The sequence below is a fragment of the Pteronotus mesoamericanus genome, unplaced genomic scaffold (genome assembly GCF_021234165.1).
Source record: "Pteronotus mesoamericanus isolate MK-2021 breed Mesoamerican mustached bat unplaced genomic scaffold, CSHL_Meso_final scaffold_174, whole genome shotgun sequence".
In the NCBI taxonomy this organism is placed as follows: domain Eukaryota; kingdom Metazoa; phylum Chordata; class Mammalia; order Chiroptera; family Mormoopidae; genus Pteronotus; species Pteronotus mesoamericanus.
In genome coordinates this window covers 1,265,489-1,553,846 of record NW_026555309.1, presented here as the reverse complement: position 1 = coordinate 1,553,846, position 288,358 = coordinate 1,265,489, and the positions used below count along the sequence as shown (strand labels likewise).

The 288,358-nt window shown below is 39.4% G+C and overlaps 1 protein-coding gene across 3 annotated transcripts; it reads right to left on the bottom strand.

The window, feature by feature from the left end:
* Window positions 1-144,871: 144,871 nt before the first annotated feature.
* Window positions 144,872-284,274, bottom strand: FAM110B (family with sequence similarity 110 member B). 3 transcript variants are annotated; one of them, XM_054590149.1, is made up of 4 exons: window positions 283,943-284,274; window positions 255,273-255,357; window positions 208,666-208,752; window positions 144,872-147,705 (listed from the first exon to the last, which is right to left on the bottom strand). In XM_054590149.1, the coding sequence occupies exon 4, from the start codon at window positions 147,379-147,381 to the stop codon at window positions 146,269-146,271; it is 1,113 nt and encodes a 370-aa protein (XP_054446124.1). In that variant the 5' UTR covers window positions 147,382-147,705; window positions 208,666-208,752; window positions 255,273-255,357; window positions 283,943-284,274; the 3' UTR covers window positions 144,872-146,268. The 3 variants fall into 3 exon arrangements, with proteins under 3 accessions (XP_054446124.1, XP_054446126.1, XP_054446125.1); XM_054590151.1 differs by lacking the exons at window positions 255,273-255,357; window positions 283,943-284,274 and adding exons at window positions 213,954-214,015; window positions 254,326-254,363; XM_054590150.1 differs by lacking the exons at window positions 255,273-255,357; window positions 283,943-284,274 and adding an exon at window positions 213,954-214,130.
* Between the last annotated feature and the right edge of the window lie 4,084 nt (window positions 284,275-288,358).

Sequence of the window (288,358 nt, the reverse complement as noted above, 5' to 3'; positions counted from 1 at the left end):
TTCCCTCTAATGCTCAGAGGGAAGCTTTGCTCTAACGTTCAAGGCTAGGAAATACTTCCATCTACATATGGTCATGCCTGACTTTGAGACAATGTTAGAACATCAAGGAATAGTATCCAATTAGGAAGAAAGTAAACTCTTGGAGTATGTCAAAGGAGAGACTTTAAAGTTACAACTTAGGAAAATTTGGCAAATATTGGGCTTACAGCTTTCTAAATATTTCATGCTATTAGTGTTTTTGAAAGATTGCTTATATATACAAGAACACCATTCAGCATTTTCAATAGTAATAATTGCACTATATTTACATAACATAAAAATATATTGAATCTTTTGTTTCATTACCCAGTATTACTTACTGAATTTTAGAAAATGGATTACTATTGGGCTATTAAAAATTTGAGTAACATTATAGTTCTCGTCTAATAACTTTGGTAGTTTTTAAACATTAATGTCATCTGTGCTTTATGTTTACTCAATTTTGAATTATTTGTGGGTCACTGTTGATGCACCAGAAATATAAGGATTTATGTAAGTTAAAGGACATGGCATTATGAAGGGTGACTGTATAATTTATTATCAAAATGAAGACATGCTTGAGAATGAAATGGAGCATATTAATAATTGTATTAAGACAACAGGTCTATACTGACACTGTCCGGGTCAGTAAGTACGTGGGTCACTCTGTTTATTCTTTGTGTCAAGTTACTTGGTTTACATTTATGAAGTGACTGAGTGGGATTCGTCAGGGGTCTGCAATTTATAGGCTATAGGCCAAATTCAGCCTGATACATATTTTTGTAAATAAAGTTTTATTTGAATACAGCCACAATCATTTTTTAACATCTTTTCTGTGGCTGTTTTTTCTCTGCATTGGCAGTGCTGAACTGGTGCAATAGACACTGCATGGCCCAAAAGCCTAAAATAGTTTCTATCCGGTCCGTTCCGGAAAACCTTGCAGTAGAGAATATCTAAGAGCTCACAAAGTTCTAACATTTTGTAGTTCTTTATTATTCCTGTTGCTTTAACTAACATTGTTGCATAAATAAAAAGTTGTGCTTGGCAAATTTTATTTCCTGCTTTCTAGATAAAGTCTTGGGGCAAAGCAGCTATTAAACGTGAAACCCTGGAAGTGAACCAGGGGAGGATTTGTTGATGTTTCTGGGAAGCTGTGGCAGAAGCATGATGAGTGGAATGACCCCCGAAAAGCCCAGTAGGAGGGAGTGGTGGGATCTTTGTTCTGACTGGAAGCTGCCTGGAAGCAGGAATGATGCTGTGACTGGCTATCTTAATAAATCTTATTGGCAGGGCATGAGGTGAGGTGAAATCTGTAATTAGTAATCAAGTAGCAGTTGCTTATTTTAGTCAGGAGAGGGGGGTGTTTGATAGTTTTGTCGTTGGCACAGCACCTTGTTTTTGTCTGTCCTTAGACAGAATTAGGAAGTGGTCTTGTTTTTTGGCTACTTTATCATGGTCATAAAGTGACCTTGTTTGATACTGATGTCCTGTGAAACTGTTTATGTTCAAAGAAAGAACAGCAAGGTCTAGCTGTGAGTGGTGTGCTGTTAGCAGAACACCACTGTGGACGGACTCAGCAGGAGGAAGTGTTTGGCCAAGGCTGAGTTTTGTAACTGAATGTTATTGGGATTTATCACATGTTTATAAAACAAAAAGATTAATGTGTTTGGTTTTTTATTTATTTATTTTCTTTCTGTATGACTTTTTCAGTTCTGAGGCTCCATGTTTTGAGGATTAGCATTTACCTAGCATAGGGCATTGCAAGTTTCATTAACCAGGCAGAAGATGGTGTTACATGAAATTTTAGTGAAAGCCTGTGTATTGTAATGGTACAGTCTCATGAGCTTTAGTTGGCCATAGAAACAGATTACCATTGCAAACTGATCAATAAGACACACCTGAGAGTATTTACTTGCATATATGAAGACCCAAAGGCTTTGGCTCTGTGATCTATCTGAAACCCTATTCTCCACTCTCTTCACGATTCATTTTCTTATTTACGAGAGATGTGGTCCATTTTCTGTATAATCTGTAAACAAAGGCCCTTAGGCTGAATGTTAGTATCTATTACCTGTACTTAATTTTATTTCATATTGAATAGTTACTTTAAAAAAATCTGTTATTATTAAGCTGGTAATATCATCACATTAATCATAATTTTGGATAATAGATTTTTGTTCCCTTAATGTATTTTTGTTTTGTACATTTGGTGAGAGGATCCAAAAACTATATTCAAAAAGCAAAAATTAGTATAAATTTGCATCCAGGGAAATTTAATTCTATTTCTCACAGTTTAATGATTTTTTTTTTCCAGCTCTTTCCCAGTTGGATGAACCAAGAGCATTTACCATAACAACTGTGGTTATTACCACTGAGGTAAGTGGTCCTTTCTTACACCAACACACTTATCAACACATTCATGGTATGAATGTTGAAAATTAACAAGGTAAAAAGAAAATCTCCTTCATATCCCCAGTCAACAGGACCCCTCTCTAGATCCATTTATAGTTATCAACTTTTATATTATTCTAAGATAGTCAGTGCTTATACAAGCATTTACAAAATGTATTCTGTTCACTTTACACAAATAATCAGCCATTTCTTTTTAACTTAACAATATATCCTGGAGGTTGTTCCATTACAAAATATATAGAGCTATTTCATTCTTTTAAGTGGTTGAAATAGTCTGTTTTATAGCTATGCAAGGTCGTTTCAATAATCCCCTATTATTGAGTATTTAAGTGATCTTCAAAGTTTTACCATCACAAGTAATTCTTCACTGAACAACGTTTCCACATGTCCTATGTATTGGGGCACAAATTTCCAGAAGCAAAAGTTCTAGGTCAAAGGTCATTGGCATTTTAAATTTTAGTAACTGTTGCCAAATTTTTACGTTGCAGAAGTTGTACCAGTTTCCACTCCCACCAGCACAGTATGAGAATGCCTGTTCCCCATACCATTACCAATGCGCTAGGTGATCAAAGGTGATCACTCATGTTGATTTTTGCCAGTCTGTTACGAGAAAAATGTTATTTAGTCTAATTTTATTTTTCTTTTAGATTTTTAGGCTTTTCCTTATTGATATAATAAACTTGAATTGTTATATTAGGTATAATGTTATTCTCAGTTTGTTATCTTTTAATTTTGTGTATTTTTTTGTTTGAAAACATCTTTTTTTTATGGAGTTTAATTTTGATTTTTGAATAATTTTTGATTAATCTTAATTTTGATTTTATGGTTTCTGGTTTTTGTGTCAGGCTTTTCTAATTGCAAAGTCATCACAAACAAAACCAACACACAAACAAGGAAAAAAAATCTTCTTTCATGATATTTTTCTAGTATTTAATGTATTTTAAAATTTTTAACATTTTAAATGTTATTTGTCTGGATTTTGTGGGGTGAGGTAAAGTGTGAGTTATAGATTCAAATTAAAGTTTTGCAGATGCCTATCTAATTGTCCATTATCCTTTATTGACTAATTTATCTTTTTACCACCAACGCAAAATGCAACCTTTATCATATACTAAATTTCTACATGAATTTGGTTGTATTACTGGTCCTGTTATTCTGTTAACGCAATCTGTTTATTCACGTGTAATATGTTTTAATATTTAATATGGCTGCTTTTCCCTAGGTACTTTTCTTTTTTCATGATTTACCTTGTTATTGATATTTTCACTCATTTATATCCCTATGAGGGTTTTTGAATGAATTTATGTACTTTAAAAAAATCCATTAGTAATTTGTTGAGATCATACTAAATTTTCACATGACCTTAGAGAGAATTTATGTCTGAGTTTCTCCTATGCAAAATCATGGTAGAACTTTCTACTTGTTCATCCTTTTTTTTGTCTTTAGTGTGTTTTAGAATGTTTTTATACAGTTCTTGTACAATTCTTGTTAAACCTATTCCTAGGGTTTTGTAAATTAGATTACTCCTTCCCTTAGATCCTCTAATGGTTTTTATATATGACAGTTATTGATTTCCATGAACTAATATGCATGCTGACACCTTACTTTTTTATTATTTGTAGTAGTTTTAAAGTTATTCTCAAGCATTTTCCATTAATACAACCACATCATCTATAAATAATGATAATTTTATTTACTCTTTTCCAGTTTTTATACATCTTATATATATTTTTTGTGATTGCTTTATCTACTATCTACTAGTGATATTAACTAATGGGGTAGGAATGGACACCCCAGTCTTGTTTCTGATGAAATGAAAATGTATCTGCTATCCTCCACTAAGCGTTTTGTAGACGTGTGTGTGTGTGTTCATATACGTACACTCATTCATTTTATTTTTTAAACTTTATTTTTATTATTGACACTATTACAGATGTCCCCCATTTCCACCCACACAAATTTGCCCACCTCCACCCAGCCCCCACCCCCGCTTTGCCTCTGCTATCACCACACTGTTGTCTGTGTCTACGTGTCATATATATGTTTTTGGCTAATCCATTCACTTTCTTTCATCCAGTCCCCCCGCCTCTTACAGTCTCTTCCATGTGTCCATGCCTCTGTTTGTATTTTGTTTATTAGTTTATCTCGTTGATTAGAATCCACATATGAGTGAGATCATGTGGTATTTATCTTTACAGACAGGCTTTTTCACTTAGCATAATAATCTCCAGGTCCATCCATACTGTCATGAAAGGTAAGATTTCCATCTTCTTTATGGTCATATAGTATTCTATTGTATAAATGTGTAGATGTAAAAAACCACAGCTTTTTCTATTCACTCATTTAGTGATGGGCCCTTGGGCTATTTCCAGATCTTGGTTATTGTAAATAACACTTCAATGAACATAGAAGGGCATATATTCTTTCAAATTAGTGTTTCAGGATTCTTAGGGTAGGACTAGTGTGTCCTCTACTTGGGGATCACACAGTCAGGCACTCAAGAAGGGGAAAGCAGCCCATGCTCCAGAGCTAACCCACCCAGTCACTGCCAGAGTCTCCAACTCTAGTTCCCCCTTGACGGGTTCACTGCAGATTCAGGTGGGGTGCAGCCAGCAGTCCCCTCTGCAGGAACAAGCTCAGCCACCTCAGGTTCAGGATGACAGATCAAAAGAGTCTCCCTTTGGGAGAGATGCCAGACCAGCCCATAAGAGGGGGTTAAGCACTTCATCCTGGTCCTAGACAATAGCTTCCAAGGGTCTCACACTTTGAATGTGGCAGCTCTGAGCCATTCTCCCTTCCCCCCACAGAACTGAGGAGGACTTGGCACGTAGATCTAAAGTGTTCTGTTGGGGGTGGTACCTCCATGCCTGTAGGAAGGGGTTGGACCTTTCTTCCCCTTCCCAGTGAATGGAAGTCTGAGCTTGCAAGCAGGGAAAATAGGATGTGCACTGTCTGCAACATAGCCACACCCCCAAAGCACCAGCCCATCTGGTCCTCAGACAAAAGCTTTCTTGGGAGACAGGGTCCCAAAGTCCCACTCTGTGGGGCACTCTGGTCTTCCCCCCTTGGCGCCCCCACCCACCCCTCTCTGTGCTGCTGAACTCAGCAGGCAGGGACCAGGCCTGCCAAGTCATTCAACAAGTTGAGGGAAGGGCACTGCCTCTGTGCACAAGATGGGGGAGTCTGGCGCTTTTTCCCAAGCCACACAGTTTAGTCGCTGTCTGAGTCTCCACAGAAAGCCTCCCCTGAAAAAGAGGGCCCCTTAAAGTCACTGCTGTGTGCAGCCAGCAGACGCTCCTGCAGGATCCAAGTGTGGCAGCGAGGCCTCACCAGCAGTCGGAGACTGGGCAGTGCGCTCCCCAGGCTGGTGCTGTAACTATAGCAGTGCTTGTCCCTGGGGAAGTGGCATTTGAGTCTCCCAGGCAGACTGAATCCCCCCTGCTTTTCTCCACCGGATGCTATGCGGGTTCCTTATCCCATCTCTCTTGTTCTGGGTTGGGGATCCCTGTGTGGAGTTGAGATGCCAGCATCCTGGGGGAGGGAGTTTTGCAGCCACAATATCTCTCCAGCTTCTCAGCTGCCACACCTGGGTGTGTGTGTGTGGTGGGGGTGGGGGTGGCGGTAGACATTTCAGTGTCTCCACCCTTCTGACCAGTTTCTATGTGACTTCTGTAAATCCTTGGTTATTATATTTTAGTTCAGCTAGACTTCAGTTCGGTGTTCCAGCTGATTGCCCCGTAATTTAGTTTTAAATCCAGTTTGGGGCTGGGAGCAGGTAAGTGTAGCTGTTGATGGGAGATACCTGGTTCTTCCTGCTGATGCATGTAAAGAATTACATATCAGCAAATCGTCCTTCAGAAGGAAACAGAAGTCTGGAGCTTGGTTAGGGAGGCCTCTCACGGTTCTCAGGGTGTCTTGCTGTGACACCATCAGCTGTGTCACAGAGATTTCCAGTTCTTAATCCAAACCTTCATGGCACCTTCTCATGACCCACTAGCAAGAGTCCTTTCTCCCCTTTCCTTCCCACATGGTCTTTGCATTGTTCCCCGCTGCATGGAGTGAACCATCTCCCAGGTCTCCTGCATGTGCGCTGCAACTGGGGGAGCGGCAGTTGCATGGCAGGTACATCTTGCTTTCTTGCTTCCTAAGCCACGTGGTCAAAAGCCTCTAGCATGGCTGCCTCTCCTGGGCTGAAACCCTGGTGCAGATCCCCCACCCCAACCCCATCTCTGATTCCTCCTTCATCAGGCACTGCAACCAGGGGAGCTGCCCACCTAGTTACATCCTGGGTTTAAGTTATACAAACCTTCCTGGTTGGCCTTGTTGATATACAAAATAACTGTCTTTGCATGTGGAATGAAGCTATCCTCCTGTTATTGACATGTTATTGACATTGACTCTCAGTGGCCCTGCTCCATGTCTCCCATCTCCCACAGCAGCAAGCCTGTGGGGGATGGGCGGGGTAATGAGAAAATCCTATATTTTTCTTGGACACCTGAATTTCTGGAGCCCATTACAAAACCCTTTTGGGGGGCCCTGGCTGTACCCCATTACATAGCTGCTGCCTATTTTGGAGCCATCTTGGAAACTCTTATTCATTTAAAATAAATATTCATTTATTCTTATTAAGACTTTTTTAAAAATTAAAAATGGATATTAAATTTAAAAACAATTTCACAATCAGGACCTGTTGAGGTGATTTCTAGTGTTAACCCACCCTTCTATTACTAGCATAAACTCCAGTTAGTCAAATGCAATATTCTCTTATTGCATGCATGGATTCTGTTGGATAAACATATTTTATTACTTTTTTTCATAAATATTTGTAAGTGAGGTTGATTTCTAGATTTTCTAGCTAGTGTTGCCTTTTATGAATTTAGGTTATCAAAATTTAAGAAAAGTATTTTCCTTAAAACAGTTGGAAAATTATCTTTTATATTATATGAAGAAACAGTTTAAAATCACATTAGAATTACCTATAGGGTTTGTAAAATTCCCTTGTGAACACATCTGAACTTGTGTGTTCTAATGGGGAGAAACCCTTTGAAAATTTCCTTTGTTCTTCTATAAGAAATAGCAGTTGTTTTATATTTTGCCATATATCCTGAGATTAGTGTTAGTAAATTATTTTTTTCTAGGAAATTATCCATTCCGGATTGTTAGTTTTCTAGTTTTGTAATTGCTTTTGGTTTTATTGTATTATCATGTGTAGGAATTCCCTTTTCAGTACATAATATACATATTTTACTATATATGTATTCCATATATAACATATATAAAATATATCTATAGAAAAGGTATGGCATATTGAAAAAAGAATTCCCTTTCCTTTTCTATATGTGTATATGTATATGCATTTATACACATAAATATATTAGAACTATGTATTTTTTGTTTTATATGTCTTTGATTCTATCCATCTAATAAAAATAAATTTAGTTAAACCGCATCATGTCTCTCACTGCTGTGTTTCTTGCCTGTTTCTGTGCCTTGTCTTTGTTTCATTAATGTTAAAACTATGTGATCTATCAAGTAGGTGCTCAAGCTCACCAGGTCTTTATTGTGGACTTTATTATTTATCAGTTTAAATAACACTTAAATTTTGTTACTGAGTGTCAGTTTAAAGACTTTTTATGAAATAAGCTAACCATGAGTAAAAAAGAAGAACAAGGTAGGAAGAGTTATCTTACTGGAAATTAAAAGTTACTACAAAGCCACAGTAGTTGAAAGTGTGTGGAGTTAGATCAGAGATAGCCCAATAGATTAAGGGAACAGAATATAGAAGCTCGAGGTCACTCATACATAATAAGGACATCTGGTTCACTTCATGCCTGGAAGTGCAGTGCACCCCTCATCTCCCGCCTCTAGGAAGGAAACACAGTGCCTGGTAGGCGTTATTGGGTTATATAGACACAGCATATTCCACACCTGGAAAAACTGTTGCAATTCATATACGGGAGACACAGGGTCTGCCATTTCTGAGTGGAGCCAGGAAGAAGGGCTCAGCAGCAGGTCCAGAATTCGAGACCCTTGGGCCAAATGACCTAGCAGACTTGGCATATCATTATAAAGTTATCAAAGATGGGAAAAGATGTTATGTGGCATTTACGGCAGTTCTCTATGAAATTACCACCCAGAGATCTTGAGTTCTAGAGCAAGGCCGTACCATATGCAACAAAGAATCACAGACCTTTTGATAAACAGCTTCAGGCATGCTTCTGGGCCCCTGGTTGAGACTGAGTACTTGACCTGGAACAGCAATTGTTTCTGTTCCCAGAAACTGACTTAGCAGGTAACCCAGATCCCATGTCATCAAACACTGCTACACCATCTCCTCTCCCTCACTTACACCTGTTACTCTGTGAGGGATCCCTTATGAGCAACTGAAGGAAAAAGCCCAAGGTGGGCTTACGAATGGATTGGGTTATAATGTGGGTGCTCGGTAAAAATGGGTGGAGGCTGTATGGGCCGGCACTCCAGGACGGCATTGACAGGCTGTGGTGAGAGATCACCCTCCCACAGGCAGAACATCCAGCATGGCAGCCGGTCATTGGCTTTGTGGGGGGAGCCAAGCTGCCTTCTTTTAATACAGGTCATAGATATAAGTTATAATATACACATGGACCCATGAGCAGTGGCAAATGGCCTGGCCAACTGGTCAGGAACTGGTAGAGAAAGATTAGAAGATTGCAGCTCGTTTTCTTTCTTTATATCAGTAGAAAATTTTAAATTTTGACTTCATTGTTTCAATACAACTCACAACTCTCTCCTACCTAAAATCATTTCCATTGAAAAATATACTTAAACTTGTGCTTGGAATAACAATTCCAGAATGACTGTCAAATTTGTTTTTAGCCAGATTAATTTAGCCAGTATAATTGTGCCAAATAAATATTGGTAAACCAAGCTAATTTACATTTACCGCCCCATCGCATCAGATATCCCTGGAGCTTTACAAATCTCCCCTGTACGCTCAATAACAAGATTATGCATGTAATAAGAGCAGAGTTTTTCTTATCCCCAAAGGCCTCTGGTTGGTCTGCAGAGGCGGAGGACATCTCATTGCTTATCTCTATGACAAGGTAAATAATCTAATCAAATACTCTCTGGGCAATCACAGACTACGTGTTCTCAGATGGCTTTAGAAACAATGTGTCAGAAAATTTACTTACAAAACAAGAACAGTAAACTATGGCTTGTTATATAGATTTTGGAAGCTAGAGCTAAAATAATTAATTGTTCTTTAAAACAACAGTCAGTGTTTCATGTTTTTATAGTAAACTATTACTTTCATTTTTTGATTAATAAATAATAGTCAGTGGATCTTGGCTATTAAATGGCACTGCTATGAATATAGGAGTACATATATTCTTTTGAATTGGTGTTTGGGGATTCTTAGGATGTATTCCCAGAAGTAGAATCACTGGGTCAAAAGGCAGTTCCATTTTTAATTTTTTAAAAAAATTGCTTTAGATTTTATTTATTTATTTCTAGAGAGAGGGGAAGTAAGGGAGAAAGAGAGGGAAAGAAACATCAATGTGAGAGAGATACATCAATTGGTTGCCTCTCACATGTCCCGATCTGGGGACCTGGCCCACAACCCAGCCATGTGCATTTGACTGGGAATTGAACTCGTGACCTTTTGGTTAACAGGCTGGCACTCAACCCACTGAGCCACACCAGTCGGGGCCCATTTTTAATTTTTTGAGGAAACTCCACATTGTTATCTAGAGTGGCTACATCAGTGCATTCCTACCAACAGTGCACTAGGGTTCTCTTCATATTCTTGACAGCAATTGTTGTTTGTTGATTGATCAATGATAGCCATTTTTGGCAGGTGTGAGGTAATGACAAAATAAACTAACGAGCAAAATAGAATCAGAGGCATAGAAGCATGAAACGGACTGACAGTTGTAAGAGGAGGTGGGAGGTGGAGACTGGTTGAAGGAAAGTGAACAGATTATTAGCCAAAGAACATATATGCATGATCCATAGACACAGACAGCAGTGCGGGGATTGCTTGAGGTGGGGACAGGTTGGTTGGAGGGGGCAAAAGGGGAAAATTGGAACAACTGTAACTGTATAAACAATGAAATACTTGTAAAAAATGAATAAACACTGACACAGAAATTTGGAAAAATTAAAAATGAATGAATGAATGAATGAATGAATGAATAACAGGTCCTGATAGTTGATGCTTGCATCAAGAACTTTTCTTGGTCTACTACACAGACTGAAAGTAAAGGGATGGAAAAATATATTCCAAGCAAATGGGCAAGAGAAGAAACCAGGGGTTGCAATACTTATATCATACAAAAAGATTTCAAAACAAAAGCCATAAAAAGAGACCCAGAGGGGCACTTTATAATACTTAAAGGAAGAATCCATCAAGAAGACAAACATTGTAAACTTATATGCTCCCAATATAGGAGCCCCCAAGTATATAAGGAAAATCTTGGACGACTTCAAAAAAGATATAGACAGCAACACACTGATAGTAGGGGATTTCAACACTCCACTGTCAAAAAAGGACAGATCTTCCAAACAAAACATCAATAAGGATATTGTGGAGCTGAATGACGCACTCAATCAAATAGATTTAACTGACATATATAGAACATTACATCCCAAAGAAGCAAAATACACATTCTTTTCAAATGCACATGGAACTTTTTCAAAGATAGACCACATGATAGGACACAAAACAAACCTCAGCAAATTCAGGAATATTGAAATAATACCAAACTTTTTCTCGGACCACAAGGGTTTGAAACTGGAAATCAACCTCAAAGAGAAACCTCAAAAACTTGCAAACTCATGGAGACTGAACAGTAGACTATTAAACAATGAATGGGTCAATAATGAGATAAGAGAAGAAATCAAAAAATATCTGGAAACAAATGAAAATGAACAGACAACAGTCCAAAACCTGTGGGACACAGCAAAGGCAGTCCTGAGAGGGAAGTTCATAGCAACACAGGCTTACTTAAAAAAGATAGAAACATTTCCAATAAAAGACCTAACACTACAACTTCAAGAACTGGAGAAACTACAACCAATAAACCCCAGAGCAAATAGAAGGAAGGAAATAGTCAAGATTAGAGCAGAACTGAATGACATAGAGACGAAAAGAACAATTCAGAGGATCAACCAATCCAGAAGCTGGTTCTTTGAAAAGATACATAAAATCGACAAGCCTTTAAGCAGACTCATCAAGAAAAAAAGGGAGAGGACCCAAATTAATAATATCAGAAATGAAAGAGAAGAAATAACAAGTGATACCACAGAAATACAAAGGATTGTCAGAAACTACTATGAGCAATTATATGCCAAGAATTTGAAAACCTCGAGGAAATGGACATATTTCTAGAAAAGTATGATCTTCCAACACTGAAGGAGGAAGAAACAGAAAGCTTGAGCAGACCGGTAACAGCTGGGGAAATTGAAGCAGTCATCAAGAAACTCCCGGCACATCAAAAGCCCAGGGCCAGACGGTTTCCCAGGAGAATTTTACAAAACATTTAAGGAAGAGCTAACCCCTGTTCTTCTCAGACTATTCCAAAAAATCCAAGAGGAGGGAAGACTCCCAGACTCTTTCTATGAGGCCAGCATCACCCTGATACCAAAACCAGATAAAGACCCTACAAAGAAAGAAAACTACAGGCTAATTTCGCTGATGAACATAGATGCTAAAACCCTCAACAAAATATTGGCAAACCGCATCCAGCAATACATTAAAAAGATTATCCACCACGATAAAGTGGGATTCATCCCAGGGATGCAGGGATGGTTCAGTATACGCAAGTCAATAAACGTAATACATCACATAAACAAAAGGAAAGACAAAAACCCCATGATCATCTCGATAGATGCAGAAAAAGCATTTGATAAGGTACAGCACCCATTTATGACCAAAACACTCAGCAAAATGGGAGTAAATGGGGCACTCCTCAATGTAATAAAGGCCATATATGAAAAACCTACAGCCAACATCATACTCAACGGGCAAAAACTGAAAGCTTTCCCACTAAGATCGGGAACACAGCAAGGATGTCCGCTTTCACCACTTCTTTTCAACATCATATTGTAAGTCCTAGCCACAGCGGTCAGGCAAGAAAAAGAAATAACAGGCATCCAAATAGGAAAGGAGGAAGTAAAGCTATCATTGTTTGCAGATGACATGATAGTGTCCATAGAGAACCCTGTAGACTCTACCAAAAAACTCCTCAACCTAATAAGTGAATTTGGCAAAACAGCAGGATACAAAGTCAATATTCAGAAATCAAAGGCGTTTTTGTACACCAGTAATGAAATAGAAGAAGAAGAAATCAGAAAAAAAATACCATTCGATATAGCAAGAAGAAAAATAAAGTACCTAGGAATAAATTTAACCAAGGAGGTAAAAGACCTGTACACAGAAAACTATACAACATTGAAGAAAGAAATTAAGGAAGACACAAATAAATGGAAGCATATCCAAGCATACTCATGGATTGGAAGAATTAATATCATCAAAATGTCCATACTACCCAAAGCAATTTATAGAATCAATGCAATCCTTATTAAGATACCAATGATGTATTTCACAGAGATAGAACAGACATTTCAAAAATTTATAGGGAACCACAAATGACCCTGAATAGCCGCAGCAATTTTGAGAAAGAAACACAAAGTAGGAGGGATCACAACCAGACATCAAACTATACTACAAAGCCACTATACTCAAAACAATCTGGTACTGGCACAAGAACAGACCCATAGACTAGTGGAACAGAATAGAAAGCCCAGTAACAAGCCCAGGTCTATATGGGCAACTGATATTTGACAAAGGGGGCAGAAGCATAAAATGGAGCAATAATAGCCTCTTCAACAAATGGTGTTGGGAGAGTTGGACGGCTACATGCAAACAACTGAAATTGGATCATCAGCTGACACCATACACAAAAATAAACTCAAGATGGATAAAAGACTTAAATATAAGTCACAACACCATAAAAGTCCTAGAGGAGAACATTGGCAGGAAACTCTCAGATATCCCACGCAGCAATTTTTTCACTGATATGTCTCCTAAAGCAAGGGACATAAAGGAAAGAATAAACAAGTGGGACCTCATCAAAATAAGATACTTCTGCGTCGCTAAAGAAAACATCAGCAAAATGAAAAGGGAGCCAACCCTATGGGAAAATATATTTGCTAATGTTACATCAGATAGAGGTTTGATCTCCAAGATATGTAAAGAACTCACTCAACTCCACTCCATGAAGACAAACGATCCAATCAAAAAATGGGCAAAGGTCCTGGGCAGACGCTTTTCCAAGGAAGAGATACAGAGGGCCCAGAGACTTTTGAAAGGATGCTCAGCATCACTAGCCATCAGAGAAATGCAGATCAAAACCACCATGAGGTACCACCTTACCGGTCAGAATGGCCATCATAAACAGATCAACAAACAACAGGTGCTGGCAAGGCTGTGGAGAAAAGGGAACACTAGTACACTGTCGGTGGGAATGCAGACTGGTGCAGCCATTGTGGAAAGCAGTGTGGAATTTCCTCAAAAAACTGAAAATGGAACTCCCTTTTGATCCAGTGATTCCCCTGCTGGGACTATACTCTAAGAATCCAAAAACACCAATTCAAAAGAACCTATGCACCCCAAGGTTCATAGCAGCACAATTGACAATAGCCAAGTGTTGGAAGCAACCTAAATGCTCATCAGTAGATGATTGGATCAAAAAACTATGGTACATTTACACAATGGAATACTACGCAGCAGAAAGAAAAAAAGAACTATTACACTTTGCAACAGCATGGATGGAACTAGAGAGCATTATGCTAAGTGAAATAAACCAGGGGGCGAAAGACAAATACCATATGATCTTACCTATAAGTGGAACCTAAGCAACAATACAAAGATGCAAGGAAAATAAGACCAGCAACACTGAAAGAAAAAAGAAACCAACAGAGACAAGAGGGAAGGAGGGAGGGGGAGGCGGGGGAAAAGGAAGGGAAGGGGAAAGTCAAGGAACATATAGCAAGGACTCATGAACCAAAGGGGAAGAGTTGAGGGAGGGAGGGAGGGAGGGAGGGAGGAGGCAAGGGAAAGTGGTGGGGGGAAGGCAGAGACAAATGTATTTGAAAAAATAAATAAATAAGTTTAAAAAAAAGAACTTTTCTTGGTCTAGACCTGCACTGTCCAATATGAAATCCACTAGCCACATGTGACTGTTGAGCACTTAAAATGTAGCTTGTCCTGATTTAGTTGGACCATATGTGTAAAATGTGAACCTAGGTTTCCATGACAAAGTTTTTAAAAAGGAAAATATTTTGTTAATAATTTTTATTTTAATTACATGCAAATTGTTAATATTTTTGGTAATTAAGTATAAACTCTTATAATCATCATTAATTTAGTGTAACGTACAAAATGTCTGCACATAATGAGTTTCTAATTGTGCTACTGTTGTTTACTTCATCACATTTTCTACTATTACTAAGTATTTTATACTGGTTGTCATGTGTATCATTTTTACTCTTTGATCTGCATGCTAGGCCCACTGCTGCATTAAGTGGGATTTATGGAAGGACTGTGGGGTGGCCCATGAATGGAACAACAATAGTGGCAACAGAAAAAACAGAGTGTGTAGTTCTAACTCAACTATAGTGATAATGCAGAAAGAAAATACCACTCAGACACCCATTCGAGAACCAAGACTCTCCTCTACTTTCTCCCTTCCCCACTTTGTCCATAGCCAAGATTTCTAATATTTTGACTCTTAAATAACTCTCGAGTCTGTGTCCTCCTCCTCATGTTCATTGCTTTTATCTTGGCAAAACCCCTTACTACCTTTCCTGGCATTATTGCAGTGTCCATGGCGTGGGTCCCAAATTCCAGTTCTCTTTGTCTCACTATTTATGCTTCAAATGTGGACCAAATATTTTTGTTTCATAAAATGCAAATGTGTTTAATTCTTTTACTAATAGTCCTGCAAAAATCCTGACTTTTCACATGATAGAATGCTTAGAAAACATTCAGGATTTTTCCTTCAGTCCATCCCTCACCAAATCCTCCCCTGGGTCAGCCTGCTGACCACATGTCCATTTGCTCGGTATGCTGTATCTGCCTCACACGCTGTGCTCTCTGGTCCACTTCTTTGGGGTGCTCTTCCTGCCCTGACTACCATCCACCTGGCCTATGCCTCTTCTTCTGAGGGTGCTATGAATGGAATTGTTACCTCCCTTCCCAAATTCCTATGTGAAGCCTAACCCCGCAGTAGGACTGCATTTGGAGACAGGGCCTTTAGGAAGCAATGAGGCCTTAAGGTGGGAGCCTCATCCCATAGGATTAATATCCTTACAAGAAGAGACGCCTAGAGCTCAAACTCTCTCTCGGTCTGTTTCTTGAGGAATACAGTGAGAAGGTGGCCATCTAAGAGCCAGGGAGAGAGTTCTCCCTAGAAACCAGCCCTACTGGCACCCTGACCTCACACCCGCAGCCTCCAGAAATGTGAGAAAACAAATGTCTGCTGTGTAAGCCATGCAGTTGAGGGTATTTTGTTATGGCAGCCTGAGCTGACTGAGGGGAAAGGCTCTGCTCAAACCTCAGTCCCTGGAGAGGGTGCCCCTCTATCATATCTGAGGCTAAGTGCCTTTCCTCTGCTTACATGGAATCTCTGCATTCTTTCATCCGAGCCCCACATCACATTGTGGTTATTGTCATTTGATCTTCTATGCTATGCTGTGAACTCCTTGAAGGCAAGGAAAGTCTTTTATTCATCTTTGTATCAAAATCCACAGCACATAATTTGTTTATTTTGATGTTGAAAGAGATACAGAGCAGAGACGTGCTTTGTTGGTTGAACATTTAGGAGTGTTTTGTAAAAACCTTTCAAGGCGCTGAAGAATGTTTTGGGGTATACATTTCATGTAGAGTTCTCACAAGTAACTTCCAGCTTGAAGCCATCTGGACAGAGGGAGAGACGGGGGTCCTGAGCCGGCCAGGTGCGGCTGGTGGGGGAGTGCAGTCTTGGTAAGCCTCCTTCCTTGGGAAAGTAGTTAAAGGGATTAGCTCCCTTCTTCTGTGACTCCAAATGCAAATGATTAACGAGAAGGGAGTAAGAAAGAATTTTTAGTTATCAAAACACAGTAACCCAATCCCTCAGAGAAACAAATGGGATGTGTATTTCAGATGGCTTGGTTTTGCAAGCTCTGGAATAAAACAATGCATTGCTACAGTTGTTCAGTCTTCACATTTTTTCATCGCAAAAATAACCAGCAGCTTTTCCATGCTTGACTCGGGCTGCATCATTGACTTGGGCTGCATCGTTTATTTCTCCTTCAGATGAATTTTGCAAACCAAGTCAATTCTTCGCTATTTCACAAGAGCCTGGGTAATAGAGATATGGCACAGTACATGTTTTTTAAACTTTCACTTCTATTTTTTTAATGCATCTTCATTAGCTATCTTTCCTTTGTGGCCTACTTATTTGCTAATTTTCTAGGCATGCAGTATTTAATTGGTTGTATGCATTAGACTTGGCAGATTTTGAGAGTGTCCCAGAGAGCCTTCGGTAGCAGAAGCTAAGCCTCCAGCAGTAACTTTTAAGCAGCGGGCTGAAAGACTAAAAAGGCATGGTTTATCTGTGAGGTCATACAGACTGTACATAGACAGTCCTGGGCTAGAGTTCTGACTACTATTTATTTGCTGTGTGACCTCTAGTAAGTTACCTGACTTCTCTGAGCCTCAGCATCTATAAGCTGAAAATAAAAATGCATACCTTGTGGTATTGTAAAGGTGAAAGCTATAATGCACTTGGTGAATGTAAGCACTCAGAAACTGTGAACTCTTATTAATAATGCCCCTTGTTGGCCTATTGTCCTCAGAAAGCATTATTTCTGGTGGCAAGGATGGATTAAAGATGATTTAGGCATATAGCAAACCTGGGACACATAGGGACCTTGAGAAACTGTTATTTTCATCTAGAGGAATGTCTAAATCATTTAAGATAGATAGTTTTGATTTTCTCTTTTAATATCTCTGGGAATGGAGACTTTAATACTTCACAAGGAACTTTATTCTAGTGTTTCATCATCATAATGGTAAAGAAGTTCTTCTTTACATTCAGCAGAAATCTGTCTGCTTTTAATGCAAGCTCATTTCCTCATATTCAGACCTCAGGGGAGAGAAGGAAAGCTGTGGAGTCTCTCTGTAGAGAAAACGTTCCCCTATCGATTCATCACGCCTTTTCCACTTCTCCTTGAGTCTGAATGGCCACATCTTTTGAAGAGTTCCTCGTGGACACCGGCCCCTGTTTCCTTTATCACCTTCGATCCTTTTATATGCGGCATGTTTATTTATTCATTTTTTCCACATCTGGTTAAACATTTGTCTCTGTCTTCTTGGCAGAATCAAACTACTGCAGAATAGAAGGGCAAGGTGTCTTCTCAAAGCTTCCCCCCAAAAATTATTTTGATGGTATGCGAATAAATCCCAGAGCTTATTAGGAAAGTGTTCCCTGTTATAAGCAGAGGTTTTAAAAGGGACTTTGGTATCTTTTATGATGAATCATAATAATACAGCATGGTGGTTAAAAACTTGATTTCCGGAATCATGTAAACTTAGTTTGGAACTCTTGCTCCTCCTCTTGCTCTATAGGTGGCCTTTAGCAACTAATTTAAGTTTCCCAATCTTCAGTTTTCTCCTCTCTACAGAGAGACAGCACACATACTAACCTCCTGGGTTCCCAAAGTGGCTGTGTGTTGCAGCTATCAGTGCATTCCCTCTCGGCTCCAAGTTCACCTTCCAAATTCGCTCTGCTGTAATGGACAGCATCTCTTTAAGCCTCCCTCCTTCACAGTGAGCATAATGTCGCATTTCTCAGGGCAGTGCACGGGAGGACACTGCAGGAGATAGGGGTCCATGAGGCATCTAGTGGAGCCCTGCCCCTGCCCTGTGCCCAGAACCTCCACCTGGCCTGGTGGATGCGTGCATTCCCGTGGCTCTCTTGCCTGCCGTGGAGATCAGCACCCTGAGGTACCCGACTCCCTCTGTGTGCGGCTCCCTCTGAGCCACTGCTCTCTCTGCACACTCACGCCATGGGTTGCTGGTCGCTTGTGCTCTGTGTGTTCTCCAGAGCGCTGCTTCCTGCTTGCTCAATGATGGCAAAGCAGCTCTAGCCCAGGCAAACCAGCACATGTCCCTACTGCCTGCGAGGCTGGTTGCACTTTCTGCAAAAAGGTCTGAACTCCAGCCTTGGGGAGAGGATCCTTTAAAGTCATTCTTTCCTTTGATTCTCTCCCTAAGCCCTAACACACAATAGAGAGAGTCTTTGTATTGTACAGTCATTGTTTTATCAGAGTTTAATTCTTCTTTTTGTTTTATTTTATTTTTTATGGCTATTAAATTTATTGGGGAGACATTGGTTAATAAGACCATATAGGTTTCAAGTGTACATTGATTGCACTGTGTGCCCAGGACCCAAAGTCAAACCATCTCCTGTCACCATATATTAGGTCCCTTTCTGTTTACGAGAAACTCATTGTGTGGTTTCTCTCTCCCAGCTGGACCCAGACTGATAGAACACAAAACTGTCCCTCTGGAATCTCTGACTATAGGAGGTGCCATTGACAGGGGGCCCAGCTGCTGTGTCCTGACACCTGGCAGTGTTCTCGCCAGTCAGTGACAGTGACAGGAAGGCATGCTTGTCCTTAGTTGCTGTGGGCTCCTTTGATGGGCAACCTTGACTCAGGGACTCCCTGTAGACCTTCTTTTTTTATTTTTTTTAAAGTGTATACATTTATTGATTGAGAGAGAGAGAGACAGAGAGAGAGAACCACTGATTCAAGAAACATGGATCAGTTGCCTCCCATATGTGCATCCACCAGAGAGGAAACCTGCAACCTAGCTACGTGCCCTGATTGAGAATCAAACCCATAGCATTTGGGTGCACCAGGTGATGCTCCAAGCAACAGAGCCACACAAGCCAGGGCTCCCTATAGACTTTCTTAAAGCTGGGCTGTAGTCTAGCATTTTTCCTACCTAGCTTTCCTCCTCTCCTACTCGTTCTCACATCAGTTAGACAGGCACTGTGACCTCTCCCAGGTCCTTTCCCTTTTCCCTTCAATATTGAGACTTCCCCATAAATCTCTTACAGATCTCCCATCTTGATGTCTGCTTTCTGGATTTGCTGTAGGGATTAAATGAATGGATACAGATAAAGCATGTGGCAGGTGCTTGATAAATGCTGGCTCTGAGGATGCTGAGGATGATAATGATGAGCAAAGAGTCAAAGTTCCTGCCTGTCAAGCTATCAATGCTAAGTAACATCTTGGTTTTCCTTTCTGGTGAAGAAGTAATAACCACTGTACTTCTGATTACTCACTGAGAGACATAGATGGGCTGTGTGGCCACTTCTCTGATAAATAGTATTATTTCTAAAACTTTTAATGCATTGTCTTTCTTTACTGACTAGTAAACACAGTGCCAGCAAGAGCCCGAATCAGCAATTCGGAATACTGTGCTTGGGTTTTCATGCTTACCACCATTTTATTCTGATAAATTGAAGAAATAGGGAGTAACGCAGGGGCACCCCAGTTTTACATGCTGCAGGTCACTCTTTCTGTCTCAGAAGCTTTTTCTAATTTTTATTCCTTTGACTAAAACCTAGCAGAAGCAGCCAAAACTGATTCCTGCGTCCTGATGCATTCTTATCTTAGGTCCCTGTGGTCCAGATCTGGCATCCTAGACGCTTGGGTGTTGATTAGTGATTCTCTATTTTTTTTTTTTTTTTTGGACTGGTAGAAAAAAATGTGAGTTGTTCATAGCATTTTTTCAAATTTGCTAAAAAACAATCACTTTTTTTCATGATTGCAATACAGATTTAACAATAGTGAAGGCTTCTTTATTTCTGGAAATGGTATTCTGATCTGAGAGTCCTTTTTGCATGGAAAGAGTTTGTCTTACCTCATGGAAGGAAAAGTAGACAAGAAATCTGAGACCGCTGGTCTCCTCCTGTTTAATGTGAGCTTGATACACGACACTGGCTGGTTTATCATTCCCAAGACTTCCCTTCCTCTGGCTTTAAAATATTCATCAAGGACCCAGGCCACTGAATGATGTGCAATAGCTCTCCCTGTCTGATTCTGACATGATTTCTTATACTTGTGGCCATATGTTATTCAGTATCCAGTGCTTTGGTGGCCTGTGTCTGCGATGTATGGCATGGTACTAATTTTCAACTAGGAACTGATGCAAGAGTTTTCACTATAAGTGAATAAGAAACAATTGTATATGGTTTAATTCTCTGGGGAACCCACCTGGATGCATTTGAGACTTTACAAATTAAGACAGAGCCAGACCCAGAGAATGTGGTTAAATATTTTGGCTGATTCAATCACAGCTCGAATGTTGTGACTGGCAGTATATATTCTGTAACCTCAATTCAAAGAGCAATGATTTAACCTCAGAAAGGTAACCTGGATGGGATAAGCTGTTATGGTAATTTATTCTTTCAGTTACATTCTTGTTGCAGCAGAAGAGATAATTTTGGTAATTGAAAATATTTCCAGACTTGTATGCTCAGTCACATACACCATTAGCATAAATATGTCTTTTCACTCAGGCCTTGGGAATAGTAGCTGTGATTACTATGCCCATCCATATGCTTTTTACACCTTTTAAAAGCAAAAGATGCTTTTTAAAGAATTAAACATGAATTAGAATTCATTCTGTAATCACACTAACAAATGGCATTTTAAGAACTATAGCAGAAAAACATTGTGCTGAAAAGAAATGGCAGCTAAGAAATTGATTTCTTATGACATAGAGAAGTTTTCGCCTCCTTATTTTTAATGGAATAGAAAGAGAATTCTAAAATATGCAATATAATCAGGTGCTCCTGGTCTTTGGCTAAAAGCCAAAACTATAGTTTTACACTGTCATACTAGATTCTCTTTGTAGCCTCTGCTCCCTCCTGCCCCCTCACCCCTCACCCCCAGTGCTTCCCTCTTCCCTGGCAGGAGCATGATGGCATTGGCAGGGCTGCCCCTCACCGTGACTTTGCATGACTGGCACAGGTCTATGGATGGTTCCAAGTCACCCAGGCAGCTGGGGCACCCTGAAAATTTAAACTCTCTCACTCAGCCCAGCCCCTGGAGAACTCAATGCGTAGAGGGTAGATTCTTTAAGTACCTCTTTTGAAGGCCCATGAATGGATTCATGCTGAAACGTAGTTCAGATGGGTGAACCTCATTGTAAAAATTGAATTAACAGAGTCCATCAATAATACATTCCTTAATATACAGGGTATGGCAGAAGTAACGCCTACTTGAGTGTTGGTAGGGTAATACTATGGGAATAATAATTTATAGTTTTAATATGAACATTTCACCTAAAATGTCATACGGTGTGCTTGAGTGTGATATTTTTATGTTACAGAATTACATGCCTATGATTTTTTAATAAAAGATTTTGTAATAAAAAAGGGGCATTATTTATGCTGGATCCTGGCATTCTTTTATGCTCAGGCAAGCCTTGTGCACCAATTTGCTGCTAGAGTGACTCATTTATACGGTGCCTACTTCTAGTAGATTGTCTTTTACAAAGGGCATGTGTTCTTGGGTAGGTGTAACTTAAAGGGAAAAACAAAAAAATTTCAACTTAAATGAATTATACATTAGAAATAGAGAGTGCGCTTCTAAGAGATATTATTTTTGTTGTATCTTGATATGAGAGTGGTGTGTGATTTATTACTATGTGCAGTGGGAATGGAAAGACCAGAACTTCCTATGAGACCACAGGAGGGATAGAAGTTGGAAAAACTGATCCAGCTGCAGGCGTGCAAATGAAATGCCAATCTGGTGCAAATGACAGTGTCATCCAAAGGTGTGTCAGGAGGCTTTGCCTGACCTAGATCAGCTCTCTTAGTGCCCTGTGGTCCTCATTTTATGGCAGTCATCAAATTTGTCCTCCCTGTCAGTCCTATCTGGCAGACTGTAAGCCTCATGTAGGCAGGGCTTGGGTTTGCTTGTTGCTGAATCCTCACAACTAACCTGTGTCTGCACAGACCAGGTGTTCAGTCCTTGCTGAATACATGACATTACCACCAGGTGCAAAGACCTCATGGGTAATAACCAGTGGGAAAGACAGCGGAAGGTCTCAGTACAGGCAGGTCATGAGTCCGGGCAAAGGTCATATGGAGGCAGGAGCAAGATATTGGGGTCATTGGGAGGGAGCTTCCCAAAGCACAGCCAGGTGGACCCAGTCTGGGTAAAACTGGGATTCCAGAACTAGATGGAAACCAGCATCAGGCTGGTGGTAACATGATGATCCAAGGCAAGGCTAAATTTACAGGTGGAGGCACTTAAGGAGGCCCAGCTGTGGAAGACTTAAGACCATAGAAGCTGAGATCTGGCCTCAGCTTGATGCTCTGCCTATAACAACAATGTGTGCCTAGATAGATGTTGCCATGCTAATTATCAACTGGCACCAGGAGTGCCAACCTTGTCATCTGATTCTTTGGCTCCCTGTCTTAGCTCTGTCACCTACTAACCACAAGTTTGTAGTTAGCCTCTGCTAGTCTCACATTGCTTCTCAGAAAAATGGCTAGAGTAAAGCCCTTCTTACCAAGTACAATAATTGTCTATCGTCAAGGCTTAATAATTAAAATGGAAAATTACATGATAGAAAAATACTTTAAAATATTAACCATGATTGAATCAATCATTACCTTGCGGCCCCAAATACGTGAGAGATCAGTTCTTGCTGAGCCCTCTCAGAAAAGTTGCCTTGACCCTTCTGTGCCTCAACCTCACCTTCAAGAGTGAGGCTAAACCTCGGCAAGTAGCCTCAGAGCCTGGAGGAATAGAGAGTCAAGACTGAGGGAGGGTGCACAGCCCAAGCCTGAGCCATAGTCCCAAGGCTGATAGAGAGCCAGGGTGCCCTGGGCAGGCGGGCCACCCCCCTCCCTGCCCTGTCCCACCAACCTCTACACAGAGATACACGTGTCTGTGATGACCCTAAGACTCCCCCAAAGGTCAGGATTCATTTGTTCACTCAGTATATCCCACAAATACATACGAACCCTTGCTGCATGCCAGGCCTCATAGTAAGCCCTGGTGATATAGTTTGAAAACCACCAGCCAGGTCCTAGTTTCATGAAACACAAACAAATATCCTGTTTTTGTCTTGTGTTCCTTCACCACCGGGCAGACCACAGACAGCGCCTCACTCTCCAGACCTTCTCTTAAGGGACTTGTGCCCATTCATACTCCCATTTTTGGTTCTTTTTGTCTTCAACCCAAGTTATTTCACTGAAGATTTTACTTTTCTTACATACTATTTAGTTTTCCTCCACCTTTCCAATTAGTTTCCAGTTACCTAAGGAAAAAATCTCTTTTCTACTACCTTAACTATGGCTAATAAACATAAGGATATCAATGATGATTCACCTATGCCAAGGGGCAAGAAATCTCATAAAATTAGAGAGAAAAAAACCTTTCAAGTCCCTGCAATTGATTAAATAGATCTTTATGATTTTCTTGCTAATCTGTTTTACTACTTCTGATTAATTTCTACCTCAAAAGCCAGGCTTTAGGATAAATATTAATGTATTTAAAATACAAATTTAATGTTTTTCTGTTTCATCCTATTTTTTGTTTTGTTTAAAATGTACAGCATTTTGGCAACCCTATGACTTGTCAAGAGTGTTAGGGCTCCCCTGAGGTCCAGACATCATTTGTTACATTACTTAAATAGGAAAATATGCTTTAAATGTGAAATGCACGCCAGTAGAAAGCAAGATTTTAACTCATTACAGAATAAATGGTGAAATGTATTAGAAAGTTCATGGTTATAAATTTACAAAATACTGGCACTTGCTCGCCATTTCAAAACAGATCTCTCTTTTATATAGTAATTCTTCCATTTTCATATTCCTTGGACCCCTCAAGCTCCTCATCCTAACAGCTGGGGCAACTGTAGGCCCTGGGACTACATGATCCTCTGGAACAGAAATTTTTAAAACTTCAAAATGCAATCTGCCAAAGAATATCCCTAATGTCCCTCAGAAATATAGCTGGTTGTGAGCTAGAATTTCTGAATCAATCCTAACCTGTATCCAACAAACCCAGAGTCCACAATTTTCTTGCTTTTTTGTGTTCTTCTTTTCTGAATAAACATTTAAGTACTTTATAGATTTTAGTTCACTCAAAACTGAAAGTGTAAGTGAAAGTCTCATAATGCCCACCATATATATTTTTAATTTAACAGTTTAAAACAGGAGAGACATCCAAACAACAAAATCTTGTCTTCGGGCATTCTTATTATTACCTCTTTCCAGATGGATCCCAAAATATTTGCCAGGAACACTGCCTTATTCATAATTTAGAAAAGAAATACGTAGAGAACCATAACAATTGGCCCCACTAAAACTATTTTCTGCAATTACCAACGGAAATAACAGAAAAGCTAGGAAAACACATATTCATCAGAATAGCAGATTTTTTTCTTTGTGAGCTGTAATTAGTTTCTGTGCCAATTTCCATTCTCTGAATTGCATACTCGATGATAGGCATTTTTATTTCATTTTCTTTTTTTTGGTAAGAAATATGAATGTATTAGCTCATAAGCACATCCTGAGAAGATTACAAATTAGTTTCTCTGGAATGCATTAGCAAATTTAAAAAAAAGTCTTTCTGAAAGAGAATCTATTTTTTCCAGAAATATTTATTTGGAAACATTAATTTCTGCTCTTCCAGTGCCTTTATATTTTTGGTGTATGTTAGCCCCTGCAAAGTCATAGAGAATGATGGGATCTTTCTCTAAAAACAGTGCACATGCGTTGCATGTCAACAGCACTCATTTCAGGATAACATAAGAATTATTTTATTGCAGTATTCCTCTCCTACCCTGCTCCCCAATAAGCTAAAGTCTATAATTAAAATGGGAATTTGGTTACATTTTAAAACAAAAGTTATCGAGTGCTTACTATGTGCTAGACACTACTGTAGGGATTTAAAAAATATACACCATAAAATTCCTTCCTTAAGTCCTTTGTTTAGTAGGTTCCTGTGACCAATGGGAGCCTCATGCTCTGCTTGAAGGGGACAATGGTACCCACCTCTTCTAGCTCATGATGCTAAGCTTTCTAATTTTTTTTATGTATTGGAATTTTCTAATGGAAAATTCTAGTGGAATTTTATGTATAGCTATTAATTTTCAAATATTAATAGTGAATTAAAAAATTTTAAAACCCTGTGTTGGACAAACAATCTATAGCTGCCTGAGAGACTAGGTCCAGATCTCTCTTTTTTTAAAAAAAAAACAACAACTAATTTTAGAAAAAAGTTAATACATGGATATAGCTCAAAATCCAGAAGGAACGAACAGTTATGCAGGGAAAAGAAGTGCCCCTCCAATCCCTTCTTCTGCCCCCCTACGGCCGCCCTCCCGGGGGCAGTCCCTATGGCCAGTTCCTTCCAGTACTAAAAATACTGCACATTTAGGTGATTACTCCAAGTCAATGTATATACAGTTGCTATCAATTCTATAGTTTTTCAATATACAGAAGCACCTGGGATCATAATGGGTCTCCATTGATAAATACCTACTGTGTTATGTTGCCTGTTTCTGCTACTGAAAACCATTCTTTAATAATTATCCATTTGGCCTATCATGTTTTATGTGTGTGTATATCTGCTGAGCCCAGACTCTGATGGAGACGACTACGTGCTTGAAGGGGGAGAGACATGGATCTGCAAGAAGTTCCCCTCTCCAGCCGGGGCTAAGTGTAGTCTACGTGACCCCTACAGCAGTGACAGGGGAACATATGAGAAAACTGTTTTTTGGCTTGAAAAGCCAAAATGATGCCAGGTAGCTGAAAGCTGAAGAGAGTGGTGTTATCCTAGAAAGGAAAGAGGGAGGAAGGGTATGTTGCAGTCTCTCCAGGCTGGACAGGCCCGCTCGGGGCTCAGGTAGACAGAAGATGCGTGGAGCCTTCGGGATGCTTGACATGCCTTTATTTGAGAGAGTCACACAGGCATAAGCCCAGGTCCGGGGAAATCACACAGGCCACAAAGTCCGTGTCCGCGCCGCACACAGACCACAAACCATTGTGGAAGGAGTCACACAGGCCACAAAGCCTGTGTCCAAGTCGGCGCCCCGACTCCCTACCTTGTCTGAACCTCCTATCCCTTAAATACTAGCACTAAACAAAGCAGGCTGCAGGCCAGAAGGTGAAGTAACTATCACGAGCTGCGCATGCGAGCCTACTCAAGGCTACAGGGCAGTTTACCGCATCCGGAGCTCAAGGCCGTGAGACCCTGGCTCAAGGCTGGGGGAACGCTGTTTTATCAGACTCTGTGAAGGTTGTGAGGAGCTGCTCCTATCCACGCATCTGGATGAGGAAACCAGACCACCTCCAGGTACCCTACAAAGGGGATCCCTAATCTCTGTCCACAATATCTCTGACTGACCCCAAATACATGCATTCATGAAACAGACTGAAAGCAGCTCAGCTGAAGACAAAATATTTAAACTGCAACTGAGCTGCTGCCTGAAAAACAATTTGCAATTCAAGACCAGCCAAGAAAATTACCTGCTAAAACAAAGAAAACAATGAAATCAGAGAAACAAACAAACAAACAAGCAGTGTTTAGGGTCTATCAGCATTCATAATGTCTAAGGTGCAATCCAAAATTATTCAACACACCAAAATCCAAAAAAAGGGAACACGTTCTTACAAGAAAAGAAAGAGTTGTGCCTGATCTGGAGATGAACTAGATACTGGAACTAACAGATAAAGACATTAAAGCAGCTATCATAACAACAGTTAATGAAGTAAAAGAGAACCTATTTTCAGTGAATGAGAATCTCAGCAGAGAAATAGGAAATCTTGGCAGAGCAATAAAAACAATAAAATTAAAAACAAATTGAAGTTACAGAACTGATCATTAGAATTGTGTTTTTAAAAAATCACTAGAAAAAGAAATCAAATGAACATAACTGAGGAAGTGTAAGTGAACTCAAAGATAGAGCATTAGAAATTATCAAAGGTGAAGAACAGAAAAAAAAGATTTGAAAAATAATGTCTTGTGAGGTTGGATAAAATGATCAAATGTACTTATAGTAGGAATATCAGAAGGAGAAAAGACAGAAAATGGGGCAGAAAATATATTTCAAAAAATAATAGCTGAATGTTTTCTAAATTAAATGAAAGAAATGTTTAGATACAAGATGCTATACAAACAACAACTACAGCAAACAAGAGACTCCAGGGCTAAAGCACATGAAAGTAAATTTTTAAAAGATAAAGATGAATAAATCTTGAAAACTGATACATTGCATGTAGAGGAACTATGATGATTAACAGGTACCTTCTTAGCAGAAGGCATGAAAAACAGAAAGGAATGGAACAACCTTTTGAAAATACGGAAAGAAAAACAACTGTCAAACTGGAATTCTATATCCATTGGAAATACCATTTAAGAATGAAGGCAACAGCCCAGAGCAGTGGTATATTCTCCCAGGCTTGATTTTTCTGCCTTGTGCTTATGGCTAGAGCTAGGCATTGTTTTGGGGCTAATGGAGAGGTGTTCTAGAACTTTCTTGATGGCTTTTCAATTCCATTGGACATTTTGTTTATTGGGTTGCCATTGTAAATATACTATTTAGTACTATTCCAAAGAACTGAAGAGGCAGAGCCTATATATAAATAAAAGAAAGATAAAAGTGCAACATCCCTGCAATCAAAGACCTCGTAGTAATAGCAATGGGAAATCTTATGAAAAATTCATTAGTGGAGGATGTCACATAATTGGATCAATGAACAAAGGATACACATAGTTGCATGCTGAAATTTTAAGTGGAGGGTAAATGGAAGTGAAAATAAAAAGAAATGTTCAGATAAGATATACTCTCACTTAGGACATCCTCTCTGTCTGTGTTTATGATCTTCTCTTTTCCTATTTGAGATTAATACACAGGGTCTGCGCAAATAGTGCCCCGTTTTTATTACAAAATCATAAGCATGTAATTCTGTAACATAACAATATCACACTCAAGCACACCTTATGACATTTTAGGTGAAATGTTCAAATTGTTGTCTATCTCATGCAAGACATTCATGTACCCTACCAACACATTCAAGCAAGCCTTACTTCTGCTGGACCCTGTATATTATAAATATGAATGCTAAGAAAATGGCAGTTCTCTGGCTAGCACAGTGGCAGAATAGTCAACTCTTCCTAAGGTAATAAAGGAAGAATTCATAGAAAATATGGTATTTAAATTTTAAGAATTAGGATAAAATTTCCATTCAAAGGATGGATGGGTAGAGAAGAGAGGACTTATTATGTAGAAAAACATATGCAAAACAAAATGTGATTTCATTTAAGTACTCTATCTCATTAAGAAGTTTAGAAAGCCTTTAAAGGCAAGGCCTAAGGTGCCTACTTAATCTGTATTCCTCACACAGAGTATTTTTCAAAAATGAGACCAAAAAAGCCATTTTTTGATAAAGGAAAATTAAAATAATTTGTCACCAGAAGACCTGCTTTATAATAAATGCTAACGGGTGTTCTTCAGGCTGAAAGAAAATGAGGGCAGATGGAAATTTGGATCCTCAGGACAAGCAAAAAAAAGAAAAGAAAAAAGAAAAAAAGAGCGTTGAAAATAACAAATATCTGAGTGGTGCAAAAAAAAAATATCCTTTGACTGCTTTCCTCCCAATTTTTCCATAAACACTTGGGCTGTATAAAGAAAAATATAATCTTCTCTTATGGGGTTTATAATGTACGTAGCTGTAATACAGATAACAATTATTACCTGAAGTAGCATATTTTTACTGTTAGTATAAAGTGGAAATTTAAGGGAGTATATTATAATTCTGAGGGAAAATACTGAAAAAAATGCAAAGTGCATAACAAAAAACTCAGCTATGAAATATTTTGGGATTTTAAAAATATTCAGATGGTCCCCAAAAGAGCATGAAAGGGGAAATAGGAGAACAAAAAACAGAAGAGACAAATAGAATGTTTAAAAAAATAGACATAACCAAACTATATTAATAATGATATTGAATAATAAAAGGTAACATTCAAAAAGATTGTTAGATTATCAGAATGGGTTACAAAACAAACAACAAAACCAACCAAGACATACCTCTATGTTTTCTACTAAGGTTACATTTAAATATAAAGATATAAAGTGGGTGATAGTAAATTGATGGAAAAAGTTGTGTAATGCAAATGAGCAGCACAAGAAAGCTTAAGTGACTAGCTTAATATCAAATAAAATGAATTTCAAAGATACTGTATTACTAGAGATAGAGACAGTAAAGATAAAGGGTTCAACTCATAAGAAATACCTAACAATTATAAATATGTGTGCATCCAATAAGAGAGTATCAAAATGTGTGAAGCAAATTTGACAAAATTGAGGAGTGAATTCCACATCATAGTTAGAGAATTTAATACCATCCATTAGCAATTGATAGATAAAAAAAGACAGAGAGGTAGAATATTTGAACATTATTAGTCATCTTGATTTAATTGATATCCAAGGAATACTCCTCCACAGTCAACAACAACAAAAAATACTTCACATTCTTTTTAAATGCAGATAGATATGTACCCAGGTAGACTATATTCTGGCCCATAAAACAAGCCTCAATTAATTTCTTTTTTCTGTTAATTATATTTTATTGATTATGCTACTACAGTTATCCCAACTTTTCCCCTATTGTCCTTCTCCACTCAGCAACCCCACTCTCTCAGGCAAATCCCCACACCATTGTTCATATTTATGGGCCACACATATAACTTCTTTGGCTATTCCATTTCCTATACTGTATTTTACACTCCCATAACTATTCTGTAACTACCAATTTGTACTTGATCCCATCACCTTGTCACCCGTTCTCCCACACCCCCATCCCACCTGGCAAAACATTCTCTGTATCCATAATTCTGTCTCTGTTCTTGTTTGCTTAGTTTGTTTTTTAGATTTAATTGTTGAAATATATGTATTTATTGCTATTTTATTCTTCATAGTTTTGACCTTTTTAAAAATAAGTCTCTTTAACATTTCATATGATAATGGTTTGGTGATGTTGAATTCCTTTAGTTTTTTCTTGTCTGGGAAGCTCTTTATCTGACCTTTGATTTTAAATGATAGCTTTGCTGGGTAGAGCAATCTCGGCAGTAGGTCCCTGCTTTTCATGACTGAGAATATTTTTTGCCAATACCTTCTAGCCTGAAAAGTTTCTTTTGAGAAATTAGATGGCAATCTTATGGGAACTCCCCTGTAGGTAACTAACTGCTTTTCTCTTGTGCTGCTTTTACAATTCTCTCTTTTTCTTTAACCTTTAGCATTTTAATTATGTGTGTCTTAGAGTGGGCCTCTTTGTAGCTATCTAGTTTGGGACTCTCTGTGCTTCCTGGACTTGCATGTCTATTTCCTTCAGCAAATTAGAGAAGTTTCCTTTCATTATTTTTTCAAATAGATTTCCAATTTCTTGCTCTTTCTCTTCTCCTTCTGGCACCCCTATGATGCAGATGTTGGAATATTTGAAGTTGTCCCAGAGGCTGCTTACAGTATTCTTATTTTTTAAAAATTCTTTTCTCTTCTTATTGTTCTGCTTGCTTGTTTTATGTTTCCCTATGTTCCAAATCATTGATTTGATTCTCAGCTTCATCTGCTCTACTGTTGTTTTCCTGTAAATTGTTATTTATTTCAATTAGTCCTTTGTTTCTGACTGGATCTTTTTTTGCTGTTGAGGTCCTTACTGAGTTACTTAAGCATCCTTATAACCAGTGTTTTGAACTCTGTATCTGATAGTTTGCTTATCTCCATTTTGTTTAGTTCTTTTTCTGGAGTTTTGATCTGTTCTTTCATTTGGGTCATGTTTCTTTGTCTTCTTATTTTGGCAGTCTCCCTGTGTTTGTTTGTATGTATTAAATAGACCTATAAATCCCTGTCTTGGTAGTGTAGCCTAATATAGTAGGTGTCCTGCAGGGTCCAAGCTGGGTACTCGAGGTATGCCCTTTGTGTGGGCTGAGTACAACTTCCTCTTGTAGTTGAGTCTTGATTGCTGTTGTCAGGTCAATGAGAGGGGTTTTCTCAGTTTAGTCAGCTGTAAGGACTGGCTGTGACTACTTACCACCAACCTCTGCTCTCCATGGATGATCAACTGTGCAGGGGCAGGGTAGTGGTTCTCTGATGTGGTCTGTAGCTATACACTGGGTACACAGGCTCTGAGGTTTACCAGGTGGTACAGGCCAAGGTTAGCTCTGACCTATGTTTTGCCCAGGGCCACCCTGCCTAAGCTTAAAACAACCTGTGATGGCTGCTACTTGTGCTGGGCTTGGAGATTCCCAGATGAAGCCAAGCTGTGAATCTAGGCTGGCTGCTGCTAGTGCTGGGCCTGGGGCCATTTAGCAAGAGGAAAGGGGGCTAGGGGTTCACTGAGGCCAGCTGTTGCTTGTTTGATGGGATTTAGGAAGTTGTGAAGCTGAAGCTCAGACCAGCCATTCACATGGAAAAGTCATGGTTAACAGTTTGGGTGGGCTGATAAATTGGGTGGGATAGAGTTCAGGGGATCTCCTGGGCAAGGCAAACAGTGTTAGCCAGGTTTATGGAGTCTCAGATATAGCACCTGCCTGCCAGCTCTGTGGCTCCATTGGGGGAGGGCTCAGAAAACAGACAATGGTGTCTACCCGCCTTTATGTCTAGGAGAAAACTATTCCTTAGCTCCTGCCTTGATGCCAGATACTTCAGTTCCTCCCTGTATGCCACTGGTGCATTTCAAGCTGCTACTCTGGTGCTGGAGCTTAGAAAGAGTGAGTCTGAGTAAGTCCAAGTGTGCATTCTTTAAGGGGAATTGCTTGGGACTCCAGAAGTTTCTTCTACCGACTCAATCCCCACTGGATTTTGTAGCCAGAAGTTTTGGGGACTTACCTTCTCCAGGGTTCCTGTCACTGGAACCCTGGGCTGAGGCCCCTGGTATGGGACTGGGACTCCTTGCTCCTGAGATATCCCTCCTGAACCACCACGTGTGGCTGTGGGACCAGACTATTCTGTATCTCTGCCCCTCCATCCTACATGTCTGGATAGACGTGGTTTCTTTAATTCTGTAGTTGTCAGACTTCTATTCCATTCAATTTCTGATGTTTCTGAGTGATGGTTTTTCTATAATTTAGTTGTAATTTTGATGTGGTTGTTCAAGGAGGCAAGCCTTGCTTACCTATGCCCCAATTAATTTACATACATTAAAATCATATCAAGTAGTATCCAGCCAAGATGGAGGTGAAGGCAAAGACGCTCCACTTCCTTACACAACCTAAAAAAGGATAACAACCAATTTTAAAACAAAAGGCAACCAGAGCTGCCCAAAAATCAAACTGCATGGGAGTCTAATAACCAAGGAGTTAAAGAAACATTCATCCAGACTTGTAGGACGGGTGCAGATGGGCAGCCAGGGTGAATAGGACGTGTGGCAAGGTAGCCACTGGCAGACCAGGTGGGCAATCCTACATTCGTGTGAGGATAAGCCAGGAGGAACAACAGGGGAGTGAGACAGACCAAGAAACTCAGGACTCCAGCACATGAAATTAAAGATTCAAAACCCCTGGCTGTAAAAATCTGTGGGGTTTGTGGTGGCAAGAGAAACTCCCAGCCTCACAGGAGAGTCCATTGGAGAGACCCACAGGATCCTAGAACATACACAAACCACACACTTGGGAATCAGCCCCAGAATGGTCCAATCCACTTGTGGGAAATGAGACAAGTGACAGAAAGTGGGGCGAGAGCAGAGCAAATGACATTGCTCCCTCTTAGAACCCTCCTCCACAGACAACATCACAATGCTGTGAAGAGGGTTGCCCTCTCCTGGTGAATACCTAAGGCTCTGCCCCTTACAATGTAACAGGTGCTCAGAGACAAAGAAATATGGCCTGTATGAAAGAACAGACCAAAACTCCAGGAAAAGAATTAAGTGATGAGGAGGTAGACAACCTATCAGATGCAGAGTTCAAAATACTGGTTATGAGGATGCTCACAGAATTGATTGTGCTTGGTCACAAAATGAAGGAAGAAATAAAAGCTATACAAAGTGAAATAAAGGAAAATATACAGGGGACTAACAGTAAAGGGAAGGAAACTGGGAATCAAGTCAATGATTTGGAACAAAAGGAAGAAATAAACATCTAACCAGAACAGAAGGAAGAAACAAGAATTCAAAAAGATGAGGAGAGGCTTAGGAATCTCTGGGACAACTTTAAACATTCCAACGTCTGAATGATAGGGGTGCCAGAAGGAGAAGAGGAAGAGCAATAAATAGAAAACTTATTTGAAAAAATAATGAAGGAAAACTTCTTCAGTCTGGTGAAGGAAATAGTCTTACAGGAAGTCACAGAAGCCCAGACAGTCCCAAAGAAGTTGGACCCAAGGAAGCACACACCAAAGCACATCATAATTACATTACCCAAGATTAAAGATAAGGAGTGAATCTTAAAAGCAGCAAGAGAAAAGGAGACAGTTACCTACAAAGGAGTTCCTATAAGGCTATCAGCTGATTTCTCAAAAGAAACTTTGCAGGCAGAAAGGGGCTGGCAAGAAGTTTTAAAAGTCATGAAAAGCTAGGACCTACATCTAAGATTATTCTATCCAGCAAAGCTATCATTTAGAATGGAAGGGCAGATAAAGTGCTTCCCAGATACGGTCAAGTTAAAGGAGTTCATTCACCAAGCCTTTATTATATGAAATGTTAAAGGGACTTATCTAAGAAATAGAAGATCAGAAACAATGAACAGTAAAATGACAACAAACTCACAACTACCAACAACTGAACCTAAAAAACATAAACAAAAACTAGGCAAACAACTAGAACAGGAAAAGAATCACAGAAATGGAGATCACATGGAGAGTTATCAGTGGGGAGGGGGAGGGGAAGAATGAGGGGGAAAAGTACATGGAATAAGAAGCATAATAGGTAGCCACAAAATAGGCAGGCGGGGATTAAGAATAATACAGGAAATGGAGAAGTCAAAGAACTTATATGTACCACCCATGGACATGAACTAAGGGGGTGGGGAGATGATGGGGGGTGCGGTGTGCAGGGAGGAGGGGAATAAAGGGGAGAGAAAAGTTGGGACAACTGTAATAGCATAATCGATAAAATTTGCTTAAAAAAAGAATATGATGGTAAACCAATGTAATCAATACATCTTTTGAAAACAAAAAAGAAAATCATACCAATTATTTTCTCTTAGCACAATAAAATTAAATTAGAAATAACAATAAGCAACCAGCAAAACCCAAATAATCTGTAAATGAAATAACTCACTTCTAATAATCATTAGGTGAAAGAAAAAATCATGAGAAAAATTTAAAAATATTTTGAACTAGATAATGAAAATACAACATACAAAATTTTATAGCACTGAAGCAAGACACAGAGGAAAATTTATAGCACTAATACCTAAATTAAAAATAAAAAGGTCTTATGACCTAAGCTTCCACCATGAGAAGAGTAAATTAAACCAAGAACAAGTAAAAAGAAGAAAATTAGAAAGATAAGAGCTGAAATCAATAAAATAAAAAATAGAAGAACAATATATAAAATTTTTAGACCAATAGCTAATATTTGAAAAGACTAATATAATAGATAAACCTCCTGCCAGACTGATTAGGAAGAAAGAAAGCAGATAAATTACCAATATTAGGGATGAACTAAAAGTAATCACTAGAGGACATCCAGCCATTAAAAAATAATAATAAGGAAATTTTATGGAAAACTTTATGCTAATGATTTGGCAATCTAGATGACTAGACAAATGCATTGAAAGACACAAATGATCAAAACTGACACAAAAGGAAGTAGCAATATCTCAATATAAAAATATCTCAAATAAGAATTGACTTTATAATTAAAAACTATTTCACAAATAAAGCATAGGTAACTTTATAGTTGAATCCTATCAAACATTTAAGGAAGAAGTTATATCTTAAATATTTGCAACTTTTTCAGAGAACAGAAAAGGAAACATTTCCCAATTCATTTTATGAAGCTAGTTTTATTCTGATTTCAAAACCAAACAAAGATATCACCTGGAAAGCGAATTTCAGACTAATATTCTTCATAAACACCAGTGCAAAAATGTTCAATAAAATATTAGCTTAGAAAACCAAATTCAATTATATATATAAAATAATGCATCATGATCAAGTTTATCCTGGAAATGCAAAGTTTGTTCAGCATCAAACAATATAAATCTACTATATTAATGGAATAACTGACAAAAATATTATTTTAATAGATATAGAAAAAGCATCTAATAAAATTTAACAGTCTTTAATAGTATAAACACTCAGCAAATTAAAAATAGAGGTAAACTCCTTTGACTTAAGGGCATCTACAGAAAGGTTACAACTTACGTACTCTGTAGTAAAAGCCTAACAAATAGCTGTCTACTTGTTTAGAATAACTCGAAAATAATTGCTTGTGTAAACATTTGAGTTTGGTACTGGCTGGCTTTTCTGCTAATGGGTCTCAGCCCAGAGAGAAGAAATAAGTGAAGGGCCAATACACAGAGGCTCTATCGAGCTGAGTGCTGGCGTGTGGAGGGGAATGACACCGGGTCCCGTGTGGTGTCCTTAGGCAGCCTCATTAGCCTTGGCCTATGTACCTTTGTACTTAGAGTGACTTGAGTAAAAGAAAATTCTTGTTTAGTAAAACACTATAGTCAGGCTTTTGCATATGTTAAAACTCTATTTTAGAAATCCTTTTACATATATTCTTCCATTTACTCTTTAAAACAACTCTGTATCTCCAGGAGAAGAAACTGAAGTACAAAGACATAAAGAAATGTGCCTGCATTTACACAACTAAATAAGCCTTTGTGGCCAGTGTTTAGTTTACTGAAAATATATAGATGAAAAGACACAGATGAAACAATGTTGAATAACAATATGTGGAAGCAAAAAAAAAAAATCCAGACTGTGGGACATGATACAGGTAAACAGATCCAATTTCTTCAAAAAATCAACAGCACAGTAAAAAAGGGATGGGGGGCTTTCTAGATTCTTAGAAATTTAAGGTGATTACTGATGTTGGACAAAATGGACTAAGCTAACTATAGTTCATCTTTATCATTTATTACAACTAAAACTCTGGACAGACTACAAAAAACAATGACCCGAGAATCCTGAAAATAAGTGGACTGGAGACAAAAGTCAAAATCTGAATAATGATGAATGATGGGGTCAGCATCAGTTGTGCAGAACTGCACATCAATATAAGATGCTAAACTCTGGGAATTCCATCTTCTGGACAGTGGAATAGAAAAGAGACAGTGGGGCTAGAGATTGTAGGACAAATTCCAGATTCCAGGGAGCTGGAGAAGTGTACCCTCTAATTCTGTGTATGAAGTTCCAGAGTCACTTCTGAGCTCTCTACATGGTAAGTGTTCAAGAACTGAACTCCATATGAATAATCCACTGCTTGAATACCAGACCAACCATTGTGTCATGAGTAAGCTGAGAAAACTCAAATAGCATAGTAAAGGCTTTGAAAACTAAATTGACATTGCACCTACCACCAGAAGAAGGTAAGGCAGAACCTGCAGTTTGACCTAAGTGGGAAGATTGCCTGCTATGACAGAAAAGCAACACTCTCCAGGGGAAAATAGTGAATGACTGAGTGCTCTCCCTCAAAGGCCAGGAACAGGCAAGGATGCTATCCTGAAAGTCCTGGCCAGCGCAATAAAGCAAGAAAATAAATAAAAGGCAAACAGATTCAAAAGGGAGGAAAAAACTGTATCTATTCCCAAGTGACTTGATTGTCTACCTAAAAAATTCCATGGAATCTGTAAAAAATTTTTAGAACTAATAATTGTGCCTACCAGGTCACAAGATACAAGGTTAGGATACAATAACAAATGTTTTTCTATATACTGGTTGGAATAACTAAAAATCAAAATTAAAAAAAATACCAGTATTACTTATAATAACATCAAGAAACCAACTATTTTATTTTGGTATAAATATTTAAAAAAATTGTACCATATCTATATATTGAAAACTACATGGCACTGCTGAAAGAAATAAAAGAAAATTTAAATAAATGAAAAGTATATTTATGCATTAGAAGAAAACATATTGTTAGCAGGTGAATTCTTCACAGAATGATCTATAGTTTCAATATAATCCTAGTCAAAATCCCAAAAGGACCTCTTGTACGTAATTGCAAGTTGATTCTAAAATTTATTTACAGAGCCAAAAGCATTAGAAAAGCCAAATAATTTTGAAAAAGAACAATCAAATTGGAGGACTCATTCTGCCCTATATCAAAACTTACTCTGAAGTTACAGTAATCAAAACAATGTGGTTCAATGAAAGTATAGACACATAGATCAAAAGAACAGAATAGAGTCTAGAAATATATCCATGCAAATATGATTAACTGATTTTTTGCAAAGGTAAAAGGCATTTCACTAGAAAAACAATAGGCTTTTCAACAAATTATGCCAAGACAATTGGATATTCACACACATAAAAGTAAACCTGGAATAATGCTTTGGAACTTACGTAAAAATTAACATAAGATGAATCATGAACTTAAATGCAAAATGTGAAACTATAAAACTTTTAGAAGACAATAGAGGGGAAAGGTTTTGTAATGTTGGGTTAGGCAAAGTGTTCTTTGACATGATTCCAAAAGCAAGATCCATAGAAGAAAAACTTGACAAACTGGACATCATCCAAGTGACAATATTTTACTCTGTGAAAGAGACTCATAAAAGAATGAAAGGACAAGTCTTCCAAGATTGGGAGAAAATGTATGTAAATTACAAATCTGACAAAGTATATGTGTCCAGATTATGTAAAACACTTTTAAAACTCACCAAAAAAAACAACAAACAAACCCCAAAATGCCCCCACACACAAAAAACAAAACCCAAACCCAAAAAACAAAAACCCAGCCCATTTCAAAAATGAGCAATTGATTTGAAAAGACATTTTACTATATAATATAATGGTAGGTGAATAAGCATATAAAATATTCTCAACATTACTTACTTATCAGAAACATGAAAATTACAACCCCAAAGATGTGGCCCTCCTCACATTTCGCAGAATCACTAGAATAGTGATAGCGGCAACACAGAGTGCTAGAAAGCCTGCAGAGCACCTGGAACCTTGTCCACCACGTTCACTGGAAATGCAAGATGATGTAGCCACTTTGGAAAATAGCTTGGCCATTTCTTACAAAGTTAAACATGCACTTACCATATGATTCAGTAATTCTACACTTAGGTATTTACCCAAGAGGAATGAAAATATTCATATAAAAACCTGTATGTGCAAGTTCATAACAGTTTTCTTTACAACCCCCCAAAATGAAAGCAACCCAAATATCCTTTAGCTGGTTAACAAATAAACAGGTTGTGGTATGCTTAAACAGTGGAATACTACTCATGATTATATGAAATGCAGAAAAATGTACAAATATAGGGATGGAAAATAATTCAGCAGCTACTAGAGAGAGACAGTTATTATAACAAAGTAGCAAGGGAATTTGTTTTTGAGTGATAAAACTGTATCTTATGGTGGTGATTACATAAATTTATCCATTTATTTAAACTCATAGAATTGTACACCAAAAAGGTTAATTTTACTTTAAATCCTATAAATTCAATAATTTTTTAAAAAAGACATTCAACAGATGTAACAACCAAATGTAACACGTGGCCACTGTTAAGATTGTGATTTGAACAAACCAACTGGAAAAAGACATTTTTGAAATTTCTGGGGAAACTTAATTATGGAGTCTATATTAAATGACAGCAACAGATTATTGTTGCTTTTATTAAGGGTGATATTGATAGTGTGATTAAGTGAAAAAAATGTCCATATGTTTGCAATAGTATTGCATACTATAGTATGGCATTCAGGTATTCATTGTACCATTCTATTGTAGGTATGTCTAAATGTTTCCAAAAATTAAAAAAATAATCAAATAAAAAAAGACTTCCATGTGTCAAAAATAAGCAAAGATATTTTTTAAAGTGATGGATCTAAAATATATACTCATTTCTGAATGTTGCTGAAGTCTGTACTATTCACCATTATGCTATACAGCTACCTTGTGCATTTTGTCTTATTTGTTGCAATTTTTAAAAATTTCCGTATTTGAAATATCAAGTATATAAACAGTCTAAGACTGACTACTGACATTGTTCAGGTAATATGAAGACATCTGTCTTCATTAATTGCTTTAATATGCAGTTTTCTATGTTGAAAAGTCTACTCCCTCTTAGGGAATGCCATTCAAATGATATTTTATTTTTCTAAATAATAAAAAATTATCAGGAATTTAAAACACTTCTTATAGAACCTTCAGAGCCTTTTTTATATTTCCCCTCTGTGGGTGTATCTTAGTTAGAAACAATCAATTAAAAAATATTTCAGTGGCGTCAAATAGATAGTGGATAGTTTGAAAACTGTGAGAAGGCATGACCTTATTCATCTGAGGATGGCCATGCAGGGTGCGCTCCAGCCCTCTTCTTGGGTCTCCAACCAAGTTGCGCCTGGCTACGTTGGAGAGTGGTTTTTCAGAGTCTCCTAGTCCCATTAGGCTGTTGTACTGCCAAAGAACTATGTTGCTGTACACTCTGCAAGGTGAACCCAGAAGTCCCCTGGAAGGACTGTAGAGAAGCCATCTGTACTCCAAACACAATAGCCATCTGTATGCCTTACCAGCTGTTTGCTGCTTAGCCATTAAGATGAAATGTGACCTGGGAAATACTGCAGTAATACAACTACAAAATCACCTCATGATAGTCTGTCCCCTTTGAGAGAGGACCATTCTTTACCCATGTATATGTATATATTACGAATATGAGCTTATGTATCTACGTGTATGTTTATATATATATGTCATGCTTGTATGCACATTTTATATATAGTTATACAAACACACTTCAACTACATATAAACCTTGACCAATTAAAAAATAGTTAACATTTACTGAGCATTTGCTATGTACAAAGCACTGTTCTAGTACTGTGCATGTGTTAACTCATTTCACCTTTACAAAACCGTATGACATCATACTACGTTTATGCCCATTTTACCGATGAGGATGTAGATTGATAGGAGCATAAACAACTTGGACTGGTCCACATAGATGATAATTGAGTGTGCCTGAACTTTCTTGAAACCAGGTAGTCCTGTTCCAAACTTTTACTCTGCACCACTCTACTTAGGTATGACATGTATGTCAGCTTAAAAACTTTCTCCTTTTCTCTTTCCTTACCTTCCTTCAAGCATGACTATAGGACTGAAAGACTGAGAAACGTAGGAAGCCCCAGACCATCAGAAAGATGCTGGAGACTGAGACGAGAGCCTGGAAAAATTAGCTTTCCAAAGCAAGGGTCACAGCCAAAGAGCAGAACAGAATCAGCTGTAAGCACAGACCTGAATCCTGAACGTGTTTGCCACAGAAGCAAGGCCCTGTTTAGGCTCCCCCTGAGGCTTCCTTTTGGAATGAGGCCAGGTATAAAAATCTAGAGAAACCAAAAGGAAGACTGAGAGAAAAATATTCATTGTCCAGGGCTAAAAAGTACTGCTGGGATTGGAATACAAGATGTAAGATGGAGGGTAGGGGGTGTATAGGCAAGGGGAGAAGGGAAAGAGTCTGTAGAGATAGTAGATAAAAGAATGCTAGTTAGTTTGCATTTTATTCTAGAGGAAGTGAGAGGCCAGCAAATTTAAGTAACTAACTTGTGGTAACCTCGCAAGTTAGCAACAAGCCAGATTTTCCCCTAAGTCTCCTTCCTTACTGCCACTGAGTTTCCTTTTCATGAAACAAGGCTGCTTTTCAGCTAGATTCACGGGGCTCCGAAGGCCATTGAGAGTTGTATCTGGAAGTTTATGCTTGTATCACTGAAAATTGCCATATAGAACTACTGTGCTACATGAAAAAATACATTTAAATATATAAAGCAGAATAGTACCTGCTCTAGAAATAATTTCTAACCCTTGAATATGTATGGGTACTACATCTCTGTATGGCAAACATTTGTTTTGACACTGTGCCAGCCTTCTCTGTCATGTGCTTCTGTGGAAAATGACCCCATCTTGGACTAAGTGTTGATGGGACATGTGAGTCGAGTTGTTCCATACAGAGAGCCGATTTAGCTAAGATTCTTCACTAGGACTTTATAACCAGAAGTGGTAAAGAAAGAGAATCACTCTACTCTCTGTGGGGAAAAACGATGGCGTGTGAGACCCAGGAGCCAGAAGCAGCTATGTTTTCTGGTATGTGATTAATTCAATCTTAATTGGGGGGTGGGGAATGAAGCCAGCACTCGTAGGTATGAAAGACAGACAGAGTTCTAGTTCTGCAAACACTCTTTCCCACTGTTCTTGTAGCCCAACTATGTATCTACTCTGTCCATGATTTACTTGTTCATGGCTTTCTTTGATTATATTGGATGCCCCGACATGGTCTCCTTTAGCAAATTTCCCTTTGTTACCAAAATACATTAAGCTGTTTTTGTCATTTGCATCTTTAGTAAATTATAATATTGTCACAAATCTTCACTTTTCCCCTTGAATAATATATTTACCCATAGATACCCTTTGCTATTTGACTTGCTTTCCTCTTGGTCGGGGGGTATCTACCGCTGCCCCATTGACTTGGGGGGTTGGCCATGTGACCCACTTGGGTCAGATGAAATGTGAGAAGCAACAGGGTGGCAGTGGGAGCGTGATCTTTAAGAGGTGATGTGTATTTCCACCACAAGCCCTGAGTTTCTGTCCTCCATCATGTGAACAATGTATCAAATAGGGGCCTGGCTCCCAGCAGAGGCAGACACTGGAGCCAACCCGTCATCTACCTGCTGCATGAGGCAGGGCCTCAGACCCTCAGAGCTGCAGTCCATCAGCTCCTGATGTGGAACCTGAGTAACAAATAAACCTCAGATTTTGGTATTATTTCAGCAAGAACTGACTGATACGGTACCATTCCAGTGCTGATCAATTTGCCCTGTGCAAAGTGTTTTGTATGCCATAAATCTTTCAGGATGGGACTATCACTATCCCCCACTTTTTGTCTGATGAAACTGAGTTTTAAAATTCATAAGTAACTTTCCCAAGGTTACTCAAAGGGGTAGGAATCAAATATAGTTGATTCTAGAACTCGTGTTCTTAAAGGCTTTGTTCTGCTTCAAGCTGTGGCACACTTTTACAATCCACAGACATAGCATAGCACAGAATTGCTATGTGTGGGGAGATATGACCCAATTGAAATATATCTAAATTGGTATACTTTATTATGTATTCTAAGTTACTTATATACATATGCAATATATACATGCATCCTTAATAGGTTATGCTATTCTATGTAATGGAACTATATTAAGAAATTCTAAACAGTAAGATAAAAATAATGAGAGGATCAAGTAGAGAAGTTTTTAAAAAATATTTCATTTATTTGTATTTTAAAGCTATGGGAAAAAAGGGAGAAAGAGGGGAGAGAAACACTGATGTGAGAGAGAAACATCAGTCCATTGCATCTTATACATGCCCCATCCAGGGACCAAACCCAGAACCCAGGCCTGTGCCCTGACTGGGAATTGAAATGTCTGCCTTTTGTTTTGCAGGATGATGCCCAACCAACTGAGTCACAACAGTCACGGCACAAGTTTTATTTGTAATATTACTTTATTTGTAACAATCTTGCTCTCTTTTTTCAAATGAACTCAGTATGGACTTTTTCCCCCCTTCAGATAGAAAGTTCTCCAAGCATATTTAAAATGTTATGCGATTTATGAAATTGGATTTCTATGCCTCCCCCCGCAAATTATGTAAAAATCATTTCACCTGTAACAGACTGAATAACTGCAACAAACTATGTCAACAGACAAAGTTTTATGGCAATTAACAGGTGACTTCAAAAAATTGATAATTCAACATCATTCCTGTTATTTTTGAAAGAGTTTTAGACATTTGAACAAATACCATTGGGGTAATTGTTATTGTTATTTTTAGGAACATGACAGAGTCTAGAGACCAATTCTTTCTGCTCTCTACATAGTTGCCTAATTTCTACAAGTGATGAAATTTACCTGCCCTCACAGAAGTTGTAGTTTGTCAGCATGCTGGGATTTAGGGAAAGAGAGGAAGAGAAAGGGGCCAATTTACACAGGTCAGAATCAGGCTCTCGCCACGCCCATTCATCTATGTGGTTTTTGGAATAAAACTGTAAGTATCAAACAGTTTTATATTGTGCTGATTGAAAGGCAGAATCTTAAAAACATATTTAGAATCCTCTACTCTTAAAATCTTGCCCTCAAAGTATCAATCCTTTTCAGAGCGTATCTTGTAAGACTGCCAGAGGCTCTCCATTCAAACATTTCTTCCTTTAGATCAGTAAGAGGTTGACTCAGGAACACCAGAAGAGTACTTTTCATGTGCACCTTTTACTTCTTATTGGTTGAGTTGGTAACTTTTTGGTTTTTGTATTTTGGACTTAGTTATTGTTCTTTTCTGTTTTTGAAATTGAATTTATTGGGGTGATATTGGTTAATAAAATGCTATAGATTTCAGATGGGTTGACAACTTTTTGTCGCCTGAGAGCATCACAGAGCCGGCAGCCATGGCAGGGTGAGAGCAGCCTGGCTGGTCACTTCAGAGGGGTGAGCTTCATGGCAGCTGTGCAGAAAATGTGAGCATGCTGGGAGCCAGGGGTGCCACCCAGTACTCCAACTGGCTCTCCTGGGTGTGTAGAACCCCTGTCCGGTGACAGGAAGTGGGCTAAGGGCTGCAGCATCTTCAGCCTTCCTGATACAAGGTCCTGCAACCTCCATTAACCCTGATACTGTAGACAGTCAGAGGGCACAGGGTAGTCTCATCCATTCACCAAGATGGTGCAGGAGGAAGTTCTTACACAGAGCATGCTGAAGGCTAGAAACACGAATGGATAGGGCCCAAGCAGCAAAAAGCCAGAAAGATAATTGGACTGAAAAAAAAAAACTCTCCCCTCCCTAGCCCTATAAGAACCATGGGCTTGAGAAGGAAGTGGGGATGGTCTTTGAGATGGGAGTCCACCATTCTCCCAGGTGGCGGCATTGAATAAACCTCTTTCCTTTTGCACCAGCACCTGTTTCCCAAGTTTGGCGTTGTTTGTGGCAGGCAAACGAACCTCTGTTTTGATTACATTTTGACCAGCCTTTCAAGTTCTTTGCTCCACTGGGGATAAAATCTTTACTATATGTAAGAAAAGGGTTAGGACTTGATGATAAAAATGTGACAAACAAGTGAAGACCTTGAGGCAAGAATTAGGAGGGCCTTACACGTGAGTAGGAGGCTAGCAACGTTGGACTTCAGAGTTCTGTATCTCTCTCTCGCTCTCTCTCTATTTATCAACACATCTATCTTGGTAGCTGGTGGGCCTGATGGATCTGAGAAAAACATTTTTCTCAGATGGGCCCCTGCACAATCCCTGTAAATTGCTATGTTCTGTGGTCAAACTTTACCAGGGGTGTCCAACCTTCTGTTGTCTCTGGGCCACACATTAAATACACAAACACTAATGAAAACAAACAAATCTCATAACATTTTAAGAAAATTTACATTTTTGTGTTGGTCCGCATTCATAGCCACCCTGGACCGCATGCAGCCTGTTGGCCGTAGGTTGGACACCCCCACTAGGCAAACATTAAACAATCGAAATAAGTGCAGACATAATTGTACGGTCTCTGTGTGTTACAGACACAGAATGAGGCTGCTATTTGATGAAGGGTGGGAGAATTCTACAATTGTTGCAATCATAAATGCCTGCAGTTGCAGGTGGAAGATATTAGGAAAGCATGTGTGGATTTGAATAAGATAGAGTCGGGAGATAGAACCTAAGAATTAACACAAAGCCTTCCTTATTCTTCCTGGCATCTCTGTTTGGGTCATTTTAACACAGTGCCAATTTTACTCAATGAAGCTTTTTAGGATCACAAAAACTTTCAGTTCAAACAACAGAATAAGCACTTGTAATTTTCCATTTTCAAAGTCACCTATAGAAAGTAGTTGGATTCTTCTTTTAGTTGAAGTGAGCCCTGTATCTCTGTTATCTGTTTCATAAGATTTGACATATTTAATTAGCTTTTAGAATTGGGTTTTAGAGAAAGAATAAAAACATTTTGAAAATATTTCTTTCATTATTAGTCATGTATTAGAAGTGTATTAAATATATATTGAAAAATATGTTGAACTTACATATTTTAAATGGCATTTTTTTCATAGATTATCATAAGCTTGTCTTCCCAAAATAAAGGAAATTATTATTATCATATATAAGTCCTGGCATTTTGATTCACAGGCTGGCGTTCAATCCACTGAGCCACACCAGCCAGGGCTAAGTCCTGGCATTTTATCTAAGCCCAAACAATTTTGTGTCTGTTCCTTTAGTCTGTAACTCATTAAATTTGACTTTAATGTTTTCTATAGGGCTTTTCTTGAACCCCTGCTTGCTTATATCTAACTAAGCGTGGTCTCACATATCATTAGTCTTTTATTGGCAGTACCAGTACCAGGCAGTACCAGGCTCCAGGAAAAGTGATCACTCATCAACTACACAGTACAACAGGTTAACTGAAGCCAACATAGAAAATATTCAAGGAAACTATTTAGTGTACAGACAAGCTCATGCCTGTTCCACTAATGGGTGGCATTTTAAACAATAGAGCTGTCAGACCCTACCGCAAATAAGGGGGCTTAATCATAGCAGGAATTAGTGCACATGACAGGTGATTACATGCTGGAAACATGCCAGGACAGCTGTGATGCTTCACATTATTTGTAACCTCAGTAATTGCAGCTTTGGCAAAAATAATTATTTGAGATAGGAGAACCCGTGTTTGGGGGAAGAAGTAAACAAAAACCACATACAACCCATTATTCCCACAATAGAGGCCTCTACAAATGGGAAAAATTCAACCCACACTATAAATATAAGTGCATCCCTTTCTCTCCAATTCAACAACATAGTAATATAATCATGTCATTTTTTTCTTTCTCAAAGTTCAATTACAGTGTCTCCTTCCAAATAAAATAAGCCTGCTATCATCTACTTGCTAATTTGAGATGAACATTTCTTCTAAAATTATTTAGGCTACAGTATCAGGAAAACACGGGATCCAGTTGAAAAGGCACTTTCCCATGTTCTGCTATTTAGTTGTGATCAATATTCGATTACCTTCTGTTGGGGTTTATAAAAAGAAATAATTCTTTATCCATGCAGAAATTTGTGAAGAACAATCTAGTTGGAACTAGTGATTTGGTGAATTCCAGATATGAGAACCTGGAAAGCAAAAAACCCCCCAAAAAAACAAAAACAAAAAAAACCCAAAACAAACTGAAGACAAGTAGCAAAGTTTTACAGAGTCAGGAAACAAAATTCTGGTCTCACCTTCTGAACCTATAGCAATGAGGCAGAATGTAAAGACCAACTTTGTTTTAGTTCATGATCTTTAGTCTTATTTATTGATTTCCTTTAATGAAAATAAAACTTAGGAACACCCTATACCTTTACCCAAATCCACTGATTGTTTACATGTTGTCCTATTTGACTTATTTTCTCATTATATGTTTTTTTATATCTGTATATTTTCTGAGTCTTTTGAGAGTAATGTGGAGACATTAAGCCTTTTTGCTCCTAAATTCTTCAGAATATATATCCCAAGAACAAAGATATTATCCTATATAATCACAATAAAGTTATCAAAACAGGGTATTTTATTTTTAAAGATTTTATGTATGTATTTTTAGAAAGAGGAAGGGAGGGAGAAAGAGTGGGAGAGAAACATCTATGTGTGGTTGCCTCTCTCACCCCCTACTGGGGACCTGGCCTACAACCTAGGCATGTGCCCTAGTCTGGGAAATGAACTGGTGACCCTTTGGTTCACAGGCCGGCACTCAATCCACTGACCACACCAGCCAAGAATAAAACAGGGGATTTTAAGACATACACTACTATTATCTGATCTGCAAACAAAATTGCAAATTATCTCAATAATGTTCTTTTTAGCTAATTTTACCCACAGATAAAATTGCAAATTATCCCAGTAATGCTCTTTATAGCGAACTTTATTTTCTCATGCAAGATTTAATCCAGGATTACAAATTATCCTTTGTTGTCATGCTAATATAGTCTCTTTTATCCCCCAAACTCAGCATTTAGATAATTTTTGTGAACATTGCCATTCTAAAGGAGAACACATGCTTATTTTCCTCATTTGGGGTTGAGTCATTTCCGCATGATTAGATTTGAGTTATGTGTATTGCATTGTCAGCTATGCCACAGCAGTTATGTTGGGGCTCTCTGTGTCACGTATCAGGAGCCTTATGAGTTTGGTTTGTCCCTGTACGGATGGTGTTAACTTTGATCTTTTCATTAAGATGATATGACCCATGATCCTCCACTGTATAATTACTATTTTTCTCTATAATTAATAATCTGTGCGAAAATACTTGACTATGTAAATATCCTGTTCCTCACCAACCTTTACAGAGCTTTAGCCCCCATCGATGATTTTTGAACTGTACTAGTACTTTTACATTTATAAACTGGTATCTGGTATCTTATTGCAAAGAAGAGCTTTCCCATCTTCTCACTTTGTTTATTTATTTATTTATTTATTTATATCAATATAGAAACATACAGTCTTGCTTTCTTCAATGAGTTAGAAACCATTATTTCTTTTGCTACCCCAAATTCCCATATTGGGTAAGTTAGAAACCTCTTCAGGCTAGCTGCTATATCTTTTTAATATGTTGTCATCATTTTGTACTCCCTTGCTGTATCAATTAGGGTTACACCAAAGAAACAGAATCAGTAGGAGATGAATGATCGATAGATAGACAGATAGGTAGATAGATGATCAATAATTTATTGCAGAGAATTAATTTACATAATTGTGGAACTGCTGAGGCAAGTCTAAAATGTGAAGGGCGCCCTGGGAGACTGGAAACATGGAATAGCTGCAGCTGCAATCTACTGGTGAATCTCCTCCTTTTCTGGGAAACCTCATTTTGGCCTGTTAAGGCCTTTTAGCTGACTGGATCAGGTCCATGCAGATTACCCTAGATAATCTCCATTACTCAAAGTCAACTGATTGTAGATGTTAATCAGATCCACAAAATATCTTCTCCAGTACACATAGATTAGTGTTTGACTGAGTAACTGAGACTACAGAGAGTCTAGCCAAGTTGGTACATAAAACTGACCATTACACATTTTCTGACACAAGATCTTCAAGTTTCACGTTGTTTTCCTGTCAGTCCTAGAATCAGTCTTTTCTAACTTCTTTAAGTGGGTTGGGCAATGGTATTTAAAAACCAAGATATAAGTGCCAGATGTGCTCATTGCTTTGGTATTGCAATTGTTTATAGACCTTTTGAGCAAATAAAGCTAGAAAATATGTATATGTGTGCATGCACTTCTGTGTGTGGAAGGAGAGAGGAGGGAGAGAGAGGAAAAGAGAGAGAGAGAACACAAACAAGGAGGGGAAATTTTACACAGAAGTACAAATTTTTCCTTTATATCCAATTATATTACAATGAAACATCAGAGTATAAATTCTATTCGGCCTTTCTATATTTGTAATTCTTTTCTTCAGGAAAGAACTCTTTTTTCCTTTAGTCAAGGGAAGCTTGACTCCCATCATTATATATATTCATTGATTTGTTTATTTTATTATAAACAGAAAGTACTTTCCAGTATCATTACACTGTATGATATACCACAAACTTTTACCCATGTTCCTGTTGGTGAGCATTTGGAATATTTCCATTTGGGAGCTATTATAAATAAATGGCTAAGAGCATTCTTTAACCTTCTTTATTTTTATTTAACTTTCTTTATTTTTATTTAATTGCCAAACCTTCTGCAAAATGGTTACACCATTTTACCACATTGCCTGCTATGTATTTGATTTCCAGTCACCTCACATCCTTACCAATAATTGGATTTGAACTCAAGGTAGCCTTTTTTTTTTTTTTTAATTTAGCCATTTTAGTAGGTGTTAGTGGTATTAACTTGCATTTCGTAGATAGCTAACAATGTTGAAAACTTGTTTATGTGTTTATTGGTCTTTTGAATACATTCCATTTTAAAGTTCTTTTCAAGTTTTCTCTCCCTTATTTTTTGGAGTTATCTTTTCATTGTAGAGTAGTAAGAGCTTTCTACATATTCTGAACATATATATTATATATAATAATAACATATACATATTCTAAATGCATGTAGTACTTCTTCTCGTATGATCTGTATATTTATTTCCTTCACAGTGCCTTTTAATGAACAGAATTTTTAATTTTGATGAAATACATTTACCAATATTTCCTTTCATGGAGAATGCTTTCCGGATCTTGAGAAATTGTCTCCTACACCAAGTTTGTGGTTATAGTTCCCTATGTTTTCTTCTAGAAGCTTCAAATTTTTAGGTTTCCTTTCAGCTCCACAGTCCATCTTGGGTTAATTTTGGCCAGTTGTTTTATCACAATTTATTGAAGACTTTTTATTTCTCATATTAATTAAGCCCTGGTTAAAAAATAAACTGATTAAGAATGAGTCTATTTTGTTAGTCTATTTGGCAATCATATATCACTACAACACTATCTTGATTAACATAGCTTTATAGTAACTCTTGCAATCTGGGAGTAAAAGCTTTCCAAATATATTTTTCCTTTTTTCAGGATTGTTTGTTTATATTTGTTCCTGAGCACTTGCAAATTAATTTTGAAGTCAATTTGTAATTATCTACCAAAAATATCCTGTTGGGGTTTTAACTGAGATTGCATTGACTCTATAGATCAGTTTTGGGAGAAGTGGTATTTTAATAATATTGATTCATCCAATTTGTGAGTATGAATTTGTTTATTTCTTCATCAAATTTTGTTAATATTTGCTTTGCGTATTTTTAAGCTTTTCAACTATTGCATAAACTTTATAATCATTGTGTCTTTCTGGTGAATTAAGCTTTTATTGTTATGAACTCTCCCTATTAATCTCTGGTAACAATTCTTGTATTGTCATTACTTCTGATTTAACACAACCCCTCAGGTTTCTTGTACTTACTTTACATGGCATATCACCTTTTTATCTTTTTACTTCCAATCTACTAATGCTTTTATATATATATACACATACATACATATATATTTTAGGGTAGTTTTATTTATTTATTTATTTATTGTTGTCCAATTACAGCTGTCCGTATTTTCCCCTATTACTCTCCCCTGCTCTATCCACCCCCACTTCCCATTTTTAATTCTCCCCGCCCCCATTTGTCTATGCCCATGGGTCCTTTTTACTTGTTAATTGACTTAACCCTTCCCTTCTTTCCTCCATTTTTCTCCTCCTTCCTCCCCTCGGGTCACTGTCAGTTTGTTCTTCATTTCATGCCTTTATATTTAAGGTGTAGCTCTCATATATGGCTTTTAAAGTTTACTAACACTATAATAACGATGTATAATAACGATGAATAGACTTATTCATGTGATCACTTATATATGTGTCTGATCACTATCTTGTATACCTGAAACTAATATAAATATGTCAACTGTAAAAAAACTCATAAAATAAAATAAAATAAAATAAAATGTAAAAATATTCAGTCTAATCAGCTCTGCTTTTTCTTGGAAATGTTTAATTCATTGATATTTAATGTAATTATTGATATGTTTGCATTCAGGTCCATAAATTTCGCTATTCATTTCTCTTTGTCCTATCAGCTTTATGTTCACCTGTCCCCCCTTTTCTGCCTTCTTTTGCTTTACTGGGTGCCTTTTAGAGTTTCATTATACAGTAATTCCTCTATTTGCTTTGTAGCTATGCCTCTCTGCCGTGTGTGTGTGTGTGTGTGTGTGTGTGTGTGTGTTTCCTCTCAGGATTATAACATAGATACTTACCACTGTGTACTTTGTATTAATATTGTACCCCTTTATGTCAATGTAAGAACTATACATTGAATTTGTTGTCCCATGTTTTGTGTTATTGTTGTGGTATATTTTACATCAAATACATTATAAATTTCAAAATACTCTATTATTTTTGCTTTAATAAGAAAAGCAAATAAAGAAATATGTACATAGTATGTATGCATCTGTACCTACATACAAAAAAAGGGGGAAAGAGTCTTCTACATGTACCCGTATGTCAGCATGTCACTCTATTTCTTCATTTATAGAACACTAATTTTATCTATTGTCACTTCACTTTCAAGGGAAGTATTTCTATTAATATTTTTTATAGTGCAGAATTTCTGGTAAAATTTTCTTTCTTCTTTCTGAAAATGGTTTGATTCCAATGTAACTTTTTATATTTTTGCCAGTTATAATATTCTTACCATTATTGTTTATGATGAAAAAGTAGCCATTAATATTATTGCTCCCTTGTATATAACATTTTTCTCCATTTCCTAGATTTTCTATTTATCTTTTTAGTGTTCAGAGGCTTAACCATGATGTGTTGCATATTTCCTCCCTCCCCTCCCCCTCTCTTCTTTCTTTCTTCCCTCCTTTTTACATGTTCGGTGTTTTCAGAGTTTCTTGGAATCTTTATTTTGTTGTTTTCACTTCAGTTGAGAAACTATTCAACATTATTTTTTCAAATTTTGTTTTGCCCCATTTTCTTCCTCCTCTCTTTCTGAGACTCCAATTGTATGTATATTAATAATCAATTTTCTGCTGTACCACTAGCCTCAATTCACATTCTTTTGTTTTCTTCCTTTTTCACATTTGATTTATCTTCAAGTTCACTGACATTTTCTTCTGCCATCAGTATTTTGCATTTTATACATCTTACTTTTTGTCTTCTAGAGTCTCCATTTGGTTCTCTTTTTTATAATTTCCATTACTCTGCAGGTTTTTACCTTCTGTGCATTTATAATGATCATGTTTTCTTAAATTATTGATGCATTTATTGTACCAGCTCTAAAATATTTACCGTCTCTTTCCAGCATTTGGGTCATAGAGTCTGTTATGTTTCATTTAGCTCTTGCTCTCATTTTTCTATTCCTTCTCATGTCTGGCAATTTTTTATTGTATATTGGACATTTTAAATGATACATTTATTTGTAGAGATAGAGGCTTTGGACCTTTTCATCCTTCTCTTACAACTGTTGGTTTTTGTTCTGGCAGAAAGTTAACTATATCTTCCCTGGAATGGAGAGCAGCTGAAAATGTTCAGCTCTTCCGACCTTCCGGTTACTGCTTTTCAGAGATCTTGGTGTTTTTTTTAGTCCAGGGCTCAACAAGGGTTTGGACAGAGATTATATGCAGTTTTAAAGATTCCCCTTCTGTGGTTCCCTCATTTCTGAAATTTCTTATTTATTTTCTCTATTTCATAACAGCTACCAACTTGATATTCTGACTCCCTTAGACAGAAGGACAACTTTTCTGCTTTTTTTTGTTTGTTTGTTTTTGTTTTTTGCCTCATGACACTCAGTCTATGATGGCCCTTTAAACAAAAAGTCATACAAGCACAGATTTGTATTCAGCAAAATTCTTCTAAAAATAGATTTCTTTCCAATTTCTGTGTCCTTTTGTCCACTCCCCACTACCTACATATAGTTGTTTGTTTATTTTTTAAATGTTTTTCTAGAGCTTACCATTGTTGTCTGCAAGAAGGTTAGTCTTACAAAAAGTACTTTGGCAATACCAGAAGCAGCTTTTCCATTATATAACTTTTAAAGATGATACCTGTGGAGGTTAAATAATGTATTCAACCAAATGTATAGATAAAAATTATCTTTTAATGAAAATGTGTCGCCTATCCAATTATATTACAAGCCCAGTGAAGGTTGATTTTCAGTCTTCTAGTCCTTTGTAATTTTATTCCATTACATTTGTACTCAACAAAGATTTCATGATAATGAAGAATGCTTATACTCTTAATTACATGGTTGAAAAGGCCAAGTGCAAATGTTTAGTTCTATTATTTTCTATACTGCCCCACCAAAGAAAGATCTCAGTCCTGGTATGTGTCACCAATTTTACTAAAGGGATTAGAAATTTCATAGCTCTAGTTTATAACTCAGCATATCTTAATTAACATAGCTTTATAGTAACTCTTGAAATCAGGGAGGCAAAATCTGGCCCGCTGCCCACTTTTGTATAGAAAATTTACTGGTACACAGCTAAGCTCATTCATTTATGTATTATCAATGGTTGCTTTGACACTACAATGGCACAATTGAGCAGTGGTAAAAGACACTATGGTTGGCCAACCCAAATATGTGTAGGGTCTGGCCATTTACAGAAAAGGTTTGTTGATCTCTGCTCTGGATCAATGTGAAATAGTCATTTGTACTTTAAAAAAGCAGCTCGAAGTGCATGCTGTATTGCATATCAATATTTTGAGAAGCATCTTCTTATTTTGTTAATACACCAGATAATAGACTCACTGTAGCAGGAAGAATAATGGCCCTTTAAAGATGACCATGGCCTATTTCCTGAAACAGGTAAATATGTTATCTTACATGGCCAAAAGAACTTTGCAGATGTGATAAAGGGCATAACCTTGAGATAGAGAGATTATTCTGGATTATCCAGGTGAGCCCAAGATATTAAAATAGTGTTTAAAAGAAAGAATCTTCACTGGCTTTGAGATGATGATGGAGGAAGGACCAAGGGAATATGATGTTTCTAGCTTTAAAAAAGAAGGGACCCAGGCCAAGTGGCTCAGTTGGCTGAAGCATCGTCACATACACCAAAAGGCTGTGGGTTCGATTCCTGGTCAGGGCACATACCTAGGTTGTGTGTTCAACCCCTAGTCAGTGCACATATGGGAGAAAACCAATCAATGTTTCTCTCTCTGTGTGTGTCTCTCTCCCTTCCTCTTTCTCTAAAAATCAGTAAACATGTCCTCAGGGGAGGATTAAGAAATAAAAAATAAAAAATAAAAATAAAAAGAAGGGGATCATGAGACAAGGAATGAAGTTGTGTTTTAGAAAATTTAAAAAGCAAGGACATAGATTCTGCCTTAGAGCTCCAGAGAGGAACACAACACTGCTGGCACCTTAATTTTAAAAGTCCAGTGAGACCTGTCAGACTTCTAACCTACAGAACTATAAGATAATAAATTTTTGTTATTTTAAGCCACTAAGTTTGTGGTGATTTATTATAGCAGTAATAGAAAACTAATACATTCACACAGCATATTGCACAGAAGAATGAATTCATTTTAAAATTATTGAAAAATTATACTACAAATTAGAAATATATTAGTTAACCACAGAACAGAGCAGAGTATCTCTCACAGAGTCAGCTTTATTTTTGCAGCAATACATTTGGAGCAGGTACTTTTGTACATGGTTCTTCCATCTGTGATGTCTAAAATCATTAGAAAAAATTCATGTGGGAAAAAAAGGCAGTTCTTAAGGCTTTCATTGGGTAATGGTTGCCAGGGAAACCACTTTACTTGGCAATCATTATGTTCAGTATGTTTCTCTTGCTTTGTGCTTAACTCCCAAACATACCATTGCAGAGGGGGTCTGTGAAAAACATTGGAAAGTTAAAAAGGAAAAACCTAAAATATTAATATCAATAAAAAATCTGGATAACTTTTTCTTTCCTTATAAAGCTGAAAAAATTAAGGAAATGAGTAGATTTTTTTGATTTTGGTGCAAAATGAATAGATTGAGATTTATTTTTCAATAGTAAATGGGCAGGGCTAAATACATCCCTGGAATTCTCTTGTAATGACATAAAAGCAAAAGTACAACTCAACCAGCAACAAGCTAAAGTTTTCTCTTTTCCATCTTTCTCTCTTCCCCAATTTTTTTCTCTTAGTTGTCTTTCAATTGAGAAATTGAAAGATGACAGCAGAGCAGGTAAATCTTGCATTCACTTCCTCCCAGTACCAAACTGGAAATACAACCAAATTGGGAAACAATCACCATGAATAACCAATTAAAGTCTGTCTGAAGAGGAGTCTTATAACCAAGGATTTTCAGAAGAAGTCATGTCAAAATTGCACCTAGTGAGGTGCTCACACATCATGGTCTGGGTTGAGCCTCATAACCAGCCAGCCTGAGGGTCAGTCCCAAACATGAACAGGCCAACAGCAATCAAGACTCAATTACAACAGGAAGGCTCAAGGCCCAAACAACTCACACTAGGGACCCTTCTGGCACCTACCTCAGGAAATCAAGGAACTGAACCATTGGGTCCCATAGAATACTTGCTACAAAGAGAGAATTTTACTACGTAAGGCCACCCCATGAAGACCGGGAGTCATAGCAGATCTATTGAAAACATAGAAACAAATACAAAGAGATACCCAAGATGGGGGAACAAAGAAACAGACTCCCAAATAAAAGAACAGGAAGAATCTCCAGAAAAAAAGAGCTAAATGAAATGGAGGCAGGCAATTTATCAGATATAGAGTTCAAAGTAATGATAGTAAAGTAGCTCAAGGAACTTAGTGAAAACTACAACAGCATGAAATAGAACATAGAAACCATGAAAAAGAACCAGTCAAAAGTGAAGAATACCATATCTGCTATTAATAATACACTGGAAAGTATAAAAAGTATGTTGAATGAAGCAGAGGATTGACTCAGCTATTTGAAAAACAATGCAGAAGAAAACACCCAATTAGAGCAGGAAAAGAAAAAAGAAAAAGAAAGAAAGAAAGGGAGGAAGAAAGAAGGGAAAAGAAAAGAAAGAAGAAGAATTTAAAAGAATGAGGGTAGGTTAAGGTAACTTTGGAACAACATGAGGAATAACAACATCTGCATCGCAGGCATACCAGAATGAAAAGAGAGAGTGCAACAGATTGAGAATGTGTTTGAAGAAATAATGACCCAAAACTTTTCTAACCCGGTGAAGGAAAAAGACACACAAGTCCAGGAAGTACAGAGAGTCCCAAAGAAGATGAAATCAAAGAGGCCCACACCAAAACACATCATAATAAAAATGGCACAGGTTAAAGACAAGAGGGAATCTTAAAAACAACAAGACAAAAGTAGTTAATTATCTGCAAGAGAGCTCCCATAAGACTGTAAGCTAATTTCTTGACAGAAACATTTCAGGCCAGAAAAGATTGGCATGAAATATTCAAAGTGATGAAAAGCAGAGATCTACCAAGACTACTTTACCCAGAAAGGCTATCATTGAAATTTGAAGGTGATTGCTCTGGCTGGTGTGGCTCAGTTGGTTGGAGCATTATTCCATAAACCAAAACGTTGCCAGTTCGAACCCTGATCAGAACACATACCTAGGTTGCAGGTTCTATCCCCACTTTGATCTCCGCTTGGTGTGCATACGGGAGGCACCAATTCAATGTTTCTCTTTGTCACACTGATGTCTCTCTTTCTCTCTTTCTTTCTCTCTACCTCTTCTTCTCTCTTTAAAAGCAATTAAAAAAAATGTTCTCAGGTAAAGATAACATATTTTTTAAAAATAAAATTTAAGGAGAAATAAAGAACTTCCCAGATAAGAAATAGCTAAAAATTTGTTACCACCAAACCTGTATTACAAGAAATGTTAAAAGACCCACTTTAAGAAGTAGAAGAAAAGAAAAACAAAAAAGGAAAAGAGTTAAAAGAATAATATGGCAATAAATATGTACCTATCAATAATCACTTTAAATGTAAATGGCTTAAATACTCCAATAAAAAGACATATTTTTTATTTGAAAAAATAAATGTATTCAGTATTATTCAGGATAACTGATAATACTGAATAAAAAAGCAACCCCTACATATATGCTGTCTACCAGAGACCCACCTCAGAATGAAAGATACATACAGGCTAAATGTAGAGGGTTGGAAAAAGATATTTCATGCAAACGGAAAGGAATAAAAAGCTGAGGCAACAATGCTTATGTCTGTCAAAATAGACTTTAAAACAATGCTATAGTGAGAGACAAAGAAGGATGCTACATAATGACAAAATGTTTTGTAAACATCTATGCACCCAACATAGGAACATCTAAATATGTAAAACAAATCTTGATGGACATAAAAGGAGAGACTGACAATAATACAGTCTTAGTAGAGGCTTTAACACCTCATTGACATCACTGGATATGTCTTCCAGACAGAAATGAACAAGGAAACAGTAGGTCACAGTAGATCAGAACGATTTAATTGATATCTTTAGAGCATGTTACCCTAGAGCAACAGAATATACATTCTTTCCAAGTGCACACAGAATATTTTCTAAAACAGATAACATGTTAGGACACAAAACAAGTCTCAATACATTTAAGAATATGGAAATCATATTAAGTATATCCGCTGACCATAATGATATAAAGCTAGAAATCAGTTGCAAGAAAAAAATGCAAAATCATGGAAGTTAAATAAAATGTTACCAAACAAGAAATAGGTACAAAATGAGATCAAGGAAAATATCAAAAGATACCTTGAAACAAATAAAAATGAGAACACAACAATCCAAAGTCTATGGGGTACAGCAAAAGCAGCCTTAAGAGGAAAATTCACAGCATTACAGGTGTTTCTCAAGAAACAAACAAACAAAAAATCTAAAATAAACAATTTAACTTTACACTTGAAAGAAATGGAAAAAAACAAACAAAACCCGAAATTAATAGCAAGAAGGAAATAATAAAGATCAGAGCAGAAATAAGTGCAACTGAGTCTAAAAAAAATATAAAAGATCAAGGTAACCAAGATCTTTGGTAAGATCAATAAGATGGACACAACTTTAACAAGATTTATCAAGAAAAAAGAGAGAGGACCCAAATAAATACATTTAGAAATAAAAAGGAGAAGTAATAACTGACACCAAAGAAATACAAAGGATTGTAGGAAAACAAATATATGGCAACAAATTGGACAGTATGGATTGAATGGATAAGTTTCTAGAAACATAGAGTCTTCCAGAAAGGAATCAGGAAGAATCAGATAATTTGAGTAGACAGAAAGCAACTAATGAAATTGAAGCGGTAATCAAAAAACTCCCAGCAAACAAAAAAAGTCCTGGACTGTATGACTTAACAGATTAATTTTACTAAACATTCAAAGAGGAATAAATACCTGTACTTCTCAAACTATTCCAAAAATTCAAGTGGAGGGAAGACTCCTGAGCTCATTTTACAAGACCAGCATCATCCTAAGTCCAAAACCAGATAAAGACACTTCAAGGAAATAAAATTGTAGGCTAATTTCTTTGATGAAGATAGATGCTAAAATCCTTGACAAAATATTAGAAAATGGGATCCAGCAATACCTTAAAAAGATCATACACCATGGTCAAGTAGGATTTATTCCAGGGATGCCAGGTTGGTAAAATATCTGCAAATAAATAAATGTGATACATTACAGAAACAAAATGCAGGATAAAAATCACACGAACAAATCAATAGATGCCGAAAAAGCATTTGATGAAATCCAGCACCCATTTTTGATGAAAACACTCATCACAAAGTCCTCTGCTCCTATCACCAGTCAATCCTTCAGTCTCTAACTCCATCTCAGGAAAAGCCCGCATTTGCACCCAGTGGCCTGATCACACACCCTACCTGGGATTCTGAGAATGCAGTTTTCAATGGTCCTCTGTCAGTTCTCCCCCTGTCACTGTTACACATTTTTTTCCTTAAATTTGGATGGAAAAATTTGAATAGGGAACTGGTTAAAGACAGTGAATGCAGCTTTGAGAGCAAAGGTCTCTCTGTGCTCTCATAATGAAATTTTCTTTGTGAGATGAAGTTTCTACTTTCTCACAAATGCCCCACTTTTTCACACAAGAAAGTTTAAAGAAATATCACAGCTAAGTAAAAGGTTTCATTCTGACATGCTTTCCTTTATGTGATATAGTGTCACTTAATGCTTCAATCCATTTTACATCTCATGTAAACAATATCCGGTCTTAACAATATTCTCTCTCTCTGTTCAGCTGGGACCAGCCCTTTGATATCATGTTAGAGAATCTGGTTTATGTTATACAAAGTGAGTTAAAAGAAAACTGTTTATGGCAAAATTTGCCTTAGCTTTGGCAGACATGTGGAATGGGACAGGCTGAAATAAAGGTTTGTTTTTTTTTAAATACATATTGCTAAGAAAGTTGATGCTGAAGTGTTTATTATTATTATTAGAAAATTTTTTAAAAATCACATACTTAAGAGATAAAGGGTTTTCTTTTAAGTAGCATTAAATATCATTCAATTCCCATTAACTTTCTGAATCTACCCAAAACATTAAGAAATGACTGTTCCTGGAATGTACCTCAACTCCTTATTTTCAAATTCTCAACTCTGCATGGAGACTGGAGAGCCATAGCATAGTTAGGTGAGGGGAACTGTTTATGAAAAGGTTAAATGGATTTAAAAATTTCAAAGATGATGAAAAGAGAGAGGGGTGAATAACAATGACTAACAATCTGTTAGGATTATTCATAAAGAGATTTTTTAAAAATGACTAGTCTTTTTAGGGGAAAAGAATGTAAAAGGTAAATATGGTGATATTAAGTAAAAGCAACGAGGCTCATGATTTACATAGGACCTTTCTTGCTCCAGACTCTTGGATCTAAGGCCTCACAGTCATTGCTAGGAGCATCTTCCCAGTGTTTACACAAGGGGGATGGGAAGTTCGATCCCCTGCTTACCGCTGGAGAAGTCAAATTCTCCCTACAGTTCTGCTTATCAACCCATGTTTTGGCTCTTACAATGAAATCTGTTTTAGCCTCATGTTTCCTAATCACTGGTTTGCAGGCAGCACTGGTCTAAGATAAGATTTCCACAAGTCTTTGAAAAAAATAATAAATGGGTTTTCATAAAGCTAAATTCATTTAGTTTGAAAAACTGACCTCTAAATTGCAGTTATGTCCTTCCTACTTTTCCGGTTCTAGGAAATTTGGAGATCTTTCTTATTTAGAACACAAAAAATGCGGTCTCTAAGTTTTTTTATTGGTCTTTAATCTCTAAATTGGAATGCCAGTACTGACTTCCCTCACAATCAGAAGTAACTAACAAAACACATAGAAAAAATACCCACATATATTAGTATAGGTAACACTTTTCTGTTCATGTTTCTAAGGTCCTGGCTATTATTTTTTGGGCTATTCTGCTGCTTCTGGCTACAGTATACTGAACACCTACCCTCTGCTGGGCACTGGGACAATTGCTGGACATGGATTATCCCCTCTAATTTGAACCTAAGAGGAAAATATAATTATTTTCAATTTACAAATAAGAGAACTAAGCCATGTGGAATGATGTTTCCCAAGTCATACAGCTTTAAGGAAACAGAATTCAAAAGCAGGCAAAATTCAGAACATTCCATCTTACCTACAATGTTGTTCTACCATTTGACATTTTTATGTGGTGAATATTCAGAAGGTAATATAACCATTAAACAGATTAAATTGAAAAATCAATCGGGTACATAACCTACTGTACGTATATTCTTGTTTTTATGGGTCTGTCAAATTCTGGCCATGGACTGAGTCAGAATAATAATAATAAACATAAGTCAATATTTATTTGCTCTTCTGTCTGCCAGGCACTGTGATGATCATCACAAACAGGTTATCTGACTTAATGCTTATAACAAGACCATGGGTGAGAAGCCTTTATTATCCCCATGTGCAGGAAAAGAAACTGAGGCTGTCAGACTCCAGTTCATAATGAGGACATGACAAATTTCTTCTGTTTTAAGCCATCCAGTTTGTGGTGACTTGTTACAGCAGTCACAGGAGACTGACACAGCTTACAAACTGACTATTATTTCTACCATAGTAAAAACAAACAAACACACAAACAACAAAAAGCAAAGGCAAAATCAGCCCGTTTTATTTTACATCTGTGTAGAGTGCCAATATTTTCATTGCCTTAATTGAAAATTTAAACTTTACGTGTAAAACTCTATTACTGAAAAGAAAAATAAACATAGATCTATCAAAAAAACCCCCACCAAACCCCAGAAAAACCTCTCTTGACTTTGGTGCCCTCTCCATTTGCCCCATTTTTCTTTATAACAGTATCCTTCAAGACAGTTATCTATACTTGCAGGTTCCAATTTGTCTCCTCTCATTTTCTCTTGTGTCTATACCAGCTGGGATTTTCCCTCTCTCATGGTACTGAAATTGCTCCTCAATGTTGCCAGTGACTTCTAAGTTTTTAAAGGCAACTGTCAATCATCCTGACTGCCCAGTGACAGTGAACAGATTGGATCATTCTCTTCCCTGAAATATGTTCTTCATTCGGCTCCCAGGGCACGGTGTGCGCCTGGATTGCCAGTCTACTCTTTCTTGTTCTTCTGTGTTGGTTCTACTTCTTTCTCCTAAGCACAGAGTCCCCTCCCCTCTTCTCACTTATTCCTTCTGAGATCTCATCTGGTCTAATTGCTTAAACACCATCTCTTTCCAATGACTCCCACATTTGCACCTGTAGTCCAGATCTCCCGTTTGCATTCCACACTTACAGAATTCAACTGCTTATTGAACCTGTCCACACAGATGTCTCATTGGCATCGCAGAGTACCCTGTCCAGAGCTGCATCTCCCAAATTCCACCACAAGCTTGCTTCTTATTTAACTCTGTTACCAACTGACAAAGGAAAAACCTGGCTTTCTCCTGTCTTTATCCTTTACTCTCACACTACTAACACAATCACAACTTCTGACACCAGAAGTTTTCACCCCCACCAAGCCATTCTCTGTGAAACCAGCTGGGTGTCTTGCCATTTAACTCAATTTTGACACTATCTCCAGACAGCATCAGATCCCACAGGTTAAGGGCTGAGTCCCAAAAGACAGCCCTCACCCCCCACTTCAAATGTCAATCACAAGTCCAGGTTGTTACCTTTGCTTCTGCCCTGATGGGCTACAAATTGAAAGTTCCCACAACACCCTCCTCCAGTATGAATTTATTAGAGCAACTCATAGAACTCAGGGAAACAAATATGCTTACCAGTTTATTAAAGGATATGACAAAGAATACAGATGAGTATCCAGATGAAAGAGAGTGGGAAGAGGGGTGGAGCTCTCAGCCCTGTCTGGGCTCGCCACTCTTTCGGCATCTCCATACGTTTCCCACCACTTTATTGCCAACATGCGAGACCATGTCACCTTCATTTTCCACCCAGGAGCTCTCCAAATATCATACATTTTGGATTTTTATGGAAGCCTCTTCACTTAGACAGGATTGCTCATTAACTCCATTTTCAGCCCTTCCTTTTCAAGTGAATGGGAGGCAGGACTGAAAATTCCAAGCTTCTAATTATGGTGTGGTCTTTCTGGTGACTAACCCCCATCCAGGAGCCCACTCAAAGTCACCTCATTAGAGCAAAAAGAGCTGCTATAACCCAGGAAATTTCAAGGGATTTAGGAGCTGGGGTCAGAAACCAAATATTAGAACAAAAGATAGCCCTAATTCTATTATCACTTAGAGAATTACAAGGGTTTTAGGAGCCAGGAAATGGTGGACAGGGACCAGTATATGTAATTTCTGTTCTCTCATACCAGCCTTACAGTGGCTGCTGTCAAAACCTTTGGGGTCTTCTTTGCCTTCTTCCCTACACATTTCACATCCAACCTACCAACCAATCCTGTCAGCTCTACTGTCAAAACATACTTTGAATCCAGTAATTTCCCACCTCTGTTATCCAGCTGGGTCACTGCAGTAACTTCTTCAATGGTCTCCCTTCTATCCGTGCCTCCTTCACACTCTTTACAACTTGCAGCCAGAATGGTGTTGCCATCACCTAAGTCAGGTTGCGCCTCCTGCTCAAGTGCTCTAGTACTTCCCACCTCACTTCGACTTTTCATCACCCAGGTACCTGGTCTTCCCTTGTTTCCTCTCACTCTGCCCATCTCTGCATGTCGACTCCCACCGCAGTCCCTCCTGGGGGGGTCCATGCCTGGTCCTCTCTCACTCTCTGATCCTTCCTCCTGGAAGCCTGTCTCTGTCAACTTCATGGCTCACCCCTTCATTCCTACAGGTATTCATTCAGAAACCGCATTCCCAATGAGGCCTCTCCCGACTGCCCTGTCTAAAGTCCTTACTCCCCTTCCAGCACCTTGAAGGCACCTTCCTTGATTTTTCTTCTTGGTATTTATCACTATCTGATATGCTTACATTTTACTTATTTCTTGTCTAACACCCCACTAGAATGTAAGCTCCCTGAGGGCAGGGAGGGAATTGGGTTTTATTAGTGCAATGTGTGGGGCTTAATACCACTTACCACATATCTGTTAAATAAGTATATGACCATGCTGTATGGAATATTAGAAATAGCACACAAACACAGACAAAGTAAAGGGACTGTGAATAGACAGTAAGAATAGTCATTACAAAGGCCAACAGAGTTAAGATATAATTATCATGTAAACAATGGGATGATTATAAATATGGTTAATTGGGCTTATACTTTATATAAATATAAAGACTTATCTCCTCCTGCATGATGAAAGCCTTCACAGTTGTTATTTCATGTGTCTTCAGAATGTCTCTGGGAGATGGGCCAGGGGCTTTATTTTTATTTCCTTTGTCAGAATTTCTTAAAATACTATCTGTACCATTCAGACTGTGGCCTTGGTTTTTCCCTTTGTTATATGGTGGAAACAAGGCCAGCTGGCACTTAGGTTATTGAAAAATAGCCTCATCAGTGGCCCAGGTGATCTTTATTACCTTGTGAACAGAGACTTGAATTGCTATCTCATTGTTCAAAGATGGTTTTCGCCTGTCGAGGTGGGAGTTGGGGGGCTTCGCCGTCACAACACTCTATCCCCAGAAATCAGGCTGTTCCTCTCCGCTGGATATAATGTTAGCAGAAATATCTTTGTTAACAGAAATTAACTTCAGTTCAGTTTAAAAAAAGACAAAGTTAGAGTGAACCAGTACATACAATAGTATCTGAATGAATATATTGAGAGTAATACAATATTGCCTGATTCTCCTGAATATAGAAGGGTAAAAATGATACTAAAACAAGGTGTAGGCAAAGCCATTAGAGGACATGCCACTGGCTGATTGCTCTAAGTGTGCATTGTCAGAGAGGAATAGGCAGAACGAGAGCACTGGGCACAGAACAAGACCGATGGGAAGTCCAGGCTAGAGAAACCCAGTTTCAGATTTCTGACTGTTACCCAGCTTTGCTTTCCTGAGCTTCTTTTCTGAGTGCTGTGTTCTAAAATACCTAAATGAGACTAAAGTGAAATACAAATTATTTTAGGTTAACTACATTTTATCAGAAAACAACATATTTTCCCAGTCTGGCACACATTTTGTTTGTTGTTTCTTACATTTGGGCTTTGGGAACTAATGGGTTCATAGCATACTACGGACACAAAAGAACGTAGACTGAACTCTATTATATTTTGACCTATTTGCTTACATTTTGAGGGCTTACAAGCAACTTAAAAAAATTTCCAACACACTTTTGGTTATTATGTATTAGAATGAATAACCCAGATTGAATGTAAGTGCTTTGGGGCTTTGAGACAATTATGGCATATTGCAAAGAAAGGTTAACATGAGATGAATTTTAAGCTCCTTAAGGGTGAGATATGTATTCATTGCAGGTTTGTCATCTTCACTGAGCACAAAATAAACATTAAAGGCATATTTTTGGTGAAGAATGAGTGTGGCCCCCAGCGAGAACAGGGACAGTGATTAACACTTGACAGGAGGTGAGTATGGAGGGACCAAACTAGAGAAGAGACAAGATGTCCAGGCACAAGAGCTGGCCTGTGGTGTACCAGCTGAGCAGGCCCTGGCAAACTTGACCTGAGGAAGTTCCACCTCCGGTTATGAATCAAGAGGACACCAGTTTCTGAGATACTGATCATGCAACTTGCCAGTGGGCGCCATCCTGGACCTCCATACTCAGTGGAGGAAACCAGAAGTGTCCTTCCATTTGATGCAACCCGGGCCTCCCTGAGCTCCAGGGTAAGCCTTATTCCAGGAATTGTGAATTTGTATATTCAAGATTCCCAAAGGCACGCCTTCTCTCCTCAGGTAGGAATGGTGCACAGCCCTGGTCAGAGGGGCGTGAGGAATGAGGTGAGGCCACCGGTACTTCAAGCTCCGTTTGTGGAAAAGGAGGAGAGGGGAACAAGCCACACGGAACATGACCAACAACTAGTGTTAAAAATATTGGGTGACATAACTTCTAAAATTACAAAGAACACTACAGAGACCACTTTGCTATGCTTAGTTGTTGTCATTTGTAAATGTAAAACCGATTAGTTCAAGGCTTAAGATGGCATTGACTTTCCAATTAAATTTTCACTTTGGTTCTGATAAGAGTGCCCCCAATTTATTGAGCACTACTCTGGGCCAAGTCCTTTAGTTAGTATATCTTTATGATGACAACCATCGGAGGTAAGCGTGTTACCCTCTTCCACGAGATGAGGGAATTGGGGCGGGACCGAGTGGCTTGGCTCAGTGCGCCAGGGAGGCAGGTCTTTGACTTAGAAACAGTTATAAGAGCTTAACAGAGAGTTATTAAGGGTTCGAACTGGTCTTTCTTTCTATTTCTGAGTCTTGTTTTTTCTCATGTATGTACTTATCATTAGTATTTCTCATCAGCAATTTTTTAAATCTAATAATGTTGCTATTCCTGTGCCACTGTTTATAGCTCTTTATCAACCTTCCTCTCTTATTCATGTAATGTACTATATTAATAAATTCCAGGGACCGAATTACTCTAAATGTAAATTTGAGAGCTCTATAAAATCAGAACTGATTGTCTAAGGAAAATTGAAACTAATTGTTTTAATAGGTTAGCAAGAAAAATTCTTAAAACAAGAATGTAGAGCCCATTGCTTTGCTTTCTCTAACAAAAGTTATTTTGTTTGTCTCAGTAATGGTTTATTTATTGGATAACTTTTCCAGAGGAATAATGTTCTTAAATGGTATCTTTGGCCTTTATATTTATGATTGTTTTGGGATATTCCTCATGTACATTTAAAATTGTTCTTTAGGAAAACTGAAAGAGTAAATATTTTCAGTAAGTACAAACATGTTATTTTTTTTGAGGAGTCTGGTGGGTTTTGCATAACCAACTAAACAGCTTTTATTTGTATACTTGGGTAATAATATATTGGTATTTTGAACACTGTTAAAACACAATTGCCAATATATGAATTCTGTCTAAAAAAGACACTCATACTTTACCCCATTTAAGAGGTAAATTTATAGCTAATTTTCTGTGTAAAGAGTTACTTGGCTTATCTAAGCATTTATGCACAAAAGAAATGTTTATTTTCCTCTCTTTAGTGATACCCCAAGTAAATTATAAATATGGAATTACCCAATTCTGTATTATCCCTTTTCATGAATGCACTTAAAATGTAAATACCGCCTATAGGAAGATGTATATTTGACCTGTATATATCATGTGAAGCTCATTTTATAAAACTTTCATAGGTTGCATATTTATTTAATCAGCATTCTGCTATAACATTTTCTATGGAGATTTGTAATCAGCAGCACCATGAAATGCATTATATATTTCTTGAAACTAGGTAAAGTAAGAAAAGCTTAAATTGGAATTGTCATGTTTTTAGTAGAAATATAGTTTAGAGTCTAATTAGTATCATTAAAATATGGGGCTCTGATAAGCACTACAACCACTGTCTGTTGTTATTACTCAGATTTGTTTCCCAGGTAATGTATTCCTTTGATTCAATTTCTTTCTTGCCTGTAAAGGGAGCCAGCCGAGGGGCTGATTTTACTATCTATTTTCAATTATTACAATCACACAACCATAAAAACTAAGATAAGAAACATTTCAGTTACAACAATGTCTCGAAAATGAGCTACTAAATTGCCATGTTCACTTATTACCTGGTTTAAGATATTCAAATTAATTTCCTATCTTTTCAAATCAGTATGAATCGTGTATAAAAGAAAAAAGAAAAGGGGTATTATAGATTTTGTTTACCCCTTTGTTAAAAGAATAAATATCAGCAACTTGTGTCAGTTGGGAAAGAGGTGATTAAATGCATGTGGGGTCTTGGGGGAACAGAGGACCCTCACGTGAAATCGCAGACTGAGGGCTGCCTCCTCACATTTGTGAGCTTGCCTCATTCACAGGCCTTCGGTCATCGCTTTACCATTCTTTGAGGTCAGCTTGGGTTCAAGTTGTAGTCTGATGGATACTTGTAAAAACAGATTTAAAGTAATGAATCAAGTTTGGGGTCTGATAGGAGGCACCGCAAAACCTGCTACCATGTATTAGAAGAAATCTGAAAGACTTCCAGGATAGAAAAAAAGTCGTCCTCCAAATCATTAGGGAAGGCCTACATATTTCATTAAGGAAAAGAACCCCAATACTTTTTTTCAACAATATTTCTTGGTAAGAATCTTTCTAAATAGAGCATTTTTCTTCAGAACAGCTCAGAAGGTTGATTTTTATATTTTCTTGGAGAATTTAATAGAAAAGTCAGTACTAATCAAGGGTAGAGTTTTTGGTTTATTCTTAGTCCTCTCTGGGTTTTTGGTTTGGAAGAATTAAGACTTTTAGGAGTTAGGGATTTTTAGATGAATTGGGATGGTACACTCATATATATCAAATGTGTTAGTGGGTACAAGTGGGACTATAAGGACAATAGCTACAGAGTGTCCAACAGCACAGGTTTCCAGATAATGGCACAGTAGAAGAAGGGCCCATGGAAATCGCTGGTACCACATACCGACTGCCCGGATGGCCCAGCTGAAGCGCCAGCTCAGTGGTGATAATTTATGAGAGTGGGGTGCAGTATGCACTAGGCATCGAAGACTTTCATGTGGTGTGTGTCGTCAACAGGAAGACCGTATGGGTCCAGGCACCAAGGATGGAATTCGACTTGGCTCCGTTTACCATCACTTCCAGTGATGCACTTAGGGAATTTGTGCTTCTGGTTCCCACGACTCTAGGTTATGGATAATCAGAAGCACTGGTTCTTAAAGACAGAATATTTCCACTGGACGGTACAGCAAGCTTCCTGTTGAATTACAAGCTGCTACTGCCTCCTAGACACTCAGACTCCTTGTGCCGGGGGCCAACTAGCGAGAAGATGAGTCACCTTCCTGGAAGGATTTACACAACAGAAGAGAGAAGTTATGTATGGTGTCCAGGTCATCCACTTGACGGCCCTCGTGTAATCTCTTGCTCAACCTTGATAGTAAATAGAGAAGTGCAGCAGCCATGGCCTGAGAAGTACATGGGGACCCAGGAGCTCAGGCCTCTCGGGATGAGAGTCTTGGCCATGCCATCAGGTAAGCCACCGAGCAGCACCAGTGCTACTTGAAAGTGAGTGGAGTCTAGAATGGAGAGTGAAAGAGAGGACATGAGTATCAGTTGCAGCCCTGAGACCAGCAGTAGTGACAAATGTTATACCTTATGCAGCTGACCTTCTTGCTCTCTTTCTTTCTCTTCCCCAAGGAAAAGCTGCCCTCCAAAATCCCGAAGGAACTGCTTCCCAAGCTGACAGAAAGTAGCAGATACAAGTGGTACGAGGCACAGACTGCAGTGAACATGAAGAAGTATCCCCTAGGTTACTCTTGGAGAAAGGATTGGCGCCCCGGTTATGGCAGACAGCCCCCAGCGGTCAGCCTCTAAAAGGTTTGGCTCAGCTGAAGAGTCACCTTTTCCAAAGGCATGGCCACCCCGGTGCTCCCGCAGTGGGACTGGCCCTCAGTGGGGGTTCTTGACTTTGTGCAAGAAAAATTTCACAACACGAGTCCATGAAGAGGAGGGTGTTTATTTAAGCTGGGAACAGTAAATCAAAGAAGGGCATAGCATAGAAGAAGCAATAGGAGAGCTTAGGCTGGGCTGCTTTAACTCACTGGACGTCAGAGAAAAAGGGACCTTGGGGACAGGGTCAGAGAATGAGCCTGGGACAAGCTGCTGCTGCCCTTTGCTCTCCTGGTAGCAAGTCTCTGGGGACCCCAGAATTTAGGAGACTGTGCTTGTGGGGGAAGAAGGGAGGGAAGGGAATGGTGTGGGTCGTTCCCCAGACGGAGAGGACTCTGAGTCCTTTGTCTTGAGGCTTTTATCTCTCTCTTGCCAGCCCTGGGGAATCTTAGGGGGGGCCTCAGGGGACGGTTTCAGCAGAATATTCATCAGTTTCCCAGGTGTGCCCTTCCAGGGTCCTGGTCTCTGCTGATTGGTCAGTGCTAGGGCAGGGAGTCCTGTGTCATTGCAGCTGGTCCTGGCATCACCCACCTGGTTTTTCTGTTTTTCTGGCTTGAAGCTGAAATACAACTGAGGCCTAGATGTTATCTCTATGGAGGTGGCCTTCTGTATCTGGCTATAAATTGGCCAGTTCGTTCAGCTCTCTGTCTCAGTCCCCCTATCCCATTTGTCCTGGCTTACTGGCCTGTCTCACAGGGACTGATTAAGGCAGGGGGACAAAGGCCCACCCATTTCCCCCAAGACCAGACAAGTCTGCTGGGCTGTCCGTGCTGCAGTGCTTTTTGCTGGGTTAGCTGAGTCTTTGCTGTGCCCTCATTGAGATCTGACTTCTCCATGTGCCCGATTCTGCTTCCTGTCTGTCTCATCTACAGGTGTTGATCCCCGGTAAGTATCCCGCATACCGAATTCCATCTCAACATCTGTCTCTGGTGAACCTAAACTGTAACAACTGATGTCGCCAGTGGCATTTAGCATATCTAAAAATGGTTTTTAAAATCTCTAGTGAGGATTTTGATTCCCAAAGTCACATGATTATCATGCTCTCAATACAGACTCTCCAAACTTCTATTAAAATAACTGTGCAGTCTTAGCAAAGAAAAAAAATATACAGCATTGGTGATCACACACTTGTCATGTTAGGAATTTTACTGATGGTGAGTCCAGTGATATTCACTAAAGTATGAGGTTGGTATAATTCAAAACCTAGCATCATTTTCTTGGAATGTGCATGGCAGATTGTTCATATAAGTGATGTAACTGCTACAGTCATGGCGCAGTCGCATAGCTCACACATTTCAGCTGTTTTCTCATGTTTACAAGATTAGATAAATTACTAAAACAAGTACCTTTCTAAGCCTCACCTTGTTGAATGGGATGGCTAGGACCTGTTGCAGAATTTAGGGGCGGTACATGGAGTGGGTTGGTGGGTCCTAACAGATATTTATTCCTGGGGGTGAGGGATATTGTCTCCATTCCCTTTGAAGATGTAGTATATGCTCTGTACCTCAGCCACAGACTCACATTGACATGAAACTGGAGTTCATCTATGACTGCCAGGCACCCACAGATCCTTGCTTAGAAGAATGCTTGAAATAGGAATTTAAATATTTTAAGTGTAATTGCCCATTAACATATTTATAAAAACCAATACTGAATTAAGCAATTATCTGTTAGACACTATTTTCCATTTGATCATTTCTACTCATTTTTCTTGGATTCAAATCCTGACTCTGCAGTTTAATTATGGCATGACCTTGGGCAAGTCACCTAACCTATAAATGCCTCAGTTTCCTTGGCTGTACAATAGGGGTTAATATTATTCTAACTTCAAGGGAGGCTAACAAATAAGCAATTCACTTAAAGACCTTAAAATGCCCTGGGCTCACACGCTCTCCGGGGTGTGAGGCACCGCTGCGGCTTGTGGTGGGGTAAGCAGCCCGCTGTTACTCCCTCTTTGCCCCTGAAGAGTAAAATACTTTTTATTTCTTATATATGATCATTTGTAGAGAAAAGGCAATTTTAAATTCCATACTTCCCTGCAATGCTCTTTTATTCAAGACAGTATAGTAAGTAAGACTTAGCTTCCCACAGACACTGTAGAGGCAGGTTCTAAGAGATGGCGCACACAATGCTCTGAGTTCCAGAAAATCCAGATTTATTGGACTCCACTTTCCGTGATGCAAGTTCAATAATTTTGCAAAGTGACTTTGCAGGTCTCTTGAAATATAACTGAAGGTAGGAATTAGCTATTTACTAAGTCCTCAAAGATAACATGAAACTATAAGGTAGCTTGTGTGTTTAATACAATCTCTAAGAAAAAGAATCCATTACTTAAAATTGTCCTTGGGATACTGTGGAATGCAGTTATTAAGATATAGAAGATCTATTGATTGAAGAAAATTGGACAATTTATTTGGTAAATAGAAAGAAAGGGAGATTACTTATCCTGTAAATTAATATAATATAAACTTAATTATTTATTTGGTTATCTTCCCCCCTGATATGGTTTGTATGGCCAATTTAAGAAAATTTAAAAACCAAATGAAGGTTTCCAAGGTCTTCAAAATTACCCATGAGAAGGAAATGGCCAGGAATACTACACCCACATTTACCTCCAGAGTGAAATGGAAGAGACAAAATTACTATAATTGGATTTCCTCCAAAAGATGTCAGTGTACCTACTTTTGCAAACCTGTTCATGGGTCGTTAATCATCACCTAAGAACGTCATCTCATCTGAAAACCAGAAGATCCTCCTTGGGACACAGCCCAAATCAATTCCAAATGGCATAGAATGTTTAGTTTTCAATTATCCATGTGTTCATTACTGACTCACCTCTGAACATATCCAAAAATAAAACCCCATTTCCCCAAATTGTGAAAATTATTTCACCCAGAACATCTTTTCTCTAGGCCTTACTAACGCAACCATACTCTCTTTAAATGTTCCCAATGGATCCCCTGGGCGAAGAAGCATCAGAAACAGGACAAACCTTCCAGAGTGTCCTGACACTGATAGCCTGTGTGCCAAGAGCTGTGGCAGGATCACAGCCAGAGGACACCCGTTCCTACCTTCCACGGTCCCAGGAGAGGTCCTGATGCTTTCTGCAGAGTTGTGCCTGCTCATTAATTTCTTGAAGGACCTAATTTTTATCTAATTTTAAAGACAAAGACCCAGGTTCTAGGGAATTTGGCTACTACCTTTATTCCGTATGTCTCACGGGGACAGGGACTGGGTGGAGGCAGATATTTTAACCTTCTATTAAAGCTGTGTGTCCTGTAGAGCAGTGGCTCCCCCAGCTTCACCCAAGTACATTCTGTGCATTTTTAAAAGCCATATACTTTAAGCTCACCCTGAAATTTTTGTCTGAGAAGGTGCTTATACTCTTAAGAATGGATATAAAATAAATTACATGGAACATTAAAGTGTATATTTTGGAGAGACCTATATTTTATAGTAAGAATATAGTTTATTATTGTTACCTTAGAACTTCTAGAACTTTCTCTAGCTAATTTTATAACCACAAAATATTTTACAGTCTTCTTAATAATTTGACAAACCACTTATTCTATGCATTTTGTACTTATGCAAACAGCATGTAGAGCCAAAAATAGAAGCGTGCCTTTGAGCTTTCTCCTTGAGGTTTATTCCACAATGCAGGGATGTCTGGGTGTCACATTTCCCTCCGGATCATCACAAAACTCCTCCTACAGATTCATCAGGGAGGTAGTGATGAGAGAAAATGTCAATATTGCACATTCGTGCTTAAATACTACCTTCACGGGAGCCTGTAAGCTAAACATTCTGAGGTCTCTAGCTGTTCTGAGTGTATTGTTGGCAGCTGGAATTTGCACAATGCTTTGGTTCAGGTCTCTTGATAAACAAGAACTAGGTATGTGGGGCAGCTTTGCCACTCTGATTCATAAGGAGGCAGTGTGGCCAGAAAACACCTAGCACTGCAGTTTGAGAAGTGATGAAATGCTCTTACTCCAGACAGGATTGTAGATTTATGGAATATGCTTTCTGTGCTCAGCATATTGCCACAGAATGTGCAAAACAGTGAAAGAGATTTCTTCTGTCCAGCCCAGAGGAACGGAAGTGACTTCTCCTTTCTGGTGTGCAGCCTAACTTTTATGTGAGGTCAGATTTTCGCCTGGGTGTTTCACAACTCATATCCCTTTGGTGTGAGAATGACAAAAAATACTTATTTCATGTCCCAAGTCAATGTCAGTTACCCCCATGCCCATCACGTGATGCATTGCACTTTTGTGCTTAGTCTTACTGAAATGAGCCTTACAATCCTCGGCTGTGTTGCTAATATGGCTCAAGATATTGATTCCCTACGTTTGGGCTGTGAGTGGCTTTTTATGAAAAGCATTGACTCAGCTATTCAACTCAGCTGAACTACTTTACATGCTCAGAAAGTGTTGCTTTTGCTGCTGAGTAGTGAAAAATCAAAGAGGATCCTTTAGTCATGGGAAGTCTATTCAGACTACTGTTGAGGTTTTAGTCCTTTCTTGCAGAGCTGGGGAAATAAAAAGAAAATTGATTGCTTTCATCATTATGTGGTCCTGTCCTATGTTTCCCTCTACACACAATAGCATGAGATATCTTGCGAAGAGACTTCCCTATATGACTTTATTATAAGCTTTCAGAGATAGTGTTCCCAAACCTTTCCCCAAGTCCCTGACCATAGCGTTCACCACCACTCTCTTCTGTCGATAGCCAGTTCAGCCCTGAAGATAAACTGTTGTGACTTTCTTTTTTAATATATATTTATTTTATCCTCACCTGAGAACATGCTCATTGATTTTAGAGAGGGGGAGGGAGCAGAGAGGGAGAGAAACATTGATCAGCTGCTTCTCACATGTGCCCTGACTGGGGACTGAAACTGCAACCTAGGCATATGTCCTGAGCAGGAATCGAACCCATGACTTTACAGTTTATGGGATGATGCTCCACACTGGCCAGGGCATGACTTGATTGTGTCTTTTTTTCTTTTAATTTATTTATTTTTTATTATTCAAATACATTTGTCTCCACCTTCCCACCACCACTTTGTGTCTTTTTGATAATTAAAAAATTGCTGATTAATCAAGGTGCAGAGATCTTGATAGACAGGACTTCACAATTTACATAAAAAAAGCCAAACCATTTAGTTTTGGAATGCAGATTGTAAATTCCCTGGGGTCAGAGATGGATGTGGTCAGCAAGAATCATTAGTAATTCCGTGTGTACTGGGGGCTCAATAAGTATCTCTATCATCAACATCATGATCAAGCTCTTAAGTCCTAGTCTTGAGACCCATAGTGTCCTCTGAGGAGCCAGTACCATTAAGCATTTTTGAGAACCAAGCAAGGGCAATAAATTCTTCTAAAACATTAAGTGAGTGTATTGTGGCCCTAAACAGTGTAATTGACTAGATGACTTCAGGGGTTCTGGGAATTCATTTACCCCATGTGGCTGAGCACTGGCTTTAGATCCTCAGTCACTTATCAATAATGTAAATAGTCCTTTTAAATAAGGTGTTGGATAGGCTCGTTTGCTCCTTCTTATTATGGGGATTGTGTGCTTCAATGACAAAAGTTTTCCCACTCACCATTCTCAACATGAAGTTCAGAAAAGTCCAGTCTCGATAATACATACACATTTCAAAACCTAAACAAAGAAAGTGACGTGCTTCAATATTCAAATTTTGCTGTAGGGCTGGATGGCACAGTCTGGCATGGACCTGTGCACGCCTTCACTTTATCTGGAACAAAGAAGATTCTCCAACATTAGAGTAATTTTTTTAACTGACATATTATATAATGGCTACACTATAGTAATATACTTTGCTGCACTTGAAATATTGGCAGGAGAGTATGAGGTACAACCACAAACTCTAGCAGTTAGATGCTATTCTCTCCATTTTATAGAGAGACAGTACTCTTAACCTTCATGCTAAACCTGTATTTTCTGATGTAGGAGCTATTATGCACTTGAAATGACAAATATGGCTGGTCCAAGTTCAAATGTGCTGTACACTAGATTCAAAGATTTAGTATAAGAGTACATAAAATATATATAAATAATTTTATATATTGATTAGATGTTGAAATGATAATATCTTTATACAGTGGATTAAATAAGACATTATTAAATTAATTTCACTCTTTTCTTATTAAAATGTGACTACTTGAAAAATATAAAGTACACATGTGCCTCTCATGATATTTCCAGAGGACAGACCTATGCTAATCTGTATTCTTTTTTAAAACACCTTCAATTTTTTACAGATAAACATTGGTTTGGACCTGAGAAAGTCTTTTCTTCACTTAAAAACAAAACAAAACACCCTGTGATTTAAAATAAAAGAAAGTGCTAGCTTAGTTTTATAAATTCCAGTTATATATTTACAAATTATAAATACACTTATAAGACAAGAATGAAAAATAATGTTGTCTTTTAGTTTTCCTCTTTTAAGATGTTAATAAATTATTTTTTGTTATCTTAATTTTCTCCAAGTGTCCACAGTTTGTTTGCTTATTTTGGTAGACCAAGTATCAGGGTATGGGAAGAGGTCTTCGACCTTAGTACAATGTTTTTTCTCATTCAAGGTATCTTTTGCAATCCAATCATTCATTTAAAAAACATGCACAGTCATATGAAGCCTCTCTGAATTGGTGGCAAAACAAGGGAGGAGACACATACCAGATAGCCACAGCACTACAGCAAGTATTTAAAGTCTGCATGTCTCAACTTCTATGAGCATGAAATTCAAAATATTACACATTTCTTAACACATTGCTCAGTAGCATCTCTCTGGTGAATTTCATTGCATGTGTGTAACAGCTGAAAACAGAATTCTGATATTAAATCACATGACAACCTCAGGTGATCTACACCTTTCAGTCCTCTCCCCAATGGCCTTTTACTGCAGTCAACAGCGGTTTTGCGCCTCAGGATTGAATTCAAATCACCATTTCCAGGTGTCTGAGAAAGGCAACTTCAAAAACTGCTGCAAATTTTTCAGACCAGAAGTCCCACTAGGTTAAAAAAAATAACCGTAATCTTAAACCCTTGCCAATACCACTGGGAGACAGGCAATAAAAATCAGTGGGATGCATTCCTTTATTTCTAAGTTGGACACTCTGTCTTTAGAAACAGCTTTAACCTGAGCCTTGGAGAAAAAGACGCCCCCAGGATAAAGCACGTCAAAACAGCATTGTTCTCCAGGTTCCAGGCCAGGCCTGTACATCTCTTCCAGACGTTGCTTTTAATGTGTGAAGAATTTGGCTTTCTTTATTCTCATGATGCATTTTTTTGTATATTGTTTATTGTTGTTGCTCAAGTGATTTACTTATTCCAAATTCAGTTATAGAATCTGAATCCAAGACCTCAATGACAATGAGTTTTTCAAGTTCCACAATAGATTATAGGCTCCTTGCCAAGAAGTAATGTAGTGGTGCAACTAAATCGGTCTTATGACAGGCCAACAAAAGCAGGTACTCGCCATCACGGGTTGGTACAAAGGACTAACTTGGTAGGTGACTTTGTAAGTCTATTCCCAATAATCGTCTCTGCTAAATAGGAAAAACCATGTATAATAGGTCATTAAATTAAATCTCTTCATTTAAGATACTATACGGTTGCAATTCCCATCTCTGTATATTGCCCTTTTATCACAGGGGAGGTTGAGATAATGGCTCTACTGCTGCAGAAATGACTTTTCATAAACAACGTGGGGTTTGCATTGATTCTTTGGTTTTTTTCATTAATTATTTCTTAGAGAATGATAAGGGCAAAATGTTTTCCTATGGGCTGTCTGTTGCAATCACAATCTTTGTGTCCATTTGTGTATCAGGAGCACTGCTATCTGTTTTCTTTCTCAAATAATCTGAGGATACAAAATATGGGTAGAGGAGCTTCTTTGTCTTGGAATTTGGTAGGATGCCTGTGAGTCCTACCAAAGAAAAAGTGCCTTTCACTGACAGAGCTGTTTCCAAATATTTGAGTTCTTTAAAATGGTTTCCTCCTTCACCTGGGATATATGTGTGTGCGCGCATGTGCATGTATGCATGTGTGTCTGTGTGTGTGTTTAATCAAGCAGTGAAGCAAACTTCATCACTGAAATTGACAAGGGCACACATCCTATGGATGAATTTATAACAATTTTATGATGAGAATGCTGATATCTAAGAAACATGAAAACAGTGTTATAATGAATGATATTTATAGCGTAGGTGTGAAATACCCATCTGGTAGAGACATATAGTTTAAAACACACCATGATCTATGGGAATCAGGAGAAACTTTAAACTTCTGTTGCTCATGTGAACCAGAGAGAGCTGGTAAATGTGACTGCTGAGCTGCTCACATCACATATGTAAGCACTAAGCTTACATATGCAGATCTGCTGCTCTTACTTATTTCACTCTAGAGGATCCCACCAGAAAGTGCCAATTTTAAACATTCACCAGAATGTCTCTGACTATGCCCTCAACCTAGGGAATCAGTGAGTCCTCTTGGGACCAAGGTGGTAGGCGTATTTTACTTCCTCCCTGTGTACTTCTTTCTCTTTTCTCCTCTTCTGGTACTGAAACAATTTGCGATGAGAATGGAGTTAGACAAAGGGATTTTTTTCAGTATATGCTTTTAGCATTATGCTATAAAGAACTTTCACAACTTTTACAGTAATAAGATGTGTTGCAGTAAACAAATTAGGGAAATTAAACTATAAGCCCTTACATCACAGTAAGTACATATTAAAGTGATTCCATATAAATGTACTAGGTATAACACTTAATCCTATTCCAAATATACTTTTTGAGTTTGAAAGAGAAATGAAAGAAAAATTATTTTTGAGACTATCTGAACTATTACTATCAGTTCATAATGGTATATCTTAATAACTTTATTTAAAGATGGGATTATCTGTCCTCATGAAGGTAATGAGTATTAGGCTATCAAAATGGTAAGTTTTAAAAAGGGTGGATGATAACCTCAAAATTACTTTCATCATACTTCTAAATAGTTTTTTCTTAATAGTAAAGCACTGATAAATTTAGAGGGAATGTAGTTAAAAGCGTGGAGGATGGATCCTGATTACTGAGGTTCAAATCCTCATTCTAATACATTCTAATACTTACTAACAGGGTATATAATCTCTCTGTGCTGATTCATATGGTTGTTGTGGAGACTGAGTGGGTTAATACATTTTACAAGCATAGAACATTGTGTGGTAAATGTAAAAATGCTCAAAATATATCATCTGTGGTTCTTTGTAAACCATTAGTAAAGTGAAAACAGTTGGAAATTTCTTAAAATTTAATGTCAGCCCATCTGTTAAAATCAGATACAAATATATCTGAAATGTCAACAAGTTCCTTTGTTTCTACTTGAAAGTGTTAATCAAATACCTATCTGCACATATGCAAAGTAGAGGATGCAGATAAATATTTGGAAAAAGCTGAAAGAATTGGGAGCATATATTATCCTGTAATATGGTATTCATCATTTAAATATAGAACATATTGATTATTAAATTGGGAACCTAATGAATATCAATGTTCTAGAACATTTAGAAAATGTAATCGTAATATTTTTTCTAAAAATTATTTTTTATTGTTCTATCTCTGATAAAACACAAAGAAAGTAATTTTGCTGAGATATAATAATAATAATGGAAGACAAAAATTTTCATTGATTAATTCAGACAACAAATAAAAATCTGAAGGTGAATAAAGTAAATGGTAAAAGCTCTCTCTCTCCAATATGAGTCTCCAAACCCCAGTTTAATTTTTCTTGTCATGTAAAATCTCCAGGTGCAATAAAAAGGGGAAATTCTAGTCTATGTTTTTGTTTACAAATGTTATACTGCATGAAAATGTCATCAATTAAATCACTGGTCAGTCAAATCATTATCTTTAAAGTAAATATATATTGTATTTACCTTAAATTCAACAGAGAGCTTAAAGTTTGAAATTATGAACTGTATATGTAATTAATAAATATAAAATAGTAACTTATCACATTTTATAAACAAGGTGGCTAGGAAATGACTTGCTATGAAAGAAGTTTTTCCATTAATGGCAAAAGATATTTTCTAAGTAATATAGGAAATGCTGTCTACTGAGAAAATTTTTAATAGTAAATCCTTAAGCATTCCATAGTTTAGTATTATTTATTAAAAACAATAATTTATATTTTTCAAGTTTGGGATGATGGAAAAAATATTTAAATAGACTGGGAATGTGAAGTACAGTGTAAGAAATATAATCAATAATATTGTAATAACTATGTATGGTGTAATTGGGTACTGGAAATATCAGGGGGAACATTTTGTAAAGTATATGATTGTCTAACCACTATGCTATATACCTGAAACTGATACAAAATAATATTGAATGTAAACTGTAATTGAAAAAAGTTTTTAAATTTAAAAATAAATAAATAAATACATAGAATTTCCCCTGAATGTCCATACTGGAAGAGGATGGTTGAACCTAAGGGCACAAACACAGGTTTAGTTTTGATGCTATTTAAACAGTCATGGCTGTTCTATGACAAATTGTAAATAGACCTGTATTTCCACCCTCTGGACCCACGCAATGTCACAATTCTGTAGTATAAAAGGAAGCAACATTTTACTGTCAGCTTTCCTCTTATACTCCCAGCTACTCCTACCTCTAGCCCACCTTCCATATTGCCTTATCTTCAATAGTATGTCTCACTTTGCAAAACTCTGGTCCTACCGACCAAATCTAATTTTTGTGAGTGCTAAATATTTCTTAAACAAAGCTAAAAACAAACAATAAATGTTTATCAGAATTCTATTTGCTAAATCTCTTTCTTCCGTATTTTGCTTCCTCACAGCCCAGCTCTAACATTGGGTGTATTTCATCTGTACTCCTGTGGTTATGAACTAGGTTTTCTGGAATGATCTCTCCAAGTTTCCTCACCTGGGTTTATGCCCTTTCCCTGGTTTCCAGCTTTCAATTACTCTTTCTCTTTTTGAATGTTTAGACTGAGTCTTCAGTTTTCTGGCAACAAACTAAATTTTCCTGTCTTTACTATTTTTCAGTTTATCTCACATTTTTCTTGCCTCTTGGTCTGCTTAACCAAACATCAGTAGAGAGTTTTATCTTTGGGGCATAACTCTCATGTCAACATCATCCTTTGACTCAGACTAGAACATTCCTGCCGCATGATTCAGAGGGCCTATCTTTCGTCCTCTTCGGGAAGAGACCCTCCCCACAGGGGGAGGCTTCCATGGGAGAAAGGGAACATGCCAACTCAAACCCAGTGGCCCCTTCTAGAACTTTTAAAATCACTTTCAGGTACCTAGGACCCTGGAATTTCCCGCCGAAGCCCACTACCCCGGGCCCCCACAGACCTCTTCATGGAGACCATGCTCCCAAGGTTGATGTAACCTACTGAGCAGCCACAGTTTGCAGGACAAGTGGACGGTTGGAGGAGACACCCACAGGCAAGCGCAGGAAGCCCCGTGCATGTGTGCGAAGTCCGAGTGCCTGGAGAAGCGGCGCAGGGCTTTAGCCTGCCCGGGCTTTCCCGCCGGCTCAAAGCTCATTTGTGCACAACTCCAAGGCGCTTGAAATGGCAAGTCTGATCTGGCCTTCCAAGCTGTGAAGGCATACTTGTCAAATAGAAGGCTGGAATCGATTTTACTTAACAATTTATAACCTTGATTTGGATCTTTTAAATACTTAATCATGTGGCGTCTGTGTCTTCCAAAATCTGTTTTATATTCCTGTTTTCTCTATTATTTTATAGATCCCCCATAAAAAACCATATAACTTTTCTCTTTCTCTGCTCTTCTCTGGATTCCATCACAATAATGCCAAATGCCACTTTTTTCCCCCTTTCTCTTAGGACTTATTACAGCTCTCATTCCACCTTCCTTGCTCTGGAAGCAGTTTCTGATAGATGCCATGCACCTGGCCAGGCCTGCCGTCCTGAGTCACTCAGCTATTTCTTTAAATGTAGAAACTCCAGGTTGGACAACAGACATTACCCTTTCTATCAGTTTTTCCGGGTTTTTGATAATAACTCAGGTATACCTCCTCTTTTTGGTTCCTGAAGAAATTATACAAAATTCTTGGTAGTCAGAATGTAAAACTAAATAGTGATATCATTATATTTTCTGACCTTGGCAATGCCAACCTTTCTGGTGCGGATAACAACCATTATTTATAACTTAAGACATAGCAAGATCAAATACTCTATAAGCTGTATAAATAATTTGTTTTTGCTTTTAAACATATGTTTGCCTTTCTTTTCCTTCTTTCACCATTTAATTTCTCAACTTATATTTCAACCAGTTTTTCACAATCCCTGGGACTTTTAGTATCCAATGCTTAGTACTTTAAAACCATATTTTACAACATAGCCATTTCATTTTTAGAGCAGATAAAATTTGCCTTGGTGTGATCATCATAAAATCCCCAATAGACGTAGCTAATTTTGCCTTCATATTTTTTCCCTGTCATATAATTGGTTGGTTACAGTGCTTTATCTTCCTATGAGGCCATTGTTTGTGTTTTTTCAAGTTCTAGGGCTGCATCTCCAGTAGTGTTGGTCCGAGGGGTGCTGGGGTAACATAGGACTGACTGAGAGTACCTTAGGGGAATTTATCAAGGTTATGGCTTTCCCCAGAACCATGGCAACCATGGAAATGGTGACAGTTTGTACAAACAGGGGAGGAGAAGAGCTAGGCTTGCATACGAAACTCTTTTTCCTTATTCAGCACTTTCAGGCCTTTTGTCTTCACCTCTGGTCGCTTCTGCTTCTCCCTTGATTGAATATGTTGGTCCCTTCCTATCTTCTCCTTTTGAACTATTAACAGCTTATGACATTTAGTTCGATGTCTTAGCACTGACGGTGTCTTATGGCGCCTCCCTTCTGTCTCACATCCTTTGAACAGTAATATAAGTGAGATACCTCCACTGCCACCAGAAAAAAAAGGCAAATTATTCTAAAGTGGGGGGTGGGGTGGGTAGAGATGAGCTATGTATTAAGGGGACTAATTATTCTGGGCAACAGTATGAAGAAAAATTAACTGAACAGATTTTTTTTAAGCACTTGCCTTAGGCCATTTAAATGAGAGCCATGTTTTTGATGTTTTTTAAATTTAACTATAATTCACACACCATAAAATTCACTCCATAAGGTATACACTTCGGTGATTTTTTTAGTGTATTCACAAATTTGTGCAATAACCTCCATTATCTAATTCTAGAACATTTTCATGATTCCCAAAATAAACTCAGCACACATTAGTAGTCACTCCCTCATTCCCTTCTTCCCTCTGCCCCTGGCAAGTACAAAATCTCTAGTCTGCCTCTATGTATTTGCCTATTCTGCACATTTTATATAAGTGGAATCATACAGTGTGTTTCTGCTTCTTTCACTTATCATAATGTTTTCAAAGTTCATTCGTATTGTAGCATGAATCAGTACTTCATCCTTTTTTATAGTCAAGTAATACTCCATTTTATTTTTGTTTGTTTATCAGTTTATTACATGATGCACATTTTGGGTTTCATGGTTATTTCCACTTTTTGAATATTATAAATGATGCTTCTTCTTGAAGACTCATGTGTAGGTTTTTGCGTGAATGTATTTTTTATTCTCTTAGGTATTTACATAGGAATTAAATTGCTGGCTTATATGGAAACATCTATATTTGATCACTTCCTGATGAGATCAAATTGTTGAAAGCAGTTGCACCATTTTGCATTCTCACATATTCACCAACATTTGCTTTTTTCTATTTTTTAATTATAGTCATTGCAGTAGATGTTATGTGTCATCTCATTATTGTTTGGAAGTACATTTTTCTAATTATTAATGATGTTGGTTATATTTCATGTGCTTATGGGCCATAGGTAAATCTTCAGAGGAATGTTTATTCAGATCCTTTGTACAATTTTAAATTGGGTGATATTTTTACTATTGAGTTGCAAAAGTTCTTTATGCATTCTAGATATAAGTTCTTTGTCAGACATATGATTTGCAAACATTTTCTTCCATTCTGTGGATTTTCTTTTTACTTTCTTAATCATGTCCGTAGACACACAATTTTTTAAAATTTGATGAAACCCAATTTATCTATTTTTTCCTTGGTTACCTGTGGATTTGATGTTATATATATGAATCCATTGCTTAATCTAAGGTCATAAAGATTTACACTGGTTTTCTTCCAAAAGTTTATAATTTTGGCTCTTTCACTTAGATCTTTGATTTGTGTTGAATTAATTTTTGTATTTGAATAGGGTAGGGTTCCAGCTTCATGATTTTGTATCTGGATATCTAATTATACCAGCAAAAATTCCCACATTCAATTGTTTTGGCACCCTTAAATTCATCATATGTATGTGTAAATCAGGACTGACAATTTTATCCCTTAATCCCAGTGCCTTATTCCAGTACCACACTGTCTTAATTAGTGTAGCTTTGTAGTAAGTTTTGAATATGAGAAGTCTGAGCTCTTCAATTGTGTTCTTTTTCAAGATTGTTTTTGCTATTCTGTACAATTTACATTTCTATTATGAATTTTAGGAGCAACTTGCCAATTTCTGCAAAACATCCAGCTGAAATTTTCATAGGAATTATGCCGAATCTATAGATGAATTTGGGGAGTATTGTCATTTTAACAGTATTAACTCTTCCAACCTGCGAATGTAAGATAGCTTTCCATTTATTAAGAACTGCTTTTACTTCTTTCAATGATGTGCTGTAGTTTTCAGCATAAAAATATTTCACTCTTTTGTTAAATCAGTGTCTAAATATCGTATTCTTTTTGTTTTCTTAATTTTAATTTCAGATTGCTCATTGCTAGGGTATAGAAATGTTGATTTTTGTGTATTAATACTGTATCCTGCACACTTGATAAACTCGTTTAGTCATTTTAATAGATTTTTTTGTGAATTCATGAGAATTTTTAAAATACAAAATCAAGTCATCTGGAAATAGAAATAGTTTTGCTTCTTCCTTTACAAATTGGATGCCTTTCATTCCTTTTTCTTATCTAACTTCTCTGGCCATAATGTCCAGTGCAAATAAATAACGAGAGTAGACATTCTTGCCTCATTTCTGATTTTAGGAAAAAACTTTCAGTCACTCACCAGTAAATATCTTAGTGGGATTAAAAAAAATAGATGTCCATTAATAAATTGAGGAAGTTTTCTTCTATTCTTGTTAAGTATTTTTCTCATGAAGAATTTTGCATTTTTGTCAAATGCTTTTACTGCATGCATTGAGATGATCTTGTAGTTTTTGACCTTTAATACTATGTTATATTACATGGAATAACTCAACCGTTTATTCCTGGGATAAATCTCAATTGGTTATGGTATATAATTTTTTATATATCACTGTTCAATTTGTTAGCCTTTTTTTGAGGATTTTGTGTTTATGTTCATAAGAGATATAGGCCTGCAGTTCTCTTTTCTTGAGATATCTTTGCCTGCTCTTGCTATCAGCATAATACTGTCTTTGTAAAGTTAGTTCCTTCTTCAATGATCCATATATTATTTTTTAGAATAAGTTTGGTGAAGATTTGGCTTTAATCTTTAAATATTTTCTAGAATTTTCTGGTGAAGCCACCTGGTCTTAGGCTTGGCGTGTGTGTGTGTGTGTGGATTTTGATTACTAATTCAACCTCTTTACTTGTCACAGGTCTGTTCATATTTTTTATTTTATTGAGTCGGTTTGTCTCTTTCTAGAAAGGTATTTCATGTACGGTATGTAATTTGTTGACATAGTATTCCCTTAAAATCCTGTTGTTTCTGTAAGGTCAGTAGTGATGTTTACCTCTTTCATTTCTGTTTTGTAATTTGACCTTTCTCTCATTTTGTTTGGTTATTCTGACTAAAGGTTTGTTAATTTTGTTAATCTTTTCAAAAAACAAACTCTTGGTTTTATTGATTATATTTTCTTCCATTTTGTATTCTGTTTATCTTCACTCTAACCTTTGTTATTTCCTTGCATCTGCTAGCTTTGGGTTTATTTTTCTCTTCTCTTACTACTTCTTTCAATTGTAAAGTTAGATTATGGATCTGAGGTCTTCTTTTCTAATGTGTGTGTTTATTGCTATCAATTTCTCTCTGAACCCTGCAATCTCTGTATCCCATAAGCTTTGTTATGCTGTGTTTTTGTTTTCATTGGTCTCTATTTTATAATTTTTAAAAAGGATTTCTTTGACTCTGGTTGTTTAAGAGGGAGTTGGTTAAAATTCAAATATCTGTGAATTCCAGTTTCATTATGCTATTGATTTCTAACATCATTCCACTATGGCTAGAGAAGGTACTTTGCATGATTGCAGTCTTTTAAAATTTGTTGAGAATTGTTTTGAAGACTACTACACAGCTATTCTGAAGAATGTTTCAGGTGCATTTGAGAAGGATGTATATTCTGCTGTTGTTGGGTGGAGTGTTCTATTGACATCTGTGAGTTATGGTGGTTATACTGTTGTTCAAGTCATCGATTCTTTTATTGCTCTTCTGTTTGGTTTTTCTGTGAATTGAAAGTGGGATATTGAATCTATATTTGATTATAATGTGTCTTAGTATGGATATCTTCACACTTATCATCCTTGGAAATTATAAACTTTTTGGATGTGTATATTAATGTTTTCCGTCAAATTCAAGAAGTTTTTTTTGCCATTATATCTTCCAATATTTTTCGCTGCCCCTTTCACTCTTCCCTTTTATTCTGCATCTCACAGTATGCATATGTTGGCATGCCTGATGGCATTTCACAGAACTCTGAGGCTTTGTTTAATTTTCTTCCATCTTTTTTCTTTCTGGTCCTCATACTGGATTATTTCAAATGACCTATCTTCAAATTTGCTGATTTTTTATTCTGCCTGTTAAGATCTGATATTGAAATCAACTGGTGAATTTCTCATTTCAGTTGTATTTTTCAACTACAGAATTTCTAGTTTATTTTTTGTGTAATTTCTGTCTTTTGATATTGCCTATTTGGCGAGACTTTGTTCTCATATTTTCCTTTATTTATTTAGACATTTCCTTTAGTCCTTTAACCATCTTTCAAATAGATGATTTAAAGTCTTTGTCTATATTCAATGTCTGTGGTTGCTCATGGACAGGTTCTTATGATTGATTTTTTTTCTATGTATGGTCCATACTCTCCTGTTCCTTTGCTAGTCTCATAATTTTTTTTTTTTTGTTAAAACTGGGCATTTTAAATAATAGGGTATTGTAGTAACTCTGGAAATTAGATTTTCCTCCCATTCCAAAATTTTATTGTTTTGGCTATTTTTTGTTTGTTTAGTAACTTCAGAATTCTGTATGGTCTGTTTTCTTTGGGTGATCATTGATGTCTTTGATTAGTTAGCATATTGGTCAGCTAATAATCAGATAAGGATTTTCTTTTCCATCTGGAATCATTAATTCTCCCAGCCTTTACTGAGGGGCTCTGGATGTGTGTTGGGGCATGCCTTCAACACTCAGCCAAGCAGTTTGTGACTCTGCCTTGGCTTTCACTTCTTGCTTGTGTAGAACCTCAGGGTTAACTCAAAGTGAGAGCTTAGGACCCTTTCTGGTCTTTTCTGAGCATGCACACACCCCATGCATGCATATAGCTTTGCGTGAGCACGTGGTCTTCTAGATTCCAGAGAATATGTTGCAGCCTTTTGAAACTCCCAGTGTGTCCATGCCTCAGCTTTTCTTACTGATCATTTGGTCAGGATTTTGTTAGCCTCAACTGTTATCTTCTGCTTCACACAGCCACAATATTCAATTGTCTCTGATTATTTTGAGTAAATGTCCATGGGGAAAAGGCTGTTTGGACAGGTGAACTCAAAGTCATATTGAATAAAGGTAACCTTGCAAGTGGGATATTACCAGGAAATGCTACACAGTTCAAATAATGACAATTCTCTGGGGACAGGCCTTGAAGGAGATTCACTAGCCTCATTCTGCCTCCAGAAGCTTCCAGGTTGCTGTTTTTCACTATGATTTCTTGCTGTTAGCTTTTAAGGCTCCCAAAAGAGCTCAAGAGGAGAGAGTGAGGATAGGGTAAGTGAAAATGCCACAAAGTCCACTGTTCTTACTGATACTTAGCTTTCACTTGAATACGTGCTCTTCAGATTGCTGCAAGTTTTGTTTAATTTCCAGAGTGCATAAAAAGTTGATTTTGACAATTTTTGCCAGTGTTTTCATTACTTTTTTGGAGGAGGGAAGTTTTGCAGGTCTTTACCTCACAATTTCAATTAGCTTCTTTTATCTGATTGAAACAACACTAAATGTGATCTTTTCTATCAAATATATAAGAAAAATCCCAACTGTCCAATATATCGATTAAAGAATAATAAACACAACTGGTTGTGTATGTGTATAACATACATATGCACAGATCACACAGAGGCATATAAATGTGTATCTATGCTCTCACAAACAAACAAAAAAACAAAAGAAAAATCCTTCCTAAGTCTTCCTTGCTTCTTCTTTCTAGTTAAATTATAGTACCCTCTCAAAAAGACTTCTTCTTTTAAATCTCAACCATATTTTGAAAGTACCTGTATTCTCCTTCCTTCACTCTTTTATTTTCTCCTGTGTCCTTTGAATCCTGAGACACAGTTACAGCACAGTGTACACCTTTGCCCCCTTTTGTTATTTTTGTCTCGTAATACCCATTTATTTCTGGCCCCAATTTTGTAGCTATCTCTTCTCAGCCCCTGCCTGTCAGGTTCCTGCCGGTGCTGTTTGCGGAATTCATCCTGCCAAGGCAGGAAATATTTCCAGATTGTGTATCTCTAAAATCCTGCTGGTCTCCAGCTGCTCCTGCAGTTTATAACTTTATTTTTATTCTCCCTAATTCATCTTTTTCTTTTTTCTCAAGGGCAAAGGCTTTCAAACTGGAGTCCACCGAACTCGGGACAGGGGGATGGGGAAGTCTGGGAAAGGCCACGGGGGCAAAGCCTCAAGCCCCAGTCACTCTGATCAGATCTGCTCAGCTTTTATCTGTTTCATTTGTTTAAACCTCCCTGTAAGACTTTTTTCTGAACAAAGTGCTCCCTGGCAAAAGAAAAAAAAAATGTTTGAAAATTACTTCTCAGAGGAAAACAACCCCATTGTTGCTACAGATGAGACTGATAGACCACAGAGTCTAATAAGATTAAAGAAAAGCCCACCATTAAACAATCCTTATTTCAAAGACAAACTTAGAACTGCTGGATTCCCGAGAACTCTACACAGTAAAGCCTTTTATTTTCATAGATGAGAAAACTAATGCCCAGAAAAGGTAAGTGACTTATCCAAAGTCAAATAATGGTGTTGCCGGAGCCAGAAGTTAAATCAACAGTGTATAGTAGAGGTGGGAGAGGGTTTAAGAGGGATAAATGGTAATGGGGAAAAAATACAGTTAAAAATAAATAAATAAATCAACAGTGTATTGGCGGGTGTGGGTCTTTCTGGGAGTCTTTAGTGCACAGCATGTTTTTTAGCCATTATAGTTCAGCCCTTGAAAGTGTGATCCTCCTTTGCCCAGTCAAGCTCTTCTCACTTTAGCTCACCACAAGAATGCACTACTCTCCTATATGCTTCACTCTCCTCTCCCCATGCCTTCTTTGGTTAGCTTCCTGTGGGCTTAAAACATGGCAGCACATTTTCTATTTGTCTTAATTAGCAGTGCCTACCCTGACTGTTTCAGTGTCTCTGAGTTCAAATCCTCAAGCTCTTAGATTCAGATCCTTAAGTGCTTATTTGGTTCAGTTTAGCCACTGGATTAGCAATCCTCCAGTGGCTAATCAATCATCCACATCTGGTACAGTGAATTGTAGCCATGGGAGTGGGGTTGCCTAGTATATTTATAGCCATCCAGACCTGCTTCTTCACTGGGCTATGAAGAAATTCCAAGCATGGCAAGTTAACCAAACAGTGATGCCAAGTATATCTTCTAGAGTAGTCATCTTCAGTGTGGTCTTGGAGACCAATAAATATAAGAGGCCTGTGAGTATCTTAATGAACAACTGGTACAGCTGAATTTGTCTGTTGATGAATATTGTCCTGTCCTAGTTCAGGCTCTCTCTCTCTGACACATAAAATTCACTATCACACACGAAGCTAATACCAGTATAAAACAATATTGAATGTAAACTGTAACTGAAAAACTAAAATTAAAAAATACATACATTTTCAGCCACTGGGGGAAATCATTAACTAGCACATTTACTTTCTAGTATTAAATCCAAAACAGCTCAAGTTCGACAGAATGAATGTGATTTGACAGTCTTCCTCAGTAACCCATCAATTTGCTATTTAGCCCAAATCATTCTTGCTTTTCCTCACCTAAATTTTTTGAAACTTCAGATGTATAGAATTGTCTAGAAGAGCAAAGTGACTGGCATGAAGAACGAAATGAGACTTAAGGTGGTCCCTTATGCAGAGTGAAGTGACTGTGTCATCTTTATAGAATCTTCTTGAGGAAAGGCCTGCTAAGTTTTCTGGCAGGTAACCAGGGTCAACTTTTGACCAGTACATAAATGATTGTTTCAGAGTGATTCAGTACATTCTTGAGGGTTGGAAATTCCTTGATTATTCACTAACTTTTACATGAAGTACAATAATAAACAGACTTCTAACTAATATGACCATGTATTGAGATTCCTTACTAAAGAATGCCTTGTTCTACCCTCTTACCTTTCCCTCTTGGGAAATTAGAGTAACCTGTTTATCATCAGTGATATATGAGCTATTCTAGAAAAATTAAATAAGGCCATAGCCTTGGCCAGGTGGCTCAGCTAGAGTGTTGTCCCATACACTAAAATGTTGCAGGTTCGATCCTTGGTCAAGGCATATACCTAGATTGAAGGTTTACTCTCTAGTCAGGTCATGTACAGGAGGCAACCAATTGATAATTCCTTCTACATTGATATTTCTCTCTCTCTGTCCCCATCCCTATGTCTCTTTCTAAAAATCAATTTAGAAATTTAAAGACCTAATTCATAGAAATCTGGTAGAGATTAATTGATTCATGATCAATAAATCTCTTTAAAGCATGTGGGTCTATTATGTAAGTGCTAAGTGTTACAATTGTCACTGTGAAGATATTATGAGTTATATAGTTGGGGTTTCATTGCTCAGAGGAAGTATAGTTGGGTTCTTCATTGCTCAGAGGAAGAAAAACAAATCCTCTCAGAGAATACATCTTTGTATATAAATGAGCTGTAAAGGTAAGAGTTCTAACATCAGGTTGTAAAATGTCATGTACTGTAAGCTTGGAAAGGATATAACCTTGATATCATAACCAGATATCATAACCTTGATATCATAACCAGAGATATAAAACCACTGGTAATGTTTAAGCATATAACACCTTCTATTCCTGTGGGAAACTGAGGATCACTTTCTTTTTTGATGTGTAAATAATTTATTTGCCAGTGCTCTTTAAAAATAACACAACCTTCAAGATACCACCTGCATCTTACAACTTCTAGACAGAGCTGTGTTTTATCTAATTTATAATGCTGAAGGGCATTAGAATATTTTAAATTATACTAAAAAGAATACAATGTGGAATTCGTTTCTAATATTATGTCTTACTCAATGGCTAATATGCTACTGAAACAATGCTACTACTATAGGTTGTGTTTGGCAACGTATAGGGGGGAAATGAAAAATTAAGGTCTGCTAAAACATCTATTCCGTTTGTACAATGGAGCAGTGTGGCTTCAGTTTAAGCAGCTGACTGTGAAAAAAACTACAGAGGTAACAATGCCTGAAGCACCATAGACCGATAGACCAATAGACATAAATAGCTGATTATCTGTGTATACCATCATTTTCTAGCTGTGCTTTTGACAGTCCTTTTAAGTTAGACCCTAACTTTAGTGATTTCTAATATTGCCTCAAAAATTGCTTTTATGTCATGTTTATACATTATTTCATGAGTCAGCATCTTAGGAAATAAATTATAAGCAGGTTAAGTTTTTTTTTTACTTTGAAGATGTTAAAATTGCAGTAAGTCCAAGAGAGCTCATATTCTTTGTTCTTTAGGTTATTCAATTCTGCAATATCAGCTAAAGAATATTTTAGAACTTTTATCATGTGGCCTCCTTCCATTGTTAGATATGGCTTCGTTACCAGGAATATTGCTAGTTGACATTATTTTACCCCCAACTCTGAGTAAACAATAGCTATTTAATATAAAGCAATAGTTATTGAAATTGTACAATGAGACATTAAGTAGATGTATACTACGTAAACAAGTTGTGCTCCTCATCTTCAAGCAATTCCCAGTCTGTTGTCAAAGAAAGACTTATATATGAATATTTACTACATGATCTGGCATGTGCACTGATGGATAAGCGCAACAATGGATTTAAACACAAACTGAGTGCATACTCAGGGGACACAAACCACCATAGATTAGAATTATAAAGAACCTAATGAAGCATCCAATTCTGAATTTTTGTGTTTCATAAGTTAGCCTATTAGTAGCCATGATACCAACTTTATTGATCACGACCCCCATTTTTTTAAATTAAAGAAAAATAAACTAGAAATTTTTTGTTTTGAGCTTTACCTTCTTCCAATCCATTCTTCACCATCTCTCTGAGATACGAATTTGATGTTTATTTATCTGAGTCACCTATTTCATCACTAATAAGGTCTAAATTCCTATATCTGGTCTCTTTCCCCTCTCTGGCTTTCCTAGCTTCCCAAACTCATTTGCTGTTACTCACCTTTTGTGTCCCAATTCATTAGCCATACTCTCTACATATTTTTGCCAATTCCCTCCTCTTAGAATGTTCCTTTGTGTTTGATGATATCCAAATCACTGTATAAGACACAGCCCAGTAGTCTTCCCCTTTGTGAAGACTTTTCTTCCCTCCCAAGCAGAATGTTCTCTACCTCCTGTGTGCTATCACTATAGCTAATTTGTACCTCTTTATTATAGCAATGAGTGTAGTGTCTTGTTATTTGTTTATATATCCACCTCCACACTTAGCCTCTAAGCAACTTGACAGCAAAGAAAATATTTTGTTTGTTTTTGTTTGCCTGGCATATAGAAAATACTAAAAAAGAAATTTGTGATGAATAACAAACAAATTGCTTTCTTTGTTTTCTCATAGCAATTTGGTGTCTTGCAATTATTTATTTACATACCCACTTCATTTGTAGTCTACGTATCTTGAGAGCAGAGACTAGGTCTTAAATATTTTTATCTGCCAGGCATATGAATAAACAAACATGTGAGCTAATTTGGGAAACTGACTATCAATAATAATACTTCATGCCTGCAATTGTCATTCAGTTTTCCCAATATAAATACTGCATTACTCAAGAAAGATATATCAAGAATGTTGCTCAGTAAACATTATCCACTAAAATGATTCTGAAAGGATCATAATAACTCTGTCTTTTTTCCCCTTATAGAATATTAACAAATGATAATCTGGAAGAAATGTGGTACTAGATACACTGGAAATAATCAGTAAACGAATTAAAGTGAGATTTTAGTGACTTCTATTTGGCCACACCATCACCCTCAGGGTTTGGGAGAGATCTGAGTCATGGAAAGTCAACCCATCTTGATGCTGTGTCACTCTGTAAAAGAAACTCACAAATCCCCAGATACCACTGATTTAAGAGAAGATTCAAGAAGAGTACTTGGTAAGACTTTCCTGCCCCTCACCAAGACTCAGTTCCAGAATATTTTTATCCCACAAAGTTCCAAGGCTCCCAGCTTCCTGTCATATGGATCTTATCCAAGGAGGGCATCACCTCTAACAACTAGAAGCCAAGCAGTAAATACTCTAAGCATTAACTTCTCTCTTTTTAAATTCATTTTCATTAGTATCCCTATTCCAATAGTTCACTATTGGGCCCCATGAAGACCTCCAAACCATTGGCAATCCATCACATCTGCATGTCTACTTCATGCATTACTCAGCTTCAAGTTCACAGTTTCCCACTATAATAGGTCTCTTGAGTGAATTCTCAATTCCCTAGACAACAGGTCAGTAAACTAATGCCCTGAGGAGAAATCAGCCCACTGATTCTTTTTAAAAGTAATGTTTAATTGGAACACAGCCATCCCCCTTAGTTTATGTATAGTTTACGACTGCTTTTGCACTATAATGGCAAGCTGAGTAGCTATGACAGAAACTGTGTGGCCCACAAAACAAGCCTAAAATATTTACTGTCCAAGATACTCTCTTTGTCACATTCACTTGGAAGAACTCCAGTTTTCCTTTTACTTCTAATCTGCTCATGAGCAGCAGAATAAGCTAAACAAAAACCCACTTCTAAGCTGAATATGCTCAATTTAAATTTATAACCACAATTTTTATGTCAGCCTCAGCACTGTCAAAAAACTCACCTTTAATTCTCTAGTGAATTAGTTTTTCCATTCTCTGAAATTACTATTTCAGATCTCTTTTCTCAAATCTCTAATTACCCTTTTACCCTTCCTCTCTTAGGATGATGACTTGACTTCTCATTTCACTTAAACAAATAATAACTATTGGGAAAAGAACTACCGTGTCTACCCACCACCAAACCTCCCAACCTGTTGACACCTCTGCCCACTTTTTATGTACACCCTTTTTTTGCAATGTGTAAACTATGTCCATTTCTGAGGGCAACAACGACATGTGTGTTGAATCTTGTCTGCTCAGCTTAGATCCTGTAATTAATCCTTCTCTTTTCTGTTTTGTCAATTTATCTTTCTCTACTAATTCATGATCACCAACAAACATACTATAATAATTCCCCTAAAAAAATGCTCTTTCAAGAGTCCTTTTTTTCTTCAGCCTCAGCCCCAGCCCCAATTTCCTGTTGCCTTGTAAGCATCCATCTAGAAAGCATTGTCTCTATAGACTCTGGTCTACACCTTACCCTGTATTCACTCTTCAGTCTTCTCCACTCCAGCTTTACTCATGCCTCCAGACTGAAAACACAATTGTCAAGGTCACAAGGTCATTGTGCTCAGCCTCTCAAGAGCGTATGACATAAGGATTACTCTTTTCCTCTTGAAACACTTTCTTTTTTTGGTTTTCAGAGTATTGTAACTTTCTGGTGTTCTTCCTTCCTCTCTTCCTCCCTGTACCCTCCTCAGTCTTCACAGCTGGCTAGTCTTCCCCCCAGCTGCTAAATTGTGACAGGTCCCAGGGTTTCATGCTCAATGCTCAGGCCTCTTCTTTATTTACACTAATTTTCTAGATGGTCTTGACTTATCCCATGGATTTAAATACCCTCTACACCTGATGCTTACTAAATTTTTATCTCCAGCTCAGATCACTTTTCTGAACTTTATGTTGGCTTCTCTAATAGACACCTGAAATTTAACAAGCCATGCAAACTCCTCCCATGTTTCCTCTCCAGTCTTCTCTGTTTCCATAAATAATTTCATTCCTCCAGTTATAATGCTACAAATATCCTAGACGCACTCTCTCTCCCTTATCATCCAGTTCATCAGCATATCTTATTAGCTCTTCCTCTGAAATAAATCAAAGTCTGACATCTTGCCACCTCTGCCTCTATATCCTGGTCTAAGTCTCTGCCACCATCTCCTGCCTGCTCTTCTTTGCTTCTACTCTTGTTCCTCCTCTCCCTCTTCTTTCTTCCTTCCCCCCTTATTCAATTCTGTTCATAGCAGGTGATTTTATTATAAATATGAATCTGCTTATGTCATTTCTGTGCTGTAAACTTTCCCAGGGCTTTCCACGATGTAAATAAAATGCAAACCCCTTCACAGAATCCGGAATGCCCTCTGTGATCTGACTTTGATCAGTGTCTCTGACCTTCTTTAAAGGGGGCCGTGCTTGCTGCACCTTAGCCTCATTGGCATTTTTACTATTTCTTTGATGTCAGTGTTCTTTTTCTCAAGGCTATTACACTTGCTGTTCCCTTGACTTGGAATACCTCTTCCGAGACCTTCTTCACGTGGCTTACTACCTTACCATTGTCCAAATACATTCTGTTCCAATGTCACTTCCTCAGAGAAAGCTTCTCTTACCACCAATTTCTCTTCTGCCTGGTCATGCTCCAACCAACTGCTTAAAAAATAAAAAGATTTCATGAATTTATTTTTAGAGAGCAGGGAAGGGAGGGAGAAAGAGAGAAAGAGAAACATGTATCAGTTGCCTTTTCTATGCACCTGTCCAGAGACCAAGCCTGCAACCCAGGCCGGTGCCCTGACTGGAATCAGTGACCTTTTGCTTCGCGGGAGGACGCCCAACCTACTAAGCCACATGGGTCAGGGCTCCACCCACCTATGTTGTTGTGTTTATAGATCATTTATCACCAGGACCATGGCATGACACATTTGTTTTTAAAAGTGTTTTTAATGTGAAATCTAACACAGGGAGAAGTGAAATTTTTATGTAATTACCACTAGATGACAAAAGAGAATATTGCCCAGAAAACATCTGTATTCACCTTCCTGATAACTACTCCCCAGCTATGGTAATACTTTCTTTGTTTTTACTTATAGTTTAATCAACTATGTATGAATTTCTAAATATATCTGGATCTTCCTGTAAGAATCTAAGCCCTATGAAGATAGTAGTTGTCTAATCACCACTGCATCCTGAGGCCTAGAATAATGCCTAACACTTGGTAAGCTTACAGTAACTATTTTTTTAATAAATAAATAAACTTTATACCTGATTCTATGTCCTCATAATCATTATAAGAAGAATAAACTTCTACAAACTTCAAATAAAAATTGACAGGCAAAGAAATTATTTTTCTCTGTAAAGCATTGAAATATAGTTGTATAATGACTTGATGTTCTCTGGAAGGCCTATTATATCTCTACATTTCACTTTTGTGGAGGCCCTCATGACGTGTCAAAGATCCTTTTTTTGGTTAAGTTTGTGTGTATCGTAGGACTTGATCAGGGCTTAAATTAGGAATAAAAAAGAAAGTGATTAAAGATTAAATGAACTGACTTTCACAACGTCAAGGAGTAAGGGTAATGATGACCATTCTGGATCTGTTTGGCTGCCATGAGAGAGACTTAATTTTGCTGATTTCCCCCAAGTCTACATGGTCATCACACTTGCCAAAAGTTTGTCGCTTATGTAAGAATGCATTTTTTCTCTCAAATATCCATTGAGGTAGTGAAAGGTTCTGGTGCAAAGATCAGCTTTCACCAACTTCTAATTCATGGAGGTAGATTTACCTTCAGAATAGGCCTCATAGCCATGTATACAGCAGACATTCTAACCACTCTTCATCTTTTATTTCTGATAAACATGTAATTGCATTTAACAAAAAAATATAAACTTATAGTTTCAATAAAATTAGCTTTTAATAAATACTTATTGAGCCGCAAGAAAAAATGGCATATTCAGAAAAAAAAACTATCCATCTAAAGAAAAACACATGCTAATTATTCACATTCAAGAATTAGTATCAAAATACAGTTGAAGAACCAACATATGCATTTGATTATCTCATATTGCTATACTTAGGCTGTCCTTTGTATTCTTTTCCTGAACTGATATCCTTCATGATTATAATTCTGATATACAAAAATCTCACTACTTCTATATTAACGGTGTCACAGAAGCAGCCAGTATAAGGCCAATAGGAAATGAACTGCAGTTCTGATTTTATCCTAACAGGAAAGAGATATGTTTATAATTTCCCAGTAGGAAATCAGGTCTATTTCTCTGAGTAGCTTGACAAGATGATGGTAGGTCTTTTCTTTCTCTATTAACTTAATATAACAATAATGGTAACTCAGAGTTAAATAAACAGGAATAGACTTCTAATGTCAATCAAAATATATGCATGTCAAACTTAGTATTAATGTCAGTTGCATGAAAATCGGCTTCATTACTGAAACTGTTTATAATTTTATTTTCTCATTTTCTAAATCAGAGAGAATAACACCAGGTTACAGCTTTTATCACATCATTTCATTTGAAAAATTATCTTGTTATAACTTTCCCCCAACTGTCCTCATCCAACCGACCCTCCACCTCATTTTTCGCTGGAAGTGACATATGAAATAGGTGATATGCTGCTTATATTTCCTTGAAAAAGTGAGCATAAATCGACTTATGCCAGAATGATTTCTTAAATCAAATTTCCAGACTCAGAAACCTCTTGTTTAATTTGCAGAGGTAGCCTCAGATTAATTTTCCTCAGAGATACATTCTGTCTCTTCCCAAGCTGAAAAATGTATTCTAGATGACTAATGTTCCTGCGCTATTTTTCCCTAAGCAACATAAAATGGACTTTACATTAGAAAGAGCCTGATTTACTGACACAGCTCTCTCTCGGTGGGGGACATTGTCAAGTGCCTCCATATGTGCTATCTTTAAGATGGTCCTTTTAGGAGGCTTTTATCAAAACAATGTGTAAATCAGTTACACTCATGGGGGAGTTACTGGATAAAAAGAGAAACCATGAATAGACATCCAAGGCTGGCCTGGGCTCCTATTAGAACATTCTTCTGTAAAAACTTTCTTCATCCTAGAGAGATGATCATATGGTTTGTGGTAAGTATGGGGCTGAAATTTTAACAATGGAGAAGAGAACGACTCAGCTTAGATACTCATATTACACATTGGACACTTACTCAGTGGACACAGAAAGAAGAAATTGACAGTCTTGTGTTCCTGGATTCCATAGGGAATAGGCAAAGGGTGAAGGATGAGAAATGGGGATGGTTATATGTCTTCATATAAATGTGTCTATACCTGTTTTCTACCTACTTATCTATCTATCATCATCATCTATTTATCTATCTGTTACAGACAGTGTACACAACAAGAATTAATTATTACAAGAATATCTTTGGAGAATACATACCTAAAAAAATTTCTCTACTCAGTGCTTGCATTCTTAAATATATAACTATGCAATTAGTTAGATAATGATTTTGTTGTTTGAAGTATAACCAAATACTTTTCAGATCTACTGCTAAAAGTATTTTTGGAAGAAAAAAATTAAAATTCAGTTATTTTCTGTGTTCAAATTGTTCTCCTGATTTTACTATGTTCTTGCATAAACCTTTGCTATGTCTTTTAACTTTACACCCTATGTCAGGTAAGAGGATCTCCAAAGTTTGCATAGTTCACTGTGAAAGCTGGCAGTCATTAGCTGTAGCTAAAGCTTAAATTAAATGGTACAGTAAGATCTTCTAGAAACTCATATGTGATCTCTTCATATGCGTAGCTCCTTGAAAGTGCTTGCACAGTTAACACAATGTTTTGGAAGAGTCATTAGTATCATATCTTCCTATTCAGTTCCATAAATCAAGGGAAGAATAGAGTCCGCCAACTACAAATAATGGTTGTATTTAATGCATTATATTAGGTTGCATCTTTCTCTTAAATAATACTACATCATAGATGCCTCATGTAAAACACTTTTCCTCTTGGTCTTCTGAATGTGATATATTAAAATCTATTTTATGATTTATTAATTAAAATATACATCTTTTGTTTGGAAGTTTCCTCTGAGCCTCTCACAACAGGTAAAAGGATGAGAAAATTAAATCACCTCCTTCTACAGAGGGCCCAGAGGCATTTGAAAGGATGCTCTGCATCACTAGCCATCAGAGAAATGCAGATCAAAACCACCATGAGGTATCACCTCACACCGGTCAGAATGGCCATCATAAACAGATCCACAAACAACAGGTGCTGGCGAGGCTGTGGAGAAAAGGGAACTCTAGTCCACTGTTGGTGGGAATGCAGACTGGTGCAGCCACTATGGAAAGCAGTGTGGAATTTCCTCAGAAAGCTGAAAATGGAACTGCCTTTTGATCCAGCGATTCCCCTGCTGGGACTATACCCTGAGAACACCAAAACGCCAATACAAAAGAACCTATGCACCCCAATGTTCATAGCAGCACAATTTACAATAGCCAAGTGTTGGAAGCAACCTAAATGCCCATCAGTAGATGACTGGATCAAAAAATTATGGTACATATACACAATGGAATACTACGCAGCAGAAAGAAAAAAGAAGTACTAAACTTTGCGACAGCATGGATGGAACTGGAGAGCATCATGCTAAGCGAAATAAGCCAGGGGGCGAAAGACAAATACCATATGATCTCACCTATAAGCGGAACCTAACCAACAATGCAAAGAAGCAAGGAAAATATGACCAGCAACACTGAAAGGAAAAGAAATCAACAGAGACAAGAGGGAAGGGGGGGGCAGGGAAAGGGAAGGGAAGGGGAAAGTCAAGGAACATATAGCAAGGACTCATGGACAAAACCAAAGGGGAAGAGCTGAGGGAGGGAAGGTGGGAGGGGGCAAGGGAAAGAGGTAGGGGGAAGGCAGAGACAAATGTATTTAAAAAGTAAATAAATTAAAAAAAATGTTAAAAAAAAAAAAGATCAGAAAGAGAAATTCTGATTATGTAATTACGAACAGGATAGCTGACCTAAAAATGAGTTTGCTACAGCTTAATTTAGTATGAGATAAAGTTTGCCTAAAATTCAATCTTTTTTGAATACTGTTGTACTTTGTTTCCTGTTTTCTTAATAATAATTTTTATTTTAATTAAAAAAAAAACAAATTGAGCCTTACATAGGAAAAGGTTACTAAATTCCTACAATGATGTAATACTTCCTTTAATTTGCTACATGAAAATGTGAAAGCAACAAAGAATAAGAACATAGCTTTATAAATCTAAAATCCTTTCTTATATTACCTCTTTCCTATTTCTGTATTCAAAGGATAAAGAATTCATGTTATGAAAAAAAAAAAATAAAGAAATTGTTCATCTTTCAAAAAAAAAAAAAGAAAATTAAATCAAACTTTTCATTTGTGGTTAGGTTACACAGTCCGAACAAGGGGTCTCAGTGAAATCTACACTGCAAAGAAGGGGAAGGGGCAAGTCAGGGAACATGAATAGAAGACTCATGGGCACGGGCAATGGGGGCGGCCGGAGGCAGGGCAGGGGAGAGCAAGCAGGGAAAAGGTGGGACAACTGTATTTGAAAAACAGTAAAAAATAATAATAAAAAAGTGACAAAGAAAAGGAACTGCTGTATAATTATAATCAAAATCAGCTGATTAGCAATGCCTTGACATTCCACATGGGGGAATTCAGGTGGTCTTGGCTTTGTTCTCCTGGGGGCAATGTTACTGGGGCTGCTGTTAGTTAAATCTACTTTATATCTATTGGTTAGAATATTAAATAATGTTTCCTTAACTCTGGCATGTAAATATGTCATGGCAAAACTGCTGTGGTTAGAAAACCAATTCATTTGGATTTTATAAGTCAGCTTTCTTTGTTAGCATGTTTTTATCAAGAAAAACCCACTAAAGTAGTAAAGCAATAATGCAAGCATAAAAACAATACACAGAATATCAAAAAAATCCAAGTCAGTCTGTTAGTGTACATTAATTTAGAAAGAAGCCAATTCCCATAAAATTGAGATTAATTGCCTGTAATCCAGAAATACAGAATAAAATATGTTTTCTAATACTCAGCAGTGTCCAATCTAAAACTCTGGGGTGTTGGGTGTGTGTGTGTGTGTGTGTGTGTGTGTGTGTGTGTGTGTATGATTGCTAGAGAAATAGTGGTTTATAAAATGTTTTCAGTAAAAGGAAGTGGTCAGGCTATTCCTAAACAGTTGCTTTTTTGCAATGAGTGTTATTGTGGGGCTGTAACTTTTAAGATATTACTTTTAAGAAGGAGTCTTATGGAAGCACTTAACAATAATAAGCAATTAACTATTCACATGACAACTGGTTTGTATTGTAGTTAATATTAAGTTCAGTCCCCTTAATTAATTTTTACCAGATAGTACCTATATAAATATTTAACAACCTGTTCTTGGGGTTGAGGGTTACAATGTGGCCCTGATTCGTAGTGTATACTTATATTCTAGGTGTAAATATACCCATTTGGCCGATTTCAAGTTACCAATCTGACATCACAGATGGTGGAGTTGGGGAGAGATGTACAGTAGCTGCCATTATACAGTATTTCTATCTTATGGGTACAAAAAGAAGTGAAGCTATTCAAGAGCATAGAGTAGAGAAAAACAAAATACAGCGATTAGAAAGTGTTGAAAGTGTTTATGCCTTTTATATAACAATAATATTGTAATAATAATGTAATATTGTATAATTATTTTGTAATTTTTAATAATGGTTATGTTTAACTACATAGCTTGAGCAATTCCTGAAAATTTAACAAGCAATTCTTGTGAACTAGCATGAACTAGCTCCAGCATATTATGGTAAGACTTTCAAAACTCAGTAATATTTTTCCTAACAACAAAAAAAGTTTCATTTTTAAAGGATGAAAATTTAAAGAGCCTGTAGTTAGCTCCTAGACTAGTGTTTTCAGACATACTACGTCACTCAGTGCCCCCTTCACAGTTCTTCATGTATCTTCTAACGCACATCTTCAGTGAATGGGGTCCACTGAGGAAATAAATGGTTCCTGTGAACAAACACATTATCATTGATCCCTGATATTCCATGATCATGTTTCCTCCTCTGCAGGCTGTACCTGTCATATGAAAGCACACTCAGCCACTGTGCTTTTCTATTTGTGCCATCACAGACCTGCCACATAGCCCATTGTGCGGCCTTAACTGCCTGGAGCTACCCTGGACATGATGTTAAAAACAGAGATTTAAAGGGGTGCTCTAACTTACCTATCTATCCCTCTCATCTTCCATTTGATTTTTTGTGGCAAAATTGGTAACTATAAATAGATTTATAAAGATTAATTGGGGCATTTAACTCTAGGTTTGTCAAAACCTCTTACGCACCTTTGGAAGATTTTCCAGGATGTAAACTAAGACAATATCTCATGAATCACAACTTAATAAAATATTTCACACGGTGGGCATGGCCATTCACCTGCTATTTCTCTTTTTCCACATTCTCCCTTACCAATTTTATGCCATCTTACAAAGCCAACAATTGATATGATGTGGATGACTATAGCTAAGAATCGACATCCATGTTGGTTTGTCTGAGAAAACTCGAGTTTATGTTTATTGTCCTAGTGTAGGTGTTAATAGTGTCCAGTGCACTCTCAAAGGAGTCCTGGTGTGGATGGTAAATTACATAGTCACTCTTTCTCTAACCCTACCATGATTTCTTGCTCTAACTCCTGGCTCTCTTAGATATCTCAAAAGACCTCAAAAGTTAGCTCATCTTAATCTTAACACTATTTGTTCTTCAAAAACCTATACTTGCAAGATACTGTTTATGCTAATAGTATCTCCAATTTACTAAATCAAATCATTGAGGTATTTTTAAAAGTTTCTCATTTTTTCCACGTAAAATAATTTATCAACATTTATCAGCTTTCCATAGATGAGTATCTCACACCAGCCCAACTTGATCCCCATCCCCACTGAGCTAATTTCTGCTACTGCAAATGTTCCCTAACTTCCCTCATTATATTGCTTCTCCAATTCATTTTATGTAGTCTCACTAGACTAAGAAACTCTTTGAGAGAAAGAACCACACAAACGTGTCTTCGTGTTCCCATCATTAGGATACACCTGGTACATTGTAGGAACTCAGCAGAGTTTGTTGAATAAAAGAACTAATAAGCATATGTTAGAGTAAACTTCCCAAACCAGTCACTGTTTATGTCTATGACTGATTTAATAAGAGTCTTGAAACCTGGTCAGGTATTTAGTTGGTTGGAGTGTCATCCTGTACACCAAAATGTTGTGGTTCAATCCCAGTCAGGGCACGTACCTAGGCTGCAGGTTCAATCCCCTGTCAGGGAGTCTATGGCAGGCAGCTGATTGATGTTTCTCATTCTCTCCCCGTCACCCTTCTTCCCTCTCTAAAATCAATAAACATATCCCCTCAGGTGAGGATTAAAAGAACTCTTTCAATAGACCACTCCACTGTCTACCAAGCAAAATGCATCTTTCTCTGCATCCATGCCAAGAATGTTCACACCTTGGCACATCCAATACCCCTCAGGTCTGACCACCTGGGCTCCTGTGCCATGGGTCTTGCCAAACAAACATGCTTGCCCTACTCAGGGTGTGCTCTGTACTCTCCTGCTTTTCCACTCCTGGTTCTGCCATCACCTTGAGGCCAATCTTCCTTCTTAACGTTCCCCATTCATTCTTCCACGGATGTGGTAAATCACTAATATAAGGACTGGTTATTTTGGCAAGCATGTAGTGTTCACCACTAAGATTTGCTAAAGACATGTTCTCTGTTTCCATAGGTAATCAACTGTGCATTTAGGGGGTAGGAACCCAGTATTTTTACAAATAATGCACTTCATCTTTCTAAAATAAAACTAGATTAAAAAAAAATGGTATCCAAAGAGATGAATTATTAGCTCAGAAAATCCCACTTTGCAGTAGATTTTAGTCTTAAGAATAATATAAAATATTCCACATTATGTATTTTTTATGGTTCCATTGCTATGTTTCTTTCTCTAGTAGCTTTATAATAATACTATAAGAAAGTCATCACCAAAATACAAAGTTAATATTCATAGGTAAGCTTCTTAATATTTCAAGAAGCCTTCTGTACTTTACCTTTTTTTAATCAAAAGTACAGATAATAATGAGGCATGAACAAATGTCAAAAATATTTTAAGTGCATGAAATACTAGCAAGTATAAAATTGCTTTACTTGTGTACTTAATTTATATCTTTTAGAGTTATGTAAGGAAAATTAAATTAATAATTTTAGTTCTACTTATAGTTATTTAGTAGGCTTTGAGATGTCAATTTTATTCCCAATAATTTTTTCTATGGCTCCTTTTATAAAAATAAAAATTTTAATAATTTCGAGAGTAACTATAAATCTGAACTTTGAAGGGGTCAATTGCAGTTCAGGATTTGGAAGATGAAATGTTTAAATGAGCCTTGAGCTTTGTGTAACACATGTGCTGCTTCTGTCCTTTTTGCAATAATATTCAGAGCAAATAAAGCCAGCTGTGTAAATGAAAAATTCAAATTTGAGATGTTTTGAATAGCCACAAGTACCAAAGAGCCAGCTGCAAATCTCTCTATTCCTTCTGTTATTGAATACAAGCAAACTGTCACTAAAACTTCATGAGTGCCTGACTCAGGACATCTATGATTTATGACAAAAATTAATGTGACCTGAAGGTTATTCCCCAGAAAAACTAAAAGATATCAGAGAACAATATGATAGATAGATAGATATAAATAATGGGTTATGTGTCTAATATTATCCTGAGAAATTCAGTAAACTATCAAGAACAAAATAATATATATCATTTATTATCCATGTATACCAATATGTGTATATAAATAATTTGACTGTGTTATGTAAAATCGGCCTAAGAAGTCTAATAATTGTATACTCACTAAATTGCAAGTTTTACTCATTAATTCTAGCTAAAAATCTGGTTATAACAAGTAAAGATATGGTTAACTTAAGATTAGCACTGTCATTACAGAATTATGTCATTTTCCTATAAAACATAGACATTTTGAGAGACTAGTCTATACTCTTATCTGTGAGAAAGTCTGTCTACAAAGTCTCTCCTTAAAAGTGGATGACCTGCCATGATAGAGGTGTGGGTTACTTGGGTATTTCCATTTGTCAAAATTGGCTCTAGAGCAGCATGGGCCCATTTCCAACTGACACAATGATATATGAAGCCAGTCCAGGAGGAGTCCTAGGTTTTCCCTCTCCTATCAACACTCCATGAGGCCACAGGTGTGAGCTAAAGGAGGTGGCATACTTACATATCTTACTTGTGTTCTCTCTGCCTACTCTGGCCTGATCCCTCACTGTATCATTTCTATGGCATGACAAATTGCTTCCAGGCCTGCTCGACCCTGTGACAAATCCCAGCTCAGGATGAGGAGATTGGTCATACTGTCATTTGATATTCCCACCCTGAAGTGCTCAATCACTACTAGGGCCCAGTAGCACATGGGAGTTGCTGTTCCAACAGTTCCCTACTCCAGACAGCAGGGCCTCACACACACCAGAACTTGAAGGATCTGATCTGCAACTGTTTACTTGGGGACTGCCACACAAACGATCCTCTAGCACTCCTGGATCTGCTGGGCCAAAGGGCATGAGTGGCAGGGCATAGATCTATAGCAGACATCTCTTTTTCCTTGGGCCTCACTCAAAACAGGCAGGCTTCGAAGTCATCTGATAAATGGGCTGGAGTCGTAGCCTCAAGTACGGTGTAGGTTGCCTACAAATATAAGTGGCAGGGGAACGAGATGCAGTATCTTGTCCTTTATCAGCAGGGGATGATCTGGATTGCCCAGAATGTTACATCCCCTTAACTTTATCATGTGGCAGGCCACTCTGTATTGGTAAGGTTTATCTCCTACTCTTTGGCACTCTGTCAGTTACTAGGGTGCCCAGAGTACTTGATCATCCTGTTTACCAGTTTTCATCAACAATGTCATCAATATAGGGGACCAGCACGATGTTCTACAGAAAGTCAAAGCTTTGGAAGCCTTAGAAACTGAGTTTTTAAAAGCATTATGTAAGTCAAACAAAGAACAGTTTATGACACTTGCTACCTGTCATTGCACATCTTTTCTTTCTACCTGGCATTCATAAACATTTTCTCATGCAATTTATTATTTTTTTAAAAATAACTTCACATGGCTGCATGCTAATCCATCACATTGCTATGTGATATTCAGTTAATTATTTTCAAATTACTGGATATTTAAATGTTTAAAATGTTTGTTATAAATAATGTGACAAATTTTTGCATATAACTGATTTCATCTATATTTTGTTAGAAGATTTCTTAACATGGAATTACTGAAATGGAGTATAAAGATGTTTTAAACTCTGGATTCTTACTAACAGATTGTTCTTCAGAGATGGTGTGCTTGTTACCATCGCACCAACCATGTTTTAGAGGACTCATTTCCTGAGCTCTAGCTAGCACGATTGTGCACAACTCTTTTAACCTTTGAAGAGTTGAATGTTAAAATGTCTATTATTGTTCTAATTCTATTTCACTGTGATATAAAGTTGAATATTTTCATGTGCTTGTTGGAAATGCTTCTTTTTCCAAAACTCACAAAGGAGTTAGCATAATCGCCTGTCATGTCATTCCATGTTCTTACAGATATTAAGTCTTCCTCATCTTTAACTCTGTGTCATTCCCCATATAGTTTGACTCTAACTTTATTTTTAAATGAACTAGCTCTTTTCTATTTTTTATTTTTATTTTCTTTCCAATGCATTTGTCTCCGCCTACCCCGCCCCCTACTTTCCCCTGCACCCTCTCTCCCTCAATCCTTCCCCACTTTGGCTTTGTCCATGAGTCTTTTCTATATGTTCCTTGACTCTTCCCCTCCTTTTCCCTGCTCACCCCTCCTTCCTTCTCTCTTGTCTCTGTTGGTTTCTTTTTTCTTTCAGTGTGGCTGGTATTATTTTCCTTAGTTTGTATCTTTGTTTTGTTGGTTAGGTTCCAATTATAGGTGAGATCATATAGCATTTGTCTTTCGCCCCCTGGCTTATTTCACTTCGCATAATGCTCTCTAGTTCCATCCATGCTGTCACGAAGTGTAGGAGTTATTTTTTTCTTTCTGCTGCGTAGTATTCCATTGTGTATATGTATCATCACTTTTTGATCCAGTCATCTACTGATGGGCATTTAGGCTGCTTCCAGCACTTGGCTATTGTAAATTGTGCTGCTATGAACATTGGGGTGCATAGGTTCTTTTGAATTGGTGTTTTGGTATTCTTAGAGTATAGTCCCAGCAGGGGAATCACTGGATCAAAAGGCAGTTCCATTTTTAGCTTTTGGAGGAAATTCCACACTGCTTTCCACAATGGCTGCACCAGTCTGCATTCCTACCAACAGTGTACTAGGGTTCCCTTTTCCCCACAGCCTCGCCAGCACCTGTTGTTAGTTGATCTGTTTATGATGGCCATTCTGACCGGTGTGAGGTGGTACCTCATGGTGGTTTTGATCTGCATTTCTCTGATGGCTAGTGATGCTGAGCATCCTTTCAAAAGCCTCTGGGCCCTCTGTATCTCCCTTGGAAAAGCATCTGCCCAGGTCCTTTGCCCATTTTTGATTGGATTTTTTGTCTTCTTGGAGTAGAGTCATGTGAGTTCTTTATATATTTTGGAGATCAAACCTCTATCTGATGTATCATTAGCAAATATATTTTCCCATACAGTTGGCTCCCTTTTCATTTTGCTGATGTTTTCTTTTGCCATGCAGAAGCTTCTTATTTTGATGAGGTCCCACTTATTTATTCTTTCCTTTATGTCCCTTGCTTTAGGAGACATATCAGTGAAAAAATTGCTGTGTGGGATATCTGAGAGTTTCCTGCCAATGTTCTCCTCTAGGACTTTGATGGTGTTGTGACTTATATTTAAGTCTTTTATCCATCTTGAGTTTATTTTTGTGTATGGTGTCAGCTGATGATCCAATTTCAATTTTTTGCATGTAGCCATCCAACTCTCCCAACACCATTTGTTGAAGAGGCTATTATTGCTCCATTTTATGCTTCTGCCCCCTTTGTCAAATATTAGTTGCCCATATAGACCTGGGCTTATTTCTGGGCTTTCTATTCTGTTCCACTAGTCTATGGGTCTGTTCTTGTGCCAGTACCAGATTGTTTTGAGTATAGTGGCTTTGTAGTAGAGTTTGATGTCCACTATTGTGATCCCTCCTACTTTGGTTATTTTTTTTTCTCAAAATTGCTGTGGATATTTGGGGTCGTTATAGGTTCCATATAAATTTTTGAAATGTCTGTTCTATTTCTGTGAAATACATCATTGGTATCTTAATAAGGATTGCATTGAATCTATAAATTCAATGGAATTTAATTTAGGTAGTATGAACATTTCGATGATATTAATTCTTCCAATCCATGAGCACGGTATATGCTTCCATTTATTTGTGTCTTCCTTAATTTCTTTCTTCAATGTTGTATAGTTTTCTGTGTACAGGTATTTTACCTCTTCAGTTAAATTTATTCCTAGGTACTTTATTTTTCTTCTTGCTATATCCAATGGTATTTTTTTTTCTGATTTCTTCTTCTTCTATTTCATTGCTGGTGTACAAAAATGTCTTTGATTTCTGAATATTGACTTTGTATCCTGCTGTTTTGCCAAATTCACTTATTAGGTTGAGGAGTTTTTTGGTAGCGTCTACAGGGTTTTCTATGTACACTATCATGCCATCTGCAAACAATGATAGCTTTACTTCCTCCTTTCCTATTTGGATGCCTTTTATCTCTTTCTCTTGTCTGACCACTGTGGCTAGGACTTCCAATACGATGTTGAAAAGAAGTGGTGAAAGCGGACATCCTTGTCATATTCCCGATCTTAGTGGGAAAGCATTCAGTTTTTGCCCATTGAGTATGATGTTGGCTGTAGGTTTTTCATATATAGCCTTTATTACGTTGAGGAATGCCCCACTTATTCCCATTTTGTTGAGTGTTTTGGTCATAAATGGGTGCTGTACCTTATCAAATGCTTTTTCTGTATCTATCGAGATGATCATGTGGTTTTTGTCTTTCCTTTTATTTATGTGATGTATTACGTTTAATGGCTTGCATATATTGAACCATCCCTGCATCCCTGGGATGAATCCCACTTGATCATGGTGGATAATCTTTTTAATGTGTTGCTGGATGCGGTTTGCCAATATTTTGTTGAGGATTTTAGCATCTATGTCCATCAGCGAAATTGGCCTGTAGTTTTTTTTCTTTGTAGGGTCTTTATCTGGTTTTGGGATCAGGGTGATGCTGGCCTCATAAAAAGAGTCCGGGAGTCTTCCCTCCTCTTGGATTTTTTGGAATAGTCTGAGAAGGACAGGGGTTAGTTCTTCCTTAAATGTTTTGTAAAGTTCTCCTGTGAAACCATCTGGCGCTGGACTTTTGTGTGCTGGGAGTTTCTTGATTACTGCTTCAATTTCCCCAGCTGTTATCGGTCTGTTCAAGCTTTCTGTTTCTTCCTCCTTCAGTGTTGCAAGATTATACTTTTCTAGAAATTTTTCCATTTCATCCAGGTATTCAAATTTCTTGGAATATAACTGTTCATAGTAGTTTCTGACAATCCTTTGTATAACTGTGGTATCAATTGTTATTTCTCCTCTTTCATTTCTGATATTATTTGTGTGTGTCCTCTCCCTTTTTTTTCTTGATGAGTCTGCTTAAAGGCTTCTCAATTTTGTTTATCTTTTCAAAGAACCAGCTTCTGGATTGGTTGATCCTTTGAATTATTCTTTTCATTTCTATGTCATTCAGTTCTGCTCTGATCTTGATTATTTCCTTCCTTCTCTTTGCTTTGGGATTTATTTGTTGTTGTTTCTCCAGTTCTTGAAGTTGTAGTGTTAGGTCTCTTATTTGAAATGTTTCTATCTTTTTTAGGTAAGCCTGTATTGCTATGAACTTCCTTTTCAGGACTGCCTTTGCTGTGTCCCATAGGTTTTGGACTGTTGTTTGTTCATTTTCATTTGTTTCCAGAAACTTTTTGATTTCTTCTCTTATCTCATTATTGACCCATTCATTGTTTAATAGTCTACTGTTCAGTCTCCATGAGTTTGCAAGTTTTTGAGGTTTCTCTTTGAGGTTAATTTCCAGTTTCAATCCCTTGTGGTCTGAGAAAAAGTTTGGTATTATTTCAATTTTCCTGAATTTGCTTTGTGTCCTATCATGTGGTCTATCTTTGAAAAAGTTCCATGTGCATTTGAAAAGAATGTGTATTTTGCTTTTTTGGGATGTAAGGTTCTATATATGTCAGTAAATCTATTTGATTTAATGTGTCATTCAGCTCTACAATATCCTTGTTGATGTTTTGTTTGGAAAATCTGTCCATTTTTGACAGTGGGGTGTTAAAATCCCCTACTATCAGTGTGTTGCTGTCTATATCTTTTTTGAAGTCATCCAAGATTTTCCTTATATATTTGGGTGCTCATATATTGGGGCATATAAATTTACAGTGTTTATGTTTTCTTGATGGATGCTTCCTTTAAGTATTACAAAGTGTCCCTCTGGGTCTCTTTTATGGCCTTTGTTTTGAAATCTGTTTTGTCTGATATAATTATTGCTACCCCTGGTTTCTTCTCTTACCCATTTGCTTGGAATAATTTTTTCCATCCCTTTACTTTCAATCTGTGTATGTCTTTTGTTCTGAGGTAGGTCTCTTGTAGGCAGTATATGTGTAGGTCATGTTTTCTTATCCATTCAGCTATCCAGTGTCTTTTGCTTGGGGCATTTAGTCCATTTACATTGAGAATTATTATTGATAGAAACTTATTCATTTTTTCCCTTTGTACCTGTGTTTTTCTCTTTCTCACTCTTTTCCTTCATCTTCTTAAACCAGTCCCTTTAGCATATCTTGCAATACTGGTTTGGTGGAGAAGTATTCTTTTATCCTTCTTTTGTCTGGGAAACTCCTTATTTCCCCTTCTATTTTAATTGAGAGCCTTGCTGGGTAGAGCAGCTTTGGTTGTAGGCCTTTGCTTTTCATGACTTGGAATATTTCTTGCCATTCCCTTCTGGCTTGTAGTGTTTCTGTTGGGAAGTCAGCTCATAGCCATATCAGGGCTCTCTTGTATGTTACTACCTGTTTCTTCCTTGCCCCCTTTAGGATTCTCTGTTTGTCTTTGATATTTGCTATTTTAATGATGATGTGTCTTGGAGTGAGCCTCACTGGGTTCCTCTTGAATGCGGTCCTCTGTGCTTCCTGGACCCATGAGACCTTTTCTCTCCTCAAATTAGGGACATTTTCCATCATTACTTTTTCAAAGAGGTTCTCTATCTCTTGCTTCTCTTCTTCTCCTTCTGGTATCCCTATTATGTGGATATTATTGTGTTTCAGGTTGTCCTGCATTTCCCTAAATGCCTCTTCATTCCTTTTGAGTCTTTTTTCCATTTCTTGTTCTTTCTGAGAGCTTTTTTCTTCCTTGTCTTCCAGCTCGCTGATTCAATCCTCTGTTTCATCTAGTCTGCTTTTGATTCCTTCTCCTGTGTTCTTCAATTCAGAAATGGTATTCTTCATTTCCTCTTGTGTCTTCTTGATAGTTTCTATGTCCTTTTCCAGGTTAATATAGTTTTTCATAAAATCCTGATAATTTTCCTGGAGTTTCTTATCATTCTCTTTGAGCTGGCTGAGCTCATTGAACTTCCTTAGTGCCATTGTTTTGAATTCAATATCTGATAGTTCACTTGCCTCTATGTCATTTAGCTCTCTGAGGGGATTCCTCCTTTCCCCTCATTTGGGAGGAACTACTTTTCCTTCCCATTATTTGTGAAAGTCTTTCTTTCTTTCTTTCTTTCTTTCTTTCTTTCTTTCTTTCTTTCTTTCTTTCTTTCTTTCTTTCTTTCTTTCTTTCTTTCTTTCTTTTTTTGTTCTGCTTCAATTGATCTGTCTAGATTTCCTGACTTTGTGGATTAAACTTCTGTGGTAGTAGCTGGGTCTCTTCATTTATTTATTTTTTCTTTTCTTTTCTTTCTGTGTCTGTCTCTGATGGTGTCAGTCGTTGACCCTCTCTGACCTTGGGCCATTTGTTTGAGCCTTCCAGGAATCTATTGTCTGTGTCTGTCTCTTACAATTGTCAATCTGGTCACTCTGTCCTCATCTGTCAGGCTTAGGCGCCACAGGGCGGAGCAGTGCCTCCTGATGGTGGGACTATCTTGTCTTTATAAGCTGCTGTCACTCAGGGGAGTGGTCCGCCTGAGCAAGATGGAGAACATGGACTGAGGAAGGAGTCAGCACCAGGATCCCCTGGGCTACTCCTTTAGTTCTCTCTCCAACGCCTCAGCCTCCAGTCTCTCCTCAAGAGTCTCTAGGCATCTCTGTTTCCCCTTTAGCTGGGGATCTACTATCTCTGCAGGCAGCTCTGCACTCAGCACCAAGGCCAGGATGCAACTCCTGTCCAGGCTGGACTGTCCTGAGGGCAGGGCTATTATTTCCTCTCCTGCTGCTGCCTCTTTGGGGTGTGTTCTGCATGTGCCAAATGGAGACTTTGGAAAGGGGAAGGAGTCAGCTCCAGGAATCCCTGGTTACTCCTCCAGTTATTTCCCCAATGCCTCTGTCTCCAGCCTCTCCTCAAGGGTCTCTAGGCAGCTCTGTGTCTCCTTTGGCCGGGGATTCTCTATTTCTTCTGGTCACTCTGCACTCAGCATCCCAGCCCATGTGCGCACAAGCTATGGGTGGAGTGCGCAGAAGGCAAGTTTATTGACTCACTTATGCCTGAGCAAGATGGTAGCTGCAGAGTGGGAGGTAATTTATCACAGGGGCTCCACTGGCCACCATCTCAGTTCTCTTCACAAAGTTTTCCTCACCAATCTTTCCTCAGGTACCAGCCCACTTTGCTGCTTCCTATACCCATATATCAAGGAAGGTGGCTGCCACTAGACTCTAACTTTTTATCAGGTCTTCAACAGAAATGAGAATTTCTCCCTTTGATTCAATAAAATATTTGAGATACTCATTCAGTAACTACTCTGTAAAACAGTTTATTGTCCCAGCTTTGTGGGACAAGTGCCTTTACTTCTCTGCTTCCTTATTCTTATACTTCCAGCCTAACAGGCACTGTCTGGTTTGAGGCCCCTAGGAGCCTCATGGAATGATCATTCTGCAGTGGGAGAGCTATGAACAGTAAGGAGATAATCCCAAAGCTTTTCCTCTGAGGATCAGGAACTTAAATATAGATGCATACCAATGCTTAACTAACCACATTTCAGTTATTGCTTTGTTTTTCTCTAAACTCCCACAAAGTCTCACTATTTGTCTTCAGTTGTAGTAATGAAAATTGAATGGATGCTACATTCAATGACATGGATGAATCTTGCAAACATAGTGTTCAGTAAAAGAAGTTATTCACACACAAAAATGTGCATACTACTTTTATAAGAATTCCCACTGACATAAAGTTCAAGAACAGGCAAACTAATTTATAGCAATATATATATAAATGGTTACCTTTGGCAAGGGTGGGGGTATTGACTGGAAGGGTTGTGAGGGAGCCATCAGGGATGGTAGAATTGTCTAGTCATTTGATCTTGATGAGGGTGTAATTCATGGTGTATATACATATTAAAGTTCAACTAAGATTTGTGCACTTTATAATATACCTCAATAAACATTTAACTGAAAGGGAATAAATAATGCACTCTAATATGAGTCTTCCGTTAAGTGACTGCTAAGGAATTTTATGGTTTTCTTTTCTTTTACTACATGTATATCTCTGTAATTGAATAACACATTTCTTTTTTTTGGTTTGACTTTTGTTTTGATAGTATTATCTCCTTGCAGGTGAAGTTCAGGAAAGATCATTTTCAAATGGAATCTTTAGGAATCTCAGTGATAAAGGCCTATAAACTAAATTTTTGTAGATTTTTTCTCAATAAAAACAAATATTTTACAGTAAATTTCATATCTATTTTCCCATTTTAGATTAGTTTAGCATTAGTAATTCTTAATATGGGCATGCTAATTTAATATTAATTAACAAGATTTGTAACCTTGCCAAATAACTTATGATGGAAATTGTCTCAAGAGAGAAGGAAAACAAGACTGTGAGTCATTATAATTATAACTACTGAATTTATGGTTTTTAAGAACTATGAAATTTGTAAATTTTTTTTCTTATCTACTACACATGTAGTTTCCTCCCACTCTAAAAAAATAAAAGGTAATATTCTTTGCTTACATCTTATTTCTTTTTCCAAGCAAGAAAATGTTGCCTGTTATTCTTTTTTTGAGGAAAAGAAATTTTAGCCCATATCAATACAGCTGGCACACCAGAAAAGCTCCTCACTTAAAATATAAGAAATATTTTAAAGGAACAGTTTTGAAATGATCACATGAAGCTCTAAAGACTATATGTCTGGTTATAGTTCCCAGGTTTGGATGGAACCAACATATCAAAATACCTAATTGATACTTTTCTATAAAACTGTAGACTATGATTACACATTCTTCTTGAACTGTTCCTATAAACAAATCTCAACAGCCATTTGGGAAAACTTGATTTTTTTTCTTCCGAGAAATATTTTAAAATAGTCAACTTTAAAATGCTTGCATGGGGACCTAGTATGAGATATTTACATATTCCAGCCATTAAAGAAGCCAGTGGGAAACTGTTCTGAGATTGTCTTTACTATTTTGCGTGTCTAAGAATGCACCTTGTCCTCTATGGTCCTCATTAAATCCCAAACTAATCCATAAATGTAGTGGAATTCTAATCAGAATCCCTTAGGAGATTTTTAGAAACTGGAATAGAATTCTGAAATTCAACCAAAATAATACATGCTCAATAAGTGAAGAATGTTTTTTAAAAAACTATAAGAGATGCCCTGGCTAGGTGGCTCAGTTTGTTGGAGCATACACCAAAGCATTGTAGGTTGATCCTTGGTCGGGGCACAGACTTGGGTTGCATGTTTGATTCCCAGTCCGGGTACATATGGGGGTCAACTGATTGATGTTTTTTTCTCACATCAATAATTTCTCTCTCTCTCTCTCCCCTCCCTTTGTCTCTCTCTCTCTCTCAAAGCAATAAACATATCCTCCAGTGAAGATTAAAAAAAAATGTAAGATAGGAATTTGTCTATCAGATACTGAAACACGAACTTGTAATCATCAGCCACCACTTATTGAACATTTACTATGGTCACCTGGCTACTGAACTGCAGCAACAGTGACCACTGTGAGTCCCAGTAGAAGAAAACATCTTGGATGGACCAGCTAGTCAACTGGCAGCAGTTTAGTGTGCCTCTTGTGGAGAAGGAGCAATTTGTCCCCAGTGGAATATACAAAGGTATTCTGTACTTGTCATTACTTTCATGGCCTGAGTTTGCCAGTACCACTATCATTAATTTGCTTAAGACTTTATTCTCTATCATGATATCCCACACATTATTTTGACCAACGAACTAACTCTACTTCAGAGTTATAAGATGATAGTTGATGTTCATGTGACTTACCAGTCTTACTGTACACTCCATGACCCAAAACCTATTATTGATAGGGTGACCATATGTCCTGGTTTGCAGATCTAAGATGGCTGCAGATCTAAGGTGACTTGGTCTACACCTGTTGTTCCAGGTGTTGAATAATTACACCTGTTGTAATTATTCAAATTTGTACCTTTTGCTCTTAGAATGTCCTGCTTTAGATGATAAATTATATAGTCTTCCCAGCTGTTGACATTTAAGTTACAGCTTTAACTGGGAAACCACCCTTGCAAGTTTGTTGTGCTGTCCTATAGGATTCAGTTTTATATCTGAATGCATTTACATGTATGGTGCTGCTCTTCCTAAAACCAGAATATGATGGTACAGGAACCAAAGATGTAAGGGGGAGTGGCATCTCTCACTATTATACTTAATAGCCTTCTTGCATAATTTTTTGGCTTCCCATTCCCCAGACTTGGACTCTGCTGGTTGGAGATCTTTCTATTTCAACATTTAATGGCTTAAATCAATAATCATGATCTATTATCTATTATGATTTCTTCGGGTTAAAAAAAAAAAAGGAGGATATATCTGACTGAATGCTCTGACTCAGGGTTTCCCATGAGATTGCAGTCCGATAGTAGCTGGGGCTGGAATCACATCTCTCAGGCTTCTTTGTTTACAAGTCCTATACCTGAACTGGGAAGACTAGAACTGCCAGGGCCCCAGGAAAACTGAAGATCCTTGGACATCTCTTTATTTGATCTCTTTGCAGCATGACAGCTTCAGTGTAGCTTAGAGTTACCAGAATGCATGGAGTGAAGGGATAGAGAGGAGGGGGAGTGGGGAGGGGCGGAGGCAGAGAGAGAGAGAGAGAGAGAGAGAGAGAGAGAGAGAGAATGAAAACGTTATGCTGGTCAAGGCAATTATAAGGATTTTCCCAGGTTCAAGGGGAAGGGACATAGATCTCACCTCTCAATCAGGGAGTATTAATAATTTAATGATACATTGTTTTAGAGGACTCAATGTTTAGAAGATAAGCATGCAGAGTGGAATATATTGATTCAGCAATAAAACATAATCTGTTATAACACACATACTTGTTCACTTAATTCAAAACTGAGACTCAGGACTGGCTCACAGGCATGTGGTCACTGCACACACACAGGGCCCCACACTTAGAAGAGCCCCATGCTTGGTTTAATGCTCTGCTGTTTTCTTTTTAACAAGGGTCCACATTTCATTTTGCACTGGGCTCTGCAAATTATGTAGCTGGTCATGCTGAGGTTGTTACCTAGCTATTTCAGACTCTTCATTCACTGGGCAAATGGGTAAAAAAAATAGGTTTATGGCATTTACTGGAGTGATTCACTTTAGGGAAATTCAGATTACTGATAAACTATAGAGGTTGATAGGAGATCTCTGTTAGTACATGAAAAACTAAAGAATGCCAATGAAAGAAGTACTACCAAGAGAACACAGCCCTTAGCAGCAAAATTTTCATCATCCCATAAAATGCTGGCTGAAAGTAAAGGATTTGGTAGTAGAGGAGGCAAGACATATTATAAGACCTGGGGACTAATTGCAGAAGCAAGAACTATAGCATGTAATTGCATTTTATTCTTTGTGTTTTCATGCACATACTCATTAACTATTATTGTTTTTTCTTTTCCCTTCATCCATTTGTGCGTATGTATATTTTTGTTATCAGTTGTTGACTATACCATATAGTCCATAGACTACAGAATAAAAAGACAAGATAAGGGGAGAAATCAAGGTGGTAGAGGAGTGAATGGAAGTCACGCTGACCTCCTCCCAGGACAAATAGGAAATTACAACTAAACTGTGGAGAAATCACATGGAACAAACAACTGAATAATAGCAAGAGAGGATTCTTATAACTTTGCAAAGACAGAAGAATCAGCTTTAGCACAAACTAACTGGTAGGAAGTGCGGTAGAGACCGGATAAGGTGGGCGGGGTGCCCACAGGCCTCAAGCCAGAGGGATATTGAAAAGGCCAGTTGGATCCCCCTGAGAAGAGTGGGGTCTGAACCTTTGGCGGGGATCTCCAACCTACAGCACCAGGGCCCAAAAAGTACACAGATAACAACCAGCTGTGAAAAGCAGCAGAGTTGCTTTCTGCCAGAGGCAGGTGGCTGGAGATGCAAAGAGCCATTAAAAAGGCCAATGCATAAATTTTTATTTGCAGCCACTTACCCTGATCACCAGCAAAGGCTGGAGCAGAGTGGGCTAGAGAGGCCTGAGGCGAGACTGGGGAAGGAGGCTTTGGGGAGAAAACTGAGAGAATAGCAGGCAGGATCCTGGCGCTGACTCTTCCCCGATATGGCAGCAGCCACCTGGCTCAAGCAGATCACTCCCCTAAGCAGCAGCAGCATGAGAGGACCCAATAACCCTGCCTTCAGGAGGGACTCTGCCATGCTCTGTGGTTTCCAAGCCTGACTGCTGAATGCAGAGTGACTAGAATAACAACTGCAGGAGATAGCCACAGACAGTACACTCTTGGAAGTCTTGAACAGACTGCCTAATGTCAGACAGGGTCAACAGCTGACATCATCAGAGGCAGATCCAGAAAGTGGTCTCCTACCATAGAAGTTCATACCACAAAGTCAGGAAATCAAGACAGATCAATTTAAGAAGCAGAAGTAAAAAAGAAGAGTCTCATAAATAGTGGGAAAACAAAGAGACATCCCCCTAGTTGAAGGGAAAGGAGGAATCCCCCAAAAAAGAACCAAATGAAATAGAGGAAAGTAAACTATCAGATACTGAATTCAAAACAATGGTTCTAAGGAAGATCAATGAGCTCAGTGAGCTAAGAGAAAATTACAAAAATCCACAAGGAAACTATGAGGAACTTACTGCAAACTATATCAGCATGAAAAAAGACATAGAAATTATCAATAAGAGACAAGAGGAAATGAAGAATACAATTTCTGAATAGAAGAGCACAGTAGAAGAGATCAAAAGCGGGCTAGATGAAGCAGACGATTGAGTCAGTGTGCTGGAGGATATGGTAGAGAAAAGCTCCCAGAAAGAGCAAAAAAAATGAAAAAAAAAAACTTCAAAAAGAATGAAGAGGTGTTAAGGGAAATGCAGGACAACCTGAAACATAATAATATCCATATAATAAGGATACCAGAAGGGGAAAAGGAGGAGCAAGGGATAGAGAACATGTTTGAAAAAAATAATGATGGAAAACTTCCCTAATTCGAGAGAGAAAAAGTCACACAAGTCCAGGAAGCGCAGAGGATCCCTCTCAAGAGGAACCCAATGAGGCCCACTCTAAAACACATCATCATTAAAATGGAAAATATCAAAAACAAACAGAGAATCCTAAAGGCAGCAAGGGAGAAACGTAGTAACATATAAGGGACCCCTGGTACAGCTAGCAGTTGACTTCTCAACAGAAAATGCTACAAGCCAGGAGGGGTAAGAAATATTCCAAAGAATAAAAAACAAGGGCCTGCAACCAAGAGCGCTCTACCCAGCTAGGCTCTAATTTAAAATGGAAAGTGAAATAAGGAGTTTCCCAGACAAAAGAAGGCTAAACGAATACACCTCCACCAAACCAGTATTGCAAGATATGCTAAAGGGACTACTTTAAAATGAAGAAAAAGAGTCTATGAATACCCAGTTCCTTTCACAGTCACCAATATTTGATATTACCAATATTTTTAATATGTATTAATCTGATTGTGACTATGATGTGTTATTTTAATTGTTACTTTATTGTTTGTTGAAACTAAACCTGTTTTTGTATATTTTTTGCCTATTCCTATTATTTTTAAAAAGCTTTAGATGACTTTCTGGTATTCTTTATCCATTTCTTGATAAAATGTTTGTAGAATTTTTTCCCTAAAAAAACACAAAAAACTATTAACCCTTTCTTAGATGTGCTGCAAATATTTTCCTATTCTCTTACTCGTCCTTTAACTTTTTTTTATATGCATATTGCAGTATAGTCTTAAATGTTTAATGTAGGCATATTGTCAATATTTTACTTTATAGCTTCTGGGTTGAATATTTTACTTCAGGGTAAGAAAAATATGAGTTTGTATTTTCTACTAAAACTCATTAGATTTTACATATTGATTTCTAACTCACCTGTATATTTTTTGTATAATGTGTGAAATAGGGCTCTATATTTGTTTTATTTAAAATAATAGTGGTGAATGCACCTTATTTGTTGAATAAGCCTTATTTTCCCCATTGATTTGAAATATCAATTTAATCATATATTACATTGTTAGACAGATATATATGTTTGTTTCTAGAATGTTCATTGTATTTCATTGATCTACTCAATTATTTCTGTGTTGGTGTCATGTTGTTTTAATTGTTGACACTTTATAATAGATTTAAATTTTTTAATATTTTATCATGGATTTTGACATTTAAAAAAAGTAAATAAATAAAATCAATCTACATTTAAAAAAAAGAAAGGAAGAAGGAACTCCTACCTTTTGTGACAGCATGGGTGAAACTGGAGAATATTATGCTAAGTGAAATGAGTCAGTCAGTGAGAGACAAATACCATATGATCTCACGTATAAGTGGAATTTATTTAACAAAATAAACTAACGAACAAAATAAACCACAGGCATGGAAACATGCAGCAGACTGAAAATGACCAGAGGGGAGGGGAAAGGAGGACAATGGTGGAACGAAGGGGAAGGGACTTGACAAAGAACATGCATGAATGACCCATGGACGTGAACAACAGAGTGGGAATTGACTGTGGGAGCAGAGGGAGGGTGGGTGGGATGGGTGGAGGAGGACAAAGGGGGAAAAATTCAGAAAACTGTAATAGAATATAAACATGATTTAAAAAAAAAAGAAGTACAAAAAAGATAAGATTATGACAGAGCTAAAGAAAGAATGATAATTTTGACATTCTGGATCATGATGGCTGCAGTAATTAATGAGAATTAAGATTAATAATTTTGGGGGATGTGATGAGCATATGTTCAGTTGCGAGAGGGTTCATTGTATTAAATATTGAATAATAATTGCTGTGTGTGCATGTGTGTATGTGCATGCATGTGTGTGTCTGCCTGTCTGTCTTAAGAGAGGAACTGCTGTGGAAATTAGTCTTTTATTAGAGGTCAAGTAATATATATATATGAGGAATTATATTTGGAGGAATTAATTTGGAATTAATAAATATATATTAATATTTGATTCCTTATCTTGTGGGCCCCAACTTAGCTTCAACTACAGAAGCTAAAGATGCCAGATAGTTGTTTTTCTGGCTCACTTGCAGCCAAGGAGTGTGCATAACACAGACCTTTTCCAGTCATGTATTTAATTGGAAGTTGGTGATTCAATAAAAATGTATTCTGGTAATGGGTTGTATGAATGACAATAGTTATATCCATAGTTTTTAAATCCATTTTTGTTGCTATTTTTGGCCAAGGAGAACTAGCCCTGATTATTCCAACCTGTAGGTAAGTCTGTGAGCTACTCCCTATCTTTTTAATAAATTCTTTCTTTTCAGTTTTCAGCCAGCCAACTTCTGTTGCCTGCAAATGAGAACCCTGACAACTACATATGGAAAGATGATTATAAACATTAAGTGAAATAGGGAATTTTTAAAAAAATTCAATATAATCTCATTTTTTAATGATAGGGGAAGAGAAATACCCATAGCACAATGATTGGTTAAAATACACAAAAAATACCAACAGTGATTGCTTCTGGTTTGTGAGACCATAGGTGGTTCTTCTTTCTTTTCTTCATCTTCCACTTTCTCCTCTGCTTTTTCTTTTCTCTGTCTCTCTCTTCCTTATTCCCTCTTTTCTCATCCTTTTTTTCCTTCTTGAAACATCTTTTCAGGTATTTTTTTCTATATATAAAATAGTTATTTGAAACATCTTTAATGGTTATCAAAGCATGAGGTAGAAAGAGGACTTACATTTACATATTTTAACAAATTGTAAAGATGGATAGGCACTCAGAAATCAAGTATTCCAACTTCCTTACTTATACAGGGCAAGATACATGGTGCCAGAAAAGTTATTAACTCAAGTTCAAAGTGGAGTTAGCACAGAAGACAGACCTTCATTCACTCAACAAATACATATGTGTCAGGTACTATTTTAGGCATTGGTGGTAGAGGAATGAAAAAGATGAGGTAACTGTTTTGCTGAAGTTTAAATCCTATTGGCAAACACAAAACCAATAAATAATATAATTTTATGTCAGGATACTGTAAATGTTATAAATAAAATGATTATTCAATAGAAGATGATTTGGTAAGCAGATATGAAACTAGAGGAGATTCTTCGTGGAGTTAACATTTTAGCTGAAAACTTAAGGATAGGAAAGATGCAGATGAGAGGAGTTTGGGAAGAGAATTGCAGGAATAATGAACAGTCAGTGTGAGGCATGGAAGGAGATATGAGTTTGGCATAATCAAAGATTGGCCAATGATAATGGAGCATTGGGTGGGATGGAGGATGTGTTATGAGGTGTGATTAGAGATAGAGAAAATGACTAGAACATGTAGAACTTTGTGTGCTATGGTTAAAAATTTAAAAAGTGTAAGGTAAGTCGAAGTCATTGAAAGTTTTATTGCAAGCTAATATGAGTTAAGAAAAAAATTAAGCAGAAAGTCAAGATAGATCTTCTGGATTGCATTGGAATCACCAGGAGGTCTTGTTAAAACACAGAATTTCTGATTTGATATTTCAGAATTTGTATTTCTACCAATTTCATAGATGCTGCTGATGCTGCTGGTCTGGGGATCACAATCTGAGAACCACTGATCTCGTGCCGCATGCTTGGTGACAGATGAGGGTATGATGGTGATAGCTGTGAAGGTGAAAAGAATCAAACGGATTGGGGCTAGGTTCTGATTTTGAAAAAGCCAAATAGAATGGAGTTAGTAATTTGAAGTGGGGAGAAAAATGATTTGATTATAAGGGGGATAAGTGATGCCAATGACTGCAATGGAGAAGACTGGGGTGTGGGGAAATAGGTTGGGATATTAAATCAATAATTAGATGATTTTTTTTGTTGTTGCATATTTCACTTTTTAAGTTCTATAGGTAGAGATAACAAGCAGAGGGTGGGTTTTATAAGTCTGCAACTCAGGTGAGATGCTGGAGCTGAGGATAGAAACCTGAAAGTCATTAGCATATTGATAAGACTAAATGAGATTATAGAAAAAATGAAGCAGAAGAGACACCGGGCTCCAAAGGTAGCTCTGAAACATTCCACCATTTAAAGTTTTCAAAAAAATTTTTCTTGTTGTTCTTCAATTACAGTTGTCTCCATTTCCACCTCATTACTCTCCCCTGCCCTACCCACCTCCCACCTTCCACTTTTAATCCTCCCCCTCCCACCGTTGTCTTTGTCCGTGGGTCCTTTATACGTGTTCCTTGACTTGACCCTTCCCCTTCTTTCCATTGGTATCCCTCTCCCTCAGCCCTCCAGTCACTGTCAGTTTGTTCTTCATTTCCACATCTCTGGTTTTATTTTGCTAGCTTGTTTGTTCTGTCGACTAGGTTTTACTTATTGGTGAGATCATATGGTATTTGTCTTTCACTGCCTGGCTTATTTCACTTAGCATAATACTCTCCAGTTCCATCAGTGCTGTCGTAAAGGGTAGGAGTTCCTTCTTTCTTTCTGCTGTGTAGTATTCCATTGTGTAAATGTACCACAGGTTTTTTGATCCACTCATTTACTGATGGGCACTTAGGCTGTTTCTAGCACTTGGCTATTGTTAATTTTGCTGCTATGAACATTGAGGTGCATAGGTTATTTTGAATTGGTGTTTCGGGATCCATTTAAAAAATTTTGACAAAGGGAGCAAAGTAAACTGGGAAAGAGTGCCCAGCAAAAGCAGGAGTGAAAGTAGGAGAGTATGGGATCATGGAATACAATAGAGAGAAGGTGATCCTAGATGGACGAAGTGTGTGAGGGTGCCATTTACTGCTGCAAATTGAATAAGAAGAAGGCCTGGCCAAGAAATGCTCATTTCATTTGCAACTGGGGGCCATGAGACACCCCAACAAGGTAGTTTCAGTGACTTGAAGATATCAGAAGTTGTTTGCAGTGGGTGAAGAGTGGCAAGCATATGAGAAGGCAGAAGCAGAGAACGTGGGCAAATCTAAAGAATTTGGCTTTAGACAGAAACGAGACAGGCTAGCTGGAGGGTGATATGGATCAATCCTGGAAAGTAGGCTTGTTTGGTGGTGATTTTAACTTCAGGGGTTCCACGCCAGGATTAAGTGCTGATAGCATGGCCATAAAGAGGGGAGGAGCTGAAGTTGCACGAGACCTGGCATCACTGCAGAAACCACGTCCCTGGGCAGTTGGAGGAGTTTTCCAGGTTAGGAGCTGGCAGGGTACTCAGTGCAGCAGCTTACAGCTTTCTTGCTTTGCTTCCCATGCCAGCGAGAGATATGGGCCTCTTCCTCCTGAGCTTTAATCCTTTAGATTAATAAGTAGGCTGTCCTCTTCAAAGTAGGCACCTTAGGACCTCACACAGTTCTCCCTGTGTCTCTTCCACAGTTTAAAACATTGCAATATCCTTTGTTGGAATTGCCATCAGCTGCCCCGTTGTATTTTCCTGAATCTCAATGATGATCTGCAATCTCTTCCCTTTCAAAGGTGATTTTAGTTTTGGAAAAAGCCAGAAGTCACAGAGTATGAAATCTGGACTGTAGGGGGGTTGAGTCACCTGAGTCACCAATCTTTTTTGATTGCAGCCTGTACATGTAGAAGGTGTTCTGTTTGTTGCAGTTGTTGCAGAACGTGGATCACTTTCAACCAGATTCTTGACCATCTTTGAAGCATTTGTGCCACACTTTCATTTGCACGGCATTCATTGCATCATCCCTGAAAGCCTTGTGAATCACCCGGAAAGTTTCCACAGAGGAATGTTAAAGCTTAATGCAAAATATGATGTAGATTAGTTGCTCTACTAGCTCAGTCATTTTGATTGTGATGGTCACTCAATGGCATCTACCACCCCCAGTGACTAGTACAGTGAAGTCATCTTTGTTCAGCCTGCACATTCCAGTCCACTCTCCTTGGCTTCCAAGTTATATCAATGTTGCACAAACCATTCTCTTTATATTAACAATGGCTGGACTTTTCCCAGATGGATCTCATCCTGTGTGTGTGTGTGTGTGTGCGTGTGTGTACTTATGTATGCTTATGTATAAGTTAAATGAATTACAGCAATAATATAAGGGATAAAAGGAAACACATTACACATGAAATAGTACAAGGTTATTTGAAGATGAATTTGGATTACTTGTAAACGTTAATTGCAAACTCTAGGGAAATGACTAAAGCAGCCTCTGTGGAAAACAGTATGGAATTTTCTCAAAAAATTAAAAATGGAACTGCCTTATGAGCCAAGCCACTGATTTGAAAGAATACATGCCCACCTATGTTCATTGCAGCATTATTTATAATAGCTAATATTTGGAAGCAGACCAAGTACTTATCAGTAGATGAATGGATAAGAAAAGCTGTGGTATATTTACACAATGGAATACTACTACATTATAAAAAAAGAAGGAAATTTTACCCTTTGCAACAGTATGGCTGGACCTAGAGAACATTATTTTAAGTGAAATAAGGCAGCCAGAGAAAGACAAGTACCATATTATTTCACTCATGTGTGGAATCTAATGAACAAAATAAAGTAACAGACAAAATTGGAACAGACACATAGACACAAAGAAGAGACTGACAGCTGGAGAGAAGTGGGGGTTGAGGGGCTGGCTAAAAAAGGTGAAGGTGTCAAGCAAAAAAATTAAAAAATAAAACTCATAGACACAGACAACAGCATGGTGATTACCAGAAAGGAAAGGAGGGTGGGGGGAGGTGGAAAAAGGTAAAGGGGGGATTAATTGTGATGGAAGGAGAAGACTTGGCATGGTGAACACACAATACAATGCACAGATGATATATTATAGAATTGTACAACTGAAACCTATATAATTTTATTAACCAATTGTCATCCTCAATAAATTCAATTTTTAAAATGTTCGGTATTTTTTAAAGCCGTTGCATCTGCAAAGTCTGGCCAGAGTCTTTTGAGAGCAGCTGGTACTTCTGGCTTTCTTTCATATTGTCAGTCTTAGGCAAAGTGTTTATGTCTTGGCATTTTACCCTTTTGGCTTTGAGCCCTGACTGCAAAGGAGACATGCAGGTACTGAGTAAACATCCACCTTTTGAGAGAGGCGGGAAGAGCTGCATTTTTAGCATTGGCTTTTTGTGATATCAGTGGGTGTACAGAGATGAAGGGGTGACTATAGCCATTTCAGACTTGAGACATTGAATTGCTATAAAGTTTCAGGGATACTATGCTTTAAAGTTATAAATTTTAGTATTAATAACTTTAATTCTGTAGCTTAAAAAAGTCTTTTTTAGCTCATATATATCATTTTATATTAATCGAATATTTGGTACTCATTCATTCATCTGGTTGATGTTAATTGCCTGCTCTGTGCTGGTACTGGGAGAAATATTGGAGATCCATTCATTTGGATAAATGTGCATAAATAACTAACTCAAAGAGGCACTCTCCTAGGATTCTTTTCTTTTCCCTTCCACTGAGTCAGTACCCTTTTCTATACCCCCAGGGTACCAGATTTATTATTTAACTAATATTTCTCGAACACTTCGTTAGTTAGATATTGCAGTAAAATGAGCAATCACAATTTCGAACCCTCAGTGACATACACCAATAATCATTTATTTCTTATTTACTCATCTGGCTGTTATGTGGGCGTGGGTTATTGAAAATTAATTTGAAGAAGATACAAAATACAAGAAATATTGTACACAGGACAATGATGCTTCAGCCTCAGCTAATCAAAGCTGGCTTTGCTGAGCTTGGTTTCTGACTGTGAAATGAACGTAGACATGCTTCATTTGTTTTCATCTTCCTTAGACCACTGGGTATCCAAGGATCTTCTCATGGCAAAGGCAGACACACAGAGGGGCAGGAGGGAATGCAATGCTGTAGCAGTCAGAGCCTGCTCCGCTGATGAACTTTATTAGCCAAACAAGTCACACGGCCATATTCACCATCCAATGGCAAAGGGATATATACTCCTGCTGTGGAGTCTGGCTGGGGAGGGAAGGGAGGACTATCTGCTGAACAATCATCTACTCTGTCACATGAACCTACTATGTCCCAACCCTTTGTAAGCTGCTAAAGAGGCAATGCCTTCCAGGAATCCAGTCTGTCTTTATTCCCCACCAATCCGGCAAGTACAACATGCTCAATTAAAGGAAATGAAGATAGAAGTTAAGAGTTTGGGTTCTGAAATCAGGAAATATGTGCATTCTGGTTTTTCCACTTATGAACTCTATGATCTTTGACAAGATTTTGTATCTTCTCTGAGCCCCAATTTTCACATTTATAAATTAAAAGTGACCATGAAGTACCCATTCCAGAGGATTTTTTTGGTTGAGATTAAATAGATAGTACATGTGAAGTTTTAAATCAGAGTCTGAAACAAGGGAATGCTCAATAAATGGACACTATCATCATCATCACCGGGCGTCCCAAATGGCCCAGAAGGCCAGCCTTGCTTTGGAGGGGCTGGGGAGTCAATTTGAAAAGGTCAACCCTCGTGTCTATTCGACTGGATCCCATGAGCGGGTTGGCCCCTTTCCTTTTCCAACTCAGCTGTGAGCTCCCCAAGAACAATAAGCCTCCCTCCCAGCGGCTGGTACAAGGCTGGCACTCCATGCGTGTTGAGGGTAATCCACTGAAATCCAGCCCCTCCCCACTGTGCTCTCCACAGAGCTGCCACGAAACCTAGCTGCAGCGAGGGACCGCCGTGGAGTTTTGTTTTTGTTTGTTTTGCTGCTGTTTTCATTTCCAATCTGCTGCAGATCAGTGTTTTTTGTTGTTTTTGTTTTTTGGGGTTTTTTTTGCCTTTACTCTGTTCAATGAGACATCTCCCGGAGTCAATGTCTGAATGTTGCAGCCATGTCAAATTGTTATAAATGTTTCTAAACGTTACTCATTATTTTCATACTTAACTGTTTGTGAACTAGTAACAATCATTCTCTAGAAGGACACCAGTTTCCAGGCCCCTCTTTTGAATAGTGCTGCTGTCTCTTCAGTACAGAGTCTGATGGAAAACCCTCTCCAAGTAAAGCATGCACATAAGCAGGCGTGCTGTTCTGAGAGCCTTCTAGACACTTAGAGCCAAAGAGCAAAACCATCGGTTTCATTGTCAGAGATTTTCTCTCAGATCACTTGTCCCTGCTTTTTCTCCACAGACTTGTTTTCTTGTAAAAACACAACAAAAGCTGCTACAGATGCAGGTATGTGACTTGAGTGTTGGGCCAACTCCAGCAAATTCTCCAGTGTGCAGTTCAGGGGTTTCTGAGAATGCTTCAACCCTGACACCTTTCCAGCAAGGGACTGTCACCACCCGGAGAAGAGTGTGGCTTGTGCCAGAAATGTGAGAGTCCTTTTTCAGAGGCTCCCTGGACTGTCAATAAAATTTGCTGAGAAGCCAGACAAGCACTACTGCCTCAGCACAAGGTATTTATAGGTCGCTTCACTGCTGTCCACTTTTGGATGCTCAACGAGTTCAGTGCATAACTGAAGTGGATCTTCCCAGCTGTGATTTTAGCGTCAGTTCTTTCTAATTAAACTAGGCCTGGATGTGATCCAAGCCACCTAAGAAATGGGGAGCTCCAGGCCTGGAACATGTGTCCAAGACGCTGCAGAGGGTTTCGTAAAACCTCCGGCCCGCATCCCTCCCTTCTCCATCTCGCTTGCACTCCAACAGCACGGCCCTCTCAGGCCTCACCCACCGGTACTGGAGAGGCTGTTATTTGGGGAGAGCAGGTTGGCACAGCAGGTTGCCCATCCCCCGAAGACCTCCAGGAGTTAGCGGAGGGGTACATGTGTAACAGGGTCATGCCTCCTCCCTATTGTCTCCCTACTCCCAGGATCAGGGGAGCCTCTCTCCTTCCCTGTCAGACTGGATGTTACTTCACCCTCTAATGCCCTAGCTTCCCTCTGGGCACCCACATTCTCCACCTGCTGGTGCAGAGTTCTCCTTGACCCACTAGATTTGACCATTCAGGGGGGCTCCCCTGCCATCACTTCAACCCATTTTGGGGCCCTCATCATTTCTGGAGCCTCATACCTGTACCTCCCATTTCTGGGGCCTCATTGCTGTGGATCACAGGAATAGTGAGGGTATTAGTGGATGGAAGGGATGGTCAAGCTCATGTGGTGGGTTAGGAGGTGTATTTATCTTTCCTCTCTAGTATAATCCTGTGCCACATGAACGTTTCTGTCAACTGTGGACTGTGTATACGACAGTGGACCCATAGGATTATAATAGAGTTGAATTTCCTGTAAGAAATGGAAGGATGTTTTTGTTTACGACGATTTTTTTTTTCCGATGGGAACAGTATCTGTGGGGCTTGGCAGTAGCTTCCCTCTCACAACACCTCAATGTATGTAGATGTGTGTAGATGACATCCCAGTCAGCCAGCCACTGGCCCGTTTGAGCACCGAGGTGCCTGTCCCCCGGCGCTGCATATCCAGATGCTGCTACAGCCCTCCCAAGTCCAGCCTGGTGGTCCTCAGGGAATAATGTGTGAATTCTGTGCCAGGGCCTGAGACCCTGTACAAGGACACAGGTCCACAGGAGCAACATTAATTGGTACTAAGTGCCACTGCCATGTTTGTAAAACTTCCTGCAGTAGTATGGAGCCAGCCTGTCCATGACCTTTGGAAATGTTTCCAGGTTGTAATGATGTAAAAGCATAGGTAAGGTTTATTTCTTTCATCAATTTAATGCCAGAGGGTCCTTTGTGCCAGAGAAGGTTAACAGGACCAAAAGAAAATTTCCAAAGTCAAAATATTTGGTCCTCAGCCATGCAGAGGAGTGAATCATACTCTTTTCTCTCAAGGTGGCTGTGAGGATTAAGTGTGATTAGGCTGAAGAGCCCTTAGCTCAATGCCTGTGCCTAACTAGTAAGACAGATGCACTGAAGGCTTCTTCTTCTTCTTCTAATAATAATCATTATTATTTGGATACAGGGTATATTTTGGTGATTGTATTAATATGGCATAGCATACCAACAATTTATGTAATATAGTATGACATATATTTTATTTACAAATAGCATCACATAATATATCTTATTTCACTGCATTTGTTAAAGTAGCTTTTTGATATAGTTTATATTCTGTAAAAGGAAAACCAACATGGTGTTTGAACTCTGCTTTATTTCCAAAAATAAATTTTAAGAGTCAGAGCTTCAATTTAGGTCCAGATAATGATGTTTAAGGACTGGCAGACAAGAAAATTAAAAAGTAAAATTGCTTGTAATCGCTAATGATTCTAGTGAGGCTTTTCCTAAAAAAAGGTATATAAAAATTGTTTCTTGTAGTCTCTTCAACACCTGGGACTGAGCGCAGCTAAGCAGGATCACTGGGCTCTGCTTGGGACAGGGGCAAGACAAAGGACGTATTTGTCAGCTTGTACCACCAATGCTCTTTCAGACAATAAATTGATATGACAGTGAAAGGGATGTGACCTATCATGAGCAATACTGCACCTGTTCCCAAGCTGATATGATGGGATATTTCTGAAATGGTTGGAGTTGTATGTATTACTATTAGGATGCCTGATTTTCAATAAGCTGGCTGGAATCAGACATCTAAATGAGGCTTCCCCTTCTGAGTATTTACTGTGGGAGATGAAATACACATTCTCACAGAGGTGTCATTTCCTGAAATATTCTGGAGCTGTTTTTGGAATAGTTCTCAAGATTCTTTTGGAAAAACTGCCTAAGAATTATCAATATGTCTTTTATTTTATAATTATATCATTCTAAATTAAAATAAAGTTTGCCGACTCATGTTAATTCTCTTTTGGTTGTTTCTCCAAAATCCAATTTCTAAATATGAACATGATCGATCCAAAGTGAAATGTATTCTACATCAAGTCTGTGGTTCAAGTTCACACAACAAGGAGAAGAGTTTCTTTCCTGGGACAAGGGCTAAAGGAAACCACTCAGCAGCAGACATTTGATCCTTAGAGTAGAAATAAGAATCATGTTTGAGCCTCCTGAAGGAAGAAAACCTAGTATATGAGGTCATTGCATCTAACACTGAGTAAAACTCAAAAGCCTAGTGAGTCTCTGAGACAACACCAAATGCAGGGCCCAGGCCAGGTAGCTCAGTTGGTTAAATAATCATCCTGATATGCCAAAGTTGTGGGTTCAATCCCTGATCAGGACACATAACAAGAAACAACCATAAATGCATAAATAAGTGAAACAAATTGATGTTTCCCTCTCTCTCTCCCTTTTCTCTCTTTCTCTAAAATCAATATGTTGGAAAAAAAAAAAAGACCAAAACAGGTCTGACTTCAAGAACAACTGTTCAGAATGACACCTGAGCTTCCCCAAATTCTATTCTGATGGAGCTAGGCAGGGGTTGGGCAGCCAGGGGTCCTTTGTATTTGGCTCTAGCTGCGAAGAGCCTCATTTATCCCTGAGTGCCTTGCAAATATGATTTTTCATGGGGGCTTACAAGATTTGGAAGCACCTCATTGTGCTGTGCACCATTTCATTCATTCATTTGCTCACTATTTTAATTGACTATTATGCTTCCTGTGAGGCAGGCATAGTGCTAGACCTTGGAGCTGTCTGTGTGTTTAAAGTACAATGGAGGGATAGGCAAGAATTAGTAACATCTTTGCCTGTGTTGATAGTATTATGGAGAAAAATCATTTTTCTTTTTAGCTTATAAATTTTTTCCAGTTTTTCTATAATTAGTGTGTATTGCTTGCATAATAAGAACAAACAAGTTTATGTTTTAAAGTGCCCATAATTTCAGAGGGAGCCCCTGACTTAAGGTGGCTGAGCGGACTATTCTTAATAGTTTGCTGATTGTTCCTGCTGGTTTTACCCCATGTGCTCTAATGAAGTCTTTGTTTGGACCAATTTCCAAGGAGAGCATGAGTGTAAGAAATTGGCTTAAGCCCTATGCAATTCTCCACTGTCTTTAAATTAACAGATTTGCAAAGACACCATGCATAGGGCATTTGTCCAAGTCTTTGTTGAAAGACAGACAGCACAACTCAAACTAAGGCACAGAGGTTGGGGGGGCGGTGCTTTTTTCTGCTAACAGAACTGCAAGTCAGATGGGCACTGCTGAAGGGCCACCCTTTCTCCCCTCTTATCTTTGTTGGGCCTCCCACCAGCTAATGGCCATCGGAAGCTCCAGGATCACACACACTGGTTTGTTCTGGTGAAGCCTCTCTCCACTTCTCTAAGGGAGGCCCTCTGGGCCCTGAAGCCAGGAGATGGGACACTCTGGAATTGGCCCTGCATGGGTCACGGGCAAAGCCCCCGGCTGACAGAGAGCTGGATGGGGTGAGGGGTGGGAGGGTAGCCTCAGCACCTTATAGAAATTAGGGGTATTGTTTGGGGAGTGTGAGTACTGCACAGACAGAACCAAGAATGTCCACAGCATGATTCTGAGGACGTAGCACACAAAGCAATAGCTAAAATTAATGTGGTTTGTAAGAGGCCAATTATAATTCCCTCATAGTAAATGAAAGAGAAGCAGTGCCTGAGAGAAGGGTGTCAGCATGCAGGCCTGTGCGTGCACCTCCCTGTTATTGGCTACATGGCCAGAGCTCCAGGACTAGGTCCAGGGAGCCTGGTGGTCTCTGCAGCCTGGTTGTGCCCATCCTGTTGAGAGTCTACTCAGTGCTGTCGTCCTGGAGCAACCACACCTAATCAGTGAAGTTGTTGCTTGACAAAATATCTAGGTATTCAGTTTTGAAGAAGAAGAATAGTTGTTAGAGGCTAGCACACTCTGAGCATTTACAAATCAAAACAGCAAAATCTAGGCTAGGATCAATACTTGAGCTGGTTAGACTGTTAGTTTTGGAAGTGTCCTTGGTCACTTCACCCATTCCTGTCCCTTAATTTCGTGGGCGAATGCCTCTGAAATTTCCCCTTTGTTCTGTGGAGAGCCTTGGTGTCCCGTTATTAGTTAGGCATCAATCAGTGGCAAACTGCTGTCATTTACAAGAAGTGCCATCTTATGCAGAAATCAGTATTTGAGTTTTTTAAGGAGCTGTGTTGTCCACCGTGTGCAGTTCAAAAAGATAGGGCCATTGTTTTTGCTGATTTGAAACTGACTGGTATATAGGGAGCAGTCCCGGGGAGGATGTCTTTGCATTTGCTCCAGGATACTGAGCGGTTTGCATTCCAGCCTTGTGTATTATCAACAGGAACATTCATTTTATTTGCAAGGTCTCAGGGTGGAAATATCAGCGTGCTTAAAATATTGGCTCTGATGGAATAAGAAGCGGCAAACAAAAACCACATGGCAGCCCTGGCTGGGTAGCTCAGTTGGTTGGAACATCATGCCATGCACCAAAAGTTTGCGAGTTCAATCCTCAGTCAGGGAACATATCTAGATTGCGGGTTTGATCCTCAGCTGGAGGCACAAAAGGGAGGCAACTAATTTCTCTCTCTCTCTCCCCCTTCCTCTCTTCTAAAATCATTATCAATAAACATCCTCAGTGAGGATTAAAAAAATATCCCACATGGCAGAGTCCTAGCCCCTATATTCACACTTTCAATTCCCTATAGAGTTTAACTTCTCTAATAAAAGTATGACTACACACTCATACACATGCACACACATCTGTGTAAAAGCATTCACACAGAAAACCCTGTGGGTTCAGCACTTCTAAGTCTTCTAAAGTATTCAGTTCCAATGGCACCCAGAACAACGTTTAATCCTGTTCTATGGTCCTGCAGCTCCCCAGCCCTTCTGGGAGGAAGGGCCATGGGAGATGCACACGTGAATGATCTCAGACAAGTTCGGCACATATGCTTGTTTTCACTGAGTGGCTGGTCTTGGACTGTTTTCCAGCAAGCTGCCTCTTTCTATTTCAAGTTCAGTGCCAAAATCCAGTTCTGCACAACTGAGCCCTGAATTACTGTGAGTCGATGTAAATACTGTCTATCGTAATTTTTAGTCCATGGAAAGTTGTAATAAATAATGAGTTCTACAAAAAGCTTTATTTTAATAAGTTCAAAACAGTATCCAGCACTTAGGGAAACTTATCTCCTTCTTATCACCCCACCCCAAGGCCACTAAAGTTCCTATTACTGTAATGATGCAGTACAATGGAAAAACTTAATTGCTTTCAATGATTATTCGACTGCAGGCAGTCACAATGAAAGAACAGCAATGTTCAATTCAGAGCAGGGCTTGTCGACCTAGGTTTTTAATTAACTGCACATGTCTACACATCTCTACACCCCATTTGCACCCCAAATGATTTTTAGAACTACAGTTAATTTTGCAGATAGAAAAAACCCAGAAAGTCTTCCAAAGTGAATTAGAGTTAGAGTTAATGCCCTGACTCCCCAGCAGCATGCACGCAAAGTGGGTTTTCCCAGATGAAGCCACAGTGGGAGTCCTTAGATGGGTGGTTTTCCTATTGCCTTCTCAGCGGGAAGAGTTAAATAGACTAATGTAAGGTTTAAGGAACAGTTTTAGCAACAACTGAAAAATAGGAGACGTGACACTGGGCCGTATATGATTTATTGCCAAGTGTTTTCTCTAAAACATGATTGTTGTGAACATATGCGGAGAGAAGTTGTTCTGTGCTGGGAGACTGGGCGTGGGGCCTGGGGTCTGGTAGCGGCAGGAGCGCAGACATGGGAAGGAGGTAGTTTGATTTGGGTTTCAGAGGATTCGAGCTGGAGTTGGAGAGAGCAGGAACCAGATGCTCCAGATGGCTGGACGCCCCTGGATGGACTTGTGTCCTCTCTGCCACTAACCTGTTTGATTTCTCTTTGTGTTTCAAAAACAGCCAGGACATGCCAGACCTGCAGTGGTAATTCTTATTTAAATGAATGAGAGAGGTTTTCCTGTGGATAATCATTTCCTAAAGCTCAGACTCCCATTCTGGTAACAATACTTTTTGTTTTCCATGAAAGAGCACAGCAAAGAGGAAGGAAGATGCCAGTTCCCACTGTGAGGTCTACATACATAAATTGAACCCTCACAGAAGGCCTACCGCATATATACATTTAACCTTCATGAAAGGATTACTTATACCTACTGTGGACGGTAGACCTGCCAACAGTGTGTCCATTTTACAGATGATGAAACTGAGGCTCAGCAAATGAGTGAGGTGCTAGAAGAAAGGCGCAGAGCAGGAAGAGTGGGCGCTGGGAGCTGCACCCTCAGATCCACCAGCAGCTTTCACCCTCTCTGCTGCTTTCTGGCGGGAGTGCGGAGACAGGCGAGGTTGGGCACTTTTAGGGAACCAGTAGGGGAGTGTCAGCTGTTGCCACTGGCTGCGCTGCAGAGGCTGGAGTTTCAAGTTCTCAGAGATGTCTCAGACTCTGTAGCTGGCTCCAGTCCAGGTTCCCAGATTCTTTTTTGGCTCTAGGAGACTCCACGTTGCAAGTGTTAGCTGGTCTTCACTGTTTCGTTGGTTTTTGCTGTCTGTTCTCCAAGTGGGGCTGGTGGCTAATACTTTTTCCAACTTACCACTGAGAAAGGAACTCTGAGCTCAAGTAGGGTGGTCAGCTTTTCATATTATTTTCATATATACCCTATATGAAAATAGGGTATATATGTAAGTATGTTATACATGCATATATTGATATGTAGGTATAGTACATATCTATAGCTATAATGTATGTTATATATGCAAATATACACTATATGTATTATGTTATCCAGGAATATATATTGTATATGTATATATGATATGTGTATAAAGAAATGTATAATCACTATATAGACATGTAAATACATAAATATACACATATTTCTTTATTATAAAGATATGAAAATAGGTATTTGAAATCATTCATTATTCTATATCATTTTCCTTTCTGTTACATAAATCCTATTACTTACAATAAACTAGGACTAGCTAAGAGTGACAATTGTAAAAGTATAGTACAATAACTAACAGTAGTAATTAATAATAGGACTAGGTAAACAAACATAAGTAAAACAATATTTTTAATAGTGTTCCTTTTGCCATCAACACAGCAGTTCACTTTAGCCTGGATGTCCTTCCAGAATAGCTGAGCATCCTGGGCTAGGTTAGGAGGCACTGGGGACACAGCAAACGATGGTGGTGGGCCATGTGGCAGCCTCTCCTGCCACCCCACCCTCCCAGTCCCTCCGCTCACTTCTGTGATGTTTAGAGAACCAAGCTCCCCCCAGAGTGGTTCCTCACTCAAATACACTTAGGAAACAGTTTGCTCTAAAGCAGCCTCTCAGAGATCAAAGGCTTAGAGGAAGGCTAGAGAACCAGCTTGTTTGTTTAACCTGGAGTTTCCCCAAGAGGGCATGTGATGTATAGAACATTTTTGTTCCCTAGGCACTTATTACTAAATAGCTAACAGGTCTTACCTGATTTGTTCCTCTTCATCCCTATAGGCCTCTGGCAGTTTATTTGACGGGTCCATAGCCTGGGTTGCTTTTCCCAGTTATTTGTAAGGATCCACCCTCATTTCCTTCTGTCCACACTCACGTGACACCCTGAGTAAGCCCACTTTCTGTCACCCATCCATGCCTTTTATTCCTAAGTGTGTGTCATCATCCAACATACTCTATGTGTACGTTTGCCTCACTGCGCTATTTCCTGTCTGCCTCACGGGGAGACCAGAGCTCCGGGCGGGTGGCGTTCTGCCTGAGGGGGCACTGCCGAGTCCCTGCGCTTCGTGCAGTGCCTGGCGCAGAGCAGTGACTCATGGAAGGGAAATGGCTGGAGAAGGCCATGTCTTTGAGGAGCCCGGGGAAGGGACAGGATACAGCTGATGGGAAGCCTCTCACTAAGCCTTTCTGGTCTCTCCCCTTGGATTAAGACGGCTAACGTGACCTCGGGTTCTCTCTACCTCACATTCATTCAGCAAACATTAAGCACCTACACCCAATACACACCACTTAACTAGGCAACAGCGACACACTAGTGGGGAAAAGTGTCTGTCTTCAGGGAGGCTACCTTCTGGTGGGCACATGTAAAGGGACAGCAAGAGGAAAGCGGAGTAGCTGAGTGGCACAGATGAGCTGTAGCTTTGTCACGAGGTGAAATGTTTGCTCTTCATGTTTTCTCTTTCCCCCTAAACTAGAATGTGTAAAAAAGCAACCCCGTCACTGGCAGAGGAGAGTCAAAGGCAAATAAATCCTAAAGAAAAGAAGGTGCTTTACTTTTCCATTTCAGCTAGAGACCAGGCTTCCTATCTGCTGGTGTGCATAACATTTCAAATCCCCCTGAAGAGATCCCCCCAAATCACCAGAATTTTACGTTAAAAAAAATAACTGTAGTATAATTTGACCCTCAGAACATTTGCCTGGAATAAATTCTTTAAGAAATCCAATGTGTGCATGCATATGAACACATAATCATGTAAGTGCAGAAAGCACAAAAAACCATTTTGACTGTTAGACTGGATTTAAAAGGCATCGGGTGGTGAATTAAATGCTGAAAACAAAACTTTGGGAAGCTGAAGTGCAGTGCAGATTTCAATTCACTGACTCCTTAAGTCAAAGAATTCTCAGCAGATGGAAGCACATCCATTAACTCTGAGCTGGGGGTCTTTCAGGGAGTGGGTTAGTTTTATGTCGGATGCAGTACACTGAGGTGCTCTGAGAAATTTGATACACGGACAAAACACATCAAGCCTTTGTCCAGACCCAGTGGAGTCATTTTCCTGCAACCACATACAGGCACGAGCTCCTAGTTCCTCAACCACGTGCAGCTGTTAGTCCCCTGGGAGAAAACAGGAAAAGCCTGTAGTGAAACACCCACAGGCTCATGAAGTTAATGAAATATTTCACCATTTTCCATAAAAAATGCTCCGTAGTTCAAGTCCTTAAAATGGTCAAGAACTGAACAGAGGACAGCGACGTGGCTGAAACACGCGGACGCCGGTCCGCCAGAAGCTGAGCTTGCGATGCACAAAAATAACTCACCTGGCTGCTGTTCTCCATCTTCATAAAAAAAAGGGAAACCACTGGAAAAGATTAAGTATGCCCAGAAATCCTCGGAAGCTCCAAACTTATTTACACTCATGAAGGCAAAACATGCTAACCTCAGCACTTCGGGAGGTGGTGTGATGCGAGTTCTCCCTCCTGCGTCTCCACCTCCCTGTCGAACTTCCATATGTTATCAATTACAAGCCACCGTAGCTGAATTCAGTTGAAGGAGCATTTGCATTCACGCATGGCTTGCCTTTTCTTTTCTTCCCTACTTAGCAGAATTCTCAGAGAGCGGGATGGTGAACCCATGGCTGGGAGGTCGGTGTGTACACACAGAAAGGCTAAAATGGGAGGTGCTTCTGAACCAGATCTTCCGTGGAGACAGTTGGCAAGGAGGGCACCTCATGGTTAACGCCCAGTCGTGTTACCTTGAGCGTGTGTTTTCACAAAAAGGGTGAACATTTGTATTTGGGCAAAGGAAAGAGGTATGTTACTCCTTGATCTTTGGGAAAAATGTAAGGGAGTCAAGATAAAAATCATGTCTTCAGTCTTGGGTTGTCCCCTCTCCCTCACAGACGCACACACACAGCTGAACTTCTCACTGCTTTGGACTAGTACCCAGTGAACCGAAGGCCTCTCATTCTTCCCAGGTAGGAGCACAGTGAGTGAAAAATGCTGCTTATAATATCCATTTATACAGAAAGGTCTCCCTGGGAACCATGGGCTCCCATTGCCTTAAACATGCAGTGTCTTCATTTTCCAAGAACAAATACTAGGGAAAGAAACTCTAGATGCCAATCCCAGTTCCCATGTGTAGAATGATCGGGTCACTAGGAGGAGCACAAGGTGAAGCTGATGGGTGTTTCTATTGCCACAAGGTAGGATTAAATGAGAAGTTTGGTTTGGGTTCATCCATGCATTCTGAAGATACATTTTATTCGCCAAGCTTTTGCCAGGCACTGAACTAGGTAAAGGGAGTAAAGGAGGGCCCAAGTAGACAATAACTTCTTGAATAAGAGAATTTTGGATTGTGGCAGGAAGGGAATAAGCAGGGGATAGATTAACACAAGGGGTCTAGTTTACACAGAGTGGTAGGTAGGGTCCTCTGAGGAATTGACAACTGAAGTGAAACTGAGGATCTAAGAGGAGAATTGAGTGATGTGAAGGTGCAATATCAACGGGGAAATGTCTACGAAGGAAGAGCAGCATGATCCTGGACCCTGGGAGTGGGGAGAGGAGCTTGTATGTTCTACAATGCAGAGTGAGAGTGGGGAGAGTGGGGAGCCCCAGGGGTCAAGGGGCCTGGTAGGGAGGAGATGAGTCTATGGACCAAGGTAAGCATTTTTTTATCTTGTCATAGCTGTAATGGAAAGCCACTGAAAGATGTTGAGCAGTGGAACGACACAGGGTATATCCATTTTTCAAAAGTCACTTTTGGTTGCTTTATGGGAATAATGTGAGGGGAGTGAGCGCAGTGGGCAGGTACTCAGAAACAAGGGAATGGGCCGAGAAGAAGGATTCGGGAGGTGGGGGCAGGCTGGCGCACCGGGAATGGACAGAGACTGCACTGTGATTCTAAACTGCCTGGGCCCCTTATCACAGCAAGTAGTCCTGACTGTGTTTTTCATTTCTGAACACAAAAACTCGAAAAGACTAGCACTTGTAATTACCATTCTAAAATACACCAAAAGTATTTTCAAATACCTGGCAACAGTAGCATTTCTCATCTGTTTTCCAGTTAGTAGCACTGAAAGTTCTCCATGACAGGAGACACGCTGGAATTTTAACACATCTAAGAATCTTCTGGAGGGCATCTTAAAAAGGCAGATCCCTGGGCCCACTCCCTATGTTTCAGTCTCAGGAGGTCTGCGGCAGAGCTCAGGAATCTGCTTTGTCCTGAGAACCTCAAAAGATTCAAATGTAGTGCTTTGGGGCACTCTTTGAGAAACAATGGGTTAAAGCTGGCCATCCGATCCTGTCTCCTGATGGACTAACGTGGAGCTCTTTCCTGCACCTGCTTCTACACTTGTACAGATTGCTTTGCAACCGAGACAATAGTCAGGATGGCTTAGGTTGTGTTGCAATAAAAAGCAACCCCCAAATTTTAGGTGGTCTTCAAGGACAGAGTTCACACCCTGGGGTTTTCCTATCCATTCCAGGTTGGGGGTGGAGGGCTCTGTTCCACGTGGTCCTCAGTCAGGACCCTGCTGGTGGCTCCACCCTCTGGAACTCTGCTGGCTGCTCCATTGGGGTGCAGAAAAGGGGAATCTGGGACTGGCTCTCGGTCTCCTCCCAGCTGTTATGTGTGTCACTTGCATTCACGGTTCGTTGTCCAACCTAACTCTATGGGGTGTGAAAATGCAATCCTCTTATGAGTCAGGAAATGGATATTGGAACCAGTGGCAATGTCTGTCCCAGGGGACCCAGGGGCAGAGAAATCAAGCCTAGAAACATGGTACCTAAGACCTTGAGGATGAATACTGGGCATCTATGAACTTCAAAGGTCCTAAAATCATAGTAAAATAGTGGTAACCAATTTCCAAAAATTCAAAAAGCTTTCTTAGAGAAGTTTCTTAATCTTTAAGTACTTTATGCCTGCTGTAGTTTATTGAATAATTCATGTATACTGATAGAAAATCACTTGAAGTTTCTTCAGGTGTCTGATAGTTTCTGAGACAAGGAACTGCATAGGAATAAGAGAGCATATGTTTTAAAGTTGCTCTCACTTCACATGATGGAACAGTCCCACAGTTCCCTGCCCAGGTACTTAGTGAGGCCCACGGGGCACCAGTCTTCCCTGCCCCAGCCTCATCCGCCAGTCAGCCTTCTCGACCATCCTGCCTGGCTCCAGCCGCCTCATTTCTCTGCATGTTTTGTCCCCTGTAAAATTCAATGGAGAAGGACAGTGGATCACTAATGTCCCTCTCAGAAGAACCTGGAAGCTTCAATCCTGATGTGATCAAATAGGGTGAATAGTTTTGAGTCACTCACTGGATAGAAGAATTACAAACCAGCACACACACTAGTGCTTTAAGTTTCTGAGAAATATTCTGCAATACAACCTACTGCAGAGGAGCGAACATGGCCCCCACCATACTAGGAGTTAAATTTTCCTGGTGGCATGAGTCTGAAGAGGTGCCTTAATACTTTTTCCACTTATTGGATGTGTGTCTTTGAGAAGTTGCTTAAATCCTAAGATCCCCCATGGGCAAATGGATTCTAATTTATTTCTAAGGTTTTTATGACAATAAAATGAGATGATGTGACAATTTAGCATCACATCTAAGACATACTGGTAGTTGTTTCATGAATGTGAAATGAATGAAATGCTAAATGTATCATTATTCTTCTCATAACTTTTTACATTGGTGCGTACCTGGCCAAATTCAGTTCTGTCAGCTTCTGACAACCTAAAAAGTTTTTGGAGATTCCTTTCATTCAGAGAAGAATCCTTTTACAGACTTCATTTCTTTCTCCAACTAAACCTCTCTCCAGCAGCTGACGGGTGAAATGTAATTCAGTGAACTGTTTGGGCCTCATCAGGCCTCGCCCGCCATCCACTCGCCGTGAAAACGTAAACCCAGTCTTCTCTGAATTTTCATATCCTCACACTTCAACCTAATGTTCAAAAACAGCTCTCAATGTCCTCAGGAAGGCCCGAGGCCAAGGGAACACACAAAGCAAAAGGTTTTGGTCCCATTTTACAGACAAGACAATGGAGGCAAACTCTTAGGCAGGTGGGGCTCAGTTATTGGAGGAAGGGTTTCCAAAAGGCTGCAGCGGCCCATGTCTGGCTAGCTTTCCCTTCTGCCGGGTCTCTGCCGGGTCTCTGCCAAAGCAAAGGAGCAGGAACTGAACATGTGAGAGAAACCTCCCTGAAGGTGACTTGCTCAGAGCAGAGCATGCAGCCTCCAAGCCTGTGATCCTTTTAGCACAGCTCTTAGATGGCACTGCAGAGCCAATAGAACTCAGTCATCGTATTGGGCGAAGGGGACGAGGCAGGTTTGACATTTTGAAAATGGTGGTATCTTTCCTGAATTAAGAATCTGTTCAGTTCCTCTTGAGCACCCTTGACCTTTGTATTCTTTCCCCAGTGCATCTTCTGGTCTGAAAACACCATAAAAATCCTCAAGGCTGAGGGAATGGAGTGATGCTGATTCACCGAATTGTCAAAATGTGTTTCCTAACTACAGAATTGTGGCCATTTTCCTCTACTATTTGCCCTTCTAAAAGTCCTTGATCAAAACAGGCAGGATGTGGCTTCAAAACACAGCACTTTCAAAATGGAAAGAATGCAATTCTAACAGTTTCGTCTCTTTGAACTCAATGGGCTGTATGTTACTCCTAATAAAACATCTTTTTCTATATTTTATTGGTTACCATTAGGTAACAGTGAAATTGCTGAAATTCTGACTGCTTGAGACATGTTTATATATCCAGGCAGCAGATAAATGCATGAAGATGAATTCAAGGGCACTTGTTTTTAAGTACAACACTCAGTCTGCCTCTTCTTGTCCTGCGCTGGGCTGCGTGGAGGGCAGAGCTGGGATCACAGACTGAGTGGGATTGTAGTGAAAGGGCTTAATCTCCTTGGAATTGAGGTTCTTAACCTCGAAAATGGGACGATTACTATGACCTTGGGTTCATTGTGATAATGTTTATACTGTAACTAGCACAGAACTTCAATGTGATAGGTTTAAAAAAAATCCATGCCACATTTATTAAGTATCAACTATATACGCTGGGCTGCATGATATGCACTGCTCAACTCTGCGGCATTGGTTCACATCATAATTAACTCATATTTATAAATTTACTATGGCAGTTTTTTTTTCCCTGGCAGAAAATGAAATGTTTTGAGGAAGGCACACTGTTTAAAAAATCCCACAAAGGCACCAGTTAGGCTAGCTAGCCTAAAGGGAAAGGGCAACAGAGAAACTCAAAATAGTCTCACTGGTTGATAGCTGTGTTGAATCTTGAAAGAGCAAGTGCCTGCAAGGTCAAGGAGGAGGAGAAAGCAATTCTCACAGAATGAAAGCTGCTGAACCTCAGCGGTAGTGGTGATTTCAAAACATGTCCATAAAATCTTTGCTATTCCTTCCTTTAAAAGATGATGTCTAATGTTCCTCTCCGTGAGTATGGGTTCATTTAGTGACTCAGTGGTGTCTAACCTGTGGACTGTGGCTGCATGTAGCCCAGGGTGGCTCTGAATGCAGCCCAACACAAAATTGTAAATCTTAAAACATTATGAGATTTTTTTTGTGATTATGTGTCGCAATGCATTTAATGTGTGGTCCAAGACAACTCTTCTTCTTCCAGTGTGGCCCAGACATGCCAAAAGTTTGGACACCCCTGGATGAACTGAACGTGGTGGGTGGGTGTGCCAGAGAACGCTGGATCACAAAAGGCCTTGTGACTCCCTCCTTGCTTTCTCTTGGGTCACGCTGGGGAAGCCAGATACCATGTTGTAAGGACTCTGGCCGATACCAAGTGAGCCATTTTGGAACTTGATTCTCTAGCCCCAGTCAAGCCCTCAGATGATATAGCCCTGGCCAATATTTCGTCTGCAGCTTAATGAAACACCCCTAGCCGGGTTGTCTGGCTAAGCCACTCCAGGATTCCTGAACCACAGAGACTGAGATAACAAATATTTATTGTTTTAAGCTGTTGAATTTTAAGGAAATTTGTTCCACAGCAATATATCATTAATGCAGTGGTAAGAAGTTCCCAATGGAAACTTCCTCTAGTTGGAGTCTGGCCTATAGGTTGGGTGGCAGAAGGGGACAGAAAAGATGAGGTCTGTAAGGTTAATGCCCTGCATTCTTTGTTAAAAAGCTATGCTATCAGCAAAATATTCACGCTGGAGGTTGTTTTTTAGATAGATGACATTTTTACAGGGCTTTTTTTTTTTTTTTAACATAATCAGAGGTGATTTTGATATCTTTGGCATGAAATGGGATGGGAAGAAGCAGGCTGAGGGAGAGGGGCATTTCCAATCAGGGAGTTTTAAGAACAACAGATCCAGTGACAGAAGACGAGTTAGAAATAAGACAATGGCAGAGGAGGTAGATATGGGAGGACTGTCTTAAAATTTGGTGGTTTTCAGAAGGAAACAACCAGTTTCCAGGGCCATCTAGTGCGATCATGCTTCTCTCTGCATTGTGTAGGGGGGAAAAGTATATTCTTACCAACATCTCTCTCTCTCTCTCTCTCTCTCCCCTCTCTCTCTCTCTCTCTCTCTCTCTCTCTCTCTCACACACACACACACACACACACAGATACTTCCATGAACTCATAGAATGAGCATTTTGCTGAAAGAATTCACAATTAGGAAACATCTCCCTCTTAGGACTTATTATTAAGCATTTGAATTAGTCCCTTATAGAAACTCTAATTTAAAGAACAAAAAGAAATGAGTTCCCACCTTTCATAAAGGGAAAGACAAAGCCTCATTTGTCCATTGTACAAATAAGGCCACAGAATATTAGACTGAATTATAGTGGGATGATTTATAGATGCGTTGAAATACAATTTAATGTGGTTTTGAAATGCTGGAAGATTCAATAGACTCTATGAGTAAAATAACATAGGGCAGTGATATTAAATTAGCAAAGAAGTGCTCATCCGTCTTCCAAAGAAACTAGTTTCCTTAGAAAAAGAGTATCTATTTTTGGGATTTCAATAGCCCCAGAAAAAGATGGATCTATACATGTTAAATCTTGAATACAGGGTCCGGCACAAATAATGCCCTTTTTTTATGGGAAAATCTTTTATTGCAAAATTATAAGCATATAATCCTGTAACATAACAGTATCACATTCAAGTACATCATATGACATTTTAGGGGAAATGTTCAAATTAAAACGATAAATTATTATACCCATATTATTGCCCTACCGACTGCACTGAAGCAGGCCTTTCTTCTGCCGGACCCTGTATTTTCAATGGCCACATTTCTATTCCAGGGGTGAAGGAAGAAAATGTGTGTGCATGTATTTTCATCCCCTTATCTCCAGTGCCCTGTATAATCACCACTCACAGCTGAAGTTCAAAATGTTTCTTCTGGGAAATAGAATTCTAGTTGAACTGAAAATTAATCAGAGAACCAGAAAGAATTCAAAACCAGTAGAGTCAAGGAACCAAATTTGATTTTCAGAAGAAAAATATCTATGAACAATAATAGTTGTGAGTCACATCACTTGTTTCTGAAAATGACTTTTTAAATAATGCTTTATTTGACATTTACATATTATTGAATATATGGAATTTTGAAGAAATATATATCTTCAAATAACTTGATTCAATAAATAATTGTTGAATACTAACTGTCCTAATAGGAGATAAGACATTTCTACCAAGAGGAATATTTCTCTTAAAATAAACGTGAAAATCTAAGTTCCTTGAGGCAAAAACTATGTTGTTGACCACAATAGTCACAAATCTATTGTGAGGCCAAAAAAAGGAGTGATTCAACAAATGACATGTGGAAAGAATGAATGTGTGACAAATGTATGAATGTGTCATGTTGATGATGTTGGGCGTGTATAAGTAAGAACAAGGCTATAAATTTCCAAAGTATCTTTCCACTATAAGAACTCAAACATATTTACAGCTGAAGAGTCTAGTGGAAGATGTGAAAGACTTTGATGTTTAGGATAAAAATAACTGAAGTGTGAACTAAGTAAAGAAGAGGAAGCATATTTTAGGAAACTTGATGCAACTATTTTAGCAAAAAGCACATTGTTATAGCTATAATTAAGAACACTGCTGTTCAAAATAATTGTGATATGGTGAAAGTAACAAGTGTTTCTTCAAGACTATAAAAAATTTGCTTCTGGCTTACATTCCAAAGTTAAGCTTTAATGGAGAGAGCAAAGGAAAGTACAAAAAGAAACCACCACCATTAGTGCCTGCACCAGAGCTATTTATTAGTGTAATTTTTCTTTTTTTTCTTCAAGATTTCATAACAACTGAAGTATGTACAAAGTCTTACAGCATTTACACCATAAAAAGTTTCTTATAAGCTGACAAAGCCTATGGTAGTGCCCCTGAACTTCAGAGCGTAACTACAAGAGCAATGAAGTAGACTGCTGCATGTGTACTCTCTGCTACCACACCACAACTGTCAGCTGGTTGACAGCTAACTGGAAGACAGGTTGTTGGGGAAAAAAAGGGAACAAGTTGATATGTAGCACTAGAGACCATGGCAGGGTGGGAGGGAGCTACATAGTGTTGTGTTTCTACAGTTTCCTAGGGCTGTAACAAAGGTCCACAGCTTGAGGGAATAACATATGCAAGACAACACAATCACACTGCTCAGTTATGGTTCAGCTACCAAAGATGTTTACTGTTGAATAGGAGGCTCTATACTGATATGGCTGGTATTTCCGTTTGTGTTCATGTCTTCAGATAGCGCAAACCTGGACAAACCCCACTTCCCGCTCCCAAATAAAACAACAACAAAGGAAGGAAGTAGGGAAGGAAGAGAATCAGCATGGAATTAGTTACCGACCAAAAAAATGAACCCCCTAAAATTTTAAGACATTGAGTAACAGGTTTAGAGTAGCTACTCCTGTCAAAAGATTAATAGTAGAAATTTCTGAATTAACCCAAATCAGAAAAAATATCAACAATACCCCAGGCATTCAACCTCCCAGATATAGTCACTTTCACTGTATCTGCTCTTTTCTTGGGGTCAGTGTTACACAGAACCATCAATATTTATTTACACACTGAATAGGAGAACATAGAATGTAGCATCGCTGCCCAATCATTACTTTAAGTAAGTGGCGAGACAATTGCAGTATGTAAGTGATTAACATCAGGCTTACCACTTTCTTCCTCAGAAAACCCAGCCTGGTTCTGTCTTAGGTCAGTCACTCTATCTGTTTGATAGCAGATCCCATTTATTTCCCCATTGTTTTGGTCTCACGTGTAGGCAAATTGGCTTTTCATTTCAAAAAGATTCTACTCTCAATTTAAAAGCCAGTTGATAAAACTTTTAATTAAGACACAATAGCGCGGGATATAAAACACAAGAACCACATAAATATTGAAGAAGTTGTATACTGTTTTCGTGTAAACAGTTTTGCTTGAGATCAAAGCCCTAATCAGACTCTGGCCTGAACCTTTTGGCAGGTGACCATGTGTTCAGCCAGGCTCTGCAGCGACGGTTGATGTGGACGCCAGGTCAGTCCCCATGTTGACAGGCATGCAACTTGAAAACATTGCACAACAAGCAACACAAAGAGAGTGAAGAAGCTCACAACACTTCAAGGAGACCTCACAACCTTCACAACTGCGGATGCACAGACAGAGACCCCCCCCTCCCTCCTTTGCACACACGTTCTCTTACACGTGGGAGACCTTCTGTGACTCTCTAGCTTGTTTGATGCTATATAACCACTTGATGATCCTAGCATTTCTTTCGATCGCAGAAATGCCATATGGCACCCGGTCATTGGCACTGTCGTCATTTCTAAGGTCACTGTTACTGTCCTGAGACTGTTCACAGTCTGAGCTGATCATGCTTGCGCTGCGGAAGTTGAGGGATATGATGTCAGAATTAGCCCTTGCAAAGTTTTCCATGCCGAGGTTTTCCAGCTCCTCCGGGTCCAGTCCGCAGTAGTTGAAGAACCTCTCCACGTCTGCGTCCACCCGGAAATACCTGTCACTCAGGTCCGACTTAGACCGCTGGAGGGAGGGTCTTCGGCTGACTCCGCAAGCAGGTTCCACAGGGTCGGCTTCGGGGGACTTCATGGTGGCGATGGTGGCGACCTTGGGTTTGGGAGGCAGGGGAGGGGCGGAGCTACTGCAGGGGATCGCTTTTAAGGGCTTCACACTGGTCACTTTGCGGATGTCCGAGGAGCTGTGGGAGACGTGGAGGAAGGACTCGGCCGTCTGCTCCAGCAGCCTCCTGCCCACGTGGGAGCTGCTCTCCTGCGGGCTACCGCGGCCCTGCGTCGGGTACACTTTCAGGGACTCGGCGAAAGAGTGTCGGTGCAGGTCTGTGGCGTCTGGCCTGTGAGGGGGCCAGTTTCGGGAGCTGTGCTTGTGACCCGAGCCTGAGCTGGAGCCTTCGGAGCTGTTGATGATGTTCTTCAGGATCTCGAGCTTCAGGGTCTCCCGCTGCACGCCGCTCTCGGTCTTGGCACTGGGCCCGAACACTTTGAGCGTGGGGCTGCCCAGCGCGCGCTTGGCGCCGGGGCACACCGGGGGCTTGGCCAGCACGGCCGGCTTCACCGGCTCCTGCTTGGCGTTGATGACCTCCTGACTCTTGACATACTTGGCCTTATCGGCTTCCAGCCTCTCCACGGCGCTGAGTCTTTTGGGGTTGGGCTCCGCCTGCCTGCGAAAGTAGTCGGGCCCTTTGTTGAGGATGCGCAGGGGCACGGCGGAGGTGAAGGTGCCGGCGGGGCTGACCGGTTTCACCATGCTACCTGTCTGTAGGGTCTCCGTGGGCATGGTGGGTGGTCTCTCCCCGGCGGCCGTGTTGGATTCTCTTCTGGGAGCCTCCGGATGCGCTGAATAGACACATGTACACGAAGCACAAAGGGCAGCAGACGGACCCTGGAACCTCGGTGTCAGCAGCGGCAGCGGCAGCAGCGCCTCATCTCATAGCCCATGAACCGCCACCGTGGCTTTCGCTCACTTTCCCCCTTTCAGGCAGCCCCGGTGCTGCGAAAGGCCACAAGCCACAAGTTCCTTCAATCTGCTCCGCCTCCTCCTTTCTTCTCCCCGAGGATGTGGGAGTCTCCTCCAGGTCTTTGTGTTCAACTGCAGGCAGAGCTAAAACACAAAAAAAACCAACCGCGGGTTAGCATGGGCGAGTGACATCACGGCTGTAGCAACCTAGAAACCCCGCGGCGCCCCCGCCTCCACCTCCGCCCGCCCACAGCGCTCCCAGGCGGCGCCGGGCCTCGGAGGGAGGCGATTCTGTTCCCAGAACGCGCGGCAGGGCTGGGAGTCGGAGCCTCGCTTGCCGCAGGCGGAGTCCGGAGTCTGGGAGAAAGGGGCTGACATTTCCCACGCGCGCGAGCTCCTCCAGCTGCCTCCCCATTGGTGGGAACCGCCTCTGATCACACCGGGTTGGCCTTACTTAAGTCAAAATCCAGGAAATGCTAGGTGAATGTAGAAATGCGGGTTTAGCAAAGCTAGGTTCCCAGTTCATTAAATGCTGCTGGGTTCCTAAGAATCCCTACCTGCCTTAGGCTACAACATCGGTGAGTTACGTCTCTTTCGAAATGAAGCAAAATTTCTGATTTCTTGCTACCCATCTCTCAATTAAAACTTGAAACAAGCACTTAACTCTTCAGAAGCTAAAACGATGGGAAGAAATGGAATTGGCAATGATGAAAAAATTTTCAGCAATCAGTATGTTTCAGTTATCTTACTTTTGCCAACCAATACTTTGAAAACACCTTCTCCTGGAAACAAAGAATGTTTGTGAAGTTCATGCCATTACAAGTTTATTTTTTAATTAAAACAGAAACTAAAACTATTCCAAGATTAACTAGAAGTATACAGTTTGATTTCAAATGCTCCATCATTTTTCACATTTAATGAGCAGAAATCAAAAGTTTTTTTGGTGGTATTTATTTTCCCAACCCCACTACACAACAAAGAACAAAATCTTAAAATGTCAATCATATCTAAAATATTTTTGTATAGAGAACTCATAAAATAGTTAAGCATTCATGGGACTAATTCATGGCTTTCTGAACTCGACAACTCCCAGCCCCAACCAAAACCGGTACAATGAAACACTTATCAATCTCCCAATATATATCTATAGGGAGTTTTTCTACGGGTGAAACAATACAGCATTTATCTCTGTAGCCCTGGAACAACTCCTCTCTTTGCCTGTTACTGCTGGAAGAGAACACTTAGGAAGGTATCAGCATTTGAAAGTAACTGGTAAAAGACCTTTTTAGCATCTTTGGTTTAATTAGGCCTATTAAGAGAATAATGTATTCAACTAATATGTCAAATAACTAATTTATAAAATAAGTAGTGATATTACTATAAAATCTGCTCTCATGGTAAGAAAATGAAGTGTCTATTAATAACGGGGGGGGGGTTGATATTTCTTATTATCTTCTGAAACTCTTAATCTCTAAATATACCCAATTGCCATGTTTCGTTAGAGACAATTTTGGTAATCTGCAAAAGGATTTGTTCTAATAAAAATACTTTCCTGTGCAAGATCTGAGAGGCCTCAAGGCAATTTCTACATAATGATTTTCTTAATTGTGTGGTTCTATTATAATACTTCAATTTGGTTTTAAAAAACACCTCCTTTTATGAAGATTAAGTGAGACTGTTTCTTAGAACATTTTGAATGAAATGACAGAAGAGAAGCGATGACTACTCTGCAGGGTCTCTGGGTCTGTCCATCTACCACCCTCGGTCCACCTCATTCACTGGAAGGGGCACTGGGGCCCCCTCTGCTAAGGGGGTTCACAGCTACAAAGAGCAGCAGAGCCTGGGCTTGGAGACAAACCCTCTGGATCTCACCCAGGGCGCTGGAGAGAGGTCTGCTCCCAGGACAGGCCACGTTTTCTAGAGCAGAGCATGTGTAACCTCTTCAATGAGTACCTCTGCAGCTTCCAAAATTCAAGGGGGAGGGGACAGTGCCAGAAGGGTCAGGGGCAGAGTGAGAGACGGGACTGACCTCCGCACCCATCAGCCTTCTGCCTACGGGTCCCGGTACACCTCCAGAGCAAGCAGGGAGATGGCCCAGTGGGCAAAGCAGACAGAGCTTATACCTCTTCTCCTCGGGCTTTGTCCCCTCATCTATGAATGACAGGAGATGCTTGGGTGAGATTCCTATCCCTTCTCCATCTGGAATCATGTGGTTCTGAGGAGCTAATAATGAGGGAGTTATTTCCAAATTCAAAATGGCACCTGGGAATATTGGCCTGTGACTGAGCTTTTCTTTGGTTCCTGTATTTGCTGTTCTTAGGAAAATGTTCTTGAATGATGAGCTATAGTTAACATATAACATCCACCGGCATTAGAGTTCATAACGGCCTGTCTTCTAATTCCATCATATTATGACCAGAAGCCTAAAATGTCTACTACTGACCTGATTTCTCATCCTGCCCTGTCAGTTAAGACACTAAATAAAAATCATTACTCTCAGCCCTGACAGTCTGCTCGGTTGGTTGGAGTGTCGTTCCATGCACCAAAAAGGCTGTGGGTTCAATCCCCAGTCAGGGCATGTACAGGAGGCAAGTCATTGATGTTTCTCTCTCTCCCTTCCCACTTCTTTCTCTCTAAAAGTCAGTAAATATATCTTTGCGTGAAGATTTTTTAAAAATCATTACTCTCAACTCATGAGACTGAGAAATGCCTATTTTCTAAGACATGTCTTTCAGAAAGCTCATTGTCTTCCTTTCACTCTTTGGAAAAGAAGGCATGAAAATGGGTAAACAGAGGCAGGCACTCTCAGGGTGATTCCTCCGGGCACTCCACACCACTCAACCTTAGGAAGCAGTTATAAAACATAAAGCCAATGTGAAAGAATAGAATTTTGTTAGAAAAAAATTATCTGTGACTACATTTCATTTCCTTTTGCTTCTCTCCCTCCCCCCTTTTCCTCTGTCATTCCCAAGCTTCCTAGAAATGTCAACTCACTGATGATGTTTAGAAATAAGTGTGGTCAGAGTTTACCAGTTTTAGTTTGAGTTTTTTGAAGAGAAAAAATACAGCATCTTACTGGAAGAATTGAAAGCCAAAGAACAAACTACAGAAACTCATTGGGTGCTACAGGAAAATAAGGTACAATCTAAGTTTACTACGTGTTTTAGCCAACAAACTAAAGCTACTGCAAAAACACTGAAGGTGGCTTTGGTGGCTGCTTTTCTTAATACTTACATAATCCTTGACTTCTGTTCTTTGACTTTTTGACATCTAAACAGTGTCGGCTGGGACAGAGCTGTACAGTGCCAGAGTTTTGTATGATGTAGACCAGGTACATTTGAGAAGGCTAGTCGAATGGCAAATGACACACCTGGAAACTGGACCTATGTTTCGATGTCCTCAATGTGATAACAATGAATGGTGTTCAAAAAACACTGTGGCACATGACCCTCTGCTGACGCAGCCCCGCGGCAGGGCCCCTCAGGTGTGGCCAGGCACTGCCAGGGACAGGCCAGGGGTTGGGGCGAGGGCTTCGACTTCCTCTTCATTTTGTTTCACGGAAGGAAAATGAGTCTCCACTACATAGGGTTTCATAAACAAGCGTTATTACACAGCCCCACTTGATGCCTGACTTACGGCTAAGGAAAGAGAACACAAGCCTGAGGGAGAGAGAAACTTCCATTCACCAACCATTCTGCCTACATTCTATCTCATTTAGCATTGATTTGAAAATTTCATGGAAAGATAAAAAGGACTGGAAAAGGAAATTTGGCTGTGCTGAGGAACAAAATGGCCCACCAAATCAGGGCAGACATGAACTTGGCAGCACCTTGGCCTCAGGGAGATCGTGGAGCCGAGCCCTACCTACTCCCTCCCAATGGAGGGCCATGGTCAGAGGAGACACATTGTCTGTGTGGGAGTCCTGGTCTGTGTGGGGAGGGCTGAGTGGCACAGAGCCAGCTGGTGACAGAGGACACAGCAATGAAGGAATGGTGACACCCAGTCACCCTAGCGGTTCTTGCACACCCCAGGGAACTTCTTCAGAAGTACAGCCTGTTTCAGCAGCTTTGCGGGACGGTATGTTCTGCATTTCTCAGAAGCCTAGGAAGCTGGACCCACCTCTGAGGGGGCAAAGGGAAAGGGAAGGAGACTCAGTCCTGTACTAATAAGCATTAGAATCCAAAAGCCTCTGGCACAGGGGAAAGAGCCATGCTTTCTTGTCCTTTAAATGAATAAAAGTCTGGGGCTTTGGGGGCACAAAAATAGCAATCCCAGAGAACTGGAAACACTTAAAACCAAAGTGGCCTGAATCCTTCTAACCTCAAATCAGCCAGCTGCTCAGAGGGACAGTAAGGTGAAGCCTGGAGCCTCAGCAGATGTGTAGTGTGGGGGAAACCCAGGATGTTGGCTCCAGGAACAGCTGCAACCCTGGAGGCAGGCAGAAATAGGAAATGAGCCTCAATGTACACGGTTTATATGTTTTAAATGTTTAAACACAACACTCTTCCGATTCAGGCAACGCATGCGTCAGTGCCTCTGAGGTTGGGCAGACAAGGCGTGACTGGCCCCTGGCTAGGGGCTGCCGCGGGATGTGCGCCTCTGTTGAAACAGTAAATCCAGACCTTTGTGTGGCCTCTCCTGATTTTAAAATTCACTATTATTAAAACACTGCAGGCCAGTTGCTTCCAGTAAGTAAAAAAGAATAACACAGTTAGTCCCTAATTAACATTTAAATGTTAGATAGGAAGAAAGCACTGGAACTAGAGCAAGTACTCTGGGATTGAACATAACCCCGACTTCATTTGCAGAAGTTTGTTAAGTTTGTGAAAATTGGTCATTGGTCACATGTGTTATGGCAGAGAACTAATTTAAGTCCAAGTAAACTAACATCTCAGTGTCTTGGTCTTATCTATGAAAATGAATGTGTGGAGTATGGTGAACTTGAAAATGTCTTCAGCTCAAACATTCTTGGAGGCAAATAGCAAAAGCAGCAATCTGCCTTTGAGGTTAATAAGAATTTTCAAAGAAGTGACATTCAAGTTTCCAAACATGTCCAATCACAAAACATCGCAATAGGATAGAATTGTCCCAATTGCTTTTTGCTAATGGTATTCGTGCTTACTGGCTTCATTATAAGATTCCAGCTTCCCTGTAGGTCTCCGTCAAAACTATCTGTTTGGTTTTTCCCATTGAAGAACAGAGAAACATATCCCAGTCATTGAAGTAAAAATGCACAGTTTTCTAGGACAATGTTAGCTTTTGAATTCTTTACAAATATAAGAGAGGTGCACTGAAAATATTAGTGCTTACTGAATTATGGACTGTGTTCAATCAATCGATTAGTATCTGGTAAATATTGTCTGGTGAATATAAATATGTCTGGTGAATATTAATTGAATAATTGTGATGAACAATGTGGCAGGATTGTCACAAAGGACTTCCCACAGACCACTTCTCAGCAGATTAAAAATCAGTGACGGGGGGAAGAGCCAGAGGAAAGGCGTGGGGGACAGGGCACCGGTCATCAGAGCTGCTCTCGATGGAGGTCACGGTACATTCAGGACACTTAAAAGACATGGACTGCTGGCACAGAATGCCGAGCGGAAGGCAGGGAGAACCATACTGGGGGTGACGAAAAGGGGCGGAGGGACTTCGGATTCTATACAGAGTAATAGGAAAACATTATGGGGTGATGAAGCATAAGTGACATGGTCGGCTTTGCCTTTTTGTGAAATCCCCCTGGCCACAGACAAGGGTGAGCCTGAGAGGTAGGTGATGATAGGAGGAGAGTAGCTGCCGAGAGACGGGGCAGAGCTGTCCCAGAGATGGGAGGTGTCGGCCAGGCTCTGAGTGGTTGCCATTCTGACACTGCCTTCGGGTTGGAATCCTAACGCTGCCTCGTAATTGCTGAGTAGCCGCGGGCAGGTTACCTCACCTTCCTGTGCCTCAGGTTTCCCATCTCTAAAATGAGGAAAATAATCATACCTCTCTCTTTAGAGAATCTGAGAAGGTAAAATAAAGACATAAAGGCACTTTTCATTCATGTCACCCTTATCAGGAGGGTGTCTTTGGAGATGGAGTCCAGTGTAGACGATTTCAGGAGGTGCACGGAGCCCAACGTGGAGATGGACTGGATGTGAGGGCGAGGGGGTTGTTCAGGATGACTCTGGGCTTTCCATTTGGGTACTGAGAAGTGGTTTGCAGGGAAGTGCACACTCTCATCTGATCCTCTGTCCCCTCCGCCTCTGCCCCCCAGGCTTATGCCAAACTGAACCACGGCTGCCCCTCCCAACCAGCTGTGCACATCCCCACTTCTGCCCTTCCCTCCACCATGAGGCTTGTCCTTTCTTTAATGTGTCCCACAAACAGTTAACAATATTGTGGTTGTTGCAAAAATTCTATTTAGAAGCAAAATGTATTAATAAATAATGCTTAGTTTTGTGGATTAAAGGTAGCAATGCCATTCTATTTGGAAGACCTTAATTTGTCCATTTTAATTAATATGCCACATTTTTCAACATTTCTCCCTTTCCTTCCTTCCTGATGCATAGTCACTTTTATGAACTCCTTTTATATTGTGGAAATGACCTGTAAAGAATAAAAAAGTAAAGGAGAATAGCAGAAATAAAAAACTGAATGGGGAAGCAACAAAAAGCATTTATCAAAAAATACTAAATTTGAGCAGAAACTAAGAAATCAGAGAACAAATCATCTAGAAGCATTAAGTCAAAACCACCACCCTTTCAGGGCCTGAACTGCCTCAGCTACTGAGTGATGTGCCTCCTTTTTTATTACTCAGTGAAACCCCTCACCATCTATAATTCTGACAGCTGAATCTTCTCTATTCAGCCATCAGCTCCAAGCCGCAAATGAAATCATTTTTTTTTTGCCAACAACACTATGACTTTGTATATTCATGGAAACCATGGGCTTTTCATAATAACCTTCAAACTTTGATTCCAGTGTCTTAGACATTTTTTGCTTATTCTTTCAGTTGGCTAGAGTGGCTTTTCAAATGGCATTTAATAATTAAAAAAAAAAAAAACCCCCCAAAAAACAACAACCTTGCCCTAGATTTCCATTCCTTTGCCTTAATTTTCCACATGTTGGCTAAACCATTTCCCCCTTTTTAGCAACCTCTTCAAGCCTTGTTTCTTTTGACACACAAATTCTGTTGGACTGGAAGATAGGAAACAAATGTTGGAGTGAGTGTAGACATGCCAGAGAGGCCAACCCTTACCTTCTAATGACTTTATGGATATGGACCAAGGAATAATGTCTCCCTCAGAGGCTCTCATATGCTGTACTGAGACCCAGTGGTGGAGCAGCACAAAATGTGCACAGGCGTTTTTGATAAATGTACGTCTTCTGCCAAATGAGTATGTACCAGCAATGCCCTCCAGGTGGCACTGTGAGCTGAACAAGTCTGGAGGGAAGAGTAGAAGGGGACAGTTTCTTACCCACAGAGTTTTCGCTGATGTCAGATGGGCCAAGAAAGAGAGCGATGGGAATGGGAGACAACTTCACTTAAGTTGAGTGGGAGCGGGGCAGTCTCAAGCTCTTTGCTTAAAGCTCTGCATAGAGCCGTGGCCAAGTGTGCCTGCTCTCATCTCAAGCAGGTTGGGGTTGGACTCGGGGCCCTCTGAAAGCGCGACACAAGTAGATCTCTTGGAACTGTGGAGGTTGGCTTGTAGCTGAGGCCTGAGAGGTTCAAAGGCAGGTTCTGCACTGGACTCTCCAAACACAGGATACATGTGAGGGGAAGTTGAGTTTCCAGGAGACAAAGGGTGAGGGTTTTCTAGGACCACTCATGTACCTGGGTGGTCAGCGGTTATCTTAAAACAAACTCCCCTCAAAGATTCCGCCCACCTCCCCAAAGGGAGCTAACAGCCCTACCCCGAGGAAAAAGGCTGTGTGCTCCCTCTACTGGTAGGAGGCGTCGCTACCCCGACGGAACCCAAAAGTTGCCAAAGAGAAAAAGCTCTCTGAAATCCCTTGCACCCAGGAGACAACAGATTACATGAGTAAAAGGTAAGGGGAGAAACCTTGTCATTTTTCCTTCTGTTAACAAGTTGCCTGCTCCACACACTCATACACCCACGTGGGGCCCTGAGAGGTTAGAAGTGACGCCTCATGAGTGGGAGAGGAGCTAGAGCAGGAGAAGAGGAAAAAATACCCAAGGTTTATTAAGTTTCTTGTCCCCTCCTCCAGAGGTTTCCAAGTCAACAGGGGCCTGAGCTGGGGGAGGGAGGAGCTAATTTGAACTGGAGGAGAGGCTGGAGTTTTGATCATGATGTTGGACTGGGCTCCTTCATGCCTGAAACTGATCTGAGGACTTTGAATAATTTAAGATGAACTGAAGAGGCTACGGGTCTGGTCTGAGATTTCATCCCAGGGACAGAAAGGAGAATTGAGCAGAGTAAATTCTTAGGGCACAGGAAAAATAATAACTCTCCTCCTGTTTATTCCCTAACGCGTCCAGGCCAGAAGGTAAAATGGGTCCACCTAAGTGTCCTTCAGATTTTCTGTCTGTTTGCCTGCGGGCACAGTGCCCCGGCTCAGTTCAGAGCTAGGTTCGGGTTTCAAATGGAGTTCTCTGTGCCCAGCCACTTCCAGCTCCAAGACCCTGAGCAAGCAGCTCAAGCTCGGGGTACCTCCGTTTCTTCATTTATGGGATGTTGGCAGTAATGACTCCTGCCTTTCACGGGCTGCTGTAGACTCCCAGGAGGTAACACATGGAAGGTGCTCGGCGTGGAGCTCGGCACCGAGTTTGCTCAGTGAATGGTCAGCTGTTACTAAATTTCATCCCCGGTGTCCACAACTTGGCACTGATAATCACCATCATTAGATTTCAAGCTTTAGGGCAATTGAATGATCTTTTGTCTTAAAATGATTCCATTACTCTCAAGTGATAGTGTGTGTGCTATTTCTGTCCAAGTGGATTGACTGTGCAGTTTCTGTCTAAAAGGTCGCTTGCATGACCCCATTTTTATTTGAGTTACAAAGAAAATATGTGGTTGCAAATTTCAAAGCTAACACTTATGTGAGTGAAACAGGCTAGAGTAAATAATAAAGCCATTATTGAAAATGAAATCAAATCTATAAAGTTGGTCACAGAAAAATGGCAGGTCAAATCTCAATCCAGGATGGATTCTTCAATGTCACATAAAGTCATTTAGAAAACTCATTTCACATGCTTCTTTGTAAGTAAGGCCACTTTTTAAAAGAGGTTATGGGTTTCTCTTAAAATGTCTTCCTCCTGTTTAAGACAATTAAAATGAAATAGAGAATCAAACAAACAAAAAACTCACATTCTGGTTCAACATCTCCCCTTGGCCGAAGGTGAAGCAAGTGCTGCGTAAGAGGGCCTCTGGCCTGGGTGAACGTCGGGGAGCCCTCCCTTCCACCTGAGATTACACAAGCAGATGCTGTGTGTAGCCAGGGCCGAATCGTTTGGAAATCCAAGGATTTGCTTGATGAAAATAACTACAAGTAATTAAAAAGCTGGGGCACTAGAATTCCTAACGAAAATCCAATAGGACTGCTCGCCTTATCCAAACAAACCTAAAATGATCCCCCTTTCAGCCACGTCTGCCCTCCCCTGGGGAGAGCTGTCCGTACCCTAAAGTTCAGCTGTGAGAGTGTGTGAGGCCACGGCTGAACTCTAAGTGAATGTGGAATTCAAGTGGCCATCGTCCTTGTTCATAAACCATTACACCTAAATCACAGGTTTTAGAAGACTTGCTGGTTATGTGAGTCTAAGCGTTTGCCGGTTCCCCCCAGTTAGGTGGGGCCGGGGACATCTTCTGGCAGCAGTACTAACATCTCAGTGAACTCAAGGATTATGAACCAGAAGCAATTCATGGAGTTTATGGAGACATGGTGCTGAGAGCTCACACTCACCAACCCGTGACCCTCACAATCACCCCTTTGAGAGGTGGTCTGATCCACAGTGCATAAGCAATGCAGGAAGAACAATACTTGTGAGCGATAACAGGACAGCCCGGCCTACGGGACCCCTGCATCCAGGGCTCCCATCAACATCGATTTTAAGTGCCTGCACTTTGAGTGCTGTTTTTTTCCTTTAACTGTGTACATTTATCCTCTGTGGCACCTGAACAGCACATACAAAAAGATTAGGGTGGCCATAGAGATAGAACATTTAGTTCTGAATATATTTTTAACTTCTAGTAGACAGCCTGGGGGCAAAGAATAAAATATAGTTTAAAATAAATACTACAGTATGTTAAGATAAAATTGTAAAACACTTAAACTTGACAAGAAGAAAAAGTAAAGAAGCATTTTTTTGGAAAGTGCACTATGTTCATTGTGAATGTATTAGGTAAATTGCTATACAAGTTGTATACAAATTACCTATGAATATGAGCATTTCTTATTAAGCATACATATATGATGCTCCCAGAGCCATACTAATGCATTTCATAAGTTTTTAAATTCATAGCCCATCAATATTTCTAAAGCAAGTGTTATTTATTACCCAACCTTCACAGGTAAGGAAATTGATGTCCAAAGACACTAAGAAAGTTGTCTCAGATGTTCAGCTACTGAGCGGCTGTGGGGCTCACACCCCGGTCTGTATAGGTACACCTGACCCGCCTCACCCTGTCCCGCTATTCCTTCAGCTCTTAAGAAGATATGCACGATGTATTTTAAAATGCTATTTAAATATTATGGCTCAGGAAGCCACACTAATTATATTCCAGTTTTTAAAATCTACTCTTTTGTCCATTTTTTACGTAGTACCAGCTTCCCCCAGAAGGGAAAGGAGGAAAAGTAATCATTTAACTTGCTAAATCAAATAACCATGCTACTTGCTGACAGCTTACATGCACAAGCATTCCAGGTGTATGTCTACAATTGGGGTTCCACTAATTGAATTTTCTTTCTTGACACCACTGACTGTAGATGTACCAACGTAAGCTGAACTTTGATGAAAATAACGATTACTAAAAAAGAGCAATAGAGCAACGTAAGACTGTGGTTTCAATCTATGTTACTACACAGGGCATTTGGAAAGCAGGGATGACACACTTTTTATTGCTATTTCTACTAAAGCCCCCAGCCATGAACATAGCAGACACTCTACTAAAATGTGCACAGAGTTACCTCAAATGCTAAGCACTCAGTAGACCATCTTGCACATTATTTTATACTGTAAAGGCTTGATTAAGATGTCAGATAAGAAACGTGGGACATGAAACCTGGAAATGTAGTGTTCATGAATTTGCAACAGCCCTCCTAGTGCCTCCTGCTGAATGGAGAGCACGGTGCACAGGAATGCCCAGGAACTGTTTATTCACAACTTAATGAACACATTGGCACTGAATTGTGCTCAGAACACATATACAGTACAAGGAGGCATCAATGCCAGGTAGAATTTTAAAGCAGGATCAGTAGGTTCATTTACGAAACAAAAACAAAAACAAATACTGTTGATCTCATTTGCCAGGAACACCTGGAATTATTTTCCATCTCTTGAATAGCTCTTAGTACAGCAATTGTTAGAACAACTCGTTCTTTGCCTCAAGTGGACTCAGAAATGACAAACAGTATCTTTTCATTTTTAAGGACTCAGACTGAATTGTGAGAAAAATAATAATTTTCAAAATAAGATGTGGAAGTTGACAGACACCTATGTCTGCAGCGCATATTTTAATCTTGAGCACTTAACACATCTTACACGAATCATTTTCAAGCTTTGAATGGTACAAGGTAAGGCTTCACCACCATTTGCACTTGAAATATTATTCTTGGGCCCAAGAGACAAGGAGCTAGGAATGACTAATAAGCTCGCTCCACCTTGCCTGGGCCCATTCCAGCGCTGCCTGCGAGCTCGCTGGAGCTAAAAGCAGCAGGCCCCTGGTGTGTCTAGCAGGCACAGTGCTAAGAGGAGAGGGGACACTGCCGATCAGGTGAGACACCTGGGGCTGAGGTCACAGGTCCCCTCGCACCGGTCCATCCTCACCTGTCACCAGGACCCCTCCTCCCGGCTACATTCTCTGATGCCTGCCTCCACGTCCTGCGTCCCTGTCCCTGCCCTAGAACCCCCACCCTCCGGGGCCAGACCTTGACCAGTTTTCCCGGCTGGAGAAACTAACCCCAAACACAATGGGGAGCCTTCTCCGATTTCTCATTTTATATCCAATCTTTCCTGTCCTTCCTTCCTGGCACTTCCCTTAAGGTCTTCATTATCAGCGAGGTGGAGGTGGTGGCGTCCCAGTCGGCCCCTTGCTGCCTTCTGCCCCGCCCAGCACCTGCTGCTGGTGGACCGAAGAGTTCAAGCCCTCTCGTAGGAGCCCCTGTCTGACTGTGTCCGGTTGAGGATGTGTCTTTGCCTCAGCATAAAAGAATAAAAAGCTAAAACTACTAAAAAGGCCTTATTTACTTCCCCTCCTTCCTACTCTCGTTGGCCAAACAAACCTAGCTCACATAATAGACTCTCGAAGGATTGACACCATTGAAAATGTACAGTAAAAAGAAAAAAGTAAACTGAAAAATACTTAAAATAAAAAACTACAGACATTGCGGGATGGACAAATCTTTCATGAGATCTGAAAACTCTGCTCTCAATATCTATTCTAGTACAACGTGCTTTTCTACTCTTCCCCTTTATGCTTTCACTTTAAAATGATACTATCTGCCTCATCTTGATTCATTTGTAAGCTTCTTATTCCTGTTTACTAAAGGAAAATGACTCATCCAAAGTGAAAAAGGGAGTTAGTTTCTAGGAAGTTATTTTTTTCCAGTCTCTAGAATTTCTTCGCTTGTTTAATGAGAAATGGCATTTTCTAATATTTTTTAACATAAAAGAAAGCAATTTTTGCTTGTGGCAAAAGATATTTTGTGCTTCATGATCTCTCAAAATTCTGGGCACAATCACTTAAGTCTGAGAAATACAGTGGCACCTGTTTATTGGGAACCTGCTTCTGTCAGACCTCATGCCAGATGGGACAGACACCTTGTATTTATTGTATCAGCCTCGCCTGAGAGGTACCATTTGTCCTACTTAGCAGATGGGAAAACTAAGGCTTGAAATATTTAAGAGACTTTCCTGAATCTAATGAGTTGAAGGAGCTTGTCAGCCTTAGAGGTCTGTCTGTATTTTAAACCTGTGCCCTTGGACTGTTCTCAACAGTCATGGACATGCCCGTGGCTGTTAAGGAGTGAAGAAGGGCCAATTGGCAACTGAGCCAGAGAGGAAGGGAGGGAAGGACGCGAGTTCGTGCCCTCCTCACCACCCCTTGCCCACACGATGCCAGGTCTCAGGCTGCTTTCATAACCTCCTTTCTGCTGTGATAGCAAAATCTGCGCCCACTGTTGGGAGATACTGTATTTAGCAGAACTTGCTGTGCCAGAGGATAAAACAGCGAGGGGGAGGAAGAGGCAGGAAGATGTTCTAAAAACTTTGTGAGAAAGCATTTATAAAACATACAATAATAGGCCCAATAAATCCAATTTGTGGCAGCGGCAATAAAAGCTCTTTGGTAAGATTCTCTAAGGTGTTCTGAAAATGTGACTATACCCTCCTTAGTGGAAAATTAATTATTCTAATATCTTGTTAAAGAAATGAGCATATCTTATAAACAACAGAAAAATAACAATGTAGTCATAACCTGATTATATAAAAACCAGACTCTGTCCTGCTCTTAGCCAAAAGGCTGAGAAGTGATAAACCAGACTCTGTCTTGAAGTTTGAGCCCACCTCTGGGCTTGCCTACAGAAGGGCGTGAATCCTTCAGACCATGAAGTACCACTGAATGTGACAAAGACAACTCCCTATAATCCCCACCCTCAAGGGAATAGACCCCAGTGGGGACATCTTTAAGCACATTTAAACAGACACAGAATCTAGAATGCAGGAAACACCACTAGTGTTTACTGAGCACCTACTACGTACCAGGCAGTGATCAAAATGAACAATAGATGGGGCTCACATATATGGCAATGAATAAGATAAATAAAGAAACTGCGTACGGTAAGTGTAAATGCCAAAAAGAAAAGGAGAGCAAAGATTTAGAATGGTGAAAATTATGGCTGACTTCAAAAGGAGGAGTTTTGGTAAAGCGTTTGGTGGAGTGCAGGGCAGAATGAGAAGAAAAACTGGAGACAATGTTGATGGCTTATTTCAGGAGTTTTAAGATGCCGTGATAGTTTGAGGAGCAGGATCAAGAGAGGGCTGCTGCTGCTTCTTTCTTCTTAGACATGACATATTTGTATGTTGATAAGAATACTGTAGAAAGAGAAAAATACACATTGATGCTGGAGAGACTTCACACTGTTGTGCTGGGAATAAAAACAAGAACCACACGTTTTAGCGTGGGTGGTAAATAATGGCTTACAGGTGTCAGAACGGGTGTAGGACTTTCCCTAACGGTCTGTGACATTGGAGGAGACCTTCTTAAATGGTACCAGCTCTATAAGAATGGAACTACTGTAAGTCAAGGCAGTTTCTCTATAGACCTGTTGGAGCCTGAGAGTGGGTACGGGGCAGAGAGCATTCAGGCTGATGCTGAAAGGTGTAAAGAAAAACAGCGATGTTGCTGTGGCAATGTGTACTAGACCCAGGGAATCAGCAGTTACCTTTTCGTAGATTCTCAACTGCCACTGAGGCAAAACCTAATAGTGGCAGGAAGCAGCAACTCTTCATTTCCTTCTACTTCTGCCAAAAGCAAATTATCTGATGAATTATAATTTATCTCCTATAAGACAGAGGAAGAATGTATTGCTTTTCCACATTTAAAATTTACCAACAGGGAATAAGAGAACCAGTCAAAAATAGCTAAAAATTCATAGAATATATAACACCTCAGGAAGGGAATTGCATCATTTGACAAATGCTAGACAAGTGCCTTCCATGTGCCAGGCAACTGTTCTAGGCACTGGAGATAAAGATGTGAGTGAAAAAGACACAATGTGGCATTCGCAGCAGACCAGCGAGCAGAGAGCGCAAGTCGGAGTAATGGTGCTGAGGTGCTGCAGTGAGAATCTAAGGAACAAGGGCAGGGGAGCACCCAAGGAGAGAGTGAGAGAATATTTACTCATAACCATTTCAGTGAAGACACAGGGGGGAAGGTGTCTGAGAGAAACAGATTACAGAGGGCCTAATGGGTTAAGTTAAAAACGAGGAAAGGAGAGACCCAGAGAGCATGTGTGACCCTGGAGGACAGTCCCATGAGGCTGCATCCTCCCGGTTGTGGGGTCAGGCAATCCGATTCCTCACTCTGGCTTCTGCCACCCTTTACTACCATGTGACCTAGAGTCTCACTAACCTTCAGGTTCCTTACCTGTGCCAAGGGGATAACATTGGGACCTATCTTAGCACAGGGGACAAATACATGTTAGTCACTGCTCCTTTTAATGAGCTGGAGAAAGTACTGTCAGGTGAACATCACAGACTGTGGAGGCAGTATTTGCAGACTGATTTAAGGGAGAATTTGTGAACCATTAAAAGTGTCCCTAGCGCTGGCTGGTATGGCTCAGTGGATTGAGTGTCTGCCTATGATCCCAAAGGCCACTTGTTTGATTTCCGGTCAGGGCACATGCCTGGGTTGTGGGCCAGGTCCCCAGCTGGGGGCGTGTAAGAGGCAACCATTGATGTTTTTCACACATCGATGTTTCTCTCCCTCTCTTTCTCCCTCCCTCCCTTTTCTCTAAAAATAAATAAATAAAATCTTAGAGAAAAAGTATCCCTAACTGAATTAACTCCCTTATAAAGAGTGAGCTTTTTTTAATCTCAGGAAGGGTTTGTATAGACACAAGCTTACCGTCTGTCTAAGAAACTTTAGAGAGGCTTCCTATAATGGGCAGGAAGGTGTGGCAGATAAATGTCAAGTTCTTTTCCCAAAATTTCAGTGTACCTGTGAAACTTTTCTCATTGCCTAGATTTAACTCTGTTCAAAGCAAGGAGGAGGGAACACAAGGACGGAGAAGACATGAAGACAGAAGAAAAGTTGAAGATAAGTTGTAATATATTACTATGCACTGAAAGCATGAGTAGGCTATTTTAAGAAAATGGCAACAACGTTTGTGATAAGCAGAGAAGAAGGTACTGTATAAGCAGAGTGGGCTGGGTGCATGTGAAAGAGGAAGGAGGTGGGGACTATCTTATCAGTTACAATCACAGACACCTCGCTGTACCCAGGTACACTGCCCACCTTCCTTTCCACACTGTTCCAGCAGTCCTGGGTCTGTGCCTTGGTCAGTCCCTTACATTCTTTTTGCTCTGAAACGCTTGTGCTTCTGTTATAGCATGTTTCTCTATAGAGAATGTATTGAGCCCTTCAAGCAACACACACACCATTAAACTGCTCAATGAGTTTAAGGGCTGACCCAGGAAATCGCCCTGCAGAGGCTATTCGTCGGGTGAAGGGATGACCCACAGGGCAGCAAAGGTGTGGTTGATACCTGGAGGTCAGAGGCAGCCTTTAATGTTATTAAGAGGGGGATGGTTACTATAGTAATGTGCTAACAGAAGTGTTGTATCTGCATACAATGTGTCCGCTTATTTTTGAGATCACGTCACCCCAAATTCTTTAGAAAACATTTGGCCAGCAACTGCAACGTAGTAATAGTTATTAAATCCTGCAGTTGGGACCTGGCATGCCCCTGACAGGAGGCCACTGGCTCCAAACTGAGGGATGTTGCCAGAAGCCACTTTGGATGCGATGCTTGCATCTCCAAATGAATGTTTTGATTCATGTAATTTCCTCCTCCATTAGCTTAGAGGGAGTCTAACTCTTCTGTGACATTCTTTTTTCTTTATTGATTTCTAGAGGGAGGGGATTGGATTTTTCTCTTTTGTTTAATAGCTTTAAAGATAGAGGCTTTTAAATTTTCATCTATTTTACTTACTAAGGCACCCCAGGATCGCTCCAATCATACCTAAATTCAAGGAGGTTAGAGACTTTCTGTGTTTACAAGGATATCTAGAAAAACATCTCAATAAATGAAGCCAATATATATGAAGACTAAATCACTCCTTTTATCAAGCTACAGCTGACCATTAAAATGAAATTAATCTTAAGGAGATACTGGAAAAATGAAACTATATTTAAAAAGCTATTGTCCATCTCAGAAAATATTTCAGTAATCCATTGTTAGTCTTTGGACAAAGAGCTACTCGATATTCAACTTCTCATTTTTTCAGTGCCAGTTTTTTCAAACATTATGATAAACACTATAAAGCGACCTACTTTTCCTGACACCTAAGAAAAGCGATGTGTCATTCCAAAATCCATTTCTCCCACTTGCAGGGCAAAAGAGAATACTTCTAGAGTCATCCTTCTCTGACTCCTTCTTTGACAGATGGGAAAGGCTCTTCTAAATGAAGATCCCCCCCTCACCGAAAAAAAAATTTCAGAAAGTATCAAATATTCCCTTAAAGCTGGACAATTTAATGTAATCTTTGGGTTCAGCTCTCTCAACAGCTCTGGAATGTTCTGGTAGACTGGGAATACTCAAAACAGAGCTTTCCAAGGAACGAGGTAGTAGAGTGACGTAAGGATTATAGAGATTTTCAAAAAGCAGGATTATCTGAGAGAGTGTGTGGTGTGAGTACCCACAGAAACCAATGAAGATGCCAAGACCTCCAGAGGCGTGGGGACACTGAATGCCGGCAGGGCAGACTTTGGACCCAAGTCGGTCTATGTTTGAATCCTGCCTCTGTATCTTCTAGCTCTGTGATAGGCTAGAAGATGGGCTTCCCTCGGTGGGCTTCCATTTTCTCATCTGCTAAACGGGGATAACAACAACACTTTCCTTGGAGGATGGTTGTGAAGCTTATGCGTCACAAAATGGAAGGCACTTTGCATAGGGCCTGGCGTACAGAAGGCAGGCACTTAATTTTTACAGAAAAAAAAATGTTATTTCTAATCAAAGTTATTAAAACTACTTGGTATTGTTGGAAAATCATTTCCCTGGTCAATTTATCATTTTAAAACACATGAAAATTTTAGATGTTCTTGTGAAAAAGGAATTCATTAAAACAGAATTGTATCTAACAAAAAAATAAAAATCTTTCCGTGGTTTTGAGAGGCATCACATTAAACCTGTTCAGCAATTTGGGATGAGCTAACAACTTCAATAGATTGACTTTTCCAGAGCATTAATCCAGTACATCTTTTTATTTAAAGTCTTTGATTTTTTTTTATCAGAGTTTTACAGTTTTCAGCATACAAGTCCTATATGTTATGTTAGACTTACCCTTAGTTATTTCATTTTTTGAGCCATTGTAAATAGTATTATACATCTAATTTTGGTTTCCATGTGCTCACTGCTAGTATACAGCAATACAATTGACTTTTGTTATGTTGATCTTGTAGCCTATGACCTTGCTGAATCAACTTTTTTAGTTTTAGGGTTGTCTTTTTTTTTTTTTTTTGGTAGATCCCTTGACATTTTCTAAGTAGACAATCATGTCATCCAACATAGAAAACAAAGAAAAACTACTTATTAAGCAAAGTGGACTACATGAAAATAAGTGAGAGAGGGGGGAAAAGTGGTTACCGAGCAAAACTTCCCACCAGTTATATGCAAACACAAGATTATTTTTAAAATTTATATGGAAAGTCAAAGGAACTATAACAGCTAAAACAATTTTGAAAAAGAAGAATTAAGGGTGAAAAATCACTGTGCTCAAGACTGATTAGATAGCTGTAATAATCAAGATGTTGTACTGTGGAATGATAGACATATAGATGAATGGTACAGAACAGAGGACCCCAAAATAGACCCAGACAAATAGTGTTAGTTTATTTTAACAAGAGTGCAAAAGAAATTCAATGGAGAAAGAATATTTTCAACAAATAGTGCTGGAGCAATTTGAAATTGATAGGTAAAAATACGAAGCTCATATCTTATGCAAAAATTAACCCAGGACCATAGGTTGACTTGTGAAATGTTTTGGCACTACAGAATTTTTAGGAGATAATGTAGAAGAAAATCTCTGGGATCTGGGGCTTGATGGAGGGTTCTTAGATATGACATCAAAAGCATGATCCAGAAAAGTATTGATAAATTTGATTTATCAAGATGTAAAAGACCTTGTTGGAAGAATGAAAATGCAGCTCCAGACTGGGAGACAGGATTTGCAAAACACATACCTGACAAAGGACTCATGTCTAGAGTACTGATGTCTGTCCAGAAAAAGTCCAGCCTTGTTAATATAATGAGAATGGTCTGAATGACATCGATGTAACCTGACAGCTAAGAAGAGTAGGCTGGAATGTGCCTGTATGAACAATGGTGACTTCACTGCACTACTCAGTGGGGGCAGTAGATACCACTGAGAGAGCACGTGTACTGTGTGGCCATCGCATTCAAAATGATTGAGCAAGTGGAGCAATGAATCTGCATCAAATTTTGCATAAAGCTGGCACATTCCTCCCCAGAAACTATTCGGATGATTCAGAAGGCCGCAGATATAGGTAACTGGTGACTGGCAGCTTCATCATGACAATGTGCCCCCACTCATGCATCACATCTTGTATAGAGTTTTTTTGTGAAATATCACATCACCCAGGTGACTCAGCAACCCCTGCTGCCCAGATTTGGCGCCCTGCAACTTCTGGCTTTTCCCAAAACTAAAATCACCTTTGAAAGGGAAGAGATTCCAGACTTTCAATGAAATTCAGGAAAATTCGACAGGGCAGCTGGTGGCAATTGGGAGAACTGTGTGAGGTCCCAAGGTGCTTACTTTGAAGGGGACTGAGGTGTCATTGTCCTATGTATGATTCTTGTATCTTCTTCAATAAATGTCTCTATATTTCATATTACATGTCTGGATACCTTCTCTACAGACCTTGCATAGAAATAACTCTCAAAATACAACTTTAAAAAACCAAATGATCAAATCAGTAAATGGGCAAAAGACATAGAGACATTTTAACAAAGAGGGCATACAAAGGTCATACAAACATACAAAAAGATATGCATTGCACACTTGGGAGAGCAACTAAGATGAAAAAAAGCAATGTCAACAAATGTTGGTGAGGGTGCAAAGAAATGGGATCATTGTGTGCATTAGTCAGAACACAATACGGTAGAGGCACTCTGAAAAATAGTATGGAAGTTTCTTTAAAAATCTGAAGGTAGATTTACATAGAACCCAGTATTTATCCAGAGAAATGACAACTATATCTACACAAAAACTTGTACACAATTTTTGATAGCAGCTTTATTTGTAATAAAACACTAGAAACAGCCAAAGTGTCCCTTAATATGTGCACAGTTAAGTAGACTGTGTTGTATCCATACTATGGAATGCTACTTAGCATTAAGAAGAAACTACAGAAACATGCATCAAGTTTGATATATGAGATACATACTATATGATTCCAGTTATGTAACATTCTCAAATTACATAATTATAGAGATGGGAAACAGATAAATAGTTGTCAGGGGTTAGAGAAGGGTGTGTGTGTGTATAAAAGGGGAGAGAAAGGGAGATCTTTTGTATTTTGGAATACAAAGTGGTTTGCTACATGAACCTCTAAATGTGATGAAATGACAGAACTATACACACATTGTATCAGTGTCAATTTCCTGACTTTGATCCTGCATTATATTATATAAGACATAATCACTGGGGCTGGGAGATATTCTAGGTGATGGTGCATGGGGCCTCTCTGCTATCTAACTTCCTATGAATTTATAATTTCAAAATAAAATGCAAAAAATGCCTGGTAGGGGTAATACCATCGGCCACCCAAATAAATGAACATATTTGATTTAAAAAATAACATAGGAGGTTAAATTATAAGAGAAATTAATATGTTTGTCAGATTATAAGACATTTTATATGGAGAAACAGGCTTTAACATTTCTCGTATCTTACTATTGAGAAAACAACCTAAGGCTCAAACTTTGAAAATTGGAAAATTAGAAAAATTAGAAAACTGGAACTATGTTTCCTAAATTGCTCCAAAATTCTAAAATGAAATTTTACTTTGGAAAAAAAGTGTTTTCCCTTATTATGATTCAGAATATGGTATGGATTGAAATGTTATTTATATAGTACTGAAGACAATAAAGCATTATTATATAAACTTTCTTCTTCATGCCTATGAAGATACCAAAGTGAAAGTGTATGATGAGATTAGAAACACAAGAAATTTAATACATTCATAGTGTTATTTGAAATTGGTTCTACAAAATATTTTCATGTATAAATTCCATATAATTCAAACAGAACAATTCCAAACTTCAGTGATTTCCCACCCCAGAATGAAGTGCTTTAAACTTACTTTGATCAGAGATTAAAAAGAAAAATCAGCATTAAAGAAAAAGGATTTGGGGCAGAACTGACTTTTTGGTCTACCAATTTTTAAAAATTGAACAACTTTTCTGTTTAAATTCCCCTATTTCTCTGTAATACACTTAGAACAAGATTCAGAAATAGCATATTTGACATTTCCCTAAATCTCCTTTATTAATTCTACATTTTAAATGACCATTCTAATAGAGATGTGCAAAAAGTATTGGGAAAGTTTTAAAAACAGCACACGCTTTGCAAATTTAAGTTCTATCTAAATATGGAAATCTGTTCTAGAATTAGCGATTAAAAAAAAAAAGGTTGTTTTCTTATCCTCTTGCATTTCTCAGAACTGCCCCAGGCCAGTTCAGGGTGCACCTTCTCCTTTACACAGACACCAGGGTGTGGACTATTACAGCATTTCGGGGACTTAAAAAGTATAAGCAAAAGTAATAGAAAGGTCTAAATGAAAAACGTTACGTGTACAGTGCAATATGAAATCCCAACCTCTATTTAACTAGCCCATTAGCTCTGCTAGGTTTTGAGGATGAAATTCTTCTGGTGGACGGTGCCACCCCAAGATGAATCTATCAAAACTCCTTTTGGCAATGGTTCACCACGCCTGTGATCAAGGAAACTGAGGCTCGTACAGTCAGATATAACAGTCAGGAGGAACTTAAAAGAACCATCTAATCCAATTCATTTTACTATGGGGTGACTGAGTATCCTAAGTAATTCAATACTAAAGGTTCTGCCAGTATATATGGTCTCTGATATGTATATGGAATAGCGACCCATCCTAATTACTAGGTCTGTTGGCCAAGAAGATGTCACTTGTCATCGGTCTCCCCCTTCAAGGCTGCATGATTCCTATCTCCATTATTACTTTCTCTAGTTGGCACTCTTATTAATTAACCAGGGACACTCCCCCCCCCCCCACACCTGCATAATGACTTAAAATAGGTAAGAGATAAGGTAGGCCAACTTACCAGAGATGAAAAAGAGGGCATAAAATTAAAAAGACCTTTTCCTTACGGATATCATAGCTTCCTAATTTGTAAAGAACCAGAAAAACACATTTGCTATATAAAAGGAACAAAACTGAATCCCTGTCACAAACACTATTCATTACCTTAGAAATCTACTTTTATTCTGTTTTCCAAAGGAAGTTTGTATAGGAAGAAACTGTATCTCAGAATCAACAATAAATAAAAAAAAAAAAAGAAAAGAGAATCAACAATCAGAACAGCTACAAAAATGTCTGGCAGCTGACAAAATTCTTATTCAATTAATCTTTATAAAGCACAAGTCATGTTAATCAAATAACTTCTAAATACTAACAGTGTATAAAGTCTTTACCATATCATGTTCACCTGTTACAGACTGTAGCCTTTTCTGCACAATGGTTTCCAAAGTGGAAGCATCATATTAACTAATATTAATAACATAATATTAGTTAATGGTACTGTCTGTTATAATTTTAATGATGTGAAATATATAAAGAATATACATATAAAAAAACCCCAAATGTTACTTTTGGTTCAGAACGGTAACATGACTTCTTTTCTTACCTTCTTTCGTTCCTAAACCTTGTTAAAATGAAAATAGAATGATTAAAAGGGCAAGAATCTGTCTGTCTGTGAGTCTGTCGCAGACTCACAGACAGAGAGCAGGATGACAGCTAAGGGGTGTGGAAGTTAGAGGGTGGAGGGATTGAGAAAAAAAAGAAAAAGGACTCAGGAACATGGACAACAGTGTGGTGATTGCTGGAGGGAGGGGGTATAAGGGGACTAAATGGTAATGGGAAAATACAATAAAGATTAAATTAAAAAAAAAGAAAAAGGGCAAGAAGAGCATAAGAGAGACACAAAGCAGACGGATGAGCAGTAGGTAACCTAAGGGGACAGGCGCTGGAAGTTACACTCTGAGAGTCTGCTGGGAGATCCCAGTAAAAAGTGAATAAATTTTCCCAGCACCACCCCTGCCCCAAACAGGCAGGGCCAGGCAGTAGTACAGACCAAGGGGAGGGGAGGAGGTTAGAAACCAAGCTGAAAACTCGAGCCTGTGAAACTCCAAAGCAGTGGTAGGCCCAAGGCTCCCCTCTCTGCCAGCACCCACAGGACTCCCGCGTGGGCAGGGATGGCTGGAAGCAAGGCTGAGTTAAAATGAAGGTGCTAGGCAGTGGGGTCTTCCGCTCCTTCCTCTGCAGAGCTCTCACCACATGAGTGGCGGGAGGTAGGGACACTTTCCAGAAAGATTTTTTTTTTTTTAGTCTCTGAAGAAACACATCAGCCCTGGGTAGGTGTGGGGTTGGAGTGAGGTGGGAGGTAAATGGGGAAGGAAGTTTAGAAGTTCCAGTTTGGAGAAAGTTGGCTCAGCATATGATTCCAGAGTGCGGGAAGCCATCGACAGCTCTCACTTTCACACACTGAGATCCCAATCTGAGTTTCAGGATCTTTTTCAAGTGTTAATAGGCAGCCAGGGCTCTAACAGGAAAGCCAGAGACCCGAATAATGAAACAGAAAGAAAGGAACCCGGAGGAAAACAAAATATTCAAAGGACATTTGAAGAAAACTTCAAAAGACCTAGAAATTATCTATAAAAAAAAATAAGTGAGTTATTGCAGTCCTAAAGTAAAAACCAAATGCTCTTTTTTTAAAGGCAAACATAAGAATTGGAAATTAAATATTTAATTGAAATAAAGCTTCCACAGAAGGATTTGAAGGAAAATCAAGGAAATCTCCTAGAGAGTACAGCAAAACCCAAAAGTTAGAAAAATAGGAAAGAAAAGATGGTAAAAATGAAAGGAGCCAGAAGGTTCAATTCAAGTAATAAAAATTCTAGGCAAGGAAAACAGAGAATATGAAGGGGAGGAATTATTTAAGAAATAATACTAAAAAGTTAGTCAGGTGGAGGGGTACAGGCATTCAGAGCCAGAAATAGCAGTCCAAAGAATAAAGAAACAAATGAAAAAATCCACACTAAGTCATGTCCCTGTAAAATTTCAGAACATCAGTATAAAAAGAGGATCTTTAAAAGCTTCGAGAGGAAAACAGGACACATTCAGGAACCAGAATGGCACTGCACTTCTTACAAGCAGCACTAGATTCCAGAAAATAATGGTGCAATGTCTTCAAAAGTGAGGTAAAATAGCTTTTTAACCTACAGTTTTATGCCTGGGCAATCCTTCAAGCACAAGGATGGAATAAAGTACCTTCCAGACAGGCGGGGATTAAAAAATATGCTTCCCAGGCACTTAGAAGGCTTACAGAGGATGTGTTTTGTAAAACAAAGAATGCACCTAGAAAGAAAAGATAGAGAAATTCAAGGAAAGAGGGTCTCCCCCTCCCCCACCCCCAGGTGCAGTCAAGGGCAGCTCCGTACTCCGGTGAGAAGTCCCAGCCCAGCAGCAGCTGAGCAGCTTAGACAGCAAGGAGCCCCGAAATGACCCTGGGGATACAGAGCTCCAGGAAGCAGACATGTATGAGTATTTGTGAAATATTATTCAGAGGCATATGGCAGAAATGTTGAAACATTCGGGGAAAAAATGACTCTTGGGTATGTTAGAAAATAAGGCCAAAGACAAAAGGAAGCCTTAATAACGCTATGACAATGGGACAATTTTCTAAAAGAGAGCAGCTGTGCTTGTAGTATGTGGACTGTGTAGCTATATATTACATTGTTCATAATAAAAATCAACTTAAAAATAAACTAATTATAAAGATTCTACACTTTTTATACTTTTTGCTTTCTGGCATATTCCCTGGGCAATTCAAGGGAAAAAAAAATACAAGATGAGTTTAACACACCACTATATTACATTTGCACATAGGACAAATGAAACTTTTTAATTCAAAATGTTATATATACAGCATTCTCAGATGGCTGTTTGGAATCTGGGAACCTAATATTGACTAAAATTCAAATAACCTCTCCTTAGTTTGATGAGCTCTGCTGGGCTCTTAGACCCACATCAGAATAAACCGAAGGCTTTCTTATGCTGTTATGTCAGTGAGAAGATTTAAGCAGCATCCACTGTGTGTACAAACGGACAACGGAGATCAATGACTCTCTGGCTTACCTCGCGGGGCCTCTGCTCAGATGTCACTTCCTCAGACCAGCAGCCCCAGAGTTTTGTACTCCCCTCATGCCCCATCCTATCATGATGCTTATTTTTCTGCATAAATCTGCCATTAACTGAAACCTTTTCTCATTCATTATCTGTCTCCTGCACCAGAACATAAGCTCCATGAAGACATCATGGTGTCTGTCATTCATGCCTGTATCTCCAGGAAGTATCATTAATATTCAAATGATTGAGTGAACGAAGGGTAAATAGAAGGGAGTGATATGTGTCTGATATGACTCCAAAGGAGCATCTACTGAGCACCCCTACACTTCCCATGGCGGGGCGCCCCACATCACTAACCCTCAAACTCTACCTCATGTGGATGCTGTCTAGATGGGTCAGGCATATGATGGTTAACAGTTGCTCAGCTGATTCTAAGTCTAGTCACTCCTCCAGGACGTTAAATAGCTATCACCTATTTTTAGAGCCCCATTACAACCATTCTTGTTTGCTCGCCTTGGGGAGTTCATGGATCCCAGAGGCATACACTTACTATTGTATTTTGCCATGTATAATGCACACTCACATTTTCGTGCACACTATACATGGGATTATTATATCCATTGTTATACCCATGGTATGCATTCATCATACCCATGTATAATGTGCATTCTTATTTTTCCCTAAAAAATTTGGGCAAAAAGTGCACATTATATACAGCAAAATATGGTATATTGCTAAGTTCTTTGTAACTCAGCTCTTGGGTAGATGAGTCAAAACCTCAACAATGGGGTCTGGTTCCCCCCTCCCTTTGAGTAGCACTTCTCCCCACCTACAGCGAAGTATGTAAATGCATATTGACACAAAAATAAATTAGAGAGGAAGTTCACCTGGTGAAATACCAGAGCTCTCCTTGAGGTGTCCTCTCTGAACCTCTTCAGGTAGACAATGGGTATCAATGCAGTTATTCTCTTATTCCTATATCCTCCTTCATTTTTTCACTATTAAACAATTTATGGGATAATTTAGAAAAGAAAAGCTAGATCAGAAAGATCAGTAGGGAGGCATCCAAAGGTACAAACTTTAGTTAGAGAATGAATAAGTCATGAGGATATAATGTACAGCATGTTGACCATAGCTAATGCTGTATTACATATTTAAAAGTTGCTAAGAGATTCGATCTTAAAAGCTTTTATCACCAGAAAAATTTTTTTTAACTATGTGTGGTGATGATGTTAACTAGACTTACTGTAGTGATCATTTTGCAATATATGTAAATATCAAATGATTATGTTGAACACCTGAAACTAATGTGAATATGTCAGTTAAAACGCAATGAAAAGAGAAAAAGGGAAGCATCCGTAAAAATGATATATAAGAAGATTTCCTAAAGCAATCTCTGTAAGAAAGCAGCATATTATGCACAGGGTATCTTCCATAATGATAAAATATTTATGTGCAAATGCAGTTTGGTTACCTTCTTTAAATATGCTCAGGCCACGTGCTTTTCCTCAGTTCTCATTCTACTAGAAAACATATGCCCTCACAGAAGAAGTCCTTGGAGTCACTGAGTCAGGTACACAAATGTGAGAGGCAGGATGTTTTGCTCACTTGTTCAGTGACAGCACAAAAGTTGACTGAAAGTATAAACTTGGAAGTCAGAAAGACCTTGGGTTAACCTTGGGTTCCATTGTTTACTCCTGCACGTAACAAAGCAGCTTATTTACCCACAGCGGAGCCTTGGCTTTCTTGACAGTAGAAGGATGCATAACCGACCTTACCAGATGTCTGCAGACTTAAAATGAGATAACATACAAAAAGCACTGAGCGTGATGCCAGGCACAGGGAACTCCAAAGGGCCGCACATTCACAGCCATCACCTGCTCTTGTTTGATAGAGGTCAGCCTGAGAAGTAGCAGTACAGTCCTGAAAAGTGTCCGCCAACAGGCCATGGGGGGAGCCACCACAAGAAGACTGCAAGGGCCCATGGAAAAAGGCAGGAGTGTATTTCAACCAACTGCTCAAAATCTTGCAATGAGTGGCAAGTTATTTGGAATGTTAGATTTTCTATCACAATGAGAAATTTCTATACCCCCTATTTTCCCGAAACTCAAAACAAGAGAAAACAAATTAAGAGAAGGCAGGGCACACACATTACCCATTTTCAGCGATGATGCCTGATTTTTGCTTGCTCCATCCTGGAAGATCAAAAGGGAAGATCAAAAGTTTCTGAGCAGCCTTCCTGAGACAGAGGGCATGTGGACGGGCACATATCAGAGTGTGTTTGTTTTCTGGCTACTAAAAGAAATACCATGATCCCACTTGTTCAGATAAATTGTGAATAATATTAATTCTGAATGTTCAAAGTAACAAATAATAATGTCTGTAGGCAATGTTAAAATGAGAATCAAAAATGAGACTGGAAGGCTAGAAGCACAAACATGGTTGAGAGGTTTTTAAAATTTATCAATGTTATTACTGATACTTGTTTTAGATTAGCAAAGGGAAATGTTTTTCCCCAAACTGCACCAAACTAACATCCAAAGTTATATCCATTTAAAAAAAAGTGGTACTTTTCAACTCACATTTTTAATGTTCAAAAAGGAACTTTTGGAGTTTTTCACCTGTAAGTGGCCTGGAAGGAGTTTACAACCAAAGCTTCTGCAGAGTCTGCTGTTTTGCAGTTGAAACTATGAGTGTGTTGAATAAAAATATCCTTAGTGCAGCCTTTGCAGAAGCATCTTGGTCCCTTATACCACGGCTGTGCTAACCCAACCCAGCCGCCACCTCCCCCAACCCTGCCCTGCTTCATGGGGAGCCTCTGCTTAAAAGCAACTACTTGTGATAAAGCTTCCCACCTAAGATACCCACTGGCTGAACTTCCCATCACTAATCTGCTGATACAGCACCCTGACCTCATGCTTGGTTTCCCCATGCCCTGCACAAAAAGGCTCTGTTTCAAGATGGGAAATATTAAAATCTGAAAGCCCTGGACTGTGTGGCTATTTTCCCTTCTTAGAGTCAGTAAGTCTCCAGAGTTTTTTGGCACTTGAGACTTAACTGATAGCTCTTGGCTGACTCTACCTGCACTGCCCTGACTAGAGGGACCAGCATTTCTAGAACAGAATGCTCTCATTCATCAACTGTATGGAAAATGTTGCAGGGCAAGGTCAATGGAGAGAGGAAGAAAGAGAAAAATACACAAGTACTGTATTAAGTCCCTAGGGATATGGGAAATGACATCATTATCAATAAACAGATGGATGATAACTGGATAAATATTTTAAAAATTTAAACTCAATGACAGTTATACACATTTGCTCTACTTTCTGTATATCTAAGACTTGTACTCCAGAATCCTTCTGATACATTTTGGAGGCCAAGATATTTCATAGTACTATTTAAATGATTAAAAAAGAGATATTTTGATTTAAATTTTAAAATGTTGTCTTTTTAAAAATCTCTTTGTTTTCTAATGGAACAAGGAACCTAAGTCTATTAATGTAGATTAATTAATGTAGATTAATGTAGATTGTCTCTTAATGTAGATTAAATAAGGAAATTGCAAAAATACCTTGGGTTATAAAGACAGACTAAGCTTATTAATAACATATTCACTAGGTACATACTACATAATAATGATTCTTACAGAAACTACTAGATAGTGCTTCTTTCTAGTAGACCAGAAGAGACTGGTCTCTTCGAAGGTTCTTTATGAATACTAATACATTAACTTCTCTAATAACTCTATTAGGTAGGGGCTATTATTCTTCCACATTTTAAAAATGAAGAAACTAAGGCCCCCAAAAGTTAAGACATTCAATAACTTGCCATGAAAAACACTAGCTTTACCTCTGTTAGGAACAGATGAAGCAGGAATTTGAACAAGGCAAAGTAGCTCTGCACTGGACCTCTCTCCCTATCACTATGTGGCCAATGAAGAAATGGAGCTGCTGCGAGGGGAAGGGCGTCCCCAGCAGGCCATCCTGGCTTCTGGCGATGGCTCCGTGGCTGTGTGCTCAGACACAAACACTGAGGCCTCTGCAGCTTTCCCCTTCCTCAGTTTTCTCTGGCTCTTTTCCTGAGTGTTGGTTCATGGATTGTCGAACTGGGGAGCAGACTTGAACAAACTACTCTTTGTTTCTGTATCTGTGTCCAGCTGTCACCAAGAAAGCATCACATAGAATCATGTCAGCTCTTCTCGTGTAGCTCAGCATGCCTTCTGCTTTATTAGGCTCAGAGAAACTGCTTCACTTAGATGCCTTAATTGGTTTACCTACTATTGATTTTTCTTTTTCCTGCTTAAGGGATTCTGGATAGAACTGCATAAAAATACTATGTAGTAAACCTGCCACAAAGGAGGCTCTTGGCTCTAAGCCATCCCATGGGATCCTGAGATGTACTTTCTGGCCTTCTCAGTGCTTTTCTGTAGGTCTTGAGGGAGCTGCTAGGCTTAAGAGTCCTAGAGGTGGCTCCCAAATGCTGTGTGCATCACATTAGGGAGAATCTCAAAACGGTTTGGGGTTAACAAACCATGTCTGATGCTCTACGATCTGCTATATCTTCCTGTTTCTGGAATCCAGAACTACTGGCCTGAAATGGAATAAATTCTGGACAAGTGTGACAAATAAGGTAGTTTACTTGTCTTTCCCTTATCTTTTCCTAAGAAGCTAAATGTTCACTCATTCATGTCCTCAGAGTTTACTATCATGACACATTCAAATGTCAGTATCTAGAAGGAAGGAGACTCCCCAAACCTTGAAAACAGGCTAATTCAGTCCACTCATGGATTATAGAACTATTACAGTATTAAGGACCACATCTGGTCTGGGTGTTAGGGTTGGCATACCTGCACGTTCAACAGATACGTGAGTTCCTCCTATGTTCAAGACCGTCCTGTCTGTCGAGCAAGAGGGGCCTCACTGGAATGGCAATATCTGAACAAAGTTTTGAAAGAGGTGAAGGAGCGATCACGAAGATGTTGGAAAGACAACTGCAGAGGGCTGGAGGCACACATGTGGCCGGTGTGGAAGGAGGCAGGCGGGCAAGCTAACGGCACACTGTACGCATTCCGTGAGCTGCTACAAGGGCCATGGCTCACTCTACAGAGAATGACACCATTGTAGCATTTTGAGCCCAGGAGTGAGGGCTTGGACTTGAGTTAGAGGGGCTCCTCTGGATGCTCTGCTGATAATAGGTAGTAAGGGGCCAGAATGGAAGCAGGGATCCATTAACCGGCTATTGGGATGGTACCAGGGGTTTGGACCTTGATTAGAGTAGTGGGGTGGTAAGAACTGGTTATTTTCTGTATGTATATTAAAGGTGGAGCCAGCAAGATTAACATGTATTTATTTATTTACTGTCTGTCTCCCATACTAGTTTTAAATTTCAGTGGAGTAACCTTGCCCTGTTTTGTTCTCTGCATCTCTGGAGCCTAGAGCAGTTCTTGGCTTGTATGAGTCTACAAATATCTGTTGAATATGTAAATGAACCTACCAAAGTTCAGAGTGCAACCAAGTGGCTGAGCTGGGATTCCAATCCAGCCCTTTTTCACTTCCAAATCCCAGATCAAACTCACTGCAATTCTGCTTCTGCTAACATTACTATTTATCAAGAATAAAAATTTTCCTCCTACTTTAAGTTATACGCAGTGTAATACATTTCTCAACATCTGAATAGGCACCTGCATCTTTATCAATGTGCAAACAGCACTGACACTGGGAAGATAAGGGTCTGAGACGGGGAAAATTTCCAAGAAGTTCCTATATACTCCAGCCTGAGTCTGGCTCAGCTATAGTTTGAATCTCTATGTGTGCGGAATTTATTGTCTCATGGAGATATTATATTATTGCTGTTCTATAGTTACTCAAAGTGCATGCAAGAGGAATTCCTTTTTGTAGTTCTAAAGAAAATGGAAAATGAGCCAGGAAAATAGTCTTTAAGAAACTGGCTGGGGTTGGGCACAAGTAGGTGAACAATGGAATATTTTGGAAAACAGTGTTAGTCAAGATGAGTCACAGATTCTGAGGAAGGTGGATTTTACAGAATTTACAGTGATCCAGCTACTGATTAGAACAATGACAAACTTCCCAACAGAGAGGAACAGGTAACCCCCGAGCACTTGGCTCCTGCAGAAGCTGGTGTCCATGAAGACCCCCTCTCATGCTGCCTTTCATCAGAGCACTGCGCAGTATGGAGCCTGGAGAGGAGGGACCTGCTGGGTTTAGACAGCGCCACTTCCGGGCCAGCTGAAGATCCTTCAGCAAGATACTTAACTTCTCTGTGTCTCAATCTCCTCACCTGTAAAATATTATCTATCTCCACAGATTCGTACGTCAGGATTAAGTCAATTAACAGAAGCCAAATACTTAGAATGGCGTCTGGCTCACATTGCTCCATGAGCCTCACTGAACACTGGGACTTCACCCAGTGCTGGCAAATGCGTCTAAAGGTGCCCACCTTGTCCAGGTGACTGAGAAAGGAAATCTCCTTCTGGTGTCTGAGTCCAGAAGGAAAAGCCTTGTGTCCTATGCCTGGGGTTCAAGAGAGAGATACCTGTGGAGTCCCATATCACGAATGTAAAGTCACCGAGGCCAGTGTGAGGCTGGCTGTGATGACAGAGGCCACGGGATGGACACACCTGCAGAGAATGCCAGTAACCTCTGAGTGTTACATGCAATTGGAGCTTTCAAAGAAAGCCCTGAGAACTCAGGGAAACACGTATTCTCATATTATCACAGGAATAAACAATCACTCAATATAAATCTGTGTGACTCAAGAGGAACAGCAACTACAGTCTAGAAGTAATTCTCTCAGACTAGTGCAATCCTTTCTCGTGGAAAGGGGACAAGTCATAGACAGAATCTATCAGGACTTCTGATTCTGTCTTGTATCACAGCAATAAGCTGGGAGTAGTGTCTCCCTGTACAAATATTAGCCTTGAGTTATTAGTGAGTATTTCCCTTCTTAAGGGGCAGGGCATGCTCATTAAATACCCAGAGGGCAGGCTAGAGCAAACTTAGCTAGTTTGCAGATGACATTAACGGCCAGGCAGGATGTGAGTTGCTTTAAATCACAAAATACTGAAATAAAGGGACAAGGGTCTATGAGGGAGCGTGAGCCTTTTAAAATATGAAGAAGTCACTTACACTCTCCTCTGACATTTATCCTCTTTCTTTGCTTACTAAGTGGTAGCTAAGGCATGAACCCAAGCAATTTGCAGATACAGACATCAATGAAATGCCATGAAAATCCATGCCCAGAAGGCCCTTCTTCATTAATGAATCACTCCCAGTCAGAGTTTTGTTTCCTTCTTTTGCAGGAAACTTTAAAAGATCCCTTAGAACCATAAAGCCAGATGATATTTCCTTTGGGTATGTTCTTAGGAACACATTGCTAGAAACTGCTCCCAGGTTTAATGGAAACCAGAACTCATCTGGCATGAGGCCATATCAGGCTGGGGCCCTAACCACAAGCTGGAGACACGCCCACTGGGGAGCTCTGGAACCTGGCCCCCTGGGCTCTCAGCACCGCTGTGCATGGCGCATCAGTGAAATCTCAGCCATGTGAAGTTCAGCTGCAAAGTGAGTGGGCTTGATATAAATGCCACAAGCAAATGCTCAAAGTACGGATTGTGATACTCAGACTTTGGAAGTCAAGCTTTAGACAAGGTGATATTCGTAAGTTAGAGTTTACTTATAAAAATTATCAAGTAAGCTGTCGATGGGAAGATAATAATCTTAAACTCTAATATTATTGTAATATGAAATTGGCCTAAAACAACCCAAAACAAAATTATATTGTTTCACCCATGGTCTTTTGCTTCAAGCGCAACTAATTCAAACTGCGAACATCCATAGGTGACTTCATTTCCTTTATCTCAGTTAAATAAGACACAAAGTGCCAATCACAGTGCCAGGCACAAACCTGACATTCACTAAAGGTTGAGAGAATATGGCATCAATCCCTCGATTACTTCCTACTTCAGGGAACAAGCGCTTGTGCATGCTTGGGGGGACAAGGGGAAAGGAAGTGTATGTCCTTCACTCACTCACCACATTTGTTTAAGGATGAAAATTGTTTGTTTAAAGAAGCATTTGTGATGGAATCTTTTAAAGGTAGTTTGCATGCCTGCGTGTCTTTTATTGATAATTCATTGCTATTATATTACTACAGTGCACACAAACACTGTATATAGTTTACTTTTTCAGATTTCTGGTGTTCCACATGGAACCAGGTTGTTAGTTATTAATTGTCTTGTTATTCATGTGTCGAAATGTCTCTCCATCCCTTCATAATTCTGGCTTCTAATCTACTGTCTTAAAAAACCAGATAATGAAATTTTTAAAATCCACATTAAATATAAGCCAAAGGCACTGAGTGGACAATTTAGGAGTGGAGAGAATTATTTTTGTGCCATTATATTAAGAGAGACATTTTCTGAGCACAGAATTATTTTCTAAACTTACCGGTGAATGAAGGTTGGGTCTGGCACAAAATAAACATGTGTATTTAGAATGTTGCTTTATGGTTGCAAAAAAGAGATACGTAGAATTGTAAATATACACAAAACATAAAATTATTTTTATAAAGATTTATTTGCATTATTTAAACACCCAATATTTTTCCTAACATAAAATTTATTAATTGCTATAATCAAGTAATAATATCCAATTGAATCAGTTTTATAGAATTAGAAATAATGTTATCTTCAGCAGAGTGAAGTTCCAAAATGACATTTAGGAGAAGATTTTGTATCTGGTCTATTCAAGTTTGGAATCTATTTTCCTATAAGCATCTTTTATAGCTATTTAAAGAGTTAACCTTTTATCTGAGGAATAATCACCTCCAGCGTTTCCTTTCTGTGTCACTCCGTTACGTGGCACAATTGTACAGCATTGTTTGAGTGACAACTCAAATACCTCGTGTATAATTGACTTTCTGTGGAAATTTTCTCAGAAACTGAGAAAAGAACTGTGGCTATTTTAATCTAATTTTCTACTCGGTTTGTCTGCATTTGAAAGAAAAAAGGAAGTGTAATATTTGGCCAATAACACAATCCAAGTCAATGTTTGAGGTAATTTTTCCAGAATAAAAAGAATCCTTAGTCTGGGGCTCTGGTTTATGGTAAAGAAGAATATGAAAAATAAAAATAATGTTATCAGGTAAAATATATTTAAAACACTGTCCCCCTTAATAAAACTGAATTAAATTTTCATTATACATGAATCACTGTAACATTTCCAACTATGTTCACCTTCTGAGACACTTTGAGTCATTCATTCTCCAAATCAAATTTTACTCACCTTAACCACTTCCTTTCCTTTTCCTCCTCTACAAGTTAAAATGCATAATAATGGCATAAATTTCATAAATAAATAGATTAAAAAATTTTTTTTATAATCATAGCATTTAGTAGCGCTTTCTTGATTGGGGCAAATTAAACTTGTAAGTACAATACATTTTCCTCTCTAAACCAATGAGTATATTAATATAATCATTTGCCTTGAAGGATTTCTTGGATAACTAATTCTAAACAGTTCAAATATAAAAAAGGTGGGCATTAAGTAGATAGCAGGTTTAATTATTGCTAGCCCTAACTTACAGGTTACTTCTTTCAGATGGAAACTTCAGACCTTCCTGGTGTGCCCCATCTCAATTTCTCAGGGAATTCTGTGCCCCTAAGCTATTTAGTAGATAGTAATAGAAGAAACATCAGAGTAAACACAAGAGGACACGATGTCTGGATGTTCAATCTGGCTGCGTCTCTCACTACAGCCTTTGAATCAGTAAACTGGGTAAGTTACAACAGACGGTTGTCTCCAGGCCTGACCCACACACAATAAATTGGTTGCATGGAAGGGCAGATTAATCAGGGGGAGGGGGGTGTTACTTAGTCTAAGGGTCAGTAATCACTGCGGGCTGGGACGACGGTGGCTCAAGTGACCACCCTTAAAATCTCCCACCCAACCTTCTGCTTTCCTGATGTCAGTGGGAATTCCTGGTGGCCCTTTTGGAACTCCATCAGTGTCCTGGGCACCCTGCCACTCTCAGGATTGTAGACCCCATTCCCCTGTGTGTCCTCTAGTGGTGGCCCTGGAGCACAGCTAGGGAGGAGTAGGAGCCTCCCCAAACTGCCCTCATATACCATCTGACCAGTAACCAAAAAGGATGCCTACAGGGGATCAGTACCGTAGGAAATGAAATTATCATTTTTCAGTGCCCTTACCAGGAACAGCTACTGTGCCTTTCTTTTGAGGCCAGTAAGTAAATTAAACCCTGCAGTCTTTAAGAATTCTATTTACAGAGACTTTCACCATAGCCAACTTTGTATAGTAAAAAAGAAAATGTTAATTTTGTAAAATTGGATTTTAGTCCTTTACCCTGGAGCTACCTGGGAATTAATTCAAACTTCCATTCAACCCTGCATCTGGTCTTCCGATAAATGCTATTTATGAAACAAGGGCTGTGGGCCAAGCAGGGGGCTGGATGTTCAGGATGGAGGTGGAAGGGATAAACAAACAAGATATAGTCTAGTAAAGCCTGTATAGTCTAGTGGGAAAGATGAAAATGAAGCAGGCAGACAAAAATCATGCGATGTGTGATGTGTTTTGATCCAAATTCCTCTATGTACTAGTGACATCCCGGGCAAGGTAGCCATTCCCCACCTCTCCGCGCCCATAATGGGGTTGAATAGGGCCATTGGGTGAATTGAGATCATGTGTGTCAAGTGCCTTGGCACACAATAGGCACCCCAAGAAAGGGGGTGATGGTGGTTAAGAGTCAATTACTTCCAGGACTCAGGGGAACTCGTAATGAAGTTTCTAGGAAGGGTGAGAAAAAAATCTGTCAGCATTTTAACTGCGGTGCCCAGGTGACCAAATGGAGAAGGGGGGGCACTCCCAGCAGAAGGGCTGTCTGAGCTAAGCCATGACCCACAGAAAGCCTGGCAGAGTGGGTGGGGATGCACTGCTGCTGGAGCAGCGGCAGAGGAGCTGGAGCCAGAGCCCCCGCGCTCAGAGGCTGTGCCCCAGGGGCCAGCAGGAGCTTCAGGCTGCAGCCGGGCACCTGGGGCCGCGAAGTCCGGTCTGGCTCCCCGACCCCCAGCCACGGAAGACACCACTGGCCAGGTGGTCAACGGAGAACAGCAGCAAATTCCAAGTCACCATTTCCCCAAATGTGCCAGGAAGCTTTCCAAGGGATTCAAGCCAAAAGAGAAAGAGAGGCTTGAGGTATTTTTAGATCAAGTCTGAAGTTGAGGCCTGTCCAGCAGGGACACGAGGGCGGCCTCTGTGGCCCCACACCATCCTGAAGATCTCCCCAGTCACTGCTGGTTCAGGGGCGTATATTCCCCATGTTTTTGTTCCTGAAACCGCCCTTGTTTATGGGTGTTGTTAAAAAATAGTAACAACCAGAATCTGAGAATTAGTGAAGGATCTTCCAAGCCGCCCTTTCTGACCCCTTTCTTTACTGTCACCCGTGTCTTCTTGCTTCGTACAGTAATCTTCACCTCAGGTTCAGGCAAAAATGTTTTGTCATCAAAGTTTTTCTTTATAAAGTTGATGAGTATGATTAATTAAATCTCATGAAAAACTACATGCAAATTCATGTAGATAAAGAGGGCAGACCCCGAAAAGAACAAAATCAACTGGATTCCTTGCTACAAGACTGCTAACGAGTTGGAAAAGGCAGGGAGGAAATTCAGTCTTTCCCGTCTCGGACCTTCTCCAAGCTATGTTTAAACCAGCTTCATTCCCTGAGCACGATTAAACCAGTCTTTGAAAGCACAAACATTCCCCACACAAGGCTTTGCATTGCTGTGTGTGGCCAAGCATGCTGTCAGCGTGAGGCCCGGCAGGGGACAGCGCAGCCAAGGGGCCATGCTGGTGCCACCAGAGACATTCTCCAAAATTGTAATCAGGTTCCTTTCTCTTACACAGGCCATAGCACAGGATCTGATGCATTAACAACAACCCAGAGGCCCTTATTATTATTCATTATACTACCATCTTTCAAAACCAACCAATTTGGAGTTTTCAAATTGTAGGTATTTATTATAAGGTTGAACGATACAAGACAGTTTTAATTATTTCAGACGTTTTGAAATCAAATTCTGCATGCACATTACAAAATACACAATGAGACCCACAGCTTGTTGACTTAAACCAGCAAACAGGACTGCATGCTCACCGCCCTGCAGATATGAATGGTAAAGCTAGCAATTGCTATAGAACTGTCACTAAGACTTGCCACGTTTCATTAATGAAGTGATTTGGCTGTTTGCCTATGCAGCATACCTGCAGGGCCTTCTTTTACAATGAAAACAAAAGATGTTTATACTGCAAAAATATTTTGCAAAAAGTACCCCAATAATATGAGTCTGTGAATATTTAATGGCCAGACTTTTTGAAAGTTAAAAGTAAATATTAGAAAGTCAGAGAAGTTTTATAATCAAGGCATCTGTTACTATATAAACTGCCTTTAAAAGACGAGGGATGTAGTTGAAAATACAATATTAAAGAGAACGTGTGAACTAATTTTTCAGTAATAGAAAGCCCAAATGGCACGTGAATTTGACTGTTTTTCACTATAGACGGTCCTCGCTTTTCAAAATTATTCCTTTAAAAAGATCCACAGTAGTGGACCCATGCAACATGTACTCAATAATCAATGGTAAGGATTATGAAGGGTCTGTGACCTTTAAAAATTTTTGGTTAAAACTCTCTATTGTTGGTTATAAATATATAGGGAAATGAACACTGTAGTTTAAAACACTGTAATTGACAACATAAACACATTGAGAATTCATTTATTTGTAAAAACTTACCACAAATAGTGTGAACGATCGATGTTTGCCTTCTCTGTCTCACCCTGTAGTGCACAAATGAGGCAAGCATCTTTCGCAATCCTCTCTGGACCAGCGTCCACCATTTATTTTACTTTTTATTTTATTTTTTTTTTTTTGGTTCCACCACTTAAGCATTTGTGTTTGCTATGTCATAAATAATTCCAAGAATTCCTTTCCTATGGGGTTTTTGATGGCATCACTTCCTCTGGGACAACTATTCTTTTTGTCACAGCCACTCTCTTCACTGATATTGGTAAGTTCCCTTCACTCAGCTCCTGTTTGCATACCTGAGTCTCTAGAACAATGGCAGTGCCAACATTCCCATAGTGAGCTATGTGTTCTATCTACTTTTGATTCAAATTTCATTTCCTGTATGACCTCTTTGCATTGCTTTGTCGCACTTCCTTCGTGGTTGGTCAATTCCCTTTTTAAGTATCCATTTTCATAAAATGTCTTAAGTTATCACCTTGTAACAAGTAAGCAACATCACTACATGCTTTCTCATCCATGTGTGAACTGAATAACAGATATTCAGTGATCTATCACTGTTGGACTTTGAATGAAGTGATGCCATTGTTCATTGGTTGTGACAAGCACTTACTATTTACGTAGTGATCTGTGGACAGAAGAGCCAGCGACAAAGTGCGTACTTTGTGCAACTGCAGTTAATATACTATGATAACTGAAATTTAAACGATGGCGTTGGACAACTGGTTTTACTTAGCTAAAAACATGTAATCAAAATTCATGCAGACTGGAACCATGTAAAAGCAATGATAAATGACTGGGCATAATTTAAATCTACTAAAAACTTCTGTTCTAACTCCATGAGCTGCAATAGAGTATTTCATATTTTTCATACTGGGCCAAGAACCAAATACCCAAGCTTTGCCCAAACATTCAGAGTTAAAAAAAATCTGAACATAGACAAAAATGAAACTGCTAAAAAAGAACTGAACCATCTTTGGACCATCAAAACAACAACAAAATAACATTATGTAGGGAATGCTTTATATCCATCTTCACAGTTAATACACACAACCCTGAGAAAACGGAGGCTGCTAGAAGGTAACTAACTAGCTCACAGTCACCACATTATTAGGTGGTAGAGCTATGATGAAACCCAGGGGTATACAGCTTCAGAATCTGTCCTCTAACCTTAAGAAACATGGAGGCCAAAGTCATTTTAGGAAAATGGTAAAAATCTTTGACAGTACCCCCACCCCACCTACAAAAGGCAATGTCGTCCAAAGCACCTGGTTCTACTGCTGATGACAGCTCTTGTGGTCATACTTGATAGTTACTCACCAGAGGACCCTCTCATCTCTCAGGAGAGACAAAAAAGGCATCTTTCTCTCTGCAGACTGCTGGTACAGAAATCCACTGCCTAAAATGTGCCAGTACCAGCATGTGCCTGATGCAAGTTGCTCAATTAAAACTCAACCTGTATTCCCAGGAGAAGACAGACTGTGGTTTTCTCCATTAATAAAGTGTTTTTCTTCCCTTTAAGATACCACTGAGCCATGATATTTGAGAAACTTTTTGGAATCTTATTTCATACAATGTAGTTTCATTTTGATTGGTTGTATTTCCATATAAAGGAGGTTTCAAATATTTAAAGAACAAAAAAAGTAATCAAATATGATGAATTTTTGAAAATACATAATTATAATATAAAATAAGGATTATTAGTATGAAAACTATGGGGAGTAATTATTTCAAAAGCAGTTAAATATTGTCTTATAACAGAAGGCTGCATGCAAGTTTTTGCACTTCAATTTTTAACATTTATGGTCAGTTTTTTATGTCATAAAAAAAGTCTGTAATCATTCTTTAATCTAGTCTCATTCTACCTCCTGGTGTTCCCCCTCTTGGGTGCAAAGAAAATGGTCCTTATGTAAAAAGATATATTTACATTTCATTTTTATTTGAAGTTTCAGTAGACGATTTTCTACTTTGTCCAGGACCCAGCCCAAAGTCAGGTGTTCTCTAGCCTTTTTTATTAGACTTGCTTAAAATCCACTGCATAGACTTCACAATGTGAAGGCTTTGCTAAAATTCTTGGAGATAGAATGGGTGGAACTAGAGTGTCCCTTTCTGACCACGTGACTTCATGTGACACTTCAAGAAACATCTCCTCTAACCAATGTGTTACTTAAGTTGAAAGGTAAACCTTGAAGCTTAAAGCAAGAATTAGAAGGATGCAAAGAAGCAAAGACTAAGGAGCTGGAAGTAGAGTCAAGATATCTCTGTCCTAGACTTTCATTCACTCATTTTGCAAATGCATACTGAGTGGGAAGAGTAATAACCACAGGACCAGGTGCTGAGAAGTGAGACAAAGAAGGACACAGTGCCAGTTTCTTACAAACTGCGCTAGCTCGGCAGACAACCAGACAATTATATGGGAGTGTGATATACGGTCTGTTAGAGTTATGAACCAAGCACCAGACAACTTCAAGGAAAGACACTAAATGAACAGTGTAGGGCTGCGGGAGGCAGGAAGAGAGGGGCTTTCTAGAGGTGGTGATGCTAGAAATGGATTTCAAAGCACAAGAGTTAGCTTAAATCCTTATTCACATTCACATACGTGCAATGGAGTGCCAGATAAGGAAACAGGATGTGCTGGGAAAATAAAACTATTATGACTCAATTTTGTACGTTTATGTTTCCCGGAAGAGGTCAGAAGAGTGAAAGTGACGGGATACTGGAATACTGCATCTGTATAATTTACAGTCAAGGTTGACTGATGTCTGAGGAGCGACATGGGTATTTGCTTATAGAAATATATGTTATATTCTATATGTTGCTTTAATTAGATCAACTGTATAAACCTCTCTCCATACCCCTCTTACAAAGTTTCATAATTCTGAGGACTGACACTTGCCTTAAATGAAACAAGAAATTTTTAAAATTCAGGTTTAATGTCCTTACATACATATTCATCCTTTCTTTGCCTTGCAGAGTTGCTAATTCAATAGGTCTATTTACAATAAGCATTTAATCATGTATTGTGGCACAGATCAAGATTATGATGGACATTTCCAAAGCACGGTCTGATCATGTTATTCTTGTCTTGAACCTCTATAAAGGTTTTGAGGTTTCTAGCCTGATCAATGCCCATCTTGGTTTATGGCGTGGGTAATACATGAGGAGTGAAGGAATGATATGTGCAAGAAGGCAGTGGACTTGTGTGGAAGGAAGTATAGATGTGCAGGTTTCCCTGAGAAGGAAGGAGAGGTGGAAACTCATGGAAATAGAGATGCTCCAATTGGAAACATACGTGAAAAGAGAACAAACAAAAGCAGAGAGTGCACTGGGGGTACCAATGTGAGTATGTGGGACGGCACCAGGAAGGCCAGGAAGGTGGGGGTGGGGGCGGGGGAGCAGAGAAAGAAGCTTAAACAACCCCAGCTCAGTTGCTACAAGTGAGATATACTGTTATAACCTTGGTGAAATGAAAATCAACCTGTTTATGAAACAAATGGAATTAGTTTTATACTAATACTTCCCCCAAATAAATTCCTTTCCATAATTAGAAATCTTGTATTCTGATTTAAAGTACTTTGCTACATTTAAAAATATTATTAACCAGTTAATTTAGATATAATCTGAAGCAAGAGACATGAGATGTAATTTTATTAAAGATCAAATAAAAAATATAAACAGTGAAACTTCTAGCCTTAAAATCAAATTACACAATAAAAAGTTGATACACTCTAAATTCAGGGTTCTTTTTTTTTGTTCTAAAATAGAAGTACATTGATTTGTGGGAATATCCATCTGTGTCATCTTTCCCCCCTTCTGTTAACCAGAGCTCCTCTTTCTGTAGCTGAGGCAGGTGACTCACTCTGAGTTTCACTGAAGCAGTGGCAACACTGCAATCTGGGTCTCTTCACATCCTCACTCTGCTTTAATGTAAACACATTCTTGAAAAGTTTTAGCAAGTTAGCACTGTTCGAGAAAGGAAAAGTAAGATATGATGATCTAGATAACTAAAAACATTAACACTGAAGATTTCCTTTCCTTTCAAGTTTTATATATTGGGCCTGAGCATCATTTAATAAAATACTAACTGGCAAATGCTATAGCTCCAGTTTACTACTTTAATCTCTGCCCTTGGGGATAAATGAACACGTGTCCTGGGCCTCCAGCTAAGAGTTACTACTGCCTCATGGCTGGTGGGCACAGACCTGTCTGTGGCTTTGAGGAAATGGCTACAAAGAAGTATAATGGTGAGCCGCTGGGTGCCATTTGCCAGTGAGAACCATGGCTGTCTTAATGGTTGGTGACTTAAGTTCACTATGATTAAATTCCAACGTAGTAAATCCAAAGGACTCCACCAGAAAACTCTTAGAACTAATGAATGAATTCAGAAAAGTTGCAAGTACAAAATCAATACACAGAAATTTGTTGCATTTCTACATACCAATGAGGAGCGATCAGAAGAATTAGGAAAACAATTCCATTTACAATTGCATCAATACCTGGGGATAAATTTATCTAAAGAGGTGAAAGACATGTATTCTGAAAATTATCAGTCAAGAAAGAAACTGAAGAGGATACAAATAAATGGAAGGACATGGAAAAAACAAAGTGGAATGTATCACGTTCCCTGATTTTAAACTATACTAGGAAAAGCTTCAATAATCAAAACAGTATGGAACTGGCATAAAAAGAGATATGTAGATCAAGGAATAGAACAGAAAGCACAGAAATAAATCCTTGATTTCATGGGCAACTGATCTATGACAAAAGATGTAAGAATATACAATAGGGGAAAGACTGTCTCTTCAATAAGTGGTGTTGAGAAAATTAGGCAGCTCCACATGAAAATGAAATTGGACCATTCTTTTATATCACATACAAAAATAAACTAAAAATGGATTAAAAAACTTAAATGCAGAGCCGGAAACCATAAAATTTCTGGAAGAAAACATAGGCAGTAACTAAACTCTTTGACATCAGTCTTGGCAATATTTTTGGATAATATCTACTTGGGCAAGGGCAACAAATAACCAAAAGTGGCTACATCAAACTAGTTTCTGCACAGGGAAGGAAACCATCAACAAAACAAAAAGGCAACCCACTGAAATGGAAGAATGTGTTCATAAATGATACACCTGATAAGCATTTAATATGTAAAATATGTAAGAAACTCATTCAGCTTAGTACCAAAAAAAAAAAAAAAAAGGAAAGAACCCAGTTTAAAAATGGGCAGAAGACCTGCATGGATATTTCTGCAAAGAGGACATACAGAAGGCCAACAGAAATAGGCAGAGATGCTCACCATCACTAATCATCAAGGAAATGCAAATTCCAAACCATAGTGAGATATCACCTCACACCCGTCAGAATGGCTATCATCAAAAAAATCAACAGCCCTGACTGATGTGGCTCAGTTGTTTGGGTGTCACAGTGCAAAGTGAAAAGTCGCCCATTCGATTTCTGGTCAGGGCACACGCCTGGGTTGTGGGTTTAGTCCCGGGGTGGGGCGGGTCCGAGGAGCAACCAGTCAATGTTTGCCTCTCTCTTTCGTCCTTTCCCTTCTCTTTCTTTTCCCCCCCTCTCCGTCTCCATCTCTCTCTCTCCCCTCCTCTTTCTCCCTCTCCCTGTCTCTCTTTCCCTTCCTATCTCTCTAAAATCAATCAATATAAAATAAAATAAAATTCTAAAAAAATTACATGTAGAGCTGTCATACCACTTCTGGATATTTATCTGATGAAAACAAAAACACTCTTTCAAAAAGATATGTACACCCCTATGTTCTTTGCAGCATTATTTACAATAGCCAAGATATGTAGGCAACCTACATGTCCATGGATAGATGAATGGGTAAGGAAGGTGTGGAACATATATACACTGGAATATTACTCACAATAAAAAAGAATAAAATCTTATCATTTGTAACAACACGGAGAGACCTACTGGGCACTATGCTTAGTGATGTAACTCAGAGAAAGACAAATACCACATTATTTCATTTATATATGGAATTTAAAAAACAAAACAGAAACAGACCCATAGATTCAGAGAGCTAAGCTGATGGTTGCCAAAGGGGAGGGAGTGGAGGAAAGAGTGAAAAGGAAAAAATGCACAATGTAGCAGAGCACTGATTTTCATCCTTTTTCATCTTATGGTATACATAAACTAATAACCGTAACTCTGTGGTACACCAAGAATAATGTTATATTTTTTGACTTTCTGACCAAAAAAATGCTATAATTTTGATTCATTCACACGAGACAGGTATTGTTGTGTTGACTGTTGTCATTTTTTAATTTGACAATCTAAGGGAAAAGAGGTCGGTACCCCGGACTAAATAGTCAGGTACAGCATGTATTAAAAATTCTTGCAATACACCAGTGTGCCACAGCACAGTGGTTGAAAATTGCTGTAGTAAAGCATCATTAAGAAATTAATTCTTAAAACATGGAAAATAAAAGATTTTGGAGGAAGTCAGTTTATTCAGATTGGAAATCAATACAGTTCTAATTAATAATATACTGTAGTTTACTCTGACTACTCATTACAGTTATACCTATTTTGGGATTAAAATGAAATTATCATTTGATGAAAAGGTTAAAAAGATGTTTAGAGATGTCCCTACCTTCTGTGAGTAAAAATTGTTGGCACAAGATTAGATGCAATTAATTTATTCCTTAAATAAGGTTAAGCTAGTATGATGAGGAATAAATGGATCCTCCAAATATATGTACAATCAGAGTGCTTGGTGGAGCTGGTTAAGGCATACACTTTAAGACTTTCTTTGTTAAATACATCCACACCAATTATATTTGGTTTGTACTGTGATCCAAACACAAGATTTACTTGTTGTAAAATAACTGAATAGAACTAGGGTAAAAAACAAGTTTTACTGTAATGATACGTGTTATGGGTTGAATTATATCCCTCTAAAATGCTTCTGTGGATGTTCTAATCCCCAGTACTTCAGGATGTGGCCGTATTTGGAAATACAGTTGTTGCACATTTAATTTTAGTTAAGTTAAAATGAGGTCATACTGGAGTAGGGTGGACTCTAATCCAATATGGCTGGTATATGTATGGTCTTTATGACACACATACAGAGAGAAAAAAACGACGTGAAGAAGAAGCCAGACATGGGAGTGATGCTTCCACAAGCCAAGGAATGCCAAAGATTGCCTGCACACACCAGAAGCAAGCAAAAGGCATAGGAAAAGGAATGAACCATGGATGCCCTGATCCAGACTGTTGGCCTCCAAAATTAAGAGGCAATAAATTTCTGTTCTTTAAGTCACTCCATTTGTGGTATTTTGTTCAGGTAGCCCTAGGAAACTAACACAATACGTGAAATGTATCAAGTTGAGATCAGAAGCTCACACACCTTTGGAACTTATGTTACAGAAATAACTACAAGCACTTAAATGAAATAAATGACCGTTCTTTCAAAGTCTAAAAGGAAGCATCAAATTAAGTTTTGGAAGCGTCATTCTAGTATTTGTAGTCTGTGAATGTGTACATGCTGGGTATTACACAGAACCAGGAGAAAAGAGTTTATAACCCCTGACTCCCAAAAGATTTTCCTAGAATCTAAGTTACAATAGAAAAGAAAGGGACAAAGGACAGAGACTGGGGCAGGAGGAAGTGTAGCTGGCTGGTACTGAGAGAACACTTGGAAAAGCAGAAAGTATGGACACATTCACACAATGTGACTAGGACTCTAGAAAAAAGGGTGATATTTTTGAACACCTATCAATTGGGAAGTAGGAAAAGAGATGAAAAGACTCACAGAAACTAACAAAAAAACTTTAAATGAAAACAAAGCACATCAAACACATAGCTTTCATTAGGCCTGCCTGCCTGATAGAAAAGACCTATTAAGAAATATTATATTAAGAAAATAAAGAATAGATGAGGCCTACCCTGAAAGGGAATGATAATATGGCTCAAATATAATATATATATATATACAGTATTCATATCTATATACATTTAAGTATCTTAACTACATGTACACAAACTAACAATAAATGCCTGCCAACTAACAGGTCTGTGAGAACACGAAATGGCTCGGGGGGACCTGAGAGGGTGATTGGAACTGAATTATGAATGAAGCAAGAACCCAACAAACCGAATGACTAAATAGTTACTTGCCACAGAGCTTCAAAAATGTATTTAAATATTGAAAATGAGTTAAGTGTTTAATTTTTTAAACTTATTAGGTATTCATTTTTAAAAACTACATTTAAATATTTCAATATATCACAATTCCTACACAACCTTGACTATTTCTGTATAGTCAAACATGCTCTTGCCAGTTTTAAAATAGCAGCAGGAATATAGACACTGTGCACAAAATCTTCTGTTAAGTGAGAAAAGTGGACAGGTATTCATCCAATCTGTGCAGGGACAGTATGCTTGATGAATACAACATGCCTCTGTAAGGAAGTTTAGATTTAAAGACAAAAACAGTATATAAAAAGCAAAGTGTGCTTAAAGAAAATTTTATTCTCCCAGATGAATTTAATATCATTCCCCAAACTCTGATGTGGAAAAATAAGGGCCAGTTCGTGTCAAGAGGATGTAAGTGTACTAACACTGGTTACCTATATGAAATGTTATTATTAATAATACTAAATTTGGCACTTTTCAGATGAGAAAAGTCTATTTGCAATTTAAATGAACGTGTTTCTTTCAATAAATTTAACTATTCAAAAGCCAGATATTAATCCTAAATTTATTTTTTTCTTTAATACTAGCATAGTGTTAATGTTCCTGGAACTAGCCAGAGGGATTAGAAACTGAGTAAGTGCATTTCCATGGTAACAGACTGCTTTGCCACGGAAAGATCATTTCATACGTTTCCCATAACCCAGCAACCATGTTGTGGAGAAGAGACATCTGCATTTTGGGATTTTAGGGTCACCATCAATTATGATTTTTGGTAGGATTTTTATTTTTATGGGAATGCATATGGAATTAATGTTTGGAAGCTACCTAAGCTTAATTTTTATTAAATTTTTATTGAATTTATTGCGGTGACATCAGTTAATAAAATTATATAGGTTTCAGGTATACAATTCTATAATAGATCATCTGTATATTGTGTTGTGCCCACCACCCCAAGTCAAGTCTCCTTCCATCACCATTTACTCCCGCTTTACCGTCTGCTACCACTCTGACCCTCCTTGCCCTGTGGTAGTCGCCATAGTATTGCCTATGTCTATGAGTTTTCACCTTTTTCATCCAGCCCCCTTAAATTTTTTCTCTATTCTTTGGTCTGTCAGCAACTACCAGGCATGCGCTCTGATGGATGCATGGTGGTGATAGAGCCATCCACGGCTTTCACTTTAACTCACACTGTGAGTTACAGCACACCGGATTATAAATTGCTGGATCCTGAGGGAGAGGAGGGGCTGAGCCGAAACACTGGACATTTGCAACACCCTTCAAGTAGGCGAAATACAACAGGCAGCTGCTGTCTGGAAGGGGCTTCATGAACACCAGCTGGACAACCGAGTAGAGATAAATAACCGAGTGACTGCAAGCAGGACCAAGCAGAAATCATAGGCTAGGGAGAGGCTTATATTCCAACTGGAAACAAGGGTAGTAGAAGCCCCAAACCTGCAGCTGAGCTGTCACAAATCCCTGAATTAGGGCACCTTCACTGGGGCTGTTTTTCTTTTTAAAAAGAAAATGTTTTCATTCTGCTTTGCCTCAAATCTAATTATGGCTGAAGAAATGCGTATGTTCAGGTTTTGGAGTGTCATAGTAACTTTTGTCCCACTGTAGAGCTGAGTGGTCAACCGAAGGGCATGGTTTGCGAGAAGGACCCTTGTGCAGGAGGGCAAAGGTCAAGCCAAACCTGCAGTGCACGCTGACCTCAAGGAGGAAGCAGCCCAATGGGGCTGGGACTCAGGTGCTGTGGTTTCCTCCTCTGTACCAAGGGCGGTGGTGAGAATTAAGTGAGAAAAGCCAGGTAAATGCTCTAAATGGGGCAAAGTGCATAGCAAGCATCCAATGAATGTCAGCAGCTATAATTATTTTTGTTAATGTTGTTAGCATTGTTAATATTAAATATTAGGCAGTGTCCTAATTTTTAGGCAATAGTATGGCGATTACCACAGGCTTTGTGGGATAAAACTCAAGTCATCTTTATTAAAAATAAGATAAAAACAATGAGATTCTGAAAGAAAGTCTCTGAAGAAAGTACAGATAACATTACTTTGATTTTGAATAAAACTAGTGAATTGGAGACATACTACTGAATCTTCCTCATGCAAGACACATCTGAGGAAAAGGGAACAAAAAAACACTTCAGATGCATGAAGAATAGCACTTTCGAAAAGATGCCAGAAAGGCAAAAGTATGCTTTCAAGGTAAAAATTGGTTTTAGTGATATTTTACCTCCATGAAATGTTTTTTTTTCTAAAAGAAGACCTCCTGACCAAAAAAATAAACAGGGACTATGTCAACTTGTACAATGAATAGCTTTAACCTGGAAGTAAAACTTACCATCAATGCCTCCATATTACATCGATCCCTCAAATTGTCTGTATCATATCATTACAATATTAGGATGTTTACGGTTCTTCTCCCAGTAATTTTCTTTTCAAATTGTCATAATTATTTTGGCCATAATCCACTTATCACACCAAGTAGAATAGCACCAGAGTAAAATCACAGGTGCCAATCAGAAAAATTTACCATGGAAAAACATGTACTTTGGGTAGTAGAAGGTACTGGCTTTAGATTCTATATTTGTGTCTTTGTATGTGTGTGTAAAACAAAAAACAAACAAACAAAAAATCATCAACAAGGAAATTAAACCAGAAACTAATTTACTATGAATATAAGGCACCACATTTTAATCGCTACAGCTGAGGAAAGCAAGAGTCAAGTATAAGCACTTGACATCAAAATAAATCCCGAATGCAAATGATAAGTTTCATAGTGCTCTCTAATTTTCTCAGAACTGTAGAAATTATAGCTTAGCCACAGATGACCTTCAAGTGATGAAATAGCTTAAGATCTTTGTACACTAAAGGTCACCAGTTGATGCAAATATTGCACAAAGGCAGAATCTGATGGGCAGAGTTAAGAGCACACAGTTGATGTGAAGTAAAACCACTCATCTGTGAAGGTTTTTATTTTTGCTTCTTACTACCCTTTGTTGGACAATTTGATCATCACTCTAAAATTCAAAGCTTCCTTGCAGAATTTTCACCACTACTAAGGGAATAGTCTTGGCACTAGGCTGTGTTCCTGTCAAAGGCAGTATTTATGTACATGAGAATATAACACTGTTGTAACAAGGAAAAATGTCGCAGATTTACAAGAGATGAGACTTACAAGGCGGTGAGTTGATGTGCATGGGTTTCACCTTGGAAGCCCTCTAAGCAAAAAGATAGTATAAAAAGCAGTAAAATCTGTCCTTGAAGGTTTTTGGACAAAATATCACTTCCTTCACCTTCCTCCTCTTACTGTAAGGATGGGCTGCCCCAAGCATGAGGGCATAACTCCAACGCGATGTTCAGCGTCCTTGGAATTTTCAGAGATTCTAGTACACATGTTCAAGTTAGAATCATAAACCTTTCTAAAGTTCGGGAAAGGAGACAAATATTATTTTGTTTATTAAACCAAATGTCCATATTCACAGCATCCCATAAAAAGAAGCATATACAATCCATCTATTCAAGTCTCTTCCAAGAGTAAAGAGGGCACACATGCTGTATTATGGAAAGAAGTATTTCGTTGAATTCAGAATTTAACTATGAAAATGGGACATTCTGTTGGAAATGTCATGTTATTGTAAGAGTTCTAAACTAGATACATGTCCTGAAAATATTATTCAGGCCCTGATGAACTGGGAATTCGAGTCAGTAAAATAATGACATCTGTAGAGTGACTGGGAAAGTGGGGAAATTCATTGTTTTATACAGACTCACTGAATATATGTATGCACATAAGAAAATAAAATTTAATGGAAAAACTACAAGTTGTGATTAACCTTTAAAAGTGTGAAATTATTTCTAATACCAGCATACTATAACACGTGTAAAATAAGGATTTTTTTATATTTTGTACATTGATTAACATATATACCATAATAAAATTTACTTTTTCATTTAGTTTCATTTTAGCCAACATTTATTGGGCCCCTGCTATGAGCCAGGTGCTATTTTAACCACGAGGGGTACAACAATGACTGAAATCCATGCTCTGTCACTGGGGAGATCAGACTAGAGAGGAAGAGATGCCATCTGACTTGAAAGGGTCTGTTTCAGTGCAGAGATGAAGGGACATGAGGGATTATGAAACCACTGCAAAGAGGCATGTGGGGTTAAGTCACAGAGCCCAAAGGTGACATGAAGCCATCCTGCAAGAAATGACGCCTGGGGAGAAGACTCCAGAAGCTGAGCAGCAGGCTCAGGAACGGTAAAAACCTGTGCCCAACAGCACAAAGAGCCTGCTATTCACAGAGACTGTGGGACCTTCCACCATCCAAGGGAGGAACCCTTTTGGGGGGAGACAGAACAGGAGGGGCAGATAGACTATTGTGGGGAATCTTTTATCCAAATGCAGGGCCCTGAACTTGACCTTGTAAGTGATGGGAGCCACTACATGGTGGTGAGCAGGGAGCGCCCTGATGCTTTCCATTGCTAGTGGTCTATGGAGTGCGCAGGACAGATATGAGGGGCAAGGACAGCAGCTAAACCCCAGAAAAGGCAGGACTAGAGTTTCAGCAGGTGTCTGGTACTGAACTAGGTACTAGGGACTTTTACTTCCGGGGAGGTCTCTTGGTCTTACCCAACAAATATATTTTTGGAAAGCTGCAAATTAATTTTATAACTCTCATCATATTTTCCCATTGACAATATACTCATGTTTATAGTAATTTCATTGATTTTTTTAAAATTGGCACTGGCCTCTAAAGGCTAGAGCTTAGAAGGTAATAAGAACCTTGACATTCAGTAGTCTTCAAGGTATTTTTAGCTGCAGAAACTTTCCCTAAGTAACAATTTTGTGGAAAATACATACATAAAATAGACAGACAAGAGTAGTTTTGGTCAAAGCAAAGAGCCTCAAATCTCAATGCTCTATATGCCTTGAAGCCCCTAGTACTCCAGGAATAGGGTCTGAAAATGATTTATGATGCTCAACTCATTCTTCCTAGCAATGAGCAAATGAGGCGCTGGCTCCTAGCAGATGTCTCATTTTGGAGCTGTGATGTAGAAGGATACAGAAGAGCTTGTGTTCTGGCATTTCTGGTTGGGGCCATGCAATTTTGAGAAGGCATGCTTCTCCTACACTTCTCTTGCCTCATCTATACGGCCAAGATAATATTTCTTCTCACCCATCAAGGCTGATGAAGTGCAAGTTCTTTGTAAAATATGTTAGTCTATTAAAAAAAAAAAGGCAGATGAGGGCCTCAAATCAGAAAGCTGGGAATAAACCAGAGACCTGAGTCTCAGATGGCCAGGTGACCGATCCAAGGGCCCAGGTTGGGGGGGGAGGGCGGTGGCGGTGCAGAGCACTGGGCCATAGGAGCCACCATGATGAACATGCCTGAAGTGAACACTTGGTTGGCACCTGAAGGAAGTGGTTTTGGTCAGAGAAACCTTTAAAAGAAGGGAAGGGACTCGTTAAAGAACATGTATGAATGCCCCATGGACATGGACAACAGAGTGGGGATCAAGTGCAGGGGGGAGAGGTGGGATGGGCGGAGGAGGGCAAAGGGGGAAAATTGGGACAACTGTAATAGAATAACAATAAAAATATTCTTAAAAAAAGAGAAACTTTTAGTAAATATGATCTGCCAAAGAATATGGTTTCTACATAAAGAGAAAACAATTATTACCAATGTCTGAAAAAGAAATGGCACATAAAACCACCATACTCGAAACACTTTAGCAAGGTGTGTAGGAAGGCCGAACCTGCAGCCAGACAAACATGGACTTGAATCTTGCCCCATGGTTACCTGCTTTGTTCCAACAACTACCTGTTCCAAGAACTGTGGGAGACGATCCAAATAAAGGACTCAGCACCACAACTGGCCCCTGGGACACGCCCTGTAAATGCTAAGCAAACACCAGCAACATAGTTTTCTGCTTGAGCAGCATTATGTAACTCATCACAACTTGGAGCTATTTGCCCATTGACACCCCACTGCCTTCACTGAGAACTATGCTCGACTGAAAGGTTCTCCCAGAATATTACCATCCATGACTGACCAGTGAGGAGATTGGAGACTAAAGAAGGCTCCAATGGTGGTCCTACTTCTGAAGGAAGCGAGGTGCCAGTAAAGTAGCCAATAAAGTAATAAACACTGCTTGTTAGCTTAAAATATAACAACTTCAAAACCAGGTTTCAGTAGTCTTAAAAATTCAGAGATCAATTGAATGCAAATATCTAATTTTCATAAAGTGCTTTGAAACGCAATTGCATTTGAGATTAATCAGGTACACTGAAAATATATACAATGTCAGATATCATTAATAAGGTCCAAAGAGAAACCCTAAAATGCTGCTGATTTGGCTTAAAATATTTTCAAGCAAGCTCCTCATTTCTTGTTTCTGAATGGGAAGTTTAAAGTCACACTTTTCTCTGGTTTTTCTTAATCTCTTAATCAACTGCTTAGTGAACAAAGGATGTTTTAACAACGAGAGGGAGAAAATGAGAGACAGAGACGCTCTCAAATGCTCCAAAGGACGCAACTTCCTTCGGCCTCCCAGGCCTGAAGACTATCTTAGAAGGGATGCAGACTCAGTTAGGACAAGAACGACTGCACACAGCTGACGGACCCCAGTACGGTGGGCAATGCCACACGTGAAAGCAGGCAGCCCTCCGGGCAGGCCGTGAGGAGTAAACAGCTACACACCAGCACAATGCAGCACCTTACATAGCAGGGATGAGTCCTGTGGCAGGTTCACAGCAGAAAAAATACATATCTGGTGTATGTTTCTGAGAAGCAAGTGACCATAAGTCTTAAAATGCTTTCTAAATTCATGTGGCAGGTACACCCCAGGAAAATTCATTATACTCTGTAAAAACTCCTAAGTGGAATTTTTTCAGGCCCAGGTCGACAAATGTACGCATGTTCCTAGTTCATGACAAGGCAATGGTCAAATTTTTAAATTAAATCTATAAAGGAATCAGTTTTCCAACATTTTCTTGTATTAAATGGAGGGGTATGACCAAAAAATAAAAATAAAAAACAAGAAAGGGTGGATCTCTTTTCCTTGCAAATACAAGATGAAATGCTGAACCACAAATAAAATGAGGAGAAGTAACAGAAAATGAAGCTCTGCCTTTTCTTTCTCTTTTGCCATCTGCTGCCTGGCTTAGAGCAGGAACGCAGCCTGAGAGAGAGGGAGAGATGGCGTGGGATGGGGAAGAGAGCCATGTATGAATGCCAACTCTACCTGCCCTGGCCCCTGCCTGCCTCCTGTGACCAGAGATGACCCACTGACACACCTCATAAGGAAATGCCCTTACACTCAGAGAGGTCCTGGGAGACCAGAGTGTGAGGGCTACTCCACGTGCTGTGCTTATAACCTAATGCTACTGGGTGGGAATATTTACCATATTTCTCCTAGCAATGATGTAAAAACTCCGCTGAAGAAAAACCTCTTGGGAAGTAACCCACACGTCGAGAACAGGTCAAGAGTGAAGCTTCACCACCCCCTCTTCACCTGGGAGAGGGAGAGTGGTAAATATGCAGGGCATTAAGCTTTCCAGCAAAAAGTCGTGTTTGAAAAAATTGAGATTCAAGTTCATTGCTAAATGGATGGAAGGAAAGCATGAGAATCTTATATATTCACTTAAAATCAGAAACTCTGACACTATTTATAGGCCAACTGCCATTAAGTAATGCTTCAAAATAGTATGTTCATCTCTTAAGGGAGGCGCACACCAGCATTCCATTCCATTCTTTTCTCCTCCACTGTATGAGAATCGAATGTCCGCCGGCGAGATCTGGGTCGCAAGCATACCTCCAGAGGAGCCGAGACTCAGGAAAAACGGGGTGCACACTTCTCAGAATACACGGAATAAAGCCCGGCATTCAGTGACCTTTCTATGGTCTACAAGAATAGATCAGAGCTTTGAATACAGAGTTCAGTAGTGGAATATTTCATATGTTGTAGAATGAACTATCACTGCATTAGCCACTCTATTCTTTTATGTAATTGGAGCTTCAGTTCTTCCTAAAACCCTTCACTTTCTTGGACCTCATCACATTTTCTTCACTTCCAACTGCAAGACCAGGAGTCCTCACTCTTCTCAAAATGATTTTTCAAATATAAAGTTTTTATATTTGTGTCTCAAAAATAAAGAATGTGTCTCAGGGGCATGAAAAGTTTCTTATCCCCACTGAACCACAGGTGCACGAAGCACCTGATCCATATTGTTAATGGAAATGGTGAATGGATTAACACATAGAATGCGAAGCCGGGCGAGTGTGAACAGTGGACAAGCTGCACTCGCTCCCTATTCTGCATCAGCTCTGAGATGTGGTCCTCTGAGGTGGTACCTCCTCCACATTGCAGAGTTATGACCATTACTGAACGTGGACCAATCACAAATAATCAAGTTTTTGAATGCTGGATATATGAATCCCTAGGGAACACTCAGTTTGCTCTAAAAAAATAATTGTATTTCAATCAAACTTTGTAAACAAAACTATATGTTAAATGCAGTTGAGAAGTTGAGATTTAAAGATTACTCCCTACTTTATAGTTGAAGCTCAAGTTCTTATACCACAATATTCAATTTCTCCTGGTTTTTTCCCCTTTCTTTGTTTCTGATTTTGTTTTCGCCTTCCTTTCTCTACAAGCAGAGTAGGCTGTTTCTCTTTCAGTGAAATAATCCTGCTGGCCCTGTTAAACCCCATATTGCCATGTCTTTTATCTGGTATCAGGCCTTGGCAAAAGGCAGATGAGCAACCTACGGACTTTCCTTTATATGCATAGCAAGTCCTTCAGTTCTATTAAAGTCCACAAACAGTTGTTAATCCTTATAGTTTGCCAGTGTCTGTGCTGGACTCTAAAAATATAGAGTTAAAACATAAATCATTCCTATCCTGAAATTGCTTATAATCTACTAGAAAGAAGCAGCAGCAACTTAACTGTAATATAAATCAGATTATGACAAGTGGCTTCATGTCATCAGAAAATGGAAAAGTCCATGACTATGAACTCACAGCCAGAAGAGACCATGAGTACACAGAAAGTAAATTCTGAATAAACGGACATTTTGGATAAGAATCACCTTCACACAGGAGAGGAAATCTGACCTGGACCTCAGATGAGTGGGAATTTGACAGAGTTTCTACTTGGGTTTCTTGCTGTCAGTGGGTCTGTTTTTCCTTCAAAACGAGATGCCATTATTCTCTTGATTGTGTTTTCTATGTCTGTTTAGATGTTACTCTATTATAGATATTTGCATTCTGTGCTGGTGAACAAAATTGTTATTTTCATAAAGGGCTTCACAGGGTTAGTAAGTAACTTCGCTCATCTTCAGGAAGTTAATCAGACCACAGAACTGTGCTAATGTTGCAAAATGACCGATAACCTCCCCTCCGGTTTCATCAGGCCCGTGTTCTCACAGTGCACCGTGGACACCCGGGGCAGCCTGGGACAGCACTGCCCGTTTACTCATCCTCGCAGACAACTGGGAGCCCACGCAGTCTTTGCGTGTGGGGAAAAGTTTTAAGTAAACTTCACATATAATTTGAGAATCATGTAAATTTTTAAAGCAAGGAATAATTTCAAAACTACTTATAAATATATATGTTATATACTGAACTTAGTCTGTTGAATACGTAATAGTAAAATTTCTTGGATTTTGCTCAAATGTTGTTTTGTTTTGTTTCTAAAGGAAAAAGTATCTTTTAAAATAGGCCTCAGAGGAACTCCTGGACTTTGGAAACTAGGAACTGATAAGGATTTCTGGACAAGAAGCAGCATGAAAACTCTTGAGGAGCCAGGTGTGTAGAGAACATGAAAAGAATAATGGATATGTATGGAGGGATCAGTTGAGGGGTAGTTTTAATTGCTAGTCTCTGGAATTTAAATTTGATCGATAGGCAACTAGGAGAAAACAGGGTTTTGGAGCAGAGAAGTAACACAATGAAAATAGTGTCTGTAAAAGAGTTTCCTGCTTACTAATCTGACTGGTCTGAGAGCAGAGACTAGAGGCAGGCTGAGGAGCATAAGGCTAAGTCATTAGTGGTTGGCGAAGAGATGGGAATGCCAACACAGGATGCACATGGAAAAATCAGCAGGGCCGGATGCCCGAATGGGTACGTGTGGTCCAGAACCAGGAGTTACTCAACAGGGCTTCCTTCCAGAAGAAGGGCCTTCCCATTGACTGCCATCGTGAAAACTGCCTCTCTTTGACCAAGGACAATGCTGAGAAGCTCTGTTTTAAATGTGTCCTACAGAGAATTAGGCCCATGACACTCAAGTGAAAGCAAGACAGAAATTTCAGGACAAGTACAGACCAAGAAAGATATGTGAAGCTATGAGAGGAGGTATGTCCAAATACTTCTCAAAGACAGAGACCACTTCCACCCTACGTGTCTTTAGTCTGTTCGGGTGCCTGTAACAAAGCACCACAGACTGGGTAGCTAATAAACAATGAACATTTATTTTTCACAGTTCTGGAGGCTGGAAGTCCAAGCTCAAAGTGCCAGTATGATGGCTGTGCGCTGGTGGTAGCCCTCTTCTGAGTGGTTGACTTCTCTCTATGTCTTCATATAGCAGAAGGGGTTAGGGAGTTCTGGGAACCTCTTGTATAAGAGCCCCTCATAAACTTGATCACCTTCCAAAGGCACCACCTCCAAATGCCATCGCATTGGGTATCAGGATTTCAACATATGAATTTGGCAGGGGACGCAAACATTCAGATCACAGTGCTACGGAAGAGTGCTATCACAGCACAGGCTGTTAGAGAGGACGGTGTGGAGAAGTTAGGATATACCAATGCTCACTGATCACATGGTCTTGAGGAACTTCGCATCTCTCTGAACTTGTTTGAGTAGTCAGAACACATGAAGAGTTTCTCTATCCACACCAATAACCATAGCAGACACTTTAAGAGGTTGGAGGAGAAAATGTGGAAGTCTTGCTATTCTAGCTTTTCTCCTGGCACAAATGCAGTCGCTCTATACCTCTAATGGGCGCGCTCTTATGGTCTCTGTCTCTCATTACTTGACTTTCTGTTCTCTTCCCTTTAATTAATTGAAGATTTTCCATGGTTTCTAGGGAGTCATTCTAATACTCTACCAGATATCCATGTTTTCTTGCCATTTCCCCATTCTACTTTCCCCACAGCCCAGTTCCCCCAAACAACTTTCCCATTCCATTTGTGGTCCCATCATCACACAGAAGTAAACTGCTGCGAACAGTCTGGTAGGGGCTTGAGAGAAGAGCCTGGGTAGACTTGGGCTTTATACCCAGCATGTGTCATCACATGGTTCCCCTTTGGTATGAGGTTTAACCCTTCCATTCTTGCATCCTCTTCTGCACAGTGAAGACTCCAATACCTTCTCTGCAGGACAAGTGAAGACCGCCGCTGCGGCGCATGGCGCCTCCAGCGCAGCTCCCGTAGAGCCGGCTTTGCACAGATGTGGGGCTTGCCTTTTCTGCTGATCTTTATAGGGAAACAATGACGATGCTGATGATTAACTGGTTTATATTATACTAGCCATTAATCATTAAAAACAAATAAAAAAACCTATGCATACCTAGTAATGTATAGAGTTTGTCTTTCACTTCATTAAAAAATTTAACAATTTATTTATGCCAAATAACTTATTTCGCAATTTAACGATTTAAACTGTAGTCAACAGCGGTCTCTTAAACTTCATAATAAATTTTGCTAAATCTTAAAAAAAAAAAGAATTGTACTTTCTGTGTGAGTATAAGAGTATTTTACTTTAGAGAAGGGATTATCCCTATGTCTGTTCTTCCAGAAGCCTATTTGAGTTTTGTGAATAAGCAAAATAAATCGATTAAAATCCCAGTTGCTTTTTCCTGAGAATGTACCCTTCTCCTCCTTTTTCAAAAAGCAGCAAGCATGGCCAGGAGCTTGGCGCTGTGCAACTGCACGGGGGTCTCATTAGTGAGGCCGGCACTCCCTGGCTCCCGAGGACACCTTGCTCAAGGTCAGCGGAGACAGCTTTGGAGGAGCCACACCTGACTGTACTGGTGGAACCTGAGCTCTGACTCATTCGCTTGGCAAAGAGCTGATCTAGGAAAAGGCAAAAGTCAGAGAGATGCCGGCGTGAAAGACAGATGAGTCATGACAGGGAACAAATTGCTCGCTTCAGAGGACCAACTTTAGGAAACACTGAAATGGGGAAAATGGTGTTTGGGGAAAACTAGCACTTAGTTTTGGTCAGGACCATTTAACACACACGCACACACACAAATCTGCAGATGTGGTTTCTGCTCCCAGCAATTTCTTACACTATAAAGAATAAAAATGCCTCCCAAAGAAGTTGTGGAAAAGGAAACTTTCCAAGAGGAACTATCAATTACTTAAGTTTGACTAAGATAAGAAGAAACTAGAAACAAAGGGAACATTGTAACCTATTTCCTGAAATTGCAATCACATGAATAATGCATAGAAATTAGTATTTGTGTATTCCTTTAAAGATGACTTACATGTACATTACACAGGAGGTTTTATATTCCGGCTTGAAAAAACTCAAAAGTTTGACCAAAAGAATATTACAAGGTCATTTTATGCCTTCACTTTCAGTTTTCCTAAACATGGGACCACTTTACAAAGGATCCACCTTGTACTGTAAGAACAAATCTAAGTGCATGTATTGAGGAATAGTGAAAAACATTAATGACGATACAACACATGCCTTCATGATGCTACTTATCTGCAACTTAAGAGCTCAGAAAAGAACCATTTTAATGAACTTTAAATTCAAAAATGGCCCAAAAGAGTTGAAAACACTTGAAGAAGACAAAAACTATGCTTTTCACAATAATCTTTAAAGCACTAAATGTTCTATCTTACTTACAGAAAAACTGATATAAAAACAACTTAAAGTAACTTGTACACAACTATCTACTTGAGAAGTAGATGTAGGGGCCAGGATTTAGTGTCTACAACCCAGGTGACATCATGTTAATGAATCACATGGTGAAATCCTTTCTAATCTTCCCCATATAGAACCTGGCTAAATAATGATATTGACAAGGCTCAAGATGGTTCTACCTGTGAAGGTAACTGACTGTTTTCTCCAGGTAGTTCATCTGGGAAGGAGGTAGGAGGAGCTTCCACTTCTCAAGTGTCCATGCTGTCCCCAGCACTTCCCAGAGCTATGCCATGTTAATCTTCCCCAAACCCCTAATAGCTTGCTGTTATTCTTATCTGGCCTATATGGTAAACTGAGGCTTAGAGCAGCCCATTAGCAGGGTTGGTAAGCAGTGAAGCTGAGGTTCACCTGCTGTCAGGAGCCCGCGTGGTGAGAGCATTAACATCATCTGGCTGTGTCTGAGAGTAGCGATGCCGAGAATCATGAGGGAGACTAACAGGATCCTGTTTGCTGGGGACATTTCTTGCTTTTACACTTGATCATCCCATGTCCCAGAAAAGCCCTCAACGGTGGGCCACCCAGGATGCATGGGCCCCTAGAACAATGCAGAGTGGGGAATACAGCCCTGTCAGAGGCATTCCCCATTAAATCTACCTGCGCTCAGGTCAATTCTACCTGCTGGGCTCTACAAGGCCGGGGATGGCAGACACCCCCAGCGACCAGGAGTTCAAGGCTTTCGTAACAGAATTTCATATATCTGGGATAAGAAGACAAGGTAATGTAGTGAGAAGAGTGATGGATTTCAGGGTCTGTCACTGAGAAATCGTGTTGGCTTTTCTTTGTCTCTTCCCAAAGATTGTAGAATTTCACCTTCCACAGGCTGATTCTTCCTTGTCAGCCTCCATTAGAGTCTGAGGTTCTTGGAGAGCACTGACATCTGCCTGGCAACGTCCTGCATAATGTCATTAGAGCAACCTATAAACTGCCTAGTGCACGACAGAAGTCATGGCACACTGCATATGGAGGCTGGAGAGGAGGCTCCAGGAAGCATGTCAGTCAAATCCCAGCACATGGCCACGGGCAATACGGCACTGAGGGTAACACTCTGAAGAGTTTTCTTTACCACTCTTCAGGTCATTGCAGACGCAAGCTAGCTAGAGAGCCTTCTCTCAATTTCCTAAACATTCCCAATCTCCTCATTTGGCAATTTTGAACTCTCAAGCCCTTTGTCAAGAGGAGAAACCTCTGTACCTTGAAGTTGATCCGCTTCCTCAGACCACTTTCATGGTCTGGTCATCAGATTCCAGGCTCTCTATCAGCTTTGGAGACCAGGAAGAGATCCCGGGAGTGGCGTGGGTGTGGGGCATGTACCCAGTAGTGTCTTCACGTGCATACAGGTTCCACTCTCTCCGCAAGGCCTCTTTTGAGAGGCCATCCTAAAAAATCTCCCTCCCCAAAACTCCCAGGGCACCTGCTGCTGGCCCCACACCATCTGGCCTTCCAGAAAACACCACTGCATTCCCCAACCACAGATAGTGTACTTCTCACTTGAGTGTACAGATATTAATTTTTTAGTATTATCTTCAAATCCATGCACTGCTCAATACTTGATTATTATTGGTAAATAGGACACAGCTTTAAAAAGCCATAACTATTAGCAATATTTAAAACACATCATGGAAACCCTTGGGGAAGCAAACCATCACTTCTGTTATTTGGTCCTGGCAGGGAACTCAAAAGAAGGGATTTTTTTTTTTTGGCCAGAGAGCAAACTATCTGCAACCTCAGTCTCCTTGTCTTAATGTAATAATGACACAGGTTTTCAGAGAATCAATACCTTCTGCTGAGGATGGATCAAAGCAAAGCAATACACTTACTTGAAAGGAATGAGTATTTTATGGATGGTAGGCAGAAGTCACAGTGGATACTTCCTTTCTTAAAGCACTCTCTGCAGCATGAAATATCTAAAAATAGAGAAAGAACAGACTGCTATTGCTGTTTTATTTGACAAAATAGGCAGGCTATTAAATATATTTAGCAACATAAAATAATTCTTTTAAAAACTGGTCATTAAGTTTTCAAATTAAATAACAAACATGTAGGTAAACGAAAATGTCTTAGTTTTTACAGACTTCATTAAAAGCCAAGTGTTTTGCTCCCTTCGATTTTATTTTTAAGGAGACATCTAACCACAGACAGCAATTATACAGAAAGAAGACTGTAAGCATCAAGTTGTGAGGAGTCACATAAATAAAGGTTGACAGGACGTCATCCCATTTCTGGAACTGAGTCTGAGTCCACCCCGGGTATGACAGACAGGGTGTTCGAGTTTCAAGCAGCTTGGAGCCTGTCTGGGGCACAATCCCCAGAGGCCCACTCAGGGACCAAGTTGTGTTCTAGGCTCTGGTGGTTAAGACCCAAATCTCGGAACTCAGAGTCTATATTCCAGAGAGAGCAGACTAAATACAAGAGATACTATCTCAGAATATCCCCCTGGGATGGCAGTTGGAGACATCTGAACAAAATCCTGAAGGCCGTGAGGAAGTGAGCCAGAGTCTATTGAGGGAAGCAATTTCCAGGCAGAGGGGGCAGCCAAGGCCGTGGAGGGGGTAGGTAGGAGGGATGGCACGGAAGTGACAGCTAAGTCTGTGGTGATAGAAATCAGATGAGAGAGAAATTGATGAAGGAGAGAACCTTGGGAGAATAGCGACCTGAAAGGTGGGTAGGAAAGGGGACTGGGAAGAAGCAGAGAGAAGAACGGAAGGTAGACTATAGGGTTGGAGAGCTTCCGGCTTTGAAAGTCAGCTCCCGGGAGAACTCTTCTAACTCCGAGAGGCGGGGCTGGGGAAGGGTGGCCTGTGACAAAGGAAGTGCGGAAGCCTGGCCAGGGCGAAACACTACAGAATTAGGAGGGATCTCTGACTGCACGTGGCGCAGGGTCAGAAATGCAGTATCTTCCCTGGTGGTGTGGCTCAGTGGATTGAGCACTGGCCTGAGAACCGAGGGGTCGCCAGTTCAGTTCCCACTCAGGACACATGTCTGGGTTGCGGGCCAGGTCCCCCGTGGGGGAGCACACGGGAAGCAACCACACATTGACGTTTCTCTCTCTCTTTTTCCCTCCTTTCCCCTCTCTCTAAAAATAAGTAAATAAAATCTTTAAAAAAAAATTAAAACTAGAACTACCATTTGACCCAGGTATCTCACTTCTTAGTATCTATACAAAATATACAAAAAGAAAAAAAAAGAAAAAAAAGTTCATGTAAACATTTTACTGGTGGCAAGATTTAATGCAAGTATGTGACCTTGACAGTAGACTTTCCCTCCAAATTTGGCAAGATTTAAAATATGTCTAAATTCAATTAAATGTGTAAGAAAAGCAAAAGGTCTTAATCACAGTAAGGTGAAAGACAAGTTTGTCTTTAATAAGCATGTACACAACAAATGACTTTAATAAATAAAACAGTCAGTCAGGTAAATAAGAGTCAACGGGCATCCAGAAGTAAATAATAATTCCTGGCAATGCCAACAGTTCCTAAAGTAATCACTAAATTACTGAAGACTACAACAATAATGAATGTATTTTATATTCCTTTAAGATGCATTTTTAAATTTCTACATACATTTAAATTTTTTCAAATCCCATGTGATGTAAATCTATTAAAATAAATAAAAATACTTCCATGCAACAATTTAATGTGTATTCTAAGAAGAGATGGTAGAATTAAAAAAAAGATAGCTTATACAGTTGACCATTTTTTGAACTATGTAGGTCGCCTTATACATACATACTTTTTTTTCAGTAAAGACCGGTTCCATTTGTTATCCTCGGTTGGGAGTCCGCAGAGGCAAAGGGCTGCCTGTATGCATTAACCTACGCCATTTTATATGGGGGACTTGAACATCTGTGGATTGGTATCTGCAGGGGAATCCTAGAACCAGTCCCCCGCAGATACTGAGGGTAGTTAAGTTTTGGGGGAGTCAAAAGTTATACGTGAATTTTCTGCTGCGCAGGGTTCAGGGTTCCTAACCGCCATGTTGTTCAAGGGTCAATTTATTACATTTAATACAAATCACAAATAAGATGACATGGTGAAACTTCATGTCAATATACAGTATGTAACAGATCTGTGGCCCACACCAACTCCCACTTAACGTGAACTGGAGTAGATGTGGTACAAGATAAGGTGGGAAACAGTTCATTCTGGATCAGGCAATACTATCTGTCTTCTCCTGAAGCCTTCTTGCTCTCCCAACCTTTCTAGAGGACGGTCACCTCTCCTTGGTGCTCTGTTCTGCTCCTTACACTCCCTATTACTATTTTTTGCCATCTCTCCTCAGTAGGCTGCTTCTTGCAGCGTGGCTGTGCCTTCCCTCTTTCTCTTGCTCAGGCTTAGTCCAGAACCTAGCACATGGTAGGTGCCCCTAATCATAGAATTAAAAAATAAAAGAAAAATAAGTACACTTAGGTGACAGGTCTAATGGCTCTTCAAATATTTTTCCAATCCAGGACACTTTAGGAGTGTCAATCCTGAAATATTTGTTGATTGATAGTGACAGATCTCCCTCAGTTCTTTTGCTTTCACAGCCACCTATACTCTTATATTCAATAGCAGGTATTGCCCATCGCTCCTTCCTTTCAACAGTATTTCAGGCCTTGTTCAGCCTAGTTGCTTTGTGGCACATCGTAGATCACATTCTACATGAAGTGACTTTTCATTTTTAAACTGATGACCATTTTTCCTGCTGTAATTATAAGCTCCTAAAAGAAAAAGTTTCAAAGTATCACTTATAACAGATATTGTTTTAATTTTAAAATATTATGTTTTATACTCTAGTTCATGCTAATAGACCTATTTGATGGGTCAGAAATGTTATTCTCTCATGAGTAAAGAGCTACAAAATTACAAGGAGGGAAAGAAAAAAATTTTAAAGTGCTCAAGAAATTCAGTTTTCTTTTCTTATCTCAGAAATATATAGACTCTTTTTACTGTAGTTTTAAAAAGTTAAGATGTGACTCAGCTGAAGTTAAAAGTGCAGATTTTATTGCTTTGCAAAAATATAAAGAACATTTTCTTTGGTGCTATTAGAAAAATGCCCCTTTAGTACATGTTGGAAGGCCCTTTGGACTATCACAGTGCATTACACAACGCACACTGATCTTACATTTTGAAGAAGTTCTTTCAGGAAACCAAACGTCTTAAGACACAGCCCTTGAGCGTCAACCTCACTGAGAATACTCCCCATGGCTTCTGGTGACACATGGCTTAACAGGGCAATGCTCACAAAAGGAAAGTTTACAACGTATACCTTTGACAATAATTTATTTTAAGGTAGCCCACTACTCCGAAATTCTCTAAGATCGAGGTGATGTAGGAAGTAATGTTAGCAGATGAAAAGAAGCAGAGGGAGAGACAATTATGGAATGGCATCAATTTATTCTTCCCCTAAAAGGCGTTTGAGACTAACTGTGGATCCAGAGAAAGGCTGTGGTCCGTGACCACAGCAGGAAGCAGCGAGTAAAGGAGTGAGCTGGGAGCTCAGGGTCTGCAGAAGGGAAGAGGAGCAACATCATGATAGTCGAAACTGTACTTTCCATCACTGCTCCGCGACCTTCTGAAATCTGCACGAGGTGGCGTTTGTTACAAGGGATTCCAAAGAGGAAGGAAGTGTTCAGTAGAGCGCCCCTTCTCACGTTCATTTCAGCACACATGGTATCTTGAAACTGAACACTGCAGCTTGCTTGAAGTCATAGAGACCTTGTATTACAAGACTATCAAACTTTCTTACTGTAGGCAATACTGCATTACAATAAGTGACAAACTTTCATAATATTCCTTATTTTTTCCTTAAAACTGATAATTGAGTGAAACAGTACATTGGATAATTGATTACAGTTCAGAACAGACTAGGGAGGAGATCTGGGAGGGGGGCAGTAAGGGAGAGTTAGGAATCTGAAGTTTTCCTCTACCAAAGAATATATTGAACCCCTTTAACCAGTGCATGGTTTTAAATCAAAGCAGTAATGTTAACAAAGTACTTAAATGGCAGCGTTTAGCTTTTCAGGTGCAGGGAAGTAATTCCTGACAGTTCTCAGATACCAGCAGGGCTCTCCACTGATAGCAGACGCATGGTGGCAGCCAGCCAGCCGTGTGACTGGTGACTCAGTACACAAGTTTCTGTGGTCTCCACAGTCTGATATGGTAAGCACATCAATTCTGAAGTTTGAGTACTAAATGGTAGCGGGGGGCTCTTCTGAAATAAAATAGAACTCTATAGAAAAGGCACACTGAGAAGCAAAAGCTCACATTGCATTTGTTGGGGTTTCTTTAAGCTCAGCCTTGGTAATTTAAATGGTTTTCCTTCAGAATGTACCATATTTATTACAGAATTTAAAATTACTTATTGTTTGATTTGGAAAATTACCCAGACAACCATTAACAGAAATTTTAAAATGTTGTCAAACATTAGTCTAAGTGGTAAGAACCCCACCTTCCTGTGATTAATTTCAACTCCAAAAGCAACATCCCTGTTAAACAAAGCCCAGAGTCAAAAATTCTCTCTTTGGCACAGCTGAATACACACCTATAAATATTTTTTGGCAGAATGGAACATGCTATCACTCTCTTTGTTAAAAAAGGCTTAATGAAAACTACAAAAGGTGAAACAAAGAAAACCATCCAAAATGAAGGCTGCACTCATCTTTGAAGAAACAATAGCACATTACTTCTCCCACGACCCTGCACTGACAGCAGGAGAATTGCTGGCCTGTCCTAATTAAAGTATGTTTCTCTGAACTCTCCTTGATTGCTCATTGTTCAGGAGAGCCTGGACTCAACACATACAAAGTCAACCGGATACCAAAACACACCTCCAAAGACACCAAAATTGATGCAACATCAGGCTTTCCAAAACAGAAGAGAACCAATAAGAATCACTGCCCAGCACATGCACTCTTGAATCCAGGTAAAGACAATACTCCTTCGTGAACAGAGTGGCTGTTTACCAGCCAAGCCTTCTCCAGGAAAACATATTTTGGTATGGAACGCTGGACTATGCATGCTATTAACAAAAAAGCAAGATCAAATTAAATAGATGACACGATGAACACGCTTCATTTCATGCATGGCCGTGTTTTTCCTGTGAGATAAAGACTCAAAGTAATTACCATGAACTGAAACTTCCTCACTGATCCCCTCTGGCAGCTGGCAGTTGGTGACTGCCGATGCTCTACAACAAAGAAGAACGCCTTCTCTTCAGTGCCTTCCTCCTTCTTTAACGTTACCAGCTAAGCACCTCCACTGTTGCCAGAACACAGTAGAGTATCTCTGTATCTATGTCTCCAATGCATAAAGAGTACGGTGGAAACCTATCAAACTGGCGAGCAGTGATGCTAGCAGCCAATGAGGAGAGGCTCAGGCAGAATCCAGCACATGCTCTCTGCGGCGCAGGCTGTCACCAGCATTTAGCAGGCTGCTAATCTAATTATAGCTAGTTTGCTAGCACAGAGCTATTGGAGCAAAGCACATGAGCAAATTAAATTTTAATAAATTAAACCCCACAGACAAAATCATCTTGATTTCCTGTCATTTTGAGGATTAATGTGCCACCTTATAAACTGTAAGTGATTTTTAAAGTGCATTCTTGTTTTTCCTCCAATCTAGAGAAACAAAGAGTGGTTAAATTGAGCGTACGGTACTGCCAGCTGACTGAAACGACAGATTCCAGCACTGAGAATAAATAATCAAATCAATACCAAGACGATATTAGTGCTAGTGCTATAAAACCTGAGACTTACTTAATTTGCCCTGATCAGCAATTTGCCACTTATTGGTCCTCAAGTACTAATTACTCTCCAATATACTTCGAAATACCATGCACATTTCCATGCATAGTAGAGAAGTGCTAATCAAAGTATAAAAAAATCATCATCTTGGCAGTGATGGGTAATCATTCAGAGCCACAGGAGATGCAAAAGGAACACCAGAAATCATTGTAAAAGCTAAAATTAAAAAAAATTTGCCTATTCTTGGATCCAGGTGAAATTATTAAAGAGTTAAAATTACTGTAGAGCTTTTGTATGATCTTCAATAAAGTATTAAATAATTTATCTAGATTATGTCTAAAATGATGACCAGTTATAAAATAAAATATCCTATTCTGAATCTGTGCTGAGGCTAAAATTGAGTAAAACTCATAGCTAAGAAAAAAACTGGAAATCCACCATCTATACAAGCAACAGATTTCCTAAGTAACTTCTGTTAACTTCTATGATTTATGATAATCACACCAAACTTGATAATACAGCTTTATATTAGACCAAAACAGAATTTTTCCTGTTCAGACTGAGAAGCTTTCGTGGGCACAGTTTTTGGAGAAAGTGAAAAATAAAAGCTGAGATTTTATCGTGTATATGAAAATTTCTCTCTTAAGGAAATGATCTGTGTACTTCTTGCTTCTATGTCCCTTCACCTTCTTGAGTTTTCATAAGCCTTAATTTTTATAGTCTCAATACCGTATTTATGTCATATATTTTCAATAACATAAAAGTTTGTCCACTGCACAATTAATCGTAAAATTAGTTCTAGAGGCCAAATCCGATGAGAGGCAGTGTGATGCACAGGTGAAAAGCATACATTCTAACAGCCATACTACCTGGGCTTAAATTCTGGATTAGCTACTTCCTACCTGTGTGACCTGGGACTAGTGACTGGATTTCTCTGTGTCTCTGAGGCAATAAAGGGAGACATCTTGCACAATTATTGACAGTGAGCTATAAGCACTTAGGACACAGCCTGGCACGGAGTGAGTTCTAAATTAAGCTATTATTAATAGCAGCAGTCTTTTCACCACACCATATTGTATACCGTCTTCTCCGGTAACACTACTCAAAAAAGAAATGTTGTACAATTTTGTCAGAAACACCATTAAAAAGTAATTAATAGTGACAAGCTGGTGGCAGACTTGATTAATCATACAGAACTGTCATGGGTATTCACTGTGGTAACGAAAATTATCTCACCAACTTGTTTTTGGCTATGCAGTTGTCACTAATTTCACTTAACTCTATATGAACCAATATTTAAAAAAATTTCAGGAAATTATGGGCCTATAATTGTATTTCACTAGTGACTTGCAATATAGTTTAAATGATATAAATTTGATATGTTTTTTCCATGGAACCGGGGAAAGTTTGTAATGAGATGTTTCATTAAATTTAAAATGACAAATTTATGTGAAAAGGAGAGAGGAGAGAGGTTAGCCAGACAAATGTAATTTCTGTCTCTGCAGCTTCTTTATTTATTGATTTGCCCTTTCTTCTGAATATGTTCTGCAAAATTAACAGTCTTGGGATGATATTAATCAAATCTGTTAATCTGTTAAATTTATTTTCTGTAATTCCCAGAAATTGGTATGTCCCAGTGACAGTAGGCAAATTTCTCATTTTTTTAGCTTTATTTTGCTTTGATTTTTATTTGAAAACCTTTACAAAATGCTAACATCCTCAACAACCATTTCAATCTGCACTAGGGAACCAACTATTCCCAGGGATTAATTAGTAGCCATGGAAAAGGAATATTGACTAAGAGGCATTTTTTCATTCTTCAATCTTTGTACACCATAAAGTTGGAAATAAACTAGAGAAAGGAATGGTGTGGCTCAGAAACTTCAATGGAAACCATAAATTCAAGAGTGAAAAAACTGTGTACAAATGTAGACACAAACACAAACTTGCAAAACATAATGGAGACATACCTGCTAAAAAGGAAAAGCTGTGAGTGCCACCTGGAAGCATTGTCCATGTAAACTATCAAAGCTCAATCACCATTATTAGGAGCAAAAACTTCAAAAGGAATTGGCTTCTGTGATTTGGCCTAAAGCACAGCTCCCTGGGAGCTGCCAGGATACAGACTAGTAACACTTCTAGGCATTTATTTAGGAAACAGCCAGCAGCTCTGTCTTCCTCTTCATTTAACAGACTGCAAGCTCAAAAAAAAAAAGCACTTTTAAAAAGCTGTTTGATTAATTTGTCTCATGGCTGTTCTGTATAAGACATTAGGCAGACACGTTCTAAGAAAAGGAGGCAACTGTCCTTTCTTAACTCTTATCTTTTGGCATGTTTAAAACTAATATTTGTCTGGAACTGAGTAACAGTTAATTGGTAATCTTTCTTACTGCCATTCTGCTAGGTGAGCCTATATATTTTTTAACCTCTCGAATAAGCACTTTTGTCTTTGAACTTCAACCAACTCTTCCCTGAGTCTGAAAAAGCCTTCATTTACTCAGGAAATAGTTTTAGGTACCTACTATGAGCAAGGACTGGGCTGGACTTTGGGAATACTGAAGGCAGCGAGACAGTGGTTTGATACCCAATGGAGTGTCCATTATAATTAGGGAGATAAACATTGTGACTCATTAACAACTGAGTGATTATGATGAGTAAGTGCTGGGGAGTGCAGGCTGCAGTGAAAGCAAGTGGGGTGGAGAGTCAGGTCTGTGGCTGAAGGAGGCTCTGGCGGGGGTGGGTGAGGGCCACAGCGTGCTGCCAAGGTCCTGGAGGGCCCAGGGAGCCAGAGGCCACAGCCTGCCGTGCAGACAGCGGCAAACGCTCACAGGAGGAGGAAAGGGGTTAGGTTGAAGCCCTCTGGAAATCGGACTGCCCATTCATTCCTCCCAGTTCTTCCTAGTAACAGGTTCCATTATCTTCCAAGTCAAAACTCTCATTGACGCTTCATGGCACAAAGAATAAAAACCATGTACATTTCACACTTGCTACACTGAGTGAGCAGGAGCAGGCAGTCACCCACAGAAATGGTTTATGTCACTGAAGGGGCTTCTTCAAGCTGTTTTGGTTCTCTAACCTTGGAGAACGAGGAGAGGAAAGCCCGTGTATTGAGAATCTCTATACAGAACTTTGTTACAGCTCTCTCCCCTTAGAAGAGAAATAGGGTTCACACCCCAAAAATGATTCATGGCCCCCACATAACTTTAGACTTGTCAGAATATTCTGACCAGAAGTGTCTCAGTTCCAGCTGTTTATGAAACTCCATCTCAGTGGAAGGGACTCAGGGCAGTCACTTCTGCTCTGGGGAACAGGGACCTGGGCACGAGGAGGCCTGATCACAAACTGGGCCACCAAGGCTGACATTTGTACCCTTTGGCTGTGGGATCCCTAGCCCAACTCCACTTCCCAGCTCTGCCAGGAAAGGAAAGGAGCCAGCAGTTCTGGATGCTCCATGTCGAGAGGTGGGCCAGCGAGAGATGAAACAGACAGCTTTTAGCATTTCCACCGTGGTATTTCAGGCCACCAACACAAACTCACTACACGTGGACCTGGGCAGAGTTGTTAGCAGCAGCTCCCCTAAGCCCATGCGAGGGGCTTGAGCACACTGCCCACCTCCACTCGAAGGAAAGGAATGAAAGTCTAAGCTGTCCAGGTCTCCAGCTGCCAGGAGTAGGATAACTGCTGGGAAACCATATGGGTAACTGGGTGCCCCTTCCTTCCCTTTTCAGAACACCCACACATTGGTTTTTTTTTTTAAAAAGAATGTGGCATATGGGGTGCTCAATGCAGTTGTTAAGTGGCTGGGCTGGGAAACACTGCATCAGGCTGCTGAAAAGTACTCCAGCTGCTCCGAAGGCCATGCATGAGCAACCCTCAGCTCCCTCTTTTTTCAGGTTCTTAGCATCCCACCCTGTGTACCATGAAGGGACCCACCCCCCGCCTCAACAGGGCCTCAGAGGTTCCTTTGCACATCAGTGTGAGTCAGCTCTGGGGGTCTTCTGGGAAGCCTCCGCTGAGAAAGATGACTGGACAATGGTTTGCCGGGCTCCATAAGCAGACCTTAGGAGTCTTCTCAGTGGGGCGTGGTTTACAAATCCAGTTGGGCGTCTTGTAGTGCCTCCTCAAAGCCTAGCCTACACCATTGCCTTTTATCCCTCTTTTCTTTCTTTCTAGTGATTCATATTTTATAGGTCTGGTAAAGATGGAAGGGTAGGAAACAATGAGACAATTATGGAGTTTTGAATTTGAGGGGACGATAGCTTGGGAGACACTTGGTCGTAGAGGCTTGCTTCAAATGGCTGGCCATTGCTACATAATTAAGGTACAGGAGTCTTGGCCACCTTGGCTATCGGGCAGCCTCAAACACACTGCATCTATCTGGGAGCTGAAGGTCAAGTGCGGCTCACACATGCTTGTGGAGGGACCTCCCAGAACCCCATACACCCATGCATGGCTGCACAGCTTGTCAATGGCACTCGAGCACAGTGCTTGGATGGATCATCTCTCAGAGGACCCCTCTCCATTTCCTTGGCCACTTTCCTGCTATATCGCTCTATAATAAACCAATGAGGCCTTACATGAGCTCAGACTCTCTTGACATTTGTCATTCCAGCTCGCTCAACGGGTGGGCCGCTGAGGTCAGTACTTTGGACGGAAATGGCTTTATCATAGGTCAATACTGCACTGGGAGGAGCCCAGGCATCCATATTTAACCATGAAAGTAACCGGTTTCTCAGACCTAGAAGCAAGAAGTCACATGGTGAAAGAAGAGGAAAAAAAGAACTTCCTAGGTATAGTACTAACCTTCAAAAAGATTTACACAGATGAAATTTACATCTGCTCTGTTTCATACCTTTCATACATCCTAACATGCAGCACCCTGGCCCTAGAGGGTGAAAGCACTACATGCCTACAAAGGCAGCAGGCCACATAGGCCTGCTCAGCGCCCCCAACCTTCTCATGTCCTAAAACCACTCAGCCAGCCCCTTGTCCTCCTACTCAAAAACATGACCCCTACTCACCCTGAGCTAATTTTTAATAAGCACACAAGACTCCTGCGCTGGAAGTGAGCTCCCCTGCCTGCTAAAGGAAAGGTAGCCAGCATGTTCCACAGAATCTGGCCCAAATTAAGAAAAACCCATTGAGGTGCATCTGTGCAGGTAGAGAGGATTAAGGAAAGAGCTGGAATACACTAGTATAACAAAAGGGCATTTTCCCAAAAACCTAAGAAAATTAAATGCTTAGGGTAACATAAGAAAGTTTTGAAATTTTGAAGCAGAAAGCACACTGATATGCCTAAAGAATCACACTAAGAAAGAGCTTCAGTATGATGGTTATATTATGCATTTCAGGGTTCTAGCTCACAAACACATCATTCTTAGGAAAGCATCTTTTTGATTCACTGGCTTATAGAGCAGCACATTTTTACCGAAGTGATTGTTTCTTAATAACAAAGTCAAATAATCAATTACAGGGAATTTTTAAAAATCTCTCACTGCACATGAATTAAAGTATTACATAATGAAATGACTTTTATAATCTCTAGAAATTATACTTTCCTCTTCCCTTAAGTCAAACATGGGTTCGTCCATGAGCTGATGAGGTAGGATGCACATGGACATTTCATAGAGGTCTAAGTACCTGTTGGTATCAGAACACACATGTCCTAATGACATGTGGACAGCAAAAAATTCCCTGTGTGAACAGACATTCTGGCAATTAAAAATGAACGTTGCTAAGAAACCATCTTTAACAACAACGAAGCCACTGTGGCGGTTTAAGACATACCTTAGTAGGAATGATATTAAATAACTACATGCCAATGATTAAACCTAAACCTTCACATCTTGACTTGAGAAATGAAAGTTTAAGGCAAAGAAGTGAGGGTTATTTGAGAACCTAAAATACTCAGGTGACACTGCTTTGCTAATTCAAGAAATATATATGAAGCCCCTATGGAGTGATCATGGGTTTGATATGGCCCTGCCCTGATGAGCCAGCAGGCAACGGGGACAGGAAGCACCAGGGTGCCTGCTGTAAGGGGAGGGGCTTCAGATACGGGAGCCACCAAACTAGAATGACACTGAGATTCTGTCCCAGCATTGGTGGCAGACGTTTTCTTCCAACACGGAATTCTGTCCTTACTGTTCTAGTGTGTTCACCGCTCTTGGCCAGTGACATGACATCAGGCACTGAGATCCTGGGACACAAAGCAAGATGTAAGCTTGGAAGTGGCAAAGCCCCAACTGGGGACAGCTTTGGGCCCTCTCAGTGGGAAGAAGCAGAGGAACAAAGACCACATTTTTGGTTTAGGAAGACCTGCTAACGTCTTCCCTAAAAGGATGTATGAATTTTTCTCCATGAATTATATTTTCACCTCAGACTTTTCACATAAAATGGGGCAATCATGATATGTATATCCTTTAGGGTGGTATGTAAAGACTTGGCCACAATAAAAAAAAAGTTACATAAAACAGAAAGGATTTCACGTGCTTATTCAGCAAATGTTAGTGCTTTATTACGTGTAGGGCACCGAGAACATAAAGTAAAACCACCTTGACTAGTTAGGTGCAAAGATGGAGGCTCCAGAGGTAGACAAGCAGTTCAGTATGTTCTAGAATCAGGCTGTGGGGAATCGGTTCCAACACCCATGGTCACTGTGAACATGGGCAAGTTATTTCACTTCAGGTGTGTCTCACTGACCTTCTCGAACAAGAATGCTGTATCAGTGACCATTCTTGGAAGCTTTTGGGAAGATTAAACATGAACTTACATGTGCAGCGCTGAGAAATCTGCCAGATGGGTGATAACACCTAATGTTTGACAGGCTACTAATACTTGTATGCTGGGCGCTGAACTTACTCAATTCTCAAATGAGGTTCCTCCCCATCAAGGCTCATCATCCCTCACAATGACATATAACTAGTACTTATTTAGCTCCTACCATTTGTCAAATATTGTGCTAGGATGAGGACATGGAACTTCAAAACCTGAAAAGGAGTCAGGTAAAACAATGCCAATGATTAAACCTGAACAGAACTTTTAAATTGACAAGGAGATTTCACATACATTTTGTGCTGTGAGACTCCACCAAGTGCTATTAAAGCAGTGTTCTTATTACTATTCTCATTTTAGAGTTGAGGAACTTGGCTCGGGGTGATTTTACGACTTGCTCAGGGACCCCAGACTTAATTAGTTCCTATATCACTCCTCTTCTCAATAAAACCATGTTTGTTTGTTCCAACAAACAAAAAATTAATTACCCTATGGGCATAATAATTAGATATTATTAAATAATCTTATCTATAATAATGTAACAATCTAATAATAATTAGGTATTATAATAATAGATATAACTATCTAGTAAGACATATGAATTAGACGGCAGAAGTAGTCCTGAGCTTATCAACGTCCCTTCTGTTCTCAAATCATACCATGCTTTTTAGACACTGACAGGCCTCTTCTAGGAAGTGAATCTCTGCATTGTCAACAATAATCTCGGAAGTATCAAAAGCACCCACGATTGGGCCCTTTCTCGATTGACCACAGGGTTATTCCTACAAAAGTTTAAATTATAATAATGGACTAATGTCCTAGATTTCAGCTTTGTCTCCCAAAGTGGAATGCCTGCACATTTCAGTTAAAGTTTCCTATAATTTGAATAGTTCTGTATAGCAACGACACCAGTTCTTGGGTGCATCTCTGCAACATTGTCCAACATCATGGCATATACTCTTGCATATGTAATGTATGCTCTTTTAAGCAAAAACCCTGTGCTAGAATTTCAAGGTGTGCACGGCATGAATGTTCATCATTATGTTTTAATGTTACAAGCTTTGAAAGGTTAGAGTTTTATCGAAACAAATATGAAAGTACAAGTACATATTTTGTTATGAAATTCATCTGGGGTCTTTCTGATGCTTTTAAAGTCAGTAGAGGTGAAAGGACAACTGTCTTGAGAATGGGCAATATCAAAACTTCTGAGGTTATTTCTCTTTAGGAGAAATTATGTTGCTTGAAAAATATACTTCTCTACTTCTAACCCATTATATTTTATCCCAATCTAGCTACTTTACAGCTGGTACCCCTGGGTCCATTTCTTAATTTCTCTATGCTTGAATTTTCTCATCTGTAACATGAGGATGAAGAACTAGGTTACTATATAAAGAAAGCATTTAGGGAGTGCCCAGCATTTTACAGACATTATCTAAGTTCTTCCTGCTTGGCTGATAACAAAATTAAAACATCCAAATGATATTAATGTTATTACAAAAACTGTCCCCTTCTCTAACCATTTTCTGACCCGGAAAAAGAAATCTATAAAATAAAAACAAAACCGTGATCCCCTGAGCACAACCCAGATGGGACATGTTGTTATAATGTTATTTGTTAATAACATCTAAAAATTCTGGGACTTAAATAAGCACAACTTCTCTCCTGGGTAAATTTGGAAAATGTTCTTGCAAATTTTTCAGATGTGTATACCTTTACCCACAGCCATTCACTCTGGGAAAACATCCTAAGGAAATAGTTACATGTACAAAATTAATTAGAGATAATAGAGGATATAGGCAAAAAGAAAAGAAAGTAAGGTATTTCTCACAGCATACTTCCTAGAGTAAAAACAGAAACTGAAAATCTTTTATGCTGTATAAATAAAAATTAATGATACATTATGTAGTTTTTCAAAAGTGATACTATGCATCATGAAAGTATATTTATTAAATGGAAATAAAGCTGAATATTAAGTGAAAGTCATAAATCAATGTATATTATGATTCCTTTTTTTGTTAAAATTATTTCTATGTATATATACACCTATGTCTCTCTGTTTAGAGAAAATACCTAGTGGCAAATGCCACACTGTGAATAGTTCTTATCTCTGTACGGTTAACTTGTCTGAATTATTTAAGTTTCTACCGTGTTATTACTAATATTGAATATAAATTGTTTATTAAAACTCTGTGTTTTTTCCCACCCACGGAGAAAGCTATGGAAGCTAAGTTTGTAATGAGCAGCCCCTCTAAAGCTGTGGGCTTGGAGATTCTTGCTACTCACAAGTCCTGGTCATAGGATCTGACCTCCAGCCAGTCTACATGGTACAGTTTAGCTTTGTTAACCAGTTAGTAAGTGGCACCATCAGCAAACATGATTTTGATGTGCTAATTGTTTCCAGCCATAAATCAAACTGTTACGGTGGGAACCAAAAGTTCATGCTGGATTATCAGTCAATTTGCTGATTATTATTAAACATTAGGGCAAGCCTCTGTTGGCACTGATGCTAAGTACAGCTTAGATATTCCTTTGCACAGTTATTTGGATACTTTTCTCCTTTTATTTAAAGACATTCTTATGTTTTTGGAAGGTATGGCCAGGTTCAAAGGTCTGAAAAGAAGCCAGTAAGTTTAAGAGATGAAGAAAATGAAAAATCATTTCTTTGGATATGAAGTTAGAAACATTAGCATGATTCAAAGTTGACTGGAATCTTGGCAAGTTTCTGAAGCTTTATGGATTCTTACTATTATAGTGGGAATCGAGTTGAAAATAAAGCAAGCCCCTTTCAACGTGTCTGCCTATGTGAACTCTATTTTGACTTTCGCAGTTTAAAAATCCTGTAAACTACAGCTCTGAATCATAAAGATATAATGGTTTGATGATTTTGTCAGAAAAATATTCCATTTATATGTGTACATTTAAAGGTAATTTTATTATATCTAGGGACCAATTTTTTAAGTTCCACAACAGAAATCAATATGCAAATGGGACTTGTTTAACAGAAATATGCCTTTAAGCAAATTGAGCTCCATTGCATCTATGCAGTTGAGTGTGTAATTGCCTGTAAAGTCAAGCCTTTCTTCCCTACTGAAAATATTCACCGCCCCCGACCTTGTTGCTTTTTGAATATTGTTTCTCATAAATGGTAACTAGTGTTCTGTATCTGGATTCCATGTTTCTATTTCCTCCTATTTCTATTTTCATACATAGAGATCTTTTTCCATATTTGATTTTACAGACAAAAAAATATTTTCTTGTTATGTAATCCTGTTAAGGGCAGGGACAATAATTATGGGACATTTTTTTGTTTAACAAGTATTAGTCTCCTGGAGACATTTACCACTCACTGACTTTAATAGAAGACAATATTGTGTCCTTCAAGAATAAGGAGGAAGCTATGTGAAGAGAAAGAATCCTTTGAAAACATGAACATATGAAGAGTTTCTAAATAAAGAAGAAAATCTGTGTCACTTATTTAAGGTTGCTTCTTGGGTTAACAATTTATGCTTCATGGACACAATAAAGAAAAAATTATTCCTCCAAACATTACTGGACCAATTCATAAGTCTGGTGATATTTGAAAGTCATTTTTGCTCATATGTAGGGCACCTTTTCTAAGTAGTATCAGAGTATTGGGGAGAACAAGCACATGGAAAAGATAAGCTTCATTACATATTGCTTTTATCACGTGTATGTGATTAACTTTGAAACTGGAAGTGACCTGAAGGGCATTAATTCACCTTAAGGAGACTTTCTTGGGCTTCTCTTTTACTTTATTTTCAAAGTCAGATTACAAGCTAATTTAAATCTCAAGTATTCAATTACATTCCTCTTGAATGACTGCTCATCTCTTTACCAAGTCAACGCTTCCATTCAGGGAGAAACTATTTTAATTCCACTGCAGGCAGGCCCTCTAATGAAGAGGAGAGTCTAAATTCCTCTTACACGGAATAGCACATGATGAATGCTTTTTATCATAAAGTTTGAGTCAAGCCTACGCAAGTGGTTTGCATACTGAATTATACAGATGGATTTTAAATTAATATTGCAGAATTGTTCTCTAATGGGGAAAAATGGCATAATGTACCTAACAGGTTAGTAGTAGAGCACTGTAGGAGTCCAGAGGGCGGCAAGAGAAACTGCCCACCTGATTTCTTGATTGCATTTGCACATTTTAGGGACTAAAGAAGCTTTTACAGTTTTAATCATTTTCCCACAAAGGGTAAGCACAATTTTCACGTTTGTTTTTATTCTTATTTAAGATCCAGAACAATTTGAGTATATGATATAAGTCACTGCCATGCTTTAAAAAGATGGTACCTGGTGTTCCCTTATCCTGCAGGTGAGGTGGGTGGTGGAAGAGGGGGTAAGTCTTAGTTAACTTTATTTTGTCTAGGCTGGCACAGCTCGTTCACACAAATAAGTGGATCCTGGCTTCTCTGGATGAAGGAAGCAAAAATCTCACAGGCCTTGCTCTCTGTTGGTAGTGACGGGTGGCCCAGCTGATGAGAATTAATACTCCAGTTCCCTGAGATGCTCCAGATGTGAGAGCCAGGGCTCTGCAGAGATAGGCATGGGCCTCCGGCCTCAAACCTCCGCCTGGGACAAGCCAAGAGAGGAAGGACAGAGAAGAAAAATTGTTCTTAATTTGTAATGACTAATTTTCTAAATAGTTCCTTATTTTCAGCAATGGAACAGAATTTTCTGGGTTTTTTCTTCCTTTTACAAAATAATGTCTGTCCTCTCAAAATATATTGTGTGCTGTGAACTGTTTGGGAGAATGTATTTTGCAGATAAACAAAAAAATCCACTGGCAACCAAGAAAAAGCAATACTAAAACATTGTTATTTCAAACACTGGTTGATCTCAGTTATGTAAAATTCACTAGAATTTCAGTTAACTTATCATCCTTTTTAATTTACTAGTTTTGGGCTGCTCTATCGTTTGTGCTTACTCATGCCTTCATACATATTTCTTTTCAGCATTATTCCTGAAACTAACTTGCTGTGAAATGAAATATATTACACCAAATTTTCAATATATGAATAAACTAAAGTCATCCACTTGCAAAACACATCCCACTTGCAAAATTCCACATCAAGGTCATGTATTGCTGGTGTTTTGTGGACATGTGAACAACTGTGAGAAATCTCAATGGTGGTTCATCCGCGTTCCCAATGAGAAGAAAGCATCCTCCACCCAGACAAGGATGGGAAACTCTTTTGTAAAGATGATGGAATTTCAAAATAGTGGTGTCAATAAGCATAAACAGATCCATGAAGCAGAAGAGAGAGTCCAGAAATACGTCCACAAATGTACAACTAATTTTTGACAAAGGAACTCAGACAATTCAATGGAAAATGAAAAGTTATTTTCAACAAATGATGAAACAGTTGCATATCCATGTGAAAAAATAGTAAACCTTGATGACTGTTTTACACCAAAAATATCCATCTGAGATCTCATAGACCTAAATGTTAAAAACTTAAACTATTAAATCTCATAGACCTAAATGTTAAAAACTTAAACTATAAAGCTTCTAAAAAAAAAACCAGAGGAAAGTATCTTTGCAATCTTGTAGCACGTACTAATTTCCTAGAGTTGCAAAAAACACTAACTGTGAAAGAAATGGCAAATTGATCTCTAAAAATATTGAAAACTTCTGCTCAGCAAATGACACTGTTAAGAAAATGAAAAGGGAAAACACTAAATGAGAGAAACTACACCCAATACATACATCTGAAAAAAGGGCTTTTAGCCCAGAAAGAAAAATAAAGAGCTACAAATTAATATCAAAAATACAAGCAATCCAAAAAAAGGGGGGGGGGACTTGAACAGACACTTCACAAAAGATCATACACAAAAGATCTATAAAAGCATGAAAAGGCACTTAATGTCATTAGTCATGAGGAAAGTACTAATTAAAATCACAATAAGACACTATTTCATAAGCACTCAAATCACTAAAAATAAAAAGACAATACCAAAAGTTGGCAAGGCTGTGGAACTGGAACTCCCATACACCACTTAATGGGAAAGTCTGAAATCAATCAAATATTTACCTATGACCCAGCAATTCCCCCCAAGGTAAAGGAAAACTACTTCCACAAGAACACTTGTTCAACAGTGTTTATGGCAACTTTATTGCAAATGCCCACCTGGAAACAACCTAAATATACATTAACAAAAGAAGAGATAAACAAATTGAGGTATATGCACACAACGGGGTACTACTCAGCAATAAGGAAGGAGCTGCTGCGATGACAAGGGCGAACCTCAAAGACATGACACTAAATGAAGGAACCAGTGCAGAGAGAATTTACTGCTACAGAGTCTACTGGTGTAGAGTTAAAAGAAGACAAAACAGACTTCAAATTTTACCTCAACAAACTCATCTTATATAAAAACCAGGAATTTAAATATTGTCTGACTACAAATTTTTTTAAAAGATTACTAATTTCATATCCTAATAAAATTATTTTTATTTTAAATTCTTCTGAACTTGTCAAGCTCTTAGTATATATAGTATCTATGTATATATAAATAAAAAAATGACAATTCTCCATGAACATTCAACAGTTATAGTTTACTTATGTGAATGTTGGTTTGTGCTTTTATATTCTGATTACTTTATCATAACCTGGGAATATTTTTCTATCTGTAAGCCTTTGGAGAACTTATTTTAAACAGTTAACCACTGTGAACACCCATTTTAAAAAACACCTTTTCTTCAGTTATTTTTGCCTCTTCAGCCTTTACCTAACCAATTTTTCTTTTATTTGTCTCATGTTTGTAATAATGTAGTTTTCTGGAAGAAATGAACACATTTTATACAAATATAGCACACAACTGGCCTTTGTTTTCTGGGTGGCTTCTATATCACCCTTAAAAACAAACACACAAATACCGTATGATTTCATTTACATGTGGAATCTAAAGAATAAAACATATGAACAAATAAAACAGAAACAGACTCATGGATACAGAGAACAAAAGGATGGATGCCAGGAGAGCGGGCTGGGGGGCTTGGTGAAAAAGGTGAAGGGATTAAGAAGTACAAATTGGTAGTTAGAGAGTAGTCATAAAAATGTAATCACAGCAAAGGGAATATAGTCAATAACACTGTAATAACTACGTGTGGTGCCAGGTGTGTACTAGACATACTGGGAGATCACTTAATAAATTATATAAATGTCTGACCACTATGCTGTATACCTGAAACAAATATAATATTAAAAGTCAACGGTAATTAAAAACAATTTTTTTCAAAAGAAAATTAAAAATCAAACACAAAGCTAGTAAGCATCTTGAGTTAAACAGGGTGTGGAGATAGTCTGGGGATTGAATATCTGTTTTATTCTTTATAGATGAATTTAGGTTAGGTTACTTGATTTCATTGAGACTCAGCTTCTTAAATAAATAGTTGGATCAACAGCTATTTCATAGCTTCAGATGGGGAAGCGGGTGGGAGCTGGCTCCCGGCAGCTAATAAGGGGGTGTACTGACTATACGAAGCCACATAGAGGTAATTCTAAAACTTAGTGATAAAATACCTATCCCCATGGGGCAAACTGTTCCTTTTGACCCTGCATAAGACAGATCAAAGCAATATGGTCGACGGCCACCTCTGAGGGAGTAAAGGGATGAGGAAGTAACACAAGAATGAGGTCAGTCTTTCACTCAGTTATGGCCCGGGACAGCTAATCTTCATTGAACACTTTCCATGTGCCTGGGCCCATACGAAAACACATTCATCATTAATCCTCGCAACATTCCATAAAGCAGATACTATTATCACCTCTTTACAGTGGAGGAAACAGAATGAAAGGTCATAACCTTCTTGAGGCACCAGCCAGTAAGTGGTGGAATCGGGGGCACGCCTGCAGTCAAACCCAACACATCGCTCTGAACCATGGAGCTGCACCATTGTTAATGAGCTCTGAGCCTTCCCAGGGCATTTAAAGGGTGATTGAGAAGGGAGTGGAAGGGTCAGAAATGGGGTACTCTCCATTTAAAACAGTCTGTTTTGCTGAATTTGGATCCTCAAGCTTGATTCAGAGCAGTACAAAAAATAAGAACAATGACAAGGGCAGAGCCTCCAGCTTTACTGCTTAGGAAAAGAAACTACAGTCTAATTTCCCAATATACAGGAAATAGAGAAGAGCAGACTTGCTGAAACTGTGTTTAGCTTTGTGTGTGTGTGTGTGTGTGTCTCTCTCTCTCCTCCCCCCCAGCTCCCCTCAGGCACTCCACAATCAAGCCCAGCATTTTCTCAGCCAGGGCAGCATCCTGTGCCCTGGGGGCCTTCGCCTGGCTGTGGGCATGTGAGCCGCGTAGGGCTCTCACCAAGGAGAGCAGCACCAACTACAGGGGCCGGCAGAGGGGAGCAGAGCCCTCCAGGCACCCCAGGACCAGCTAAGTGTGTTTTCATGGCAATAAACTCAGTACTCAGCCATCATGTGCCTGTGACTATAAATCAAGCAGTAATTAGATCTTGCAGCATTTAACACGACCCTCTGCCGCCCTCATTTACCAGCTCTGGACAAGAAAGAAAGGCAGACCACTCCCACTAAAAACATAGGCTTTTTCACTTGGAGCCCCAGCCCCCAAAACAAGACAGCCAAGGACAGAATGGTCTCTCAGGGACCAGGTGGCATGACAATAACCTGCATTTACCCCAGGGAATGGGACAGAGAGCACTGGGAGAGAAGGGATTCATTCTTGTCATATTGGGTGACACATTAACAAGCAAAAGCCTATGGAAAACAAAACAGCAGTTCAAATAAACTATGCACCAGTACGGAAATTTAACCTATCAAAAAAGCATCGAAATCATCACAGACGCATGCACATGCAGGAATCTACGCAAACTAAGCTCTCATTTGATGTTAGTTAAAGCAAATTCAGCCTTCACTTTAGCCTATAAACATGTCATCTTGGATGATTTATAAGGGAGACCTCGGGAGGCATGTGAATTATGCCTTCATGAAGATTTTAGTTTTAAATGTTATCAAGCCCTAAGAAAATGCAACCTAATACTTAGGTTTACATAGAAATGTCAGTGTTCTCTTTTAGTGTGACTTGATGCTTTTTCTTTTACATTTCCACACATTATGATTCTTTAAATAGACTTTGATAACCAGTAGAAATTGAAATAATACTGAAAAGCTAAACACCACTTAAATTTTATTTATTAAAACAACCACTGGTTATTTTCTTGATGAACATGTCCTAACAATTTAAAAAAGCTGTGATAGTTATTCCAAAAATTATTTTATGACTGAAATTTTTTAGTTTAAAAATATATTTTAGACCAGAGGTTGGCAAACATTTTTATAAAGTACCAGAGTGAGTATTTTAAGCTTTGCAAGCCACACAGTCTCTGTCATTGCTTCTCAACTCAGCCACTACAAGGTGAAACCATCCAGGCAACAAATACACATACAAGTGAGCATGGCTGCGTTCCAACAGAACTTTATCTACAAAACCAACAGTGGGTTGGATTTGGCTCCTGGGCCATGGTTTGCCAACTTCTGATGTAGACCAGACTAAAACAGTTAGAATCTTTAATACAGATTGGAAACTGAGATATAGATATATATATCTATATCTCTAATATATAATTGGAAATTGATGCTTCAGAGCAAAACAAAACAAAACAAAACAAAAAAAACTTACAAAAAGCAACCCCTTGTATCCAACTGTATATAATGTTAGATGTGGCAAATGTTTTCTGAGTTTCTTGAAGTTGCTAGTTTTTATCATGAAACAAGATATGAAGGTGTTTATCCTTTGTTGCACATAGCACATTACCAGCTGTTAATGCTGATCACAGCTGGAAACAGAGCATGTCCTACATGTGACTCCAGGTGGCTAAAGAGTGTTCTACTTACAAGGGAAGACTTCATTTGACCAGGATTGGATCTCAACAGGCCTAAGGCACCTCAGAAAGAAAAAAAGTCACTTCTGTCACTTAAGAGCACAATCGCTTCACTCAACTTCAAAAGGGCACTGAAAATGGAGCGCTTTGAAAAACACACAGAACATTGAGGGAGTAGAGAATAGCTGGATGTATCCTTCTCAAATGACGCAAAAGAATTTGTGTCCACAAGTTTAAGGAAAATGAATTAAAATATAATCTTTAGATCAGGAATGGTAACTAGTTAAATGCCAAAAAGAAACATAACCCCAAATGAAAAGAAAACAAGACAAAGAAGGCCCTGTAGTGGGAAGAGAGAAGAATGAACACATTCAAATCCCACCGGCTAACACAGGATGCTCAGCAGTGCACACCCACCTCAGGCCCGCACATATGCCCATGGCAGGTAGGCCGGACAGTTCTGCTGGACTTTTCCTACTGTACGTAGTGTACAGGAAAATGTGGTTGCTCTTTGATCTCACTGCTCATGGTCCCGGGTGACAAGCTGTACAGCTGCCTTGGGCTGGCATCCTCATTACAGAAGGCAAACCACTCAAAACCCAAACTCCCAAAGGCTGCCACTCAAGTCCTTTCTGGAACAAAAAAGACTGTAAATAACTGCCTCAGTTCCCAAAGATTTTATAGCACCATCCTTGTGATTCCTTTTTTTTTTTTAAATGGTACTACTTTGAGAATGTAGCAATTCAGTATCAGATTATAGAGATTATCTCATACTGTGGTGTAGAAAAATGGAGAACAAAATACCAAAACAGAGAAGGACTGAGAAACTGCTATGAAATAATTATGAATTTTTAAGATACCTGAATAAATATGTAACTAGTCTGAGAAGGAAGTTTAAAAACTAAAGTGAGTACTTATATAAATACAGATGCATCTACAGTCACACAGTCTGCTGCTTTTGAGGGACATGATTCTCTTCACTCTCATAAGCCTCTAGTTTTGAATATACTGGTCCCAGGGCTTTGGGTAACATAGATTTCATGAGTCCACACATGACTTTCACCAACTCTCAACTGCTCTGTTCTTCGCAGTCTCCATCTTCTCCTGTCTACCAAATCCTTGTGTATCTGTGCAATTGTGTCTAACTGAAGAAATACAGCAAACTGTACCCAGCTACCAGTGGGTCTTCTGTAACTCCCACTTTGAAAAACCAGGTTGATGGTTTACTGAGTCTGTAGTGATGAAGGTAAGGACTACGGTAAGGTATTTAAATACTTTTCTTGCTCTGGTTCAGCTGGGCTTGGAAAGAGACTTTAGACGCATACATCTATTTGCCCTCAGGAAGTAGGGGCATGGCCCTCTGGTTGTAGGCCGCTCCTCGATGGTGCTAGAATCTTCTGATCAGGAGATGACAACAGGGGGTTCATATTCAGATTTACTCCCCCACCTGCCAGAGTCCAGTACATAATTACGTAAGTTGAAAAAATGTTTAAGTGAGCTGAAGTTTTGGAGAGTTAAAAAAAAATTAAGCCTAACCAAATAGTGAACAAAAGCTTACAGTAAAACATAAAAATCGCCCTGGATGGGTGGCTAAGTTGGTCAGAGAGTTGTCCCATACACCAAAAGGTTGCAGGTTCAATCCCTGGTTGGGGCTCATATGGGAGGCCAGCGATCGAAGTCTCTCTCCCTGCCCATTCCTCTGTCTCTAAAATCAATAATAAAAAATATCCTTGGATGAGGATTTAAAAAAACATTAAAAAATCATTTAAATAAAATAATTTAAAATATTTTCCTGGAGCACCAAGGCTTGAGTCTTAAACATTTTTCTTGCCTACCTGTAGTGACACTTTAAGGAACCTCATGGTTCTAGATCCCATAATACGCTAATGACTCCCACATGTGTATCTGTAGTCCACCTTCTCCTCTGACATACAGACTTGCATGGCATCTGTGACTCAAACTTAAGGGGTCCAAAACCGAGCTGCTGACCCCTCCCCACCACACCCTTCTCTGCCAGATGGCAGTGTCTTCCTTCCAGATGTTTTGGCCAGAAATCCTGGCCAAATTGTTTCTCTTGCTATCATACCATACATCCTAGTTGTCATTCAATCCTATACACTCAACTTTCCATGTATTTCCAGAACCTGACCATTCTTTACTATCTGTATAGCTGGACCCTGGCCCATGCCACTACCAACTGTGCTCTGAATTACTGCACCTGTTTTACCGGTCTTGTCCAGTCTTAACTTAGCAGCCACAGAGAGTGTGAAAATAAAGGTCATTCCATGTCACTTCTCAGTCCAAAACCCTCTAATCACTTTCCATTGCCTTTAGGGAAAAAGCCAAAACCTGACCAACGGCCCAATGGCCCTGCCCACTCTGGTTCCAAGCAGACTCTCTGACTGCACTTACCTGCCCCTCCCACACACTGCCAGGTCCCCTGTGCCTCAGGGTCCATTCCCACAGAAAGCTGCTTGAATCACACTCTCCCCTGTGCTCCTGACTCCAACACTCCCTTCTAATGCCACCTTCCCTGGTCCCCTATCTGTATCAGTTTTCTGTTGCTGTGGAACAAACTGCCACAAACTCCACAGCTTCAAGTCACACCCATTCACTATCTCACATCTCCCGTCAAGGACCGGGCATGGCTCAGCTGGGTCCTCAGCTGGCTCAAGTTCTCTCAGGGCTGCAATCAAGGTGTTGTCTGCATAGCCTTCCTTTACGAAATTCAGGGTTCTCCTTTGAGTTCCCACGGTTGTTGGCAGAATTCAGTCCCTCGAGGCTGGAGGGCTAAGGTCCCAGTTTCCTGCTGGCTGTGAGTGGGGCCGCTGTTATCTCTTAGAGGCAGCTCACGGCCCTGCTGTGGTCCTCTCAAAGCTCACTTCTTCAAGGCCAGCAGGAGGATCTGCTGACATGGAGTCTCATATAATGTAACCTTATAATCATAGCAGTGATATCATCACTTTGACATAACTGTGAGTCCCCCCATCCAGTGCAGGGACACTGGAGAACTCTGCCTGCCATGGTTCTAAAATGCCACCACTTCACTCCCACCACACATCGTCGGAAGCAGGGCCAACAAAATGGCACCGGTTCAGTCAAGATAGCATAAAGTATATAAAACTAAATGGAGTCGCTTATGTCAACCAAGATGGCTGCCAGTCAGCCATGACACTTTGGCTCAAGAGGAAAACTACCTAAGTCAGAGCAGATACATCTGGCAAGAAGACACACCTAACATATCTACATGATCAGAATAGCCATGTCCACCGAGCGGGACCACCCATAGATAGGCTCCTGGGAAAATTTCCTACTTGGCATGAGGGGTGCCAAGACACTTATCAAAAGACCCAGAAGGGTGGAGTGCACCACTTTCAAGGTATAAATGAGGCAGGCTCCAGACCACTTCTGAGGCATCTGAGCTCCACACAGAGTGTTGCTCCATGACACACTGATCTTCTTTGGCATCAGCCACTGGAGTTTCTGCCCTGCTGGACTGAGGACTTTGTCTGCCCTGCTGCCCACCTGGCTCTGGAGACCCTTCCTTGCAAGATGCTGACAGCTCCCCTTGCCCACTGGGCTGTCTCCCGGACCTGCACACTGAGACTCTGGGTCTATGGGTTCATTATCCCCCATTGATTGCTCTGTCTCTTAGATTGTTAGAGTGTGAGTAGGATATTAAAGCAGTTTGATCTATTCTGAGTGAACCTGCATGCAATAAAAGCTGAGTGAACAGCATAGTTAGCTTGTGTGACTCGTCTATTCCATGGTGTCAGGGTGTTCAGCACGCAGCTAGCTGAGCAGTTCTCCAGCTGACACAGGAAAGACTTCACGCTTGTGACAACATTCCACCCATATTTTATTTTCCTCCACAGTACTTATCATTGGAAATACCAAATATTTTTATCATTTGTATTTCTACTTCATCTCACTGAAACATAAGCCTCACCAGAGCCAAACTTTGCTGTCGGTTTTTTTTTTTTAATCCTCACCCAAGGATTTGTTTATTGATTTTAGAGAGAGAGGAAGGGAGGAAAAGAAAGAGAAAGAGAGAGAGAAACATTGATGTGAGAGAGAATCATCTGATTGCCTTCCATATGCATCCCACCTGGGAGATCCACCCGGCAACCCTTTGGTGCACGGGACAACACTCCAACCAACTGAGCCACTCGGCTAGGGCATCTCTGTTTTTGTTTACTCCTCTTTTCCCAGCCTGTAGAGTACCTGGTTCAGAGCAGGCTACCAATAAATGTTTATTGGATGAATATATGACTTACTACATAGGTTTTCAACATGGCAGCCTCTCAACATCCCTGATCTATGGTGCTAAGTGCAGATTTTGTGGCCCCTTTCTCTGTCGCTGCATTGCATCAGAACTGTTCAGTCACAAAAGATGAAGCTAAATGTTCTCCCTCCTATGGTAACAGAGCTATATAGTTTTAGTTTATTTATAGTGGTGAGAACTCCACACAGAGTATTCGTAAAGCCAGCATTTGATACTTACGTGAAAACAGATATGGTCACTGTCTAATTCCCAGGCTCATGGAGGACTTCTACGTTTGAGTGTTTGTTTGTTTAATCTTAAAAATTCTTCAAACAGTGAAGGAAATAGAAAATAAAAGTCAAACTCCCTTCAAATACTCACTCCAAGGAAATGACAAATAGGTGACTAGGTTGGTTAATTTAAGCAGAGAGAGAAGTATGGTATTCTGAAACAATGAACATCCTATCTCTAAAGTAATAAATGTTACACATCCATTATCCACTTCATTTAAAGGAATATTGCTTTTTGCAAGATGTAGGAGAACAGGCAAGGCCAAATACTACAAATGTGAAATACAACTCCATGGAAAATAAACTTTGGATATCCATTTTACCCCAGGTACCTCTGGTTAGTAACTTTTTTTTTTCAGTTGACAAAATGTACAGTACATGCACTTTAAACAATATTCATAAACAAACCCAACTATAAATGCAAGTGCTATAAGCAAATTGATAATCTGCCTGACATTCAGCCTAAAGCCACTCATACATGGGCCCCGCTAACAGTAACCAAATGCTACTCAGTGGATCACAGGTCACAAAACGCAGTCTGCTTTTCTCTTTATATCTGGTTTGAGCTTCCCCTCTCTTATTTATTTTGCTAGCATCATCACAATTAATATAATTCAAGGAACACAATCAATTTCTAAATCTCCCTGGCCACTGATAAATGAGCATTCACTTCTGAATTTCTGGCTGGTTTCTGCTTCTGGCTTCCCCTCTAACCATATATACAGTTTCCAGGTTGATCTGCCAACAACAGTGATTCTGGCAAGTCACTCCTCCGGTCATGAACTCAGGGCAGCTCTCCATGGCCTAGTTTGTCAAGTTCATAGCTCTCCGTATGGCTTTGCCTGCTAAGTTCATAACCTGAATTAAGCCCTTACCATGGATCAGTTTGGTTTTTATGTTAATTGCAAGACTGCGCACTTGACTCCAGTCCTCATCTGGCCGGGCCCCAGGGTGACTGGCTGAAAAGAATACAGATCAATGAATGAAAACCGCAAATATCAAATCCTAAGTGCTACTGACTATAAAAATATCTCCTTACACAAAGAGCAGACTGCCTCTCTTTCCCTTAGAAATATAGTATGGTGAAGAAAGTCCATAAAGCATGGTCTTCAGCTTCTCCAAGTAAAAGCACTTGTAAGCATGGAAGTAAATGTGGCATTTCCAGAGCACCTTCACCGAACCTCCTGTGGAAGCAGAATTCTAACAGGGCCCTGGGAATTCCCAGCCCCTTGGGGTGCACACCCTGCCTAACCCCAGCACAGTAAATATAATGGACTCTACTCCTGTGATTAAGCATTATACGGCGCATTAACCTTAAAAATAGGGAGATTATCCTGATGGGCCTAGCCTAATCTCCAGAAGCCTTTAAAAGCACAGTTTTCTCTGGCTTGTCACAGAAGAAAAACCACAGAGATGAGAAGTGTGGGGGGGGGGGTTTGATGAGGGATCCTGCTGTGATGCTGTGAGAAAGTCTGTGAGGGGCATATGGGAAGGTCCAGGACAAGGAGTTGACGACTTCTAGAAACATCTAGAAACTGATGGCAGCCCTGCGCCCACACCCAGGAAGTGGGGACCTCAGTCCTGCCCATAACCTCAGTGAGCTTAGAAACAATTTTTCCCCCAAAGTTCAGCTGAGGTACGTTGCCTGGCCAACACCTTGAGTGTGAGACCCTGTGGAGAGAACCGAGTTGGACTGTGTCAGACTTGTGACCTCCAGAACTATGGGCTAAGAAGTGGCTGTGGAATTTTGTAGAAATTTGTTACATATTAATAGAAAACTAATATGGCTTCTTCTAAGCCTAGCCTCGGTCTATTGACATAACATTAACATTATCCTAAAAGGACCTCACGGCATTATTGCTCGTCGTTATGGGCACAAATGTGCCACCACCGAGTGAAAAAGAAAGGCCTCCAGGGGAACCGCAGCCCTTGCTACAAAAATCATGAAATCTGGAAGAGGCAGAACATAAACATCTTTAATGACAGGGACTCTTCCAAAGATCATCATGTATAAGCAGTATTTCTCAGAAATGTGAAAAATAGGAATCAGTCTATCCATGATATTGATATATTAACATTAGTTAACATCAACATTATACTTTATTTAGGTTTCTATAACGTGTATTAGGAAAAGTGTTCATCTTTTATTCATCAAAATAGTAACTGATTAATTCCTGCATACAGTATCCTGTGTATGTGCTTGTTGAGTAATCCCAAGGAATACTAAGGAAAACATGCCATCCACATATTATTATAAGAAAAAGTAAATATTAGAGGATGTTGGCTCACTGTTGGTTTATTTTTTTTAGAACAAACATTAATTGCTAAAATACAAATATTTTGCATCTCATTTTGCTTTTATAAGCAATCCTGCTGTTATTTCAGTTTATAGACATTTGTTTCATGTCTACCCCACGCTAAGCTCTCTGCTAGGCACTAAAAACATAGACACATCAGTCAGTCCCTGATTTCCAGCCATCCACAGGCTATTGAAAGAAAAAAGCTAATTAAGATTTGAAACAAGCAATTTCAATCAGTAGAGTATTAGTGGTATGTGTATTGAATAAGATGCAGTGTAGCCTAGGAGTTACATGAAGTTTGGTGTGATGATGGTCAGCGATCAGCTAAAGTGTTTATCTCCATCCATCCATCCAACCGTTGATCCATCCAAGACTACTGTGAGTTAAATGGAAATATCTGATCTAATTAAGGGCAGTTCTGACATTTTTTGTGTCCCTAAGGACTATGACCGACTACATTCTTTTATTAAAGTGAACTAGTTTTTCATGATATGCTTCTGTCCTTAGTCTTTTTAAATATGAAAGGCAGTTGACAGTCTCAATCTATCACAATTAAATTTGACCATCTCTAATATAATAGTCTGAGAACAATGAAATTTTGAGCATTGATGGAAAGGAAACATTATTTTGTTCACTAAATTCTAAAACTCTCCAAATAGAATGTTATATTAAAACCAGACTGACTCCCAGAAACCGAATAGAGTATATGAGAGTCTGAGACCTAAATCAAACACTAAATCTTTCATTCCTGACCTAGCGCTGTACAATGACAATAATTACATTTTTGAGGTGATAGAGTGATTAAAATAGAAAATACTCAATGTCATAGTTTCAGTTCTCTCTCTCTCTCTCTCTCTCTCTCACACACACACACACACTCACTCACACACGCACGGTATCTATCATACCAGCCCTGCTGCGAGGGAATACAAGTCTTAATCCTCATCACTCTACAATGGCTTTTCATGAGTAAGAAAATTCCCCTGATAAATCTTATCTTCTTTGGTATTTATTTAAAAAAAAAAAAACTGTGACTCTTCACACAGCTGTTTACAAATTCCACCACTAAAAGTTCTTCCTAATAAAAATTTCCTAAACCTAGACATCAAATGTTTAACATTTGCTGTGTGCTAGATGGAGTTAGAGATGCAAAACATAGTGCTTAGTAACAATCAGTACATAACTAACGCAGCACTGAATCTGAAATGGACAAGACCAGACCACAGCCCTTAAGGAATTTATGTATCAGCTGTAGACATGTGGATAATAGACACACAAAAATGAAAAAGCAATAATATGAAACAATAACAAAAAAGTTCACCACTGAGAACTTTACACTTAGAAATTAAGATGGTAAATTTTATATTACAGGTCTTTTTTTTTAAACTAGCATTAAGAGTAAAGAAATAAAAACAACCCTCATTAATTATTGAAAAGTAACTGTGAGATCTTAAAACAATACTATATGTTTAAGTTAGAGCTCTGTTTTTAAAGGAAGCAAAGCAGACTCTTCTGTTTTTTCTGATTATGGTCCATTTTAAAAAGGGGACAGGAGAGCTTCAGAACACACACAAACCCTGTACAGCGACAACCATTCTGCAAGTACATGACATGACACACGGCGGGCAGGCGCGGAAGACCGCCAACAGATGATGCCCTGCTGACGCACTCAGTCCCAAGGGCAGGCATGCCACCTGGCAATAGGGTCCCCCAGCTGCTGGGCTGCTTGGCATTGCACAAGGGACTCAGGAAAGCCAAGTGGAGCACTCACTTTACTTAATAATGAACGTTTTTTCATGAATACCAAATTTTAGTTACTTTAACTCATTAACTAACAAATAACCATTTATTCCTACATAAAAGGAAGTCTGAAGACTAGGCAGACTATTTGCTGGTGCTCCTTTACACGCTTGTTAGGAATTTCTCATTTAATTTCTCACTAGAACCTCATGAGGCAGGTACCAGGAGAACATCAATACAAGAATAATCACAGAACAGCACCAGCATTATAGGTGAGGAATAACTGACATAAGTATGCTATCTATGCTCCTTAGCATTTTGCCGGGCATAGAGCACATGGTCAGCACATGGCATGTCTTACCATTACTTGGCTAACTGAAGAAAAGGGGGCAGGGATTTTTAGTAACTGAGTGAGTGAAGGAAAAGAACAGGGTTTTTGAAAGCATCCAAGATCTCAAGTAGATCAATCTAACTGAGGAGATGGGTTCCAAAGAGAACAGAAATGGCTGGAAAGGTAATTCCAACTCAATTGTCGAAGAAGGTGAGAGCCCAGCCTACCATATCTGTAACGTCTACCTCCACACTCTTGGGAGTTAGTAAAAGGATTTTAAGCATAAAGGTGGCATGAAGATAGTACTTTATCAAGATCCACCTATAGGTAACATGCAGGGTGAGCTGGAAAGGGACTACTTAAGGGACAGAGTAACAAATTGGAGGTAACTTCAGCAATACTCTGTGAAAGAAGATGGGGACTTGACTTGGGACATAAGAAGGACAGAAAGGGGCAAATATGAAAGAGTCAAAGAACAAAAATACTTAGTGAGTGAATGCCCAGGATGCCAAATGATTCTCTGAGGTTTTCCAACGATGGCTCCTTAGCAATGGAAGCTCAGTGGTACCATAGGAGAAAGGCCAGGAGAGAGGCTGGCTTAGCAGGAATGTCAGGAGATCTGTTCACTACACTGTGAATTTAAGTTCGAAGTGGGAAAATCAGTTAAATGGACCTAGCAAGTGGCATAAATGTTGACATAATCAATGGTGAAGCACAGCTGGCACCAGGTGTGAGGAGCGGGTGTGAAGGTGATGTTCCTAGGTGAGAGATGACCAAATGGCCAAGCCCAAGCTCTCGTGGATGCACACATTTAGGTCAGAGGAAGTCGATCAACAAGGAGGGCAGGGAGGGCAGATGAGAGGCTATAACCTAGGGGGACAACAGAAAACAGAGCAGCAAGTCACAAGGTCCTGAGGTCAGGGAAAAAGGAATGGGAGTGCCCCTGACTTATAAATCAGGATCCAGATCCTAGAGAAAGTACAGAAAAGAGAGCGAGCCGAGGGAGGGCAGAGGGAAATGGAAGGACAAGGATGACCACAGGCAGGAGAGCAGAACACGGGGACGTGAGGTAGGGAGACAGGGAAGGAAAAACTCCACTGGGGGGGCAAGGGTTCAAGGTCCAGCAAGGTGAGAATAATGGTGACAACAATGTTAATATTCCTTTTAAATTAGAAATATTCACCAGCACCAAAACATCTCCCACCAAAACTTCAGGTATTTTTCCTGAAAACTTGTAGGTGCTTCTGAAAGGGATGAAGTTAGAGGAAAACCACTGCAAAATACTGTTTGCTAAATATTTCACTGCTGCCTGGCTTTATAATAACAAACTATGCTTAAGCACTTAAGAGTTTCAGGCTAGGTTTAAGGATTACTAAGCAAGTATTTAAAATCAACACTAAATTTCAACAGCACATACATATGCTAGAGAATGTGAATCCATTAAGCTTTTATGCTAATAAACATTCTGGAGAAGTTGAAAGAGAGTTAAAAGAAAGAAGCTTAAGTTTAAATTAAGTCCTATATTGACATTGAAAAAAATTTCCCCAAATTCTCAAATTGGTTGCCAAGCACACTAACCTCCTACACAAGGAAGCTATTTTTAAAAAACACTAAAATCCCAATAATCATTATACACATTAAATAGCCTCTCAAGTTTTACAAGAGAGCAATCATTTACCAAAACAAGTATAAACTGTACAAAGACAGAATCCTTCTATTACTATTTGGTTGGAAAATACTTTTTCAAACACTTACTAAGTACCATTGCATGATTAATATCAGTTTATAAAGAAAGAGAGAGAAAGGAAAAGAGGACAACAAGGAATTATAATTTCATGAGGTCTCCAGTGTCTCTGGTCAACTGTTGTGCCTCAGTGAGTAGAACCAACATCCCAGGCCCGGTGGCCTCAAGGGATGACACTGAGGAGACAGGAGCCGGAAATAAAAAAAAAGGCAGCTTCCAGGGACACCCCAGATATAGCTACAGTTTACAAACACCCCTAGTCCTCAAACCTCACCACAGGCATCCTACCCAAATGCAGCTGTGATACCCAAGCTCACCTACTTAACATGTCTTCCCTATAGATAGGCTGGGACTCTGGGACTAAGGCATAAGAATTATTTCACCATTAAAAATCCTACAGACTGCTCAAGTCTCTGTTTCCAAAAAACCTAGAGTGTCTCACTGTTCTGTATAGTCTCCACTGTCTTCATAAGAAAGAAATCTACTAAGTTTCCTTTTTCCACCTAATTAGGTTCATTCTTGGAGTACCTTTTCAGTATGGATTGAAAATGCTCCCTACTGTCATTGATATTTTCCCTTCATAACTCTTCCATCCAACTTTTCTTCTGCCTTGCAAGTGTGTTAATATTATAGTTGTCAATATCAGCTCTAGAAATCTACAAATAATATATATAGTTTAGAAATTTATATATATATGTAAATATATATATAAATATAAATAAAAATGAGGTCTGTCCTGGAAAAGTCCCACCATTGTTAATACAATGAGTGTCTGTGTGACATCGATGTAACCTGGCAGCCCAGGAGAGTGGACTGGAATGCATATGTGTGAACAAAGACAACTTCACTGTACTAGTCAGTGGGGGCAGCAGATGTCATTGAGTGAGCATGTGTACTATGTGGCCGTCACATTCAAAATGACTGAGCAAGTAGAGCAATGAATCTGCATCAAATTTTGCATTAAGCTTGAACAATCCTCCCCAGAAACTATTCGGATGATTCAGAAGGCCGCAGATATAGGTAACTGGTGACTGGCAGCTTCATCATGACAATGTGCCCCCACTCACGCATCACATCTTGTATAGAGTTTTTTGGTGAAATATCACATCACCCAGATGACTCAGCAACCCCTGCTGCCCAGACTTGGTGCCCTGCGACTTCTGGCTTTTCCCAAAACTAAAATCACCTTTGGAAGGGAAGAGATTTCAGACCATCAGTGATATTCAGAAAAATACAATGGGGCAGCTGATGGTGCTTGGGAGAGCTGTGTGACGTCCCAACATGCCTACTTTTAAGGGGACTGAGGCATCATTGTCCTATGTACAATGTTTCTTGTATCTTGTATCTTCTTCAATAAATGTCTCTATTTTTCATAGTACATGGCTGGATACATTCTGGAGAGACAGCACGCACACATGCATCCGCGTGCACACACACGTATCATATATATAACCCTATGCATTTTAAAGCAAATTCTTTCCAGCATTTGTAAAACCACCAAGCACTGTATATTCAACTGGACCATGATCAATGAATCAGAAACCCACCCAAACCCTACCATCATTTGGCAGAATGGTGCAGTCTAAAGTAAGACTGCAGACGTAGCATTCAAAGCTGCACAACTAATGGCTGCCTAATATGACATTAGTCACTCTTCTTACAGAAGTGAATGTGAGCAAGTGATACATGCTGAAGGTTAAGAAATGTGAACACACATCTGTACGTGTATGTTCATCTATGGTAAGGTGTACACATGGATTTCTTTCTTGGTAAAAGTGCTCTAAGTGGATTCTCAAAGGTGAACCAGTAAGGAAGAAATTCTATGTTTTAGTTGTACTAAGACATTCTGGTTAACTCAGATTTGTTAATGGGTAACTATGTGCTTAATGAGGAATCTTGTTGTATATACAGGGTCCAGCACAAATAACACCCCCTTTTTATTACAAAATATTTTATTACAACATCATAAGCATGTAACTCTGTAACATAACAGTATCATACTCAAGCACACCATATGACATTTTAGGTGAATAAGACTGTAATACCAACAGGCAGGCATTCCTTTAAAGAGATTTTCCTAGAAGGAGTTTCCTAAACTCCTTGGTTTGTGATACTACAGTGGTTTGCACAGGTGGCCACTGAATTTTACTCAATAGATAAAGATTAAATGGCTGTCATCACCTAATGGACATGCCCATCAGATGGAACTCAGGCTGAGGAGCAGAGCAGCACAGTGTAAAATGGGCCCAATGCATTAAAAGATGCCACATAAAGTAAAGCTATTCATGGAAACATGCAAGACCTATGCCTCCTGAGTACAGAGGATGCAGTCAGATCAGGGAGTAGTTCAGTTCATTCATTTAGTGACCATGGAGCCTCACTCGCTGGTACTCACACCCTGCTCTGGGCCCTGGGGATGGAGCAGATTCCAGAAAGACCCAACGCTTTGCCCTCATGGAGCTCACTGCGAGCTCTGCTGGTCAACCTTCTGGCTGAAGAGCAGCATAGCACCTAGGGAGGGTGTGACTATGCGGTCAGGGATGGGGGCACCACTGTGCAGGTGTGACTACCGCTGCTCTGAGCAGTGAAGAGTATGCAATTCTAGTGTGTGCCGAGCTGCGCACCACGCAGCCCGGAGCTCCACTGCCTCCTGTCACAAAAGTGGTGACACCTGTCCCCGATGGTACAGACCCACATCACACCAACTTACCGTCAGATTCCAATCAATTTCACTTCACAAATTTTTTTTAAAAAACCAAACTCTTCAACAGACTAGTAAGCTTCACTTCTAAATTATTAAAGCTGCTTTAAAAAGAGCCTTTTATTTTAGCCAATTAACTTAAAACTAAGTAGTATACATGTTATATAACCTATTTAAACATTGAACATATTTAATTGGTAAAACAGTTTGAGAGTTTTGTTTCAATTCATTCACTACGTATTATTTTGTCCTTGTCTCATGAGAACTTCCAAGTGCTGCCTGATTTTAACCACAACCGATATTTAACTAAACAGTATCCAGGAATCCTTAAAATCCAATGTATGAGTGAGTTTTGTTGGCTTGAAACTAAGTGACAGCTGAAATACTTAAAATTGTCTTTTATTTTATTGGGTGATACCTATAATTTGCAAAATTGCTAAGCTGATTATTTTGTAACCGAAATATCTACAGTCTGGCCAATGAGTGTCCATCTAAATTAGAAATCAGTACAGGTATGTACTTATTTTGATTCCTCTGTTACAATTCTAATAGCTTCTTTATTTACTTGGTGTCTGCTGCTTTCAGATGGACATTTTTGACATATGAAGTTGATGAAAGGTAGTTCTGATGCACTCAAGTGAACTTATAAAGAAAGACTGAACTATTATCATAGATCCAATATATTCATTTTCTGTATGTTCATAAAAGTTTTCTAAATAAGGCTGTCCATCAGCTTTTGAAGGGCCGGGCACCCAGCTGAACAGGCTGCGTACCAGAGCCTTGGAGGTGTCATCATCACCACGGCCCGGGTCTATGGTAGCGCCCAGGGACTCTGAGTGTTCGGATGTGTGGGTATGAGCCAATACTGCTGCAGAAAGTAAGGCCCAAATAACACAGACAAGATGTTTCGTGCAGGCCACCCAAAACATACTAGAGAAACAGGAGTCATGTTCACTGTTCACAGCTTCCATAAAAGGGTAAATGTCTATTCACACAATCAAACCAAATACAAAAGAATCAGGTAACATGACATAAATTTTTCAGAGTGGCAATACAGCACAGTAGTTAAGAGAATGGCATTCTAGAACCAGTCTCATTGGGTTCAAATCCTATACACTATTTATTAGTGTGACGCTAGACAAGCTCTTTCACCTCTCTGTACCTCAGTTTATTCATCTCTAAACTGAGGATAACAGCGGACCCTACCCCAGAGCTGTCATGAGCATTACATGAGGCAATGCACGTAAAGTAGCCAGAAAAATGCCTGCAACAGTAAACCCCTGGGAAGTGTTCAGATTTGGGATTAGGATTATTGGGCAAGAAAATCAAAGCAGAAAGAGATTAAATTTATCATGGATTTAAGAATTGGTCAGTGCTTCATTTCTGAATGAAAAGGAAAGTTCTTGACTTACAAGAAAGTTTTCATTAGGCCATACTTCTTTACATTGCAAATTTCTGAAAAAGGTAAAAAGCCATCACTTGAAATAACACGTCTGAGAGCCAAACTCTCCAGCATCTGAGTGCTTGGACTATTGATGCAAGTCACCCCTAAGGGGCCACCTGGGCTGATGCACATGGCATTCTGAACCACATGCTGCCAGCACCTGGGCTGACATTTACTAACAGCCTCCCCACATGGAGGAGGGAGATACCCCATGGACAAACAACTCTAGTTGATATAATCAGCCATTGATAAGACCTCATATTCTAGGAGGAATCATTGTCATAAAGCTCTTGGGTCATGCCCTGGTGAAGTGTCTACTGCTTTCATTCACGTTCTTTAAATATCAGCCAACCTCTGGTGCGTTACACTTGCACCTTGGAAAATCATCTTCATTTCATTGCAAACAGCGTCAGCTCCTGGTGCGCTGGGGAAGAAGTATGTGTTATGAAGATGAACGTGTCATGCAATGTTTCTAGGGCTGAAAGGAACAAGGCCAATTTCCAAAATGTGAAGCAGGACAGGTAGAAGGCAGAAGAAGTCCTGGCATGTTAATAAGCAGACGCTTTTTCTATATTTCAATTCTTATACAAGGATCCAGGGAGGGAAGATTTGAGAACTGGTTTTGACAAAGATTGTAGCTTTTAGATAATAGAAAACAACACACACACAGGAAACAAGTTCTTCGCTTGTACCTTTATCTTGTGTGTGAGAGAAGTGCAGCCCTGCCCCATCAAACCCTGGCACCCAGGCGCACGCATTTGCCAGCCGAACAAAACAGTCCAAGGAGCCCTTACGTGGCTCTCCACGGGCTGTGTTAGCCTCGCCCAGCTGGTTCCCCACCTCAAGAAAAGAGGCAAAATTAAAATCTACGTGGCAAAATTAAAATCTGTATTGCAAAAAAAAACCCAGGTAAACCAGAAATCTGAATAAACTAGGAATAGATATACTGTGTAAGACAATCTGTATAAAAAGCAGCCAAAACCAAATGGGTCACACAACGTCATCTCTGCATGACATTAACATTTCACCCAGAGTTCTCATTACTGTTGCATTCAGCCGGAAAAATCAGGAAAAAGCACCTAAACATTGTTACTCAACAGCTGAATTCAAAACGCATTATGTTCTACTTTTAAATCAATTAACATCTGTGATTTTAAAATGTCTTCATCAGAAATGCAATTAGTGTAATATCCAGGACCAACCGTAGACCATGGTATCTAAAAGGAAGGAATAACAATATTTTTGTTCCAATATTACTTGTTCTAACTTACTGCTTGATTATACTAGTCAAACAAAAATTGTATGGCTTATGGAAGCAGAAAAATCAGAATCTATTTCTCTTCATGGTAAACAAGAGGAAACTAAAGCTTAGAGAGTTTATACAGCTTATCTGAAGCCAAATCCTATTTGGAACTGAAGCTAGACCCCTGCTTATTTCATACAGAAAGACCTGGGTGCTAGGAAATAAGTGAAATTCTTCGTGCTGCTTCCTGATGTAAAGCAGGAATTTACTCCACTATTACTGAGTCCTATCGGTGAAACAGAGAGAGAGGTGATACACATGCTTGTTCAGGGGAAGTCCACACTTACCAGATGGTTCACATCAGGAAATATCATTGACCTATAGCTCTTCTCGTCAATCACTATAGCACAAAACCTTGATGCCAAATTTTGTGATGGTTCATGATCACTTCGGTGAGTGAATTTCACCATCCAAGATAGTGCACTCACCTTCCCTGCCTGGCAACAAGATTCCCCAGCTTATGGTCTACCTGCTGTGATTCCCTCTGGCTGTGTCATCCCCCAATAGGCAGAAACTATAGAATAATGACAAAACAATATGAAAGAACATTTGATAACATGTTGGCTAAAATATCATCACCAGTTACATGATGGGGGCCACCAAAAATATATTTAAGTGATGCACATAATCATAATACGTTCAATATAGAAAATATATACATGAAAATATATAATCATGATAGGATGTTTTAAAGTTTTGGTAAAAGCATAGATTAGAAGAAGAGTGGTAAATAAACATCATTGTGTTTTAGATTAAAAGGGTGGTCCTCATTCTTACTACATGAACATTTTTACTTAGTGTTTATTCACATGTTTAAGTTACTGTGATGTACTCTAGCAATTAAGACTTTCCCATTTCTAAACCACTGCTTAAAACACACACACACACACACACACACACACACACACACAACCTTGTCACTAAAAATTATTTTACCAATGACCATCGTATGCAAACCAGGTTGCTGAAATAAGGATAGTAGAGAAAGAAAAATGTAAGTGAAAATTTTAGGGTTCATTAAAACTGAATATTAAAAAACAATGTTCCTGACCTTGGAGGGGTCCATCCAGGAGTGCCTAGGTCTCCATGTGTGTGCACCTCAGTTTCTCTCCAGAAGCATTATTTCAGATGTGGGTAAATGAAATGCTTAGAGAAAAGCAAACTGCTTTGTCCTGTTCAATAAATAAATTGCTTTGCTTTGTTCAATAAAAAAATTGTCATGGAACATAGACAGGATGCTTTGGGGACAGAATAATTCATGCCACAGTCGAAAGGTAAATGTTTTGCAGGAAAAAAAGTAAGGAGCTCACCCAAGGAGAGCTAACGCAGGTATAGCAAGTCAAAGCAGAGGTGCCCTTCAGACAAGGAGGCTGACTTCTCTCACAGTGACTCAGTCCACTCTCAGGGGGCAGACAGGAATTCAGCTCTGAAACTCCTATTGCTCATCCCACTGTCCAACAGACTGTCCTAACCCTGAACACAGCCTATTAAATAGCAATAAATTATTAAATTACTATTTTAAAATCTCTGTGATGAGAGGACTATGGAATAACGTTTTAAGATCAAGTAAATGTAATGTGATCCCATGTTAGTAAGATTCTATGTTGGATGGTTAGACGTTTGGAAGGGAACAGAAAGAAAATGGAGCTGGCGAACATGGCCCCCTGGCTCACTGGTACATTGCCTGTGGTGCTTCAGGGTCGCCCCTCCCCCTCTGTCAACCAGCAGAGAACACATTACAGTCACTCGGAGGGAAACGCATTCATTCCTCAAGTCAAATTAAGGCTGACCTAAACTCTTTGCAATTTTAACAGGACCCACATCGGAGGCTCTCACAGAGAGCCAGTCCCCCCACATTCTCAGAGTGAGGATGACTCAGGGCTTGTCTTGTGTCCCCAAGCAGGGCCAGTGGGGCGGAGTCCGGGAAGGCCAGTCAGGCCAGGTTCACTGTAACTGCATCCCAGGCACCAAAGGTGACAGGGCAGAATCACCTCAGAAGGACATGAGGGAACTCCATTTTCATAAACTCTTAACTGTGTGCTTCTCCAAGGCAGAAGACTCATCTTTTCAGGAGGTACTGAGAATACCCAGGACTTGTCTGTCAAATGAACTATTAAATGAGCAAATGCAATCACATGGCACTTAGGAAACTCCTGAACGTCAGCTCCGCTCCTACAGTTCTCAGAGGAAGCAAATCTGTGCCTTACTCAGGCGGGTATTGAAGGCTGATCACTTTTAATGTGATTTAATACACTAGTTACTTTCCAAAAACATTTAATTACATTAAGAAGGCCTATATTAAGAATAGTAATAGAAAAAGATATCTTTGCCACATTCTCATAAATGCATTCAATGAAGGCAACTGTAAGACGGTCTCAGTTTTCTCTGCTGTAAAATCAAGAAGTTAATATTAAATCTGCTACATCTCTCTCTTAGACATGCCACAGTTCTGAACAGAGAGAACAGTCATCAGCAATGTTCCCAGGGTTGACGAGGAGTCAAGGCAGCTCTGCCACCTGATCCAGAGTGACTAACACCTGAGATTTAAAATGTAAGTGAAAAGAGGCTACAGTACATTTATATGTCATTAGCAATCATTCAGGCAGACAAAGGTGACACACTTTTCAACAGGTACAATTATCTTTCTTTTGAAGATTAAGAAACAAAAATTGGGAGAGTTACTAGGTCAGAACAATTTAGAATTCATTTGGTCCCATTCACCCCGCATTTCAAATCCAGACAGTCCCTGCCTGTGTCACACTGGATGATGCCTATCTGTTCAGATGGCAGGGAGCAAAGACAGAACAGCCCCAGAGATGAAATGCTAACTGCGGTGGGTGGAGAGAGAAAAGGAAATCAAGAAGAGGAGGCTTGGCCACCCTGAACAACAATGAGAAACAACAATGAGAAACAACAATGAGAGAACAGAAATGTCTGTTTTCCGACTCTAATTAACTTACGAAACAAGTCAGAAAATATAGGCAGGAACCATAGTCACTAAAAAGAGATGCTACTAAAAAATTTTTAAAGATTATAAATAATATTCCTTGTTAAAACACAAATTCATCTTTATAACTGAAGTAAATTATTAACATTTTAAGTCAATAAAATAAACAAATTTCCTTTTAGAGAAAGCAAGCCAAATTATACATTTGTTTACAAAACCTGAAACGGGGAGAATTTTTTAAAAAATCATATGTAATAATTAGAATTAATTTACTGTAGGTAACAGGTTTTGTAGAAGGCTAAGCACAGCCTGGGATTATTAGGCTAAGTCGAAAAAAATTTCTAATATGCTTACTTGTACTATATTGTCATTAATACATGAAAGGTCTGTCAATAACTCTATGGTCTCAAAAAAACCCTGAAAAACCAAAATACACCAACAGATGCCTTTCTCCTTCAACAACAAAACATGGTAAAAATAAATAAGCATATAAGTAAGTAAATAAATAAATAAATGACTGGATGTCAATTAGGAAATTCAGTTTAGAAAAATATAAGTTTATATTACATAAGTTTAAAAAAAACAGACATTCATGACTTGGAAAAGAAAAACTGAAGTTCTTAGGTTTTGAAGGATTTGAAAAAACTGTATATAACTATGCACTGAAATATACACCTGCTTAAATGGTTTGCTCTTGGATGGCACTCAGGTCAGATGAATACCAAAAACAAGTAAGGAGGCAAACTCAATGAAAGGTTAAATCAAAGGTCACTTCTGGGTGAGGGGGAAGGAGGAGAAGGGATCACTAATTTATCCCATTCAGAGCAGCAACTAAACTACGTGGTTCTCAGAAATCTTCACTTGGCACTGTTACCAATTTTGAAAAGTAGCTGCATTCTTTTTTTTTACTTGTTTAATCTCAAGACAAACTATAACCTATTCCAACAACACAACAAAGTCAAATTTTTAAAGTTATGCAAATTTCACAAAATAAGTCAATGATAAGAGGGTAGTGTTTACCGTTCAGAAGAGCTCTAAGCAAGGTGAGAAGTCACAGAGCTAGAATTCTAACATGACGAGTGAATGAGAATTGGCAGAGAAGACAATGTTCCAACTGCCTGAGCCTGGATCTTTCCTGTGAGAAATAATCATAATACCGTTCTCTTCCAGAATATGGTGATGGAAATAGGGGCAGAATATTTTGTCCTCAAATTAGCTGAGAAAAGATGTAGCAAAAGACATTGACAAAAGTGTCTAACTAGTAGATTTAAGTCAATAGCAGAGATGTACCACCACAGATTCCAACAGAGAGGCCGACGGCTCCCTCTTCTGGGTGTGTAATGTAGGGAGAGGGGTCTGCTGGAATATGAGTCACAAGGGCAAAAAGGGCGGGAAGTGGCATTATTGCTCAATGCTAGTTACTGCTGTTATTTGAATTCTCATCAGGACCTCCAAAGAAGTGGTCCAGACCACCGCACAGGAACACTGTGAGAGTAGGGACAGACAGTGCCCTGCTCAAAGTCCATCTCAAAAGAAGGCAGGAGGTAGTGGGGAGGAGGGAAGGTACATAAGGAAGGAGGGTGTGCGGAGGGAGGGCAGAGGCAAGAAGAGACAGACTCCATGCCAATCAGCATCTGAAACTGAGGGTAAAACAAGAACTGCATTCAAATACACACAAAATATCACCCCTACTGAAATGTCTTTATTTCTAGTTTAAACTGTGTTACAATAATACTAAAGGGAAATTTGAAAAGTCATCATATTCTCAGCATTCTAACAAAGACGTGTTCAGTTCTCCAATTCCCTTGTTGCGTTCTCAATTTAGTTTCCATCTTCACTGAGCCTTCCCAAGGCCAAGCATGGGTGCAAAGATAACAAGACGTGGCTCTATTGCCAGAAGGGCTCAAAAACATTCACTTTCTAAGGTGACTCACAGTCCCTTCAATTATATACTCTTTCGTTTAAAAGACATTCTTAAGCCAAGTAATGTCATTTGTCTCAAGTGTACACAAAAAAAAAGAATGCATAAAACAAATGATAAGGAATTCTTCAAAGCATCAATGATTCAAATGCGCTTTTGGTTCAGATATTGAGAAAAGAACATCAAAGTTTTTGTATAAGCCTCTTTTAGTTTAGATATAGTAGAATCAAATGTTAATAAATTTCAGTTTGTGTCCCCTTTTATAGTTTTGGAACAAGCATACAGCATGGGTGATAATACTATACTTCACAGTTCAGAACGATGACCGAAAGGCATTATTTAATGAGAGAGATCATAAAATAATTACACATATCTATGTATATATTGTGATCCTATAGGCTACTGGATTCATGAAGGCTAATGGAATCTGGTGTTATTCAAGACCTAATTATCCTCATTCTTAAGCTATTTTTTAAATGTCATAAAGAGCCAAGAAAATACTGCCCTTTATATTTAAAAAATGGACACTAATAAGGACAAAAGAACTATAGGACTCCATACTTTTCTGTGCACTGTAACAGTTAATCATAACCAATAATTTTAGGAATTTGTTTTTTATAACTGAAGTGTAGGAATAATTTAACGAACCACTGATGAGATTTCAAATAACATAAGCTGCCAATAAATAGTACTGTTTGGTTGACAGACTAAACCTGCAGCCATTCTTGGCTATTCCTGTTTGATATTAGCCAGCATCCAGGGTCACAGTCTGAACACCCTTGCTGATAATGTTGTTGTTGTTTTACCGTTATCACAGAGGGCTACTGCTTGTGGAGTCCGCTACATGCCTGGCACAATATATTTTATATACACTGCCTCATTTAATGTTTATAGTAACCATGAGAAGTAAATATTGTTATCTCCATTCTGTAGCTGATGATAGTAACAACAGCTATTAACAGGTATTACACATTTCCATTATGCCGGTCTACATAGCAAGTCACTCATTTAATGCTCACAATAGTCCTATGACATGGGTACTATTATTATCCTGATTTGACAGGTGAAGAAATTGAGAAATACAGAGTAAACAGCTATCTCAAGGTCACATATGTTCCATGTGGCAGAACGCTGACACTGATCCAGGTCCTCCTAAAGTCAAAGCCACATTCTTTCCCACCCACCCCAAGGAGTCTGCTCTCCAGGCCTGCCCTCTGTCCCACCCATGAGAATAGCATACAGGAAGGGGGCCAGGGCAGATCTGTCCAGAGCTGCACCCCTCCATCCACAAGACAACTCATAAATCTGGCGGGGACCCTCCCTGCTAGTTCCTCTGAAGAAACTCACAATAAGGGAACTGAAGTCCTGCCTCAGAGCTGGCACAGCTCAATGGTCCCAGGAGCACATGACCTGAAGGGCAGGGTTTCTAACAGATCAGAGCACAAGGCACCCCAGGATAAAGAGCCTTGGTCTGGACAGACCCACATCCACTCAATGGTCATCAGCAGCTTAGTTCCTAAGGCCCACTATATGTGCCTGACCACACAAGGCTCTCGGTTCCTGAGCCAAACAAGCCAGGGGCCCACCTCGGCAGCTGACAGAGCAACGAAACAGGCAAACAACTGGCTGAATGGTGGAATAAGGGCTGTTGGAATCACGGCAAACTGTGTTTGGATATAGTGGGGAGCGCCAGGTGGGGGAAGGGATCAACTCTGAGTCTAAAGGAAAGGGTAGCAAGGAGCAGAGGCAGGAACATGGTAAGAAGCTGTCCCATTAGGAGGAAACGACTGTGCTATCAACCAACTAGCAATTGTCAACCTCCGGACGTCGAGAGACACCGTGAAGAAATGAAACTAATGTCTGGAGAGCCATGCTGGAGTATGTACTACAGAAGAGGCTCCGCTTAGGGAGAAGGTCTCCACGCCCACACAGCACCCAGGGTAAAGGTACTTGCCTGCCTGGGCAACACCTGAGTCCAGATTCTCTACACAATACTGGATGGCAAATGCATTCTTAATGCAACAGCAGGCAAGCAGCCGCTTTTCTACAAAAGTGAGTATAAAACACCAGCAAAATGAGCCAAGCACGTGAGAATGCCAATAGTTCCCAACTCACTGTGACAGAAGAAACTGTCATTTCAATTAGCAAAGGCCTGGAAGAATGAGAAAGAAATAAGGTGCAATATTTAGCAGAAATTGCAAAACCATCTTTACCCCAGTTATTTCTGGCCATTTGGTTAAGGCACTTGTTATAGACTGAAAATTTTTATTAACATTAGTATATGCACAGAGAGGAAATAATTAATATGTATCCCAGTTTAACCAATATCACCTCTGGGGAGTGGCTTTAATGTCAAGAGTCACTGTCTATGTTACATACCCGTAATATTTCATTGTTTTGTAACATGTGTATTATGTTGGTGATTGGAAAAAATATACCGGGTTTCTCACCACAGTGAGAATATTGACAAATTCACACATTAGAAGACAGTATACTGGTCCTGCTTTATTTATTATCCCCATGAGGGAATCTGATTCTAACAGTCCAAACTGGGGAACTTAAATATTCACAGAATTCACAGATAAAGCTGCCGACAGCAAACACCCATGCGACTTCAAAGAGGACCAGGAGCAAGGAGATAGTGGAATAGTGAGGGAGGGGAAGGAGCTGAGACCGACCCCCAGCCAGGCCAGCAGGCGCAGTGGGTGGGTGGACGGGCAGCCAGTTTCACAGAGGTGGTTCCTGCCAATCCCCTCCTTTCTGTCAGTGTGTGAGAAAATGTGATAGTGTGTGTCCAGAACAGTGACCAGCACGGGCGACAAACTCTACAAGCGGCCCTGAATGAATACATGGAAGAAAGGAGGGGAGGGGAAGAAGAAAAGAAGGGAAGAGGAGAAAAGAGAAAGCTGACAGAGAGAAGCAAGGAGAATGAAGGCAGGAGAAGAAGGGACAGGAGGGGACACCTAAATTCTGCTCAGCATATAAAAGGTTGTATTTATGATCATCAGAGTTATACATGGATTTAGTAACATATTTTTAACAGGCAGTTACTTTTTATTTACCTTTCAGGCCTTAGAAAGTGTTGTTAACTTCCAATTCAAAGCTCAGAACAAAGAGGACAGGTGCTCTAGATATCCAACGGGATTTCTAAAAGAAAAGGAGACAGGATACAAATTATTCTGGAGAATAAAAATGATTAATATTTAATGTATCATTAAAAAGAAACTGATTTTCACTAAATAACTAAGACGGTACATTTCCTCATATACCTAGAAAAAGATTGGGTCCAAATACTCTTTTTAACAGAGCTACTCTAGCAAACTCTAAATTGGTTATAGAAAAGAACACAAAAATCAACTGTAGAATAGGCTGTGTTTGTGCCTTTAATGGGAAACAAACCAAAGTAGCCTGCTGAGTGCCGTTAGCCTGGAGACCCCACGTGGACTGCCCCATGCCCAACACAAGACCCCCAGCACAACTTGTTCACCAAATCCTGCAGAGAATGATGTAGGCTCCTCGCAAACAACTGCAAAATGGAGAGGAAAACAGATACCTAATATTTCATGTTTGCAAGAGAGTGAAATATTACAAAGCAGCACTTTATCTTGTCCCCCAAATGCAGCTCCAGTTCTGACATGAGCTCACACACACACGTCCATTTGTTTTGGGGCTTCTTTCTCATGGAGTGAGGACAGACCTCGAAGGCAACATTGCCCCACATTTTGAGTCCACAGTGTTTCATTTCTAGGAAGGAAACAATGTACATGGACTGGGCACATATTCAGACCCAGAAATTACATGACTGTATTTTCCAAAGCGGGAAAGAAACTGAGGCTTTTTGAAAAAGTCATGTCGCTAGGGCTGACTGACATCTAAATGTTTCTTTATTCAGATATCATCCAATACATATGAATTAGGAGATACATGAGTGAATCATGAAGGTGACTGTTGTTTGTACACCTGACAACTCAAACGAAAATACCACAGTGGAAAACTTAACCATCTTCTCCACTAGCATCTGCTTTCGGCATACACCTTTGTTTATGGAAAAGTGGGGGCTCACAGACAGGGAATTAAAATGCTCTGACTATAATAGGCATCTTTTTTTTATTAAGATCTACTCAATATTTTGCATGGTAACAAAAATAATCAACAGTAAAATATTTTAAGGAGGCACTTGGGATGTCAGCAGATGATGGTGAAGAGCACTTCATTAAGGCCAACGCCAGCTTCCCAACCACGGTCTCCTTTCTAGAGTGATGTGTAATGAGTGATTTGGCAGAAGTTTACCAATAATCCTGCAAATATTGGCCTAGGTTTTGTTTAGCTTAAAAAAAATAATGAAAGAATGCCTGAAAGTGTCAATTTAAATGACAAGTAGAATGATACTTCCTCCTCCCACGTTTAAAATGTTCAAAACAATCTACTTTTCCCCTGTCCCATTACCTAGCAATGTTCAACAAGAACAGAAAATAAAATTAGTACTGGATTAAAACAAAGATATAAACTCTAACTTTATGGTGCTTTTTGGCAAATTTATGGCAATTTAAGACTTTATTTTATTTCTCTGCTGTAATGTATGGGATTTCAGGAATTCAAATGAATAAAGTCATATACATTTAACAGGATGTTAAAGAAATCTTAATCAAAAATATCTTTGGGTTGAATTTAAATTGATTGTGACCCATAATAACATAGTAAAAATGTTCTTTATTTCTTTGCAACCAGTATTTTTGTTTTGTTCTAAAATTGTATCAACAATCCCTTTTCATATTTATCATTATTTTTGCCTTTTCCTTCTCACATTTTGAAGAGAGAAAATAACAAAGCTGAACTCCCACTCTAATGCTGCAGAGACAGAGGAGTCACGTACTTATGACTGGGATGGGGAATAATGCCACATAGAAGGACTTCAGGACTAGATTTATCTCCAAAGTTGCCATATGCCATCAAAATCATCCTAACAAAAATAACTCATAGCACCTATCCTTGAAGATAAGAGAATATATGATCACCAGCTCCAGCTGACTCATTTCACAGCAGAAGAAATGAAAGCCCAGAGCGGTCAAGTGACCTCCCCAAAGTCACAGAGCAAAACTGGTCTTAAATCTCAGATTTCCTAGGTGCCAATCCAGTGCTCCATTAGATTATAACCAATGTATAATTTCCATAAATAATATCTTAAGAGCTCATCATTTCATCTATTTTTCTACACATCTATTATTCTACATAGCATGAACACCACTTGATGAGTCAGCTCAACTTTATGTTAATACAAAACACTACTAATGTCCAAGAACATACTCTGCCTTTCACTCCACTGATAAAGCCATGTTAAACAATGAATGTCTATGAAAAACCTGAAATGAAATTTGAAATACTCTTAGGTTGTCTAACCTAGATACATCTATCCTCAAAAGAGAATTTCCTTTTCTTATTCACAGTCAAATCATAATCATAGCTTTGCTACAATACAGTTTCAAGCAGATTTTACAGATAGTTATCAAGCAAAATGTAGATATTCTACAGTCAAAGCCTAGATAAGCAGTTTTTAATGTAAGAATTTCAAGACAATACATTATTAGATCCATCAATTCAGACAGAACTCTTACTCTCTAAAGCTTTGGAATCATTCAAGAGCACTTACTGGTAAGGTACCTAGGTCAGCAGCTTATTATCATCAACAGGCACCTGTTACTCCCAGCTATTTACACTGTACAGTGCTAGGTGCAAGAGAACCAATAAATGTGCCATGATGTCCTTGCCTACTGTACTGTGATAACTGAAGTGATTTAAGGAGGCTTTCATTTAACCAAATCAAGGTTTGCAAGTGACCAATGTATACGTGTCAATGTTTGGAGGGGTAGCCAGTAAACTCACATGAGGTTTTCCCAGAGAATGAGTTGACAAATTTAGTTAAGAGTAGATGTGTTGGAAGCAGGGTAAGATAAATTAAAATAGACCAACAGAAGAACCAACCCTTTTACGCATTCCCAAGAGAGCAAAACAATGGCACAGGAAACAAAATTACCATGGAAAGAAATTCCATTATCGAAAATGTGTCAGCAATGAAAATACCTTCCTTATATTTCTTCATAGGAACTGATTAATGGCATTAAAACTCAGTGCCAAACAACCTCATTTTTTAAAAAAAGACAAGCTTTAAACAAAACTTTCAACAAAGAAAATGAACAAATGCCAAGTAAGCACAAGAATAAATCTTCAACATAATTTAGTCAGTAGGGAAATGCAAAATAATACCTTAATACAACACCACTACATACTCATTAGAATGGCTAAATTTAAAAGGGCAAAACTATCATTTAAAGGGGTAATGGAGCAACTGGGATTCTTACACAACACTGGTGGAAAAATTCAAAATGTTACAGGCACTTTGAAAAATAATTTGGCAGTTTTTTATTTAATTAAACCCACACTCACCATATGACCCAGAAATTCCACTCCTAAGTATTTACCCAAGAGAAATTGAGAGATAAATTCCGCACAAAGACTTGTACAAGAATGTTCATAGATGCCTTATTCATAATAGTCCATAACTTGAAGGAACTCAAATGTTCCCCAACTGCCCGATGGATAAACAAATCATACCATATCACACAAGGGAATACTACTTATTAATGAAAAGAAACGAATTACTGAAGCATGCAACATAAGTAAATCTCAAAACCTTATACTATGGGAAAGAAGGAAACACACAAAAAATATATGTATAATTCAATTTATAGGAAATATTTGAGCAGGCAAAACTATATCAACAGAAAGCAGATCAATTGTTGCCAAGGGTCAGGGTGTGGGTGAAGGGATTCATGGTAAAGAGGCATATCGGAGGGGTGGGAACGGTCTGGGTCCATTATTGCGCATACTTATGAAATTCATTGAGTGATACACTTAAAATCAACTCTAAAAACTATTTGTAAAAAACATTTGACATATTAATTGGGAAGCACCCCTTAAGCATCAGTAGGTTTTGTCCTAGTCTAATAAATATATTGACCTATGACATAAATAAAGATATAAGACAGGCTTATCAAAGTTATAGCTGATTCAAATTTTAAAATGGCTAAAATGTTATATAATAGAATCATGGTTCTAAACATGAGGAAATGGAACAATTTTATAGTATTTCTGTAAAATATAGGTAAAAACACAAATTCATTCATTCATTCAACAAATATTCCCTGAGGAACTACCATGTGTTGGTCCCTACACTAGATGGAAAGAGTCACCAAAATTAAACAAGAAAGAGCCCTTGCCCTTACAAAGTTCATCATCCAAGAAACGTAAGTAACGCATTCCCATGGTAGAAGGTGTAAACTAATTAATTAGTCTGAAAAAGACCGACGAGTTTGAGTGTGTCAGTCAACCCTTAGCTATGGCATAAACATGCGTGAAATTACAGGCCGGACTAACAGAAGGATCTAATTCAACACAAATACACACAAGTATTACTCTGCTCTAAATCGATCAACCCATGTAGGGGTCCAGGTCATGTTCGATTATGCTATGGAGTTACCGATTTTAAACCTCCTTCTAAAGCCCAGCTTAGGTGCCCGAATCCTCTGTAGTGTTGTCATTCCTCCCACGGCCAAATCCCTAGGATGATGCAGGAGCCGGGAATTACCCTGTAACTACTACACTCTCTAGGCTGGCAAGACTGTTAAGTATTCTCAGATCTTGACAAACTGAGCCATGAGCAAGTAAAAAGGGAACCTGGAACTATTTAAATAAACTAGGGAAACGCATTGGAGTGGGGGTGGTATCACTTGGAGGAAGAGACATCATTCCGAGTTGCACAGTTACACAGAGGCAAATACAGCTCATGATAAAAACATTCCAGCACTCAACAATCTCGCATTTGAACAGACTGCCTCATAAGGCAGGGAGACCCAGTGTGGGCAAGTCTACTGAACTAAGTATTTAGCCGGACTCTATTCCTAGTATTTCATGCTTACGTACTACCTGGATCATTACCATCACCTTACGATCTGTCTCCCAATGCCCAGATTTTCAACCTTCCACGGGGCAGCAAAATTGATCTCTTACCTAGTGACAACCATGCTTTCCTACCACCCCGTGCCCCATGTCCACAATCTTTACACTCTTTTGATGGCTCTCCACCACCTACAGGATCAAACACCTCTCAGGCCAGGTTCCCATCAGAACAGCTCTTCTACCACTTTCCCCCCCACACTGGGCGCATCAGTTCTGAACGACTGCAGAATATGCTCATGGGGCCATGGTTTTCTTGCCTTTACACTGTGCACATGCTGTTCAGTGTCTGAAATACCCCATACCTCCTCATGTGTCTCTGGAGGCTTTAGCCCACTCATCCTTAGCAGAGCTCTGACAATCCCTACTTTTAGAAGCATTCCCTTGACCCCTTCACGCTTTTACTATTTCCTCCCTTTCATGCCATGGTGCCTTACTCATCTCCGTGAAAACATCAGCCCAGATATAAAGATCAGCTCTGGTTCTGTCTTCCTGATAAACCATTAGCCAGTCTCGTTATCTCAATCCCTAGGATTTAGCCCCAGAGGTGACACTGCATAGAGCTTTCCCAAGGAGCCAGGGATTCCAGGGGCCAGTTCTATATGTCCCGTCTGATCTTGTACCCATCAGCAGTGTATCAGCCCGGGTTATGCAGGAGGGACAGAGTAAGCCCAGTCAAATGCTGTCGTTTTGAGGCTACAGAAAACAGAAGTGAGGAACTCTCAAGAATCCAGGCAGCCTGAAGTTGGAATACAAGATTTAGACCAAAATGATTTCCTAAAGGACACTCTTGGGCATTCTAAAGTCAGGGAGATTCAAATCCTGCTTCCATGCTGTTCCTATGTGACCTTGAATAACTTAACCTCTCAAAGCCAAAGTCTCCTGGTCTGTAAAATGGAGGTAATTAGAGCCCTTACTTCACAGGGTCACTCTGGAGATCACATGCTAACATACTGGAAAGGGGCAGCAAAGACATCTGTGCAGGGCAAATATGCGGTGTTGGCTGACCCTCAGCAACCTTTTCTTACCCACTTTTTCATCAACAAATGAAATAATACTTACTTTGGAATAAAGTGTTTCAACAAAAATGTGTAAAAATGCTAGGCATAAAGGAGTCACTTGGTTATAAATCACTGATTTGAAACATCCTAGAAAATTACCTTTCCTTTCCAAAAAGGCAAGATTAAAAAATGGGAGACATCTTCTTGAGGTTCAAAGCAAAAAGACCACAACCACCTCAATGCAATACTCCTCACATGCTGTGAGGACAACCTTAAAAAGAGGTCTTTGGTGTATTCTAATATATAATTTATTTGGACCAAGTTGACACAGATCCTTGTATATCTCCAGGCTTTACAACAAAAGAAAAAAAGCATACTGAAAAGTTTCATTAGATTCACTCAGATGTATCCCATCAGTTTTTTTCATTGATTCCCTATAAACTATAACACTTAGGCAAACCCATATATAGTTAAAGAGATGTTATGTCCAAGATAGAAGTTTCTGAAAAGGGTCATAATGGAAAAAGCTATAAACTGCGTACTATTGTGTCAGTGTCTCAAAGTTCTTTTAAAGATAAACACGCCTGGTTCCAAAATAATATATTAAAAGAAAAAGTGTTGCACATCTCAAATGTTCATTTTTAACACTCTACAAATACACGTTTTAAAACCTAGCACATTGTTAACTGGTCATGGTCCAATTATTTTTTTTCTTTTTTTTTAAAGATTTTATTTATTTATGTTTAGAGAGAAGGGAAGGGAGGGAGAGAGGGAGAGAAAGATCAATGTGTGTTTGCCTCTCATGAAACCCCTACTTGGGACCTGGCCTGCAACCCACGCATGTGCCCTGACTGGGAATTGAACCAGCAACCTTTGGTTCACAGGCTGCCGCCCAACCCACTAAGCCACACCAGCCAAGACAATTATTAATATTTTCCAGAGTTTTAATACTTGTGAGTCAGTAGTTGAACATAGTATGTCATTTATTAAATATTAATAAAATTAAAAAGCAGACAGAGTTTATAGTGGTTCCCAGCCTGAATTCCAGCAGCAAGAACATATAAATAGGAGTAATTTTGATATATTCTGTGAGACTACTATGATACTTTGGGAAGAGAGAACAAAGGAAGGAATCTCCTTCAGTAAAAATGTTTGACCTTATATAGCTCCAGACATTTAAATCCAAAATATATTGAGTTATTTATTTTTTTTGGTCAGCATGTTCTTCCAAAGTCACTGTACTTCTTTGTCAGGAAGAAACTTTTGTAGAAAATATGTATTTTGTTGTTACTCAAATTCCTATGTGCAAAATCCCTCATTAACTTACATTATGAAAAATTTTTCAAGAAAAACACAGGAGTCAGGAACTCACTACAACCTAAGGCAGAAAGCATTTATCTTATCTGGAGGCTGACCTTTAAATTATTTTTTCCCAACTTTTTCATTGTGGTAAAATACACATAAAACTTACCACCTTAACTGTTTTGAAGTATATACTTCATGGTATTAAATACGGTCAATACTGTGATCACCAACATCCATCCCCATAACTCTTATCTTGTAGAACTGAAACTCTGTATCCATTAAACATTAACTGCCTGTTCCCACCCCCAGCCCCTCCTAACCCCCATTCTACTCTCTATCTCTCTATGAATATGACTACTCTAAGTATTTCATGTAAGTGGAATCAGACATTACATGTCTTTTTGTGATTGGCTTATTTTACTTAATATAATGTCCTCAGCGTTCATCCATGTTGCAGCACGTGTCAAAGTTTCTCTCCTTTTTTAGGCTCACTAATACTACGTTATATGCATATACCACATTTTGCGTATTCATACACCCATTGATGGGCCCTTGCATTACCTTCACATTTTAGCTATTGTGAATGATGCTGCTGTGAACAAGTGTGTACAAGTGTCTCTTTAAGACCCTACTTTCAAATCTTCTGGGTATATACTCAGAAGTGGAGTTGTTGGGTCATATGATAATTTTACTTTTATAAGTTATAATTTTAAAATGACCACCTATTAAATCAGGCACTGTGTTCCTTGAAAAGTAAAAATTGAAATTGTAATACAGTAATTTAAATAAGCCTAGAATATCATGCCAAGAAATTATGTCAACAAAGTCTTATTTGCCGCTATGATAGTAAACTAGCAATTGTCCTTTCCAGGCATCTTCAAATACCAGATAAGACAAGAGTATTAATGAAACTCAAATATCCATTCCTGCCTTAAAAATTTGGCCTCCACAGTATACTACTGAATGTTGGATTACAGGACTCTTTGTAGCACTTAAGCTGTTTGAAGATACACACACTCCTTATGCTCATCAAGCCCACAGGGTACAGCTTTCTAACACTGTGTTTTTGGTCTTCAAGAGATGAATTTCTGTTAACAATTGCTGAGGTTTGGGGTTCTCCCGGCTATGTGAGAAGCATAATTTAATTGGAGTCTTCTTCAAGTGCTTTCCAGAACAGATGGCAATGATTTCAGGCCAAAGAATCTCCATTTCATCTCTCTGGTAAAAAAAAAAAGCTAGTCATTTTGTTAATAAGCAAGTATAGAACAACACCAATATCAACACTGATATTTTCTGCTATCCTACAAAAACTAAGCATAATGTTAATCAAATGTAATACAATCTACTGGGCACCTTTTTTAACAGTTATACTCAGGTTTTATTAATACACTACATTTTATATTATTGCATTTTTTATTGTGGTAAAATACATAGAACATAGTGTTTACCATCTTAGCCATGTTTAAATGTACACTTCAAGTGGCACTGAGTACTTTGACGCTGTTGTCCACCACCAGCCACATCCAGAACTCTTTTCATCTTGCAAAACTGAAATTCTGGACCCATTAAACATTAACTCCCCATACCCCTCTCCTCTCAGCCCCTGGCAACCTACATTCTACTTCCTGTCTCTATGAATTTGACTACTCTCAGCATGTCATTTAACTGGGATTATACAGTGTTTGTCCTTTTGTGAATGGCTCAATTCATTCCCCATAATGTCCTTGGGGTTCATCCACATTGTAGCATGTGTCTACTGGGCACTTCTTAATTACCATTTCACAGGAAAGCCACAGCATTCAGGATGAAATGTAGAGTCAGGGACGCCTTCCCGGTGAGGGGCCTGCTCAATAGAAAGGCTACATATAAATCACTGTGTTTATGAAAGCAAGATCCAGAAGGACCAGCGTCAACAGCACCACAGAACCCTGCTCAGGCCTTCTTTGTGCTAGAGCGCCCCCGAAACCTTCAATGCCAACCCCCAGCAAGTAAGCAAGTACGGTCTGTAAGCCGGGCCACTCGGCATGTCTGCAAGATAAGAGAGGGTAAGGTTTCACTGAGAACTGAACTTTTCATTAACGTCTGTTATATGCCATCTTTAGGGCTTTGGGGAAAGTAATATCAATATAAATGACCGGCCAGGAATGATTTATGCTATGAGTAAACATCAAATTAATGGCCCCATTACATTTAAGGCAATTTTGCTATCTTAATGGTGATACTAACTTGCATTATAAAAACAACTTACTCCATAAAATATAGTATTTATTATGTAATCTTTTGCAACAATTTTTGACTGGTTGGCTGTTTTATGTAAGCCATACATCCCCAACTAAATTTTATGTTTTAAAAACACAGCTTTTGAATTCTTTTAGGTCCATCTCAAATTGATGTCCACAAAAAAGTGGGTATTGGATAAAATACTGCTTGTTGATCTAACACATAAAATATAAATTGATTAATCATCAAAAAATTAGTTAAACAAGATAGTATTTATAGCTTAGTGGTTATAGATGTATGTTTTGCAGTCAAATATGTTATCTTACATTTGAACCTCAGTTCTACTCAGGGTTGTTCTGTATTTATGATAATGTATTTAAGACCATTGGCTTACAACCTGAAACAGAGTATACAAGCAATTACGTTTCAACCATTAGTAGTAATAATGTTATTGCAACGGACTGAATGTTTGTGTTTCCCCCACCAAATTATTGTAATATGTGGAAATCTAACCCCCAATGTGATGGTATTAGAAGTTGCTGGATATGTGGAATTACGTAAAGTCTGGAACTTAAGGAAAGATCATCCTTCAGGAAGATTCCCTGAGAATTTGACCTATGGCCAAGTCAGTTCAAAGAGCACCAGGAAAGGGCCCACGTAGGATGGACTGAGCTCCTCCCACCCACCCACAGTGAGCATCAGCTCACGTGCCACCTGGCTGAGCCACCTCCAGTGCAGCTCCCTGGGGCCCCGTCCAGCCTCCAGGTGACTTGCAGCCCCAGCAACACCTAGACTGTGGCCTCCTGAAACACCCGGAACTCACAGAAATGTGGAGGGCGGGAAAGCTTTATCATTCTGAGCCACTGAGTTTGGGGGTTGTTTGCTATGCAATGAGAGGGAATACAGATTTTACTTCAGTTCCCATCTTTCTTTCTGCCCAGTGTAATCATTTATCTAAAAGTACCTATTTCATAGATTTAAAAAATCATCAAAGAGGCATAGAGAACACATGTTCTAGTTCCCTGTGGCTACACCAAAGAGACATCATATTTCTCCTATTTAAAAACTATTTGAAAGATACCCAGTTTTTCTGTTGTGAGGTGTTCAGATTAAATGGGTCAACTATATAATTAAACCATAAAAACAGAATGAATTAAATAATGTAATAAGAAGTAGTTCAATACTGCATTACTTAAATGTGTTTCCAAATAGGAGTTATTTTAATTACAGAATACACATTTCACTGTTTCACTTTAAGTACTTGTAACTTTTTAAAAACATGTTTCAGTTCATCGAGGGCATTTTTAAAAAATTAAATTTATTGGGGTAACACTGGTTAATAATGTTATATGTTACAGGTGTACGATTCTATAATACATTTGTATACTGCATTGTGTGCTCATCAGAAGGCCTTTACACTTGAGAACCTAAGACTAAATTTAGAAATTATCTTCACTATAGTCTTCCAAATTTAATCAATTAATAGTATCTATATTAATTTTTGTTGAAATAAAAGTATCGCAAGAATGTAAATTATATGTACTCTAACAAAAAAACCCCAAGCTATCTGAAAATTAAAACAAACATCAACTCATAAGATTAAAAGAAATAAAATTCTCAAGAAAAGAATATTGCTTTGTAAAAACATTATTTTAAATCAAGGAAAATAAGTACATTTTCATGGCCCAAGGTATTGATGTTAACAAAGATATAATCAAGTACATTTAATTTTTTATTAAAGCTATGAATATGCTCTAAAACAGATTCCATTAAGGTATTTTATTTTAAAATAAAATATAAAGATCATAGTTTTGCTTCCAAGTAGCTGAAATATTTAATTAAGTGGTACCTCAAAAAATCAAAGTTGAACTAATATTTTACATATGAAAATCCATACAGACTAAAGACACGCAAAATGGTTGGGGAAAAATATACATACACATGGCTTATTAAGGAGAAACGTTCTATTAAAAATTAAGGACTTCACTTATGCTTTGTGATAAAAACATTAAAGCCTTTGACACCACAGGTTTTCTCTGGGAGAAATTTTATAACCCTTTCTAGCTTCACAGCATTTTCCCTACAAGATATCCACCCCTCCTCCCACCCAGGATCTTGCAATGTTTACTGTGTCTGGAAACTCTCAAATTTAGCACCATGCACCTCTAAAATGAGGACTTCACCCAGATGAGCAGCTTAACCTCACCAGGGAGCAAGTTCAACTGCAAACCTCAGGTCCTCCCTGAAAGGCCATCGGTGTGTTACCAGCCCTCCGGGTGACTCTGGTGTGCTAATCAAGGGTTCCTAAAGCCACCTATGCATCACTGGCACCTCCAGATACTCCCAGCATTCCTCCAATTGCCATTCCCGGCAGGAGGCCCAGGAAGCTCCGGAATCTCAGGTGTTCTTCCTGGGCTGACGGTGCCCATGCAGTGGCGATCTGGAAGGGCCTCTCGGGAAGAACTGATGACAATTCCTGCACATTTGCCCTGATAGTGCTCGTTTTGCTTGGGTCTCTGCCAAGCCAGAGAGAACAGAAGACAGAAACATAAGTCTGCACACATAGATGCCAGGACTCTAATGTACAAAAATCCCAGTTCCTGGGAAGCCCATGTTCCCATCACATTGCTCGCACGGAAACAAACGTTTCAAAACCAAAGGCCTGCCACGGCACTCCTCCTCCACTGTGCTTACACGTGTTTATCAGTTTATTTCCGTGTTAAAAAGAGGTGACCTTATTTTCCAACACTGTGCCCGAGACAGTGCCCTGAGTAGACTCCATTAAGTCTACTGTGTGGCAGACTCAGAGATTCTAAGGCACCATGAAATAAACCCCAAACAAGAAAAAAAGGGGGGCTAGACATGGCAATAGCACTGGCATTTATGGGTTGGCCTCAACACATGGGACAGAAAGTCAACTGTCCAGCTCCTCCTGCATACCCCTCCCTGTCCCAACAATAGAGTCCATCCTGATCTGGATCACCTTTGACCTCACTTAAGTTGAAACCTGCTTTCTCTCATGGCTCTTTGCTCAGCAACCTGCAGAACACCCCACAAAGGCCTTTCCACTATGGTCAACTTCTGTTTCCTGAGCCCAAGGGTGTGCCAGCCTCGCAGAGGACACCTCCCCACCCCAAGTGCTCCTGGTGTGGATCTGAGGCCCGCCACAGTGCACATCCCAAACCCTAGCCCTTCATACTCTTATGCTGACCTTAGCACTTCTTGCTGTTATATTCCATCTTTGATGCATTTAGGTAAATATTCTGTAACATTTGGTTATTTGCCTTCTCTTACAGTGCTGAGAGAAATCTTTGTTGCTAATACCCATAGAGCTTCAGTTCCCGAGAGAGAGCTCACTCTTCAATTCCAGACACAGCCTTCAGGAGGAGACCCTCCAGGAAAACCTTTCCAAGGATTATCGACAACCACTCCCAGGCCCGGGTAGAGTGAAAATTTGGGGCTTCTGGGAACAGCCCAGGCATGAGGTCACCAGCTAAGGAAGGCAAAAGTGGGGATGCCTCTCCACTCTGCCACAACCTCAGGACAGGGAAGACCACCCTGGGAAGGGCAGTGGGATCCATTTTGCCCACAAAGCCTCATGCGGCCAAGTTCAACAAGTGTGTGTGATCTTCCAGTCCCCAAATGACCTGAAGATCCCACCTCCTCTGTTGGCATCAACATCCTCATTAGTAAAGCAGGATCATAGTAGTATCAACCCTGCAGGGTTTTTCTGAGAAAGACATGGAATAATCCCATGTGACCTCCAGCAGCCCCACACACTCACAGGAACCCAAAGGTCTGCCTGTCCCACACGCACTGCGACCAACCAAACTCCCAGAGAGCGCCCTGTTTGTGACCCAGAAACACAACCTAATCCCTCTTTGAGATTTTCTACTCAAGAAATAATTAAGTTTATTTATTTTTCCATAGGACTCATTAAACTTGTAATTTTTAATGGACAAATGAGTTATAAATATTTTCTCGTCTACATAAAATACATAAGTAAAATTAAAAAGTCGCTCACCATTGACTTAATGTTTAACATTTAATATGAAAGTTTCAACAAGGTCAAATATCTAACTCCTACCTACCCAGAGTAAGGAGTTTAAACAACCAATTTACAGACCAAAAATGACATTAAAAAGCCTCTAGTTTAACTTTACACTCTGCCTTCCTTCACAAAAAGATGTGAGACATCTTCAAAAAACAAAACAAAATCAGAGGAAAACAGAAAATAAAATTTCTGGACCTAGAGAAAACTTAAGCATAAAAACATAGGTTATAATACAGAATAAACTAGCCATAATTTCCTACTAAGTTACTATAGTTGAGCTTTAATTTTACCTACTGTTTACTGTTTATATTTTTCAAATAATCAAATTACTTGCTTTGCATGTTTCTGGCCAATTTTTAAAAATGTGTGAAGTGTAGATCACAGCAGGAAATAACAATGCAAGAATTACAATATCTCCACCTAACCACAGGAAGAAATATTGTGGGGCTGCCTCTGGAATATCCTTCAACCAAAGTGAAACACAGGATGGATGAGAGGGTAGCTCAAATCAGGAAGGAGAATCTGGGAGGGAGAATCTACAATAGCACCGTGCCACCTGGATGTTGCCTACAGCCATTTACTACATACGTGGAAGATCAAAGTTGAGGGAGCCAAAGCAGTTGATTGGCTATGTAAACTCTTGAAAATAAGAAATATTCCATAAAAACAAGTCCCTTAGATTGTTAGGAGCTCAGTCCATAACTTTTAATTCAAGTTCCAAAAGCCTGATCGCAATACATAATTACCTGCTTCTGGATGGATGCAGCCAAACAGGTACCCACTGGGCAAAGCCAGAAGGGTTTTTGAGAAGTAATAGTGTGAAGGCCACTCCATTACATGAATCCAGTAAATGTCCCAAAGTGCAGACAGGCTGATTTTGTCCTGGACATTTATGAAAGCAATTCCAGACATTACCAAGCTTTCTACCATAGCTGCAGAAAATTCTCACATATTTATATGTGGAATCTAAGAAAGTCAAGTTCACATACGCAGAGAGTAGAATGGTGGTTATCATGAGCTACGAGATGGCAGAAATGGAAAGATATCAGTCTAAGCGTACAAACTTTCAGTTACAAATTGAATAAGCTCTAGAGACCTAATGCTAAGCATGGAGACTATAGTTAATAATACTATATTGTCTACTTAAAATCTGCTGAGAGTATGTTAAGTGTTCTCACCACGAGAGAGAGAGAGAGAGAGGAAGGAAGGAAAGAAGGAAAAAAGAAAGAACGCAAGCAAGCAAGCTAGCTAGCTGTGTGAGGTGATGTGTTCATCAGCTTGACTGTGGTCCTCATTTCAATTATATGTGCGTACAAAAACATCACATCATACACCTTGAATATGTATAATTTCTGTTTGTTAACTATACCTCAGTAAACATGGAAACAATAAATAAAACCAAGAGATTTCAGGATTTTTTAAATCTCACAAATTAATTTGCTATATATTAAGTTGTTGGATATGAACCATTACAGCTAATGATTTTCATTTTAAACCAATTAATTCTAAGCCATTCTTTGTAGCAAGAGTTAGATATCAGGAGGAAGACAGATAGTCTGAACCAACCAGCGGAGGTGGGGAGATATCCTGCCCACGGCCTGGCGCCCTCCTCACACTCGCCTCTATTGCTGTGCTCCCACAAGGTCTTTGATTTTATTCAAGTGGTGTGCTTTCCAGCTAGACAAAATTTTAAGTTTAGGGATAACATATTACTAGTACTATTACTCTTTATCCTCAGCAACTAGTCTAGTGCCTGGGCACATATGTACTCGATAAATGTGTTCAGTGAATGCCTCCAGACCACTCAGCAGGACATGACCACTAAAACTTTAACAAACTTGACCTTATCACAATGAGTTAGTTTCACTGACATGAAACAAGCTCTATGTCTATGGGAAGCTGAGAGCATCCCCTAGCCTGTTCCAGACACAGCAATCAATGCAAGATACTCTGAGAACTGAGCTCAACCTGTTACAGACACAGCCATGCTATCAACCACAACTGTATGTTCTCTAAATTGTCCACAAGCTTATGACAGGAAATGTTCCAAATGTATTATAGAAATCCAAATATAAATCTGTAGAACTGTTCTGATCTTCTAGCATAGTAACTTCATTAAAAAAAATGAGGCTATGCATAATTTGTTCTGAGCAAAACTATTCTTGCTTTTAGTTACTGCTAGTTCCTTCTCTACAAGTACACAACCATCTGCTTACTACTATGATTTAGAATGCTGCCAAGGATATGGAGTCACATCAATGAACTGTAGAGAGTCTAGAACAACATCTTTCCATGGAAATAAAATGCAAGTCAAAAACAGGAACCATATATATTATTACAAATGTTCTTGGAGCTGTATTAAAAATTTAAAAGAATTTGGTAAAATTAATTGTGATAATATATTTTATTTAGCCCCGAAAATCCAAAATATTGTTTCAACATGTAACACAAAAAAATTATTAATGAGTTACTTTATAAAAACTAAATCTTCAAAGTCTGGTGTATATTTACTTACAGGACATCTCAGTGGGGGTCAGCTACAAATGCAGTGCTCAGGCACCATATATGGCCAACGCTGCCATACTGGACAGTACAGGCCTAGGATCTTCTGGTGCTTTCTGCAAACTCAGGGTGTTTATCTTGATTCTGGTACTTCTTGTTTTTGACACAATCTTTCAGCATATTATCAATACTGGTGCCTCGATTCCATCTGCAAATTCCTCCAGCACCTGAGAGACCATTCGCCTCAATCTTAAGGTGTAAACTACTCTCAGAGTAGCAGAGTGGTTTCAGACTGAAGCTGCTGCTGTGAATATGATTTACGCCCCTCTATCAACTCTTATGGAAATGATAAGGCAGAGATATACTTTTAAGACTTGGCATTTAAGTGATTTGAGCACCATGAAAGATGTGATTGTTTCCCCTGTTATTTTTATTCAGACCATAGAAGGAAAATAATTAGAGAGGAGATATAACAGAGGCCTTTTAGAATAACCAACATTGTATTAAGCAGAGGAGAGATAAACAAGCACTTCTGGCGGAGGAAACAGCACGTGCAAAGGCAGGGATGCACTCAGAAAAGGGGTCAGAGGGGCACGGAGGCCAAGTCAGGAAAGACATGGAACGGCATGCTAACAATACTGTAGCATGGCATGGACCCATGGTCAGGGATTGGAGCAGCTGAGCAATATGATGGGACGATATCAGCTAATTCTGGAGACAGTACAGCAGAGACAGGAAAGGGAAGGAGGCTGAGGCAGGGAGATCCGACAGAAAGGAAAAGATCACAAAGTCCTGAACTAAGGTGGAAGGTGCACCAGGAATACAAAGCACGGCCAGGCAGGAGAGACATTTCAGGGCCAGATAGGGGGAGAAACCCGGGACATGGGCATATCAAAGGGAATTAGGGGCCTGATTTCAGTATCATGGTACAAGTGAGCTGGTGAGCATCCACTGACAGGAGTAGTGGCTGATGAATACAGGCCCATCTTTGGCTGTCAGTCAGGAGGCATCTCCAGCACACAGGGAGCATGTCTGGTATCAGCCTCAGCTCAGATGCAGGGAGAAGAGTTCACTCTCCCCCTTTCCAATGGCAAGTTTTGCATGATTCCTACACTGTCACTTCATTAGACCAAAAGCATCAACTAATCTATTAAGAATCTCTGAGCACAGACTAGAGTTATTAGGTTTCCTATTTTAGGTTTGAAGAATTTACCCTTCTTTTGGTAGAAGGAAGTTTCTTATAGTTCTGCCACCTTACATATGAAGAGGCAAGAAAAAAAAATATCTCCTGAAAAAATAAAAAAGAAATATTTTTGTATTACTTTTCGTTTAAAGAAGGGAATACAGGGGCCAAAAAGGTGACAGTAGAAAAATGACAAAGCTTTACTTTCACCCTATAATAAAAAGATGTATCTTCGCTCCATTGACACTGCATCTCCCAAGCCACATAGGCACCATGTGATTCACATGACAGCAATTCACAGGACACGCTTACAGTTTCAACAAGGGCAACAGCACATTTCTGAAGATGGACAAGGTCAGAAGCAACACGGAGGGCACTTCAATTCTCTTACGCCAGGCACTAACTTGGGGTTAGGCCTAGAGAAATGAAGTCCTAAAAAATGGCTGAGGATAAAGACGAAGTTCTAAGAAAGGTGTCCCGTAGGTCTGAGTGCCCAGAGTTTCAGCATGAGTGAGGACCCCACTTCCACCCAACCAGGTGGCAACATGGTCCCTGGCACACAGCAGGTACTAGAGCGTTTACTGAGTAGGCAATGAAAGTGTCGCCAATGACTAGGGACACCACTATTCAATGCATCAGATGACCAAAATCTGAGCACTGGTTTTGGAAAACAGCTCATTTAAGCATCCTAATGGTGCAACACGTTAGACCAGAAGTTTTAGCTCTACATACTCTCTGCCCCAGCCAGCTTCATCTTAAGCCAGATTTTTAGATAAAACTCTCCCCTGGGGTTTAATAAGACCCATAAGTCAGCCTACTGGAATCTTCCAAGGCCATGTTGTCTGGTCAGAAGGCCACCCACCACTGTGATGGTCACCTGGGCCTCACAGCAAGCTGCTACCTGTGGTGATTGTGGCCTCAAAGCAAGTCTGACCAGAATAGAAACCAGAGACTTAGGAAAGATTGGAGCATTCTAAACAAATAAATATAAAAGTGAACTCTTGAAGAAATTAATGATTTTAGGTATACACAACTGATTAGTTCTTGGCCTCTTGAAGCCAAATGTCTCAGAAAACAAAGATAACATCATGTAGAAACCAAAATACACCAGCTAGTTCAACTAGAAAATGAGGGCACCATCATGCAAATACAAAGAATATCAGTAAAGTGCTGGGAACAGTGCCAGGAAGAGTGTAAACACCATATAAGAGTTTGACTCAATATATCATTATCACTAGTATTATGACTGATTGCATGTGCTAATGAAGGAATAATCAGAGGTATAAATAATCTAAGTGTTTTTCAAAAATTATATAGCACTCAATTTCCTCCTATATTCACTATTATGGGCAATAAATGGTATCTACTATCAAGTCTGAGGTTGAAACCAGAAAATGTATGTTTTTAAGATTCAAAACATTTCCCTACCTGGTTGAAACCTGAAGATCAAATAAAAGTGAAAACTGTAAATCAGATATAATTATACAAAGTAACTACTATCACTTTAAATTTGAGCATAAATTGTGTTGAAGAGACATCATAAAGTGGAGACTTAGCCCATCATGGTCATGGCCAAGAACGCCATTTCCACGTGCACTATGCAAAGAACACACCGAGAAGGAAAGGGGACAACAACATGGTTTCCCTGGCATACAGAGTACTTCTGTGGAGGGACACAGGCACTGTCTCCGTCCCTGATGAGCACACTGTCTTGTTAAAGAGACAGTCACAAAAGCAGGCACACATCATAGAACACAGCAGTCAGTTGACTCAATGAAGGGGGTGTTGACCAGGAAGGGAAAGGTGTAATGGTGCCAGCACTTCTAAGAAAGCCTTTGTGGAAGGGCAGGACTCAGAGATGGGTACCTGGTCCCACTGTTCTAGGAGTCACATCATTGTGATGTGACAGGCACATAAACAGGCTTGGAAAACAGTACTTTTACAAAATGTTTTCAAAACAGCAAATTCCTGAAACACTCTGATCATACTGTTGTACAAGTGTGCGTGGTTAAGTTTATGTATAAACTTGACTGGGCCATAGGGGTGATGCAGATATTTTGGTTAAACATTATTCTGGATGAGATTAACATTTGATTTGGTAGACTAAGTAAAAGTAGATTCCTCTTCCTAATGCGTGTGGTCCTCATCTAATCTGTTGAGGGCCTGCAGGTAACAAAATGGTGGAAGAAGGGAGAATTCGATCTCTGCCTGATCGTCCTCTCCTGCTCTCAGGCTGGACTTACACCATCGGTTCTCCCGGGTCCCCAGCTGGCAGATAACAGATTGTGGGACTTCTCAGCCTCCATAATTGCATAAGCCAATTCCTTGTGAGAGAAAGATATTAAGATTGAGATTTTATTGGTTCTGTTCCTCTGGTGCATGTGATTAATAAATGCCATCTTGTTAAATAAAAAAATACAAATTAAAATGAAGATATTTAAGTATTTCAGACACAAAATATATAAAGACATGTGATAATGTCTTGGATGCTGAATTAAAGGCCTGGTGATTTGGTCTCTTTATCACTAACTCCCGGTGCCTAAACGCCTTTTTCAACAGACAGAGCTTTTCAACAGCTGAATGGCTCACACTGAAATTACTCTGAAAGAGGCATGTGCAAATAGCAATGGGGAATTAACAACCAAAGCAGCTTAGTTCTGTGCTAGTGAATTCCAAAAGAAAAATACCTGTAGGAGAAATCAGATAAGGGAATCAGGCCACAGGAGCTGGAACAGCCTGCACTAGGTGAGTGCAAGGCTGCCTCTGACTAGGAAACACTGCCACTGAGAAGCCCATACTGAACACTCGGCCTTCATATACATATACACACACACTCACAAACTTTCACATACACAAACTCACACACATGTACACACTCACATACAAAGGTACACACTCAAACACACTTGCACATACACACTCATGTGCTCATACACACACACTTAAACACACGTTCATATACACCAAACTCACAGACATAGAAACTAACTACATATGATATATGTGGGACTCCCATCATTTCTAAGGAAAATTCACTTAAAACTAATTTCCAAACAACATAGGCCAGTGATTTTCAACCAGTGTGCCACAGCACACCAGTGCACCACAAGAATTCTTATTTTTTACTTTTTAAAATTTATTTTTATTGTACTTTTCCATTACGATTTATCCCCCTTATATATACTCTTCTACATCCACCTCCCCCTCCCCCCACAATCACCACCCTGTTGTCCATGTCCAGGAGTCCTTTTTCTTTTATGCTCCATTCCTCCACCCCCTAACCACCTGCCAGAGCTGCCAGCCTGCTCTCTATCGATGAGTCTGTCTTTATTTTGCTTGTTAGTTCAGTTTGTTCATTAGATTTTTAAAACATACAATACCTGACTAGTCAGTGGCACTGACCTCTTTTTCCTTAGATTGCCAAATAAAAAATTTACAATAGCCAACACAACAATAGCTGTCTGATGTGAATGCCTGGTCTTGAACCACAAATATATAGGTGATATAACAGAGTTGCAGCTTATTGGTCACGTCATGTAATACAGTTGTGTCTGACTGGTTAATTCTTGGTACCATAAATCCCTATATACGAGTAGAGGTGCCTGATTTTTTAAAAAGTCACTTTGGAACAAAAGGGGTAGGCAATTACCATTATTATTTTTTTTGTAAATCAGTCAAAATTACACCTATGTTTTTGTCAGATCAGCAAAAGATGCATTTTTTTGGTGTGCCACAGAATTTTTGTAATTAGTTTATGTGTGCCATGAGATGAAAAAGGTTGAAAACTGCTGATGAAGATAGACCATAAATTTCTGGCACTACCTAAAATAATATTTCAACCTCCCACAAAATATACATTCATATGACAGTAATGTTCTCTTCTCCTATAATAACTATAAACATAAATTCACTAACAAGAATTAGAAAATGTACAATCTTCATTAAATTAAAGAACTAAGTTACTGGACAGTCTATCCCTTCAAAGATGGTGACCACTCTGGCCAAAACATTATAAAAAGGTTCATAGTCACATAGCTGACTCATGTTGCAGATTAGAACAAAGCCTACAGCAGCTATGAAAAGTTCCATGACTAGTCATATTCAAAACCAACACAATGATCTCTCTTCTTCTTTCATGGTCAGTAAACAAGAACACAATTTATTGGGAGGAAAAACATCTGATTCTTAAAAATCACAACATTCCAATGAATGATCATTCAAGTGAGCATAGGCCAGGGATAGATCAAAAGAATTTTAAAACTTCCCAGCTCACAATCAAATGTACAATGAGCCTCCCAATTCACCTTTTTTGAACTATGTAGTCAAAACACAGATGTGCTATCAGAGTTCATTGATATTTCCCAACACTGCTGAGCTCCCAGTTTCCAAGCATCTCTTTTTGCCCATCAGTGGAAATGGTAGCCAGGAAAGGAAGATGACCTATGGTTTATGTGTGTGTGAATAAATATGTACACACACTTATGACCATGGAGTATCACACAAGGATTTGAAAAATAAGTCTTTACATTGAATTCACTAACTTTCACCTAAAGACTGTAGTCAACAAGCAAGCAAAGTGAAAGATTAAACACCTGGAGAAGAATCTATAAATGTTCTTATTTCTAAAATAGGTTATGATTTCCTTTTGAAAAATAAAAATAAAATCAAAATCTATACATTGACAAAAGTCATTATAACGAGATACATTATTATAAATAACATAATATAATTTAGAAAGCAGATGAACAACCCAAAGTCCAGAGTACTGAGTAAGCAGGTCTATTAGGCTTCCAGTTACAGCCCCAATTTCAGTGCTGGCTTTTGCGGTGGCCACAGCATTCTCACAAGTATTGGTTACTTTTAGGTACAGTTCCCTACCCTGTCTAGTTTTGTGGCTTTTATAGGAGTTAGGTGCCTCTATCCTGGCATCTCAGGCATTGGGTAGGCCTCAGGTGACATTCAGCTTGAAGAGGATGCAAGTGATCCTCTCTGGAATGCCATGGCAAAATAATAATTATGTCCAACTACCCTAAGAAACCCATGTTTCCAAACATAAACTCTCCTTATCCTACAATTGCCCTCCCCCAACAGAGACTGCTGGAACCTGCCCACCAAAGATATTATCTCATAGCAGAGAAAACAAAGTGGGTAGAAGATCCCTGCTTGCTTCTGCTGTGCCTTAAATATCCTCACGATCAGCAGTGTCCCCCTTAGACTCCATTTAGTAAATACGAATTAAGCCCTGCAATGTGGCCTGACACTGTTCTAGGAACTGAGGATAGAACAGTTTATATCATAGTGTCCCTTTCAACTGGAGAAATGTACTTTCAACATGTAGACAAATTATACAATTTCAGTTAGGAATGAGGATTATGAACAAAATAAAATAGGATAATGGAAAAGAGAGTGGCCAAAGAAGTGGCTGCATTAGCTTCAGTGGTCAGGGTGAGTCTCTGAAGAAGCAGCTTTCATCCTGTGACCAGTATGATGAGAATATACAAGACAGAGGGAACAATATAGGACATCCATGAGGTGCATTTTGCAAATATCTTACTTACCCCTCATAACAATCTTATGAAGTAGGTACTGCAGTCATTCCCATTTTACAGATCAGGAAACTGAGGTTCCATAAGCCTCAGTCACTTTCTCGGCATCACACATAGCCAATTTTTGTACCCAAACAGACTCAACTAGAAAGCTCTCTCAGCAACCCACTTACCTATTTGCTGGCTTACAACTAAGTGTTTGGCCTGGAATCTCCATGGCTATGATCACGCCTTCACCCTGCCCTGGTGTACCAAAGGGAAACAAAGCTTTTAACCACCAAGCGGTCTGCACCCATTCTGTATCTGCACACAGCGTCTCTGGCTGATACATGAGCTGTAACAGTACTGAACTGTCACACAGCCATGCTGTTCTGCAGTCGAGCTGTTTGCACTGAATAAAGTTTCTTTCTTCATCACACTCCAAACTGGGGGCTCCTGTTAGTGCTGAACTGGCACCAATGACTATCGGTTGGCATTTCTTTCTTAGTAGTATATATAATAATGATGCCTTTTAGGATCAGGGCTATGAGAGATTAGGACAAATTCAGAATCCTGTGAACATGAGGCTCCTTCCATCTCCTCTGCTTTGCTCGCAGCCCAACTGGCACTGGTCGCCACAGCCCCTTCCTGACGAGCTGCCCGCTACCATTCCTTCCCCATAATCGATTCTCCACAAAGCAGACAGAGTGAGCTTCCAATTCTGAAAATTAGAGCCTGGCCCTCCTCACATCATACCCTCCGGCGGCTCCCAGTACATTTAAAACAAACAGATTCTCCTCCCATGGCTTCCAAAGTCCTGTTGGCCTGAGTCTGCTGCTGCTGTTGCCTGCTCCCCACAAAGGAATATTCTACCTGCCTCAGGGCCTTGACACAAACTGTTCTTTTTTTTTTTTAATCCAGAGAACTTCCAGTTGTTACTTCTCTTTCTCACTTAAGTTTCATCTTAAACGTTCTCCACGACGCCCTCCCAAACCACCCAGTCCTGATCAGATTGCCACCTTCATCCTTTACTGTGCTTACAGCTGCTTTAAATTAGCTTGGCACTTATTTACTTATTTTATCATCATTTTTTCCTCCCACTTTACATAGTAAATTCTCAATGAGGCAGGGACCTTGTCCTTCCTGGATGCTGCTTATCCCCAGGACTTGGAACATAATGAATCTCCTATAAATATGTTTAATATAATAATCATAATAGAAGAAATTACTAAACAATATTTTACACATAAAGTTCCATTAAGTTCAGTCAATGGGACCAAGGGAAAAAAACAAATGCTCGCAAGAATGATCCTTCTGAAGCCTATCTGTGATTCCTCCTAAAAAAATACAAAAAGACAAAACAAACTTCTAATGAGGCTATGACGGGAAAAACGCTTTGCATTACAACATAACCATTCAAAAATTTCCCATGTGCTCCTGAATTATATTTTTAAAAGCTCTGTCTGGAACTGGACAATTTCAAAACCCATTGATCTCACTATGACATAAAAAACATACCACAGTATTCTTATAATTCTTCTGGAAACCTGTCTGCCAAATGACATATTGCTTCCTTTTGCTTAGGATTCACTTTTGAACTTCCCCCTAAGTGTTTACAATTTTAAAACCTGAGCTTTAACACCAGTTTAAAATTGTTGAATCATCCACACATTAACTATTTTTATCACCAAACATACTGAGAAAAGGAAGGAATTTGTCTCATCTACTCAAGTTTTCTAAAAACAAAACAAAACAAAAAACCAGGCTCATGTCTTTGAATACTGTGTGTATGTGATTATTCTTATGAGACTCAAACTGTAAAATGTCAAAAATGTAAAAAAAAAAAAAAAACACAACTAGGAAAAAAACCAAAGTTGTCAAAATAGGAATATGTATGATTTAAGCTTATTAATTTTGTATCACAAAGGATCAACCAGAAAAAAAACTCAGGTTTAAAACTGAGAATACATGTATTCTGTAACAGTGCTGAAGGCTTACTGATATTTAATCATCTTTGTTAATTGTTTGGATGATGACATCCAAGAACAATGAACTACTAAATTTCTTAATACAATTCTCTGAAATCTTCCATGCAAATTATTCCACAATTTCTCCTATCAAAGTTCACAATCAATGCTACCTTTAGTTTCTTTAATAAACACTTTGGTCATAATTTGTTTTTCTTCTGCACAATTCTGCAATATGATTTTTTTTTATTTCTATAATGCTTTTAACACCAAAAAGTTTACCATTTAAAAGTAACAAATTAGGCTCTGAATAAAGTGTAGGATTTTTAAAAAACAACAGATACATAGAATGGGGTTTTGAGCCAATGTTTCATTAATCATCATAATCCTCTCTGATGTATTTAAGTGATTAAAATGAATAAATGTCTTTTAACCCAAGGGAAAGAAAGTCATGGAGGTACAGGAGTGGTAGGATTTTCGCCAGATCACCTGAGCAACAGGTGGGCCAAAAACAGACCCAACATTATTACTTCATAATCTAAGCCATTTGCATTGGCCTTTACATTGTTCAAAGAAGTTAAACCTGCCGTCCTTCTCCTCAACTCTCCTAAAATAAGTAGTCTCTAATAAGGTACTGTGAAATCTTAAGATTTCCTCTGAAAATTAAAAACAGCTCCATTTCTCCTGTTTTGGATTCTTTTAAGACCAAACACTACCCAGGAATTTCAAAACGTGTCAATGAGTTACGAAGAAGAGACATGTTGGTAAAACCCAAAAAGAATGCAGTGAACAGTTCCTGAATGTGCAAACCCTAGATGATCCCACATGGCCCGGTGGCCCGGTGGAGAGATCCGTGGGCACCAGAGGAACACACATACCTGGATGGAATGTGCAGCTTCGCTACTTACTAGCTACATGATTCAGCCAAGTCACTTCACCTCACCTTCAGAAAGAAGGTAACAGGACCCATCCTGTTCTAGAGGATTAAAGAGAATGTCGTGTCAAGTGTCTAGGACTAGGCCAGTCCCGGCGCTGGACCACATAGGGAAGTCTGACTGTAATCCAGAAAACTCTTGTTCTGCGTGTTTTTACTTTCTACCCTCAGTGCTGTACTACATAGAATGAATATACTTTTCTTGGATGAGTCATTGCTTTGCAGAGGTTCAGTCTTCATCCTGAGTATCAATCCTTATTGCATCATACTGGGAGTCAGAAAAGTGATAAAAATCAGAATAAATGATTTAATTTAGTCATGATGCAAGCAGGTTTCTTATCAGTTGTTTCTCCCTCTTAGAAGTAGTGAAAAAAAACAAAAAAAAAAAACAAGTCCGGGTCAGCTGGGGATCCTTGAGGCTCAGAATGATCACCCTCACTCTGTGGCGGGGTAAAGAGGAGTAAGGACAAAGATGACTCAGTAATATTTTTACAAGCAATGTTTGTCTTAACACCCAGAATACTATGGGTTTCAGAGAGAAAAGTCTGGCCAAGTAAATAGTATTAAAAAGTTGAAAACATAAAGAACAACTTTTAAAACGTTTATTTGTGAAGATTGTTAGATGCTGTCTTTGGGGTGAGAGTATATTTTGGGGAGAAGGCAACTGATCCGTTTGCTAAATTGGTCCCTCCGATTCTTTTCCAGCACGTGTGCCTCCTCCACCAGCATTACCCACAGCACCATCTACTGCCACCCAGTGCCCAAAGCAGCTTTGCTTCTGCAGGGACCCAAGAGTTAACACCGTGCCTTTGCTTAGCTAACTGAACTCTTTAGGAATAGAGAAGATGTCACTTCGCAGTTAAATAGAGAGGGGAAAAAAATCTAAAACTCAAAGGACAGTCCTGACAATCTTTTAAAATATCTAGGCAACAAACATAATCCTTTGGTTACTGACTCATGGCAAGTAGGTAGTTTTAATTTTTCTTAGCTAGTTAGGCTAAAAATACTGCTCTAAAGATTTTAAAACACAAACAAGAATTACATGTTCTGGTTGATGTATATACAGTATATATGTTTATCTTTTATTGCCTTGTAACACCGTGGGAGTTACCTAACTGCTGTGTCAACAGGGCTCTTTAAACTAAGAATTGGAAGTATTATTCTAAACCTAGAGAACAAGAAGGTTTGGGGATGAGGTTAATAGCCCAGGTTTCTCCGCAAGTCTGGGCTTATCCTTAGAATATTAGGTCCCTAAGGATAAGTAGGTCTCCTTGAACAACTAGGTTAGGGCTGTGGTCTGACCCTTACAGATCTACTGCATAAGATTTGCTAAATCAACTCACCTTGCATAACAATACACAAAACAGCTTGTCAGTCATAAGCAAAACAACCCAACCTCAATTCTGATCTAAAATTATACCACAGGCTTAAAATATACCATGATTTAAAAGATCTGGAATTCAAAAAACAAAAACATCCATTTTCCAAACAGACAAAAACACATGGATTGATAATAAAAATTTTAAAATTAAAAATTAGACTAGCTGACACCTAGCACTGTGTTCCGGGCACTGGTCTAAGCCCTTTACAGATTATCAGGTTGACAAAGCATCATCACTTCCCTGTTCAAATAGTGACCTTACTGTTGTATGATCTATAATAACGCCATAGATTAAATACCATAGGGTAAATCAGCAGGATGTTTCCTACTGCCAAAGAATGCTGGCTGACCATTAACTTGCCCTTATGTTAACATACCCATGCTTAATAAATAGCTCATCTGAAGATCAGGGGTTGTGGTATCACAAAATAAGTACAAGTTACTGTAGGTCTTTTATTTAGAATGACTCTACGTGTAAATTGAGGGGGTGTGCTAAATAAATATCTTCAAAGTTAAAAGGGGAACTGAAAAAATGGAAGTCATACTAATTTATACTGCAAAGATGCTTATTCTACTATCACATTCCTCTTCTCAAAAACAGTCCAGTTTTTGTAGTGCTTACACCGCCAACCACGCAATGTTGTCACAGATGTGTGCCAGATTTTGCACAGGACATGGCTGGGAGGGAAAACCCAGAGTTTGCCTTATCTGAGGCAGAAAAGAAAGCCTGCTCATTCCGGTGGCTCCAAACCTAAATAACAACTTGAAAGGGTTAAAGCGCCGGGCACCAGGTGTTTTCTTTCCACTTTCCAGAGTAATTTAAGCATACAGTGAAGTTCTCCCCGCCTTCCTCCCTCCCCACAAGCCCGCAGAGAGGGAGAACTGTCACTGCCACTCACACTGCGCAACGCCTGTTCTAACGACAAACCGAGGGCACTAGGCTGGGCAGCAAGCAGCAGGGCTTCCTACAGCCTGCACACGCTTTGTTGCCAAGTTATGAGCTCCGCTGGGTGATGGGGGCACGCGCGAGCCAAGGATAATTAAATTCTAGTTCAAATCTGTATGCTTTCAAAGAAAGCAGAGACAATTGATACCAAGGCTGGAGGTGGTGGGCATAACCAAAAACAAACTTTCAGAGCCTCTGAATCGACTTTATTGCAAGGACTACTGGCCAGCGATTTAGGAGACACTAACAACCCCGAAATACTTACTTAGCACCCGAGGTTAGAGACCTTCCAGGAGACTTGGCTGAGCGGACCCAGTCCCTCGCCTACCCACTTCTTTGGGAGCCTACGGCTCCGCGCCTCAAGCCTGCCCCCGGCTCCGCAGAGCGGCAGCTAATCCCGGCACTGTTCCCGCGGCCCCTGCCCGGCCTCCTCCTCCCCGATCCCCCGGACGCGCAGCAGAGCGCGCAGGAGGCTCGGGGAGCGCAGGGAGGGCAGGAGCACCGCGCCTACCCTCATGGCCCAGAAAGCCGACCCGGGTCCATCTGGGCCAGCGCGGCCCCGAGGCTGGGTTGGACGGAGACCCAGGCCGGGTGACTTGGCTGCAGGGGCGGACCCGGCTACTCTCCGGCCGCGCGCGGCTTCGGCATTGTCCACAGTCGGGGTGCTGCGCGGTCCCCCGACCCAGCCACCGGCCCAGCCTTACCTCGGTCAACTCCCCGGTCGCTGGCGGTGCAGCCCGAGCCGGCACCAGGTTCCCAGGGACGGCGGGGAGAGACAGTCAGGGCCCGCGAGAGACGGGATTCGGGCCGCCGGAGCCTCTGGAGGGCCGAGCGGGAGCCGCAGGGGCCGCCAAGTCCTCGCCTCCGCCTACACGGGGCCACAAGCAGAGAGTGGGCCGGGCCGGCCGAGCGGGCCCAGGACGGGAGGGCCCTGGCTAGCCTCGGCCGCGATGGTTCAGTCTGCACCGAATGGGGACTCAGGCAGGCTTCCCCAGAGAGCGAGGGAGGGAACTTGAAGCGAGTTGCTGTGGCTCAGAGCGCGTGTCCCTGTGCAGAGCACACGCCCCTGGAGCGCACTGCCCCGCCTCCATCCCGCCTCTACCCCCTCCCACTTTCCACACCCCCCACCCCCACTTGTAGCCCTGCCCGCTTCCCCATCTTCATCCCCTCCCTGCATTCCCATCCCTAAATCCCTCCCTTACACTTCCACCCCCAAACCCCGCCCCAACACCCATCCCGCCCACCTCCAAACCCCCTCCAGTATCCCCACCCCCACTCCCACCCCTTGAAGAATCTCCTGGATCTTAACTGACAGGACGCCCCAGATCAGACCACGCAGCACTGGGACCTAGAGCCTGTTCTGTGACTGTGATAATTCCACCAGGTAGTTAACCCAACTAGATGATCTGTGATGCCTGACAAAGTTTTCTGCTGACTTTCAAATACTTAAGTGGGCCATCTTAGTATTTGTACATTTAATTTCTGAAGGCATTTTTAAGACTCCAGTAAATAATATAGAAAAAAATCTCAAGCAGGATGGATATGCTGCCCCTAGAGTATAAGCCAGCTGATGTTTCAAAATTAAGTAAACGTTCTGGAGTGCATCATTGTTCATCTCATAGTGTATGGTTTGCTAATGCTTTTCCTTTGGATTTGCTTAATAACGGTTGTTTTTAGAGGGTTTTGTTATTTTAGAACTAAACACATTCTCGTATATATTTTCTTCTATTGAGAACTCAAAAAGATGAAATCCATTTTTATCAAAAGGATGCAATGAGAGGAATTCATAACATAATTGCTTCTCTAAAATATTTAGCAAAGGTTTCTTTTATACCTTTAGTACATTTAAAATACAATTGCATTCACCCTATTTTCTCAGAAAGATCATCTATATCTGAATTACGTGACTGTTGTTTCATTTTGGTTCAGAAATTATCAAAGAAATAAATCAGACTTCCATCGTAGATCTTTGTCCATCTGCAAGACAACCGTTGTAAGAAGGTGACATGATACTGGGTTTTAAATGGAACCTTCCTTTGGCAGCTAATATATTCTATGTGATCACAGATTATGTTGTGGTCTCCATTAACTCAAAATCATGTAGCAGTAGAATGAAGTTATTTTTGATCATCCCATAGCAAAAGAAACCAAATTCTCTTACTCTAAAGTATGCTTTTTTTTCCCCCAATTTTCTTTGCCCCAACCTCTTCCTTTTGGGAATTGCTCCCTCCTGTTGGTTGTGACAAAGCTCCCCTGTCATTGCAGGGGCATGTGACTCAGGCTTGCCAATTAGAGTGCATCTCATGTCCTGGGCACAAAGGGAGCGAAGGAAAATGGGGGTTCATTTTCGGAACTGATACGGTAGCTTCTGAGACCACACCATGTAAGGCTGCAGCAGCTGGAGGTGGTCTCCTTGAGAGGAAAGCCAAGTGAGCTATGGAGACAGAAAGAGCCCGGGTGATATTAATGAGCCCCTCCAGGCAGCCATCTCTGAAACCAGTCAGAATCCGTGGACTTCTGAGGAAATGTACCAATAAATTGTCTTTCTCGCCTATGCTATTTTGAGTTAGGTTCCTTTCCAAAATGCTCACTTATAAAGCAGAAAAGATTCCCATACAAGCCATGCTCTGAAAATCAGAAATGACTTCTATCTTCTTTATCATTTAAATTACTTCTTCGTGATTAACTATATGCCAAGGAGGTCACTTAGTAGAAAGCCCTAACTTTTAATAGGATTAAGGTTCTCATTTAGGGTATTACTATTGCCCAGTGTAGAGTTAACATTTTCATACGGCCTTCGCCAAAACCCAAAATTAATAAAAGATGTGGTTAGAGAACTGAAGAGAGAGCAATAAAATGTCTAAACCAGCACTTCTCAGTAAATGTTTAATCTTATCAAATACTCCAAACATGCCTTCACAATCCTCAATATTTGCTGATATAGGACAATTCCTCTTCACCGAACTGAAAATTATATGACCCACTACAGACTTTCAGGAATTGTTGAAATTGGTTTGTTGTGCTGGAATTTTATTGTGTTGAGTATTGTTCAGAAGTAAGCCATTGGCCTATGCTTGGAATTCTTTTGTTTCACAGATATTTTTGTCTCTAAAAATATGTAACAATATTTGACTAGGTCCCTAACAAGCATCCATACACTACTCAGAATGTTGCTTAACCACACTCACAGTCACTGTGAGCAGTGAGTGTTGGTGTCACGGGGGTGGGCCTGGCAGATGGACATAAAGCATTGCTCTGAACCTCGCATTGCAGGCATGGTTTCTTATGGGAAAGTAGGGTATCAGTTCAGAGTTTTCACTAGTCTTTTTTGAAAGACCAGTAGGGTATGCACCTAGTTGTGTCAAATTTCATGTATAAAAAATCCCATGAGCTGAATAATAATACAGGGTCTGGTACAAATAACACCCCTTTTTTATTACAATATCTTTTATTACAAAATCATATGCATGTAATTCTGTAACATAATATCACACTGAGGCACACCATATGACATTTTAGGTGAAATGTTCAAATTAAAACTATAAATTATTACACCCATGTTATTACCCTACCAACCACACTCAAGCAGGCATTACTTCTGCCGGACACCGAATATTATAAACAAATTTGAGCCTCACAAAGAATAGCATAAGGAGGTGAACCATCTCCAGAAACATGATGGGGTGGCTTCAGAGGACAAGTAAAATAAAATTAGTTCTGGAATGTAAGCCTAGCTCTGTGTGACACTTGTTCAAATGACTGACTATGATTCCCCAGGGAAAATTTTAGTCAAATATCCAGAGTTCCCCAACATCCACGTATTGCATCTGTATGACGTCTGCACCATTTCCTTACCCAAGAGCGGTATAGCAGTCTCTCAGTTAACCTGGGTTCAAACAACCCTGCCTGTCTGGAACTCACCTTGGAAACATGGCATTCACCAGTCGTTTTCAAGCCATGAAACAAAATTGCCTGCGGTACTTCTAACAATGCCAGGTTTCCAGGTTGAGGGGAGGAGGGGTAGAGTTGTACTTTTTAAAAGTTCCCACCAGATATTTTGATGATCAGCCAAGATTAAGGTAAATAAGATCTGTGAATCTGTGCTCTTAATTCCACAGAAAAAGAGAAACCCTCCGATCAGACACCATTGACTTAAAATTGTATTTGAAATTAAAGTTACTGATTAAATCAGTTCTATGTGTCATTTCCCTGAAGAGCCTTCTCTTTTTCCAAGGTTATAGAAAGAACATTGAGGAATGCTCCATAAGAAATTGGGGAGGATTTGCCAGAAATAATTACACTAAAGAAGGACAGCTCCCAGGAAGGCTGAAATAAGAGCATCACTAACTAGAAAAACATTGTAAGTTTCTATGGTAGGCCATCAGAGGCTACAGCCCCAAAAGTTATCTCTTATTGCATATTTCATAGTTTATTACAGGCTAATTGTGATGACTAGACGAATCAAAACGATTGAATTATGTTCATAAATACTGACTTATTTAATATTAATAGCTATCATTTATTGGTCTGTGTTAGGCAATTGACATGCCTAATTTTTAGTCCTCACAATGGCCCTAAACATAAATATGAGCCCATTTTATTAACAAAAAGTTCAGGCCCAGGGAAGATGAATGGCAATCTAAGGTCATGGACTTAGTAATTAAAGGATTAAAGGCTGAACCATGTGTCCCCATAGCTTACATATCTTTAAACCAAACTTGCATATGTATGAGTCATACAAATCATCTAATAAGATAGCCCCTAGCCACATGTGGCTATTTATATTTAAAAAAATTAAATTGGAGGAAGACTTCAGTTTCTCAGGCACTCTAGCCACTTTTTAAATATTCAATAGTCACAGGTGGCCAACTAATCCCTGTTAAATGAGACAAATTAAAAAAAAAAATTCCATCACTATAGAAAGCTGTTAGAGGACACTGATGCTTCACATAGTTGCCTGTGTCTCAAGTAAGGCAGTGTTTTCTGTGACTGGACTTTTCATGTAAATTACTCCAATTCCTTTATGTTAACTGTTTTGATGTAATTTTAAATCATGTAATACATTTATGTGCTTGTATCTTAGTTTGAGCTGTAATAATAAAAATACCATAGACTGGGTG

Excerpts from the sequence above, each read along its gene's own strand:
- FAM110B (XM_054590149.1), bottom strand. The coding sequence starts at position 147,381 with ATGCCCACGGAGACCCTACAGACAGGTAGCATGGTGAAACCGGTCAGC.